The sequence below is a fragment of the Pleuronectes platessa genome, chromosome 6 (assembly GCF_947347685.1).
Source record: "Pleuronectes platessa chromosome 6, fPlePla1.1, whole genome shotgun sequence".
In the NCBI taxonomy this organism is placed as follows: Eukaryota; Metazoa; Chordata; class Actinopteri; order Pleuronectiformes; family Pleuronectidae; genus Pleuronectes; species Pleuronectes platessa.
The window spans coordinates 10,444,810-10,733,167 of NC_070631.1; the positions used below are offsets into that span (position 1 = coordinate 10,444,810).

Genomic DNA, 288,358 nt, shown 5'->3' on the forward strand with positions numbered 1-288,358 from the left:
CAAAATAAAAAAATGTTTGAATGAAATAGTGCTCAGTAGCAGCAGAGGCACAGATTCAGGGCTCTGAATCTGAGCCTACCCTTCAGCTGCTGCCTGGACCCATTTTACAGGAACTAAATTTAATCCAGAGATCCTCTAGTCAAATGCAGTTTTAGTTCCAGAGTTCCTCAAAAGGTTCTTGGTTCCTTTGGTAAAGTTCCTGCAGTAGAACAATACGACTATAATACATATACAACTATCAACTGATCTCATATAGGCAGAACTAGAAATTACCCCCTTAGCTTTAGCTCCATTAGTGCCCAATGGTCCAGCAATCTGCTCCTTGATGAACTCCAGGTCCTCAGGTAGCACCAGGCCGTGCTGCTCCATCACAGGCTTCAAGTTGTTGTCCTCAACCAGGTAATCAAACATGTCCAAAGAGGCCTGCTCATGCTGAAACACACACAGAATCATTTATTAATATTATATAATAATTGTAATTTATGGGAACTTACACAGTCACAACTTGAAAATGAAACTAAACAGAAAGAGCTTATCTTAAAATATGACTCCTGCAAACAAGAATGCTTATCGGTGACGTTTGCCAGACGGCAGGTCTGTGGTCATAACTTAAATAATGACTGTGTGTTTATAAGCTCTTAGTGTCTCTTATCAGTGACGCTTATCATTACGAACATTGCAACCACTACCTTAGACCTCAGCTGTCCTGCTGAGAGGCCAGGTGATACTGACTGCTTAGTGTAGCAGCTTTGTTTTTACAGTTATTTTAACCGCTAATAGAATTATTTTTTGCTGTAACGTCATCCCATCTGCTACAGCAGGTTTTAAACAAATATCAAACTTTCTGTTAAAGGTTCAGAGTGTAGAATTTAGTGACATCTAGTGGTGAGGATGCATGTTGCAGATGAATACCCCTCAGCTCACCCTCCCCTTCCAGACATGACAAGGAACTTGTAGCAGCCCTCAGTTGTCATAAAAACCTAAAAATGATTTAGTTTGACCAGTTTGGACAAGTGTAAAAAACATGGCGGCCCCCATAGAGAGGACCCAGTACAGATGTAAATATAAAATATTTAGATAGAAAAGGTCTCATTCTAGAGTAGAGAAAACAAGAACTTGTACAGGTTAATCTGCAGCTGTTTTAAACATGACATCACCTATTCGAGGGTTTACCACTATATGGTGAGAGGATGTGTCTGTGATCTTTCCAGCAAAATAACCGATAAACATCTAACAAACTCGTAGGTGTGAACACAAATGTCAGAGAGAAAGCTTCCAGAGTTTCTGCGCCTGGCTCCTAAGGATTGGTTGTTGGTGTGAACGTGTCTGAGCAGAGACTCTTCGAATGGGTGGTTCATATGTGAAAGACAAAATGAAAATGGCTTATGTGACCTTGTATCTCCTTGAAATAATTGTTTTGTTTGAGACTCATATGGCCGAGGATAAGTCACATTTTCTTACCTTCCAGGTTAGACCAGGACGTGCTTCTGGGATGAACCTCCGATCAAACAAATGGGAAAATGGCCCATGTCCTGACAGGAATATTAAAAACATGAAAAAGATGATTAGGCTGCATGGGATCTTTGCACTAAGATACGTGGGTTCTACTCCCATCTGGACAACAGAGGATAATAAACATACTTGCACTTCCATTCTTACTCGTGCTAACACCCACAATGTGCAATGCTTACCCAGGTCATGGCAGAGCCCAGCAATCTGCACGCAGAGGATGTCTCTCCGAGAGATGAGGAGTTCTGGCTGCCTGTCATTTAGAGCCTGTACAAGTTGTCCTGCCAAGTGACCAACCCTGTTCCCACACACAACAAAACATTTCATACAAAACAAGACAAGACAGGGAAAATACCACGAACATGACGCATAAAGAATTACTATTTTACTATTTAATAACACTATGTTTCAAACGCAGCTCTTAAGGAGTCTTTGCAGTGAATTTATTTAAACAAAATACTAAAGTATAGGAAAGAAAGTATCTGGAATTTGTCTCACAAAACGTATATATATGAAATACGTGGGATTTATTAATTATAAAAATATTTGTTATCATCCGAATCCCGCCAGGACATAATTTCGTTTGAAATTCCGTAGACTTTCACCTACATTCATCTGCTTCATTTTCAGCAACACCAATCCTTGTAGAAAACATTCCCATGTTTACCATCATCATTTAAAAATGCATATAATTGCCAGTCAAATTATGTAAAGGGTGAAACAATCACGTGTAGTGTTAATGAGACATGTTAAAGGACCATGGCCGAAGAGGTTGACTTTCCGATTTTCAGCATTATTTCGCAAAAACTATTGATTGGATTTCTACGAAATTCGAGGGAAGGATGATAAAAGGGGATTATTTTTTAAATCCATTTAACATTTTTTGAATAATTTCTGAATCTTAATGAAAAAAAATCGAACACATTGATCATTTGACCCTGTCTCTAACTGAGGACAAACCCGATGCTGTGTTCAAAGCGGTTGTGGGACGCTCCAGGGAAGACAAAGTAGGCCCCTCCCAGCTGCTTGAGGTTTCGCAGTCTCTGGAATTGAGGTGTGTCAATGATTCTGATGAGAAGTGGGTGCAACACCACATGCCCGTGGATGGGATCATTAAAGACCTGGCAGGAGACAAGACAACAAAAGAAAGACTTACTCCATCACTCCTACTTGCAGCATTAGTGTGCCAAATTGAAACTATCTGTAATAAAGTTAAAGGTTCAACTGTAAAATGTCTAATCTCAATTACAGTTCTCTTTCACAAGGGTTTGATAACCACATCTTTGGGATCATTACCAATTTAAAAAATATAATTGTAGGCATTACACTGATAAAGCCATTATCACTGTCTGCTGCTGAAACATGGGAATTTGGTTGTTTTATCTTATTTTATCTTTACATATCAGCATCAACCCCAATAAAAAACTAATCAGTCAGGCTCTATTTGAAATCGCTCTACCACAATATAAGAGTGGAAACATGTGATAAAGATAATAACAATAATAAACATTACAAACAAAAAACTCTTGCACGGAAACTCGCAGAATTTAATGAGGTAGGTGAAATGCAGGATGTGCAGGGCAAGGAGCACAGCGAGTGATCACACACGATTTTGATTGTTTGTACAACCTCACTAACACCGCAATAACATGTGATGTAACTGAATCCACGAACCTCTAGACTGCGCCTCACCGAGCTGTCTTCATGCTCTACACTGTGGCAAAGCTGTCCTAGCGTCTTATCGCACCACAATCATATCTGTGATAAATATTCAATGTGATCAATAAGTCAAAACTGTATCCTCACTTATAAGAGTGAAAATTTGTAGATATCAATAATAAAAAATGTATCTCAAGATATCTACAACTTTGATTGTAGCCGTAAAAACTAAATTTAAGATCCTGAAAACCCTTAAAAAGTACAATTGGCAGTTTGACTATTTAATAGCTCAAGCTGATACTGCAGATATGTGTCATTCACTTCTTACTAATCCATAAAGAAAATTTCACACATACAATCCATTTCTTACAAAGCCAGTTTGGATTCAATTAGTTTTCCATTGGATGTGAAACAGGAAGAGCCCTCAATTTGTGAAGAGAGAGAAAACGTTGCTCTTTTCTCGAGAGAATCAAAACATTTACTATCTCCAGACGCAAACAACATCCCGACAAACATGATCCTGCAACAACATCTTGTGATAGCAGCCCGTGAGAATCTGTTCTCCTGGGGATTGTGCACGGTTACACGTCAAAACACTGAGTCAAAGTTCCCAGTTACATTCACTCTGTGTCAGGTACAATTCAAATATATAATCCTGCATTCTGGAGAGGAGGAGTTACACTTATATCAATATTTATAACACATTTGTAAAATTGCAGTGGTACATAAGGAAACTGACATTCGACTGAATTCATTACTGGATATCAAAAAAGTCATTATGAATTTTGAAAGGTTTCTCATTTTGGATATCCAATATCCAATTCATGAGAAGTAAGAGTTGAAATACAGATCCAGTCCAGCGAATAAATGTAAAAACTATTTGCCATACATGACACTGGACAACACTCTTCCCCTCATACTGTAGCAGGTTTTCCATTTTTCTATTTTAAAACTGCTTTACCTCCTCTTTTTCATCAAGTGTCAGCATTTGTTACATAGCAAGTTCCTCAAATGGATGAATGTGTTTTTTTCTAATTCGGATTCTAAAGCTTCCACCTTGCAGAGGACACGTCTGACTTCAGAAGGAATTGGAAACTAGATTTCCTTAATTTTAGAGCACATTTGAAATTCACTCATTATCCCCTCCCACTTTGCCGATGGAGGGGTGGGTGAAGTGTTTTGAGTCCACAAACACTTTAGGAGTTTCAGGTGTAAATAGCCTTGCAGCCAAATCAAATGTAATTGAAGTAGATTGTGACCAATTCTTTAAACGTAAAAAAAACAACAGAAAGAAAAGTATAAAAAGCATCCGTACTGCTCCTGTGGTGTCATCCAAGTGCCAGTAAGCCCCAACATTAAAATTCGACTCGATACAGCGTCATTTACATCATGTTTTAGCCTAAATGTCCGCTGGTATCCTCCTAGCCTGGAGCCATATTCACGTTTGTAAGCAAGAGAAGTACCGGTAGCATGGCTAACTCCATTAGCAACTCTGCAACATTTCTGCCAAAACATGGTGTAAATTACCTCGTTTTAAGTCGAATTAGAATGTCGGGGCTTGGATGAAAACACAGGAGCATTATGGAGGCATTGTACGTTTATTTTTTTTCTGTTGTTTTTTTCCATTTTAACAATTGGTCACAGTTAACTTCAATTGTATTGGATTTGGCTGCAACGCTGTTTACCCCTGAAACTCCGAAAGTGTTTGTTGGACTCAAACACTTCACCCAACCCTCCATTGGCATAGTGCTAAGTAGATGATGAGCACATTTTCATTTTGGTTGAACTGTCCCTTTAAAAATTCTTATCTGACTTTAACCAGATTTTGAGCTGTGGCCAAAACAAAAAAAGAAGAGGACAGAGAGAGAGAGAGAGAGAGAGAGAGAGAGAGAGAGAGAGAGAGAGAGAGAGAGAGAGAGAGAGAGAGAGAGAGGATCCTCCCTTTCTGTCTATCTCTGTGGCCTCGACAGTGCAGCTGTTACCTTGCCTGGCTCTGCCGCTATCTGCCACAGCTTCCTGGTGCTGTGCAGGATCCGCAGACGGTCACCGAGGAGCCTGGGCAGGGTCAAACAGAGAGGATGAAGAGGTTGTGAGTGAAACACCCGAGTGACCCACTGAGGAGGTGCAGCCCTACTTGCAGCTGACACTTCAGGGGAAACTCGAACATGTATCACATTTATTTTTAATTCCAACACACACTTACTTTACTCCAATCCCCTGCAGACGCGCGTCATCGAGGTACCTCAGGCCCACACCAGTTATTTTTTGTTCTGGAAGATGAAGCAGACACATGATGAGCTGTCGGATTCAGGTCACACGTGATAGAGAAGCGGCTCAACAACATGCAAACACATCACCGACACCACAACCGACCTCTGAACGTGTTCTCCCACTCCCGCAGACCCTCTCCCCGAAGGTACCGACACGTTTCCTCCACGCCCCATCGCGTGTAGTCCGAGTCCGGCGGCGGGTTCCCGGGCGCTCTTTTCTCCGGCGTTTTGAAGCTGTCGTCGGGGAACGACGCTGCCTCCAACGGTCGTTTTTGGTTCTCCATGCAGAAGAACCTTGTTCGGGTTGATACGGGAACGGGAAGCCGCACTTTTACAGCCGGTAATGTTGGACCCACGCCGCCTGACACAGCTGATCGCGCAAAGAAGACTCTGAAAGATACCCGGGGTTTTGTTATTTGACCGGCAGCGTCAAGGTACAACGAAAAACCACTAGCTTTTCCCTTCCGTAATTTCAAAATAAACGTCTACTGAAACTACTACTACTACTGCTAATAATAATATGAATAATACAAATAATGTTATTGTTGTTGTTATTATAACTTTTGTACGGGTAAAACCCAGTAGAACACAAAGTATTTGTTTAATGATATTAATTTCTAAGTTAAAACACTGACTTCGGGTGAGTTATTTAAATAGTATCGGCAGCTTGACGTTGTTCCGCTTTACGTCAGCTTGTAGAGGGCGGGGCTGGATTCAGTTGAACGAGGGAAACCAGAGCGGTGACATCGAAATCTCGGATCATGTCCGTGACGCTGATGAGAGCCTTATAAAGGCGGCTTATCTGAAACTGTTCGTTCCTGTCTTTCACTAATACTTTGCCAAGTTTCCCGGATGTTGATCGGACACATCCTCCCTTCATTTTCACATGGCCAGCAACATATTGGAATACAAAAAAACTGAAATCACAGAAACCCAGATGAGCTGTTGTTGACAATATAATTTTGTATTTGTTTCCAAAAACATTAACTATAAATAAAGGTGGACGAAGCCTTTCCACATCCTGCCACTATACAAAAGTGAAGCCGAAATACCCCAGATTCGGGCGCTGCCATTTTGCTCCAGTGAAATCATTTGGAACCAGTGGAACCTATGATATCAAGATCTCGTGAGCCAGACTCGGCAACTGGTTTGCAGCAGGTTCCTTTGCATTAGCACAGAAAGAATGGTTGTGTTACAGGATTGAAAACATGACACTTCAGAGGAAGAGAGTTAGGTGAAGACAAGAATGGTGAATGACTGAGTCCTTCACATAGTGTTACAAATACCTATTGGTAATGTTTTAAAGATGTCTTGTGTGCAGTGCACAATGATAAACTTGTGCATAAAAGTAAATTCAAATTAATAACAGTTAATAAACTTGTGCATATATAGATATAAAAAAAACACAGGAAGTCCTTTCAAACAACTCTCCATGATGAACAAACACCTGCTAAAGGAAAAAATTGGACACTATGACTCAAAATACTTCTGAGTTCTGAGTGATCAGTGAGGTCAGTCAGGGTTTTTCCACATTTCAACTTCAAAGAAACGAGGTAAAGACACAATCATAATAATAATGTGCTAAAGATCATTAACTAACCCTGACTTCTTTCACACTTTTTTCCTTATGAGCTCTATGACCATGCTCTTATATCTAACTCCATAACCACCCATTATCAATCATTTCTTCTGGACACACTGTCTGTACTGTGACGAGTGGATCTTTGTATGAAGAATAAAAGCAGGGTCAGGCATTAGGAAAATTCACAAATTCGTACAAAGTATTTTGTAATTGGCTGTCGTAGGTACTTACATTAGTCTTTTTTATATATTCCTAAAGGTTTAAAACTCTTAAAGCTACTTCAGATACTTAGGGGACTTTGGGCCACCTACATCAAATTGCCACAAGGGGACACTATTGCTCAATTCTTGATGGTTTGGTTGCCTCTGCAGTAAGTGACTTTTTGAAGCAGGTGCTGTGTTGCACCATGTGCTCAAACAAGTACTGATTTATCTTTTCATGCTAAACAAGGAAGAAATGTCCAGATTCCAAGATCATCAAACACAGAACTGTACAATCAAATCAAAGATGTTCTAAGTCGTATTTAGGATTAGTATCTTCAAGAGGTATCTCTTCACCTGCCTGAGCCGACAGAGTCCACATAAATTGCAGCTCGTCCCAAACACGACGGCCAGACTCATCAAATCTGGTAAAAGAGAGCAGAGAAGTCTGATTTTAACTTCTCATCATTCGCTTTGATTCATTTTTAGTATTGATTTTAATATTTTTTTCCCGCTCTGGACAACCACCAAATACATTTTGGATCTTTTGACTCCATATGTGCCTGGTCATAAGCTGAGGTCCTCAGCAAAGGCCCTGCTCATCATCCCACAGTCCTGGGGGAGGACAAGAGGTGACCTGACGTTTTCTGTCAAGGCTCCCACACTTTGAAGCAATGACCTTGAGGAGATCGGTCCCTCCTCAATCATTTTTGCAGGTGTGCTTTCTCTCCTAGTTCTTATCTGACCGTTTGATCATTTAATTATGTTTTCGTATCTTTTTTTAATTTTCTCATTTGCAAAATTCTTTATCTCTGCATCTGTGCTCTATTGTTGTGAGGTCTTCAAATTGGTTTGCAACTGTCTCCTATTGTTTGCCTTCAATTTTTCACTTGTAAACCGCCTTGGAACTCTGTTTTGAAAGTTGCTATATACGTTTTTTTATTATTACTATTATTACTTTTAACTTTAGTGTCGTCGCCAAAGAATCCAAACTGATTTGCAAGAGATAAACTAGCGAGTCAATGGATTTGTTAGACAATGGAAATGGTTCAGTAGTTAAAGCTGTAAATAAAAATAAAATTAACAATCTGGTTTGCAAATTAATTTTTTTAACATGGTTTCTCTCATTGTATTTGACCACTTTAAATTCAGTGATTCATAGCGACAGCATGTGGGGAATGAAGGATTTCTCCATTTTAATGCAGCTGTTCTCTTATAGCCTGAGCCCTGGTAAGCAGGCTGAAACACTGGTAAAGTCTGGCTGCTTTGGTTCACTCCATGGTACTTTTATCAACATGTGACAGAACAGAAAGAAAAGCCTCTTGGCTTTGAAGCCCTTCGCCCTGGTTTGCATTAGTGATGACTGCAGATTTTGGAATACTGGAACATACTCGGCCATTGGGTCCATGCAGTTTAAAGGGAATTGACAGTGTGATTGACAGGAGGCCCAGAAGCAGCCATGATGCTTTATGAGGCTGTTACTCCACAGTTATCCTCCTCTGACTATTAAAGCCAAGTCTTTGTTTGTTGTTTTGAGCTCCTCAGTGATGGAGAGCATTAGTGGGATCAAACATCTTACTGGTCAAGACTTTGACACACACACACACACGCACACACACACACACAATGGTGTTTCTCAGCTCAGCTCAGCTCAGCTCAACTCAGCTCAGCTCTATGGTGTCTCTTTCAGTCTCTGCTCGTGTTCCTCCCACGTGTGTCTCCTGTGTCTCTGGGTCTGTCTCTGGGTCTGTCTCTGGCAGCTCTCCTGCTGCCTTTTGAATCAGCCTTCCAATGTCAGCTGTGCATCACCTCTCCCTGGTTCACCTGGAGGTGCTCACCACGTCCCCACGTCACCTTCATGCCCACATACCCCCATCACCATATTCAGGCTGGGTAGCCATCTGGGGCACCGCACGGCGCCGTGGATGCAGGAGCAGGAGGCGTGGATCCAGGATCAACACTTGCCCTCGTCTGTTACAGCATCTTGGGCACATGTATTTAGTTATAAATGAATGAAACGTCACCGTCTGACCTCGGCTCTGGACTTCACCCACCAAATGAACAAAGTGCTTTCCTGCCATCAATCAACCATTAACATAAGAGTCATTGGACTATTGCAACAGGAAGAACTTTTAAAATGGTTGAAACCGTACAAATGTGTGGTATAAAGTAATCCCTGTGTTTATGGAAGACATGACAGACTCCTCCACATCTAAACAAAACCTGCGGGTGATGGTTGCTTTGTTTCATCTCGACAAAACATGTGGAAAACGGCTGCGACTCAGCCAGCAAGGACCACATGGATTCAACTTTTGACAGGATTTAATGAGTCAAAGAGGTTGGAGACTTTTGCCAATTCCCTGAGGACAATATAATCTTTAAATTTGGCATTAAGGCCTTAAAAATCTTAACCGCTGATGCAGGGTTCTCTCCAATACACAGAGGAGAGGCCTGCCAAACATTAAGACTGGGTTGGAGAGGTATTTAGTGAAAGCCAATACGGGAAAGAAAAGGAAAAGCGTCTTAGGAAGGCGTCACAGTCAATGCTCACTTATGTTGTAATACACAGTTTTGCACAGTTGATATATTAATCCCCCTCTCAGTACAAAACGTTCATGTAAAATCTAAATGTAACCTGAAGGGAAGTGAGTTCATGAAATATTTCCACATTCTGCTGAGTGCTTTCGTTCTTCAAATTAACTTTTAAGTACATGGCTCATAATGAAATCAAGGCTTAATGGTAAACACAGCTCTGTGTTTATGGACACACAGGACTGTGGGAGTTAATTAAATGGATAAATGGCTTTTTGTCTTTCGCAAGAATGTTCCTTGAATTCTCTGTGTCGTGTCACGCTCATGGCCAGAAAATATAAAAGTAAACATATGGAGAGTATTAAGATTCACATAATTTATTTACTTTTCCAAAAGAGAGAAAGGAAGAACTAAAAGATTCCATCAAACAAAGTGACCAGAGCCTTGTTCTCATAGGATTACATGTTTAAAACTGCACACATTTACTGCATACATCAGCTGTTCAAACGTCCACAGTAAAAACCAATATGATCCACCTGCTATTCAAACTGTGCCTGTTGGTGCAAAGGAGAAAATTGTGCACAGTGTAATACTGTGTGGTACAAATATACTCACTAACATGGTGAAACAGGAAACACTGTACTTCAATCGCTCATTTTAAACATCAGGTGGTATTTAGTGCTATTTGTTGAATGGCCTGTTTCTAAGGATATTCGACTTTGGCACGTTTACATACATGAGACAACTTGACCACACAATCACACGTTGGACTAACTTTATGAATCGTTTCACAAGCAAATATATCCTGACAGTCGGCCCAACATTGTCTGACTGTAAATGCAGCACAGGTCGTCCCAGTTTAAGGAGAATGAATGATGAATAAAAGGGTGTTTTACTGCACATTCATAGAGTTAACGATAGGTAAAAATTATGTTATTAACTGTGCCACCCAACTGCTATCTGCAACTTTCAAGATGAAATGTAATAGAGTCTACTATTCCTTTCGTTTTATTGTCTCTCTTGCAGGTCATATGTAAACAGCAACTATAACTCCTCTTGTATCCAGTCAACAGGGAAGCCTGGTGTGTAAACAGAGAATTAAATAATCTAAAATACAGGAGAAGTTATAATTGATGACATGTACTATACATTAAGAAATGCTTAAAATGTCTTTATATCTGCGTAAAACTACATTTCAGTGAGTTAAACACTAGTTATTAAATGCGTTAAAATGCATTAAAAGTGTAGTTATTTTGCAGGATTCAAGCTCACAATCGAGCTGTCTACATGTCTACATGTCTACATGTCTTGCCACTATTGACAGACTCACATATTCAAGATGGCACTTTGTTACACTCGTCATTGTTTTCCAAAAACCTCGGTGCCACAGCATTGACACTCAGATGTTAAAGGCTCATCTGAACCGAAAACTGCAGCAAAATCTAAAAAGACGATTTGTTGTGCAGGCGAGGTTAGAGGTCATCCAACAGAGCGTCTGTCCATTCTGCCACACTCAGGTGCCATGTCTTTGATTCAGCAGGTGCAGGATCTCTTTTCAATGTCTCGTCACTTTCTGTTTTGCAGTTAAACTGTCAAAGAATTCATCTTTCACTACAGAGAACTGGTGCTTTACATTGACAATGTTCTTGAGGTGCAAACTTCATTTAAGAGTTTTTTGGGCAGACAATGATTATCACAGGAAAGTGAACTGAGGAACAGGTGTCGCATGTCAGCATTTCCTTCTGTCCTTCTGTCCTTCTCCGACCCTGTCCGTCTCAGCCCTCAGCTGATCCAGGTCCTCCTCGGAGCTGCGCTGCGTCCCCCGGGAGAAAATCCTGCGATGTGACTGGGCGCTGAGATCCAGCAAGTCAAAGGAATCGGAAGAGAAGACGCTATCCTCGCTCACCACGCTGGAGGGGCGGCTACGCCTGCCCTCGCTACCCCCTGTGGCGCGGAGCAGCTGCTGCAGAACCTCGGGGAACATCGCGGGGGCCACAGATGGAGATGAGTGGTGGTCATCGGGGAGATCCAGACTGCGGGAAAACTTGCCATTACGTTTCAGAATACCCTTCCTTCTTCTTACTGCCTCTGTGCGCATGGTGGGACTGTCCCCTGATGCCGGGAGACAACTGTGCTTTTCATAAGAGCACAAATCACCTGCTTCATTCTCTTTAACTCCTGCTCCAGAGCCCCTTCTTCCTGAGGAGGAGCCATAACTTGACTCCCCTCCATACAAGTTCTTCAGTATCCCCTTCTTGGGCATTTTAGATGAGGGCTGGCTGAATGTTGACGGGGACGGCAGGCTGGTGGATAGGACATCAGCATGTGTTCGATAAGGCTGTGGAGAAGCGTTGTATAGCTGGGAGGGAGAGCTGTCTTTAGGGGGGCTGTGAAAGACTGAGTCAAAACTCCTCTGGGGTTTCAGAATACCTTTTGGTTTCTTTCTTTCAACAGTGGAAGTGGAGGAAACCACAGCAGAGAGGGCAGCTGCTGCACAAACACCACCACATGCTCCCTGTGCCGTCTGGGGAATTGCATTCTCCTTGCGTGACTTCCTGAGGCTGGACATTCCCCCACGTGCCTGCCCTCCGCTACGATCGCTCCTCAGAGGTAAGCTCAGGTAAAACGGGTGGTGGGAGCTCTGGGCTGCACAGGCGGAGTCTGAGGACAGGCACCCAGGGTCGACCACCATGTTGCTGGCGGCAGCGACCCGATTCTGCCAGTCGATGTAGCGAGCCAGCAGAGGGGAGGGACATTCTTGGTGCGGAGATGAAGTGCAGTCACACACACTCTCTTCATAACCCCAGTTCACCCACCAGTGGTTGGCCACGTCCTCTATCGTGGCTCTCTCATCCACGCGCACTGTCAACAACCAGTCGATAAGAGCGCAGGCGTCTGGAGGAACAGAGTCAACAGCTATTTACAGCAGCAGCACTGGCCGACACAACACAATTAACAGGATACTAGTGAGAACAACACACTAACCAAAACTTTTGGACAGATATGTGAATTTATAATGTTGCTAAATAAATATAAGGATAAAGTTTACCTGAGGGGGGGTTGGGTCTGTGATAGCGACCTTGGCTTATCCGCTCAGTGAGCATGGAGTGACTCGCACCATCAAACGGCATGCTGCTGTACACCAGGGCATAGAGCAACACCCCGAGCGCCCAGCAGTCCACCTGGCATCCCAAAACACACACACAATGAAGAATGAGCCATGCACATAACTCACACAATTTCGGCTTCAATTTATACAACACACGATTCACTCCGTCAAGGAAGTTGTGTTTTCAGCCCTGTCCATAAGTTAGCTTAAACATTTTTTTTTTTGTTGGCTTGAGGGAGATGGAGGGGCAGGAGGAGCAGAGTGGAGCAGAGTGGTTTGTTCTTGAGTCTAAGCTAACGTTAGCGCTACTTCGGTTGCCGCTTTAATGACACACCCAGAATGTTTTCTCATAAGCGAAAGCAGCGATGGCAGTGTGTGACCCACCTCCGGCCCCTGGTATGGCAGTCCTTTCACTATCTCTGGGGCGGCGTAGAGCGGACTTCCACAGTACGTCTGCAGCAGAGTGCCCCTCTGGAAGTGATTGGAGAGGCCGAAGTCAGCCAGCTGCAGAACAAAAAGAAAGAGAGCAAGAGATGGATGAATTCACCGATTGATTATATATCCATATTATGTCCCCTTGTTGTTCCTTGTCCTCGCCTTTGTATTAATTATATGTTATTATTAGTATTTATTCCTGGGGTAGAACATAGAGAGGATGACAAACCACTGAAATACAAAAACTGTAGCACCTTGAATCTACCTCTGTGTGTATGGAAGGTGCTATATAAATAAAATTGCCCTGCCTTGACGTGCCACGGTAAGCGTGATATCTCATTTCCTTTGGGTAGTGTCTTTTACATTTTTGGTAGTTCTTCCTTCCTATTGTTGAGGTCAAGGGCAGAGGATGTGTTGTTGTGAAGCCCCATGAGACAGATTGAGATTTGGGAATATGGGTTATACAAATAAAAGCATGTTAAACCTTAAAAATATGTCGTATCATATTTCATTCTAAGGTTTCACAGCACAATAGAGCATCAGTGTCAAGTGAACAGGAAGATTAATGTGACAAGGATCACACGACTAACACTGAGTCCATCCCAAATCTAACTCACTCATTCCCTTCAACGCTCAGATTCCTTTTCATTGAGTACGCGCCGCAAACTCTGAACAATAACACAACAACTCACTAGCAATTCCTTTTAAAGAGCCAAAAATAGCTTTGCTGAGCGCTTGCCAAAGTAAGTGTGAGCGAGGGGGAAGAGAAGAGCGCCAAAAACATCAGGCGGCACGTAACGGAACAATCACTCACTCGAGGATAAGAGAGCCATGCACACACGCCGAGGCTCTTCTCTATCTGAAGAGATTATTAACAACGTGCAGCAGCCGCCTATGAGGCCGGCTGGTGTTAAAGATACTTAGCGTGACAGCTTTATTTCCGTGAAGCAGAGGTACAGGGAAACAGAGACCTCACAGGTGGAAGAGGACACGGTGTGTACATAAGTGAGCTCACTCTTTATATTATACTTGTACTTACTGTGGCAACAATGATGTGTAGACCTTCAACAAGTGTGTGTGTGTGTGTGTGTGTGTGTGTGTGTGTTTGTGTTTGTGCATTTGTTTTTGTGCTCCCTGCAGATATACATCATTTCAGCCCATGACAAAGACTTTCCTCAGTGTTGAAATCTTGCAACACTCTTTCTCATAAACATAAAAAAGGTTCCCTGTGCACGCTTCTGGGCCAATGTATGAAGCAACTGCCTCAACAGACTATTGTTCCTGTTGTCCGTTACCAGTTGAAATATAAAATAAACACATTAAACAACCTTCCTGTTGTCTGTTACCAGTTGAAACATAAAATAAACACATTAAACAACCTTCCTGTTGTCCATTACCAGTTGAAATATAAAATAAACACATTAAACAAACGCCTTCAAAGCTCTGAAGCAGAGAAAAAACAAGTCTCTGCAGACTTCTGCCACTGCTGGAATGAAAACTGTAAAAGTAAACCATCAAAGTAGAAACTGTATGTTCATAAGTAATAAGCTGTTGCTTCACACGTGACCAAGAGCCAGAGTTATACCTTAAATGTCGGGCTGTGCCGGCAATGAACACACGCCATGAAGCTGCTATTGTGCAGGTATAACATGCACACGCATGACTAACAAACTCTGTCATTTCCTGCAGCCCAGTGTGGTGAACCTGAGGTCTGAGATGGATGAAGAACTGCTGAGAGGTCTGCACAATGTTCTTTCTTTTGACGGACAGACAGCATACTTACATCAAAACCCTCAGATTGGCACGATTGCCACTAGATTCCCCGCATTCCCCTTTTGCCGTGCACAACTCCCATAAAAGGAGAGGAACATCCAAATAAGGCAAAAAATGACCCCTGGCTTCTTTTATAAGACCTGGCACAGTGATTGTGCTGGTTCAGCGTGTGTGATTTAACAACACATTAACATTACTGTGGGCAGAATGTGTTCCAATGTACGTTCTGAATCTGGACTTGGTTTGCAGTTTTATTTCAGGGCTGGCAAAATCCTCCGTCAGCAGCTGCACGAGGTGGAGCTTCGTTCTAGCGTGCTCAGAACATCAGCAGTGGAAACAAGATTGTTTCCTAAAACATATCAGCCAGTGTGTCAGAAAGAAGTATGCCTTCATTTTCAAAAACAAAAGTATAATCTGTGGTCTTTGGACGATTTAAAATAACTCTAAGATGTATTTTAGGCTCAGGCCAACAGAGATTGTGTCAAAGGACACGTCCATTTTTAACGCAGGGATAAATATTTAGATTTTGGAAGGAAACTCTTCATCTATTTTCTTCTTTTTGTCAGAGTAACTTTCAGGCCCGGTTGGTGCATGCTTTTTATAGATCTTACCTTGACGTTGAAATCTTGATCTAAAAGGATGTTCTCCAGTTTGAGGTCACGATGCACCACACCATTCTGCAAAGAGAGCAGAGACACGTGAGATGTTTTCTCTCTGCGTGAAGTGTCTGAAGTTTACAAAACAACCCCACCTGGTACATAGAGCATTTACTATTTCATGATCCTTAACATTCCTCTCAAGCCTCATGTAGCAAGGCCATAAGTCTAAAATACCAGAGAGCCTTGAGACAGGTTCTCAGACCGTGAAATCATCAGGCATGAGGAAGTGCTTTATTTGGGTTAATTAATCTGTTGAGATGGGATTTTATCCCCTGATGGCATGAAGCACCTGTGGGCAAACTGTGTAGCCACAGGGGGGAGACAGCTGTGGACCAGAGTGACACAGAGCAGCAGTGCACTTCAGATCCAGTGAAGGGGAAACATCTGTTGATTTGATATTGAATAGGTAGGAAATCCTAAGGAGAGACAATACTAGAGATAGCTGTGACCACCCCGGAAAACTGTGTGACACAGAGGAACTTTGGTTAATGAGCCAGAGCCTTATTCATTTATTCCATCATCTTCAGAGTATTTACTGTAAGAGGAGAAATGTCCCATGACCTTAGATGGTGTTGTGTGCACTGTCTGTGTGTGTATGTGCATGCAAGGCAGAGATAAAGGTAAAGAGAAATCTGTGTGGCTGACCAGATTTTTTTCTTCCTGCAATTTTTCACATCACTGGAACTTATGTTGAAGGATAGCACAAAAACAAACTCTTGAAGCTATAATAAACCCTCCATGTGTTCTGCATACCTCAGAGGCACATTCAATAATTCATTCATGCCGGAACGTTCACATCTATTTTGGGAAAAATATTCAAAGGACCAGAAAAAAGGAGCACAAAATCCACCTCCCCGCCGACTACAAAGCTGCAGGAGCTGAATGATAATCCCTACGTTTTATGTCAGGAATTCCTGAAGAAGCCAAGCTGCTAAAATAAGAATGATAAGAAAACAAACAACTTTCTGTCATAGCCAACTCAGCTGACCGAAAGCCACAGGTCCTCACTTCTCCTGCACCATGATGCACTTCTGTATTCATAGGATTTCCTTGTTAATTCCTGTCCGATTTTATGTACACAACAATAGGAACAACATCACAAAGAGGAACTTGTTCTGTCGCCAGGGCCTGGAAGGAGGAAGGAAGCTCCTTTAAGCAACGTGTCGGTTAAATGTGTCAGTGTGTGACTGTAAAAAACAATCAAGGCTTAATGCTCTCTTAACCCAGAGAGATCTGAAAACTCGAGTCAAGTTTTTCTGCAGCATTAGGATTAGGATTTAGTGGATTTAGCAGAATCCGTATTTGCCTGTGCACACTTCAATACTGCAGCAAGCGAATCAGATGTGCCGACATGTTATCTCTTAATTTATACTGAATTGGCGGGGTTCCATTTTGTGTTGCAAGTGTGTGCGTCAGTATAAACCTTGTGGCAGTAGTGGACAGCAGATGTGATTTGTCTGAAGATGCTTCTGGCTTCTGTCTCAGCCAGTCTCCTTCTCTCCTGGATGTAATCGTACAGCTCTCCTCTGCTGGCATACTCCATCACTATCACGATCTTATCCCGGCTCTCGAACACTGCACAGGACACATCGACAACATGACATTATACGTATGAGTCTCAGAGGATGCCTCAGATTTACACCTTACAACATTGAGAGATGCTATTCTGCATTTGTGGAAGACCAGACACACAGAAGCTTGTTAACAGAATATTTCAAACTTTTAATGAGCAAAATCCCTACAGAATAAACTCCAACAATACATAATATTTCACTTTCAGGGGGTAATGCTGAAATAGTATGTTATTACATGTGCTTGATCATCTCTTAATACCTTTAGAGACAAAGATCTTTTGGCAAAATGGTTCAAAAATATATTTTTTAAACGCTAATTTCACTTTCCTGGAACAGCTGGGCCCTGCAGCCTTTTACTCACACAGGAGTAAGTTGAGCACGTGTCAAGGACTATTTTCAGCTGTTTACATGGGATCCCCCCAAGAATAGACCTCAGTGCCAATGTTGTGGTTCCCTGATGTTGTTTTTGAACAGCAATGTGGGTCTGTGGCACTGAGGAAGAAGCTAAATTGGAATTTGGAAACTTGCTTTTCATTGTTCGTTTTAAACTTTATTGACAATTAAAAATGTCGGCATTATCTGTTTTGAACATTATTATCTCTTTATTACACAAAAACTACTGGACAGGTTACCAAAAAACTAAGAGGGTTAGGGTTAGAAGAGGGATGCTGTATATGTCTGGGGCGAATTTGGTGCAGATCCAGAACAGGGGATGATCAAGGAATTTGATTTCACTTTCATTAACAATGTGAGAGGGCGTTTTTTCAACATTTTCATTAATTTCTCAGAGAATAGTTCATGGATCTTGCTGACAACATCAGTCATGTTTAGGGGACGGACATTTAGAAAATTTGGTGCAGATCCAAATCCCAATCTGGATCTAGTGAATTTAAATGTTGTTTCATAAGGGGACTTATGGCACCACATTTCTGCTGCCGTGTCTGTCAGGGGACAACAGTGATTAGAGGAGTATGACACCCACTTTGTTAAAATAATGTGGAGAAAAAACTTAATCATAAAAACCGATTCAATTTAGCTCTTGTGTGCAATGTTGTGTGCGTTTGCAGTCTTACCCTCGTGGAAGCGTATGATGTTGGCGTGTCTCAGCGAGGAGGTGATCTCGATCTCCCTCTGGATGTGGATTTTGTCCAGGTCGTCTGTGATGCGCTCCTTGCGGATGGACTTGATCGCCACCTGTGAAAGGAAACACGCCATTGAGTCCGGACATGTCATATGAAGCAAAATGTTCGAAACCAACATAAGCTGATCACTGCGGCGACAAAAGTCCTTCTGAAGAGAGCCCCGTCTCCCAGGTTATAGGGGGACAGTCGCTACCATGGTGATACTTTGTGCAAAACTTGTGGATGTTGCCAGCAAACACAAATTCCTCTTTAATGAATTCCTCCGCAAACCCAGCAGTTAACTAATTTTCTCCTCAACTTCCTCAACTCAAGACTTTCAAGTGATAAACACAGACAAATGCCTAGTTTGTGTATCACCTCAATAGACATGCATGGAAACAAAGACATACATAGTGTTGATACAGTTACACACACACACACACACACACACAAATAAAATCCCTTGGTATTAGAGGTGATTATGTGGGTTTTAAAGGCTGGATGGTGAGAGCAGGTCTCCTGTGATCTGAGCTCACACAGAGGCAGAAGGTTGACAGCTGCACTGTTTACACTCTGCTTCCTTAATCCCAGGCGCTCACTGTACCCCGATGTAACCCCCCGACCACCAGATACACACATGACACACACACCATGAGCCCCTGAATCTCTTTAGATTGAGAAACTGTTGCCAAAATGGCAAGAACAAGACAAACTAGGGTGTCCTTTTTTCTAGAAATAGCCCAACAGGACGATAAAAGAGTAGGAGATGTGATATAATGCGATGAGCCTATAGAACTGCGTTGTGAGGTTGACATCCTAGTATAGCGATGATCATACAGTCGTAAAATTCTGTCAACCCCTTCAGAGTCTCTTTGGGCGAGCCGGCTTCTCCCTCGGGTCACAGCTCCAGAATTCTCAGCTGCTGGAAAAAAAAACGTCTACGAGACACTGGAAAACACAATTCACACGCTCCAACAACTGCAGCAGTTATGTAACACAACACAAACGCACTCAAGTGAACTGCCGGGACTGGCCTTACCTTCTTTACTGATGTGATGATATTCAATGAAGGAGACTGTTATTTTCTTCTTTGCTATGATTTTATTTTTCATTTCATTTATATTCGATTTACTCAGAAAGGTCCCAATAAGATAAAGTATATCTTCTGCGAGGAAAAAGAAATTTGAAAAGATCTTTTAAATGCACCAATAGTAGGAAACGATTCCAAGTTTCAAATATCATGCACCTCATTCCAAGCAGGTCGTGCATGGAAGCAAAAGGCAGATTTACCCGGCTCTGTTCGCGCTGCTAATCAAGCACTCGGCATACTGCAGAGGATATTTATTTCTCACATCACCAGACTGATGTGGCTAAAGTCGTTCAGGCAAGAGGGAGAGCAGGGTGCTGGGTCAGAGATTAGGGGCGCTCGTATTCAGAGGCTGTTTGCTGAAAGGCACAAGTCTAAGCTTGGGGAGAAATCATCATGTGGGACATTTGCATGATCGTGAATGTTTCCTGACCCAAACACCTGCTGGCTGGGACGGCAGAGTGAGGAAGGGAAGGGGTGGATGTGGAAACAAGACAAAACAATAAGACATCTGCTCTTAGACTGTCAGACATCACAAGATGCTTTGTGACATCTATTGGTTTTAATATTGATGTAAATTGTAAATCTGTTATGACGCATTTATAGGCAACTGCCCAGTTCACATCTGGAACTGTATTGGACACTGATCAGTACAGTCGTTTCAAAGTAATGGAAAACAACATGCGCTGGAGTTTTGCACCAAACCACAGTTCTCAGTAGCTTGGTCTTCATGCAAATAACTGAAAAAACAAAGATCATTTGATATGAAGCAGAAGACACTGACACGGTGTGGAGAATTAAACCAAATGTATTCGTTGATCATGAGGAGACGCTACCATGTTTCCTTGCTGTTTCCATGTTTCCCCCATTTTTTATACGCATACAAATTTCTTATTTTATTTTGTATCTTTTTATTATAAAAAACAATTAATAAAGTCTATTAAAAAAAGCAATAAAGAGGATGTATGAGGCAGCTACCAGAATAGGTGAAAGTAATGACTATGTTAAAAGTAAAAAGACTTGTATACTACTGTCATTCTAAGCCTTGAGTTACTCCCTAGTGCCCTCGGACTTGGCATTTAAGTCTGATCAGCGCACTCGGGGCATTGTTCAGCCTTCAGGGCATTAAGAGCATATTTTCATAAGGGGCACGCATGAGGAGGAAATGTGGGCATGTGTGTGTTTGTGATTTCACCACTGTGCATGCAAATATGCAGTGTCTGCGTCATGTCTGAGTACGACCTCTAAAGTATCCGTCTCACTAACAAGGTCTCACTGTTCATCCAAACAATGTGCTCCGTGTGAGATATTTGCCTAAAACACCAAACTGTAGCAGGGCACGCAGGAAACACAAGGGGCTACGAGTATGAGCATGTGGATGTCATCAGATGTTCTTTAACGTTATTCGAACGGGTGTGGAGGAGAACTATCTGTACATGTTGTAATGGTACAGCCAATCTGTACAATATGTACAATATGATCAAACGTAATTTGAACCAGACAGAGTGCAACCTTTTCTGTGCTCTCTCTATATCTAATGTTCTCTTCCACGTACTGCTGTTACTCCCTGCCTTTTCCCCACTGACCAATTCCTGACGCTGCTGATGTTTTGTGGGAGTGTCTTTAGTGTGCGTGATGTCACGATGGGGTTTTGGGGCCGAGGACGGCCACCGCTGACTTCCTGTCCCTCTACTCCCACAGACAAATTAATGCACCCACATACGTACACATCCTACAAGCTTGAGCATCACTCAAGATCCCTGCTGCATCGGTGGAAGATTTAACAGCAGGACTATAGGCTTCTTGCCAAAGGGACCCTTGACCTTAACATCCAGCTACACACACAAAAACAAACACACACACAGACAGACACACACACAGCCCAAATGTCTCCCTTTCCATAACTAGGAACTAGAGAAATGTGTTGATGACGTCCATGCACAGCAGAAAATGATTTAAAAGCTTTCAATGGCTAATCTTCAAAACAAACTGTCTAGTTAAAGCAACAGTTTGATATTTTGTGAAATGCACTTCTTGCCAAAGTTAAATGTCTGTATCTATGAGGAACCAGCAGCTGTCAGCTTAGCTCCAAAATACAAACCAAAGGCCTGACTACCAGCACCTTTAAAGCTCACTAATAAACACATTAATTATACGGATCTTATTCGCTAAATCCGACCTATGACTGCAAAATGTGCAAATGCTAAGCTAATAATCCATTAACAGACACATGTAAAAGTTCTATCAATCTTCATATTCAAACCAGCAGTGAGCAAGTTTCTACAAACTTCTCAGGTCGCAAGTTTTCTTAGAGGTACGTACAACAACAAAACAAGCATCTGGTTTGTGTTTTGGGTCAGGGAAAAAAAAAAAGGTGCTGCGGCTACATCTGGTGCCTGGAAGTATTTTGATCTTGAATAAAATAAATTTGTCAATTGCAATTTTCTTTCTTTCCAAATGGTGCAACACAAGTTCAGAGCTGTAGATATCTGATGAAATCATGTTAATACTTTTTTTAAGACATAAGAAATGTACATTGCACAAAGCAAAAACATATCCATCTTGTTTTAACTTTCTCTCCTGGTTCCGTTATAGTGACGAGTCAGGCTCTCAGCCAGTGTGAGTGACCCGCAGCACAGATTAGTGACCAAGCGTACCCAACACCCATTCCTTCCATTACATTCACCTCCTGCACCTAAAACAAGCACTCCTCCTCCTCCTCCTCCTCTTCTTTACCCTCCTTTCCCTAAAACTGTCCCCTCCTCTGCTTCTTTCCCGTACGCAAACAACAGCCCCCTGGTCCTGTTTCCAAAAATAATGTCCGTTTTGTTTCAAAGAATCCTTGGTATGTGCTGGCTACTGGCTCGAGGTATTCAGTATTTTCCACTTGTCCCACAGACACAGACACACACACACGCACACGCACACGCACACGCACACACACACACAGACAAACACAATATAACAAATTCTCTCTGCACATTCTTCCTACCTGTTGTCTGTCTTTAATCCCTCTCTCTTTCCTTTCTTTCTCACCAGATGGAGGAATTGCAGTAACTGTGAAAGTAGCCAGAGGAAGTGTGCCAATGGCACTTCCATAGTCTGATTGCAAAAAAGATTATCCTTATTACTGTGTGTTTGTTTACTAAAAAAAACTGAAGGGGAATTCGAGGCTGACAGGGTCTCTGTCTGTTTATGCTCAACTCAGAGCAGAGTGGGGGATTACAGCCTGACTGTGGATGTTAAACCCACAATTATTCAAACTAATCTGACCCTGCATCATGTTTTTAACCTGGATATTTAAAATTAAAGAGAAACATGTTATTTTGTGTGTGTGTTTGAGAGTGCCTGTGTGTTTCATTGGGGGTGTGGGTGGGGGGGGGGGGGGGGGGGGTGTTAGACACTTCTCTCCTTGTAGGAGACCTATTGTAGTTATTTTATCCTCTTGTTCAAGTGCTGAGTGAGTCAGGCCAAAGGCATCTCAGCCTGGCCGCACTGGAAGAAGAAGCATGATATGTTTTCAACACACACACACACACAAACACACGCACACACAGTCGTCTCTATGACTAAAGAGGACAATGCATTGGTTTAAATGGATTTCCTTGAGACTAACCCTAACTTTAACTATAGCTAATAAAACCCTAACCTGAACCTAACCGTAACCAAAACATACCCTTAAAGGTTCAGTGTGTAGAATTTAATTATATCTAGGGGTGAGGTTGCATGTTGCAGCTGAACACCCCTCACCGCACCCTCCCCTTCCAAACATGAAAGAGAACCTGTGATAGCCTTCAGTTGTAATAAAAACTTAAAATGTGTTTAGTTTGTCCTGTCTTGGCTCCTGTAAAAAATATGGCGGCCTCCGTAGAGAGGACCCGCTCCCGATGTCAAAATAAAGTTTTCAAATATAAAGAGCCCATCTAGGGTAAAGAAAATAACAATTCTTACAATTTAGATGAAACACACTAGTGAAAACATCAGTAGGATTATTCTATATCGAGTTTCTGCCAATAGATCCCTTCCACCTAAATCTTTCACACTGGACTTTTAACATAGACCTAACCTAATCCTAGCCTTAACCCTACCATAGATCTTAACCTAAATATAACCTTAAAACATGATTCACGCTAAAGGGAGTCTTTTTTAACCCCATAAGGACGACAAGTCCTCATATGTGACTTTGTAGACAGATGTAGGTCCCCACAACATGAGCAATACTTGGACCACTCATTCAAACACACGCACACACTTTTCTCTCTATGGTTGCGAGGACTTTCATTGATATAATGCTTTTACTAACCCCTTACCCTAACCATCTCATCTAAATATGTCCTCACAATGATGGTATTGCACCAAAAGTGGCCCTCATAAAAAGACATACACACACAGACGTACACAAATACACTTCCCTCTGCTTGTTAATTATAATACACAATCCTTGTATTATAATGTGGAAATCTACCATCTTTAGTATCACATTCCCAAGCTCCTCACTCACCGTGTTCAGGCTGCTCCTCTCCACCGCCTTCTTCACTTTCCCGTAGGTGCCTTGGCCCAGAGTCTGCATCACCTCGTAGCGGTGCTTCAAGTTGTGTTTGTGCTGGTGCTTCTTCACTTCCATCGGCGCCGAGGACGTCGCTGCCCGGCCCGCCGCCTCCATCTCCGGGTGCCTGTGCGCCTTGTCCGCGCTGCAGGGACGGTGGCTGCCCAGCCTCGGGGACCCCTCGCCGGCTCGGTGACGTCTGGATGCCGCGTCCTGCAGACAGCCGAGCCCGGAGCGGTCGCTGGTGTTCATCGCGCCTCTGCTGTCCGCCTCGCGTCTGCCCATCCTACCCGCGCTCTGTGCGCACCTGTCAGGGGCTGGGACCTCCGGGTCCGAATAGAAGTGTCTGTCAGGGACGGAGAAGTTTCCCGTAAAGAGTCTCATTAAAAGTCTTGAACATGACCGATTCCAGTAAACCGACCAGTATGTGCGGCGGCACTGTTCTCTGCGTCCTCTCTTCCAAAGCACAGCAACAGGGGCGATGGGAACCACATGGTCCGGAGCGGAGGGTGGAGCCTCCTCATTCCAGAGCCAGCTCCCACAGCAGCGTCACCCGCACCAGGGATCACTCTGGGCTTTCTCAGCAGCAGGAGAGAGGATATGAAGGCATGTGAGGAATGCAACGCGGGTCAGACGCTCAACCCCTAAATCAACCACTTCTGTCAGACATGTTTGTTGATGCTTTGCCATGAGGTGAGCTGAGAACAAATAAATCCTCGAGAAGACTTTGAGGACATATGGAGTTCTGAAGTCAGACAGAAGGAGCTAATGGTGGTTGGAAAGTCTGCAGGATTAAATTACCTCAAGAAAAGTCATATCTTACTGGCATCCATATATCGCACACTCACAAAAAGGTTTTGCCTTAATTACTAAGTGTGGGTTTCAATTACATATAAATAAAATGTTAAAAATGTAAATGTAAAGTGTCAGATTGAATGAAGAGTTTTCTATCATGCTAGGTTGATTGAATCAAATGAATAAATCAAATAACCTGAAAGTGATTTGATCGAATAAAGTTACACTTATGCAATACATTTGACATACATTTTATAGAAAGTGTATACAACTTTAGAACCTCTACACACTATTTGGGTGGTCGTTTCTTGTGGCGTTAATGTCCTACACCACTTAATCAATCCTAATGCTAAGTTAAAACTCCTTACAATAACCCATTTTTAAAAATGTTGGTAAGTCATGAACTAATGGCCACACTAATGCATCCTTCCTTCAGAGGTCATGGGTTCAAAAAGTAAACAGCATGAGTCATCAGTGCGCCGCAGAGCTAAAGGTCAAAATAAGATAATTTGGAGGGTTCTCCACATACAAGTTAATACACTCAAACAAGTTATCACTCGTATTTTAAGCATAATACAACCATTACCATTAATTAAAACATTAGTAACGATTTATTAAAGCTTTCCAGGTAAAGGCTACTATCTTTTAAAGTGGCACTATACCTGGAGGACCGACCAAAAGACCAGAACAATTACAGAATTTGTTTAAAGGGCCAGTGTGTATGTTTAAGAGACGTCTATTGGTGAGGTTGCAGATTGCAACCAACTGAATCCCCCTCCCCTAATTCGTCTGTTGATATGTAGCAAAACCTTTATTTATAGCTTGAGAAGGGAAATACTTTTGGACATTTACACTAAAGTAAAAAAAAACACTCAACTCAGATTTCATGTTTCTCAATCTACTCGTTGAACGATGTGAAATCCCAGAGTGAAGCTGAGTTTCTATAACACTGTGTGAGATTTAGAAGGCAGAAGTCTATTTCTGACATGTGCAGTCCCCAAACATTGTTCCTCAGAATCAGGAAGGTCATGCATTAGGGCGTGAAGAGGTTTCGAGGATTGAGGTTAGCCACCAGACAGACGTCATAGCTGTCGTGCATGGCTGCTCGTCTTTCCACCACCGTCCACACATTGTCCGCAGGATCCAGTTCCAAAATCTCCTTGGTGATGATCTCATGACGGCCTGCAGTCATGAGAGAGGGTATGTTAGTCATGGTTGACCAAAATCTAATTTCCATAGAGATACTGCCTCATCAGTCAGCTGGTTTTCCCTGGCACTGAAGTAGACCCAACATCTGCCTTGTGTTTGTGGACCAGGAAGGATTTCAGAAAGCAAAGGACATTTTAAACTGATGGCCATGGTTCTTGTTTGCCGTGGGTTCGTTGGGTGGGCACGAATCAGATTGCCTCTCTGGTGCTGCCCTACAGTTAGATGGTGATGCTAGAAACTATGTAAAGAAGCTGCTGGAAGTAATTAACATGCAATCAGTCACTGACCTGCCCCCTTGTAGTATCCACAGAGGTAGAGCTTTCCCTCCACTACTCCTATATTGGTGGCGTTGGTTCGGAGGGAGAGCAGAGTAGTGGGCAGGGCTGGTCCTGCCCTCCATGTGTCTGTATCTGGGCTATAGATCTCCACAGAGCTCAGACAGCAGCGTGATTGTCCGCGGTCTGCTCCATCGCATCCTATGCCACCTGAAGACAACATACACACATTATCTGGCTCCGTTTCTTCTCCTACAGAAAAAAAGAATGGAAGAAATGCACTTGCTGCCTTGCTTGTGGTCTGACCTAATACGTAGATTTCTCCATTGAGGACAGCAGTGCCGCAGCGGTACCTTGAGTACTTCATCCTGGAACACTCGGTCCACCTGTCCTTGCTCGGGTCAAACTGAAACACGCGGTTACTCAACTTGTCAGGGTCGTCGTCCGGCTGATCCTGGGGGAGAAGAAGGCAGCAGATTTCACGAATATATGGAACAATCAGGAAAAAGACAAGAAAATCATCTGAGAAATGAGAACCATGATTTAAGACTATAGGATCATTCTGTTGGTTGTGTTGTAGATTACTGAGATGTTGCAGCCTGTTGTTCAGATCTTTGTACACAGCTATGTATGGAGCAATAAATCTACCAACTATCATCTCATATAACAAATACACTATAACTGATGGTAATGAGAAAGAATCGTCAGTTCACCTTTTGCAGCTGGGCTCCCCCCATTTAAACCCAGTTAGAAAAGGCACAAAAACTGAAATCTCTCGCTTACAGCATCTATTCTGTGCTAACAAAATTGTGTAAAAATATTTTCACCCATAGTCAGAGGGCCTGACTGTAATACTATATGTATTGACCGAGTATTCCTCTATACCTGTGGTGTCCAGCCCCCGAGCACATACAGACGGTCCTTCAGGCTCACGGCGCAGTGGCAGGCCAACGGTAGAGGCAGAGGGGCGAAGCTGAGCCAGCTGCCTCCTCTCTTCAGTGACCACCTCTCCACGCTGTCTGTGATGATGTAGTGATTGTGCATTTTCATCTGACCCCCTATCATGTAAAGTGCGTCGCCGATGAGCCCCAAAGCGTACATGTCCCTGTGTGCTACTGAGCACAGCTCCGCCCAGCTGCTCTCCTCGGAACTATCGTACCTGGAAGACAGATGGAAGGTTCAGATCCGGGTTCTGAATGCAGTGTCACTCCAACATGTGCGTTTCTTACAGATTACACACACACCTGTAGATATCCAACTTCTTCCTCCTGTGTTGGTCGAATGTTTCAATGGCCACCACTATGTTATTGTCCCGTGTCACTGCCCCTGCTGTGATCTGTCCCGTACCTCCACAGGCCCTCAATGGAGAGGGGATGTAGCAAGTTTTTCTAGCATGGGGGGCAAAGCACCAACTGAGGTCAGCAAGTCCTCCGCGACGGGCGGGCACTCCATCCTTATCAACCCCACCCAAACAGAGCAGCAGGTCAGTGGCCTCCATGCCGTAACGAAGAGCCGGACGAGACGGAACCGATGTCTCACAAAGACCTGAGGTCTGGAGAGCATCAATCATCCCAAAGCACTCCGCATCCCGAAGCAATACCTGGAAGAATTATTTATAGCCATTATATTCTGTCAGTTTACTAATCACTTGGAAAATGTGGGTTAAGAGTCTACAATTTTATCACTTGGCCTCTCCCTCCGAATATCCCTTTCTCACTGGGTTTCTCCTCCTGGCTTTGCGGAGGAATCCAGGGTCCACAAGCTCCAGACGGACAAGCCTGAGCAGCTCCGCAGCCTGAGCTTCGCTCTGCGAGTCCCCTCTTCGCCTCTCCATCCAACGCAGCACTAGCTCCAGCACCATCTCCTCCTGTGATATGTTGAGGTCATCTGAACGCAGGAGATCCCCAAGGCTTTGGGCGTCCAGGTCCAGCACTTCGTCTTCTTCACAAACCTATAGAGAGCACAACAAATAAGGGGAAAAACAATTACAATGTCTGAGCTATAGAAATTAACAGAATTGCAACAGAATTGTGCCGAAGGAAAAATTCCCAAAGCGTCTCATCACCTGTGTAACTGTGCATAACAGAGCAGAGGGTTTCTGCCATCTAGTGGCCGCAATAAGTAGCTGAACAACTAAAATATGACTCAATGTTAATAATAAAGAGCATTTTCAAAGAGTTCATCTATTCTGATCCTTTGAAATAGGCCGATTTCAAGGGACCAATATAGGCATATTATAATATATCTAATTTCATAAATCATATTCATATTTTCATATCATTTTACCGCTGTAATTTAAAGATAATTTGACACGAATGCTGCTGAATGCCACACCTGTGCAAAGTGCTGGCAGAGGTATCTTAAGGCGCAGTCAGCCAAACCAGTGGCCCCCAGGTCTCTGGCCCAGTGGTATAGAGCAACACAGTTGGAGGGGTCCATACTGGTTTCCATGTGGCTCTGACACAACCTGAAGCAGTGACAATGAGGGAATAAAATAGGGTCCATAGTTCAAAACATGGGCCACTGCCCTCTGCACTTGACAGTTATAAGGAGGATAACAAGTCTCCTATCTAATCCTATATCCTGTCTATTCAGTTTATTTGGTAATAATCCACATCCTACATCCCAGCCTCGTTTTTTCCACCTGAAGGCTCCGTCCACATGGAGCAGGAAGGCAGCAGCAGCCACTGCCTGGATGTTGTCATTGGAGAGGGGGAGTTCAGCTCGGTACATGTAGCCCAGCAGCAGACCCAGGCTGTTAGCGGGAGTGTCTCTGAGTGGTACCTCTCCTCCCCGGGTCTCTCTCAGACCACATGTGAACATGGCCTGGACACAGCAGATCGACAACAATAATGATGCATGAGAAAAAAGACACAAATTGCAGACAACCACTCAATAAATTTTATCAATTGTGTGCAAGGCCACTTTACCTGGAAGTAAGGGCTGAATGCAGTCAGCACAACCTTGTGGCAAGGAAAGGGAATCCCCTCAGCCAGCAGCACCACGTCTGTGAGCTCCTCAGCGGTTCTCATCCTCTCCAGCTGCCTGAGCAGGACTGAGCCGTGCTCGGCAGGGTCCATCACAGAGGAGTCCATGGGCTCTTGTTCAGGGTGGGAGCCGAGAGAAAGCTTGGAGAAGAGCACCACCAAACATACATAACAGGAAAAGTAAGAGAGACAATCAAGGGGAACTTCTCAACCTGAATAAATCAAATGTCAGTAATGTAAAGAATGTTGCTGCCTCATCATTTGACCATATCAAACTAAATGAAACCTAATTTGAGCTCAAACTACTGTGGTTGGACCTACTTCACAGGCTGCATGTACTGTTACTTTGTTCAGTGAACTTAATCCATGTACGCTCACAAGTCCTTCCTCTTCTTTCCAGCTGGGCTTTAATGGATAACTATAGGGTGCTGTGCTTTGTGCTGTTGATCCCTGTGTGATTGCACAACCTATCAACAACACAATTTTTGTGTATTATTATTATTATTATTACTTTCTGCAAACAGTATTATTTCTATTTAGATTATTTAGATTTTAAAATTTTCTATGTTATGAAAAGTGATTCATAATTTTCTAAGGAGAGAATCTGCATGCATGAATTTCAATTAGAAAAATGAATACTGCATAAAAATATCAGGACCATATAAAATCAAAGCACAGACAACAGGAGGACTATCAAGTGTCTCCCATAATACTTGATGCTCGTACAGACGACTTTTCGACCAGGACTTAAACTGGCTCGGGCCACCGACTCACACACTTTTGCTGAAGATGTCGACACCGTCAGTTGGCGTGCCAAACATACACAGGCCTCTGGACTCCATGCAGACATGCATAGGTAACTCACAGCATGACTTATCTAGCGATAACACAGAGAAAACAGCCATCATACCAGTGTTGTACCGGGCCTGTCCACAGCCAGGATTTGGATGATGTCACTTTTGATGTCTTAAACTGCTCCAGGCGTGTGTGTTTGAATTTGTGTATTATTTGACTTGCAGGTCTGTCTTGTGTTCTAGTTACTGCCTGTGAGTGCGGCAGTGTCATGCTCACTGGTGAAAAGGTTTAAAATAGACCAGCGAGTGCCACTGGTGCTGAGTGGTGTTGTTGGTCAGTTCAGGTTTCCAGAAGTCTCTGAGCAGCAGTGACCATTCAGTGTTTCACTCTCATTCAATCCGCCCTTTTAAAAAACATGCACATTTCTCCAGAACGTGATTAGAATACCAAGTTGGGTATTTCTTCTGAAAGACATGATCTATATTGACATAGCTTGTTGCACTTGAGGATGGTTTGTAATCAGAGCTGGAAGGAAGGACCAGCATGCAGGTGTTGACTTTTTTTTAAGTCCTAAAAAAATCTCATTAAGTTGAACAGGGTCATGAACAGGGATTAGATGTTCTCTGCCCTCCTACATGCTCATGGTGGATAACAAATCTGACCAACACCCTACTCTCAGCAAACATACACATGGACTCAAGGAAATGTGCTGACTGGCATGAATGAAGGAAATATTATGTTACTGTTCACTTGTGCTAAAAACTGAAGTCAAGAACAAATCCACATTTTGAACAAAACACTTGGAACCAATCAAACTTTCCATTTTAAAACAGACAGTATAGTTACAGTGTACTTGAAAGCACGCATCACGGCTATGCTGTTGTTTGCCACCTACTGTGACTCAGCAGCATCATGCACTTTCACTAAACAAAATAAGAAGTCAAACATTCACAACAAGCATTCAGCCGGGGAGGTGTTTCCTGTTATCTTAGGCTAATTGGTTATAACAACGTTCCCATGCACATTTAAGCACACTGCATTACACAACAGCAGCAGATAAACAATCCGTACAGTTGTGAATTTCAGATTAATCAGTGACACCAGGTCGAGTTGTGTGTGTGTGTGTGTTTGTGTGTGTGTGTGTGTGTGTGTGTGTGTGTGTCTGCGTGTTAGAACTTGTCTCCACATGTGAAACGTAATCACCTACATTTGTCAACTGTCCCGCTGCAGGTGTTCTCGTCAGGACCTTTGGCCAAACGTGTGCTTCAGGATGTTCTGGGTCGACGGAGCATGAATGTGAGAGCAGATACAATTTCTTTATCTAAATCTAACACAATACAATACAGAATACACATTTGAAGGCATTTTGCCGAAATTGACCCACTTGATCTTGAACTCTTATTCAGTTTACCATTTGGGGGGGGGGGGGGGGGGGGGCTGGACCTATATGTGTATATGGATCGCTTTAATTTGTTGGATCAAGCTTCCAATGATCAACTCCTAATTTTTGCCTTTTTCTTGATTTGACCACTTTTATATACAGCTCCGGGAATAGTGGTGATGATCAGTTGGTCTTTCTCCTTTATCACCCCTTTCTTCATAGTCATTTGTATAAATATGATATGACTCTTCTGCCATTCCTATAATTTCTGCCCCTTCCCAATTTCATTTATAACTACAATTGAGGGTATTTTTTAGAAAGTGGAAATTGTTATCCCTGACCAGGTTATGAAGTCCCTCACCTCTGCATCCAGGCAGTTAAATGATTGAACTTGTTATTTACCTATTGATAAGATGTGAGCAGCAGCATCCTGTGCTTGAAAGTCTCGCACGGAGTTAAGGTCACATCAATCAAAGATAATGTTTAAGTTTATTGTATTTGTCTTTCTTTGCTCTGCCGTGTTGGTTATCCTGGGCAGAACCAACAAATACGTTTCTTTTTTATTAGACCTTTGGGCTGCTCACTTTCAGCTGGCGTTGTGTCACATTCACACCGAGAGAAACTCTGTGTAAAAATCCCCCTAAATGTCTCTTATGAAACATCGTTCAACCACATGATAAATAAACTGCTGGTTTTATTGTAATGTTGAAAAAGCTGTGGTGAGATTTGAATTTTCCACTCACCTCTGGGAGGAAAACAAAGATGAGACATCTGCAAACAGTTTCACACCGTGCTCACTCTTAGTTTAATCTCTCCCTGTCTTTATCTCACTCTATCGCTGTTAGAAGATTTTTTTTTTCTGTCAAAAAACAAATGCACACAAAACAAAAATATGCACACATTTGATACAATAAAGATGTGGGATCACAATAAATGGAATTATAATTCTTTTAAAACAGGAGTGGGTTCACTAGCCTATATTTCTGTAGGTGCCTGGAAATAATGTGCAGTATAAATAGTATAATAGTATATTAGCTATATTAGTTTAAAAAAAGAGTAGTGGTATGTTGTATCTATTTTCACATTATCTATTTAACTTTGAGCAATTTCCGCCGAACCAACGTGAGTCAGCAGTAACAATTTGAAATAGTTAACTAAAAGTAACAGGGTTTTATGGTTGCAACATGTGGCCTTTGCTACTCCAAATAGAGCCAATGCAAACGTGACAAAAGAAACGGTAAAAACATGGCCAATGACAGGAAAACTAAGTTATTAAAATAAGAGAACTTTGACAACTTAAATAGATAATGTTGAATAGTGTCAGGGGTTAAAAAAAACAATTGTCAAAAAGGTTTGACTTAAGTTTGTGTAAAGCCATATTTACTCTGTTGTAGTGGAAGTTTTTTTAATTATTAAATGGGTGTTTACTACATTTTCGATTAAAATGAAACGCATCCTGTTTTGTATAATCTGTAAATGAGCTGAGATGAGGTGGCGTTGTAGAAGATTCTCTCTGGTTATTCTTCACACATTCACATACGCGAGAATGTTTCCTGGTGCATCCAACACTCATCTACAACAGTTAGTCATTTCAGTGACAAAACAGAAATCCCCTCATGTCAACCACTTGCTCCTCAACATACATTAAATACGGTGAAGCTGATACATCGATGGACATTTCAATGACACAACAGAATCTGAAACATAAACATCTTGTTTCAGATATTTCGACTTGTGTCTTTATTCACAGAGGGCTCAGGTATGAAACTTAATAAGCCGTTTCTATTTAGTAAGGGACAATGTTTTAATTGAACAGGATAAAAACACATAACTGGCCACACAGATTTAATACACAAATTAAATTATATCAGTCGGCCTCCTCATAGTAATCAAGATTAATGACATCCACCAGGGAAGGTGGGTATTTAACCCCTGTCCGTTTGTTTGTTTATCAGCAGGATTACACAATGAGAGAACCATAAAAACTGGTTCAAGAAACAACTCATTAACTTTGGAGCTGATCCAGAAAAGAGATGGTTCCATGACCTTTTTATTGTCACTTTCTTTAACATAGCAAGATAGAGATTTTATTGACATTTTCACAAATTTAATTTATTTAGGGGACGTAGAGCAGATTTAATTGTGGTTTCATAAGGGGTCTGTTGGGCCTTGGTGGAGAAATATGCTCTACTGAGAGTCAGTACAGTTTTTTACTACTTATCATTCTTCTCTTTATTTAAAATTATGGGGCATTAACAGTTACATAATGGGTTTGGTGATTTCCTGCTGACGGTGAAAATATTGTTACTGTAACTCCTGACTGAGGAAGATTGGTCTCCAATAAAGATAAACAGCTGCTTACACACAAACCTAACTTAGAAACAGCGCCATCAGGGAGAGGTGTTTGTGCTTAAAGCGATTATTCACAGACAAATTCAAAGTCACTCATTATCTACTCTCCCCTATGACGATGGAGGGTCGGGTGAAGTGTTTGAGTCCACAAAACACTTTTGGAGTTTCAAGGGTAAATAGTGTTGCCACCAAATCCAATGCGATTGAAGTAAATGGCGACCACTACTTTAAAACTTTAAAAACACAGGAAAAAACACAACATGCCTCCATACTGCTCATGTGGTGTCATCCAAGTGTCCGCGTTTTTGACACGTTTTTGATATACAGATTGGAGTGTCTACCACTTTCTGGCCCTCCAGCTGCAGTCTTCAGCAGGATCATCACAATAAGCTAACACACGTGCATGTACCCTTAAAACATATAACCGCAGGTGTGCCTATGCAGAATTGGGACTAGTGTCAGGACAGGGATAGTCACTCCCACAGGCCAACCAAGGAAACCAGTTCTCTCAATGAGTGAACTGTCCAGTCCATTCAAGATAACCCATGAGCAGAGAGGAGGAGCTGAGACAGACGTCAGCTAAGCTGTGCTGAATCCGCTCAAACAAACCTGGGACATGGAGGAGAAAGGCAGTTCACACGGGGAGTATTTTGTGCAGAGGGAGGTTCTGGATGAGCTGCGTCTGGATGAAGTGGCGCAAAAACGGACGTGGACCGATTCACTGAACCTGGGGGAACGGGTAAAAGAGTCCCTGAGGTAAAAACTAAAAAAAGGACACATGGGGAGAGTGGTGTAACCGGCAACAAATGAGAAAACTGAAAAACCTTGAGACAATGAAACAAACTCACAAGAGTGATATGTTTGTATTTGGCTTTGAAATGTCTATTTATTTTGTGTGTGACTTTGCTTTGCCTCTGGCTTCTCAAAAAGGACTTACAATAATGAAATAGTCATGAACACGTCTGTGTGTGTTCATGGTAATTGTGTTTGTCAACTGTTTTCCCCTCTCAAAGCAAAACAATGATGATTAAAAAAAGCTTTAATCATGTAATGAATGACAATGAGGGAACAAAGTCCATTTACTCAGCTGGAAGCACCAGTCACACATTATATGAGACATATTAACCACTCAAAACTGCGTAGCACATCTCATTTTGCATGTAATGCAATGTATCTGTCATTAGAAGTTAAAAGTAACACATTGCCTTTAAAAGGGCCTGTTGATAAAAACTGCAGAGTTTTTTCATGACAATTTAATCACTAATCAATAATGATTTGCGTTTTTGGGTGCCGAGTTAAAAATCTACTCTTTCACATAAAATCCAGAATTCATAACCATACAAATATAAAATATAGAAATTGCAAAAAATATTTTACATCTAAAGTTTGACAGTATTTGTCTTTTTTCACTGAGACGCTAATTCTCATGTGGGTATGTGCACATACCCACATGGAGGGTTTCTGCTCTTCCAAATCACACTGACTGCAAGTTATTAGTTATTAATAAACGATTTTATTCATTCATCGAATGCATTTAGAAAATCTGCCTGTAGTGATGTAGCAATAATAGAATTACAATTTGTGGAGGACTTATATCATTTCACAAATTTTTACTTATCCTTGAACATTGAAGCCGGAAAGTTCAGAATTCAATGGATAACTCTCCAAGCAGGTTGTGTTTTAGTTAGTTGGTTTGCTTTTGTTCGTTTGTAATCAAGATTACACAAAAATCTCTGAACAGTTAACCACCATACTTAGTGGCCAGACGTGGTATGGGTCAGGGAAGAACCTATACAATGTTGGTGCGTACCCGGATCAGGGGGCAGATCCAGGATAAGAAGTTTTCAACTCTTTCTCCATTTTTCCATTAGAATGTTTCATGGATCATGGTCAAATCAACCCAGTCTCATCAGAAATGTTCAGTGGCAACGTTGGTCCACTTGGAACGACGTTACCATCTCACAATCTGGCCTCTCAGATTGTGAGATGGTAACATTTTGTCAGCCCATTGTTTTGCATTGGCGTGTTCTCACGTCACGTGACTCACAAGCTCCCGTCTGCGGAGAGGAAAACATGGCGGATATTCCTTGTTTTTTCAGATAAAAATATAGTTTTGTAACTTAGTTTGGGCATAAAAATACATTCTGACACCATTTCTAGTGAGAAATGTGCTCTTTGCTTCCACAGTCTTCAGCCAGTTCGTGCTTATGATCAATATTTTAATAGTTATCACGAATGTTTTTATCGTTGCTATGAGGGTTGCTATGACGCTGCCATGCGGAAGACCAGGCCACAGCGTGCTGTTAAAATCACCGTCCCTGCGTGGCGTCGTTCAGTGATCGTGAATGTTATTCACGGTATATAATATTAATATTTGAGGCTAGATTACACCTCTAATGCTAAGGACCCATCGAGCCCGTTCCTCCCGAAGGGGGACCGACTGCGCCACGGACGGACTGGGCGAGCGGAACTGACGTGTGGCTTTTAGTAAACATCCGGTCCTTTAACTTGGGGCTGCGTAATAACCACCGAGCGCTTGGAAGACAAACGATGTCATCTTCCTTCTGTCAGGTGAGTAGTTTATTGTTTTAAAAGATCATTACGATCTAGGTTTACAGTCCGAGTGCTGAGACAGCGGATGCGGAGTGCGTTGATACACACAATGGATGCTATTCTTCAGCTAATACGCCATTGATAGCCACATGCTACAGCCCACGGTAGCCTGTGTTACCTGGGAGGTGAATACATGGTTGCTGAAACCAGTTCAAGACGCTTAGCTCATCATTGAGGGACGCTACAATATAAATATAAACATGAATTTGATTTATGAATGCTTTAGATTAATAAGGAGTGTATTTCTCTACCATTACTCCACAATATCAGGTCAATTTGGTTTAATGTATAGTATGCACTATGACAATAATGTTTTCATGTTATGGAGTTGCGATTCATTTTATAAAACAATTGCTATGTTCTGTTTTTTAATCAAGGAGGATCCAAGTGAAGCTACAGGAGTTTCATTAACGTCAATAACTTGGAACAAACACTTTGTTTTGCTTGATGAAGAGCAGGAAGGGCAGCCTGGAGAGAAAGAGAAGCCGGGTTGAGCCCACTACCATCATCCACGTACCACGAGGAAGATGAGGGAGAGAAATGATCCTACCATTAAAGAGGTACTTTTAAGTTACATACCAGAAACACCAATTTATATAATGTGCCACATATACATTTTTATTAAATCCCCAAAGTACGCTTGCTGACATACAAGTTAATATCACACTGAAAGAATTTTGATCAATCATGCTTCCCTGCTGTGATTGTTTAACTGGGAAAACAACTTTTTCCACAGGAAGGCAAGTAAATTTAAGGAATACATTTGCAAAGTTTTCCTCTGTTATGTATAATGATGACCCCCATCAAACATAATGTTAGCAATCTTTACACCTTTTAATTTATACTGATTATTTCTGTCTACATGTGTGAATTTGCCTTCATTAGTTTCAGAAAAGAGCGATGATGTATCGGTCAGTGGGCGGCAGCACGAGACTCCGCAAACTAGTCTGTAAGCAAAGCAGACGAAGGCATCAAGGTTGCGGCCTGCCATCATTGTTATTTTGCTTAAGGGACTGAATATGTTTCATGTAGAAATATTAGCATTTCCCTTATATCTACCAAAACTGCTTGTTTCACAGACTGCAGTTTTGTTTTGATCCGATGTGGTGTGCAAATACAACCGTATCTGCAATGGGTTGTGGGGCATTAACATTTGTAACTCTAATTTTGTTTTGACAGACTGTGAAAAGAACGTAGAGAACATCACCACTCTACAGGAAGACACAGTCCAGTAATGGGTGTCAGAAGTTCAGTAGTGAACGACGGGTACTGTGGAAAAATGTGTGTCATTGTTGTACAATGTCCTTTGACTCTGTTTACACAAGGTTAACACAAAAAGGTTTGATTGTAAACTGATATTGGTATGAATTCATGTTATTCTCCTCTTCACAAGAAACAAACAATCCAAATTACCTGCAGAACGCCCTTGATGGACGCTTCAGGAGCATTGTCAGACTGGTGAGACAGCAAGGTGCCAACTTTAATGCCAATTTATTTGTGTAACATTCTGTGACCAAATGTATAGATAACTTTTTGTAGATTGTAAAAATAAATAACCCATTTATTACAAAAAAACTACACTAGAATTACCGCACTGCGTTGTATGACTCCGCTAACCAGCGCAGTGTCCGTCTACATATTTCTACATATTTTCTCTCGTATAAATGACACTGTGTCTCTTGACAACTGAAACCATAAGATGAGGTCAGTGTGGCCTTGACCTTTTGACTTTAACACAAATACACAGTTAGACAATCCGAAAACATACAGTTATGCCAAAATATATTTGGTTTCACATTCTAGATGGCATAAGCAGAGACATCAACTCAGGAAAAATATTTCTGTAGAAAAGAAAGCCCTGTACGTGTGTACGTATGTATACATACACACGTACAAACGCACTATTGAGACGTTTTGTTTTTTATCATATATTCTCAGGAAGGACTGATGCATTTACTGAGACGGGACGTGAGGGCCTACTCTGCGTGCTCAGAGTTCAAGCCCAGCAGGCTGCAGCGGGCCTGACATATTCCGGAACAGCAGCACAGTCTTTGGATGACTGCTCTGAAGATGAAAACATGGCGAGGTACTTCTCCACTGATGAAGAACTGTGAGGGCTGTGATTAGCTACACTCTCTTGCTACAAGGCTACTCTTGCTACTCCCTGGCAGCCTTAGGAAGGCATTAGCTTGCTGTTGGGTAGCTGTTAGCTTCAGCATTTTTAGTTTTTAGCGGCCTGTCTGACGTTTATGTTTAAAACAAAAAAATCAGAGGGAACCATCTTCATAATTTAACACTATGGTTTGTTTGTGTGTCCTTCAGTTCTTCTCAAGAGAAGCAGTACAGGTGTGCCTCAGCTCCACGGTCCCTCCTGCAGCCTCCGCTCCTGATGCTAACCTCATGTCTCCATCACACCAAGCAGCAGACCTGGATTGACAGACCTTTCTCCAGAGCTGCCCCCTCCCTCTGAAACCCCCCTCTCCAAAACACTATTTGTGGCGTTTTTAAAGTCTTATTTGCATGAGAATTGTTGATCATAACATTTCAAGCAGATGCCTTAATGTAATGTTTGTGCACAATAAATGACATTGTTCATAACATATTGGTATTTCCTTGCACTTCTACACCATGATATTGTCAGATAAGATGCTGATTACATTAAAGCAGTGAATGCTCTGCTTTAAGCAACATAAACACACAATGATCCAATGGATCTGAAGTAGAATGGGCACATTACATTCTGTAGAGAATGCCTCAGTAATTGAAGTCAGAAAATAACTTTCTTTATCTGAGGTTCCAGTCATTTATAGTCACAGCAAAGCACACAGGTCTGGTTGTCTAGGGACACCCATATCATATTGTTTAAGATGTGTAACATCAAGTTTGTGTATCAGTGCAAAATACATACCGTCATTAGTCAAGAGTTCACTCTCTTGTTTAGACTAAATTTAGGTGACCCAGATGTTTCACAATGCATCTGATAAGGTCTTATGAGAAACATTCTTAACATTAAAGAAATGAACACAGAGGATAGCAATAGATGTTTGACTCAAATCACTAGCTGGTAATCAGCAGCCTGACTTATTCAAACACATTAATACTACAATGAATGAGGCAGGGGTTATCTATCAGAAATAATTTCTGGGACATTAATTTAAAAGATCTCCAGTATAAGCAAATGTGTTTTAAAATTGGTTTACATCCAAGTGTGAGGCTGTCCCATCACATGGATTTAAGACATATATATTGTTTGTATGAGCTGTCCCTCAGTTAAGTACTTGCACTTCTTGAAAAGCTCGATATAAATAAGATGTATTATTGTTTATACATTGCTTTATACATGTTTTCCTAAAAGTCACTGTAGATACAGAAACAACAGTATGGTTCAGTTGACAGTGAGTGGAATGTGAAGGTAATTTCAATGAGCTCAAGAGAAACCTAATGTGACGATATAGTTGATTTCTGATCCAATTTTAAAACACATTTGCTTATACTGGAGATCTTTTAAATAAATGTCCCAGAAATGATTTCTGACCTGTGTGCTTTGCTGTGACTATAAATGACTGGAACCTCAGATAAAGAAAGTTATTTTCTGACTTCAATTACTGAGGCATTCTCTACAGAATGAAATGTGCCCATTCTACTTCAGATCCATTGGATCATTGTGTGTTTATGTTGCTTAAAGCAGAGCATTCACTGCTTTAATGTAATCAGCATCTTATCTGACAATATCATGGTGTAGAAGTGCAAGGAAATACCAATATGTTATGAACAATGTCATTTATTGTGCACAAACATTACATTAAGGCATCTGCTGGAAATGTTATGATCAACAATTCTCATGCAAATAAGACTTTAAAAACGCCACAAATAGTGTTTTGGAGAGGGGGGTTTCAGAGGGAGGGGGCAGCTCTGGAGAAAGGTCTGTCAATCCAGGTCTGCTGCTTGGTGTGATGGAGACATGAGGTTAGCATCAGGAGCGGAGGCTGCAGGAGGGACCGTGGAGCTGAGGCACACCTGTACTGCTTCTCTTGAGAAGAACTGAAGGACACACAAACAAACCATAGTGTTAAATTATGAAGATGGTTCCCTCTGATTTTTTTGTTTTAAACATAAACGTCAGACAGGCCGCTAAAAACTAAAAATGCTGAAGCTAACAGCTACCCAACAGCAAGCTAATGCCTTCCTAAGGCTGCCAGGGAGTAGCAAGAGTAGCCTTGTAGCAAGAGAGTGTAGCTAATCACAGCCCTCACAGTTCTTCATCACTGGAGAAGTACCTCGCCATGTTTTCATCTTCAGAGGAGTCATCCAAAGACTGTGCTGCTGTTCCGGAATATGTCAGGCCCACTGCAGCCTGCTGGGCTTGAACTCTGAGCATGCAGAGTAGGCCCTCACGTCCCGTCTCAGTAAATGCATCAGTCCTTCCTGAGAATATATGATAAAAAACAAAACGTCTCAATAGTGCGTTTGTACGTGTGTATGTATACATACGTACACACGTACAGGGCTTTCTTTTCTACAGAAATATTTTTCCTGAGTTGATGTCTCTGCTTATGCCATCTAGAATGTGAAACCAAATATATTTTGGCATAACTGTATGTTTTCGGATTGTCTAACTGTGTATTTGTGTTAAAGTCAAAAGGTCAAGGCCACACTGACCTCATCTTATGGTTTCAGTTGTCAAGAGACACAGTGTCATTTATACGAGAGAAAATATGTATAAATATGTAGACGGACACTGCGCTGGTTAGCGGAGTCATACAACGTAGTGCGGTAATTCTAGTGTAGTTTTTTTGTAATAAATGGGTTATTTATTTTTACAATCTACAAAAAGTTATCTATACATTTGGTCACAGAATGTTACACAAATAAATTGGCATTAAAGTTGGCACCTTGCTGTCTCACCAGTCTGACAATGCTCCTGAAGCGTCCATCAAGGGCGTTCTGCAGGTAATTTGGATTGTTTGTTTCTTGTGAAGAGGAGAATAACATGAATTCATACCAATATCAGTTTACAATCAAACCTTTTTGTGTTAACCTTGTGTAAACAGAGTCAAAGGACATTGTACAACAATGACACACATTTTTCCACAGTACCCGTCGTTCACTACTGAACTTCTGACACCCATTACTGGACTGTGTCTTCCTGTAGAGTGGTGATGTTCTCTACGTTCTTTTCACAGTCTGTCAAAACAAAATTAGAGTTACAAATGTTAATGCCCCACAACCCATTGCAGATACGGTTGTATTTGCACACCACATCGGATCAAAACAAAACTGCAGTCTGTGAAACAAGCAGTTTTGGTAGATATAAGGGAAATGCTAATATTTCTACATGAAACATATTCAGTCCCTTAAGCAAAATAACAATGATGGCAGGCCGCAACCTTGATGCCTTCGTCTGCTTTGCTTACAGACTAGTTTGCGGAGTCTCGTGCTGCCGCCCACTGACCGATACATCATCGCTCTTTTCTGAAACTAATGAAGGCAAATTCACACATGTAGACAGAAATAATCAGTATAAATTAAAAGGTGTAAAGATTGCTAACATTATGTTTGATGGGGGTCATCATTATACATAACAGAGGAAAACTTTGCAAATGTATTCCTTAAATTTACTTGCCTTCCTGTGGAAAAAGTTGTTTTCCCAGTTAAACAATCACAGCAGGGAAGCATGATTGATCAAAATTCTTTCAGTGTGATATTAACTTGTATGTCAGCAAGCGTACTTTGGGGATTTAATAAAAATGTATATGTGGCACATTATATAAATTGGTGTTTCTGGTATGTATCTTAAAAGTACCTCTTTAATGGTAGGATCATTTCTCTCCCTCATCTTCCTCGTGGTACGTGGATGATGGTAGTGGGCTCAACCCGGCTTCTCTTTCTCTCCAGGCTGCCCTTCCTGCTCTTCATCAAGCAAAACAAAGTGTTCGTTCCAAGTTATTGACGTTAATGAAACTCCTGTAGCTTCACTTGGATCCTCCTTGATTAAAAAACAGAACATAGCAATTGTTTTATAAAATGAATCGCAACTCCATAACATGAAAACATTATTGTCATAGTGCATACTATACATTAAACTAAATTGACCTAATATTGTGGAGTAATGGTAGAGAAATACACTCCTTATTAATCTAAAGCATTCATAAATCAAATTCATGTTTATATTTATATTGTAGCGTCCCTCAATGATGAGCTAAGCGTCTTGAACTGGTTTCAGCAACCATGTATTCACCTCCCAGGTAGCACAGGCTACCGTGGGCTGTAGCATGTGGCTATCAATGGCGTATTAGCTGAAGAATAGCATCCATTGTGTGTATCAACGGACTCCGCATCCGCTGTCTCAGCACTCGGACTGTAAACCTAGATCGTAATGATCTTTTAAAACAATAAACTACTCACTTGACAGAAGGAAGATGACATCGTTTGTCTTCCAAGCGCTCGGTGGTTATTACGCAGCCCCGAGTTAAAGGACCGGATGTTTACTAAAAGCCACACGTCAGTTCCGCTCGCCCAGTCCGTCCGTGGCGCAGTCGGTCCCCCTTCGGGAGGAACGGGCTCGATGGGTCCTTAGCATTAGAGGTGTAATCTAGCCTCAAATATTAATATTATATACCGTGAATAACATTCACGATCACTGAACGACGCCACGCAGGGACGGTGATTTTAACAGCACGCTGTGGCCTGGTCTTCCGCATGGCAGCGTCATAGCAACCCTCATAGCAACGATAAAAACATTCGTGATAACTATTAAAATATTGATCATAAGCACGAACTGGCTGAAGACTGTGGAAGCAAAGAGCACATTTCTCGCTAGAAATGGTGTCAGAATGTATTTTTATGCCCAAACTAAGTTACAAAACTATATTTTTATCTGAAAAAACAAGGAATATCCGCCATGTTTTCCTCTCCGCAGACGGGAGCTTGTGAGTCACGTGACGTGAGAACACGCCAATGCAAAACAATGGGCTGACAAAATGTTACCATCTCACAATCTGAGAGGCCAGATTGTGAGATGGTAACGTCGTTCCAAGTGGACCAACGTTGCCACTGAACGTTTTCTGATGAAACTGGGTTGGGTCAAATATATCAGGCATATGGGGGGAAAGGGAACTGATATCTATGAGTAGGTGAGATGTAGTGCAGATTGATTGAATTGAAAGGTTCAGTGTGTAGAATTTTGGGACATCTAGTGGTGAAGTTGCATGTTGCAGCTGATAACCTCTCACCTCACCTTCCCCTTCCAAACATGAAAGAGAACCTGTGGTAGCCTTCAGTTGTCATAAAAACTCAAAAGGTGTTTAGTTTGTCCGGTTTGGACGACTGTTAAAAACATGGCGGCCTGCGTAGAGAGGACCCGCTCCTAATGTAAATATAAAGTGTTTAAATATAAAGGGCTTATTCGGGGGTAAAGAAAAAAAACAATTCATACAATTTAGATGATTACAGACTAATGAAAACCTCACAAGGATTATTTTATATTCACTTTTTTCAAATGGATCCCTTTCACCTGAATCTTACACTGAAGTTTAAGGAGCTTGTTGGGACATGCAGGTTCTAAATGGGAAATTACTTGTGTGTGTCAGCAAAATGAACGTTATCCATTTCTGTTGCAGATGTTCGGTGCCCAGGTTGAAGCAGACAGTGGTGAGCTGGGTGCCTGTTCTGGGCTGGCTGCCTAAATACTCCATCAGAGAAAATGCAATTGGAGACTTGATCGCTGGCTGCAGTGTTGGCATCATGCATCTGCCGCAGGGTATGCCACTCTCATACCGATAAAGCAAGGCTGCTTCAAGTCTTTGTGCTAAGTTATACTAAACACCTCCTTGCTGTACCTTCATATTTAATGGACACAAGAGTGGTAATGGTATCAAAACTCTGATCTCAGCAATTAAAGCAAAAATGTGTTTCCAATAATACCAAAGAACTCGTTGAAAAGCAAAAATATGCTGTGTATGCATATTATGCATATTCTACCTAGTCCACAATATCAGTGCTGTAAATGCTATTCCATTGTAATTAAAGATAATCTCTCAATATATTTATTTAATATTTTTTATATATTCTTGAGGTGCCATAACCCCCCATATAGGAGTGGATGATGCTATTTGGTACTGAAAATCAATGTTTGTTATGTGTGTAATGTCAATGTGCGACCATGTGTTTTGTACACAGCACAAAAACAGCCCCAATATAGCCACCTTAGCTAACATCACATTTGTTTTACATAAGGTAGTGGGCTTTTTCTTTATATATTTTTATGTTGTTTTTTTTTACCAGGTATGGCGTATGCTCTTCTGGCTTCCCTACCCCCTGTGATTGGCCTGTATACTTCTCTATTCCCGGTGCTGGTCTACTTCATCTTTGGCACCTCCAGACACCTCTCCATAGGTGAGAAAGACTGTCTATGGCCTCTTGTCATTAAGACTAAAATACACATAACAAAGTGAGTTCCCTATGGATAAAAGGATCTGGTTGATGCCTCTGTGTGAATCGACATGCTTTTGAATTTCCAGGTACGTTTGCGGTGATGAGCATCGTGATCGGGGGTGTGACAGAAAGGCTGGCACCCGACAGTGACTTTATCGTAAACGGCACCAACGGTTCACAGTTTCACAATTTTGAAGCTCGGGATGCCTTGAGGGTAAAGGTAGCGTGTTCCCTCACAGTCTTGACAGGGATCTTTCAGGTGTGTTTCTGTCCTTTTCAACCAAACAACCCTTTTATTTCATATTTCACTGCTCTTTATTTACCCTCTCTCTTTCTGTTCCCTGTCTTAAGATCCTGTTTTTTGTGGTGAGGTTTGGCTTCGTGGTCACGTACCTGTCCGAGCCGCTGATCCGTGGCTACACTACAGGGTCAGCGTGTCATGTGTGTGTCTCACAGCTCAAGTACCTGTTTGGAGTCACACCATCACGATTCACAGGTCCCCTCTCCCTTATCTATGTGAGTATGTCAGGCACAATGAAACTACAATATGGAAACACACAAGGTAGTTGATAGTTTGGTAAATCTTACCTTGTCTTATTTTATTTAGACCATTAGGAGTGTTGATTCAACAACACCTAACTTGATTTTTTTGCATAAACCTGACCTCAGTGTTGTTGTTTCGTCTCGTGTGACCAGAGACAGGCCAGAGGGCAGAGCAAGATTTAAACACCAGGTTCATTGACTTGTTTTCCAACATTCTCCCTCTCCTCCATCCTTCTCTCCTCCGCTCTTTTTGCTCGTAGACTGTGGTGGATATTTGCCGAATGCTGCCTGAGACCCAGGTGCCGGAGCTGGTGGTCAGCCTGGTGTCGCTCACTGTTCTCATTGTGGCCAAAGAAATCAATGACTGTTACAAACAGAAGCTGCCGATGCCCATCCCTGTGGAACTGATAGTTGTGAGTCTGTCAGTCCCTTTCGTCACTCATACAGCAGGTGCATTCGGGTAATCGTCCAGCAGGGGGCACACTGACCACAGTTGACCTAGCTCTCCACGTGCTGCAGCCTGTGTGTTCAAACTGAAGAGTTACTCCACACGTTGAAGCAGCATTGCCTTTGTCTTTTCTCAACAGATCATAGCAGCAACAATCATCACCCACTTCTGCAGACTTGAGACTAAATACAAGCTTGATGTTGTTGGGCCGATTCCCAGTGGGTGAGCTCATGTGTGTGTCTGCAATGAGTTTGTGTGGATAAAACAGAAAGAGGAAGTGAAAGTAGGGGTGAGACTGAGGTCAGCTGTTTGAACAAAACTGTTTACAAGAAAGAGCAGCACCAGATTTTCTGATTGTCTGATATGTAGAGTTGTTTATGAGACAAACAGGGTCACAGATTGTGGATTCCTGGTGGAATAGACCATTAGTGAGATTGCTTTGTCATATTCATGGAAATGAACTTTCAAACAAATATTTAAATGTTTCTCAGTGATTGAAAAGGTTAATGAGTTTGCCAGCTTCAGCTTGTTCATGTAGCAATAACAGGAGGCTACAACCTGCAGCTAGTGCTAAACCAATAGTCAGGAAAAGGTCACACGTGAAGTGTTACAAGAAAACTCTAAGTTAAAACTATTTGAATGTCACGGTGTTGGAACAGCCTCAGGGAAAATGTCACATTCCGTATGATCTGATTTGACCCTACACTGATACAAACTCCAACCATTCACCCTTTCCTCGTGCTCCAGGCTCCAGGCCCCTCAAGTTCCAGATACCTCTTTTTTCTCCGAGATGATAGGCGATGCCTTCACCGTGGCCATCGTGGGCTACGCCATCAACATTTCCCTCGGCAAAACGTTTGGCCTTAAACATGGCTATAAGGTGGACAGCAACCAGGTGAGGGATAAGACACACTGTGGTTCTCACAAGCAGCTGTGAGAGTCTGTGTCCCTGCTCCCGTCTGACTCTCTGCTAGCAGGGGAGAGCCAAACCTCAACTTAATATTAGACTTAACTCTATGCTGTCACTATGCATCATGTTATCCTGGATCAACAGCACACACACAGTTACCTAAAGACATTATTATGTAACAATTCTTCATGAAAATGTAAAAGAAACAACAACTAGACCTATGTTATATATTCAGTTTACTTGTGTACTTATTTATTATTTACAAATGTATGATCAATTGACAGGAATTGTCAATGATATGGTGGTTATTACTAAAATGCATATAACCTTTGCAACTAATAAAAGTTAAAACACAATATACAATGATCACATGCACCGAGGCTTTTCATTTACAAAGTGTGTCATCCAGGTCTCACACACCTCACAGTGGAATAGCCATGGATATACACTTGGAGTGACTTGGCATAAATCTGACATATGTAAACACGTTTGTTTGAGACACAGAAGTAGAAATTGGATCGTGGACTCTACAGAAATAGGTTTATCATCCCCATCAGTCACGGGGATGCAAGTACTTTCTCTTCTCTCTTCTCTGACAATTTATTCTTTATGCCCCAACCTGCTTCCTATTTGCTTGCACAGCATGACATGCCTTCACTTCACTGAATGATTAATGTTCCCCTAAAAATACATGCACAGAGCAGCCAAACCCCCCCCCCCCCCCCATACCTTTAGCTCTTACATTACATTACATTACATGTCATTTAGCTGACGCTTTTGTCCAAAGCGACTTACATTTTTAGTACACTCAACATTTATGAGGGGCCATTTAGGGGTTCAGTATCTTGCCAAGTACACTTTGGCATGCAGATGGGGAAGAGTGGGGATTTAACCATCAACCTTCATGTTGGAGAACGCCCACTCTACCCCCTTGGCCACACCGCCTCTTATTATTGTCTGCAACACATGGACTTACAGTACACACACTTGCGGAGGCATGTGCCTGGGATCATTGTGCTCCAAAGAGAGGGATGGGTTGGGAGCACTCACAGTCTCTAAGAGCCCGCCTGCTGAATCATTAATGCCCAACAAGCTTTGTGCAATGAAGTGTCTCTTAAATATTCACAGCATTGCTCTCAGGGTGTCGGTCATGTGTTGAGAATTGCTATAATACAACAGTAGATTAATATTATTGACCCCCGGGTCACAGACTCCAGACACTAAAGGTCTTGATGTTAATATCAGCTAATTTTAGGATTAATATTATTAGCTTAATAAACATGCGTGTTACTACTTCAAACTGTACCTGTCTGTTTGTTTCTTTTTTAATTCCAGGAGCTGGTTGCTCTGGGTCTCAGTAACACTATTGGCAGCTTCTTTCAGTGTTACTCTGTGACCTGCTCGCTGTCTCGCAGCCTCATCCAGGAAAGCACGGGGGGCAAGACACAAGTAAACACGTGTACACAAACATGCACAGAAAGCACAATGCACCTATGACCAACCGGAGACCAGTGACTGTACAATAAAATTGTGTGTGTGTGTGTTTTGTCAGGTTGCGGGAGTGGTTTCATCCATCATTGTGCTGATCACAGTTTTGAAAATTGGTGCTCTCTTTGAAGATCTCCCCAAGGTAACACTCTCCTATGCACCATTTCTTGCTAATGATCGCCATCTCTCCTGGCATACAATTTAATAACCAATAAGCTTGTGTGGTTGTATGTGTGTCTGTGTTTGCTCCTCAGGCTATTTTAGCCACAATAGTGTTTGCGAACTTGAAAGGGATGTTTAAGCAGTTCATGGATGTGCCGATGCTTTGGAGGACCAACAAGGTGGACCTGGTACGACTAAATCCAGCCCAGTTAAAAACTGAATGTTACTGCGTCACTATTTTGACCCCATTGACTCTCAGTGTTTATACTGCCCTCTAGCTGGTGTGGCTGGTAACATTAATAAGCACCATCCTGCTCAACCTGGACCTGGGTCTGGCTGTCTCCATTGGCTTTTCCATGCTCACTTTCATCTTCAGAACACAACGGTAACTATGCGTCACTGATTATTAATTATTGACGTGCATGCAGCCATGCTGGGATAATCCTCATGTGAATTTTCTTCGAGCTTCAGGGGATTTGTTTCTCTAATTTTGCCACTTCAATACCTTTCAGACCCCGTTACTCCATCTTGGGCCACGTGCCAGGCACTGACTTGTATCTAGACACAGATGCCTACGGGGGGGTAAGAATCTTTCAGTGCTAAGTACCTTTTGCTTCAATAGAGAGATAAAGGGCCAGGTCACTAAACTTCAACAGTCACATTTTCTTATTAATCTCTTGTGTTCTGTAGCCATGACATGAGCTTTGGTTTTTGTTCATTTATTTATTCTATTCTTTCTCGTCCTGTTCCTTAAAATGGTGCCTGCATATCTGGCAGGGCCCTCATTAATATTCTACAGAGTTCTCTGGCAGGTTCAGTTCTCCTCAGTAGAAAGTAATTTGATATATTGGCCTTGCTCAAACCATTATTCTGAGAAAGTCAGGTTCGGTCCCCCTCTTTGGTCCAGACTAAAAGATAACAACAACTGTCAAGAAATGTTTTACAGACATCCACAGAGGGCACAAAGGATAAATACTAATGAATTCTCCATAGTTGAAGTCTTAAAATGAAAGGTCTCCGTTACTAAAGGACAAACTGTCATAGTTAGTCCCAGTCAGAATGAATTGAAATGTGAGCCCTTAAAATTTCATTTAATAACATCCAAAATAAACATTTGTACAATAGTTTATGACAAAAATACAGTTCTTCCCATTGGCTCAGCTGTGCTCTGTGTTTAGAGCAAACTAGCAAATGTTACCACCATAGAGTGGGTATAAAGCTCTACTTGCACCCTCTATTCTGAAATGCCGCCATCTTGCACTTTTGGAGCCAGAATTTGCCCAGTAGCGATCAGGGGATGAAGTTAGCGAGGTTAGCATCAAATAACCAAACTTATCAGAAACATGAACACTTGAACAGACATAAGTCTGTAAAAAAAACTACCTAAAATGACAAAAATAAACATATTTGACATACACTTCGACTTTTTAGTTTCACCCATGACCCTTTCGTCAGCACGGGAGAAGTGGGGTTTATGACCTATACTGCAGTCAGCCACTGGGTGGCGCGCGAGACATTTCGTAAACATACAGCTGCTAAACATTATCATGTTATTTGGCATGTTAACCTCCTTATGTTAGCATGCTGTGGACATGCACAGAGCTGTTACCTTTTCTGTAGACTCACATAGTATGTTTCAGATGTAGTTTTTCCGGATGCGTACATTTCAGTGATTAGGCAAACAAAAGCAAAAACATCAGAGATACTGGATACTAAATTTACAAATATTTTTCAGGAATTTGGTTGAACCGTCCCTTTTAGATGAGCACTGTTGATAGTTAGATCATCACTGGTAGTAAAGCCTCATTTCGACAAACAACCACCTGGGGGAGGTGGAAATTGCCAATGAGAGCACAACCAGGTGTGATGTTCTGAACTCTTCTACCTCATGATGTCTCCCCGCAGACTGAAGAGATTCCAGGAATAAAAATCTTCCGCTCATCTACGACTATCTGCTACACAAATGCTGAGATGTACTTGGAGGCCCTGCAAGCGAAGGTTAGTGTGTGAGGCTCCATGAATGTTGGTGGCTGTTTGTGTGCTGCTGTGCGTTTGATTACAAGATGTAAATCCTTGTCCCATCTACGGCACCTTTAATTGCTTTCATTATCCCGCCCACTCATCTCACCCTCTCTTTCCTCTCTTTAATGTGGTGCCCGGGCTTTTTGTGCAGAGTGGAATTGAAATCAGTAAGTTGCTGGGGGCCAAGAAGAAGCGAGACGCGACGCTGAAGCCTAAAAAGGAGAAAGCGAAAGCGAAAACGGAGGAAAAGACACAAGTACAATACAAATAACATGTTCAGGGACACCTTCATTCATCTGAAATGAAAGCAAAAGCTTATAAAAATCCATCTGATGTGTTCTCTAATTGTTGTTCCCTCTTTTCAACCTAGCAGAAGCAAAAAGCGGTCAGAGACATGTCCATTCTCGCCATCTCTTTGACGGAGTTGACTGAGGACAAAGTCTCTGCAGGACTGAGTCAGGGGAACAGTGCAGACGTAACCTCTACAAATGGCCTCAGTAAAGGACAAGTAAACTCGGCTTACCAACATGACTCAGATTTAGACACGGGTTGCCACGGTGATGAAAACATCTACCAGGAGCCGCACCATGGTGATGAGGAGAAGGAGGGGACCTGCGGATCAGATGTCCACAGCATCATCTTGGACATATCGTCAACCGGCTTTGTGGACACAGTCACTACAAATACATTGAAAAATGTGTGTTTTTGTTTGTCGGTGGTGACGTGATCTGATACTTTGTTTGGAATGGGCGCACACAGGTTCAACTTGAGACAGAAGACAAACAAAGTAATGTCTGTCTTTTTCTCCCAGATTTTCAGGGACTTCGGGGAGATTAATATAAACATTTATCTCGCGGGATGCCAAGGTGAGTGGCACACCAGACAAAACAGAGACAAAGTTAAGGACCCTAATGCAGGGTCAAATCACTGGAGCTCTAGATACTGAATGCGTCAAGGTCTCAGCCTCAGTGGCGCCACATTGTTCCTTGCCTGACATGTCACTCAAACATAAATATTTATCTCTACAATCATAAAAATGCTTTCCCATCTCATGGTCTCTCACTGTCACGCCTGCTTTTCTCCTCTGTGTAGCCTGTGTTGTGGAGCAGCTGGACACTGCAGGTTTCTTCTCAGAGTCCATCCCGAAGAGCAGGTTGTTTGTCACAGTCCATGATGCCGTGCTGCACATTCTCAAGAAACTGGGGCTGAGAGACTTTGTACTTGTACGTTCATCGGCGTGAATGTTCATTAACGCTTCTTAGATCCTTCAGCTTCACTCAATTATTATTGCCGGCTCCTATTCTGAAATGCCCCCTCGTCCTAGCCTTGAATCTTCCTCGTCTTTTTTCCCCCAGGACGTTCCCTGCAGCACCCCGATGTAACCAACAGGGGTCAGACTGTTCCAACTCTCGCCATCCTCCCCCTCCTCCGCTGTGGTCCGCTCCTCACTATTGGTCGTCACTGTCTCCTCCCCCTTCAGTGGGGGAGAATGCACCACCTTGACATGGCGGCCGGTTGCCATGGAAATCCAGGGAGCCGTTACTGTGGCAACGGGCTTTTTATGATATCGCTTAATGAGATCAGCAGCAATACGTCATCGTAGCTCTATCTTTCTCTCTCTCTCTCTCTCCCTCTCTCTCACTGTGTGGTCCCTCCACAGAGGAGGGGCGGGGGATGAGTGGGAGAATGTAACAGACGAATAAGAGTCTGTATTTATAGCCGGTGTGAGAGAGTGAGTGAAAGGTTGACTGGGGGGGGGGGGGGGGGGGGGGGACACACTCATATTTGAGAGGTGTTGTTGTGAACAGACGCACTACGATGTGTGTGCATGTGTCAGTCTGTCAGTGCGCTGTGTGGGTTTTCTGGGATCTATGCAGTTGGCCCTCATGTTCTGTTTGTATAGGGAAACCCACGTGTCATCTCACACAAATCATTAGAATGTAAATATTTGTAATTTATAGGACAAGACTGTGTCACCTCTGAGATGAAGAGGAGGAGGAAGGGGGGGGGGTAATCCTGTTATAACCACCTATTCGATTCCAAACGGCTGCAAGAAGGAGCTGAAGTGCAGATATGATGTAATAGGTGTCCACAGCGTGGGTGTATTTACAGTCAGTGATCACACGTCTGATTCTTATATTTTGGGGGATGCAGTCTTGTCTCATCTATCATAACTCTCTTGCTTTTGTGGAACAGTGTATCGTAATAGACGGTACACAGTACATGTTACATATGTAATTCAATGATTTGGGTTGTCCCATCAGAGTATATCTGCATCAGGCCTTGAAAAGTTTTTTTATTTTTTTGACTTTCAGGAAATGTGTTCAATTGCTTTCGTGTGCAATTCTGCAGTTTCTCACGACCAGAAATAAATGCTTTTCCTGCAGAAGCTGCGTCTACAGTATGTTTGACAGACATCCTACTCCAATGTGAAAAAGGGCTAAAACAGAAACTAAAATTTCCTTGTGCCTGTTGCTCAACACTGTGTCCACAGACTGATAACACTTCCAGTGTAATGCTTTATCAATATTTATCGGTCAAATGTCTCTTGGAATTTATTTTTTATACATTTTTTCTGCACATTGTTCTGTGTAAATAAAGATTCACAAAAACACAGTGTCCATCTTAATCTGGTCATTTATTGCTTCTTTCCTTTCACCAAGACTCTTGCCCCTCCCCACATCCCCGCCTCCTGCTCTTTGCACAATTCGATCTGAACTTTCTCTCCGTCTCCTTCTGATGGAAATATTGATCGTCATCCCCCTCCGAATATTGTTAACACTGATTCACAGACCCCACAATACACTGGATAAGTTAGTTCATAACACACAGCTGGAAGTGGTGATGCATTTTTCTCTTTTTGATTGTTTTGTTTTGTTTCTTAGAAATGGAAGCTGTTCACGAAGAGAGTTCACTTGGCAGGAAACAATGATGGGCAAACACAACGCTACATGTAAATGAAGACACCACTGCCACAGTCCAACACGCACTCTTTCTTACTTACACTCACACAGGCACACACACATTCAGACCATGGCATATCAGCAGCGAATGTGAGGTCTTTCATTTCGAAAGTTTCTCGAGATTTTTTTTTACGTTTCTGCCCACTCACATGAAAATGACATGACATGATGGGAGGCTTTTGAACTTAAACACAGAGGCGCAGTGAAGGGAAGATATCGCAACTACACTGGACATATCCCACTCACGGACAAGACTGGACGGAACAGCACAAAGGCAGGGGACAGAGAGAGAGGGGAGAATCAGCGAGGTAGAGTCAGAAAGCAGAGCAGACGGAACATCAGCCTGTGATGGCTGTATTCTTGCGGTTGGGTTTCAGTTCTTCTCCCATCTAATCTTTGGTCCAATTGTCCAGGGCTTTTCCATACCTTCAAAGCTGTGGGCTGCGTGATTAATCTGCACTTTGCTCTGACTGGGCCAGTGTGATGTGCATGCGTGTGGGGTCGTCTGCATGTTTGTGTCTGTGTGTGCTGATGTCAAAGGCGACCTTGGATCTGTGTTCTGTCGGTCTCAGGTCATCAGATGACACTCTCAAAGGGAAGCTGATTCTTGGTTCCAGCAGGGGGCAGCAGTTTGGCCTCGCTCTCTGGGGCCAGGTACTCCAGGTGATGTCTGCCCCAAACTGGGGTGGTAAGGTGCTGCCACCTCTGCACAGAAAAAGACAAGGACACGATGAGCTCGCTCCTGGACTGATGCTGGAGCTTTGAGTTTCAAGATATCTTAATTCACTCTCAAGATAATGTGCATATTCATCCATGTTTGCACCGTGGCCTACTGACCTCACGCAAAGATCCTTTGCAGCGCAGCAGTTTGAAGAGAACAGTGACAGGGATACAGAGCATTGAGGACAGAGCCAATAACCAGCCGATTACTTCACCCCACAAGGGGTACGTATACGACGAGTTGTAGGTCAGGGGCTTGTAGTTCACCACGTGGAACAGGAACACACCCTGTATGCACACAAAACTGTCAGCGGTTTGCAACGGCCACGTAGAACAAACAGAAAACCACACATAACAACTCTTACCACACAGACGACAGGCGTGATGTAGGACCAGCACCACTTCATGTAGGGTAGGGGCTGGTAGCCGATCATACGAGCCACGTCGTCCATGAAACGGTCTGCGCCTGACAGGGATGACATAAGAATGCTGAGATAATGCCTTTGATTGTGTTGTTTGTGTTGTTTGTATTGCAGTTGTGCAGCATTGTCTCACCATAGACCCATGCAATCACCACACACTCCCAGAAGGCCTGCCACAGCAGAGTGATGCCACTGGCAGAGTAGTAGTCAAACAGCTGGAAGACATACATCCCTCCCTGACAGAAAGAGAGAGAGCAGTGAGGATCCAGACTTTCCTGCTAATTCGTTATGTTTGACCTGATTGCAGCCCCGTCTCCAATGTTCGGGATTTCATCCCATTTCAGTCCTGGCAATGGTTTCCTAAGCCCATGAAATTTTGGTGCAGATCCAGGAATTCCTTTTCCCCCCACTTTCTTTAACATTGTGACATTTTCACCAATTTCCAATGAGACACCAAATAGATGATAAAACAGGGATATTTAGACTTCTCATATCTATGAGTGTGTTCACTTTAGTGCGGCTAGATTGAATTTAAAGAGACTGTTGGACCTTGGCGAAAGTGTGCAATCTGTAGTGAATAATTTGTTTCCTGTATGTCTATGGTACAGAACAATAAAATAATAGCTGGAGTTTTTCCTGGCAGTTTGTTTAATGATCAACCAGTGAGTACCAGTGAAAACTGATATAATTCAAAGGCTACACAGGTGTGGCTGCAATAAAAAGTGTCTACGTGCGGCAAACAGTATCATTACAATGCAACAATAAAGGCCACCCAACAATGTGAAGTTGGACCATAAGACGAGAGGGAGACGATGCCCAGTGATACCGTGATGAGATCCTTGTGCCCATGTGATCCTGTTTATCCGGCGCCATGGACTGACATTCCAACATGACAATGCACGTCCTCATGTGGCACAGATTTGTAGTGCCCTGTCAGACGCTGAGACGTCCCTGTCCTGCCTTGGCCTGCATACTCGCCAGACAGGTCACCCATTGAGCATCTGTGGGATGCTCTGGATCGGCCACAGCCGGAAAACATCCGACAACTCCGCCAGGCCCTTGTGGAGGAGTGGAACAACATTCCACAGGCTAGTATTGACTCTTCTGTGATGAAGGTGTGTAGCACTATACGCAATGAAAACTGGGGGATATACCCAGGACTGAACAACTTTAACTAGACTTCAGCTGCGTTGCTTATTTTGCAGTTTAACAATTCAGCTTTGAATTCACTCGACAAATGTTTATGCCATAATAGAAAAGAATTAGTAATCCAATGTGTACGTCAATGAAGGCTGCATCCCTTCTAAGTTTATAATAGAATCATAAAAATAATCTTCCGACCCAATAGTTTCTGAATGGCATTGAATTCGGTCTGGAAGTTATTTTAGTGCATCCCACTTACATCCTGACAAACAACAGAATGAGGTCTAAAACTCCACACTGTACCTCTGTGACCATCGACATGTCGATGAGGAAGCAGATGAAGCAGCAGATGGCCGCCACCACCTCTCGGCGCAGAGAGCCCAGGACAGATTTAGGGGGCAGCATGTCCATGATGCCTGTTATCAAACCTTCTACCCCGACGAACTGAAAAAAAAAGCAAAGAGAGAAAGAATGAGGAGAGAAGTGAATGACAGACCCATCGGTTGAGACTCAAGTCTGTATGCTGGGATGTTGTGCACAGATGTCTGCATTGTAACCTAGAAATGCAATGTACTTGGAAATAGCATATTGCTGACTCAACCCCATGACTACCCGCTAATGTTCCCTTTCAAAGAACCAATGTACTGTGTGTCAGATGCACATGACATGCAACTGCGAGGTGAGCATGTCCGCTCACACTCTCTTCCTCAGTCTGCAAACGCAAGGATTGTTTATGTGTATCTTTGCAGAGACATATTTCAACCTGAGTTCAACCGTGGAGCTATTTTTACATCATTTACTAGAAATGGCAGCACATGCATGGGCCGAGTGGCTGTGGCAGGAAAAGGAGAAACATGAATGCAGAAGAAATGAGAGAGAGAGAAAGAGAGAGAGGAAGGAAAGTGAGAGTAACTGGAAGGATCGGAGAGCAGACAGACGCTCTCTGTGTGAATCAGACAGAAGCTCATTGACAAATCCCTGGGTTGTGAAACAATGGATGTAGGCACTGGCTCAAACAGACACACAACAAACAGGCTGCTAAGAAATGCAATGCTAAAACTGGACGCGGTGTGACCGTTTGTGCGTGAGGAAGTGATACAGAAACAGAAATGTAGACAATGCTACTAAATAAGTGCTGCAGAATCAAAACAGCAAAAATACAGAAGCAGGTAATATCCTGCATTAGCACACAGCGTCCTCTCAGACAAAGCTAAGGTGGATAGAAACAAACTGAGATGTGTCCGTACCTGGCTGTCCAAGCCCAGTATGAGCAACATGAAGAAGAAAAGTGCAGCCCAGAGCGGCGCCAGAGGCATCAGAGTCACAGCCTTGGGGTAGGCAATAAAGGCCAGGCCTGGACCTGCACATTAAGAAGCAGAGTCAGAGGCATAAAGTATCCAGAGCAGGGCTTCTCAAAGTCCAGACCTCGGCCCGCGTCCAAACTGGAGAGTGAGTCAATCTGCACCCGGCGTTTATCTACAGTACATTATGAGGTGTAATGTTTCGATTATGGAATACATTTTTATCAATAAAAAAAATGGAATATGCAGTGTGGCTGGAGATTCTTCACATTGATCGTGTCCCCTGCTGAAGATGGTTTTACTCTGGCTTTCTGCCTTATCGTTGACAGTGTTGTCTTAGTGACGCTAACTGCTGGAGAGTGTTGTGAGTAGATACAAAATGTGTCTGGACTAAAACTGTCTGAGCCGTGTGTCTGCCTCGGTTTTGTGCTGACCCCATCACAAGACAAGTGTCTGTTTTGATGTAATCACACATGGAAGTTCAGGGGGTCACATGTGGTGAATATCAGAACATATAAGTGTAAGCTTGTATTCTAAACAGTTAATTTGGCGAAAAGCTCAAACCTATGAACATTTGGATCAGTGTCTCAATCTGGCAATCTCACCTCTTGTGTCTGTTCAAAGGTATTTTGACTATTTCTATTGGCATGAATTTGAACGTATGGTGCTCTATCCTTAAATAAAAATCCGATGTGGACGTTGCGTAACCCCTGATTTAGCTCTCACTGTCAGCCCTCTACTCATTACAGTGGGTTTTATGCTGCTACATTGTGGGGATGCTGTATCCTTACCACTCTCTGCTACCTTACTGATGTCCACGCCTTGCTCTTCAGCCATGAAGCCCAGCACAGAGAACACCACAAAGCCTGCAAAGAAACTGGTTCCACTGTTAATGAAGGCCAGGACGAATGCATCCCTGCAAGAAGAAAGAGGAAAAGAAAGAGAGAGTGGGTAAAACAAAAGAGCAAGAATGTGACTGTGAGCAAAATATGAATTACAATATCCTGTAACATGAGGCTCAAAATGTATGCTGTGTTGGCAAATCAGGGATCAATAGCAATTTCTCTGAAAGCTTCTGTTGTCGCAGTCGTTGGCAGGAGGAGAGGAAATAAACCAATGGTAAGTCTGTTCCAATGTCTGAGAGGGGGAGAGTTAAATGATACCCGGACTGACTCGCTGTATATACAGCACAAACTGTATCTAACATTATAATTATTCAAGCATTTATACATTTATTATTTTGGGGATTTGATTCCCATTCAAATTCAAAGTCAACATTCCAGTTTTATGGTCAGCACAGTGAGTGACCTTCAGTTTACTCTGATAAAGTCAAGTCGAGTTTGCGACACCAGCCAAGAATCCGCTCTGTATAAACAACAGTTGCAACACGGTGGATATTATAACAGCGGCTGCCTTCCGCGGCAAACACCACTCCTTCAGCCGTCAATAAGCTCTATCCGTGTGAGGCAATACTCATAGGAATGCTTATGGATGTGTATAATTACGAGAGTGGGTGGTTGGGTTAAGAAAGCCGGCCGCATCAAGACCACATTGTTTAGTAAGACTGCAGGTCTATAGCTGCACTAGTGGCCCTGTGAGGCTGTGATGCGGTGGAGGAGATTTAACTATGACCAAATAAAAGCGTGTTTATCCAAGACAAGGCTCAGCTTTTATTAGTGTGTACTTTGGACTACTGTGTGGTTTAGCTCACCTGCTCTTTGAACTGAATGCTAACATTATTATACAGAAATTTGCTGAACCCTCAAGAGCCCTGGGCTATTTGGGCCGTTTTGGTTGTGTTTGACTTTGCCTTTAAATACCAGGTTAAAAGATTTTACCATGTTAATGTTTGGTATATTTTCGGCACAAAATTGCTTGTATAACAAGAAACTTTTTTTCCCCCCACATAGTATATCAACATATCAGATACAAAAACACACAAGACACGAGACCCCCACTGGCTCCTGAGTCCTAAATACATTGGCATCACAGCTCAGTTTATATATACTTCTTCCAAGATATTCTGGGCTACTTTAAGAGAGTGTGAGAAACAGAGCTGAGCGGAAATACCTCAGCATCTGTACACATCTTTTAACTTCCAATTAAGGTCACGGCAGAGAAAATACCAGATGGCAGGATATTCGTGAAGACTCCTCCTATTACGGGCATTCCAAATATCTACAGAGAGTGATAAGATTATCTTGTTTTTCAATTATCCCTACTACTGCTGAGGTGCTAACGATCACAAACGTGTCTTCATGTATTTGAATATCTGTTAAGAGTTAATACTTTTAGGCTCATCTGCCAACAGAAACAAAACTATGGAGGCCACCTGTAGTTTAAACTCGGCGCTACACTCCCCTCTTCACTACGGGCCGGCTTGACCTTCTATTGTACCAGTTCATATGTATTATGAAATAAAATAGAGCTCCTCCTGGAAACCCATTCGCTTCTATTATTATCACAGAGGAAATTACTTTACATGTGAAATGTGAGTAGTGGGCCAGGAAGTCCGGGGGCCTTCAGACATAACTACTCCTCACACTCATACAGTGCATCCATCAATTCTAATGGAAATACTATCCTTTCTGGTTTGTTTAAGACTAATCACGTCAATGCTCACACGCAGCAGTACACTGAGTCTGACTGATATTTGTGTTAACGTTGGCCTCCTTCCAGTGACAGTGTCTTCTGATGTTGTGTGTTGACTCACTGGTAACAGTTGTTATGGAAGCGGTTGTAGCTGCCCAGTGCAGTCAGGGCACCCAGTCCGATGGCATAGGAGAAGAAGATCTGAGTGCCGGCATCAATCCACACCTGTCACATAAGGGAACTGTGTGAATAATATTTCACACTCTTTCTTTTCACTGCCCTGCTGCAGACAAAGAGTATGTGTAAGGATGTCCACATGCAAGCGAAGGCAAAGCTTATACCTGTGCTTCTCCGAGTTTGGACCAGTTTGGTTTCAGGTAGTAAATGATCCCATCTAAAGCTCCAGGTAAAGTAATTCCGTGGGCCAGGAGAACAACCAGGACCAGGTATGGGAACAGAGCAGTGAAGTACACAACCTGCAGAAAGATGGAAAAAAGGGAGATGTGAAGTACATTTCTAGACATCCTAGCACCAATTTGTAGAATATACTTGGAGGTAGGGAGGTGAGGTTTGAATGCTATGCATTAACTTGTATTAAATAAAAGTAGAAAAACTCCACAGTTAACAATTAAACTCCTCACATTACATGAGGTGAGTACATAAAAAAGATGTGGTTATATGATGAATTTAACAAGCTAGGTTCAGTGCTTATTAACATGGTCCATCAGCTATGGTCAAATGTTTCAATGCAACTGCTGTTTTTATCACTTGGATTAAGCATTTACCTGCTTTGCAAATACTCAAGGTTTAAGTAGAAGCCCATTAGGTCCTTCCTGTAGTAGATGTGTAATGGGCCCTGTCATGTTACTTTGAAGAAAAGGTAGCCTGTAAATGGAAAGCCAGACAATTTGTAAACCTCCTGCAATAGCAGGGGTTTTTGGCAGACCTTTTCAGAAAGTAGTCTTTGTCAAGTTATGCCCCCATGCTACCTTGAAGAAGCAAGTCCCCGCTAAATCAGTGTGGTAAGAGCAAAGTAATGAGAAAGCACATATTTGCCTTGATCTAGGGCGAACATGGTCAGCTCTAAAACATCTACATCGTGGAAAGTTACTAATCGGCTTACAGCTGGCTGGCTCAATCTCCTTCATTGTTTTCCGCCTCGCTCTACGAGCTGCAGCTACTCTGGAGACACAAGTATGCAAACACAGACAGCTCCATATGCTACAGAATATGGCCGCATTCGTTTTTTTCCGTCAATGTTTCAGCGCACACACATTAAAACAAAATGAGAAGTGGACATCTTTTTCAAATGGAACAATGCATATGGAGCATTTAACATAATAGGGGTATTGGGATCAGAGTAAGATTGTAACCTGACTGAAACTTAAGCTGCATTTATATGTTTACACACACATAAACATAAACAGGAATATAATATACACCTGTATATAAACATATATATATTAAACTCTTCATATATATAACTATGCAAATTAGCAGACATTGAGAGAATACAGGTGTTTACGTTTTTCAGTCTAGACACTAAAGCTGATTTGGGGTCAAGGGGCAAAAAGCTGCAATTGTTTAAATCTTTCACACAAAGCCATGCAAATAACACTCTGCACTCCGTGAACCCTGTGGGTGAAAAGTTATATTTCATGCACAGTGCAGAATACGAAGCCATCAATATTAATCTACACTGACTAAGCCCTGATCACTGGCATGTGACATTAAGCACCATGAATTGCACAGCCAGAAAGTACTTTACCTTGCCAGTAGATTTAACACCTTTCCACATGCAGAAGTAAACGATGATCCAGACGGCGATGAGACAGAGCACCAACTCATAGCTGATGTCCCCGGGCTCGTGCAGCCCATCAGACAGACGCAGCACTTTACGCCTGGGAGGGAGAACACAGAGACGAGTCCATAAGAAAAGCCGACGGTTTCCAAACACACCAATGGGACATTTGTAGATCTAGTGTTTAACTTCATGCATGAGTCTTTAAGTAGAAATACAACTTGAATATGGGTTCAATAAGACTTTGATAGGCTTTGCACTGTGAATGTCCTAAAAGTTAATTAAATAATCAAATCTGTAACATTAAAAACATAAGAATAATCAGAATAAAGGTCTGCATGACAAAGCGCATGGACTTGGATACAACGTGCAAAAACACAGGTCAACTTAGCGGTGCTTTCAAATCTTTATGGCTTTTGATTTGGCTCTAGTCCTCCATGACAACTCCCAGTCAAATTACAACATACTCCCAGAACTCGATGACAGGGGAGCGCATGCCTTCGTGCTCCGCGCAGCTGCCGTTGAAAAGGAGCAGGGCTGAGGACAGGTTCAGTGGGGGCGTAGAGGAGACAACGTTGAAGGGGGTGTCGGCAGATGACAGCAGTATGCTGCGGTTGTAGCAGGCGCGCCGGAAGTCCTGTGTGCAGTTGGCCGTGTTCCAGGGATGTCCACAGGTGGCCCAGGGCAGGGGGTTGGTGAATGAGTGTAAGAGAAAGTAGAGGCCCCACACCAGAATCATGATGTAGTAGGTGTTACAGAAGAACACGATCACCATCGAGGCCAAGCCCAGACCTGGCAGAGAGGAGGAGAGGAAAGCACGGGATGCAGGGTTACAATTGGCAAATCAGAGGTGATAAACAGTAGTAAAATAACTTGTGATCTCTGTGTGTCAAACACATTAACATGAACATAGTAAGGTACCTTTGAAGAGGGGTGCAATATTCCAGGCAGAGACCCCTCCTTTCTTCATGAACTGTCCCAGTGCTATCTCCAGGAAGAAGACCGGGATGCCCCCGATGAACACGATGAGCAAGTAGGGGATCAGGAAAACTCCTGCAACACACAACAAACACATTCATCACAAGGCACCTGAATTAACAGGCAGGTAGATACAGTGCATGGTGTCATTATTGGAAACAGCAAGGAATTCAGTAAAACTCAGAACAACCCTCTGTAATAAGTAAAAGCCCACGGCACAGTTTGGATATCCAGTAAGAAGCATATTACTATAGTGTTTGTGTGGTTTATAGTCCTTTATAACTCAATCAATAATTATAATGGTATTATAATGATAAGAATTGCATCAAATTAACCATTTCGCAATAACAACAAAATATTATGTAATATTAAAATCGACCTTTGTTGTTGAGCTGAGACTTCGTTGTCATTTACTCTAAAAGGAACATTTACCAAACAACTGTGTTGACAAACACATGTGGGATTACATGTTCAAACACTGAATTAAACCCCTGAACACACCATTGTAAAGTTTTTCCATTTGAATTGCAAATATAACAATGAATAAGATAATGTCAAATTATATATCTTGATATGATTGATCATAGTTCTTTGGATTAGTCTACAGATCATATGTGTAATGATGTGAGTGGAATGCATTGGTATGCCACAGACAGACGGAGTTAAAAGTGTTCAATTATTGTGTCAATTGTCTCTTATTCTTAAAATAAAAATTCAGTAGAAAATTAAAGGAGACAGACAGTGAGTGTCAGCGTTTTCTATAAATAATCTCCCTTCAGCCGCTTGTGCCGGGGCAGCAGCTTGCTGTGATCAGGAATAGAAAGCGGGGGGGTAGAAACTACATTAAAAAGACGGCATGGCCCTTTTTAATTCACTAAACGATTTGGTTTGATTAATAATATAAAAGGGTGATGCCACCCCACTGCGCAGATGGGAGGGAGTCACATGACCAGGTGTGACGCAGAGCAGAGAGAGGCCGAGAAGAGAGGAGGGAAGGATGGATGGATCACAGGAAAGGGACACAAGAGAGAAACTGGGACAGCACTGTGGTAGAGGAGCTTCAACGAATACACACACAAAAAAAGGGCCCCCCCACGCCACTGCCCTGGTCGTTTCTGCAGCCATGTTATTGATTGACAGTTTGTGCCTCGTTCAGTCCATCATCTTTATGTCATTCTGTGAGTGCAGAGGGCTGTAGCCTTATAAGGAAACATTGGTGAGCGGGAGTCTAACAGAGAAAAAGGGGGTGGGAGATCAAGAGAGAGACACAGAGAGGAAAGGAGAGAAAGAGAAAGGGAGAGAGATGAAATAGGAGGCGTGAATGGAATGACCAGAGAAAATGCTAGGGCTGACATGCCCCAGCATATTGGGCAAATCCACGAGGAACTGCGTCCTTAATAGGTTTAAGTAAATCCTCTCTAATCACGACTGGACCAGACACATCAGGCCAAGAAGCTAAGTTACAAATAAATAAATAAATGAGATTTTTCGCAGAGCGTTAATTCCACACGTTTACAGTATTATCTTCTGCTACAGTCTCAAGTGGAGTGTGTCCTTGAATCAGTAGCAAGACGGCTCGTCTACAAGCCGCAGACCTTATCTGACACAGTTATTGTTATGTTACAAGGTGTACTCTGGGCTGGTCAAGGACGCAAAACGAAGTATTGTAGTGGATATGGCTGTGCGGGGGGAAAGGACGGAAACGGTCACAGGACATTTATTGTGTGACGTACCCATATGCCTCCTTATCAGGAGCAGAGGGGGAGAGAGCACCTTTGTATTCGACGTGAGGTCCGGGCAGGAGCACAGGGGGTGGACTGTGTGAGGCAGGCCATTGTAATACGATACCAGAAGGTGGGTATCAAAGCCATGGGTCACAAGACCCACACACACAAGAGAGGGAGGGCTGGACCATGAAACACACACACACACACACACACACACAGAGTTGTACCATTCAGTTTCAACTAAACACCTCGTAAAAAAAGAGAAAAGTGGGTGTAGGGCAGAGATAAGACTAGTCAAGGCCAGAAGCTGCAGTCCGGGGAGGTTACTGTAACACAAGCTGGCACAGATATACTGTAGGAGTCGATACAGACCATAAAACAACATGTATGCCAGTGAGTGATCAGCGGACTGACCGAAGGGCAACTTATATTAGGTCTGAATGTGAAGCAACGGTCGGCTGTAACAAACAAAGTGTTGTCCCACCAACTGCCAGGAGTATCTGAGAGAAAAAGCTAAGTGAATAGTGAAATACCAGGAAGATTCCTCAAATTAGCTGAACCACTTTTTCCCACGAAGAATTTCTAGGATTTGTTTTCCATTGTATTCTAACAGCAGGTTAATGGAAGCTCTGAACATACAAGTTTAAAACCTTTGGCCTTTGGTGATGACGGAATCTCCCAATACGTAGGGAAATTAATCAATAAGTCTGGACTGTTTCTCTACAGCACTTTTCTAGTTTTATCGACCAATCAAAGCACTTTAAGTTATGAGTTACATTCACATATGTTGCAATACACTGGGCTTTTTGATCACATACACACACACAGCAGTCGCACAGGTCTTTAAGGTCTAGTGTCTTGCCTTAGCAGACTTTGCCTGGAGTGCAAACCGGAGGAACCTGTGATCGAACCACAAACCTTCTAGCAAGTGGACGACCCGCTTTACCCTCCTACGTTTAGAGACACTATCAGTGGCTGGATTTTTAACACTGGTGACGGATGACACTGGGAGGACCGTGTACAGTGGTGCATCATTATTATAAGATAAACTGTTTATGACTGAAACCTCTTCGCTTTCACACTCGTGTTTTATACTCATTAGTATAAGAAACTATGGATGTCAATCTGAAGTATTTTAATGAAATGGATCCGAACACATTTTGAAATGGAACTTCTCATATAGTAACACAGAGATTTATTCTAACCACACTGTGGACCTGAAGCTCACCTCCTCCGTTCTTGTAGCAGAGATAAGGGAACCTCCACACGTTGCCCAAGCCAACAGCAAAACCCACGCAGGACATGATGAAGTCCATCTGTCTGGTCCAAGTTTCCCTCTCCACCACCGGCACTGCCACCCCGTTCCCGGTCCCGGTTGCAGCCACGTCCTGGGCCTGCGGTGTGCCAGACCCTCCACCCTCACCACACCCTGGCCCCGCTCCAGGCACGGGCACCAGGGGGCGAGCTGACCCCCCACTTTCCGCCTCAGACAGGGTCCCTGCCTCGAGCTGGGGGAGACTGATTTCACCTGGAACGGGGGAAAAGAGGGAGGGTCAGATGAGGAAGCAGAAGAGAGAGGGGCAGATAAGACACCAGGGATGAGTCTGTTTAAATACAGAGGAAGAGACCGTATTCTAACACTGATGTAAACATACACACTCATGTAAACATAGACACAATTTCCCACCACAAGTCAGAACTGGAGACGGAGGAACTACACTCTCCTCGCCCAATGAGTGGAGAGGGAATCTGAAGGTTTTCCCTTCATTGCAATTGAAATTCAAATCACTGTGCACTTTCAGAGGGTTTGTGTGCAATCTGCCTTTACACAATCACTGCTTGGGCTGAAATCACGTTGCTGTTGTGCTGGCATCACTGAGCCCTCCCCCCCCGATGCTCATTCCCTCTGTCTGTCTCACAGACAGGGGGTGATTAGTGATGCTGCGGTGCAACACAGCACAGAGGAGAGCCGGCTGAAGGCACAGACTCTGACGCTCACGCAGCTGTCTTTTGTGTCCATTTTCCCACAAGCAACAGTGAACACATGCAGGCAGGGGGTCTCGAGCACAAGTAAATGCACCGATGTGCCGCTCCACTGCTGCCATCCTGTGATATCAGCATCAGCCGCTCTGTGCTGAATGCAAAAAGCCAGGCAGCTGAATCCAGATCAGAGCAGTTTGAGAGGGTGAGCGAAAACAGAGGAGGGGGAATGAAGAAGAGGAGAGTGAGGAAGGTGAAGGATGGAAGCAAGTTGATGAGAGGAAACCTGTGGTTTGAGAGTAAAGCTTGATCCAGATAGACCCCATGTTGGGTTAAGAATAAAACATATCTATTGTCCCTGGATCTGAATGGGGGGGTTGGTGTGAGGATGGAAAATGCCTGAACATGAGTCATCTAATTCTGTGAGCATGGGTGATGCTCTGAGATGATGACGCTCTCAAATCGTCGGGGTTAAAACCTGACATTTGATTTAGTTGTGGGTGCAAATGTGCATACAATTTTCCGCGTGACGTGCACATTCAGACACCGTCATGTGTATCTGTGATGTGATGAGGGCTGAGGCAGCTCCTGAGGCTCAGTCATGTGATAAGCAAGTGCAGGTCATGCAGCACCATACTCACCTTGGCTGTTCTCTTCCAACTCAGGTGACATGTTGTCGGATGGAAAAACTGTTTCTCTCCTTTTTCAAATGAGGCTGGCAGCTGGTGGCTTGAGCCAGAGGGGCCTGGTTGAAGTTTGTATGGACGTGCCTGGCTGGTGACAGGGCTCAGGCACTCACAAAGGAGCAGCTATGCAGAGCTGAGCTTGTCTTTTTTTTTTTGTTGTTATTTTTTTTCTGAGTTTGTTATTTTCTTTTTTTTGCCTTCTTTAGATTGAAAAACAAACAAAAACAATCGCAGTCTGTTTTTTTGTTTTTTTTTAACACACGTTGGATCCCCTCGGCTCGGCCAAGAGACGGAGACGGAAAAAAAACGATGTTCACAAAGCAACGCGGTCAGATGAGCCGATGACAGGAGCGGATTCAGAAGCAGTCGACGAAGCACTTGAAGGATAGCCTGAAGAATCTCATGGATGACACTTAGATGGAAATGATGCTGCGCCTGAGGGAGAGCAGCTGGTTCCCTGTCGTCCTCGTGTCGTTCCAACGGCGCCGGTCAGGAGTCCTTGAAGCTGCGGGTTGATGCCTCGGCTCGACAGACGGAGAATGTGATCTACTCCGCCAGGGTCCGGGAGCTGAGACCGACTCTACCCCGCGCCCTCCCTCCCTCCCTCTCTCTCTCTCTCTCTCTCTCCTCTGCCGCCGCCGCCGGCTGACGTGATTGGCTGAGACCGAGCCCAGTGCAGTGGGTGCGCACAGCATCAGCAGCCGCAGCAGCGGCAGCAGCACGTAGAGAAAATGAAAGAGAGTCACAAGGATGGGGTTGTGACACTCTCATGCATATTCACACCTACACACACACACACACACACACACACACACACACACACAAATGCTTGTAATTATATCTTAGTGCGGACACTCATTTGCGTAATGCATTCCCTTTGCCCTTACCATAACCTTAACCATCACAACTATACGTATAACCCTAAGCTAAACCTAATTCTAACCCTAAAACCAAGTCTTAACCCTCAAATAGGCCTTTGAAAGAGTGAGGATCGGTCAAAATTACCTAACTTTTCAAAAAATGTCCTCATCCTGTAGGGTCATGGTCCTCACAAAAGTAAGTATAAACACACACATCTTTCTTTGGGAGGACACTTACTGACTAAATGCATTCCCTAGCCCCTAACCTTAACCATCCCAACTAAATGTATAACCCTAAACTAAACCTGATTCTAACCATAACCCTAAAACCAAGTCTTAACACTGGAACAGTCCATTAAAGGTAAGTCAGAAAGTAAGGACCGGCCAAAATGTCACTCTCACCCTGAAAGTTATAGGTGAAAAATGGTCCTCTCAAAGATATGTATACAAGTTCACACACACCCGGAAGCATACATGCACACAGGCACGTACACACAACTTCCATTCATTGTGAATAGCAAAACCCACACATCTTGAACAGTCTATCTTAGTGAGGACACTCATGGGCATACTGCATTCTCTTGCTCCTTACCCTAACCTTAACCATCCAAACTAAATGCCTAATCGTTGCCCTGACCTAAACCTAATTCTAACCCTAACCCTAATAATAATTCTCCCTCCATAAGGTTTAGACTTAAAATAGTCCTCATAAAGATATCTGTACAAGTACACACACACACACACCTATCCTTACTGGGACTTAGCATTGACTTTCATTCATATATAAAAACCTTATATCTAATCTTAACCAAGATCAATTCATGCATATCGCGAACCTTAACCTACCAGCAATTCACATATTGCCACTAACCTTAACCAGGACCTTAGAAGTTAAGTTCTCTTAATAACACACACACAGTAGATAAACGCCCAGAGCAGCGTCTGATGCTGTTATGTTCTGCTTATTTTGTTTACATTTCTGGGCAGCAGGACCTGTAGGGAGGATGGTTAACAAGATATATTGACATTAATATTTTATCACTTGTTAAGTAATTTTTAACCAATGTTCAAATGTGACTTTTTTGTCAATATTTTTTCAACATTGTTATATTTTTTCAAGAAAAACGCAGGATTTCATAGACTAAATAATCAATTGAGTATTTTGAATCCATCCTGCAGTTTTTGTGTCCTCATTCTAACCCACAGTGTGTCTGCAGTGGTGTCCTTCAACGAAACTAGTGATCTTGAAGAGCTTGGGCTGCTGTATGACATTGGGCGACATCTAGTGGACATTATCTACATTAACAGTTTTGCACAAATGACCGCACTCACACACTACTAATAAAACACTGCTTTATACACGTCATAACATGGAGCAAATACGATGCAAATTCAGTGCAACATCAAGCTGTGATAAATATTTTGGTAAATATCCACCTCTGCAAGGTGAGAATCCACGGAGGAGCACACACACATGCTTTGATCTCGCTGGATTCTGGCCTTAAACCCTAGTGACACATTTAATCAAATTAATCCCCGGGATAGAAGAACAGAAGTAAACATAATGAACTCACTCACCTTGTGTCGCTGGTACAAGATGCAGCGAGGATGTGTGGCCTTCTCCACTGGTGGTCCTGCTAGCAGTAGCCTCAAAAGACAGATCTGTCATTTTGAGGAACATTGCTGCACCTGGCCTTGAGCGACTTCTACCAACTTTAAGTTCTGTGATGGGGTTTTTATTCATCCAGGATTTTCCACGTCTCATCAGCATTCAACTTATATTGTGGAGTGGTATTGATTGACAGCAGCGACAGGGAATGGGTTGGGAAGACCAGGTTTGGCCAAATTAAATTGGCTACAATCCAGGGATATGTAAAACTATATGGTTTGTCAATGATAATAAAACCAACCACCCTGCATACTTTCACTAAGGGGGTTGTGTTTTCACCACTGTCCACTGGTTTGTTTCTTTGTGTGTCAGAGGATTGAGCAAAAGGTACTTAATGGTTTTACAAGAATTTAAGTGTAGGGATGGGATACTGCTTAAAGAAAGAACCCAGTACATTTCTAGTCTACCATTCTAGTTTACAATATTTTCTCAACATTGTTATATTTTTTAATGTTAGCCAGAAAAAACAAGACTTTAGAATAAGCTAATTTGGTCTTCAGGCCTTTGACCTTATTCTCCTACATTTCTTTAACTCAATAATGGATTATTAAAGTAAGTCATTGTCAGGCAAGTTGATTATAACATTAATATATAGTTGCAGGCTTCCTCTTATGATGGAATAACAGGACCTTGATAAGGTTTTCATTATGTTATTTACCTGACACAAAAACAATAGAGCAATTCCATAACCTTCACCTTTTATTACTTTTAATATAACATCATATAAATGAAAACAATTTAGTTCTTAAAATGATAATCTGACTCACATTCCCATTCTTAAACCAGTCTACTAGATGCCAGACTAAGGGGATGTCAGGTGAAATTCTACATCAGTGGGATTTATTTGAGATTAATCAAATTATGTAGAGCCCATTCACATTAAGTCAAGCTAGGGGGGTTGTGGGTCATGTTGCCCAGTTGCTAATCCAGCCTTGCTCACAGGGATATGCAACTAGGTCTTGTGGTATCCATATAATTCCCCAAAGGACATATCCCAGGTAACTTTTTGGACACAAGCTAAACACAGTGTTAATGTCACACATTAACCCCACTGCATTTATTTGGCAGCTCAGCCTTATTACAAGATACTTTTGCATACAAACTCTACCATCTACCTCTTCAATTTAAGTTTCAGCTCGACCAGATACAACAGCAAAATGATTTGACAATGTACAATTAAGGAGCTATGTCTGTACTGACTGTGATTTTCTCTGAATTAAGTAACAATTTTGATTCAGGACTTCAACTTGTAATTGAGGCACTGTTCTTTCTACTTAACCAAGGGATCTGTACACTTTGTTCCAGCCCTGATACAAACAAGAGGCTACTTGTGTTGTCAGCTACACATAAACATTGACATGTTGGTGTCTTATCAATAAGGGAACTGGTGCTGACATGATGCAGACAGAGCACCAGTAAATTATACCACAGTTAAGACCACTTTCTGAACTACCTCATGTTTGACAGCCCTTAAAGCTTGAGCTGTTGGATTTAATATTGGGCGACATCTAGTGTCTACATCAGATTTTCACAAATGACGTCACTCACACACCACTATTAAAACACTGCTTTATATATTTCATAACATAAAACAAATACAGTGACAAATTCAGTGCAACATCAAACTGTAATAAATATTCCTCCCTTTAATTAAAAATCCCCAAGAGGTGGTAATAAATAACACTCAAATAAATATGCAAAAAAATTAAATAATAAATACAAATAAACACAAGTTTGTTTGAGTTGTGAGGATAAGAACCACAAGAGTTTAAATATTAAAGACCTTAGTTTGAATTATACCTGAAGGACTGGCCTCCCACAGCCAGTGTGACAGCTGATCCCTCTGATCAGTTTAGAACAATCCTGCATTTGCACTTGGTCTGGCAAAGTCATTAAATAACAATTCATGATAAAAAGCCCAGGAACAGAATAATCAAACATGATCTCACAAATAATATCCCTAAGGAAAATATTCATCGAGGACTATACTGATATGGCTTTTGACAACAGCCTATTACTCTATAACAATAAATAATGCTGACCTGCGACGGGGTCAGATGCCTGGTAAAAATGAAATGGAAGGAAGGTAAGAAGGTTCATCTTTTACATAATGACTGACTGCATCTTTTCCAACCCTCCAATCTGTAACCACAGATATCTGTTATACTAAATTGAGGGATTGATATTATATTTAAGGCTAAATTTAATAGAGAATAGCATTCATATTCATGTTTATCTTCACGTAATGTATTATAAATTAAATGCGAGGAAACCAATGCATCTGACAGACATAAATCTGTATCAAAATTCAAGAAGGATTTAAAGAAAAGGTCCACGGTGTTATGTTGTGCAAATTCCATTCAACTGCAACTTCCTCTGCAGTTGTAGAAAAGTCGTCAGGACTCAACAGCTTCAGCGATGCAACAATGACTCAGTTTTGATGATACGTTGCGTTGTGTTATAATTAAAAAGGGCCGGCTATAGATCCTGGTGGAGGTCACTGTGTGAGAGAGGCTGGTAAGCTTCCTCCAGGGTCGACTTAGCTTTGTGCCTCTGAGCAACTAGTCTCTGGTAGCGGACCTGCAATTGATGATCTGGGTCCACATTTACCCAGCTGTTGGCCACCCACTTCACCCCACGCCTGACCGGGCAGTCGCCGTGCAGGGAATACTCATCTAAGTCGCCCATCCAACCTAGGGAAGGCATGGGAGAAGAAGAACACCATTTAGGAAGGAGGGATGAGAGAAGTAGCTAATGGAGCGAAGTGACAAAAATCAAGTGGTACTGGCGCTATTATGATGAAAGTCACCACAATTTGATAAGTCACAGAAAGCGAAAAGCTAGGAGAGAAACATGAAAAATTTAAATGGAGAGAAAAGAAGAGAGAAAAGGGCAGAAGAAATCAGAGTAGTTTAAACACATCCTTTCGTAGATGTATTCGCATGTAAACTCTCACCTCACCATCTGCTTGCAAACTTCCTTTTAGTAATTTTCTCACTCTCACAAATATGGTAAGTTTCACTTCTACAAAGTGAAAATCCACACAGAACTTTAGAGAAAAGAGTAAATTGACACGAGTTTTGATTTTCATACATTAGAGGAAGCCTGACAAGCCTAAAGCAGCGTTATGTCTGTGCTATAACTTTTTGCCCTTACCTCTCCCATCAGAGAGATGGTTGTACCAGAGAAGTGCTGTCCCAGCAGTTGGTTTTATTCTCAGGTTCCCTCTGCCACATGTCTCCTGGGTGTCTATCAAATCAACTCCATCCTGGCCCAGTGCCTAGGACACACAAAACTGTAAACGCCTCATGTCCAATCATTCGTTTTGGCACACTTTGCTCACGTAGGTGTCAGATTCCTTGTCATGTCTTTGTCTTATCAGCAACATTCAGGTCATGCAGAGTTGTCATCATTTCCCAGCAGAAAAAAGAAAAGCAGGGTTGGGACTGTTTATGACTTCACACTAACCTGCTCGTCATAGGTACGATTGTCTGCCACAGGAAAGGAGGTCTCACCACCTTCCTCTGCAGAGCTGAGGTAGAATGACACAGTAAGATACCTAGAAAACAAAAACAAGGAAGAAAGTGACTAATTATAATAATAGTGAAAAAGTGTCTCTCACAAACCCAAAAGAGAAGTTATACTGTTTAAACGCGAGAACTATCATTTGGCAGTGAAGAATTTGTTTTGAGAACCAGGTGGAAAACTAATTATGTAATTTGGAGATTATTCAAATGATCTGCGGATGACTAAACTGTGAAAACTATTCCAAATGTTGAGTAAAAAAACAGCACATGTCGTACCTGCAGGAGACCTCTGTGAGGGCAGATGTGTTTCCCGCCAGTCGCGTGTGTGCACATGTCGTCTCTGAATGAGAACGGCTGCTGTCATGGTGGGCATTACTGAAGTCTCCGTGCTCATAGCGAATCACCTGCAGTGGCTCAGTCAGTTCAACAAGCGCAGGGGGGAGACGTGTCAGACTGATTAATCTGAATAACAGAGATATGGGGGTGAAATAGTATGTTATCAAATATGAGTGTAAGGGGTGCTAACAACATGACAGTGTGTGTGTGTGTGTGTGTGTGTGTGTGTGTATTTACCTGTTCCTGAGTGTTTGCAGCACATGGTGGGATCCAAGACCTTGATAAAGCCATGTATGTTTGTTTCTCTGTTTGAACTGACTCCGGAGCTTTCCATTCTGCTGTTGTCCTGGACGTTGCGACATATCATAAACACGCCTAAAGTCTTCCAAGGTCAGCAACCCTGCCAGACACAGTCACAACCACCAACTCATAAATACGGCTATTAAGTGACCCTGTGAAATTATTAAACCAGTCTTCCACGATTCCAATTAAATCTTGAATTCTTGGACAACGTGGTGACGAGTAAGTTATGACAGCTCGTTTCTCTCTTTTCCTGCCTTCCTTCCCTCCCTCTTTGTCCGACCCTGGGTTGTTACTCTCAGCTGAGTGAACGTTTGGCCCCCGTCACTTCCCATGGGGGACCGCGCCCCAGCCGCAACAAAAGCTCCGGGGTGCCAGAGGAGAGGTGACCGGAGAGGGGATGGGTTAACGAAAGAGCGTGGAGGTGGGAGCTGGGGGATACAGGGGATCCGGGGGGGAATTAAGAGAAGGGGCTGGAGAATAATCAGCCTTTAATGAGTTAGGATGAGGCACATCCGGACTGCGATGTGTACAAAACTGTGTCACCCCTCTTCCGGCCTTGCCACTCACAAAGACTTGCAAGCAATCACAGCTACCAATCAGCAGCTTACTGTGCTCGAGGGTACACCGCTGCAAGAACTCTCACATATACTGTTCAACAGAAGGATATTAGTCCAGTATATTTATATACTTGAATCTGAAATTATCTTTATCTTGAACCACTGAATTTACTAATTGCAGGAAAAATTTAACTGAAAGCACAGAAGTTGGACCAGAACTTCGAAATAAATAGTATCCATACAAACCAACAATCAAAAGATGGTGAAATCAAAACCTCGGTAGAAAACTTTCTACCCAAAACTGAGTTTCACTGATGTTAAGTACTTTTTCAAAACTCCACTGCAAAACAGCCTAAAATGTACTGACTCACACACAAACCACATGAGCACAAACCTGCTGGACGAGCTTCCAGACCAGTGAGTATCTGCCGTAAGTTGTCTGGGCTCAACCATGTTCCATCTCGAGAACGTGAGTGACTCACAATCTGGAGAAGAGACCAGAATGTTTATCTCAAATTAACAGAAATACATAACATTGTTGTGACAGTTCATGTAATTATTCATCACTTGGGATCTTTTCATGAAATCTATTTCCTCTCAGCTTGTTTGACTGTATCTTCTCACCTCCTGCTTCTGCAGCAGCCTGTCCTGGTTTAGGTCCAACAGACTGAAGACCTCCTCTGTGCTGATAGAAAGTAGTGGCTGGTTGGACTCCTCTGGTCCCTGGCCTGGTGACATTGTCTGGCTCTCCATCAGACCCTTGAGCTGAGCCAGTTGCACCACCACACGACATTCCTCCTCTGACAGGAAGCCAGGGATCTCTGGTGAGAACAGGAAAAAGACAATAGCGGCAAACGTTAGCGACAATGCTGCCTTGTGTAATTAGATAATTTCAATCCCTCGCAAAGATGCTAATTTGAAAAAGGAACACATCTATTTCACACTACTCATTCATTCAATGCACACAATGTAATTTTCCGTTGCAAATTATATGGAGCCTGTGGAGGTTTTGCTAAGGAGAGACTGAAAAAGTAAACATATCTTAATTTCAAATTTTCTCAAGCAAGCAACAACAATCACACAAGACCTTCCTGAATACAGTCATTAAACTGAAAGGTCCATATTTTCTCAAGCAGCAGATGCTCCGTTTCAACAGCTTTAAGTACAGGTGTGACCCAAGATGCACTGAGACACAATGTGGAGGACGTGTCTCTAACATGGAAAACACAGCAGGAGATTGTCAGAGTCAGAAGCATTCACAACAACAGGAAAATCTCCGGAGCGTTCAGGTGAGGGGGGGGGGGGGGCGTCGAAGTCGAGCAAAAAGGAAGACGGACAAGACATATAAATTGCACTATAGAAAAGCATTAGCATTATACCTGAAATGGTGAAGGAATGAGTGAGTGGCCTTTAAGTGGATTAAAATATGTGTGTTGTTAACAGTGCTGGTTTGATCTGTCAGACTACAAAGCCTTTCGGGTTGATGGGGCAATTTGGAGATGCTTTGATCAGTGTATGCTAATAATCATATGATCTGGATGAGGAGACCCCAAAGGGCGAGAAGAGTTTAATATAAGGACTAAATATCCGTGTGGTAAAAGGAAGCTGAAGCACATGACATGTGGTATGATATGAATCCCACATATTTTAAGCAAAGGAAATGTACTTACGCCATACAGTTCATATAGGCTATAACAAGCCTAAGCTATTCCCTTCCGTCACTCCCCAGTGGGTCATTTGTGTTGTTGCCTAACCCACATCCCACTAGGAGGCATAATGAGTGATGACACTTAACTTCCCAAAGGAAGATTGGAACAGCGCTGGCTTCTGGGACACAGTAATTGGCAATATCAATTACTTTAAAGAAGTAACAGAATCAGAACTTGGTTTACTCTTTTTATTTTAAACCTATTTATTATTAGACGATACTGTTCCATTTCTCTATTTTGGTCTCCTGAGATTGAGATTCCTGTTCTTGGATTATTTCTTTTAAGTCTGCTTTGGTTTGCTAGAGCATAGTGACGGTCATATTCTATTTGATCTGTTCTATCAGAATCTTTAAAACCGTGTGTGAAGGCAGTAGTGTTTCATGGCTCCTTTCCATCAACCTTTCTACGTCTGTTAGTCATTAACCCTCTTAATAAAAGGCTTCCGGCCTGTACAGTAGAAGCCTTGTTTGTCGCCCGTGTCTTTTACACCGTACCCTCTTGGTTAATCCCTATTGTCTAGTCAGCCCTCATTAATCTTGATAACTGATATGAATGAGGGGGGACTGAGCCTCTCTCTCTCCCTTCCCTCCCACCATCGTCTCTCTTTCTCCCCCGGAAAGGAAGTGACCTGCTTGTCTGAACAGGAATCAGGCCATGGCTTCACAGCAAGACAGCACCAATTTTATTTGAAACAAGCACAAGCGCACACACACACACACACACACACACACACACACACACACACACACACACACACACACACACACACACACACACACACACACACACACACACACACACACACACACACACACACACACACACACACACACACACACACACACACACAGAGAGAGAGTGTTTGGAGGCAGGTCTAACAGGTCCTGTCACTTTGAGAGATTTTTTCTGTTGATTAATTTCTCTAACATGGTCGTATTTTTGGTGCGACTTGGGGGCAGATTAACTGTGTCCTCACTATTAGGGGCACCTTCAATCTCTCAGGAGAAGCAAATCCCTCTCAGCAGCGGAGGTGGGTGAGAAAACAAGTGGTCTGGGTGGGACAAAGCAGTTGAGTGTGGGTTGGAAAGGGGGTGAAGGAGTTTCACTACACGAGAGCAAGTCGCTTCCTCGGTTCAAGCAACAGGGATTGGAAATGGCAGAAAGTATCCCAACGCAAAATCATCCACATTAGCAACCGAGAAATCTCTCAAACACTCTTAAATCTGCTCATAAATACAAGTGGGCCTAGATCTCTTATAACCATTTAATGTGTGCCCCGCCCCTTCTCCCGGCTGTTCTCGACACCTCCCCTTAACCCTTCCTATGCAAATGTATTCACTGCCCACTATAAATACACCTATTCTGCCACTCTCTCCTGCACTGCTACACAGGAGTCTGTTTTTTACTCAAGAGACACATTGCAGGATTTCTCCTACTTTCTAACTGTGCTATCAGGATGACTTCAGTGCTCTGTCCTCATTTTAGCTCCAGAAAGTGCTTCCTTTCAGCCTTGGCACTACTTCTCCTTCTGCTTGCGGGGCCTAGCAGCACATTGGCGTTTGGTCCTGGTGCTGGTAGAGCAAGGGCAGGACTTGAGGGACGAGAAAGAGCGAGGACTGGCGGTAGGGTTAGATCTGGGTTAAAAGACAAAGCAGGTATAGAGGGCAACATTGAAACTGGATTTGGAAATACTCGTGTTTCTAGACCAGGAGCTGCAGCAGGAAGAGCTGGTGAGGAGGACTCTGGTGCTAATGCCGGACTCAGATCCATGCTTTCTATAGGAGATGATGGACTGTGGGAGCCCCGCAGTTCCTCTCGATGCGTGCCCATCCCAGCCGGCATGGCCTTGTGCCAAAACATTGGTTATGACTCTATGAGGATGCCCAACCTGCTGGGACACGACTCTCCAGCTGAGGCCGTACAACAGAGTGCCAGTTGGTTGCCACTACTAGCAAGAGAGTGCCACTCCGATGCCCGCATCTTTCTCTGCTCTCTATTTGCACCCATCTGCCTTGACAGGTAAGTGTAATTATAATAGATTTTTTATTTCCTGTAACCATATATTGTCAACCTTCAAGTCACACTGACCTTTTGTCTGTTTAAATGAAAAAGAAATGTTAACATTGTAAAAGTGTAGTAGTTTGGGTTCAAGAGTAAAATCACGTTGCTGTGGGCAGATAATTAGCAGATTTAATTAGAATATTAGATTAGATTAATTACAAAGTTACATAGCAGCAGGATTATCTAGGGTGAAGACCCCTTTGTAAAGCTATGCAAATTTGTGTCCGTCTCTGGGGAGAGGCCCTAGTTTCACACACAAACCAAGCTGTTAAAGGTCTATAATCTCCTTTTAGTCACAGTAACACCTCCCTGACTGAGAAAGAAAAACAAGCAACCAAATGGCAACTAATCAAATGTTTGTTCTCTAACACTTCACTATTGAGTCATACCCTTTCATCCATTCAGCATTTCCCATGCTCCCTCTCCATTTCTACTTTATCAGGTTTATATCACCCTGCAGAAGTTTGTGCGAGTCTGTACGGGACAGCTGCGCACCGATCATGAGTTGCTATGGCTACCCCTGGCCAGAAATTCTACGTTGTGACCAGTATCCTGCAGACCATCTCATGTGTATCTCCTCCATTACCAACACCACTGTCCACACCGGCGGGCGGAGAGGTCAGACATTGAGTACACACAGACAAATGGCTGAGCCGACTTCATTTATCTACCGATTTAATTAGTCGTTTAAATATTTCAGTGCCTCTGGCGAGCTGTCGTGACTGTGAACTGGAGGAGGCCTCCTCTTCAAGAGATACTCTGGAGACTTTTTGTAAGAGTGATTTTGGTGAGTATCTGTAACTTCCACCTCTTTACCTGAATCTGTTGTATATGTTTTTCAATAATTCAGCACAACAAATAATAGACCAGAGTTTTGTCTTTATCTCTTTACACCCCAGTTGTGAAACTGCGTCTAACGCGGCTGAAGTACAGCCCTGGGAGCCTTTCGCAGTTCTCACTGGCTGCCAAACTGGATGTTCTGAAGCATGGACCCCTGTTAGCTGGGCAGATACGCTCACACATTGAGCTGTGGCTAGAGAGGGACGCCACCTGTGTAAGGAACATGACACGACAACATCCCCAAGGCGGCAACTTCCTAGTGACAGGCACGGTGCAGGGGGGGCGCCTGGTGGTAAATAAGGCTTATGCCTGGCAAAGACGGGACAAGAAACTGATGGGAGCTGCGCGCAAATGGAAACACCACAGATGCAGGAGCTAAGATAATGTGTTAATTTAGAGAATTAACTGAAAGAACTGAATTGTGAAGAAGACCAATTGTGAATAAACAGCTACGGTTAGAGGAAGCATATATACGATTTAACCATGGGCAAATGACTGTAAATACTTCTTGTTCTAGTCTTTTAAAAAAAAATTCATTCTTCTGTGTGTGTATGGAAGAGGTAATATGCAATATGCTGGTCATCAAGGGGCTAATGAAGTATCAACACTGCCTCTCAGGCAATGGAGGTCAAAGAAAACACAAGGTGTAAAGGTAGAAAATGTACAGTATCTGTGAAGTTAAAGTAAAATATTGCTGGTCTATATTTGTATGACTTTAAGATGAATTAAAATTTGTTCTCTGAAGCCTGATGAATCCTTTATTCATCTCATCCAAAGACCACACTGTACTTACCAAATAACAGAGGTTTTAAGCTCAGTGTCCTCATCTCATGCGAACTGTCTGGGACAAGGGATACCTGCTGAACATGTCCAACCTGCAGAGGTACAGGAGGCATTATCAACACAATGAGTACACAGGGATTCAGATCAACGGATGTGTATCATGCTTGCACATTATTGTTGCCATTGACAATGGCTTTATAGCATGTATTGGCGGTGGAAGTCAGCAATAAATCCTTAAACTGAGTTCTTTAAATTTCGGTACTGACATAGCTGTGGGCAGCGTTGTGTTCCAGATTGATATCAAGAATATCAAGATGATGTTCACTAGTGTGTTTAATACCAGTACCCATACCAGGGTAACCCACTGCACTGTGGGACTCTTTCCATCAGTGATGTGTAAGTGGCAAACAGCCTTGTACTGAATCGATGCAACTTTTCTTACCCGTATTCCCTCGATGCGAGGCAGACTGAAACTTTGACTGTGGTCCTGCACTTGCAGCTCTGTGGGGGCCGGGGCAGGATGGGGCACGGAGCTGCCACCCCCACCTACTGATGCTGAGGGGGTCCCGGCACCGCTCACGAGTTCCCCGGGGCCGTTGTTGTAGTGCACGTAGAGCAGCAGGGCGATGACATTCAGGATGTACACATGGAAGAAGACCATGACCACGACGAAATAAGCCCGAGAGCAGACACTGCTTCTCTCGATGTGCAGTCGAGTGGCGCGTGAGGGGGGTTTGAAGGGGAGCAATGATGGATTCTCGCTGCCGTCGGACTCCCCCTCTTCTTCCTCCCCCTCCTCTTCCTTCTCTTCCAACATATCGTCTTCAATGTCTTCCATTGTCAAACGCTTGCTAATAAATCAGAATGGAAACCTGGGGGTGTCTATTTACTGCGTAACGTCCCTTTACGCCTAGCTGCGACGACGCTAACAAAGCTAGCTAGCTACGGTTCCAGCCCCACCAAACACCTGCTTCGATAAACACCGACGCTGTGGATCCTGCTTTTACCCACAGAAACAAACCAGGCCCGGGGGGGAAACGGGTACGGCACCGGTCCTTTCCTTTTATGAATGAATGTGTCATCATTATCTTAAGTCCCTTAATCTCCTGTTAGCTCACTGGGCAGGAGAGCTGCCCCTGACAACCAGCCTAACAACCATAGCTAACAACCCGCCATGCTAACAACAAGAGGGGGAAGCTAACGACTGCAGAGGGGGCGCTGCTCCCGCTCCATGAAACCGATAGCGCCTTCTAGCGGTCGACGCCACAGGGAAAAAACCCAGCTGAATGAGGAAGTAGGTGTTTATCTACGAATTATACCATGCAAAGAAGCTTTAATACAAGTAAAATCAAGTGTTTTTTGTTTTGATTAAATGTTCGAAAAGTCAGGAAACAGTTACAAATACCAGAGGCTAATATTCAGGAATCTTCAGTAGACCTTCATGTGGGGCGAAAAAAGTTGATGATAATCATCAAAAGATGAACATTATTAATCACTGAGTAATGTTCTTCTGATCAACTTTATCACTATATCATGTAATGGTTTTATCTTCAAATGGAGAGAATGCGAATTACATAATGCATCGGCTAAATACTTAATTTTGAAATTAAGTATTTTAATCAGAAATTATGTGTAGAAATATGTATAATTTTCTGCGGAGCAAATATCAGTATCTTTTAATTACTCAAATACTATATTACAGAAGTTTAATCAGTTAAGATGAAGTTACTGTTCTGCTTATTATAACAGTATTAAGCCATTTTTTATTGTAAATGGAGGAGCTTATTTCAAGTTACATAGACAGTGCAATCAGTTGTGCAACTTGGTCCATTACAACAGTCTTGAAATAAATCCAACCTCCATGGTTATAATGTTGTGTTTAAATTGTTTGAGAGAGATGTTGATTCAACCTGCTCATCCTATGGTCATTTTGAAGAGGTAGTCAGGCCTCACTGTAGTGCAACAAAAAGTACAACAAAGAAAATCCTCCGAAAATGAATCGACACAACACTGAAACCTTTTCAATAAAAATTGAACATCATAAACACAAGGGCTGTGGTGTGAAAAAAAATAGGTTTAGTCTAAAATAAACCCAAAATCAGCTGAATCCTACTTATTTACAACTTTACATCCAGAATACATAGCTTTGAGTAGAGATGTGATCTTACCTAAATGATCTACTAAACCAGCTCGTTACTATGAAATGTATGTATCATCACATTTCTGAAGTAACTGAGTATATACTTCTTTTGTTGATTGATAAAATGTACATGATATCTTGCCATCTTTTATAATTCTCTCCATCTCTAGCTGCAAATTCAGGGAAAAGCTGAAAGTAGCTCTGTGGGATTTTCTCCACTGAATGACTTCAGCTTAATGAATGAAAACATGCTGCTGTTGTTTTTATGAAGCACAAGGTGGCGCTGAAGACCAGCACTCCTCCTCGTCAACTGTGTTTGCCGAGTCATCTGTGTGACTGTCGACGTAATTGTTGGGAATTCAGGTGATCCCTCTGGAAGGAAAAAATAATTTGGTTTCATCCACTGTTATTTTATGAAACACAAAAAAAAAGTACACTTAAAAATCTTGGTATTATCTCCTCAAATTTGTCACCCAACAGCCATTTTACAGGTTATCAAAAGAAAATCATCCTGTGTTTTAATCTCATATTCTCCTGATTCATTTAAACCTTGTGCTATTGTTACTCATGTTGATGCCACGTAAGTACTTGCGGGTCCTGATGTTTCCATAATTTTTTGAAGCCATGAATTATTCACCAGGACATTTTCTTTGAGGTGCATATTTACATGAAACGGAGCTGAGGTAATGAGGGCTAATTTCCCCGGTGACACTGAACCCCCCCAAAAGTGAATCTATTCGACCCTCCTTTTTTATGTAGACACACACACACACACACACACACACACACACACACAAACACTTGACTTCCATTCATTTTAGACAGCTTAACCAAAACCCTATCCCTTATCAAACAACAATGCCTTTTTGCCTCATTAGAGACTAGCCTTTGGTCCCCATGAGGTCACCTGGTCCTGATATGGTCATGGTTTGTAGTGGGGGGAAAAAAGGCTACAAAAACAAGTACACCCACACACACACATGCAGGTTTGCACAGCTATCACTATCAGGACTTTGCTCTGTCCTCCATTCATTGTGGACAGTGTAAAAAAACTAAACCAGGACCCGAACTTAAACTACTCACAATTCACATCTTATCCCGAAACCTTAACCTGGACCAATCAGCAATGACGATTTGCCTCTTTGGTGACCGGACATTGCCCCCCCCTCTGTAAAAAAGTAACACGCACACCCCTTGCGGTGTTTTCCGGGATCACGCCACTGCTTCCACTAGGGAACCACCTCTACCTCCACCACCAGCAGCAGCAGCAGCAGCAGGAGCAGCAGCAGCAGCAGCAGAAGAGGCGGAGACATGGCTGATCGTCGCCGGACGGGACGGTGCCGGGAGTGAGTGAAAGTACGGACGGATGCTGCACTGTGACGGGCCAACGATGCAGCCACGCAGGCGAGGACTCACTGCGACACACCGCCAGACGCTGGGTTAAGAGTCAGCCGGCGGCCGAACACACGATCTGCCGTGTTTTTTGTGTGTTTTTTTCCACTGCAAAGTAGTTGAAGGAACTTGTCGCAGTGGATCCATCCCCCCGCTGTCCCGGATTACCACACGCGAGTGGAACAATAGTCTCCTGCAGCACCGACACAAGCAGGTCAGTGGCAGCGCTGTGTGTGTGTTTGTTCGTGTGTTTGTGTGTTCACATTAATGTCAGTGCCGGGACAACAATGGAGACAAACACTGGTCCCACCACCTGACCCCCACACTGCAGGTGGACTTCAGTCTCCACCCGTTGAAAACGAACGTGTCTATTTGGAATGGATCACGCTGCGTAAATCGCGCGTTTCTGAGACTGACGAATACTTTTCATTTCAAAATTCTCGCTGCAGGAAATGCAAAGTGAGAAACACCAGGCGCGGGATAACCCACTCGCGTATAATTCCCCAGGGTGCTGTACTTGAAACCTATCGTGTTGCTGGTGCTCCAAACACATGCAAACACGCGTTTTAAAACTACTTGATCCCACTCCTGTTTCCCCTTCGGGCTCCAGAGGTGGGGCGCCGGGAGGCTGTGCAACTTTTCCCCTGCCCTGCATGACTCTCCTCCTCCCGGATACGCGTGTCAGGAAAACACGGGGAGTAGAGGAGCCGACCGAAAAGGGCCTGATTTGGTCGGTGGGGAAGGTGGAGGTGGAGGAATCTCAGCCAGACGCGAACCGTCACCGTCGAGTTTGCAACGAGTCCTGTGAGATTTGGGGCCCACGTATGTGCGCCCGGCCTGCGGCAGAGGTAAACCCGGGACACCGTCAGTCCGGTCCAGAGCTGCGGTCCTGCAGTGTTGTGCACAACCTCGGGGATATTCCATCGATTCCCATCTGTATTTGAACCCAGCACAGGCGAAGCACTTATACCTATAGCTGAATATCACGTGTGTTTCTGAGCAGTGTGTTTAGGGTATCGTTTAGCACTGAATTATTTATGTCCATCTCTGTGTGGGACGTCCAGATTGACAATCATGTGCATCCTTCAGTGCCTTTGCCCTTGTGATGCTCTGCAATAGCAACATCTCAGTATTAACCCCGGACCAATAACAGCCGTGTGTTTTTACTGTGTATATTTCATCCAAGAACTGCCTCATTACAATAATGACATCCTTACTAAAGTGTTGATAAGGGCTCTGGTATATATTTTTCAACCTTTACAAAATATACCCAATTACACCACTTTAGTGATTAGACAGTCTTACTTTTTGGCACCGTGACAGTTACTGTGCAGTTTCCCCCGAATCTATGTCCTCTATGTTTGAATGTCACCGGTTGTCCACCCCTCTGTGGTTTAAATAATTACATTTATTAACCCAGGGAATGGCTCGGCTAACTGACACCAAAAAGTCTGTTTTTATAATAATGGTACTAGCAAAAGAAGTTTTGTCTTGCCTGTTACTCAAGATTGTGTTTTACCCACTTGGGGTGGAATCATATCATGATGACTGATTAGGCTACTATATATTTTCATACAATTTCATTCTGTAAAACAAATATATATTACATCGTTGTCCCATATCCTCATATAGATTTTAGCAACATCTATTAGCACCAACTGAAGTTTCAGAATTGTGAAAGTTAAATAGTTAAAGAATATTTCTCCACTTTGATTCAATTCTCCCTAAAATCCTAGAAAAAGCTTCAGTTACTTAACCTGAACATATTTAGAAGCATTTCGGATCTTTTTGCAATTAAGTTTTCATGATTCTTTTTGTACCTTGTTTAATTAATGTGAATATTTTCATATTTTACTCTGGAGTTTGAGGTTAAGTATCAGACAAAATGCTTATTTTTGGATTATCTCTTGGTCTATCTGTGTGGACATGTGTAGGATTCCGTAGTTGGGCAGATTTGTGCATTACTCATTCATCCTCAGGCCACTGTGCCAGGCAGCGTACTGAGTGCCACTGAGTGCCTGCTCCACTCTGCCACATTGTATGTGTGGGCATGCATGCGTGTAATTCATGTGCCACCGAACTGCAGAAGAATGCCAGTTTGCTTTGTGATGCAAAGCAAAGGGCTGAGACAATATCTGGTTAAAACTAAAAGGATCCCTCGTTCACACAAGCTGTCAAAAACCTCTGCTCTTATAAAAACTGCAGACTCGGGTCCTCTGGTTGATTCTTTCTTAAACCTCCGAGAGGCTAAGAAGAGGCAGAGGAATCTCAGAGCTGAGCTGGCAAGGATCGCATGCTGCAGTGCTGTGTGGCATCCCAAGCACTGGAGGGCTGGAAGTCTCTTACAATTTAAAGAGTGTGAGTGTGTGTGTGTGAGTGTGTGTGTGTGTGTGTGTGTGTGTGTGTTTGGATGGGGGAAGAGGGGGTGGGATTGGGGATATAGAGCAGAGACGGAGAGATGATAATTGTGAATTCTCAGCTTTTCGTCTCTTCTCGACTCTGTTTCCTTTTTAAAAAATGGGATCTTTTCCCGTCAGAGACAGTAGCTGCGGTTCCAGCCTCATTCTGTAACCTAGCAACCCAAATGGTGTGTGTCTTGAATAAATTCTGACTGTGGTCATCCTCTGACCTCCTCGGGGGGGTGTGTCCGTTGGACTCACCTCCATGCCACCACATCCATGCAACCACCCAGACATACACATGTGGAAACAGATGTGCGACACAGACAGGCTGCTCGCAGACACACTTATAACTTAGGGCCTAGTTGGAGGAAGGTTTTATCTCTTCACTCCTTGGCATCACTTGCCTGTTCACCCTCTCTGGTGAACTTATCAAGCGCGTGGTTTAGTTTTGTTCAAGCACAACTAAAAGTGTATTGTGAGTAAGAGCGTCCTACATCCTCTGGAGTGAGTCCCTCTGTCGAGTGGGAGTTATGTATCACAGGTGTTCACGGTGTCTGGTGAGTTTTTTCCTGCACAGGGAGCCACATGCCCAGTCCCACTCACTGATGTGCCTCCGCCGACCTCCTCACGTTGCCACGTCCATCAGCACCAAGCCACAGTTACTCTTATGAAACTCCCTGGAAGTGTTTTACATTATTAGAAGTCTTGTACTAAATGCAGCCTAGTTTAGTTAATATGCACTGAGCTACTAGCGAGGCAGTGTAGCAAATATTAAACCGATATCACAACTTAATTTAGCTTCACAACTGTTCATTAAAGTAACTTTAATGGACTCATCAGGCAGAAATGTTTGTGTTGTTGAATAATTACATACAATAAAAGACGAAAGATAATATAATCAATGCACAATGATTCTAAGCTAATACATTTTTTTTAAAGCTTATTAAAAATCAGGAAGAAATAGAAAGTTAACTAGTAAATTCTGTGCTTATTTTTCTGTAGCATACAGGACAGATTACACCACATTTCACCTTTTTGTATAAATAAAATAGGAGATCTCAATTACATATTTAACATACAGTGGTACCCTGAAGTGTTTCTCTTGATGGCCTGCTGGGTAATGATTTTCCCACTGCATTATGGTGAGGGCTATTGCAATAGAGATAAGATGACGACTGTGAAATTAGTCACTATTGTGTTTCTGTGTCTGTGTGTGCAATGGTGAAGGCATAAGTGTGTGTTGATAACATTTATCTGGGTTATTAGGTGTGCACTGTGTTATCGGCTGTTCCCACATAACATGAGTCATTTGTGATTTGTGGAGGACAAGGATGCCCGAGGAGAATCCAATCCTCTCGTCTGCACCTTATTATTCTCTAGTGAAGAATGGGAAAACATGCAAATGAGGGGGGAGGTAGAGTCGCTCCATAGTGATGATCCAGGGGTGACTGATGATATGAAATGAATGCATGAGGTGCTGCACTTTCACTCTATTGTTTCCTTCACTTTCACTCTATTGTTTCCTTCACTAACTTTTGTATGTTTTTTCATTTCGGGGCAAACGACTCCGGCTGAGGTTCAAACATCCAACTGGGCTCATGTAAACTGGCCGAGGCAACGTTGATAGCAATGGATACTCGCCGAAACGCATCTTCTGCTGAAATAAAGCCGGTCGTCCTGAATGAGGATTTGAATTCCCTCAGAGCACTGCCTGTCTCTAATTGGTCTGAAAGACTGAGAGCCTGAAAGGATGAATGGCTTTTGTTGAAGCCTCCAAGGTTGGACACAAAGAGAAAGGCAGGGGGTGCCATGTGTGTCAGTGTGTGTGTGTGTGTGTGTCTGTGTGTATGGACTTGTGAACGTCAGCTTCCGAGCCCTTATGAGTTGGATGGAAAGAGCAAGAAGTGGAGAGGAGACAGAAATACTCTACCTCCAGGCCAGTCAACACACAGTTATGCAAACGCACACATAATGTACACGTAGCCGTATTTTAAATGTCTGCTGAAGGGCACTTTTTACAATATGTTACGTTGAAAGCTCACTGACCAAATAACACACATAGTTGGGTCTCCATTGTATATAAAGAGCACTTTGCTGGAAAAAGAATGTGTACTTTTCTCAACGTTTATTTTAAGGATGGGACGCTTCTCTCTTCCGTAACCACATTTATGCTGCAGAGTATTTAAAACCAGCTTCTCTTCAGTCATATTGTCATGTTGTCATAGGACTACAGAAGAATCAGCCACAGATAATGAAGAACTTTGTTCTTGTCTCATTGCATTAGAATATATTAGATGTTGGTTTACATCACCATGAACAACTGATGGAATGAAATGCGCTTCAATCACATCTCAACTGCTCTTGTCTCAACCAGCTCGGGAGCGTCACAGTCAGCCATTCACTTGTCATCTAGCCCCGTATATCTCTCCCTCTCTCTCTCATTTAGTTTATTTTATTCTGCAATGTTTGCACTTGGGATACATAACAATGAGAACACGCTGTGTGAGCAAACACAATCGTCGGGCGCCAAAAGAACTGCAGAAAATGCGCCGAGGCTGCACTGCGGTAGTTTGACTGTACAATGAAGATTAAACGGGGCAGCGTGGATCCGTTGATGGTTGTAATGAGAACAATGTCTATTACTCTGGTGATAGGGATGCAGGTGGTGCCGGTGATGATGATGATGATGATTATAGTGATGTTGTTTGGTTGTTGTGTCCCCTCCTCCTCCTCAGCCTGTGGGCCCTGGTGTAGCAGTCGAGAAGATGGACCGGATGAAGATAATCAAGCGGAGGCTTTCCATGTCTCTCCGTAGCGCTCGGCCCGTCGACGACTCGCTGTCTGAACTGGCAGAACAGATATCCTTGGACGAGCCGACCACAGCCAGGGACAATGGTGAGACACGTAAACCCTGCCATGCAGGTATACACAAGTATATAATATGTATGCACCATGTGCATTAACTCCATAGAAGTAATGTAATGTAGTTCTTAAAGGTAGGGTTGGTAAGTTCTTTCTGAGACACTTTTTTTTCTTATTTGTTAAAACAATTAAAGTCCCAATGCCCATCAATCAACTAAAGTCGTCCACGACCGATCATTTCATTAAGTCTGAATTTCCTGGTGTACCTGTCTGTTACTGCCTGCCGTTGCTCTAACTGCACATGGCAAGAGTCTTCAGCCGATGAGACATGCACTGCAGAAGCAGAGGTGATCGCCAGATGTTAGAGGGGAGTCACAGAACAGTAGTCTTCTAGCAGTTGTCAGTCCATGTTCCTGTGTTTTGGTGCCGCAGCTTTGACGAGAGGGTGTAGCCAGCTCTTGCACGCTTTTCCAGGATTACCAACCCTAGCTTTAACAGAAGAAAAAGCTTTTATATGGCGGGTGGGGTAGCACAGATTGCCTTTATCAGGAAGAGAAGCTCTGTCACCTCCATAACTGTCTTTGGAGTCACACAATGATTAGTGGAACTCCAGCATCAGTTATGGTGAGTGCTTCACCACACAGGAGCAGGCAAGCCACGTGATTTTAAAGAGCAGTGTGTCATAGTTCCTCCAACATTTCAAGATATCATGTCTTCTTTCTCAGCATTTACTGTTTGAAATAGTGATGTACTAGAGGTTGTAACTAGTTATTGCAGGAGATGCATGAAAGTCGTATAAAGTTATGGGAGCTGATGAAATGTATTATAACTGTACTTCACTCTTGTATGTTTTCAGTTTTATATTTCAGTTTATTTTCAGTTTACATACGTCAGTGGACGTATGTAAGTATATGTCCATAGCTGTGTCTCAATTCAGATTGTTCCGCCTATAAAGCTTTCGCCTTTACTATTAGCTGTTAGGTACTGTTCTGTCTCACTTGCCGCCGCCATTACCTCTTGGTAAAACAGTTAGCATCTGAAGCGGAATGAATCACAGGAAATGTTGGACCGGGTAATATCCTGCTGGTTCGGGATGGAAGGACGTATTTGGGACATTCTAGTTGTGCCCCTGAGGCGCAGTCAGTCTTTAAATGCAGCATCCGAAGGCTCCTGAATTGAGACACTGCTGGTATTTCAAAAATGATTGTGTGTTAACATTTAGGAAAATGTGAAGCTCTCATGAGAACACAAAAAGACACAGACACTCTCAGAATGCTTCACCTGAACTTTCATCATCCTCACCTCCTCATCACTTCTGTCACCATCACTTCACTGTTCACCTCACGTCATCAGACTGACAGGAGTAGCACACTGGAAATGTATTTGAACACACAAGCTCTCGTTGTCAATTTGATTAGTCAATTTGTCTGAGTTTAAGAAAATGTTTCATATCGGAGAAGAAAGTGCAAAACGCAGCGTCATTCTCTGAAAGTCTGGGTGCCATCTGGTGGGCAACTTTCAGGACTGCAGCTCCGCAGAGTCCTCACCTGACATACAAACATAATGCATGTGTGTGATCATCCATCTTAGTGCGTGTTAACATCTTTATCTTGCTCTCAGGCAAAAACCAGGTCAGAGCATGGTTCTCTTGTCAAAGAGAAAAGACAAAAATCAGGAGCCAGACACGTTTCAGTGTTGAAATATAGCTGTGTGTGTTTTTTGGGCTGGATGTATTTGCTCGGAGTGTGGGTACAAGCAGCGATAATGTTTGTTTGGTGTTGCCGTCACTCCAGCTCCTGGGCTGCAACATCTATATCCAACTGATTAATTACATTCCCTGCCATCGCTCCTCTCTTCCACATATTTTTACTTCCCTCTCTTTCGTATTTAACAGCTCGAGCTAAGTGAGTACATTTCCAGAGAGCGCGAGGAGCAAGGGACAGGCGAGGAGTGGGATGGAGGAAGTAATGTAAGGGTTGAGGCGAGGGACATTAAACTTTAACCACGGCTATACATCTTTTACTTATCATCCTCTGTTGACCTTTCCCCCTCGCTGTATCACCCTCCTGACCCCATCCCTCACTTCTCTATACATCTTACTCAGACGGTGCAAACGAGTGGTGAAAAAAAATCCTCACATTTTTCTTGTGCTAAGTGCTAATTAGAAACCATGTCGAGGCTGCTGCTGGCCTCAGATCAGGCCTTAGATGGGTGTCACTGGAGGCGAGAGACTGGGAGGGAATTGTGTAAAGATTTTAGGAGAACATTAGACTCTGATGCTCTGGGATCACAGTGGAATTTACAGTGCAGTGTGCAGGAAATTAGGGATTATTAGGAAAGATGGGAGATGCGACAGGTGGGCTTACATTCTACAAAAATGGAATCATTAATGCCTGAGAGAGGTGAAGGAATGTTGATGTATGCGTCCTGACAGGGTTTATTAGGGTATTTAGCTTTGAAAAAGCCTTTTATTTGCCCATAAGCTTAAAATATGACCCACAGACTTCAATTCAGTTTCCTTAATATATTTTCCAGTACCTCCGTCAGTGATTTTGATTCTCCCTTATCTCTGTGGTCTGTTTCCTACAGTGTTTCTGCTAGTTTTTCATGTGCATGCCTCTTTTTTTTGTTCTCTTGATCAGACTATGACTCAGCATAATTTCCACGACGCACGTCACACACTTTATATATGTTCCACGGTCACTTGTTTTTCTGTGTGCCACGACTGTTCCCTCCTCTAACATGTGAACCGCAGCTGTATGTGTTCCCACCCTTTTATCTCGCAGCGCTACATATTGTACTGTTCCTACATGTTCTGCTGCCTCTCTGTGTCTGCTCTGTGTATGACCTTGTGTCGTCTCTTTTCTTCTTTCTCTTCTCCTCCTGCTCCCTCCTACAATTCCTGCCATCTGCCTGTTTGTGTTTTGCCGCCTCTGTCCACCCTTCTCTGCTTTTCTTCCAACTTTTCATTCATTATTTTGCCCTTTTTGTTTTACCTCGCTTTTTCTCTCCTCTCACTTTGTCAACATGCTGTCCTATCGGAGTTTTCTCTTCTCCTTCTTGTCTTCTCTGGTATACTCTCTTTTTTCCCGTTTCTTCCTGTCCCTGGCTGTCCGTCTGCATCGTGTGTCTCAGAGCCCATGGTGGTGTGCGCCATGCACCCTCCTGCTTCCCATAGTGCTCCCTCCTTCCTGCGTCAGTACGCCGGTCATCTGGGCCGCACCGCCCTGCGCAGAGAGCCAGGTGGGGGGCTGGAAAGAGACAGAGCCTACCTGAGCCTGCACAGGACTGGATCTCTGGGTACACACACACACACACACACACACACACACACACACACAGTGTGATCTATGCATGCAACCATAAGCACACACCAACCATAAAGCTGCAAAAAACAGTGGTGGAAAATAAAAAATACATATACTGAATTTCTGTTCTTATATTTCAAGTAATTTGGTTTGTGTACTGCCTTTGAGTGTTCCTATTGTATAGTTCCTTATATTCAACTACATTACAAAGCTGATATGTTACATGTAAGAATTGTACAGCTACAGTCAGTACGTGTACAAGTGCAAAACCATATTTACTGTCACAAACTGGATATCTGCCCAACATTTACCACAGATCTAAAAGGCTAAAAACACTAATGACCTTAATCCAACATTAACAAATCCGTGCACATGTTCACAACACCCCCGCACTCTCGCAATCACTTTTTCCTTCTGTCTCTCTGCATTATGTAACGGAACGCGTTGTCTGTGGTTCCATGGATCCCAGTAATCTCATTTCCCACTCTGGCAGAACGGCTTACATCAGGAAGGAAGGGAAAGTCGAGGATGGAGGGAAAGGGAGGAGCTGAAGATGTCCGATGGGTTGAGAATGAAATGAAGCTTGGAAAACAGCGAGAGATGGATTTATAGGGGGCTGAGCGATAGGGAGGGAGAAATGAAAAAGTACAGATAAAAGGAGGGAGCGGCGGGCTGAGTGGTATCGGAGAGTGGTAGTTCCAAAATGGCTCCTTCAGGAGTCCTATTAGCTTTGTACTTTGTATCCCCCCGAGTCCTTGGCTGCATGAACTGCTGATAGACCACAACAAGCCTACTTGATTCATTGAACTCTGGCTGACAAGAGAACGAGTCCTGTAACTGGACTGTGATAAGAGTGTGATTTATGAAACTTAAACGTGCTACAAGGAGTTTTTAACTGGTTATGAAACAGTCTCATTTTAATATTGTTGCCTTTTTTAATGACCTACAACAGCAAGGAAGACAATCGGAGACAAAATTGTCTTTTTCAATGAGCTATTCTCAATGTCTGGTCTGGTCGAACCACCGCATGAACAGCACTAAAACAAAATTATAATGTCATATTACAGCTATCAATCATACAGCAACAAAAGAAACATTACCTCATTGCTCTGCGTCCTTCAAACGGCTGATTATCTTTTTTTTTCACTCGTTTCAAAACAAACACACACGCCGATTATGACAGGAGACAATAGAAACATTACAGTGTTGGTCCAGAGAGGAGCCAAAATCTACGAAAGTAAAATGTTCCTTGTCTGTGGTTTATGTGATCCTTCTAAAGAAATATGGACTGCAGCATAGGGGTGGGTTTTATTTGAACATCAGTGCTGTTGCTGATATGATACCTGAGTTTCAGTACCAAGACTAGACATTTTAGTATAAAACAGTATAAAAAGTTCACGACAAAACATAACTTTTCAATTAACAAAAGAAGCCAAAGTTCTTGAATGTTGCCTAAATCCACAAGAAGATCTTATTACTAGATCTAGACTACATACAATGCAATTTAATAGTATTCAGATGCAGCCAATACTATAATGGATGTAGTTAATGACAGATATTAGAACATGAAAACGTGCTAAATCTACATGTTTAAATTAATTTCCAATGCACTGCATAAGAGATGATTGTTTGAGAATATGGACAATAGTGCCTGACTGTTACTGATTATAATGATAGTTTAGTTAAGCAAATCTAATTATCATAGTGACAGTATTGGCCAAGGTTAATTCAAAGACAGTAACGGTTTTCTGACATGTTCCCAGTGGGAATATAATATAATTAAACTGGAATGGCACTCAATAAAGTGTTTACCTCCACCAAGGTCCAACAGTCCCCTTAAATTAAATAAAGCTGCATTGCACACTCAGATATCAGTTCTGGTTAAAAAAAATAATTAAAGATCCATGAATTATTTCCTGGGAAATTGGTGAGTGTCAAAAGACTGTTGAACAAAGTGATAATATATTCCCCTTTGTTCAGTTCCTTGCCGATATTTAATGGGTTCTTTCTTGACCCATGTCTCATCCTTCTACCAACTTAGAGGAAATCTGTTTCATAATCCTGCTGACAAACAAACCAACTAACAATCAGACATCGGTGAAAGCTCCTTGGCGGAGGTAATAAACAAGCAGTCATTCTTCTCTCATTTGGCTTTTGTCTACTGCTGACAGGGAAATGTGTAGAAATATATGAGAGTAACTGTGAAGTCCACAGCTGTCTATGAGCTTAAAAGCCTTTAAAAAGGGCGAAGCTTGACTCAGAACTGAGAATAGATGCTACTCTATTATTAAAACCTTGATAAGGTGTAGTTTGAAATGTTAAGAGGTTCACTGTGTGTGTGAGTGTGTGAGTCAGTGCGTGTGTGTGTTTCCCACTGGTTGGTCTCGCTGACTCACTGCGTGCCACTCAGCAGTCGGAGCACGTCGCAGCCTTTAATAGAGCAACATGATGATGCAATCTCTCTGCTGCAGATTACCCAGCCTTTCTCTGCTTTCTCTACCTCCTTTTCCAACTTGCTCTATCCACCCCCATTCGTTTAACTACGTTTTTCATCTGAGTAGGGCTGACTGTAGGGTTATCCGTGTGCGTTTTAGAGGTGTTGGGCCGGGAGCCAGCGCACGGAGCGCTTTTACAGGTTTTGTGATTCATCTGTTGCTAGCCGGGCCAACGCTCACTCCCTCCACCGCGCACACTGTACTTACAGGCAGGAAAGACGAACACTGCACTTTTCATTCCAGCTTTTTCGCCACCGACTCACCTCTCCCCCTCTGTGAAGATGTCTGGTTGCACTGTTGAGGATTAGTCGGCACCTCCTGTCTGTTTTGCTGAGAGAGAGAGAGGAGTCTGCTCAAAAGCTGCCCAGCTCCTCTCGGAAACACGTCGCGGCCGGGCTGCTATTTCTGATACTGTCACAGATGTCTCCTCGTTCTTTTCTCTCCTCTCCCCCTTTCTCACCACATATATCCAAATGCTATATTTAACCTCCCGATAAAATCTGAATGGGGCAAAGATAAAGGATGGAAAGCTTTTCAGAACAGCCTTATCTCTTCCTCTGTATTGTGCACCATGAGAGACCTTGTTTGTGCCAGGGATTTAATGTAATGCATTAACACTGAATTAATCCCTGTGGCCCACTCGCCCTCTTTCTCCCCCTTCACCCATCCATTTACTCACACTAACCCTCCACGCTCACTCCTAGATTGGGTTTAATAAGAACAATGGCGTGGACTCCTTTTTTGTAGTTCGTCTTCTAAGCTTTTATGTGTGCTGCAGCGGCTCGCTTAAGGGTAAAAGATGCTCCGCAAGGATTCCGGGGATTTTCAGAGTAGGTAGGAAAGAGAGGAAGAGGATAAAGCGTTTGGGACCAGCACAAGAGGAGCCGGTAGCTTACAGTAGGCACTCTGGTCCCAGTAATTGAATAATAAGATTCCTTAGATGCAGATAAAAGGTTTAGATGTAATTACTGCAGTCTAAATTCTCCCTCCCCTCCAGCCTCGTGTGCATTTCTCTGTGCGTGCATGTTCCTCTGGGATGTTACATGCACTCTAAGTTTTATCGTCTCACCAGTCTGGAGGCAGACTATCCAATTTACGATAAAAAAAGATGAAACACAATATATTTTAATTGTAATCTGAAATGTAGGTGAGCAAATATGGACCATAAAGATGTTTATAACAAGAAATGGTGACGGTGAATGAGACCTTGAAGGGAGATTAAAGTTGCGTGAAGGAGGCCGTAGAGGGCAAGAGACAAATCTTTGGCCTGCAGCCGCATGTGAATATAAAGAGACAGGGAGACAGGGATGGGTGAAGGGATGAGCTTTTGTCCTTGACGTTTTACACAGCATGAAAGTCGAGGATGCAGCACTCTACATCAATATATGTCTGTCAATGCACTGTAAATGGCCATTACTCTTTACTAGAATATAACCTAATGAACCAGTGTCATGTCGGTTTTAGATTGAAAAAGATACAGCACGCTTGTAGCCAAATATTCATTTTAATATGTCCTCCACACCAACTTGTTAAATAAAGTTAATATGTTTCCAAGATGTGCTGAGTAAACAGGATGGCGATGAGCTCATGTACTTATCTTAGTTAATTGTACCATCAACTTGTGTCTGCTGCCAAGTCTGGTGGTGTATAAGTACATCTTTATTGACTTGCAGGGTGTGTGAGCCTCTGTGTTTTGTCAGTGAAGAGACAACCTGGTTATTGACACGAAGGCAGAGGTGAGGTTTTAACCTCATCGGAACCCATTTGAAGAACAGTTTTTTTTTAATGTGCTAATCCTTGAGATTATCTTGAGGAAAGATGGCATTTAATACTTTATCTTGCTGACATTTTGGATGTAGCCGCCATTCAATGCATTTATTTAAACACTTATATTGATGTTAGTTTCTATGGCGGAGAGGTTTTATGGGAAACCTATGGAAATATGCATGCAACCATGGGAGGTTAATCAAAAATACACGTGTGTCTCATAAACTCATACAGTTGCATCATCCTTTGTCGCATTATGCTTCCATCTGTATTTCTCAAAAATAAATTCCCTCTACGATAATCTTCTGAATAAATTATTCCCATTTTCCCCATGACATAAGAAGGGTCCCAGTTCAGATCCAAGCTGGGCAGGGGTCTCCCAGTGTGGAGTTTGTATGTCCTCTCCGTGCTTGTGTGGCTTGGGTAGCCAGGTACTCTGGCTTCCTCCCACAGTCCAAAGACATGCAGACTTGGGTCAAGTTAATTGGAGACTTTAAATCTCTATATGTTGGCCCTGTGATACGCAAGGGTCCAGGGTGTGTGCAACATGCAACTTCACCACTTATGTCACTAAATTTTTTACACTGCAACCTAAACTGGAAAAGTAAGTAGTAACTATTACTTTTAAAATTCCTGCAATGGAGTATTAAGTGTAATAGATTGACATGGACACATGGGTAAGTAATAGATGGATAGATAGATAAATAGATGCATCCTGTAGTTGAGATAGTTGTCTTCATTGATTTGTACACAGACTGTGATCATGCATCGTCTGTATGCTCTGTGTGTGGCAGAGCGATGCATGTGTGCGGTCTTGAAGGGCATGTGCAGTAGCTATGTGCAGTGGCACGTGCAGGGGAGCACTTGTGTACATGTGCGCAGGTGGTGGATAAATAATGGCCTGTGCTTCAGGTCCACGGGGAGCGACGGAGAAGGAAAGATGGAGGCAGAGGGAAAACGTATGAGAGGGAGAAGATGGGAGCCTGGGATGCCAGAGGCGTCACTCAGGGTTTCAATTTCTGTGCTATAGTGCGATAAGGACGAGGAGGCAGAGGGTGTGGAGGAGGGAAGGAGCGAGAGAGAGCGGGCAAACAAGATGGAGCGATAGAGACGGAGTGAAAGAAAGAGGCTGATCAGGCAGAAAATGTTGTCATTGGCTCCCAAATAGAAAAAAAAGAACAGGACTGTACTGTATATTTACCACCATCTCCTGAACCAGACAGATGACTAGAGCGAGGGTGGGAGCGAGATAGAGCGAGAGATATTGGCTTTATGTAGGAGGGAGGAGACTAATCGCAAGGTGAAGGGAGGGAGCAGGACCACCAACAACACTGGAAACACTGCTAGGGGCACCAGAAGCAAGGAGGGAGCAGCCGAGAGACGGGGAGAGCGCTACGACTGCCTGAACAGAGTGGTGGGCTGAATAACAGGAGGAGATCTGAGAGAGGAGGAGAGAAAAAAGACTGGACGCTAGACTGTAAAGGAAACAAAAAAACAGAGAGAAAGCTTGAAAGGAGGAGCTGGGAGCCGAAATGGTCAGATAGTTTGAAGAGCAGACAGATGACCGCGTTTTACTTCCTGGTGGGAGAGTTTTGCATCCCTGTTTTCGTGCGTTGTGTATCAATGGATACACAACACCTGTTATTTTGAGATAGATGATGGGTGTAACAGTTTACAGCCGGCGCGTGTTCGGACAGTGTCTGCAGCGGTTTGCCTGTACCTGCACAGAGTTTGACCTTCCTTAGTCAGCAAGCAAGAGTGAGACTGCGGAGAGAGGAAAAGAAGAGAGGGAGTGTCTACAGCAAGAGACAGAGGGAGTCAGTTAAAGTGGAGTAGCAGCCGTGGGAGTTGTTGTATCGTGCTTCGTGTGCCGGTGCAACCTGCACTGTGCATGTTGTTCACCTGGAAGGAAGGAGGCAGCGTGAAGAATAGATTTGATCCATAATTAGTGACAGCTCCCTGTCCTCCCCCATAACTTAACAGAAATGACCTCAACTTGGGTCTCTATTTCTTGACAAAATCTCTCGGTGAAATGCATTTTTGAGGTATTTTAAACGCACCTCTCGGCTGCAGCGCTTAAAATTTTCTGGAACGATGGATACGTCGGGCAACCCCCAAGGTTGCCCCGCACGTGCTCCCATCAGGGTGGGAGAGTCCAGGAAGGAGGACCCTAAAGTGGGAGACGGGTTGAGAATGGGGGAGAGAGAAGCCCCGCTGAGGCTGTCGCCCTTCCGCATGCTTCGAGTGCTAGACTCGCGTCGTGCCCCAGGAATCCATATCGGTAAGTCTCATCGCTGACGCCATCAAGTTCATCTGCATGCTGATCTTCCATCTGCTCACAGGCAAACAAATATACAGATCACGTCGCAGCAGTTTTCATATATATATAGTTAAATTTATTTGGGTAAAACATTGTTCAATAGATTAGATGGTTTGTGTAATAAAGTCTTAGAATAATTGTATTTTCATTGATTTAGCACATATAATATGTCTGTATATACAGAAATATGAAGTTAAGATCAATCTCTGTCCTTCATCAGATACAAGATATAGATTCGTGTGAAGTATTTTTTCCGTCAGAGTCGGAACACTTTTGTGTGTGTGTGTGTAGTGTGTACTTGCATGTGAGTAAATGTGGGCAACTTCAGGGAACCAATGAACTCCTCAGAGAAGTGAAGAGGCCATCAGGTTCTTCTTCTTTTGAATTTTTAATACAAATGCTTTTCAGCACAATAATTGCAGCATCTGTATTCCCACCACCCACACAGAAATATGCCAGACAGTATGATGTGCTGTGCTTACATTACAAGCGGTCAAAGCCTGTAAGTAATGCATGTGATCTATTCATTCTACCACTGCACCAATGAGCCACCCGCTGAACTCGATATCCAACCTTGTGAAGTGAGGGCTTTGGTTAAAGAAATAGAAAAAATAAAACTGGATTTCATTACTCTTTGAAAAGCTCTTGAAGCGAATCTTAGACTGACATTACTTCTTTCAACATCCTCTCCATTGGCTTTTCAATCATTAGCTGAGGCACTGACAACATTTGGCAAAGGTGGATTTTCCAGCTCCGACCTTAGCGGAGTAGATGCAGAGTTGAATGAGGTAAGGATGGTTCTAAAAGCAGAGCACTCACTCTTCAGGACGTGTTAGCGGAGAGTCAGCAACCTTAACTAGGACAGCCGGGCTCCACCCAGGGAGCCAGGTGAAACTCATGAAACTTACTGTCTGGCCTTGGTCTACTGTGGAGAGAACCTGCAGAGGACTGGAAGAGAGTGTCCTGAGAGAATAAGATACGTTTTTGTGTGTATAGCAAAACCATCCCGATTCATCAGTTGGCTGATACAAATTGGCCCAATATGATATGAAAATAAAGAGTACTAAGAGTAAACTGTCAAAAATATCAAGCCTGAATTACATTTAGTTGTCATAAGATTTTGATAATGACATTTTTAGGAATTATTGACAGTTTAAAAAAATGTATATATCCACTGATATTTATATATATATATACTCATCTTACCCATAACCCCCATCAGTTGGACTCTTGTGTGTCCATTTACATTTTGAGGAGTGAAAGTGTTAAACTGTGTTGGTAAAAGCTGGAATATGAGAGACAGATGCAAACTCTGCAGGCGTTTGCTGAGCATTATCTTAATAAGTTGTTTTGTGTGCCAAGGTGATAGAAGGTCAGTCGCCCTGTGTCATGCACCCGCATCCGCCTCACTGTTTACACAAACAGACAAACTCCAGGTGTCTCTGAAAGTGAGAAAGAGCGGTGACATAACAGCAGTACTGGCTACCCGCAGCTCGTGAGTGTGTGTGGTCATGTGTGCGTCTGTCGGAATGTAGGTATCGTGGATCAGTTTCCCTTCGCTCTGGTGTCGGTTATCTTGAGTTTAGTGTTTCACCATCAGGGCTTTGAGGGTTGATTCCTGATATCACGACTCGCTGCTCGGTTTTCTTACCGAGCTGTTCTTTATACACATCCCCTGTATCACTGTGTCTGGATTTGAGGCCACAGGCTGTTACATCAGACTGGTTGGTTTACTGAGCATTAACACATGGATTGTGTTTGAGTTGTGTTTTGCTAATGAGCATATGCTGCTTTTGTCAACAGATATTTGGACTAATGGACAGATGTAGCTGGAAATTAGTATCGTGGATCTATACAGGTAGTTTGACTGTTTGCATCGGTCAGAAAACGTCTGTTTCTGGAAGGTTTTAATTCAAAGTAGGTCATGAATTTCACTTAATTCCACATTTTATCAGTGGCAGAAATAGCGACGTTGTAGATATCGAGAATAGATTTTTGACATCTGTTACTTAATCATGAGTCGTGACTTCTATTCAAACTCATTTACAAATATCTGTTATATATTAACATATACAGTAACATGTTTAACATCTCAACTAGTGACAATGAAACCGCTGCTTTCAGCACCAGGACTGGAGGCGGATGTAAACATTTGGGGATTATCCCACATCAAAGTGGGTCTGGGGCCGTTCTACCCCAGGGAGGTTCTCCCCCATTCACGGCTGCTATATGCACTTTTTTTCAGGCCAAATGAGAAATTAGTATGACCCCATTTGTAAAAAAAAAACATGATGGTTGCAGAAGAAAAAAAAAATCATCCATTTTGTGTCTAGTTGTTCTACAACTTAACCTGCAATCTTAAAAAAAGGCAAAAACTTCTAATGTGCAGGGTTAGGGTTTTTTATCTAAATTTGTTCTGTGTAGAGTTAACAGCAAAACTTCATTTGAATTCTTTTTTGATCCAATTTTGAAGAAGCTCCTGCAAAGCCAAGTACTGGAATGTTTGGCCAACAGATGAACATTTACTGAAATTATATTATATTTATTTAAAGAACCACATAGTCTGATAAACCACCTGGACATATATGACGGTGAGATACTAAATCTACCGCTCCGGGTCACTCTCTTCTCCATTTCTCATTTTGATAATAAAAATAACAAATAAAAACATCAAGTTCAACTGAACATGAAATGAAAATTTAAAACAGATGAAACGCAGGTTGGATAATCTTCTATCTGTGCCAGGCACCTCTGATCTCCTGTCCTCCCCCACTCCTCTTGCAATATAGGCTTGAAATCAAGCATAATAAATGTCGCATTCTTTACAAATATTTCAGTCAATGCTTTTAGCAGTGCTTATTGTTTTAAAAAAATCCAGTTTGCAATATATATAGATCATTAAAATACAAAGACAGGTTACTTTATTTTGTCCATACTGTGTCTTTAATATTTTTTTATTCATTAGAAACCAGTCATCTTTTTTTGAAAACTTGCCAATCACTACCTAAAGGGGCAACACACATGACCTAGAATCAACCTCAGGTGGGATTTCCCTGCTCTGTGTTCTATAATAAATTGCATTACCTATCTGGCCCTCCCTTGGTCTGTCCTGCAGCTGAGGTTCATCACTTCTTCTCGTCTAAACCATCCTCCCCAATCTTCCCCTCTATCTCCCTCTCCTCAGCTGATGGTGGCTGTTTAACGTGTACACAGTAGATGGTGGTAAAGTGAGCTTCTACGTCTGCCAAGCCCCTCTATACTGAATAGAAAACAAATAAACCAAAAAAAAACTTGTTCTCCCTGTGCATTCCATAGCCCCTTATACCTAACCCACAACTAAAAATATAACCCTAACTCTTCCCCCTAACCCTAAATGAAACCTTAACTAACACTAACTCTACGATGAACCCTTAAAAATCTGCCTTATTTTTTGTCCTGACGGTGAAAAAAGTCCCTATGGATGAACTCTTATCTGTCGTCAGATTCCCCCACACACCCACTCACACATACTGCATGTGCTGCACATGACCTACACTTCAGAGCTATCAGGCATCAATGAAACCAAACCTGAAGAGAAACCCTCCCCCCACATTTACTCACTCAACAGTGAAGGAGGCAGTCTTGTCTGCAGCACCGTGACTCATTAATCAGATGGATTGTGTGTGTGTGTGTGTGTGTGTGTGTGTGTGTGTGTGTGTGTGTGTGTGTGTGTGTGTGTGTGTGTGTGTGTGTGTGTGTGTGTGTGTGTGTGTGTGTGTGTGTGTGTGTGTGTGTGTGTGTGTGTGTGTGTGTGTGTGGGGGGGGGGGGGGGGGGGGGGGTCGCACTGGCAGGCAGTGATGGGAAGCTCCTATTGCATGCAGGGTAATAACGATCTCAGACCTGCACTCGTTTTACACCCCTGCGTGGTTGGTGGTACAATTCATAATCGGGGGGATTGGGATCCTGCTATGGCTGTCACAGAGGGGTGAATGAAATGTGAGCACATGGAGAGACCAACGAGAATAGGACGACAATACTCAAGAGCAAAAGAGCATCAGTGTGATTACAACTGAACACTACAAATGATCTGTGATGAATTAGGTTGCAGGATATTAGAGGAATGTAAAATGTTCAGCTAAGGTTTGGTTATTTCCGGCCAGTATAGTTTCACAGATCGTAATTCCTGATAATAACACTCTGCCTGTGTGTGTGTTTGTGTCCGTGTGTGTTTTCTAGGTATCGTCCATGAGAATGTGAAGATGGGTTCAGATGGAGAGAGCGACCAGGCGTCCGGGACGTCTTCTGATGAGGTCCAGAGTCCGGTCAGGGTTCGCATGAGGAACAACCACCATCGGCGCATCTCTAATGAAGTACGGAAAGCCAGGACGCACCTGACACACACACAACAGACATAGTTTGGTCATATACTGTATATATCCAGAGGAAAGCTCACAACATTATTCACTGAGATTCAACAGTGACACTCAGTCCTTCACTGTTCACAACTCAGTTTATAGGTAAAGCTAAGGGGACGACAATTCAGTCTGCCAGATGGTAGCACTTGATCGAAAAATCGCACAGGCCCATTCACCGGCTTCAGCTGACCTCAGATATGCACTCAAATCAATTATTGAGTTTAATGATGCGGCTGAATTGTGTACACAGTGGGCTCCAAAAATCGGAGACTCTCATATTTAATGTACATTAAGTTGCATGTCAGTGGCAGTGCGCCTGTGCCAACTAAGCACAGGTAAATTTGTCACTTTATTTTGACACATGCCTGATGTCCTGGTCAGTGTGCGAACGCGTGTCCGTGTGGGTGCCTGTGTGTTTTGAAGGAGTCGCAGAGTGATGAGCACAGCAGTGTTAGGAGAAATGCCTCTGGACACACAGGCTGCTGCCTCCGACTGCTGTGAACAGTTGAAGGGACTAATTTAGACCATGTTTACCACACAGAGAGGGAAAGACGAGGGGGGGAGGAGGGAGGAAAATGCTGGAGTGAGACAGTAATTATGGACGTAGGACTAATTATTGGTATGACAAAGAAAGAGGAGAAACCGGAGGAGCAGAGCTCTGGGGACGATAAGAGAGAGGAGGGAGACGTGGAGGACAAAATGAATGGCGGGAGAGAGCAGTGTTTCCTCTCAGCCATCCCCCTCTGTTCACCCCTTCCCCCCATCTGCCTTTCTCCCCTCAGGAATCTGTCCATTCCTCTCTCCTTTGCTCATGCATTCCCCTCCTCCTCTTCCTCCTCCTCTTCCTCGTCATCCTCCTCCTTTGAGCATGTGGATGGCACTCTACAACAGTGCCAGCCTCCCTCTTCCTCTCTCTCTCCCTCCCTCGCTCTCTCGCTCTCTCTCCGTCAGTGTGTGTGTGCAGTCATGTGGCAGGTCAGAGACATGCATCGGTGAAAGCGCATGTGTGTGACTGTACAGAAAGACACGTTTAAGGAGGACAATGAGGGAGCTACTAGAGCTGTTCTGCTTTGTGAGTACGGGGACACGTGTGTTTATATGTGGGTCTTTATTCAGTCCGTGCCCGTGGATAAGAGGGCATGAGTGTCAGTGTCTTTGTCAACTTGTGTCCATTGTTGTCCTTTTGAAAAACGAGCATGGAGAGTGCACTTGTGCGAGTATCTGTTGTTGCACATCAGAGGTCACTAGTTGTATGAGTTGCATGAAATATTTGGTGCATTTGTGAGAGAGTTATTCTTTTTGTGGCAGCTATTTGCAGCTTTGGTCTGTTGTTCTATCTTACCGTCTTGTATTTTCCTCTATTGTAAATCAGATGCTCAGTGGAGCTTAAAAATGCATAAATTACTCTAAGGTCTGCAGGTCATGTTGCATTTTTCGCAATGTACTCGTATGTAATGCTGCACGTTGTTATCGAAACCAATGAGCTCCGATAAAACCGTCTCAGGCGTGAAATCCCTCAGCCTTTCATCTTTACACAAACACACACTCCTCCATGGTCCCACTAACGTTCAGATGTAAACACACACACATCATCACACACTCGCATCACACACACGCACCGAGGGTATGTACCGTGGGGCGGTTGGGACTGGGCCAGCCGCCGCTGCCATGGAAACAACATGTGACTAGCACCTTGCCAGCGAACACGTCCTACATGGATAGCATATAGGAGGAATGCATTGTGGGAAAAGTAACAGCCCACAGTTGCATTCCAGCAAGAAGGATGAAGTGAAAGCTATTCCAGCTAATTGGGAGTAGTTTGGTCCCTGGTATTCACTTAACCTTTGCTTTGTGGTAAAAGTATAAGGTAAAAAAATCAAGGTGTAAATATAAGGTCAGCATAAGCAGAACTTTTTAAAAGAGATACTACAGCTTGTGACTGAAATCACCATCTTGACATCGGTACAGTTCACACACTGAAAGAAAAATCAGCTACTTGAAAACAGGATAACAATATATCAACGTGATTCATAACAAAATGACTGCCTCCAGATGTGTTCCAGTTTGTGGGACCAGCGGTGTGCCAACCTTCTCACTCTGCCAACACTGTGTTCAGAAAATAAGCCTGAAACTTGCCAGCAACCAAATTGGACCTCGTCCTATTATGTAGTGGCCTTTCTGTGCTGACACCTTGTAACTGTCGTTCATTCACAAAAGCAGACGGCACCTGACAACCGAAGATTTGACTGAGCTGCTGTCGTGTGTCCGTGTGCTGTTCTTTTGACGCAGCTTTGTTGGTCTTAAAAGTAGGCCAAGTTACCCTGGCTGGATAAAAAAAAATTAGAAATGCACATATCACCAGGGTTAATGATGGTTTGTTAATGTTGAGATTGAGATGTCATCTTTACCCTTCCTTATTTAACTGTTTACACTTAGTATTGTGATTATTTTGGCTTCATTTATTATTATTATTTTTATTTTGTAGCTAATGCTAGAGGACATTTAAAAGATTTCACATATCCTTTTTATTTAGATAAATTTGTATTAAAATATGTCCTCTTCTATCTGCACATTTTATGGAATAAAGCTGAAATACTGTAGATGTGTATTAGTGCAAATTAATGTTTTCAATGTGGGAACAGGAAATGGAGGAGGAGACTCCTCCCTTAAACATAGGACTACAGTCATATGGTTAAGATTTAGGTAGAAGTTGAAGATGATCTAAGACAATACTCATAAACCTTTTCTTTCTCTCTTCATATTCTCTGTTGCAGGACATAAACAAGCGTCTGTCTCTCCCAGCTGATATCAGGCTACCGGAGGGCTACTTGGAGAAGTTTGCAATGAACAGCCCGCCCTTCGACAAACCCATGAGCCGCAGGCTACGACGTGCTTCACTGGTCAGTGGTCCGTGTGTGCGCTTGTGTGTATATTTGCATTTGTGTATGTGTGTGCAAAGCAGCTGAAACTAGTTTCAGTCGGCCGCTTTGGTGTTGTTGTTTTTCGGTTCCTGTGTATTTTTGGGTGCACTGTCGGGTGTGTGCTGTTCTCTTGACGCGGCTTTGTTGAGAAACAAAAGTAACATGAACTTTAAGTGCCATTGTGCACCTTTTAACATGGTCCTCTAAGGCAATTATATGCACTGACACACACATACAAACATAGACTCATTGTAAACTGAGTTATGCTATAGAGCTTACAATGGCTCAGTAGGGAATGAATGATGGAGTGTACATTATGTATCCAGGCCAAGACTGAGTATCAGTATGAAACTGGGGGTGGGTGAGGGAAGAGGTGACGGGGGTATTGATTGGTAAGAAAAGGCAGATATTCATGAATTTGCAGAATGTCCCTTTACACCCCTTTTGTAATGCTGCAATAGTTCTCCTGCTCCGTCTCTCTTTCTCATTTTGGTCACCCTTTAATTCCCATCACTCCTTTGTGTCTGCGATCACACTCATTTCTTAAGTTTCCCCCCCATACACGACTGAGTGCACTGATCTGTGTTTCCCCCCACTCTCTCCCCCTCGCATGGACGTTCTCTTAAAATTCCAACTCACTCTGCCTTACTGGTGCATTTTACTTACAACCCAGATTTCCCAGAAGTCTGGAAATTCTATGGGAAAGCATTAAGGGTTCGCCCTCCATCAAGCAGTTTTGCTGTAATTATTGAACGGAGGCCTGTGCCCTGCCTCCGGCTCCCTGCTTGCAGCTATTTAATGACACAGCTTTTCTGCAGGAGTCTCGTGGAGATGAAAGGGAGGAATGTTTGAAGGAAAGTCTGCTGGGAAGAAGGGAGGTTTATGGGTGTGAGGGCGGATCAGAAGAAGAGGATAAACTGTAGGGATGTTTGCGTCTTCACAAAATAAACGAGTGTCATTACTTTTCTGACGTTGTTTGTCAGCTCGCGTGTGGCCCGCGGTTGTTGCAGGGACGTGATGCAATAGATGAATCAATAATTCAGCAGTGGTGCCAGACTCATCTGCTGCTGCTCCTCTCCTGACTAGGATTCCACGCTGGGACACCTTGAAGTGAGCCAGGGAGCAGGGAGGTGGAAGGAGAGAGGGAAAGACGCAGAGAGGCATGATGAGGGGAACTAATGACAAGGAGACCTGTTTTCAAAAGTGATCAGATGCTGTAAACAAGGAGGAACAAATAGTCAAAGTGGAGTTACAGAAAAAACAAATGGCAGCTTTGATGAATGATAGAACCAGTCTTTACTGGAGCGCAAAGTTTATGTGGAGCCTCACTTTACCTCTGCTAAGGTTTTTACCCCTGACGGTTTTTTTGTGGGTTTGTTTATAAGCAAGATTACACAAAAACTACCAAACTAGATCCAATAAACTTGTTGAACGGATGGATAGTTCTTTATTTAAAAAGTCTAGGGAAGTAATATCCATGCATGTGTGAATTGTGATGTAGCTTGATTCACTTTAAGAGGCCTTAACAGAGGTATGGGCTTGACTGAGTTGTAGTTGTAGTGTTCAAAATCATTCAGCATGGTGCAACCAGGCAGAATAACGTATTAGACTGTGCATCAAACTAGTTGCACTGTATGTTTGAGGCCTATTTTGTGCCATGGCACAGTTTAAGCACCTGTAGTTAGAACAAAATCCCGAGCATGTTACAAATGATAAAAAAAATTTAAAATTGACTTCATCTTCCTGAGTGCCCTTAGTCATCCTTTAATTGAATAAATAATTCGTTGCCGCAACATAGAACATGTGTCCGGTGTCGATAACAGGTGCATCGCGTCTGAAGCTGTGTATCTTGATCTCTGAATGCCTTCCAATGTAATGTAACTGAAGTTGGTTGGTATCTCTTTTCTCTCATGGCTGCTGCCCACTCCTAATCAATTATTCACAGAGCCGTCCATTGAGATCCAGTGTTCGCTGGTGCTGAGGAAATGTTAAATGGACTGCAGTTACAAAACTCCTCTCCAGTCCTAACGTCCGCTGGAAGCGCTGGACACTACGAGTCACATTCACCCATTCGAACACGCATTCGTACAGCGCTTCTATATATAGTGCTTCCCTATCATGCATCCCATTCACGCTGCTGCTGCAGCCGTCAGGGGGGCAATTTAGAGTTCGGTGTTTTGCTCAAAGACACGGACCAAAGTAGCTGGGGATCAAACCACCGACCCCCTGATTAGTGGATGACCCACTCTACCAATGAACGAGTTGTCATTTTATCTCAAGTCACACTTTTTTCTAACCCATTCAACCCCACAGCAACATAATAATAATAATAATAATACATTATTAATTTAAAACTCATAGACACCAGTTTATGTGCGCCTCTCGCTATTAACTTACGTTTTTTGCTGTTCACTATATATTAAATTATATTTCTATCTGATAAAAAACTGAAAACATCGTTACTTAACTTAATTTTCCTTGCGTTCCCTTTCGGTCGGACACTGTTGTGATCAGCGGATGTAGAAGCCGACTCAGAGCAAGATGTTTACTGGCTGATTGATCGAAGCCCGGACCGGCTACATCTATTTACTGCCACCTCTCCTCTTAGTGGAGGGCTGTCATTTTCCCTCTCCCACTCAGTGCTCGAGAGGTAATGGACTTTTTCCCCGATACACATTCGATCCACTTTGCAGAAATCTTTCTTCTCACATTTCCTCCCTTTTGCTGCCGGGTCCATTTATCTGCACGTCTACTCGGTTCCTGCACGGGGCTCGGACAGAGCACACATTTTGTTTTTGGGTTTTATGTTGCTTTAATTTGATCACTCAAAGTTGGCCTGACCTAGTTCTGCTGAGTAAGCTCACTGGAGCGTTGGAAATGGAATGAACCCGTTGCCATCAAAAGCATACGCAGGGACGAGCTCACTCTCTCTCTCTCTCTCTCGCACGCACGCACGCACTCACGCACACACACGCAAACATACAAAAAGCATTGTAAGGTACAGGGATAGGGAGCGCAGTTGCACACTGTAAGCAGAGAATGGGCTGGAGGTAAAGAGCTGGGCTTTCCTTTGTTTTATAGATGCTTCAAAAAGGCGAGAGGCCACACATTTCTTTAGTGGAGTGGTTATGAATGTGTGTTTTGTATGTTTTTGAAAGTCTGTCTGTCACTGTGTGTGTGTTGCTGTGTGTCACGGTGTATGTGTTTGTCACAGTGTGTGTGTGTGTGTATGATTTTGCCCATGAGACTGACTCCTCTGTCAAAAGAGCTACACAGCTCCCGACAGCTCCTGACAGCCCCTGTCACAAACACGGGTGGGTGGGTGTGTGTGGGTGAGGGTGTGTATGTGTGAGAGCAGGGTCGGTGTGTTTACATTTCAGCATACGTTGTATATCTCATCATCACAAATACAGTTTTCTCTTGCCCACAGGGACACACAATCCAAAACACACAAAACTACTCGCGTCCCCATACTACATGCATACGCAACCCGCAACCGTTTTTATTGATGGGCTTTGTTTTATCAGTTCTCTTTGTTATTAATTATTATTTTCAAGCATCACCAAATACAGATATAAAAAACAGATACATTGGGTATAATACATAGATATAATTATGTCTCTTAATTAATTATGCAGAATTAAAACTTGTCCCCATACACGCACATGCTCACACACAAATACAATTGTTTCCCCATGTAAGTGGGTCTTCTTGAGTCCGAAACGTGTCGGGATGTTGGCTGTTGGACATGGCTTTAAAGATATCACATGCTTCATCAGCTAACTTGGTCACTGGAGACCCCTCCCCCCGCACACCCAAGAGCTGGCCTGGCACTCGTATCCGCATCATGATGGGACGGGCCAGCACAAGATTGAGGGAGATGAGTATGTTCGGAGAGACGAACGCGGATTAACCGCAGCTGAGGCGACCCTGACAGAGAAAGACAAATAAGTGAGGGAAACTGTCAGCGTGAGGGATAAACACTGGCAGGCCTGTGGGTATCACAGCTTGACATAGCTACATCCATCTATAATTCATGAACTGAAAACCCAGGGGCTACATACATTATGCAGCTAAACCTTTATTAACTAAGAATAGGATTAATTCTGAATTCACGGCGCGTACGCAGATGTGAAGTACGTCTGTTGGTTATCCATAGAAATGTTTAGAAGGGATATTTTATCCCCATTAGGCTGTCTGGAGTGGATGAGCTCAACCCCTAGTAGTTTTTCATTATACTGACTTCCTGTGGCCAAGAAATACATGCATGTGTACATAACTGATAATGTTGTCACACAGACACTTATAATTATAAAAAATTACATATTGTTGAGATGTGTGTGTAATGTGTATATGCTACATCCTGAATGTTGTTATTGAGTGACATAGACATCTAGAGCCCAAAATAAATATGAATTCATTTCTTGAACGAGGTGTCATGCACCTGCATTTGTGTGCATTCCATCTGTACATCCACACTCCTGTTGAAAATAAAGATATTTATATAATACATAGTTAATATAGCTGTACAACCAGAGAAGACCTTGAGGGAAGTTTCCACTGTCTAATTGCACATGGCATTTAAATCTGGGTGTTATATAGATTTTGTGTTTTGCAACATTTCCCCAGGGAATAACCCACACATCTTGATGGAAACAAATCTGGCATATTTAGGGAACTGATACCTATGAGAGTGTGAAATTTGGTGCTTCTTGATTGACTTTAAGGAGACTGTCAGGCCTTGGTGGAGGTACAGTTAGGTCCATAAATATTTGGACATTGACACAATTTTCATCCTTTTGGCTCTGTCCACCACCATAATGGATTTTAAATGAAACACTCAAGATGTGCTTTAAGTGCAGACTTTCAGCTTTAATTTGAGGGTATTTACATCCAAATCAGGTGAATGGTGTAGGAATTACAACACATTTCATATGTGGCACCCCCCTTTTTAAGGGACCAAAAGTAATTGGACAATTGGCTGCTCAGCTGTTCCATGGCCAGGTGTGTGTTATTCCCTAGTTATTTCATTGACAAGGAGCAGATAAAAGGTCTAGAGTTCATTTCAGGTGAAGTATTTGTGTTTGGAATCTGTTGCTGTCAACTCTAATTATGAAGTCCAAAGAGCTGTCACTGTCAGTGACGCAAGCCATCATTAGGCTGAAAAATCAAAACAAACCTATCAGAGAGATAGCAAAAACTTTAGGTGTGGCCAAAATCAACTGTTTGGTACATTCTTAAAAAGAAAGAACGCACTGGTGAGCTCAGCAACACCAAAAGACCACGGGAAACATCTGTGGTGGATGACAGAATAATTATTTCCCTGGTGAAGAAAAACCCCTTCACAACAGTTGGCCAGATCAAGAACACTCTCCAGGAGGTAGGCGTTTCTGTGTCAAAGTCAACAATCAAGAGAAGACTTCACCAGAGCAAATACAGAGGGTTCACAACAAGATGTAAACCATTGGTGAGCCTAAAAAACAGGAAGACCAGATTAGAGTTTGCCAAACGACATTTAAAAGAGCCTGTACAGTTCTGGAACAATATCCTATGGACAGATGAGACAAAGATCAACTTGTACCAGAATGATGAGAAGAGTATGGAGAAGGGAAGTAACCGCTCATGATCCGAAGCATGGTAGAGGTAGTGTTATGGCGTGGGCATGTATGGCTGCCAATGGAACTGGTTCCCTTGTATTTATTGATGATGTGACTGCTGACAAAAGCAGTAGGATGAATTCTGAAGTGTTTCGGGAAATATTATCTGCTCATATTCAGCCAAATGCTTCAGAACTCATTGGACTGCGCTTCACAGCGCAGTTGGACAATGACCCGAAGCATACTGCGAAAGCAACCAAAGAGTTTTTAAGCAAAGAAGTGGAATGTTTTGCCATGCCCAAGTCAATCTCCTCACCTGAATCCAATTGAGCATGCATTTCACTTGCTGAAGACAAAACTGAAGGGAAAATGCCCCAAGAACAAGCAGGAACTGAAGACAGTTGCATTAGAGGCCTGGCAGAGCATCACCAGGGACGAAACCCATTGTCTGGTGATGTCTATGGGTTCCAGACTTCAGGCTGTCATTGACTGCAAAGGATTTGCAACCAAATATTAAAAGTGACAATTACATTTATGATTATGTTAGTTTGTCCAATTACTTTTGGTCCCTTAAAAAGGGAGGGCCACATATAAAATGTGTTTTAATTCATACACCGTTCACCTGATTCGGATGTAAATACCCTCAAATTAAAGCTGAAAGTATGCACTTAACGCACATCTTGATTGTTTCATTTCAAATCCAATGTGGTGGTGTACAGAGCCAAAATGATGAAAATTGTGTCAATGTCCAAATATTTATGGACCTAACTGTATATGCTCTCCTATGTGCGATTCTGGTTTGTAATTCAGCAGGATTATGCATCAAAAGGACCTTTTAGTCGGGGACCATGATCCAAGGAGTAGCCCATTCAAATTTGGAATGGAAGATAAAGGGGTGGATCCAGGAAGTTTTTTTCTCAACATGGCAAGATAGGGGGGTTAGCCTTGGCACACTGATGTGGACTTCTAGTACAGTTTCCGTGGTGCTGAACTGTGTCAGCAGGTGTTCCACACAGATGTTTCTATGGCCATAATTCAGTGGTGATTGAATTGCAGCATGAGTTCGGTAGAGAGTGTTGGACAAACCAAGCTGTTGTTTTGGCACAAACACAGACACACACACACACACACACACACACACACACAGAGAATGACAAGTATGGTGACTCAGACCCTGCAGCTATAGGCCAAATGTCAGCCGCACTGGGACTGCAATCTGAACTAACAGCCCTAGCCTGCAGGATTTGATTCAAGAGTGGTTATCTTAAATACGGTGAGGTGGCCAAGCCTGGTCGACAATCAGATTATAGCCAAATAAATGGGGCACCTAAACTTTTTTTCTTTCTCTTCTCTCTAGTCTGAAATCGGCTTTGGGAAACTTGAGACCTACATCAAACTGGACAAACTAGGAGAGGTGAGCTCTCGACAGAAAATCTGTGAAAGGAACACAAATCACATACAAAGTCTTTAAATACGCTGTATGTTGTTTTTCCTTTCCGAATGCATTTACAATTGTTTTTCTTTCTCTCCAGGGGACCTATGCTACTGTGTTTAAGGGTCGAAGCAAGTTGACAGACAATTTAGTGGCTCTGAAAGAGATCCGACTTGAGCACGAGGAGGGAGCCCCCTGCACGGCTATCCGAGAAGGTGAGGACGCCGTTGTTGGGACATAACCTCGGTGCTGATGCAGCTCACTGCGCAATGCGATGTTTTAATTCTCCTCACACGTTGTCTTTGTTTGACTGACGGTGTCTCACGTGTCTCCTTCTTCCAGTGTCTCTTCTGAAAGACTTGAAGCACGCCAACATCGTCACTCTCCATGACATTATCCACACTGACAAGTGCCTGACACTCGTGTTTGAGTACCTGGTGAGTGCCTTTACTGTGCATGGCTATTGTGTGTGTTTTTAAAGGAATTATCCGTGTAAATCTACATATGGTACCTTTTTTCCTTCCTTCCTTCCTGACATCCTTCCTTCCTCCATCTGTCAGGAAAAAGACCTGAAGCAGTACATGGACGACTGTGGGAGCATCATGAGTGTTCACAATGTCAAGGTAATTCAGAATAATACGAACGGTCAGTACTGAAGAGATGTTGTTTAATATAACTCTATTTGTAACAACTGAAATAAATAAAAAGTTCAAATAAAGGTTGCAGATTTTAGGACAGAACACTTACAGCTCAGGTTGTTAATGATAATAATTCTAGAAGTATTTATTTCCATACCACTGAGTTGCAATAATGCGTTATACGATTGCTCTTAACAGTAAATGGTTGTTTATAAAATGTTTAATGTTTAATGGCTTTGTATAATATTAAGCTCTCCTCTCCTCTCCTCTCCTCTCCCCTCCCCTCCTCTCCACAGATCTTTCTGTTCCAGCTGTTAAGAGGTCTGGCGTACTGCCACAGAAGGAAGGTTCTCCACAGAGACCTCAAACCCCAGAACCTGCTCATCAATGAAAAAGGAGAGCTCAAACTGGCAGACTTTGGTAAAGCTTTTACTAGGATCACCACATCAGTCTTATTCATTGCCTCTTCAGAAGTTCTCGAGTGGAGGCAGCGCAGGTGTAACTGGTGATTTTGACATGTGCTTGATTCCATTGATACCTGCTGCAGTTTTCAAAGAACAATGTTGTAACTAAGACACAAAGCCACAAGATTCATAGTTTCAAATGTTTCTTTTTTTCTTTTTAACTAAAACATTTACTGCATGAGGTTTAAAGCCTCACTAGCAGCCCCTAGAGGCCACGCTCCTCAAACCAAACAACACTCTTGACTAAGCTCCCAACACTGCCCTCTGTAGGTGAAAATTAAAACATGTAAACTGCTCATTCTCTTGTGTTTGTGTTAATTACAAATTAATTGTAGAGTATAATCAATTTGGAACAGGAATGTGAATTGAGAATGAATCCAGTGATATAATAATGTCCCATTTGCACATTCGAAACAATGATCCATTAAGTAATAAGAAAGTTATTATAATACAAATGCAGGTACAACTCAAAAGTCCTGACCTTATTCAGTATGTGAAGGTTTATTCTTGTATGTTGAGTTGTGGAAGGATATTTCATTGACCTGTTCACCTGTGGTGCACCACATCTCATTAGATACAAAAGGTAAAATCTGGGTAGCTTCATGTCCCCTTGTTTTGTGTTTGAATTCAGGTTTGGCCCGAGCCAAGTCCGTCCCTACGAAGACCTACTCAAATGAAGTTGTTACATTATGGTACCGACCACCAGATGTGCTTCTAGGCTCCACTGAGTACTCTACACCCATTGACATGTGGTGAGCAAACGCATTTGCAGATACACACAGTTTTAGAAAAAAAAACATTATTTTGTTCCCTTTTTTTAACTTGGTGGTGTGTCTTACATTAGGTAGTTGGTTTGGATGTAAAATCGCAGAAACCTACATTTTTGTTGTATGTTTCTCAGTATTTGAGCACTTCTTTAATTTGCGATAAAAACATTGTGGAACATATCACAGGGCACTGTCTTGTCGAAATTCCATTGATAGTTCAAGATGTATTTTCTTGAACTATAAATAATAATGGACTCATGTATTACAACTGCTCCATCTACACTTACTCAACCTACTCAATACGACTCTATAACATTCCTCTGTTTCTGTCCGTGTGCCCAGGGGTGTGGGCTGTATCTTTTATGAAATGATCACCGGCAGACCTCTTTTCCCGGGATCGACTGTGGAGGATGAGCTTCACCTCATATTTCGCATCCTTGGTAAGACAACACCAGCGGAATTTGAATTTGCTTGTGCAACATTCATGCTTTTACTTGTGTGTGTGTGTGTCTGTGTACTTCTCTGTATACTGATCTGCCCTCTCTTACAGGTACCCCTACTGAAGAGACTTGGCCAGGTATCACCACCAGTGAAGAATTTAAGACGTACAAATTCCCCCAGTACCGCCCAGAACCCCTCGTCAACCACGCACCCAGGTGTGTAGATTTAACCGCGCGCGTGTGTGCGTGTGCGTGCGTGCGTGTGTGTGGAATGACTTTGATATGTTAGATGTAATAAGATAAGATGCAGGAATGATTTTCAGGAGAAACTGTAGTCAAGCCTTTCCGCCTCTGTTGAAAGGGCAGGGACATTACACAGCTCTAAATGGCCTATGTCAGCATTTGACTTAACTGACACTCCATCCTTTCTTTCCCTCCCACTATCCTATTTGCTTTCTATTACAGAATAGACAACGACGGTCACGACTTGCTCTCAATGCTCCTACAGGTAAAATAACATTGCTGTGTAGGATTATAATTTGAACGTGTGTGCAGCTTAATCTTTGGATAAACCGCTCACAATCCTGTCTCTGTTCTTTAAGTTTGAGGCAAAGAAGCGAGTATCGGCTGAGGACGCTCTCAAACACTCATATTTCCGAAGTCTTGGAGATCAGCTTCAGACACTAGCTGACAGTGAGTACACACAGTCCGACGGTTGGACATACGCATGTCATGTACACACACTGTCTCACTAACTTCTCTGTCGTTACTTTAGCTGCGTCCATCTTCTCCTTCAAAGACATCCAGCTCCACAGAGACCCAGGAAAGAGATCCTCAGTCTACCCAGAGTCAAGTAAGTCCTCCAGGGTAGATGAATAGAGGGGGAGGAAAAAAGGAGAGAATGAGGAATTCCCGGTGGGAATAGAGAATAGGTCTTGCTCCCTGTCCACTTACTCTGGGGTTTCTTCACTGTGTCTTTTCTCTGTGTCCTCTTTCATGCCACTGTGTGGTCATACATACAGTTTTTTGACATACATTTCTGGCCATTGTCGTATCAAACCAATAATTCTGTTGCATGTCTGTATCAGTTATTGCTGTGCACTGTGAGGGAGGAAGAGGACATGTTAGTGGCTTTAGACAGCATCAGTCAGTCCACCACTTTGGTCCAGACTGAAACAGTTTTTTATCCAGTACTTAGCTTTGTGCTCAAATACAGACTACCTCAATGTATTTAAATCATTCTCGGCTACATGCTGTGATTACTTCTGATTAGTTCTTACTAATTCATATTATACCTGCTAGACATCAGCGTGTTTACATGTTTTGTCTTAATGAGCGTGCCATGCTAGCATAAGATTTAGCTTAAAGCAGCACTGTGCTTATGCCGCGTTCCGTTAGACATCGGAGCTCAGCCCTCAGAATGATGTCACACCCGAATAACCCGAGTTTAGCGTTCCAGTTGCACGGGAACAATGTTTACATAAGTCAGCTAGCCATTGTTAGCAAAACCAGTTTATAATAACGCATTACACGGCATTTCACGCCGACTGACACAGCAGCAACACATCCACAAACAGGATTTGGACAGTACTATATGTACAACAAATATAAAGACAGAAGTGCTAATAAATGGTAAAAACTACAGCTTTCATGATTCTTTTTTTACATGGAGCGGCCATCTTTGATTTCGAAGTCAGGGGTACTGAGGTTCCTCCGACCCTCTGAGTTGAAACTCCGATTTCAGTGGGCGTTCCAGTTGCAACTTCCGACTCGGGGTGGTTAATTCTTAGCTCTGAGGTTTAATGGAATGCAGCATTATAAGCACATTCTCACTGACCTGCGAGATGATCGCATTAGGATTTAGCTTAAAGCAGCACTGTGCTTTTAAGTACTGCCTCACAGAGCTGTTAGCATGGCTGTAGACTCTTAGTCTTGTTTTAATAGCAGCAGATTACACTCGGTTATGCAGTCACAGACCTAATGTAGATTATCAACAAGCGGTGAACAGCAAGCTGCACAAGTGAAGGTTTTACCAAAGGTGCTTAATTCACTGTGAGGTTTAAAGTATACGCTGTATTATAGAGTCATGATTTACATTTTCATTTAACGATTCGGTTTTAAAGGATGCTAATTTGAAGACTTCAAGTTAACCGATTTCATTGTCTCGTTTAGTTCAAAGCATCCCAGGAGTTTTACTTTCAAACACTGTATTCATTAACAATGCATGCCTAATGTGCTCAGATGAAGTCTTTCTGTGTTTATCACAGTCTCAGCCTGTGTGTGTGTGTGTCTCTTTCTTTCTGCTTCCCGCTGCCGCTCTGTCGTTTCCCGATAAACTGTCCCTCCCCTCCTCTGTCCTGGTGCCCACGCTCTTTCGCAAATGCTCATCTTTTCCCTTTATCCTCTCTGTCTCCCTTGTGTGCCCGACTCCAACTCCTCTGCAACACTTCAATATTCCCGACCTCCCCAACCCACCTGCTCCCCCCCACCCCCAACCCCTAAAAAAGCGATGGCCCATAAGCTAGGCTCAGCACCCTCGCAGTACTTCCAGAGAGAAGCAGCCAATCCCAGGGCTCAGAGTCAAAATCTCTCCTCCACTTCCACTGGCTGAGTGGCCCCTACCATTCTGGTAAATACGGTCTCTTTCATTCTGTGAGTTTCACCTCTTTTATTTCCTATGTGGCTGTTACATGCATTTTTTTCTTCTGTTCGTCACATCATCTTTGCTGCTCAAGTTGCATTTCTCTTCCGTCCTTGCTTTCCCTGAAACATAGCGACGTAGTATTTCACATGTTTTAGACCTCATGTCTTTTTTTTTAATTGTTTCCTTCATCTTTTTTTTTAAAACTCCCCATTCTTGCTCCTACCGGTCTCCCATCACATTTCACAGCCTGCCCCTGCAGGTGTCATCTCGACTTTCACTTACCTCACTCTCTTTTTCTTAGAGTGGGCCACTCCCAGGGTTCATTTCAGAGATTAAAGGGGCAACGATATATTCATAATGGAAAAGAATGTGATCCAAGAATGAGGAGTCATTTGATTCTTTTCATTTGCAGTCCTGTTTAGGTTTCTGCAGCGAGAGATGTAGGCTTGTTGTTAAGACTGTAAGTGATGGTTTGGCAGTTTGTGTTTGCTTGGGTGTGTTGTAAATGCATTTTTTCTCTCAGCATGGATAAGGGTGTTTGTCTTACTGCAGTGTGTTATCACTACTGGTAAGTATTGTTTAGCTTCAGTTCCAGCTAGAGTACACACACCGTATTACTCTATTGTCTAAAAGCCTGAAACTACACCGCTGTCTTTTTACCATAGAGTTCGTCATACTTTACGGCAAAAATTAAGAAATGAATTCTTCTCTTAGAACATGACAGTGCCCCCATGATCTTATTTTAGGGGCAATAGAGGAAGGTTTAATTTCAAAATCCATAACCACCAGGACCGTACACTGTTTATAAAGAGGGACGTCGCGACAGCTCCTCAAAAGTGAAGCCTCTCTGTCGTCTCCTAGTGGATGGCTGCGGAGTGGATCATAAATCCTGACTCCTCTGTTATTGTTCTGGTCTAATTAATAATGGGACAAATTAAACAATGAAAATACATGTTTTATGAAATTTTCTCATATATGGTTTCTGTCATTCTTAATGATTCAAAAACTGTTCAAATGTTGGTTTGGATTAGTTATTTGAGGCAATAAAATTCGGGTAAAACGCCATGATTGACAGCTGAGACTGACTCACTATTGGTCGGGAGTGTATATCGATTTAATGATTGATTTAATGATTGATTTAAACTTTATGTAAATCTTATACTTAGGCCTAAAGAGTGTATTTTGTGCTGTTGGCATGGAGTGAAATTTACCAATTTTTAAATTAAGGAGTGTGGTGGTGTGCGTTTGTGTCAAAATCAAATGTCATTTTTTCACATGTCTCTCTCTCTCTCTCTCTCTCTCTCTCTCTCTCTCTCTCAGCCCAGGGAAAGAGCAGGAGGCAGAGTGTGTTGTTTTAGTGCTGCCGGGGGGGCGCTGAGGCCCAGAGGACAGTGACACCTGGAGCTGTCCTCCCAGACATACATTCACTGACCCTGCCACACACGCTGGAGGAGCGACACACATCCTGCCGTAGAAACACACAAACATGCACACACACACATTGAAAAACAAAACCACACAGAACTAAGGCTGAAGAATTCATACTTGACATAAAAAAGAATATAAACTTAGAGTTCAACCCCAAAGACTGAAGAATGAGTGAGCGTGCGTGGTGCTGGACAGAAAGTGTGAGAGGACATGATTCTCCTTGCTGCTGTTACCGCTGCTGACCAGAGGAGGGCATCGTTTGGGATGTGCGGGCTGACTGGGTCTTTGGAACAGATCTTTCTGCATCACTGAAATGTGGGAGAGAAGGAACTCGAGGAGACACGATTCAAAGACAAAGAACGAGAGAAAGAAACCCTGTTGCTCCTTCTCATTTGTGACTTCTGTTCTCTTCTTGGACTGTTGTTGTACATAAAGAGACTGAGCTGTAGAACGCATTTTCATAACATGCCTCAGCCTGAATTCAAACTCTGAATATTGCACCGCAGCCCCAGACCCTCGCCTTCTTGGCCCCCCAAACACACACACACACACACACACACACACACACACACACACACACACACACACACACACACATACACATCTCTCTTTCTCTATCTTCCTGCCTCTCTCTCAAATACACGAACATAGACACACACACACACACACACACACACATAAGATAGCAAGAGTGTGTAGATCATTGAGGTTTACAGAGTTAAACTTTAGCACCTTATCGTCAGGAGGTCAGGGTGGTTGTTATTAAGTTACCTCATCAGTCACTCGAGCAGAGCAGGGTGTAAAGTACGCGCTAGTTATTAGAGTGAAGAAGAATCAATATGAGAAACCAAAAAAAATGTATTGGACACCACCACACTACAGTTAAAAGCACTGCTACTCACTGACACAGTAGTAGGCCATGGCTTCATTTGTCACACACTCGTATAGAGCACTAAGCCACAATGATGCTCCTGTTTCAGTACGCGAGAAGGACAACACTGAAGGACGGAGGGGTAAAGGAAGTGTACAAATCCTCACATGCTTATTGTTAGACACCCCCTTCCTCTTTTGCCTTGACTCAGACGTTGTCTTGATTTGTTGTATTGTGTCCACAGGTGTTGATGATGATGTTCTCTTTGCACCTGATTATTTACCTCTGTAGATCAACCATTCGACAAACCCGACCTTCTCATGCCCAACTCCAAGTGCATTTGTTTTTTTTGTTCCTTTGAAAAAAAAAAAAAAAAAAGAAAAAGTTTCTGTATATATATGAACCTAATTTTTACTTGTCTGAAGCAATGATAATTCCAGGATGCTGTTCTCAGTCTTTACTGTGTTCTCACTGGAGCAGCAACTGCCTGGGGACGTGTTGCACATTCCTCGAGCTCAGGACTTATTGCTAGTGTCGTTTTATGAATGCTGCGAGGTGCAGCTGGTCTTGTATGTGCCCCCCCCCCCCCCCCCCCAAAGTAGAACGGAGTATATGTCGGACATGGCTTGAAATTATTCAATCCTTTTTTCTGAAGTGTATGTGAAGGAGAAGAAGAATTTCTCAGCATCATTTCGTCGGTCTTCTGTGTTAGTTTGCCCATAACGTTGCTGTTCAGAGACTTACCCGTGTCTTTACTCGTCATCTCCTGTTTGCACGTTAGCACACTGATGCTTTTTCAGTTGGTATGTGAAAGAGCTGCTGCTGGAAAACAAAATGCCTGCAGTCGGTTTTAAATTCAGGACGGTCCTTTATTTTACTACAGGATCTTCTGACGCCAAATGCCACATTAACCTGTTTATAGAGTGTGGAGACGGTACCTTCAGTTGAAATTAATCACATCTACAGTGTGATGTGCTGCCGGCATTGGGACCAGATAGTTTGTATGACGAATCTGACTCAACCTGGGGGGTATGAAGTACAGTAAATACTTTCAGGTCGCCTGTTTAACTGGGCACCGAAGCCTCTTTGAGTATTTCAAGCTCAGACACACTGTTGTTTCATGCTGTTATTGTTGCAGACTGCCAGAAACAACAGGACCAAAGTCCATCCTCCAAGCACCACAGGTCTTCAAGCACACAACTGTTTCACACACCAATAGGTTGACGTATCCTGTATCTCGGCTGTAGAGGATGTAGATTAGAGTCTCCTGCTCCCCCCCCCGGGCCCCGACCTCGGGTCACTCGTGCAGCGTTTTCTCTCGGTGCGGGTTCGGAAAAGGCGAAGTGATCCCACGTCTGTGCCTGTAAGAAGGACTACTTATTCACCCAGAGTGTGACAGTATGTAGCATGTACATAGAAGATCCCTCACTCTGTATATACAAACGTGTACAGGTTTGATACAGCTATTCACATTCTGGCTTTTTCTTTGCGATTCTTTAATGAAAGTCATAGCAATATTTCTGTAATCAATAAAACGCCAAGGTAATAGGATGATTGGATTTGTGCTTATTTAGAGAGGTGGAAGTGACTGTGAATGATCAAACTGTGAGACTTGACTTTACCGATGACAGGTTGTTGTTGTTTATTTTTCCTTTTTTTTGCTGTATAACCTGCTGGATCGAAAAGGCTGGAAGTGAAGTATCACGTTGCAAAGGAGTATAACATACTGATAGTTTTGATTTTTATCAATGAAAGCCATAATTCTCATATACAGGTTACAAAAGGTCTGATTGTGTGTGGTGGGTGTGTATCATGCTTGAACACAGACCTTAAGAAACAAAGGGGATGTGTACACAGAATAAAGAATTAAAATAACAATACTGCAAGTGCATTTTTTTTTCTTTGAAATTCTCACTTTTGGAAAGAATTTGTCTCAACATGGAACAAATGTTTATTTCCGCCAAAAGAACATTTTAAAGTCTATCACATTTGATATTTAACTCAAGCAATAACTCAGAAAATTTAATTACAGGTCACATGTAGGCCCCTATGAACAAAGTAATGTTTGTATGTTTTCATTTAATTTACACTGTTGAATGGGAGCCTCTTAAGAAAAGGATGATGATTTCACTCAAACTAGTTTTAAAGGTACTCATAAACAGAAGAAAACATGTTCGTTTATATGATTCATTTTAGTGTATAAATAATTTATCATTAATATCCATCTCAGAGAACAAGCCCAGGGGATTGTCGTTGTCAACGTGTAAGATTCTGACGACTTCACACTTAAGTTTCAGCACACAGGAAGTATCATATGGTCATGATTTTCTTCATTTTATTTGTGTTGACATATATATAATATATAGTTCGGACAGAATTTGGAGCATCCTTCCTTCCTGGCATCCACACCCGACTCGGATTGTTTTTTTAAATTGGAGAATAAGTATTTGTTTACAATCCAGTTAAGCGGGAGTTGGTTGAGTTAAGATTATCTGATGTTTCCTAAGGAATGGGCCCACGGTGCATTCATACGTTATTTTATTCTTTTAAAGATTGTTTAGGTGAGACTTTCTGGCTCCTGTTGATTGTGGCGACAGTTGACTCCCCCTCAGACATCTGTGGGTCTGAGGCCCACGGGTTCCAGCCACACAGGATCGTAGGTACAGCGTATCCTCGAAACTGAAAACACACATACAGCACACATGGTTAAAATGGAAACGAATACATATGATTGTATATGCTGAATTTTATTGTCTTTCTCTTTTTAGTTGTGAGTATACATGTTCATACGAAGGATTACCTGTCTGTTCATGAAAACATATATGAGGGGGTTGTAGACCGTGCTGCTTTTAGCCAAATAAACAGGTATGGTTGCGATCACCGGGTCAATATAGAGGCTGGAGTCTATGATAACAGCCAAGGCCATGGCAGCATATGGCAGCCAGGTGACGAGGAAGGCCAACACCATCACCACCACCATACGTGCCACCTGCACCTCCACGCGATTGGTCCTCCCAGCCTCAGATACCTGCAGCTTGGTCACCTAGGAGACCAAGACACACAAACATTTTATTATGACAACAACAACAATATGCAGTGTCGATCGTATGTCTGTCTCTCACCTGACGGAGAGTCCACAAGAGACGAGAGTAGGACACGGTGATGATGGAGAAGGGTATGGCAAAACAAAGGGAAAAGTACATGAGGATGTAGGACATGTTCCCAACGTCACGACTGTACCAATTGGGGGCACAGGAAACCTTTATTCCCTCCAGCTCATAACTCCCCCATCCAAACAGAGGTGGAGTGTTCCACACGAATGACCACACCCAGGACAGCACCACTCCTGCCACTGCATGTCTGAGGAGAACAGAGGGTGGGATTCACTTTGTGGAGCCATCAAGTTTTTTTATGCAGTGAAAATCTGGATGTTATTAATACCTGGTCTGGAACAGGACGGCGCCCATGGGAAAACACACCACTATGTAGCGTTCAACAGAAATCACTGCTATTGTACAAAGGCTTGCTATACCTAGAAGAAAAGAAAGTAAATGTTGTAAAAAAAAAAATCATTACAAGTCTCTACCACCTTTAGAAAATAAGTTATTCTAGAATATCTCCTTCGCCTATCAAAGTTTTGATATTTATCAATGAAAGCCATCAATCTCATATACAGGTTACAAAAGGTCTGACTGTGTGTGGTGGGTGTGTATCATGCTTGAAACTTGACTTTACTGATGACAGGTTGTTTTTTATTTTTATTTTTTTGCTGTATAACATGCTGGATCGAAAAGGCTGGAAGTGAAGTATCACGTTGCAAAGGAGTATAACATACTGATAGTTTCGATTTTTATCGATGAAAGCCATATTTCTCATATACAGGTTACAAAAGGTCTGATTGTGTGGTGGGTGTGTATCATGCTTGAACACAGACCTTAAGAAGCAAAGGCGATGTGTACACAGAATAAAGAATTAAAATAACAGAACTGTAAGTACTTTTTCCCCCCTTGTCATAAATCCTTTGAAAATATACTGCAAGTGTTACAGAATACAACATCAGCTTCGTGTTTTGATTCTCACTTTTGGAAAGAATTTGTGTCAACATGGAACAAATGTTTATTTCTACCAAAAGAACATTTAAAGCTCTACCACGTTCACTATATCACTAACCGGGGCCAAAATATGTTCTTTTATTTGTGATTCTTTAAGAGCACTTTGATGATAGCGTGTGTCCTAAGGATTCTAAATGCAGCCCCTTTAGCTTTACTGATGGAGCATTGTTATATTGCTGCTTCTACCAAAAGATTTGTGTACTGCCTCGAGGACCATGCGGGTTCAATTATACCAAGTTGTTCAACTCACATACAAACTTCACTTTTTCACAAAAATTAAAAAGCTGTAGACTCACCAAAAAAGGCGACAGCAAAGGCCTCCAGCACACAGCCCACACGTCCCAGGCTGAAGTATCCCATGGCACTGGTCACTGTGGTGGGCAGACCTCCAAACACTGCACAGCCCAGGTCACATATAGCCAAGTTCACCAGTGCGTAGCTGAGGGGCTGCCTCAGCTGCCTGTGTCTCACTGTCACCACGATCACCAGGACATTGAGGATGATCCCCGCTGAAGAAAAAACACCCATGATAACGGCCAGTATTGTGAAGCCAGTCTGAGAGAGGAGCTCTCCGTCGTCTGAGCTGTGAGACGATGAGGAGTTTCTCTGGAGGGCAACAGTCTCCATTTTGCTCGGTGTGGATGTGTGGATGACACAGTGGTGCTTCTGGCTGATGCCACAAATTGCCTCCTGGAAAAAAAAATATTATGTGTCAGGGGTCCATTATTAGCTAAAAGCAAATCCAATCCAATTTCAGAAATGTACTCAGATAAAAGCAACTGTTTCACAAAGTATAAAACATAGGCAAAGCGATGATAGACATGTGCTGACAGTCCTGGCGCAGCACGAATGCAGGAGTATAGGAGATGGATCTCAATTAATAAGAGAGCCCAGTAAGAGGCTCAATAACATGACATTTAATTCTTGAAAACCAAATCGGAAGATCCGGATTGTGAAGGCGATAATTCTCTCTAATATCCTGTAAGACTGCGCTTTCCATGATTGCTTTTTTCACAGCTGCGCCTGAGTAATGAGGCAGGGACTCAATGACACAATATGGGTCTTGGTTAAATGCATGTGGGTTAATTAAAGATGCAAAAGCACAATAGCTTTAGTCCAACATAGCCTGCAAACAAAAGTGGCCTGTTTGTTTCTATTTCCCCACTTTAGGTGTCAGAGGTGAAGTGAAGCAATGAGCAGCAATTTCATTTAATAACCAGAGCTTTACTGTCTCCAAACAATGGCAGCAAACTGAGGGTCACTAAATGAACTAAAATCCTCATTAGAATATTAAGCAAACATGAGAAACAGTGACATGGAATTAAACCAAAAAAGGCACATTTACATATTTGTCTTTCAGCTTTAGTCTAAGTAACTATCTGAATTCCAGACCAAGCTTCTTAGTTTAGACTAGCAAAATTCATAGGGGCAAACAGTCCCTTTAAAGTGGACATATTATGAAAATTCCACTTTTGTAGTGATTCTACACGTTAATTTGGGTATCTGGCATGTCTACCGTTACAGAAACGATATGCTAGAGTGCGTCGAATGGGATTACGACCCGAATTGACGTCACAGTCCCGCTACATGGCCTTTGTCTGAGTGTGTGTGTGTGTGGGGGGGTCAATCAAAACAGGTCAATCTGAGGAGGGCTGTTTTAGACAGGGTAAAAAGGGTGCTGTTTTAAATGATCCTTGTGGTATTTTGACCAAAAAATGTTACATACATCTCATTAAGACCCCAAGGAACCATTTCAACTTGCGGTAAAGTGGGCATACGATGTGCCCTTTAAATGATATCACACTGCACATAGAGCAGATCATAAGACAAGTAAAAACAAGAAAGAAAACAAGGATACACGGATAGTTAAAAATGTGTGCAGTTTATAAGAGTATGGTGTAAAGGACGGTGAACAGGATAACAGCTGTGAAAACTGATTTTAAGAATGTAGATACAAACTGAATGATTAAAGTGATTAGAGTGCTTTGAGGTAAGTAATGTAGACATAGATTATGTACAGTTAAGGTGATTAAGAATATGTATAGGACCAGGCAGCAGCAGATGAATAAATACTGTAGTATATGAATACGTGTATATTTATATATATATGTACAGCTGATGTGTAAAAGATGAATAAATATAACAGTGGATAAGTAAATCTAAAGCAGATGAGTAAGTATACGTATAAGTATGAAGTAGCTGTGGGTAAAAAAGCTATGTTACCTTTGCAGGAGGGGTGGGGGGGCTTCGGTTTAAAATTCTTTATTTCCCCTCTTTTTCTCAATTTAACTGGATTCACATTGGGTTCAGTACCCCTCCCGGGCACTAGAGGGCGGAGAGTCACGGCTATGCTGCAGCACTTTAAACCGGATGTGCGTTTGATCTCCGGCGGTAAAAACAGCGCAGTCGTCAACGTCAACATGGCGTCCTCCTCGAAGAAGGCAGCCCATGATATAGAAACTCGAAAGCGAACCGACGATGTGCTTCTATCGGAGGGCATCGACTTCGGCTCCCTGCTGCTGTCTCCCGCCGTGTTGGAGGGACTGTCGGCATCAGGCTTCCGGAAACCGTCCCCCATCCAGCTGAAGGCCATCCCGCTGGGCCGCTGCGGACTGGGTGCGTTCGGGAAACTCACGTTTATAACTAGTTGCTTATTCAGCAAGACAAAACATCTGGCAACACATGAGCTGTGTTCATTCTGTCTGTGAAATACAATGGTTCATGTGCAATCCATTCACTCTGCATATTGTCATACCGATCATATTTAGCTTGTTTTTACACTATAAGTTTTAGTTTGTATTCCATTCATAATAAGTGTTACTACTTACTGATGCCTAGTTTTGACTGTTTCTGCTTTAATATTGCAAATGTCACCATTGTGGCACAAATGAAAGGATTATCTTATTTCATACTGTAATATTACAGCACAATTAAATACTATTACTAAACTAAAACTTGTGTATTCATCCTCTTGTGTGTACTGCATGGTGTACTCGGTGGCATCAGTACATTAGGTGTAAACTAAATTAACATAAACCTAATTTAATGGAAACAGTGTCTGTGTTAATCTGGATAATCCACATAGCAAAGCTTTTCATTGGGACTATTTCGCAATATAGTAGTTCCAGTAAAATGATTGACAGCACTATTACGCCATTGAAAGTCAAATATATTTATTATTGGTGTTTATGACAATAAAGCTTTATACTTTGTATCTCAGCAGAAGTCATTTCCTTTCACACTGTTGTTACATAGTTTCCTTTTGTGTGGGTTTTATGAGATACAGTGATGGCTAAAATGGTCATCACGACAATTGTGGTCATTATTGACATCATAAATATTAACCATGTTTCAAAAGGATTATTTCACCTACAGAAGAAACCCTCATGACATGAAGCAGCGCTTTTGCCCCCAAGCAATAGTGTCAGTCAAAATTGTAATTGTGGTTATTCCGACAAATTTGTGTTAATCTCACTCTGTCCACCCGCTGCTGCAGATCTGATCGTACAGGCCAAGTCTGGTACGGGAAAGACGTGCGTGTTTTGCACCATCGCCTTGGACTCGCTGGTCCCAGAGAATCCTGCGACTCAGGCAAGTGATATCACTTCACTGGAAATCAAGATGATTTGTGGATCGTATGTTGGAGTTTATGCATGAATGTGTATATGGATTCGGGAAGTGGAGATGGATAAATGGAGTTTAAATGATGCCCAGAATGAGTTTTTCTATTCTTTAATACCTTACTTTTTACATATGCAGGTGTATATGTATATATAAAAAAAAAAGTACAGATGCTCAAACATTTTTGTGACTAAAAAAAAATATGTATAGTTTCCTTTCTAAGTGATGGTAAATATCAGTCTTTAGGTATCTTCAAAAATGATAAGCGTGAGCAAACAAGTTTTATTTTGTAGTTAACCCCCTTTTGTTTTATAACTAACAACAGATGGTCATGAGCAGTAATCACTTCATGTGTGATCTTTGATTTAATCTGATGAGTTTAAGCTGCTCAGTGTGAAAAGTATCAAATCAGACGGTGATTGATAAAGGAGACGTGCATCTGGCTTTGTTGATCAACTGGCTGTACTCTAATGCAACATAATCTTATTAGCTGTTTGGTATTACTGACTGGGAACCTCCCAGCACCTGTCTCTCTTTAATCTGGGCCCAATTACTCTATATGCAAGTGGTTGTTGACCAAAATAAACGTAACCTTTTTCTTCCACAGGTTCTTGTTTTGGCTCCGACACGTGAGATAGCGGTGCAGATCCACTCAGTAGTGATGGCCGTAGGCTGTGCCATGGAGGGTCTGCAATGCCACGTTTTTATCGGTGGCCGACCCGTAAGTCAGGACAAACCCCACCTGAAGAAGTGCCATATAGCTGTGGGGTCACCAGGTACGAGAGGACAGTAGAATATTAACAGATGGGCCTAATCTGTTTATGTAAATGTCATGTAGTTCTATGTGTTTTGTGATTCTTTGTGGTCATGTGCACAGGTCGTATCAAGCAACTCATCGAGCTGGGCATGTTGTCCACCGCAAGCATCAGGCTGTTTGTTCTGGATGAGGCAGACAAGCTCCTGGAGGAGGGCAGCTTCCAGGAGCAGATCAAGTAAGATGGATTCAGCCATCTATAATTGGATTTACTGTATAATACAGCAAATTAACAAACCCAGACATGCTGAAACTCTCCTTCTTGTCATTTCCCCTCAGCTGGATTTTCTCCTCTCTGCCTGTGAACAAACAGATGCTTGCTCTATCCGCCACTTACCCAGAATCCCTTGCACAGCACCTCACCCGCTACATGAGAGAGCCCACATTTGTGCGACTCAATCCCGGTGACCTGGGCCTCAAAGGTAAAACTCTCTCCTGTTCCTGTTGGCTCATATTACCACCAGGAAATAATATACAGGGGGAGATTTTCAACAGAGACTCCTTCACTTTGTCAGAAAATTATTTGTGGATAATAGCTCCTTGTGAGATTAGGGAAACAGGCCCTGATATTCATAGACCTCAGAGACTGTGTATAATCAGTTGACGTTCTACTTGGATTAATGCTCCTCCGTGTATTTTGCCCTGGTGCGCCCCCTGGCAGGTCTGAAGCAGTATTACAAGCTGGTGCAGTCCCATCCGCTACCTCACAAGGTTTTCCAAGAGAAGGTGAAGCACTTAATGGAGCTGTTCAGTAAAATCCCATTCAACCAGGCCCTCGTGTTCTCCAACCTACACACAAGGTAGCACATTATTTTACTGCGTACGTGTTGTAGAGTTTGTGTGCGTATAATATGTGTATCTTGGAGAAACAGTTACACATGATGTTGGATTTGCTCCTCAGGGCTCAGCACCTGGCAGATATCTTGTCCTCCAAAGGCTTACCTGCTGTTTGTATCTCAGGTGAGATCTTTTTGAGCAGTGAAGTAAATATGTTAACCAGTCGACAGAAAATATATGCATGTCAATTTTGATAAATGATTAATATAAATAGTATAGGCTTGTATACATTTGTAAATAATAATAATAATAATAATAATAAATCTTAGTTAGGAGCGGCTTGGTGGTCCTGCAGGTTTTTTACATTTCAGACTTTATTGAGCACACGTATTTGTGAGGTTTATCATTAATTAAGTTACTATTATTTTCATTATAGATTGTCTGTCTTTATCATCTTATCTTTTTTCTTCTTATTTTAATGGTGGAAACATTTGTTGGATTAAAATGTTCACTATAATTTCCATTTTGTGAAATTCCTTTTGTCGGAGTGAAGCTAAAAGCCCCGAACTCTAAAGATATTTATTTCATGGTAATTTAGTGAAAGAAAGTACAAATATTTTTTTATTTTTTGTATTGCTGTTTGTCTCAGCAGAGTTGATTCAGTTGATTTAATGTGACGCTGTGTGATGACCTGTACAGGAGGTCTGACTCAGGACCAGAGGCTGGAGGCGATGTCAAAACTGAAGCAGTACCAATGCAGGGTGCTCATCTCCACTGACCTGGTGAGATGGACACATCTCATTGCACTGCTTTCCAATATGTCACCCATCATTTCGTATTTTTGCATGTCCTAAAATTTGTTTCCTCTTCCACCTTCTCCTCTTGTCAGACTTCCAGAGGTATAGACGCAGAGAAGGTCAACTTGGTGATAAACCTGGACATCCCTCAGGACTGGGAAACCTACATGCACCGAATCGGACGTGCAGGGCGCTTTGGTCAGTCCCCAAAACAGTTTGATTGAGACAGAAACCAGACTTCAGAGTCAACACTAGTCAGCATTTTCACCTTTTCACATGATCCTATTAGAGACCAGCCAGCTGATGACACTGTGCAGGAGGGGACTGAGTGCTTGTTGAGACGTTGCATCATTATTGAGTCTGTCCTCTGTTAAGATAACTTTCTGTTGTTTTCAGGTGGACTAACTTGACTCAATAGCCAAACTAAAACAGCTTCAGGGTGATTCTTACTTACTGTTAAATAGGAAAGGCTTAATTTTGTTGCATTTAATTAGCAGTTTTGTATATTTTATTGTTTCTAAATGATCATTTAGCAACAAACCAAATCCAGTTCAGTGTTGGAGGAATCAGTTTCTCTCCTAGTGGTATGGTACCCGTCTGAAAACCTGCAGCACTTTACGTTGCTCTGAATTAGACCAGTTTCCTCTTCCTCTAAATGCTTTCAATAGCGATTTGAAGATCAGCGTCATTCTCTGAAGTATTAGCAGTTTCAACCCACCTCACAAGGTCATTAGGTTCTTAATCATGTGCTATTAATGGGAATTATTTTGACTTGCGTGTTGTCCTGAAAGTGTGTGTGTGTGCACCTGCTGCCCCTGGATACACACCCTCCTTGATCCCTCACTGTAATGTGAATGGGTTCTCATCATGGTTGCGTTTTGTTTGTAGGCACTCAGGGCCTGGCTGTGACCTACTGTTGCCATGGTGAGGAGGAGAACAAGATGATGGCCATTGCTCAAAAGTGCGGCCTGAGTTTGTCCGTATTACCATGTAAGTCGACGTGTCTACATGTTTCATATGCAGGATGTGCACCTCTGTGCTCTTTGTAGATTTGTTCTCCTTTTAAATCAAATTCTTTTCTTTACTATTCATGTGGTGAAGTACTTCCAGTCTCATTTGTCATCTGTCTCTTTAGCCACCATAGAGACGGGGTTGATGGATGAGCCATGTGACTGGGATGTCTGCACTGAAGCTTCCACTCCAGTTTCCTTATCCCAGCACGCCTCCAAGACGGAGAAAAAGAGGCGTGTCAAGGCTGATGTCCCTGCCGCTGCCGCCGCTGTCCCCTCCATCGCAGATCAACCTGTCGAGCGGAGTGCACCAACAAAGCCGGAGAGGAGCCAACCACCACCCAGGAGGGAAGCACGTGTTGAAGCGACCACGAGGAAAGTGTCTCCTGTGAGTTCCCCTCGGGAAGTGCAGACTCGAAAACAGCAGCAAGACGCTCTCCCCAAAATCCCCCCGCTCAGCTCGTTCAAGAGCTGCAGGTCGAGCTTCATGACCTTCGAGGAAGCTGAGCAGGATTTCTGGAGCTTCATTAATACAGGGCTGGGGAGATCAGTGGAGGTCATCAGGGAGTTCAGAGGTCGAGATGTGGACGGCGGCGATGATCAGAACGGGCACAGAGAGTCCTTCATGCTCCATGATGACGGAACTCAAAGTGTAACACAAAAAACAGAAAGCTGGAAATCCAACCCTTCACGTCCAAGGTCAGTTTCCAGTTCTTCAAGCTCGGACACGGAGGAGAACCAGAAGGATAACGAAACGGTGGGACGGTTGAATCCCACTGGAGGACGTGACCACAGAGCAGTGACCCAACCTCACACTGATGCTAGAAACAAACCAACTGTGGCCAAACCAAAACCGAAGCCCAACGTATATTCTCCGGCACCCAAAACATATCAGCAGAGGACCTTTGAGTCAAATGAGAAACCTTTGTGTGACTCTGTACCGAGCGTCAGATCAAACAGGGAGGACAATCAGGCCGCTCGCTCACAGACTGACAGACATGCATCAAGAAAGGTGAAAGAAGAGTTTGACAAACACAGCAAAAAACTCTCCGAAAAAATTAAGAGAAAGAGGGAGAGATATGAAGGAGATCAGGAAGAAGAAGAAGAGGAGGAGGAGGAGGGTGATGATGATGATGAGGAGGAGGAGGAGGAGGAAGAAAAGGAAAGGAGTGCTGAAGTTTACTGGAGAACTTGCTACAGAGCCTGGAATGATTACTACGCCTCTATGTCTCCTTTTCAAGCACAAGGTTACCAAAGCTACTACAGTGCAGCCAACAGCTGGATGGCAGCTTATCGTATGAACACTGCCTACATGGAAGAACTCCTCAAACAGTGACCTGTCCTGAACTGTTAATACGTTTTTCTAATGATGACGTTCTCTTGTGTGAAATAAGCCAGACTCCATTGACATACTGTGTGTGTGTGTATATGTTCTGCTGCAGGACTTGTTATAATTTTGTTGTGCACTTCTGCTGTAACATATTGCACTTAGATTTATTTAGTTCAAACCTCCAGAGTACGCTGTGTTTTCATCAGTTACTGTTGAACCTACTCTGTGGGAAGGTTGGCCCTGGGACGGAAGCACTAACTCTTGGTGTGAATGAAAGTGGATGACGCATTTCTTTCATTGCAACATTACATTCCTCACTTTTTCCTTTTTTTTGTTTTTACATTGGAGGATTGTTGGGCCTTGTTGCTCTGTTCAGTGTCATTCTAGTTGGTTATCATATTGTTCTTCACATGAATACCATGTATGGCACAGTTCTGTCACTAATAAATGACCAGCATGGAAGATGTGTCTCAAAGCCCTTTTCTGTAATGAGTCTACACATTCACAAGCCATGAAACTGTTCCAACCATCCGGTGGTTGGATGTGGTGTGGGTCCAGATGTGGTGTGGGTCCAGATAACGTAGTGAAAGTTTTTTTGTTTTTTTTACATTTTCACATAATATAATAATTCAGGATCATGATATCTGTCACATTTCAGAGGCAGATTCCTGAGCGTTTTACAACTTGATGCAGCTTGTTTTGCGCTGCCATTCGACTTTGCTAATATGATAAATCTTCCCAACTTCTTCAGAGTATACACATCACCTCTTCTTTTTATAGAGGAAGGTGAAGAGGGAGGAGGGCAGGCTGCTGTTCACCGTCATCTCCTCCACAAGGTCAGACTACTCCTGCTCCTGATTACAGGACAATCAACCGCTACTGACCATCCACCCAATCAGTGCCAGAGCCAAATAAAAGGAAAAAACACCCTTGAATAATTCAATTTAAGCAGAGGTCCTCTTCAACTACTCTGTACCATGTGTTCCCTTAAATCCGAGGCTGTGCTGCACACTGCCTTCCACCGTGACACAGGTGATCTTGGACGAAAGAAAGAGACATGTCCCACTCCGGAGAGATGATGGATGTTCAGTCTTTGGGGAACCAAACAACCTGGCACCGTGACACTCGCGTGGAAATGTGGTTCCTCCTGTTCAACTGCACAGTCCTGACGCTGACCCTGGTCTTGGGTTTACCCGGGAACCTGTGGGTCTGCTGGGTGGTTTCAAGGACCAAGAGCCTGCAGACCTGCAACAACGCGCTGCTGGTCAGCCTGGCCACCAGCGACCTGCTCAAATGCTCCGTGGACACGCCGCTGCTGCTCTTCTCGCTGCTGCGCTACGGGGGCGGTCGCCGGGTGTCGGTGCCCGTCTGTACCCTGCAGCAGTTCACCTACGCGCTGTGCAGCTGCGTCCAACTGCTCACGCTGGTCGGCATCAGCGTGGAGCGCTTCCAGGCCATAGCCTTCCCCTTCCAGACCGAGGGGCGGAAAGCGAGGGTCCGCGTCTGGATCCTGTTCATCTGGGCGTGCGGCCTCGTCCTGGCGCTCGTCTCCCTGACTCTCTCCGAGAAAGCGCTGTGTTACATGCTGTGTCGCCCGCACGGTGCCGGCCACGCCGGGGAGACACTTCGGTACTCGGACCCGTTCGGACCCTACGTGCTGGTGCCGTTGTGGGGAATCTGTTTAACTTTGATCGTCCTCCACTACGTGCGGATATTCAAAGTTGTGAGGCAGCACCGGAAAAAGGTTTTCCACCAGGGAGTCCAGCTGACGCCGACGGTGTCTGCGGACGTTTGGGCCTGGGTAAGTGGTCCGGCCGCTGTAACGGCTCCAGGGGGGCCCTTCAGCCCGCTGCCGCCCCGCCGCACGGTGCTCCTGGTAGCAGAAGCCGCTGCGCCCTGTGCGCCCGCCGCCTCTGGCACCGGGGGCCCGCCGGGGAGACATCCCGAGATCGTCGGGGCGGTGTGTCTGATGACCCCCGGTGCCAGGGAGCGGGGGAAGAAACGGATGGAGGGGAAAGTGGCACAGCGTTTCGGTTACATTATCATCGCGTTCACTCTCTTCTGGATGCCCATGGTGGTTATTCTGTTGGTGAAAGTCGTCTCTCGGCTGGAAATGGACAGAGTGAGCTGCTTGTTTGTTTGTTGCAACTTGTAATTCTAACATTTCTTCTTTCAAAAGTTATGTGAAAACTATTAGAAACATCCAAATAATAAGTGTTAAGCAACTATTACGCAGCTGTGTCTAACACTCATATCATAATAGCAGCTAAAAATTAAAAAAAGCAACAACAATTTAGATTATCAATTAAATAATTTATCAATAAAATGAAAAATATTTGCTGCTTGTATCCATTCTTTGCAAAGTAAATTTGTTTTCAGACTGTTTTTGCAAATTGGCTGATATCGCCTCAGTCTCTGAAATCTGTGATGGAGTATTTTCCACTTTTCTGTCATGTTAGATGAAACAAATCAGCGAAAACGGAACATTAATCAATTACAGTCGCACCTCATAAAGAACGCATAGAGAGACATATTCTGGTTCCCTGTGTCCCTGCACCATCCTGAGCTCTCTGCTGTGTTTCCCCACAGCTGCTGATGGAGCTGGAGACCTCAGCCGTGGTGCTGACCTGCGTGCAGGCTGCGGTGGATCCCCTCATCTACACTTTGGTCACGAGACAGTTTCGTTCTGAACTCAGCAAGATCCTCTCCTCCATCCCGGGTTGTCCACTGAAACCCAGACAGGGCCGGGTCTAGGCAGGGGCAAGAGGGGGCCTGGCCCCCTCAAATAAATGTTGTGCCCCCTCAAACTAAATAGGGTTAGGGTTAGGGTTAGGCACAATGCCCCCTCAAGATTTGTGGCTGCCCCCTCATACATGCCTGTCTAGACCCGGCCCTGAACCCAGAGCCTGAGGATTCGACCCTTTGATGATGGATGTCTGAGGATACGTGGTCTGAAGTTAAATGTACACAAGCCCGTTTTGCGCGCGCTCAGAGGGATTTAGAGGCAGGTGAAGAAGAGAGCCCACAGATTTGTTGTATTTGTGGCAGATATAGATGTTTTTATCAGGCGTTTCACAGTCGGGACACAAGACAAGGTCATACATAATATCCAGTACCTGACAAGATACGCACAGCAGTAGTCTCAACAACGACAGGTGGCGTAAGAGGGCAAAGCAAAGAGGGAGAGGGGGAAACGGACTGAGCCCAGAAAAGAGACAATCAAAGAAGAGTACTTAACAGAGAGAGAGAGAAAGACAAACACAATCAAAGACAAGACCTTTTGCATTTGCTGTTTGGAAATAAAAATGCAATCCTTTGACACTTGGAGAGAAAATATGCTTAGATAATAAGTCAAACTGTGTCATTTTCAAAGTGCAGCTGACACAAAACAACCTGTCCGGAAACAGGGAAGCGGGAAATAAATGGTGTTTAATCACTGTCCTATAGCAAATAAGTTAAAATAATAAATTCAGGGAACCTCACTTGTGCCGTTACCTACGTCACATCCTCATAGTTTTCCATCGACTTCAAATGTTGGACTTGATGTTGTGAATATAAAGTCAATGTCTTTAACCCCCAGTTTTATAATCACACTGGGAAAAAACAGCTCTGCTGGCCTGTGCTTGTCTTCTTTTGTTCACTCCAGGTACATTTGCACACTATTTTTTTTTACTTAAACACCAATAATACTGGATCTAGGCAGCTGCTGTGACTGCGTACAGCTCTAAAGTACCAGCAGGAGTACTAAGTCACTACTAGGAATATCAGAAGTAAAACACACCCTGTTCCAACTCAGTAGTATATTTTTGGCTTCTTCATTTGAGGGGGTGATACTAATGTCGGGATCAGAGTGAACACAACGGGGGGGGGGGGGGGGAGTCTAAGTCTTGTGTCGTGATGCACTGATATGCTATATACTTCCACAAGTGGGCTGATACGGTGATGATATGCGTAATTCTAAGTCTTAGTACAAATGCATGTGTAAAATTGGTTCAGCTTTTCATTTATCTCCACCTGAAGGAAGTTAAATACTTAAAAAAAACAATCACCAGGGTGCGTTTGGCTCCTAGTTTTGTTTTAAACACACACTATTTCCACAAGAAAATAAACTTCAGCTACAAATGGGCAGACATGATATTAGACCAATTCCAGTATTGCTTTTGAAATATGCTCTTCACTAATGGACAGCCTGCTGATGCATGGGTGTATCTTTAGCCCTGTCTGTGTGCTCTTAATCAACACCAGCGTCGGAACGGCGGTGGTTGTCTCGTCCGCTCCGACGGAAGCTGTTCCTCCCTGTTTTTTAGGGGGAGAGCCCAGCACAGGTCTCCTCCACCTGAACAAAGACCAGACCTGACCGTCTCTGCAGCCGCTGCCCTGGAAATGACATTCAAGATGAAAAAAAAGGCCAACAGAGACTCATCATCCGAAAGGTCAGCGTCCAGAGTTACAAAGGCCAACTTTGATGGGATTCCATGGGGGGGGCGATGCTGAAGTTACAGGGTGGCTCTTTGAGTCGAGAGAACAGAGTATAGCGCTTGTTTTCGGCGACGGGGGACACGTGGACGGCTCATCCAGTGTCCTCTGGGTCTCCATTTGTCACCGTGACAGCAGACCTCGCTCTTTTGAGTTGTCCAGAAGATTAACGTAAATAGGATTCCTTTGAAAAACACCAAGAAAGACAAAAAGTACAAACACCAAGTTTCCTAACCACATAGAGTACACATACCCAACAGCTTCGAAAAAAATGCCCGCTGAGTTTGGGGAAGAAAAAACATTGACAGCTATAAAGACTACTGAAAGCATACTGTTGTTTACACAGGAGGTGGGGACACAACAGGACAACAACAAGAGAAAGAGAGAGGAAAGGAAGAGAGAAAGAGAGAAAATGAGAAAGACAGAGTGAGGGAGAGAGCGAGACAACGAGAGGACAGCTTCACTGGTTCTGCCAAACAATGGTCAAATATTACAAAATATTCTATTAACAATATTCACAAAGAACCCGGTGGCTCAGGACAGATTTGTGTCAGAAATACTCAGCAGGCGCCTTGTGCTTTTAATTGTGGTGGTTTGAATCAAAAACATTTTCCTTTTTTTTGTTTTTGGCTGTTTGTTAAGAATTGAGCTGTTTGAGGTCCGTCAGGCTGTAGGAGTCGAATGGTGGAAAGAAAAAAGGGGGCACGGGGTGTGGGCGGGGATTCAGAAAACTGTAACAGAACTCTCTTTTTTACTGCAGCTAAACAGGCACATGTTGTGTGGAAGGCTTGGAGCTGAGGGTCTCTGACAGAAAAGTGTTCAATGAACCCTTCAGAGTGGCAGCTAGTCAAATATGCCATATACTGAGCCGTAGAGACTTCCAGAAGAATTGAAACACACGTTTTCAATCGACTGAGTCTTACACATTCACACATAGACGCACACACACGCACACACACGCACACACACACACACACACACACACACACACACACACACACACACACACACACACACACACACACACACACACACACACACACACACACACACACACACACACACACACACACACACAAACATCTCCTTTCCAAAACGTCACAAATCCTCTATCTAGCAAAAAGTCACATTCATTCATTCACAAATATGAAACTCCTCGGTAACGTCGTCACAGAAACACCAACCATATTTCATCTTCATAGGAATTGTCACTCTTGTGGAGTGATATTGGACCAGGAAGGGAATCGGTGGCATATTTATCTATTGTTGGGTGAGAGGATCTAAACGACACGAGTCCAAAGGGCAGGGGGGAAATCAGAGGGGAAAAGAAAAGATTCTGATTACGTGTTTTATTTTTCTTTATGTTTGAGTTTTCTTCCCTTTTCCTTGTGACTACTGCTGGAAAAGTATCAAACTGAAGTTGAAATCATAAAAGAAGGTGCTTTGTGCACAGTGACACGTGACGTAGTCTGGGAACTCACCTCAGCTAGAATAACACCTTAAACATATTCTTTCACCCACACACACACTTGCATACGCGCACACATGCATGCCAACCACTAACATGAATAAACTGTATCTAAAAGCCATCCTCTGTCAGTACAGGGAGTCCATGTCGTTACAGTACATGACCAGCAGAGGGCAGGCTCCACCCCAGCTAGGACTCACGGATGCTTTCTCCTGTCATTCCCAGTCCTCATCTGTCCCTCAGTCTGTCTCAGTGAGTCTTTATCTGTCTTTCTGCATGGCGGCTCTGCAGCTCCAGTCTTCACAGTGCGGACACCTTCACAACGTTCTGGTAGGTGGGGCCCACCGGCAGGTGAGCGTCGCCATCAGGGGTCGTCACGGGCGGTGTGGGAATGCTGATGATTGCTGTGGTGATCTGGCTGCTCTGGCAGTTCAGGGCTCCTGGTTCGTCCACGCGCATGTTCAGACTGGAGCGACTGCACATCCAGAAAAAAGCAGAGAGAATCAAGGATTAGGATATGAGTGACTTGTCCAGAAATCCACATGTCACAACCTTCAAATCAACTCTCCAAGTGTAGCAGTGGGACGCCGGTGGAGCCAAACCCACAGCTGCCTCACTGCCTGATCCGAATGGTTTGTCTTGTAAGTTTGAACAAGAGAAAAAAGGAGAGAGACAGGTTGAGCTTTACTTGTGTTCCTAGCTCAGCGCTGACAACAGACGCTGTGACAAAGGGAACATTACTATTCTGAAAGTGTACGAAAAGGACTAGCATCAAAAGTTGGTGGATAAATCCAGTGCTTACCTAAACCAGAAGAAAAGAAATGTGGAAGCTTCTATAAACTATTTTAATTACGTCCCAGTAATTAAAAGGGGACGGAATTTAAAAGTGTATTGGAGCTTCAACTGGTGTGCAGACATTTCTTCTGTTCTAACATTATTGTGACCACTGACAGTGAATAATATCATTGGGATGCTGGTGGTGTCAGAACCACTGAGCGTCTCTGCAGCTCTGCTCAGCTTTCAGCTGCTCGTGAATTGGTTTTCAGCCTTTCCCAGTAAACAACAAGAGAGTCGGAGTAAACATTGGCTGCCGAAGAAATTTGAGAGGCTCTCTGAATAAACATGTATTCCTCCGTGTGGAGTTTGTGGACTGAACCAATGGTGGAAGCTGCATAAATATTTGGCGTGCAATTGTTGGATGGCCGAGGAAAGGAACACCATCGGGATTCTCACATTGCTCTTTGACGTCTGGGCGGGTAAGAGGGAAGTTCTTTGCAAATTAGTTAATTCAACAGCTGATGATTGACGACTTTTTTCTGTCGGTGATGATTAGTTGTCTTAGTTGTATTACTTTATAGACCGATTTCATTTCAGCCTCTAACCTGGTTATGAATAATCCTGGGGAAATAAAGGTTAAAATTCACTGTATTACCTCACTCAGGGCAATATACCCTTCCTCCAATTCATAGATAACACAAACATTTGATAAGAATAAGTGAATCATTGAGGTAATGTTGTGGGGACAATCTGACAGTAAATTAGCAGCTAGTTGTCGGTTGTCATGAGTTACGCAAAAACTAATTAGGCTAATTGAAAGACTTGATCAGTCGCCCGTAACCTTTACTCGTACGTGGTCAGAGGGTGAGAAGCCAGGAGGCTGCTCTACACAGTAGAGATATTGAAAGCTCTGAGAAAAATAACATTATCAGTGGATGATTTCTCGAACTTTTGTATGAACACGATGCGACACAGTTTCGAAACAAAGCTGTTAAAAAACAGTTTTGTCAAAATCGAATTCAGATTCCCCCAAAAAATTGTTGAGGGAAAATCTGATTTAATACACAACAGTGTATAAGTAAGCGAGAGTGTATATTTCTTTGAAGTGATTTCAGAAACACCCCAGCACACAAATTTAAGGATATTAGATATTATTATATATTGAGTCTTTTTGTTTCCATCCGTGGGGAATCCTTATCTCACCTGGTGCTGATGTGGATGGTGCTGAGCTCCTGCAAACCTTGTTGGTGTGTGTGCGTCAAAGGCTGCATGTGCGCTGGGCCGCTGGCGTTCTGTAAAGGGGTGTGGTGCTTCTTGCTCCGGCGGGTGCAGCAGGTGCCGGTCACACCTTCTCGGCTGGAGAGGGAGGGGCTTTGAGATGGGTAGTTTTGCATCCCCGCCTCCAGGTAGCTCTGCTGGTAATACTGTTCATCCACAAACTCGTGGTTCTGGAGATGAAGAGAGCGGGACCGGCAAAAGGAACAAACACACACACAGAGAGAGAGAGTGAGTCATATAGAAGAAGTGACATTTACAACAAGTATATTTATGACTATGTACTGTACGTGATTTGATATAGGTTGTCGTTTTCTGCTTCATAGCCTGGGTCAATAACTGCTGAGAAGTGATTATTATTTTAATATTGATGTGTGTGTGTATGTGTGTACCCTCACATAGTAAACATGATTTTAGTGTTTAGCTCAAAATCAATTCTCCAGGGTCTCAGCTCCTCAAAGCAGCTATAACTTGTATATTAACAATTGACCACGTGACTAATTGTATATGAATGGGGTGATGAACCCAGTTTATCACCCAAATCGGAGCATCGCATCGGCCCGACTGAGCTTTACGGTGGCTTCCAGATTATTGTTCTGGTTTGATGGTCCACGGCTGTGTTGGTTCACTCTCACCTCTCCCAGTGGAGCTGTTTGTTGGCCACGACAGTGAAAAAGCTCCAAACAAACCCTGTATGTACTCTACCTGCTTCAAACAGCAGTCTGACAAAGACAGAGACGTACTGGAGAAGTGAGCAGCAGCTAAACAAGGCAGGTGGCTAAACATGGCTGTAAATTAATTCATGTGGTTGCGTGTGTAAATTTGTAAGTATTTACGTTTAAATATCAACTTTAAACATAATAGCGCAGCCGATGAGGATTTGTGTTCACCCCCGTCATATGGTCAGATTTCTAGCAGGATTAAACAAAAAACACTGATTGTGATTTCCATAAAACTTGGTGAAAGGACAGAAGAAAGAGCTCAATAAAATCTGCCATGGATCCTTCTCATTGGAGTAAGGGAATAGCACATGCAATTAAATGTGCTTTATGGGGACAGGCAGGTTTATGAGGGCCGTTCTAGTCATAGGTTTCAAACTGCAGTTCTTGTCGTCCATTTTCTCACATATGCATATGTATGGTTCCAGAACGACAGCTTGGGTGTGTGCATGTGCAACAGTGCATGCTAGACTCTTCCATTTGTCGTGTGACGAGTTGTGTTGTGTGAGTGCGTCTGTAACGCATTATGACACAGATGAGTGTGTGTCATATGGGAAAATGCAGTGTTCTGGACATCGTGCCACAGTGAGCTGCACTGGCCCACGGACAAATAAACACATTAGATCTATACACATTATGCCCGGCTGTCAGTTACTTCCATCTAATGATCTACAGCCAGGGAGAAATGCATGGATTTATATGGGGCTTTATGCTGACGTTAAAATAATATTATACAATTTGCACAACTGAAAACAAATGTGTGTGTGTGTGTGTGTGTGTGTGTGTGTGTGTGTATGTGTATGTGTATGTGTGTGTGTGTGTACTCACAGTGGTTTTCTCCAGACAGTGCAGCAGGTGGTGGTGCTGGCTCTCTAATAGAGAAGTCGACTTACTTAACCGCTGATCCTCCTCAGAGTTCTGTAACACACGCACACACACACACACACACACACACACACACACACACACACACACACACACACACACACACACCAGCCCAATAAGTACTCCTCCACGTTTTTCGTTTTAGATGACAGTAATCAGATGTGGGAGGTGCGCGGCCGGCAGCCGTCTCAGTACCTGATCTGAAAGGTTCATCTTGTATGGAAGTTGCTTCGGTTGGAGAGGAAGACAAAAGGAGAACAGACAGGTATGATTTTTCATGGTGTTCATAGTTGGAGCATGGAGAATAGATGGCCGCCAGGACCGCAGTGATGCCAGTCAGACACAGGGAACGTTACCATTCCTACCCTGAGAGGCACGTCCCCTAACATCAGTGGAGCCAGTGCATTGATCTGTGCTGGAGGGGGGACTTCGAGCACAACTCGCCCCCTAATGGATATACCGTATCTACAATTCATACAAGAATTTTGCCTCCGTCTCTGCGATCGCAAAGGCTGTAGCTGCAGGCAACTTGTTAATGGCTTGCTTTCCATATTCCTTCTTTTTGTATGCTATGGCCCGTTTATTTGTGTGTGTGTGTGTGTGTGTGTGTGTGTGTGTGTGTGTGTGTGTGTGTATTTGTGTGTTTGTGTGTATCTGTGCGTGAACAAGTGGGTGATGTCTCTAGCTCTGTGTTGGTTGGATTACGAAACTCATTTCTGGGCAGTGGTGTGGTGAGTCAGAGAATGGTATTCCTATGTACTGTTGTGAATCCTCTAAGAAAGTCTAGAGAGAACAACTAAAACAATATGCGATTGTTTATACTCTGCAGTTTGTCGCTTGGATTTTTCAGACCGTGTGTTTATTTGGTTTTATTAGTCCAATAAATCATTTTACTGCCGGACCTTAAGGAGGAATTAAAGCTGGTGGAAAATATTTCCTCTGTGCGCATAAGAAATGTTATATTCAGAAAAATAAATATTGATAAAATAATACAACGAGGCTTTTAACACTCTGCTATTCATTCACTCAGTTTCCCAGGTAAAATTCTTAAGAGATGCCTTTATATTATTAAAATATTATTTGAAATTTAATACATTTATACATCTAACTCTATCTCAGCAGGGTTTCCAGGGGAGCTTTCAGACATGCAGCAGAGATTATTCTGCATTATTGTCATAAATATTGGCCATACAAGCTTTGAGTTTGCGCTCGGGAAGATCAGCTCAGTATATTGCAGAATGCCGCCGCTGTTGCTTTCAGAAGTACAGCAATGTTTCACATATACAGTCTTTCAATGGGTTGCATCAGTCTTTCCCTTCAGAATCCATAGTTGAGCTTCTTATAAAAAAACAAAGCCCAAAAATATACTGCCCTGATCCTGAATGCACGACAGCACCGCCGGAAGGCAACTGCAGTGCCACGTTTGAGGGATTTGTGGTTGCAATTTTCTGTTTGTTGGAAGCAGAAACTTCTTTGCAGAGAGGGTACGAGGCCGCTAACCTGAGGACGCGCTGCACAGACGTGTTTACGCAGAGTTATTTCTGTCTTCCTCTATACATACGACTGCATTGGCCAGATCAGCAGTCTTTCTGGAGGCGGCTATGGCTCACCACCCAGGTGGCCGCCATACTGTGGTGAGTGGAAACAGCTTGATCGGCCGAGCGACAAATCACACTGAGTCGCTCGGCGTGGTGGTGAAAACGCTGTTAGTAAATAGCAGCCTTAAAAATTACACTCAATTTGGACAACAATTAACGTTTGACTGTGCCGGTTCACGTCTTCATGCAAGAGCTTACGAACGGTGAAGAGTCACCGCTGATGGACGGTGCTCGACTCTGGCAAATCTCTAAAACCCAACTGACAAACAAATGTGATAAAACACAGAAAACAAATTAAAGAAAGAAATGAAAGGTGCATTTATCTGAGCAGACAGCGCAGGAGAGCGACTGCTCATGAATTTAAATGACTATCTCTGCAAAGAAGTGAAAAAGTCTTCAGATGCTGATAATGTTGCATTTAATTACTTTTGAGCTTTGGCTGCACACTGTGGAAAAGGGGGAAACTATTTTCTTATTGTGTTTTCAATAGGATGTATTTGTGATTGTGATAAGGACCTGGGGCTTTGTGCGTTATACACTAAAGAAAAACATGCACTGCTCTGCAATGTAATAATGTTCCCTAATCCATACTTCATTATTTCATTTAAATTTAATATTGGCTGAGGTTCTATAAAGTAAAAAAAATAAAACCACACCTCCTGGCTATGTAATCACATTAGCAATTTTTCCTCTCTGTGTCAAGTATTAAACAAACTACAAAAAACTCCTTATTTATATAGAAATGTTAAACTTTTGCAGACTCATGTCTCTTTTAGCACTTCATCATTCAATATTTGCCGTGGAGTTTACCCATGACACTGTGCTTGCATATAAGATAAATGGAAACAGTAAATTTTTTCTTAAGGCAATATCAATATGAATTTGATGCATTATTCAGCCATAGCTAGATAATAAGGCCCGGTGCCATTCTAAGAAAAAGAGAGAGAGCGAGAAAGGGAGAGAGAGCGAGATGCACATATAGCGAGAAGGATGGGGTTGGGGGGGGGGGGGGTGAAGCACTTGTTTTTATTTCTGTGCCATGTCAGCCCCAGGCCACTGTAGTGCCTGTGAACCACAACATTTTGGCGACGCATGGAACATCCCTGAGTTGTGTTTACATTTCCTGCTACATCACCCCAGGCCCACTGATCAGATGGGCAGCTGGGCTCGGGATGCTCACATTAGAAAAAACGCCACTCCGGCGATGAGATCACAGTACGCTGCTCTGATTGGATGCCGGGCGCATTCTAAGAAGTGATAATTAGAGGATGGACAAGCGCTGGGCCCACATCCAATTACACAGAAATCCTCAGAACTTTTCCAAGTGGTTGCAGATGTCAGGCTTTCTGTGTCATCAGTACAAAAGACGTGAGAATGTGAGGGCACCGCGTGTGGCTGACACCAGCGACGCAGCGGTGGTCGCAGAGGCTTTTCTTACCGTGAGCTCCAGGACTTCGTTGAACAGGCCGTTGCGCTTGCTGTGGAGGAAGGCGCTGGAGGTTCCCTCCCTAGATATTCGTATCCTGGCCAAGCGGGCTTTCTGCAAAGAGAAAGAGACAAAAGAATCCACCTGTTAGTCAATCAGTCACAGGACCTTCTCGATGCCTCATAATTTAGCTGTGATCTTATAGATCAAATCAAACCTGTGCTACTAAAGCATTCACTGTTATCTCCTGTAATATGTTCACTCTAATCCCCTGCGATGCTTATGAATGTTTTATGGCGACTAGACGTCAGCACATTCATTTGGCTGAAAATTGTTAGGGAAGGAGCTAGGAGTGGAGCAGGTAGGAATAAAGCAGCTTAAGTGTCATTCTGTGTTCAAAATAGAGAATTCAAACAATTTGGGCTGTTTTATGCTCTGCTTTGTTTGCATTTTGTTTGGTAAATGAAATCACGGTGTCCCGGCCAATAATGCTCTACAGCTTCACACCTGAGCCGCTGTGCAAGCGTCGGCTGAAATGCATCTTTACTTATGAAACCTGTACAGCTCAGTAAGCGCACAGACCAGTCTCTCTTTTCCTCTCCTTTTCTCTCACGCTGTCAAATCTCTCCTGTGAGGCAACGGAGATGAAGAGGAGAAGAGAAGGAATCCGAGGAAGGAACAGTGAGATCTTTAAGCATCAGTAGCTTTGACACAGTGGAAGAAGTGTGTGTGTGTGTGTGTGTGTGTGTGTGTGTGTGTGTGTGTGTGTGTGTATGTGTGTGTGTGTGTGTCTGTTTCGGTTGCTTCGCCTTTTGCAATTTAAAAATAGAATGATGGATTCCTTGAAGGGAAATTGCTAGCAAGAGAATGTGAGCTGTGTAAATGATGAGCAGACACACAGCTCGTTTAGTCGGGGGCCCCATGCACCGCTGGGGGGTTAATTGAGTGTGCGGATGTGTGTTTGCACTTCTCCATGTGTGCTAACGCATGGGCACCACGTCTCCATTGCAAAAAATGTCCATACATAAACACATGAACCACATCTGAGCAGAGGTGCAGCAGAGGTACCTGGCTCGGTGAGAGAATGGTAATGTATGGTAATTCGAGCTCATACCCGGACTTGAGTTTCATTTACAACATGGTAATGTTTGTTGACCCGCAGGTAGCTCACGCCGGGATCTCGTGAAGAGGAGCAGGGGAGATAAACAATGCCTGTAAACGCACATGTGAAGAGTGGCCAATCCCCTGCGCTCTCTCACAAAATCAAGTTTTACTTTCTCCTGTTCTCCTGTTCTCCTCCATCTTTCTGTCTCTGTTGCCCTCGCTCCGCTTGATCAGTTCTCCCCAGCTCTGCGTGCCCTCACACTCTAACACCTATGTACATTTGTGCTGGCACAGCAATCCCACAGGCCTTTGGGACGACCCCTCTTCATGTTCTGACATTGTGTTCAGCCAATGGGATCGTCTCTCTGGGGCCCACCACGCAAACAGGAGCGTGTGACTGTGGCGATGGTTGCCAGGCAGCGCGGGGGTAATGGAGGGGATGTTAAGAACATGTCCTGCTAGATTGAATCTACTTCTGCAGTCCTCTGATAGGTTCCCGGGGCCTCTGGGACCCGGGCGCTTGTGTCTGGGGCCCATCTGTGTGTCCTCTCAGGCAGAGACCCCGCTCGACAGATTGAGCCGGAATTGCTAGTGAAGCATCATTGAGAGGGCAAAGGAAACCATGGACACAGGCCTTTCATTAACACCTACACATGCACAGAGGACCATGTGATAAGTTACAAGGCACTGACGCACAAAGCACATGGAGGGAAAGCGCTTATTTTCTTCGCTTATCTGTAGTCAAATATAATCTGAACATATTTTTAAATGTATTTTTACTAGTTATTATATCCTCATATCTGCATGAACAATATGCATGTTCGTGTTTGTAGGATCGATAAGGACGCTTTGCCAAGAGAGCTGGCATAAGAACCATAGATGTTGAAGAGCAATTACGAGGAAAATAAAGATTTGTCCGTGATTGTTCAACATTTTTGTCATTTTGGTTTAAAGAAGATGGCATCAGCTCTCATCTTCTCACAAATTGCCCACTGGGTTTGAGAAATTGAGAGATTCTTGTGTCTGTAAGGAATAAAGATGCCATGGTTATTAGTTTGTCTGCTCTGGGCAGGCACCTCATGACTGGGTTGTTCAGACAGAAATTACTAGGAATTTTGAGCTAACTCGTTAATGCAGAAAAAACAGATCGGAATTTCAGTTTTTCAAGTGAATACAATAAGCTTCCAAAGACTTTGACTTAGTAGCTTTCAAAATTGATAACAATCCAACCCCGGCCAGTGGTGAGTGTGATGCTCAATATCACTGCTTGAAACAGTCCAGATGATTTCAAACTGACATGAGCCAGTAAACTGATCCAAACCCTTCATCCTCTTTGTTTCTGTTCAATCACTCTTTACGGATTATAGCTATAGGACGCAAATCTGCACAAATGCTTAATTTGAACATTATGTGCCTCCAGTGGCAGGATCTACACTTCCATATCCTGAAATTATATTTACCCCGCTACATATCCACTTAGCTCCCATGACATTTCTCACCGAGCATTTCCAGGGAGTTTTGTTAGAAGCAATTTTTTTTCCGACTTGAAAGTAAAAGTAAAAAAATTCACAGCACCTTGAGTGCTGCAGCCTTGTCAGTCTGCCTGTATAGAATTTGGATGAGTGAAAAAGTGGAGCATTCGAGCTGCGAGACCAGATTAGGGTTCTCCCTCAGGCCTGCCTTTGAACCATACAAGTGAGAGAGGAGAACATCTGATGAGAAAGCACCCCCCCCCCCAGAGAAAAGGAGAGAGAGAGGGGAAATCAAATCCTCCGACACCCGGACCTGCCTCTGTGGGAGAGGCGGCTTAACCTCAGACTAACACCACTCAGAGACAAATACCTCTGATCATAGAGAAAAGTACGGATGAGCTGCAGCCATGTTGGTATTTAGGATTTCATTCTTAAGGACGGCACAACTCTTGACCCTCCTCAGTGAAGTCCCCTGCTAACATTCCTCCATCCTTCGGTTTGTCTTCTACTTTTTTGCAATGTGCAGACACCTTTATTGATTGTTTAGTTGGGGGAAAAACACTCTCAGCCAGAAGTCATCTCAACCTTTTGACTTCAACCTTCTGAGGGAGGGCGAAAAACAATAGTGAGATGATTTAGAGCAAAGGGAGCAGGAGGAGGGGTGGTGTGTGTGTGTGTGTGTGTGTGTGTGGAGAGGGGGGGGTTGTTTTTGTTTTTGTTTTGTTCCTTCCATGTCAGCCTGGAGCCAGTGTAAAGCTCATGAGCTGCAACGGACGGATATTTTGTTATTTACTATTTTTTAGGACAAAATTCAGTCGCTCCATCCGCGGAGAGATTTCCTATCCACGTGGCAAAAAAGGACAATGTACTAAAATAAAGATGGCAGCAGAATTTTTCAATGAGACAGGAACAACAAAGGGAAACAAACAATGCAGAGCTATAGATTCTGCAGCGCGACAACAGAGGCTGGATTCATGATCAAAGTCTACAGTATACTCAAGGGTGGTTAACATCATATGTGTTTCACTGAATTATAGAAGACTCCTCCATCAAACAAAAGAGGTTCCACTCCCATGTGAGAACTAACGGGTGTACGTAAATGGGACGGACACATTTCAAGGTACAGATCATGAATGTTGCATCAGGAAGTCACAGCTCTTCTGGAATTATACATATGTCTGATCTGATGGAGGGGGGGGGGGGGGGGGGGGGTGACACCATTTGTCTTTGGCTTTCAAAACAAAAAACCCTATTTAAAAGGCTATTGTGTCCCTATATATTACAACGCACTAATTTAAGCTTTGTTCGTATGTTGTAACACACATTCGGCTAACACACTTGCATACAGCCTGATCATTTCAGGAGATTAGCCGGAGTTTTGTGCGAGTTCACACCTTAAAAGATGTAAAGACAGCGATGGTTCCATAATGAATGAATATAAACAATTTCTTGGAATAGAATTAAAGCGTGACGAACAAAGTTCAACACTAAACTACAAAATCGAAATCTTCTCTGCAGTCGGGAGCTCACGTCAAAATGTTGCATCAAGCACGAATACAACTTTACGGATATATTTGGAGAGGCAGGAGAACAGATCCCGCAGCCTACAATGGAAACACTAAGCAGTTCAGCTCATTTTAATGCCGCTCTAATCCTTCTCTATCGCTTGCCCTTTGTGATTCTTCATTTAAATCCTGCCCCCTTTAAGGTGCAATAATCGGAATTTGTAATGAGACGTACCTGGGGATATTATTGCCTTTATGCAAATAGGCTCTGCGGAGCAACAAAATTGTCCCCCCCGCAGACTGGACTCTGTGTTTCTGATCACTTCAAGACACTGAAGACTGTAGAGAAACAGGATGAAGAATACGTCCCAGCTGCAGGTTCAGTCTAACCACACAGCAACTTGTGGTGTCATCATGTATCTCTGCTTCGTACAGTGAGACACATCAGGTGCTGTCTCTCTTGCACCACCCAGATGGATGGCTAATTGCTATGGGAGCCCAGAACAGCAAACAATTAGACCTGAACGAAGATGGATGTGGATGGGGCACAGCGTGTAAAGGGAGTGGGGGGGAAAAGAGAGGGAGACGACAGGAGGTGAACAGAGAGGGCCAGAGAACGCAGAGGGAGCGGTGCTGCACTTTCCACCCTTAATAATTCCCCCGCCCTCTCCTCCGTCTGCTCTCTAGTCGTCCCTTAACTACTGTGAAAGGCAATCTTGAACGTCTGTCCGATTTTACCCTCAGTTAAACATAACCTTATTCTAAGAAATGGTCCGAGGAACAGTGGATTTCCCTCGAAATACAACCACGTGCAGGTAATAAATGCTGAGCACAGGACGTTTTGCTATGGTAAATGACCAGTGACACTTGCTAAATGGTTGGCTTTATGGCTGAGAAGGTCATGTTTGGTCCAGGTTATGGAGCATTAAAGAGCAGTGTACATTATGTATAGGGTAGTAATGGGGTACTGAGGGATATGGCATGTCTGGATAATGCTTGGTCGGGGCATTAAATAGTTGTCATTAGAAGAGCAGCCCCTACAATAATAATGGCTCTATCATCACCAGCCACACCAAGGTTACCGTCCTCACATTGTGACTCTAGCTTGTCTGCCAAGCCAGAGTCCAAGAACATTAAATTAATATGAGCTGGGCTGCACTGAGCTGAACACATGTCAATAGCAGTGCCCGCAAAGGGCAGTAAAATCAATTTCACTGTTTTAAAATTCTACAGTAGGCATCTCAAACCAGGCAAGCTGCAGCAGCATCAAATCTCAGGGTAATCCAGCCAATAGTCGACAACAACATTTAGCTCCCTCAAATCACAAATATCAGCTTCATGGGGGTGAGCAGGAAAAGTCAGGGGATGATTAAAGTCTTTAGGATTCATCCTCAGGGAACCATGAGTACAAGGTTCCTGGGAATCCATCTGATGTTTTTTGAGATGTTTCAGTCTGGATTGACTGACAGAGGGAACGGCTTTGTGTGCTGTGGAATGAAACAAGCCTCTCAAGCAAGCACAATATTCAGCCTAGTTCAAGACATACTCACAAAAGCTTAAATGCTAAGACACACTTGAATCTGTGGTATAATTAAAGACAGATTGCACCCTCCTAAATATCCTTAAAATGTCACATTTGCAAACGTACAGCATCCTCCTCCTTGGCACTTAGACCTTGATTTGCTGTGGGTATAACCGTCTCAAGGATCAAGGTATCCAGGTGGAATATCACCATGAAGGCAGTAATAAAGGGTTTGAGTCATGCTGTTGTAAAACGGAGAAAATCTATCCGCTGGATGTATGGGTGCCTGAGCAAACAGCTGACCTCACCGCAGGCAAACCAGGGAGGCATTCAAGTGCCTGAGGGAGTCGTTCAGTGCAGGTTAATGACGACAGCACTGTCATGCTACGCCGGCCAGTTAGTTGGCGCTCCTGGAGGTGTGCACATCTGGTACTGAGTGGCGCGTGGAGAACACACAAGAAGTCGGAGGCGAATATGGTCGGGCCGAAACTGCCAGGAAGTGAGGTGGATGCACACGCGTGTCTAATCCCTCACACCCTCACAGGGATGTAGGTTCATGCACTCAAACAGATGCACATATATATAAGCAGATGGACAGAAACCTTTACACCTTCATTCCAGCCAGTACCTCATCTGGGTGACAGCTATTTCAGGAGAGAACACAGCATTAGGACACACTTTGCCTCCAGCTCTCCTTCCCTTTCCACTGGCCCGTTTTGCCTCCTCTTCCTTGTCTCCGCTCCTCTGTCTTTTCTGTGTCAACAGTACATCGGTATATCGGTTCCAACCTGTTTTCAATCCAAATAATTCCCCTAACTTTCCAACGCTTTCCCCCCTGTCCACCTCCTCCACCAACCAGGCCCCTTCTGCGTCCCTTTTCCTCGCCACACACTTGGCTCCGTTTCACCGGAGTGTTTCTCGGCAGACAAGGTTACGGTTAGTTAAGTCTGGGCGGCGGTCAGGCCACGGTCAAACTGCAGGGCTTTAAACAGATTTAAACTACAACCAGCGAGCATGTGCAGAGATGGATGGCAGTAATCACAGAGTGGGGGAGATGCGGAGGGGGAGAGCGGGAGATGGGGAGAACGGGTTGGGAAAGGAGGGATGGAGACCGAGCAGAGGAGAAGAAAATGAGCTCGAAGAGTGAGAAAAAGCTCAGAGGTGCGATGAGAGCAGAATATGTGTCAGTGTGTGCATGACTGCCAGGTCCAAACAAACACACTGCAAACTGGCCTGGCTTCGAACCAACCCACAGTTGTGTGTCTGCCCCCTGATGCTCGGGGACGCACAACAACGTGGTTATTTTAAAGGTCTGAAGCAGGGCGCCACAATGTGAGCGTTTTACTCGCAACTAAAACAAGGGTAAAATGTTTTAGGAGCATCTGCATAAGAAGTTTTAATATTTGTTTTTCCTGCCACAAATTTTTTTTATAACCCAACAACAATAACAATGTGATCACAGCTCTGATCAATCAATCAATCAATCAATCAATCAATCAATCAATCAATCAATCAATCACTCATATTTAATGGTATAGCCTTATAATCCACAATCATGATCCCAAGGTCAAAGTGTGGCCCGCCCACATAGATGAAAACTCACCAAAGGGAACCCTGATCAATTGTGACACATACCGACAGCCTATTTGTTTCTGTGAATTGCAGCTGCAGAAAATAACCTGTTTTAAACTCTCCCCCTCTCAACCGCAGGATTCTTCAAATGCACACCGGTCACATGCTGCGTCACCAACCAGCACAAGTAAATTCTCAACCTATGGGAAACTGCAGTGGTGTTTCTTTTGTTTATGCAACAGTTTAAAGTATAAATCATGATATGACTATGATACAAATAAAGTTTGAAGCAGAAGTAGTTTAAAACTTAAATTCATTTTTGTATTCTGATTTAATCGTTTCGAAGAAGATATTATTTGATATATTTTCATTCGGCCTCTTTAGTCCTTTATGTGCTCCCTGAGTTAAGCTCTGTAAAAGCTGAACTATTTACCTGAAGGAAGATAAAGATCTTTACTCCTTCCACAGATAAAACACAAGTTTACATAATCCATCTGTGGATTTGAGCCCGTGTGGGTTTTTGTACTTAGAGGAAAATCTCCTCACAAGAACAAACCAACAGAGAAAATCGTGTGAAGAGAGGAAATGCTGCTCATTTCGATTTCCTCTGACGGGCATTTCAGGGCTGAGATTTTAGGATAAGAATGGACTCAGACAATTTTCATCAACCCACAAATCCGTTATAAAGGATGGTTTATTTGCCAAAATCCCATGAACAAAGTATTGAAATTTGTAAATTGGAATGCAATCTAATGTTGTAAATAATCTTTTCTTTGATAAGCTGAAACTTGTCATGTGTATGTGTGAATTTATTACCTCCACCAAGTAGGTTGTTTCAACCGCTGTCTGTTTTGTTGTTGGTTTATATGTGTGTTTTTAAGTAAGACCACAACAACTAAGAACGAATTCCCATTAAAGTTGGTTGATGGAGGCAGTATGGGTCAGGGAAGACCCTCTTTAATCTTGATGGGGATTCCGGTCAGAGGATGGATCCAGGAATTTCTTTTCACTTTATTTAACTTTGCGAGGAATCTTTCAGCATTTCCCTTGATTTGCCAGTGGAATTTGGTGCAGCTTGATTGAATATAAAACGTTCCTAAAGTAGATCAACCATCAAGTTATTTATTTTCTGCATCTATATCTCATTGATTTACATAGAATAAAACTTTAGGTTGCAAATTCAAGCAACACACCATTGTTGAGTAAAGAGCAAGTTTTCCTCTAAAACTCAATGATTAATGCAGCACAAAGTGAAAAGGTCGAGGTAAAGGTATGCATGTCAAGGGACGAGGGCCATTAAAATGTGATGATACTCATTGAATATGTATAACACACTTCCTGTTAATGGGAATGTACTGGAAGTGAATATGCATTGTACACACATCATCATTAGTCTCAATGAAGATATGAACCCAGTGGAGTCCCTCCGTCTCGGGGAAAGAGACAACGTCAGAGCTCCCCTCTGGGCTGGAGGCCTGGAGGTCCGACCCTCTGGGGCCCAGCTGGAGGTAAATAAAACTGCATTCACCTGCATTTTCTGTGCCCGCCGCTTGTCTGCTCTCTGGTTCTGGTGATAGATGCGACTAAAGTTGGACACGATGACGGGGACAGGCAGGGCGATTACCAGCACCCCGCTCAGAGAGCAGATCGAGCCAAAGATCTTCCCCGCAATGGTCTTAGGAACCATGTCTCCGTACCTGCAGGAGGTTGAAGGAAAAAGAGAGAATGAATTTAGTCATTGTCTTTAGTTGTAGCTCATCCTCGTAGCCACAAACAAACACACACACACACACACACACACACACACACACACACATACACACACACACACACACACAAACACATCACCGGCCCAACTTCCTGCCCATTCACTCTTCTTGTACAAGGCTTTCATGTTTCTTTTTTTAAGCTTCTCCATGGAAGAGAGAGCCCCCTAGCAAACCCCCTGTCTGTCTGAATGGAACAGTAAACTCATTCACTGAGAGTAGATATACTATTAACCTTTAGCGAGGAGAAAGAGGAAGGTATGATGAATGCCAGGCACATTTCCCAAAAGCCATTTAGCCCAATTCGATCTGAAATATTTGCAAGTCAAAAGCAATCCCATCTCCAGCTCAAAGACAGACAATGCAATTACAGTAACAATATTAGAAATCCCTTTTTCTTCCCAAGGAAGAAGGAGCACTGCAGGATTCAACAGCGGGAGGAAAAAAGACGGGAAACATATGAGAACAACTTCAAAAGCTAAAAGAGCGTGACTTAAGTTGGAAAAGCAACCTTTATATCTAATGGTGTTCATTTCCTATTCATGAGTAAAAAGAGCAGGTAATTTGTTCTTGTTTTCCAGCTAAATAAGAAGTTCGACTGAATTTATTAGAACCGATTCAAAGTCAGACTGCAAATAAGCCTGAGACAAATAGCCTCTAAGCAATCCGGCATTATTCATCCTGCTAGTACATACAGACACCTCTGTCTTTCTGTCCTTCCTATACATTTCTGAGGATTTGTGATAAGTGCAAACAGGAATAAAGACAACTTATTTATTTCATTTATAATTGTTGGCTTGATTTAGCTGACAAAACTGTATATAAACACAATTATACATATAGGCACCATTGTTATTAAACTAACAGAAGATTTCAACATTTATATAAACTCACAAATGGAAAAAAATACGTGTCTGATCTCATATTTATGTGCATTTTTTCCCTGAATATTCCACTTTTCCCTCGATCCTTCATAAACGTTGCGACCCAGTGCGCGACAGATGGAACAGCACATTTTCATATGAATACTAACGACACCAGGACGGAGCAGCATTTGGCATTGGCCCCCTGATGCATCTGTAATGTATATTATAGGGCCCTATAGACTTGGCAGAGGACAGATCTAGTCAAATCAACATTTTACTGCTGCCTGGCACGTGTGCATATGCAAAAACTGACTCCCATGCACATGCACGCAAACACAACTGGCATGTTGAACATGTGGAGGTTGTAAACTCACATCATATTCATACAAAGTCTTAAACCCAAATCTAAAACCCAAATCTTCATAAATGTTAGTGCTGTGCTACTTTGGGTCCTGTTTAAGCAGCATGTTTCACAGCAGTGAAGTAAGGCTCTCTGAGTGTTAATGACATTAAACAGCAAGAGGACGCTGTCAATGCCTGAAATGTTTTTCAAGTATGCAGAGTCTTGTATATATCAAGAAACATGTTGCTCATCAAATTCATTCACTTTGACAGATCACAGAGAGACGCACTGATTGTTATTTGAGGACTTGGTGCACAGTCCCTCTGAGGCTCTCCGTAAATGAACAATAATCCGCTTAAGAAGTTGTCACGATAGTGGCTTCATAATCTAATTAAGCACTTCTGTCACAGTCCGTTGGAAATGGTAAAAAACGCACAATGGTTTGATGCACATACGCATGGACCGTCAACACACACACACACCCACACACACGCACACACACACACACACACACACACACACACACAAACTCATTCAGTTCATTTTGGAAAAGGAAGTTTGCAACAAGAGATGAAACCTCATCCTCATTAGTCACACATTTCAGCAAGTACGATCCCAATATGAGGCCATTTAAGTGAAGGGTGGCTTTTGCATCAATAAAACAAAGCACTGCCCACACACAGTGAACCGCTGGTCCATTGCCATAACCGAGAGGATACTCACAGAGAACATTTGTCTCTTCCAAGAACTTTAATGGCCTTTTTACCCAAATTAGGCAATAACAATGCTATCAGTGGTACAAAGGCTCTATCACCACAAAACATTTCATCTCCTCCCCTCTTCAGAAGATGTTTCCATTAGGAGAAATTAAAAGGTAATCATATTCATCTGCAAGCCTTCTTTAATGGGATCCTATCAGATTGCCAGATAGAGGCCCATCTCTCCGAATACTACAGTCAATTTGCGGCTCCCATTTAGTCGAGCTGGTCTGTCTCTGATGATACCATCTCGGAGCCATTATGAGTCGCACAGAGATAAAGACGGACTCGCGTACATTAAAGAAAGAGAAAGCTCTAATAAGTGGTGAGAGGCTGCGCATGTGCATGTGTGTGCATGTGATAAGCGAGGTTAGATGTCATGTCACTCCCTCCCGCTTGGATTAATGCAGAGGCTGTTTCTGACTTTGCGACATGACAATGAAGGTGGCGAAACAAGATGGAGGTGAAGGTCTCAGAAAGGAAGAAGACGGATAAACAGAGGATATACTCTATACTGGAGGATGAGACATTTACTGCAGAGATGTGCACCCATGAGTCGTTTTTCTCTCCACTTGCTCCCACACTCAAATACGACCATGAGGTTGAGCTACATGTGTGTCCTCTCGCATATTCACAAATCCAAGGTGCATGCACAAACCCTTTACCCGCGTGCACACACACACAACTACACACAAACAGGTCAGGTGGGCAGGTCAGTCCTCGGTCAGGGTTGTCACATCCCATCAAAGGAGGGCCGGGTCTCTGCGGGTTATATTAATAATGTCTGTGAAGGATAGTGTAAGGTTATTGAGTAGGACTGAGGACTGAGTGCTCTTGTGAGGGTACGTGATGGATGGACTTATCAGAGATGGTCTGAGGGCGGACAGACACACAGATTTGTGATGATGGCCGGTCCCTACATGCCAGGTCATGGAGTGCAAAGCTCATCCCCTTACATACTGTTTGCACTGATCCACAAAACCAGCATTCAGGAGTAACACCAAACAAATTCTGTTCATACACGTGATAAAAACGTTTTATTTTCCAGTGCTACATCCTGGAGCATTCATCGTGGTCATGTGTGTGTGGTCGAGTTGAGTTTGTGATTAGGTTGCACAATTGTTGGACGAGACGAATTTCCCCAGTGGCCATTTGGTGTTCGAGGATGCATTGGTGCGAACAGTTTCTATTACATTCGGGGGGGGATATACAGGCAGTTTTGCCAACGTAGCACATCTGTCGCTAGATTCACTGACTTTTCAGACCCCTTCAGTATCTTTCTTTTTTACCGAAAACAGCACCTTGGGACAAATGTAGGGATTTCTTGGAAGAAATTATCGACTTTCATTAGACAAGCAACACCTCTCTTGGTATCTACACAGTTCATGAGTAGATGCCACGAGTGGCTGAGTGGCAGAGCAACAGTGTGTTACCCACATGAAGGCCATGTGCTTCGAGCGCCAGACAAAGGCTGTTTGTGTGCACCGCAACCCTGCACTTTTCCACATATTACCCGGAAGAGTTGTATGTGTGAACGGTAAATGTTCCAACCAGATCATTCAGACATTATACAAACTGACAGCTTCTGTAATGCCTGACAGATAAAGGTCTGAAACCAACGAGCACGTCATTAATGTGCTAATTGCAATTCCAGAAAAGTCTTCAACTACGTCCTCAATTGACCATTCACAGTGGAGCCGTTCTCTTGGTTTGACCTAGTTCCTGTTATTGTATGGGCAAGATTGAGATTAACTGCTCTGAGCTGAGTAAATATTGATTGCTGGAAATTGTTTTCACTTTGTGGATCATAAACCGCTTTTATGTATTTACGGCAAGATCACATTGCCATATTTATTGATAGACTATGTTCAGGATAGGAAACTTCTATAAAAAGGGAAGGAGGGTGAGAGAGAGCGAGAGAGAGAGAGGCTATAAAGTATTGAAGGCTGGGTCTCCATTTACAGACCCAATCCCAGGGGATTTCTCAGCAATTTCCCCCTTTTCCCTTAAGATACAGCATAAGTGATTCAGCTTGGACCACAATCCCTGGCGGTGAATTGACCCCTAGAGAACATAATTCACCTACTGCAGGTGGCAGTAAATTCATGGTTAGTGAGTTGTTTTGTGTGTCTACTTCATATACGACGTGTATGTGTCGTCTGTATGTGTGTGTTCATAGCAAGAACTCAAACACAAAATAACAGAAAACAATATGTTGAGCAAAGAAGTTCACAGAGAATCGCTTCTTTTAAGAAGGTTCAACATGGAACAAATATATTCATTTGTAATAATAATAATAATCTTTTTTTAACAAAAAAGCAAACAGTGGAGGCTGGAAGTTGATCACTTTACCCAAAATGATATTATAGATTTTTATCTACTTTTTAAATGACTAATTCATAAAGATTTACAGTTTTACTTGTTGCATGATCGATTAGTTGACCAACAATATATAACAATATCAAAAAAGGCCAACTCTCTGGTAAAGCTTTTTAAAATGTGCGTTTTCTGCTTTTCATTGACACGACAAAATTATTAATCAAGACAATAATGATCACATTAAGTGATAATGGAAATAATAATTATAAAATTGGAATTTGCAGTCATCATCAACGTCTATATCTAACATTGAGAGAGTGTGAGGTTTGTGGACACTTATTACACATGGATCCACAATTATGACATTTCATTTCATTTAGCTGATGCTTTCATCCAAAGCGACTTAGAATAAGTGCCTTCAACCATTTGGGTACAAACCCGGAACAACAAGAATCAAGAAAGTACAATTTTCTTCAAGAAAGCCAAACTACAAAGTGCTATAAGTAAGTGCCATTTAAGTGCTACTAAATCTTTAATTTAAACTATTTTAGCTTTTATTACATTTTGTATTTTTATTCAAGAGATGTGTTTTTAGTTTGCGGCGGAAGACACATGAGATGATATCCTGATGTGGGTGTACGGTTTCTTATCAGTTACACAACTGAGCAATTTGGGATCTAACTTGTGCAATAAAAAAAAAAAACTCCCACAACTGCCCTGCTGTCCATCAATCCTTCAGAGGCACATTTGTTCATTTGAACCATTCTGAATAGGAAGCATTTTTTGGTCTAGGTTTTATCCCGGAGGAGAACCTTGACCGAGGTCTTCAGTTAACAGCAGGTTTACTCAGAAAGATTTCAGGACCATGGAGAGCTACTGCAGCAAACGCTCAACTTGCTTCACAGAGCTAAAAACAGACGTCTGTCTGAACCACAGCTTCCTTGTTAGTAGCCTGAATGACCTTAGCTTTGCAGACTGCTAGTGAATGACAAACAAATATAGCCACCATCTGCCATACTGTATTTCTTTAATAACAGGCTGTAGTGTCCAGGGCTTGTCCATGCCAACATAATGATTTCACGTTATTGTTATTCTGAATTCCACGGTATTGACATTTTTGTTAAAACTGTATCAGCGTTAATTCACAGTCTTAACAATACAAATGCACTGCTCTCAAAATGCATTCAATGTTTAATTATTACCTGCTGATCCACGATGTTGGATATCAATATCAGTTTAGCAGACTGTGCAGATCGCAGGGTGGGGAAGTCTTAGTAATTTATTGTAATTTCTGCAGCGTTACGGAGAGTAAACAACACAATGTACACTGTGAGAAGTCACATTTAACTATCTGCAACACTTGAGCAATATGATTTACTTTGCTAATCTAGCTGGCTCCGTTCTCCTGAAATGACATGGCATCTTTGTCAATCATCCCTGCTTGCAAATAAAATCTATTTTTAGGAGGGTGATGGCATAGTGAGAAAAACAACAAAGCAAACCGAAGTGAAAGCCAATTGTCCTTCAGCAGCGGTGTTGGGTCATGATAGAAATAACGTCAGGTTTGTTCAGATTCTGAATGAATTTTGATAACATTTTTTAAAAATATTCTATAATTAGCTTATTAAAAATAACTATTTGATTTATTTGTTCAATGCTCCAACTCCAGACCACATAAAGACATTTGATTATGTTCATTTAGAATGAACTTGATAACTTAAGTTATTTCTTCAAATAAATTCAGAATATGACCACATCATTATGATAATATTGCTCTTGAATTAAAATGGACAAACTTTTATAAATGGTATTTCGGCGTATTTTAAAAATTAATATCCACAGCTGAGGTCGATTGAAAAAATTGTGTTACAACAGTGGCCATAAAAGATGATGCCTCATAAAAATATCCATAAGTAGTAACCGAGTTCCACTTTTATTGGGAACCTGTCACAGGCCAATGAAGTTTAGCTCTTTTGGATGCAGCAGAGTGAAAGATTGTCTCTCCATGCCTCTAACCCTCAACCATTCACCCATCAGTACTCTCACCTGACATTTCATGGCCACTCACTCAGATGGAAGAAACTCTGATGAAAACATTGCTCTTCGGTGATGGGACAACTATCTAAAATCACCACCACAAATGTCACCGCAGGAGAGGAGGATGTAAGTAGGGGGAGAAACAACAGGTAGGGAGACAGAGAGAAGAAGATAAAGAAGCAAGAGAACAGCAGAAACGAGATTCTGATAGTGCCAATGCTAATAAGCAAAGGGGACGATATGTTTGGCTAAATGTGCCAGAAAGTATCTCTTAATGAGGATGAAATCAGATACACTGGAGCTACAATAATCTCAACTCCCCCGCAAGACAGCTTAACACAGACATGAACTCTGATTGTGATCCTGTTTTGTGAAGACAAAAAATAAAGGACTGCTTAAAAAGTGTCCTTATTGAGAAAGTAAAGAGGGTTTAAGGATAGTTCTTCTGTCTGAGATAATCCCGATAGAAAAACAAGGTTAGATAAAGACAACTTTGTGGTTGTTAGGAAAAGCCACATAACAGGAGGATTACAGACACTGAGAGGAGGAGATGACTGCTGAGTTCCGGTCAAAGAGTTTTGCTGTTGGATAAAGTGCACCAGGACAAAGTTCAATGGCTTGTTCCCATTGCAACTCATTGTTACAACTGATCTTACAACTTTGCACATCTTGTTTATGCTTCTAGTGTTTGTTGCTGCAGCAGTTATATGTTTCCTCTTATGGAGCAAACAACAAATATCCATCTGTGCTAAATGGTAAAATAACTACTACACAAAACTCTCCCTTTTAGCTGTTGAGCCAATGGAAACGTACACCTGTTGATTGGCTGAATTACATCTACTGATTCCAGAAAACTTTGTCTGTTTGTATATTACCAGTTTCACACTTGGCATGTGTATTGTTAAGGTCCCAAGTGTCAGATTTGGTGCAATTTGGACAAGTGATTCATTCAATATGGATAAACGTTGAATAAACAGGCAACCAGTGCTGTATACTAGCAGCAGCAGCAGCTGGGTCTCATCAAAGTGATGTTGTCACTACCGACAACAGTGCAGTTCCCAACAGGTATGTTCATAATGGGCAATGCTATAGTCAGAATACTAAACAAAAATCACATGTCAGTGTTTTCTTTTTCATCGACACACAAAAGCTATCACACCTGCAGGACTCTGGCTGAATCCAACCCGTCGTCTTTCAGACTGGGCCATGAGGCAGGCATATGGGTTATTTCCTGATTTACATTTGTCAAAGGATGAAAATGGGATGGGAGAAAGAAACACACAGATAAGTTGATAAAGTGAAGGTCATAACTCTCACAATGCACTGCACACAGAGGAAAGGTCATTATCATCACTCACTTCCCAACCAATCGCACAGAGAATCACACTGAGGAATTGCCACCATTCATTTCTCCATAACGCACATTCAGGTTGATACATTATGACTTGGAATGGACTAGGGAGGCACCAATCTGACATTTCAGTCAACATATCGATACTGAGCTTGAGGTTCCAACCGATACTAAGAACTTATCTGAAACCAGTGTTGTCTAATGAGCTGCATATGCCTCACAGCATGGGAGAGACTGTGATTATTACCTAGTCGTTGGCCTCGCAAAATACCTAATAACTTTGTGGTCTTTGTTTTCTAGGTGTTGCTAGTTGTTCTTGATGTGTAGTGCAATAGCTAGCCACTATTCATTGGCAAATTGTTGATGAACAAAGTGGAGAATCTGGTAGCTAAAAACTTTAGGACATGGTGGAGACCAAAAAAAGAAGCAAAAAGAGAGAAAATACTCCAAATAATCTCTGATGCTGCTCAGTATCTGCTAAATGTATATGGCAACTGTCAGCCAACAATGTTGTAATATAAACTGAAATGGTAAAAATAAGTCAGTGTTGCGTTTATAGCTTGTTTCTAATGTGCTGTCTTAACGGGGGGTTAGAGTTTGAATAGAACGATATTTTGGAGTTTTTATCTCAGCATCTTGTGGTTAGCACTTGTTTGAACCAGCAGAGCTCCACCCACTCTTCACCCTATTAAAAAAAAATGTAGCTTCTCATGCTCCAGAAACTTAGAGCAGCGAACGGCAAACTCAATTAACATGTTTTAGGAAAGCTACATGTGCTCTTAGAGATGTTGTTTTCTAGAAGAGTCCCATTAAGCAGCGTGAGGACATTTACTCGCCAGGATGTCAGTGATTAATAGCCAGAGAAACTGCATGAACCTTTGCTCATTTGTGTGCCAGCATTTGTGTGTGAGTGTGTGTGTGTGTGAGCGTATGTGTGCTTCTGTATGTGTGTGCCTGTCTTTGTAATTAGCGATTACCAGACTGCTATCAACAGAACGCCTCACTGACTCCACTTTCAAGAGTAACCAGGAAGTGCAAACACAATTACCAGAAGAGAAGGAGCATAAAAACATTTAAATATGAATTACATCTGAGATACTAAAGTCCCTGAAGCTTGCACTACTGCCTGCCTGCACACTGCCTACTTCACAGAAAAAGTAGTACCATTAAGACATGTGAATCTGCCCGTGTGCACACATAAATGCACATGGTAATTTATAATCTGTAAGAGAGAGGTTATGTACACAGACTTGATAAAATGCATGTCTCTACAAGTGCTGGCTTACTTTCAAGCCATCGAGGGTTGATGTATGAATAAAACCAGTAATGGCTGTTGGTAATTGAAATAGGAGCCCATCTATCTCTGTGAGCTAGGGTACACTGAGCAGTGTGGCAGTGTGGCAGAGGAGAGAAGCGAGGTTGAGGAGCTGGGGCATAGTTACCTTGATATGCGGTTAAATTAAGTGGCTGACAGGAATTAAAAACACTTTCTTGAAATAACAATCTCTGGATTAATGATTGAATTCAAGAAATGATCTCAGCAAAGCACAAGTCTCGGCACAGATGAACACAACTTTCACAACAACGACCTGCACAACTCCAGTGCTGTTTGTGTGTCCAGGAGTGTGTGAGACTGCAGTCAGCAGTTTGAGGAGAGAGACGAAGAGAGAACGAAAAGCAACGAGACAGCATTTACAAAGTCTGCCGCACAATTAGAGCACAAACGATAGATCCGAATTTTTATGACAGATCAATATAGAGATATTACAGGCCATATTTCTTCAGCCATGCTCCTGCCAAAGCTCCAAAGACTGAAGAGCGTTGTTTATTTCATCAGAAATATCTCGACAACCGTTGGATATATTGCCATGACATGTTCTTGTCCCCAGAGGATGAAAGCTATAATATCTGTTCAGTCATCATTTGCACCATTACTGGTTAATATTTTTGAATCTGTCAAGTACGCTGATGTATGCTAATCTATTGACAGTCCCATTAGCCCTTATTGTACTATATGCAATATTAAGTGCTATTTATCAAATGTCAGTTTATGCTAACATACTAGTAAAATAGTAGCAGTAAGACAGTGAGAAAACAGTGTATGTTAGCACCTAACATTTTAGTTTTTTTTCTCTTTACTGCTATTCCTACTTCCGTGAGTCCTGTAAACCGTTTTTCAAAAATAAAATACTACTTTATCAGCTAATCAACACATTTTGTTATTCAACACATGATCAATAACATACCAATCAATTTCTTTCCATCTTAAATCAGTCTAGGTTGTAATTACTGATCTCATCGACTAGATAAGTATTGCCTTCATATCATAATCAAACATATTCAAAAGGTCTGCGCCCATGAGATCGATCGATCGGGGTCATATATCTTCTGGCCTGGTCCCCACAGAGGATATTTTCCTGGGATGCGTGATTCATTTGGTGCATGTGAATTCTGCTTCATTGCTGCAGACATCTCTGACACTAATGTCTCAGATTTACCAACGAACATTGCTGTTAAAGACCGTGCGAGGCTCTGATGTTCGGCATGAAAGCAGGGGTTAATTGATTTGAATCGCTTTCCACGTTGTCGTTTTAGTGGAACACTAGCACACAGACCAAAGTAATCAGTTGACACTTGTCTACGGCAGAACACCTGGATAAATGCATGGACAACAGACAAGACAAATCAACATGACAGACACCGTTGCATCCAGGTCAATCCTGCAGGGACTGGTTGTAATTCTACCCGCGGCTACCTATCCATGTGTAATCTAACCTATCTGTTTCTTTCACATGTTTGTTTAACACATGGTCCCAGTTCACCTGAGCCCAGTCCATCCATTTCCTCATCACGCTTGACCCCAGCTGGAACCAAAGCTCTGAGATGAAAAGAGGAGAGGCTGTGCGGAGAGATAAGGCCGGATCTGAGAGGAGTGAAAATGAGAGAGGTCAGGGCCCATGAGTTTGGGGGGGGGGGTTGTCTCTACTCTGCAGCGAGCCCACATTCATAACAGTAAGGTGACCCGCTGGCTGGTCCCTGTACAGATATCACACAGGGATCAAAGGGAGGAAGAAAGGGGAAGAGGAAAAAAAGACGTACATTAATAGAAGGGAGACAGGGAGGGAAACGCAAATTTGGAAACAGAGACTGCAGCGAGAAGTTAACAAACCAGGGGTGGGGGAGGGCTGCTGAGGGAGTCGGGGGTGACCCCTGCAGAGACAAACACCGAATGAGACAGAGGGAGGAGAGATAAATTGATAGAGGAAAAGGGAGGGAGAGTAGTGAAGCACATTTCAGGAAGTCAGATCTACTCTGCCTCCCACAGTCACAGTGATTGGATTTGTTGACCATTTCCTATTGGGGTGTGCGGCTTCTAGACCATAATGAGAACATTCATTTCTTCCTGCCTCCATGTGACTTTGTTTGTGTTTATATTCACATGTGTGTTTGTGTGCACCCAGTCCCCTCCCAGTCTCTCTTTCATTTCTCCTACTCAATAACATGTAATACAATAACATAAAACCCAGCGATGATACAAATCATTTCTCTACAATCCTTCCTCATCCTCCGGTCCAGCTCTCCGCCGACGACATGCTGCCAAATTTCCACAGCTCCAATCCAATGTCAGCGTGTCAATAAGTGGCCAAATGTGCCAACAAACTCAATTTAAGAAATACATTCTCAGAGGCCCTGGTGCTGCAGCAAGTCTGGAATGATTGACTTCACTGAAATATTGAACTTGTGAACTTTCTCCTGAAAGGAGATGTAAATTCATTAAGCTCTGGACCAGTGTTCGTGCCCGGCTCCCACGCGAATCCTCAGGTGAAGCCATTTTCCATGTTACACGTCCTGCAGCTCATGGAGTCGTCTGATTAAATTGTTGCCTTATCCAATCAATTAAAACAGATCCACAAAAAAAAACAGAGTATTGTGAGAAGAAGGCAAATGTGTAAATGGTGCACTTGGAGGTCTGTGTGACTCTTCTTCCCAATTTCTATCCCAGACGGAGTATAATGACCATATTGAAGGAAAATATTTCCAAAATAATTCCATATGACTGCGAGAATAAAGTAGTAATTTAACAGGGAAAAAGGTCATAATATTGCAAGGGAAAAAGCAGCAAGGAGAATGTTTCCTTGGTTGGTCCACATTGTTTCCTGAGAAACTACGAAGCCCTTTTGAATAACAAAACATTTCCTCCTACAAAGAAGAAGCAATTTCTAGCTCAATCTTTTTAAAGTTCTGATATTTATGGTAATGTGATGCTGATGAGCCAAAAGAACTGTGAAACCTATAGTCAATTATAACATAACAAGATTCCTCAGTTTGACAAAGATGACAGGATGATCTTGTTATATTCCCCCACTAGCATGACACAAGGCATTCAATTTATTTTCTTATAATATTACGAATTTATTCTTGCGATATTTTTCCTTTTTAAGTGGCTCCAATACTAGTGTGTCTCAGCTGAAACACCATTTGCATTTTTAATACCAGGAATTCCTCAATACTTTTCATAGTTTTCCTCCCAAATCCCGGAATCCTCTCGTCCATGGTCTATTTCAGCCTCAGTTCTTTCATGCTGCCTGTTGTCAGGGGCCTTGTGAGGTAGCCTCACTGAGCAGCCTGCAGAGTGCCATGCCACAGCAGTTACATTAACATCAGCAGCAGGTTACATTAGAGCAGGGCTACATTACCCATTAGTGGTAGAAAAACACATTTGAGGTAGCGGGGCCAGCCCGGTTAGCATTCAGCGCTGATCTGACTCTTCAGGGGAGAACACTCAGCCCATTTGATTTGAGTGTAACTCGCACTCATCTGAACTTCAGAGGCACTTTTTTTTGTGATGTACAGGTTTAAAACGAGCAGAGGTAAAACATAGTTTAAAATATATTTCACTTCATACGGCAGACGAGCGTCCAATGAGGGTCGATTTCACTCCATCACCGAGAGTGAATTCACGGGGGAAGCAGGAGATGATGCACACAATTTGCTGCTCATCTCTCCCTGAATCAAAGATGTCTCTGTCAGATTGTTTATCTGGGGCCAGGAATATTGGCTCACCGCAGTCTGAGCTTATCAGACACTGTTTTACGCTGCCTGACTTATTGACTGTGAACACGGCTAACATGGTTCGTCTCATCAGTGGCCGGCACAATGGCAGCATCGACTGTACTGATCTATGACCAAGTCGGATGGAGGGGCGGTCAATATGGCTAACAAGAGCTGGCTGGTGCCTCTAAATCCGCTTTGGTCCGGTCAATGTGCTGTCCAGGCGGAGCGCTGGAGATAACAGGACGTCATCTCAAATTGACATGTCTGTCAGTGGAAAGTTAACGGGGTAAAACCGAAAAGAGCGAATGCTGGCTTCAATGGGCAGCACCTAAAACGCTGTTATACATATCAAATGCACCGGTCAATACTCAAAAGCATCAATATTCCCCCAAAACCATAAGCAAAATCATTTTACAAGCAACAGTATTTTTCTGTATTTCCTGACAGGAGATGTTTTACACTTAAGTTGGCATTTTTTATCACGTTTTACCAAAATATACAATTTTAACAGGGTGTACAGAGGGAATGTTTCAAATTGAAAGATCATTATGTCACACAAGCAGGTAATGGGCCTAATGCCCTGACAGATGCACTCTGCGGTAATCTCTGGTGCTCTGGATGTTCATAATGTCCATTCTCATAATCTGAATCCAGTGGATGGATTTAAGAAGTTATGTTCTCTTTTAGTAAAAAATTACTTATCTAGTTTAACAATTTGCTTTCAGAAACTCCCCATGCGGGGTGCACTTCCAGAAATTGTTCCAACCAGAAGACAGTGTGCTTTTAACGTGTCTTTTTCAGCAAGAGGTTTTATTCCTGCGTCGGAGATAAGCAAAGACTTATTTTTCGCACTGTGAAGCACACAAATTTACTGTAGGGGTGTCCCAGAATAAAGATGTAGAGCTGGAAATGAACATATTAGGTGTCCTGTAACAACAACAACGGTCAGCCTGTCAGTATGGATCAGTGTTTGTGCATGAAGGTAGCTGCCTGGCTGCATGTGTGCGATAGTGAGGAAAAGTAGGCTGCAGAAACTAGGGCATCATTGAGACTCAAGAGAGGTGTCTCCAGCCCAGCCTCCTGTCCTATTTCCCTGCCTGGCGAGACTGGCATGTTTTTGTTCTATGTGTGTGTGTGTGCGTGTGATTTAACAGAGGGGGCACCCTGGGCAGTCAAGGGAAAGCTTCAGGCACTGGACGAGGAGAGATAACAGGTGAGCTCCGGGGAGGCCACCTGTGGGAGAGAGGAGGCCAAGTGACAGGCCTCTTTGCTGGGGTGGAATGGATGTGCACAAGCCCCCGGGGCACAGACCAAATGTCAGACAGTCTGTGCACACATCCTGGAAAAGTGCTCTGAGCTTTAATGGAATTTGTCACTTGAGTGTGTATTTGTGTGCGTGTATGTGTGTGTGTAAGTGTGTGTACGCTCTGACTCACAACAGGAAAGAGAGCCAAACAAGGCAGCACAGACAGGTGGAAAGAGTGTGCGTGTAGGTGTTTTTGTTTGGCTGTGTGGGTGCAAGAAATAAGCTGTCGAGTGTCACTGTAAATATGTGCTGCACAGTTTTGCAAGAATGTACTGTACAGCACAGTAGAAACACCCACACGCATGCATGACCTCACACACTCCCATGCATTCACACACAAGTATGCACCCACCCACATGCAATGTTTATTGTACTATGACGGACATTATTTATCTACAAGCCCCTGTTCTCCACTCCTCTGGAGCTTCCCAGCACATCACTAATTCATCCCTGGCATTTCTCCCTTGCTAAATAAGGGCAGCCTTTGAACCGACATGCTGGCCCTTTAGTGCTGGGCCAAGTTACATCTCAGCTTCTCCTGTCATCCTATATCCAGGAAGGGCTCGTCCCACACGGCAACTCTACACCTCAATGACCGGCCCTCGTTGTCAAATCAGAATGGAGATGTGGGTTAATGTGCGAATCGTGCGCACCCGTCTGATCTTTTTGACCGTGCCGCTCTCGCAGTGCCGTCTGACAGCACGTCGTCAGGTGGGTGTCGGTGTAGTGTCGGGTTGCCAGGTTAGGTTTTGGTGTGAGAATTAGCTGGTCATGTATCCGGACATGTAATGAGGGCCGGGTTTGTGTTTCAGCGCCTGTGTAGCAGCAAGCGGTGAATGCAGCACTTAACTAAAAGAGTCACAGTTTTCACATCTATCATATATGTTGAGCTTTCTACATAGAAACACACACACACAAATACAATAGAAATCATTGGGAAGTTCATATAATTTGGGTGGACTTAAAACTTACTTGAAAAAAAATTACACTCCCATGAGCTGTTGATTTATTGCCTGTCAAAAAGGTGACCAAGCTATTGGGCAAGGTCCTGTGATGTAGTGAGGCACAGAGAGGGCGCTGCAGCTGACCTGCTCTTACATTTTCATGTATTGATTCTGTCTGATTGAGCCTTGACTGATCTGGCAGTGAGGGAGAAAGAGCAGAGGGTGGGTTGAAGAGCAGAAGAGAGGGCAGGCTACAGGGAGGCACTATTAAATATTTAATTTCAGAGAGGTCAGTTTTTCCTCAAGGTCAAACGTAAAAATAACCCTCAAAGGAAGTGGGGCTGGAGCAGAGAGGGACTGTGTAGGCCTGCTGGGGATCAGGCCATGGAGCGGAAAGAAAGCAGCATATTCCATATAGAGAGTATAGGCCAATATGAAAAGGACAGCTTGTTAACATGAATCATAAGCCAATTAGTATCCATGGTGATGAATGAAGGAGGAAGGAAACATGCTGCCTTTAACACAAATAAACTTTCAGCTCAGGGTTTGCAGCGAATTATACCTTCTCACACATTATGGTAATATGAGAGACGTGTGCAAGCGCAGGCAGTTGTGAGCATGCAAACATACACATGTGCATTAGGCACACATCTACTCACACAAACGTACTTAACCCGGAGCCTGAGGATGATTTAAAGCCTCCATGTTGCAATGGGATGGGCTGAGAAGGATGCTTCTGGGGAATCCAGGCATCACAAATCATCTCCATCACACATCAGTGCTAATGCCACTGATACTAATCCATCAGACAGCCATCTCTAATGCTGCAGATGGCCATGGATCTATCAGGTTGGTGCTGTGCGCTGCCTCCCTCCCTCCCTCCCTCCCTTCACACATGTGCACACATGTGCAAGCCACTTACACAAATGCACCTCAGAACTAGGTGATGAGACGGTGATGTTCGTATTCTTCACAGCATCCGAAAGCATCAGTCAACAACATCGTAACATTAAACCAAAAAAAGAGTAAGTGCCATAAACACAAACTGTCAAGAGCCATTTATAATCTAATGGTGAAGACATTTTTCATCATAAAAGAATGTTAATGTTCAACATTTGTCAATTATGAAATTAGTTTATGTCCTCACTAAGCTTTGATAGATTATTTATTTAGTCTCTTGCTCTCTTGATTGCCTCTTCATCGGCTCCATGTCCACTTAAAGGGATTGCATTAACTCCAGCCACTCTCTGTGGGCCGATCAGCTGCTCCCTCACCCTTCCTTTAAGACGCAACTCTGGATTAAACTCTTCCTTCTTTGGCTTGGATCCCTGTCTGGCTCCTGTCCAGAGGACACACACACAGAGACACACACAGACACACACAGACACACACTCACACACACACACACACACATACACACACACGGTCTGACACTTCTCTCGGACAAATTTACAGTTTGATGGATTTCCTTTATAGATCTTTATATATGTATCCGTTGGACATGATATAGGAGAGTTTTCAGAGGGTAAACAGCTAAGAAAAGAGAGAGATGACTAAGTTACACATGAAATGTACATGCTTGTGTCATGTACAGTCAGCAACATGTGTGTACAGATCCTTCTGTGCCATTGAATAAATAATCCCACTAGCCTTGATGCCGGTCAGGATGTTAATCTTCTGGCCCCTGAGTTTTCAGTGCATCCATCTTTAACCTCAACTCCACACCCTTATGGTTTCATCTCCGTATCTTGCACACTTCTTTTCAGGTCGGGTTGACAAAATCTGTCCATAAACTAGGTGAAGGCAACATGAGCCATGCTGATAAAAAGTGCCATTTCTTGGATGTGCTGCTGGCTACAGTGCATGAAAAAGTTATTCAGCAGGAAAAACAGACGCTGATAGAGACATGTCTATACGCCCAGCTTCTTTCCATTGCCCCATCCCCATGTTCTCTCACGCTTGCTCAAGTCCTCCCAGAAGAATTCACATGTCTTAGCCCACCTGTATCTGAAGCTGGTGCAGATTGCCCGACAGCCGGTGGGCCTGGTCGTCTTTCCCTCCCCGGCTCCGCTCTGCTCTCTGCCCTCTCCAGCTGGCTGTTCCTGCCTTCTGCTCCTCCTGTTGCCATATCTGCACCTAAGCAGCGTGTGTGCCAGCCAGTCCCTTCCCTCTCCCCAGCCCACCCTCCGCTTTGTCATCTTGGAATGAACACATCTTTCTTACTTTCATCTTCCGTCCATCCGTGTCACCTTTCAGACGAATGTGCCCTCTTCACACGCTCAACTTTAGCAGAAGCAGCTCAAACGGCTATTATGGGAGAAGGATGAAGGTAATGTGTGCATGTATGGATGCCGTGCGTGGGCCAGGGAAGCTTGTGTTAAGGCCCTAGAGGACGCGCTACTCAGTGAAGACTACAGCATTCACAACAAGACCAAAACATGCCACGACCTTTGATTCAGACCTGATGTTCCGAGTTTTACTTACACTCTCCCTTCCAGACCAAGAAAAGGGCAGCCTCACCAACACTAACATTTAAACCAGAGAGGGAGGATGGTATTTTAGTGTTGTTAATCATTGCTGCAGGTTCTTCTGTGCTAGCAAACAAGCAAAGTGGCTGAGAGAAATGCACAGATTTGAAAGTGTCTCACACATTTTCTTGAGAAGGCAGGCAGGCACACAGATACACAGACACACATACACACACAGTACAGTTAGTCTTGCACAGCTTGACATTCCTTCCACTGAGCCATGTATGTTGAGGCCAATCGTTCTGTCAAAACATTTCAACACTGCTGGGGAAAGAATATACAGCAGCAAGACCTGACTAACTGCACACACACCCACCCACACACACCCACACACACACACACACACACACACACACACACACACACACACACACACACACACTTACACACACACACACACACACACACACACATATATGCGTTTCCAGACACATAAAAAAACTCAGATTCACATCATTGTTGTCGGCCTCAAATGTCTGTCTGAGGACAAAAAAACTATGAGAGGCTGAAAAACACACTAAGTCTGCTGCTGCTGTGCGTTTGTCTCTCCACGCTGAGAGGACATAGGCAGGGCTCAACTGAGCTGCTGCATATACACATATAAACTCTATACTGAGTTCTACTCCTTGCTGGCAGCCATTGCTGCCGGGCGTCCTTAGGAGAGATGTTCCAGGAGATATTTTTTCCCGGCTAACCCTAGGGGACCCTGATCAAATGAATTATTTCTCACTTTCCACTTACCCAATGTTCTGCTAACTAATTGGTGTCAACGGACAGCAAAATATTCATTTAAAACACAGTTCTTTTAGAGCAAGTAAAATAGTTCAAGACAGATTTATTTGCAAAGCCCCTTCCTGGAAACTAGTATATTATTTATATTGCTAAATTACATCTCAGGTTTTCTGCTTAACATTTATATGAAGATATTCCTATTAATGTCACAGCCAACAATCCACTGCAGTGTTTCTAATGATGTGCAGAGCAACGTATACGTTTTGTCACCGGCTTCCAAACAACTAACAAAGCAGGTTATGGAAAAAGTACAGATGGACAATCTCCTTGGTAAACATTTGGAGCCGAGCTGAAAGCTTTTCCGTAACAGAGTCAGTGAGTGTGCAAGACAACAGCATGTGAGTGTGTAAGAGTGCACAACTAGTTCTCCATACCAGCATGTTTGTGTGTGTGTGTGTGTGTGTGCATGTAGGCTTCTGTATGCACAGCAGGGGCATGTGCAAGGATGCAAGCGTGTACGCCTAGGGCACAGAAACAGCCTGGGGCATAATGCTCAAGCTAAGTTAGCCTCTTCGCTACATGGCTGTGGGCTGATCCAGGAAGGTTGCCTGAGATGTGTAATTAGCATCCTTACAGTACACACAGGGTAAAGACCTGCTTTCTCACATCTGATCTGTGAAAGAGGCTTCCTGTCATAGATCACACCACCAATTTATCACAACACCCAATTAACTTAAATGAGAAATGCCAAAACAAGGATGAGGGCCTCAAGGCAGAGATGGTCAGAAACATGTGATGCTCTTTGATCTGACCTTTAGAAATGAGTTGTTATGCTTCATGCTATTCAAAACAACATGAAACTTTGTCTTAACCTTAGCTGCCATCTCTTCTGTTCTTCCACCAATAGATTTCTAGCAAGAACTTCTTGCTCTCCCCCCCCGCTTGTAACCTGATGACCATGTCTGCTTGACAGATTTTTCTGAAAGGTAAACTCTGTGTACATACAATCAAATCTGCCAATCAGACATTAGTACACACACTCGCAAACAAACACAAAAACCTTATCACTGAGGGCTGCATTGGACTAACCACAGGCTGTCTGTGTGGATGAGGCTCCGCTCTTTAGTTCCACACAATTACATTCACAATAACCCAGAGCCCCTCAGGTCCCTCACAGCCAAAAAACTGTGTGTTCCGTTGCACAACACAAAAGCCCCAGTTCCAAAACACCCGTAATTGGCTAAAATGTAATTAACTTACTGACACCATTTAAATTTGGTTTAAATCAGCAAGTGGTGCAAACTAAGCGGTCTCAGAGCGGCGTGTACCCGGAGATTCAGGCCAGCTGTTTGAGATGCGTCAGGAAGGGGGGGAGCGAGAGCAGAAGTCTACACGGTGATGACACTAGTGAGACATACCAGACCGCTCTGTCCTCTTTCCTTACTGCTACAGAAGGGACCTTGGACTTTCACACTCTGACAAACACAATTAATTGGGGCAAAATGTGGTGCCCTTGGGTCTCCAATGACTCCTGGCTCATTTAATCTATTCTGCCTTCAACCTGTATCGCCCTCCAGCATGGCTCCGGGCAAAAACTGACTTAGGGCTGCGGTGGCCATATCCTCCTCAGCAGAGCCGTTTGTAGGCTGAGGAGACACATTAAATAGTGAAATATTTTTCACCCTCACAGGGCTTTTTAAGAAAGCAAGTTTTTTTTTGTATCTCTGTCGAGAAAGTGCAGAAACTAAAATGACTTGTGAAAAAAGAGAGATGCAATGGGGAGTAAGAAATAGGACAAAAGTCTGCAGCAACACTCCGGCATGAACATTCGAATGAATCCACTTCCCTCCACAGCTCCATTTTTGTCTTGATTATACACTAATCAAGACAAAAAGGGAGCTGCGGAGGGAAGTGGGCTGAGGACGAATAGTGCAGAAGGAAAAAAAAATAGGCTAGGCAGACGGCAATACATTAAATGCAAAAGAAGAAATAGACAAAACAAAGTGACACAGCAAGACTGAATGTAAGCAAGACTGGAAAAATGCAACGCAGCAGCTAAGGGAGCAGTTACGCAGCGTGAAGGCCGTAAAAGACAGAGCAGGGGAGCTAAATACAGCACGCAGGGCGAGCTCCAGTGAGCCGGAGAGTGTGTCTTTAAACAAGTGTTGTGACTCCTACACGGCCCACGCTGCATATCGAACCGCATCAGTATACCACGGAGAAGGTCGAGCGGGTCATCAGCGGCAACGGCAGCAGCAGCTGAGAATAGCCTTGTAAGGCTTTTTCCGACTGTCAGCCTTCTGCTTGGACTCCAGAGCGGCAGGCGCTGGCTGGGCTGCAGAGGTACAGCGTGCCGTTTCATGTGGAGCTCAAGGGGCTGAGGGGAGATGTGGGTAGGGTGCATGTAGGCTCGCGGCAGAGCAAACACAAACAGACAAAGACGCTATAACATCAAAAGGAGGCTCAGCTGTGTCAGAGAAATGCAAACACTCTGAACAATGGATGCACAAACTCACAATATTATTTGCCTGTGTGGCGTAAAAGCTACACAGGCAAATGGCGCTACATCTTCAAAACCTAGTAAGTGCTAATGCAGTTAGGGTTTACTGTCTTTTGAATAGAAAGTAGGGAATAAAGCATTTCATTGTTCCTGGATCAGCAAAGCATCTAAAAATAGTGCAATCTTCTGTTTTTCAATTTGAACACCATGGAGAGTGGTGACTGTGTGGGAGCAGGAGCATGAATCTTAATGAGGATGACATCACCTGTGAGGATGACATCGAGGAGAAGGAGGCCAGTGGGTACACATTTGCACATGAGCAAACAAACCACATATATAGTATAGTGCGCTATATGATCATTATTTAGTTTACGCCCCCTTAGTGTCACACTTTTACACGGTGACAACATTAATGAACTCCATTTATACAAATGGTATAGTCTTAACAGCCCCTCAAAGCGCTTTGTACTACAAGTCCAATTCAGTCGTATACAAACACATTCGTACAGCGCTTCTATATATAGTGTTTCTCCATCACTCACTCATCCTATTCACACACGAATGGTACAGCCAACAGAGGATTTTGAATTCGGATGATTTAAAGTCAAGTGTCTTGCTCAAGGACACTTCAACGTGCGGACTGAAAGAGCCAGGGTACGAGCCACCTAACATAATCTCCATAAACGGCTCCTGCGTGTGAATATGCAGAATCTGTTTAGAGAAATGGAGGCTGACATATCTGTTAAAGGAGTTTAGCCAAAATGCCATGTGGGCCTGAATCCCCTGAAATATTGCCGTTTGTGTGTTGTGTGGAGAATCATTGACTTGTGTGATGAAAGAAACCAATCAGCCTGTGTATTGTGAATGAAAGACAGAATATTGACCCGTAGATTCGCTGTCTGAGCTGGAAGCCCGAAACTATTGACTGCTGCTTCCAAGAGGCAAGCTCCTCAGATGCTATCCAATGGGCTCAGAGATAGCAACTGACATGGAAATGCCTGCCAATCACAATACAATATTAAAATCCATATGAAATCTGTCAGTTATTATCTAGCATGCAAATCTAACTAAGTTAGGCCAAGAAACAGATGAAATTAGATTTCTTACTTTTCTAAAAGTTGTCATTACAGTGTGCATTCCGCATACCCTCCCTGTACTTTACTGTCTTTAAAAAACACAACTTGTACTTTCAGCCATTACATTCCTACCAATACTGCCAAATGTACTCATGTTTTTTTTAAGCTCTGTGATAATGAGACAAACAAAGAAATTATTCATCATTGTCTTTTGGCTGATCTATCTGCCGCTGTTTGATATGAAAATGTATCTGACATAATGCAAAACTGTTACAGCAGAGTTTTTAGCACTTGCCAGAGACAATCTTAAATGCAGTGAATAATTCATCCGGGATCAGGATCCAGTCGTGCTTCTCTTTAGAAAACAGAACAATGTCGAGTACAAAGTCAGATTGTGAATATGCATGCAGCCAAATCTACAATGAAATGACTTCTTTATCACAGTTCTCCATGTTGTATTACTGGGGACATGCTGAGGACTCTTCACTGTGAGCTACATCAGAACGCAGGGGGATCTCCTTTCTGTTCCCCCTGTTTTCTGTTGTTTATCCTTTCATCTCACTTCTCTGTTAAGACTCAAATCATTTTGTTTTCATAAAAGTTTACCCATTAAAAATCCTGGGATTTATAGCCTTATAAAAATGGAACATATTAGAAGATATATTTCGAAATTGAGGTTTGCATCAGTGGCTCGTTTTAAATGTAGGCTCGACGATGTTTTAATGTTGTTGTATGCTCTGGAAACACTCGTTTTACTATACAGTTGTTTTCACTTGTTATGTTGTGTTTATTTGTTAAGTTGATTGTTTCTGTTTATTTTCATAATCTAATTCTTTAGTAATGTTGTTATGATCTTACCTTGTACATCCTTCCAGTCTGTACAAGAATGATCTCAGGGCACAGCAGTTAAAGAGCTTAATGCTCCGTCAAACATTCTGAGAATAAACAATAATAAGTGTTTGCATAGAAGAATTAGTGTCTACACATGATGGGATTACTGCATATGCAAATTATGATTTAGTAATAGAGCAGAAGCAGAGGGAGAAGAAGGAAATCATAAAAAAGGCAGATATAAAGCAAGCAAAGAAAAAACTCGGAACAAAGAATTGTTTTATATTTTTGTGAGGAGGGAGAGGAGGAGAGGCTCAGATTCATTTCATCCCACAGAGGAAAAAAGGCTCAGGATTGAAGCTTACAGTCAAAGGGAAGAGATCTGGGGCTGGAGTCTGATAGCTCCTGAAAGCTAAGGCTCACAAAGCCTCTCATTTCTGGGGCCTCCACTTTGCTTTCTATATATGGTATACACTCTTCATTGTATGTATGCATAGGTGTATGGGTGTTACTTTTTGCTTTTAACACCGGCTGCTGGCCGACGTCTGTGTACGACTACCTGAATCTCTAAGTCCATCAATCCATCCATCCATCCGCCCATCCATCCATAATCTACTGCTTATCCTTTGTGGCTCGTATGGAAGCTGCACCCAATCCCAGCTGACATTGGGCGAGATGCTGGATACACCCTGGACAGATCCCCAGTGTATCGCTGAGCCAACATACAGAGAAAAACTCACCATTCACACTCACACCTATAGATCAATTTAGGAACCTTCTCGCTTTTGGGCGACAGTGGTACCCGCTGCACCACTGTGCCGCTCACGCTCAAGTTTCTAAACTCCTACATATGATGCCACATGTAAACCTAACACAAGGTCATTTTCTAATCAGGCTAGACATTGAAAATATACATTGGTAAGCTACATGAGCTACAAAACCTTAACATGAGGGCTCCTGCATTAAAAACCCTCCTTCTTTGTAAATATAGCTCCTGTGTTGCTCTCTGTCGTGTGTCACATGCTCAACATAACATGAGCAGCAGTGTTTGGACACAGTCCAGACACGTTTGACATACATGTGTGTGGGAGCCAGATTCTGTACTGTAGCCAAGCCAGAAGAACTTAGCTTAGTCCAGATTCCATGTCTGTCAGGAGCTACACAGAGAGAGAAAACCCATGACTGACACTGTGCCCTGAGAGGTTAGTGGGGGTGGAAGCTCTGGGGCCGTGCAGGGAATGAGATAAGAATGTAAACTTCAGGGATTCTACCTGCTGGGACCTTTTCTTGTGTTTTGAATTCCATTGCTGCAACCCCTGTGGAGATGGCTCTGTTCCCAGGAGGTCTGCGGCAAGGAACAACATTGTGTTTCACTCCCACCTGTGGCCATTTCTTACACACACACACACACACACACACCCACCTACACACACACACACACACACATACACACAGCTCAGAAATGAGACGCCTGCAACATCGCTGTCACCCTGGCGTCATCCACATCTCCAGTTCTCACTTCCTTAGAATTCATTATCACCTGAACAACTGTGTTGCTTCCTTCTTATCTTCCGTCTCACGACCCAGCTTCTATACCAGACCCTATATTCACAGCGCAAATTCATGCTTTTTTTATATTCATGCACGGCATTGCAAATGAGCCCTGACTGAAAGGAGCCGAACGCCTATGAGTGGCCTTTGAAGTATGAACAAAGAGAATTCCTGCCCTTCTCCACGGTGACGCTGCTCTTTCTTTCTCTTCCTTCTGCTCCTTTTCTATCTTTCTTGTTCTCTCGCCTTTCTCTCCTTCCCAAAATAGAACACCTGTAATCACGTACGTAGCTCTTTACTTCGCTCTTGACTCTGAACAGGGAGGGTTTCAAACCTGAAGCTTAGGAAATCTCACTTTGTCCGTTCTCTACGGCTTTCCTTGACTCTATAGTTGCTCTTATTACAGTCTTAGAGAGATAGAGAGATGGTTCAGGTAGGCGGCAAGGTCAAACATGCTGTCTGTACTACGAATTAGATTTTAAAGATGCTTGGCCTGAAAACAATCACAGAAACACAAACAGGTGCATGGATTCGGTCACAGAACATCAGCACAGTCTTACAGACCCATGATGCTCACGCCAGGAGAGGTACAAACACACTGACCTCTTTTCAAGTCTGTGGAGTCGCACCTCTGTGCCATGAGCTATTCTTAGCCTCTCTGTCCTCAGACGGTTAACTCACAATGCCCTACCATCTCACAAAGTGTCTGCCCCTAGTGGGACACTTTTAAGTGTGGGATTCATCTCAGGATACACACACATTCCTGTATCCACACACACGTACTGCAGATGCTGTGCACAAAAAGTGACGTAAATGTAGTCTGAACATTCCTGCTGTATGAGGGAGCATGTGGTAGTAGTAGTAGTAGCATCTTTTTATTCAGTCATGAAAACATTCATATTATACAAATAGTCAACAGTCTATGTTTAAGGTGACTGAAAAGGCACATGCAGAAGCTAGATGTTAATTTATGCCTGTCCTCTATATCTGTCCATTTTATTAATCCTCCAGATTTGAACAAACAAAGCAAATTCTTCATGTTTGTAACCCTCAAAAATAGCTTCACAGACAAAAGAGTTACAAACATCTCATAAATCATATTTACTCTTCTAAAATGAGAAATTACTTTGGACACAACTTGGGAGTGATTTTGATTTGTATATATATGAGTGCCTCTTCAGGAATCCATTAAATGCCTAAAGTTTGCAGACACCCAAACAAAGTATATGCAACCACAAACTGATTGTTAAATATCTCATTCCAAAGACAAGAACCTTAAGAAGCTGCGGGACAGTTTAAATTCTCCTGTTTTCAACAGGATTGAACCTGGATGCATGGATTTGCTCCCAAATAGCCACAATCAGCAGCTGGTGATGAGCAGGGCTGCATCCAATGGCTGTGTATGAAAATGAACATTGAGTCTACACCTCAGTGAAACCAAAATCTCCCAGCTTCAGGCACCGCATGAAAAACTGTCTCAGCCTGTTCATTAATGTGATAAGCCAAAAACCATGGCAGTTTGCACTCCTGCAGTTCAACATATGGCAATAAAATATTTGTTCAAATATTCATTTGCTAATAGTCATCTACTAATCTGCATTTGTATGCAATTAGAGTGAGGGGAGTGCATTTAATTGGTGATATGCCAAGCTGTTTGTTATGCTTCCTAGTCAGGGCTCATACTGCTGTCAAATTTTGAGTTTAATAATGCATTCAACTCTCCTCCACCAACCCCGTCTTTATTCTCCACTCATTCTACCCAGTGTGGGGCAAGAGCCTACGGCCACACACTGCTCTCCCCGCTCTGTGTCCCACATTGCTGCCCAACTCCCTTTGTCTGTTTCCCTGAGCCACCGTCAGTTCTTCCGTCTCCTCTCTTTGCATCATTCTCTATTTTAGTCTTCAGACTGCAATAACAAGATGGAGAGAGAGAGAGAGAGAGAGAGAGAGAGAGAGAGAGAGAGAGAGAGAGAGAGAGAGAGAGAGAGCAGTGCTGTTTGACCTTGATTTGTGCGAGGAGTATAAGGAAGTGAGCATGCATGCTTGTACTGTGAGTAAACTGGCATGTTATCTTATGGGAATCAGCATATGCTGTCAAATCACATTTTCTCCAAGTCCATCTCCTTTTTTCCCCCTCAAGGACCCAAGCAACAGGATAGGGGGAAATAAACAATGATGGTGCTGGAAGTTAAGCTTGGAGATTACCGAAGTTATTACATTTCATCCTGGGGGGGGGGGGGGGCAAACATTTATATACTGAACATTGTGTCAATCCATCCAATACCACAAATGTCAACTTGCTAGTGGCAGGGGATCACCGAATCATTACGGTTTAACCTCTGGGGACCCTGAATGTTTGCGCAGAATTTCATGGCAATCGATACAATTGCTGTTGTGTGTCAGTCGGGTCAGAAAGTAAGTCAAAATGTTCTGCTGTACGTGTCAGTTGATTTGACATGTACTATTGCATAATGTACTATTGCATAATGTACTAATGTACCTCTGACAAGGCCCAACAGTCCCATTAGATTCAGTCAAGCTGCACCTGTGACTGTGGGGGTTTCTACTCAGGAAGAGTGGTTCGTCCACGAACCAAATGGTTTGAGGTTCGATCCCGGCCGCCACCATTCTGCTTGTCTAAGTGTCCTTGGGCAAGATACTGAACTCCAAACTGCCCTAGACAACTGTGCCAGCAGTGTGTGTGTGTGATGTGCGATAGGGAAAGTGCTTTACATGGATCTGTATGAATGGAAAAACTTTACACGGTAAAGTACTTCGAGAAGCGATCAAGACTAAAAGCACTTTATAAATACATTTACCTTTCTCTAGGAGATCTGGGAAAATCACAATGGTAAAAAAAGTGACAAAAAATCATGGATCCGCCCCATAACGGGAGCCACTAAAATTGAATGGGTTCTTCTCTTGCCTGACCTACACAGCATCTTTCCATTAAGTTGTTGTTGTCTAATTTTCCCTACAAATACAAAAAAAATACAAAAATACAAACAAACAAACGCTATAATCAACTACAAATGTTATACATGAGAAAAACAGCTGAGACTACAACAAGAGTGTTCTGTCATTTACAAAATGATCTCCATATCACTGTGGGTATCAAATGTTTAATAGTATTTAACCAATCTCAGCTACTGACTCCAGCGCCATAAGCTTTATCTGTTGTGAATGTTCAATGCCAACAAAGATTTTACAGACACTGTTATGACAAATTGTGTTACCATGATCAATGGTATAATAGAGTCATGGAGAAAATCAGCCCCTATGAAAAATACTGGCATGAATTATGCAACAGAGGAGTATGAAAAGTCCGACACACGCACACACACAACCACACTAACACACACAAAATTCCATTCCAAACCCAATTAGGTTCTGTATGTCCGTTTGATCCATGGCACTGCATGGATGCAAAACCAACACAAACAAAAATGTTCCTCTGGAGATAACATAACCCAGTACAATGTGAATACCTCTCTCTACTGTCTTCCTCTCTCCTCGCACCTTCATTTTTCTCTTTCTCTCGCTTCTTCCTCTTACTCATTCTTTTCTATCAGCTCTATCAGTCAGGGCCAACACCAGGTAGAGGTGTGATTTTATTTCCCCCTCTCCCCCTATCTTTTATTTCAATGCAGCGCAGGAGGAGATGATTGGACAGATTGGGAGGGAAGAAAAATGTAACTTAATCATGGAGACCGAGCAATAAAACCGAATCTTTGTGAGAGCTAGACGAAAAAAAACTTTGAAGGCAAAAGTGTTTTTAACTTCCAAAGGTAGAATTAATTTCCCTGAGGTCATTATGAATGAAATGCGATTCAATAAGTCAATACAGTCCTGATCCAGAAAAAATTGCTGTGGTGGTGAGGAGAGAAGAAAGAGAATTTATAGAACTAATAGAGTAAAATGAAGCAAAACACACGATGCTGCAGCTTCAGCCTCTGACTACTCCTGGAATTGATGCTCACAGAACAGGCTGTAGATGATGTTCCATGCATGGATAGCTTGCACTAAAGTGTACAAGCAGAAATGTGGATGCTTCTAAACCCATCGTCTGTATTTAACTCATCATCCAAGAAGAAGGAGAAGAGGAAGACGACTGTTCTCAGACTGTTCTCAGACGCCTAGGTCCTTTAAGGTTAAACCCAGAAAAAGGTCAGTCACTCCTGTTTACTCAGGAGTGAGACGGCATCAATCTTTTATTTAACATGGAAATCATGCCAGTAAAGCATAAAACATGGAATCTGCCAAGCTTTGAATGTTACATGCCTGTAATACCTCTTTAAAATAATATAACATTATTGGCTTTTATTTGTAGAAATTGCTTTTTGCAGTTGCGAACACATGCACCACCTTCATTATAATCAGATGTTCAACTTTATGCAAATATCCTGTGATGTGCTGCTCATTGACAAACTGCTCATTCGAATTCTCTCTGTTAATTTCCCAACTCTGCCTAATGAAAGTACTCCAGACACGCTGATCACTGCAGTCCGTAGCTTCCCGTTGCTCTTTAATACAACTTAAAAGAGCTACTACAGAAGTTGAGTGAGACACCTAATAAATGGAGGCAGGAAATACTTTATCCTGAATAGATTGCGCCATCTGAGCCGCAGTTATTACCCACAAGACACCACGATGAGTATGCACAAGACCTCAGATGATCGCAGTTGAGGTTTCACCTAAATATTTCATGTCCGACATTATAGGATAGCCGTTTAACATACTACATTGACCTCAAATAACATTTTTCATGCTTTGAAAGATAAAATGGTTGCCCATCACCATAAAGAAGATGTAAGTGTCATTAAAGTGTCGTCTGGCGCCCCAGCCATACAGCATTAAGAGTCATGTAGGGATTATTAGAGTCACACAAGAGTCACCCGTCTATCTCCTCTGGCAACCCTCTCCCATTCTGAAAACTAACAGTGCCTTTAAATTTCCATGAATCTCACTTCTTTATCGGGATAGATTGATGGCCAGTCACTGTGTCTCAATTTGTCTCTCCGGGAACATCTCTCTCTGTCATTGTCCCCGCTCCCCTTCTAATTCCAACGTGCCAGCCGATGAATCTTAAGCAACGAAACTCACTCTTTCAGTTTTCTTCATTTTTATCACGTGCATACTTTGTATTCACACATAAGCCAGTCATCAGTCACTACTCGTCAACATGCACATTGTGGATTAATGTCTTATAAAGAAGGGGCGGAGATGCCAATAAATACCTAGTGATTACTTTATGGCTGGTAGTATTGTTAGATTACAAATTTGTTAAATCTTGGAACATATTCCCCAATTTTCAGGATGAGACCAGTGAGACTTTCTCACTTCCATCTCAAGTAGTTTCGCTCACCTCCCATCCCTTCCTGAAAGACACAGCTGGCACAGGCTGACACAGTGTGGCATTGCCAAATAGTGTCCATTAATGTCGCAGACCCGCTCTGCCTACTAATGGGTAATACCTGCTAGTGGGCATGAAAGCATCCACATTCATTTATAATTACTGATTTACGGATGCTTTGATCGACTCTGACTCTGAATATGAAACAGCCTCCAGCCACAGCAGCTATCAAAACCCAGAGCCGAGGCTTAGATGGCCACGATGATGTCTTCTGATGGTGTGGTGCTTAAATGCATTTCTCTATGACTCCGGCTGGCTCTGAGCTCCAGTAATGAGTCCTGTGTATGATGAGAAGCTGGTTTTGGACAGGAAGCAGGTTGGAGAAAGCATTAACAGCCTGCTTTGTATGCAAAGTTAAGTGAAATGGAGCCAGGCTATTTCCTGTCTGCACCCGGGTGTTACTGGGGAGCGCCGCTGCTCCCTCTGGATTGGGCTAATTGCAGAATTTGTCAGCAGTTCCATTAGAGAACATTTCATTTCAACACAAGTTATTGTAATGTGCTAGCAAGGCACAGAGAAAGCGCGAGCGGAAATCTACTCCACAAATTCCCCTGTAAACAAGGCGGTCGAGCCACTCGGAGATGAGAAGGGAAAAGGAACACGAGCGTCTGATTTGCATTTCTGCTTTCTGATGTTTAGTGTCCCTGCAACAAGGTTTTAATTGGTCTGATGGGGCAAGATATCATACACTGGACACAGGAGACACAGCGCTGGCACATGAATGCCGAAATCCCATCCCTGCCTCATCACAGCATGCACGCACCAAAGCCCACGCGCACAAACTCACAGCAAGCACACACAAGCAAAACTGTTATGATGCGAGACCTACCAGCTGTTCTATTTTTACACCCTGCTTCCGAATTACAGCTCTTCCTGGCCATCCCTGTGGAGACCATGGACCATGTGAGCACGAGGAGGTTTATAAATAGCAACAGACACATGCACATGCAGGGATATATATACGAAGACACCTAGCCCACACACGCACAGAGCTGTATGAATGTTTAGCAACCTGTTTCTTTAGTCCCACTATTGACATGGCTCCTTGTTTGCCATCTGTATGATGACGCCAATGTCTATGGACCGCTGATGAGGTGGATAACATGGCAAAGACGCAGCTTTGCATTCGCCAAACACTGACTCACTCGAATCTGTGGTTATCGCAAACATGTACATTTTAAAAATAGTTGTAGATGTAATTAGGATTTCTAGTGTGCGAGCCAAGTCTCTAAATCAGAAAATCCCATTCTGTGAAGTGCTGCATTTGTTGTTTGTTTCCAATCCAGGTGGAGACCTTTGAGCAAAGAGGCAAATTCTGGTCGATCAAATAACAAATTAAACAAACTAAGTCAAGTGCTTCAATTTGCAAGTTTCATCGGATTTTCGGAGCTTAGAAGGATTTAATTTTGTAGCTGCAGGCATGTAAAAGATAACTTGATGTGTTGGGGTTGGTCAAATTTGGTTTGGATCAAGTTGTACATCACACATTCATGAAAGGGAAGAACTCACTTTATTACAGGTCCAGTAAACCAGGCCATAGGGAGGGCTTTAGGAATCTACACTGAAACTAAACGCCTACATTGTGAGTTTATTGTAAAAAAGTAGTTTGCAGAGGAGAGTCAGGGAACATCTGAACTCAGGAGCAGGCTGGTGTTTGGGTTGTGCAGCATCCGGGGAGGGGGGGGGGGGGGGGGGGGGGGGGGGGAGTTGCAGGTCAAAGGTCTGTGACATGATTATTACCATGAGAGCCACCTCATCATTGGATATGCGATGCTGAACTAATGTGGCCTGTTCCTCTAAGTATCCACATGCAAGCGTAAAACACATAAACAAAACCTGTCTTTGATGTGTGCACGTCAACATTTAGAGCTGTAGCTTCGAGAAACAAAGAGAGAAGTCTCAAGTCTTGCATATAAACTGTATTCAATAGAAGCTGTGATGCAAAGGATGCAAACGTTCAGGCGTTATGAAGTGAAAGCCCCTCTGTGTGATTGTGCTGCGTTTGTAGAAGGGCTCGAGTAAAGCGAGGGAAGAAAGCGTGGAGCCGAAAGTACAAGGCAACAACACCCTCTGATGCTACATCTGGAGTCACCATGGCAACCGTTTCCCCCGAGTAAGCCGGCTGACAATCAAATCTTGTTAGAATGATGTGTGCGAGCGCGCGTTTGTGTGTGTTCCTGTCACCAGGCTGATGGGGCAAGACGGAGCTTAATCTCGGCAGATTAAGTGCGTCTGTGTTTATCATAAGGCCCTCATAAAAGACAGCGCAGGATCACAATCAAACAGGATTTATAGGATTTCCACACTAATGACTGGCCTGTTGAGGATAGCGTGGTGGAGACGGGGATAATGAGAGGGGTGAGAGAAGGAGAGTGTGAGACAAAAATTTGTCGGGAATGAAAGAGAGAAAAGGAGAGAGAGAGAGAGATAGGGGAGGACCAAAGGGTGAAAAAGAGGGTCATGGGAGAAACAGAAAGAGAGGCAGCGGGAGAGAGGCACAGTGCATGGTTTAATTAGATGGGCTATAAATAACCAGAGGCCTGACATTTGAACATGGAGACCTACTGAATGTCTCTCTGCGTTTTCTGCTACATGTGCCTGATGTTTGAACACATGCCACCAATTTTGTGTGCTCTCCTCCCTCTCCTCATCCTCCTCCTCCTCTTCACTCTGCTCTTCTGTTGCTCCGTCTCTCTCTCCATATTTCTCTCTCTCTCTATCTCTCCCACTCCTCAATTCTCTTGTCTCTCTCCCACACATGCAGACACGCAGGCCCACATGTACACACACTCACACACACACACACACGCTCGTCAATCATGCCTCCGTGTAATACTTGCTATATATGTACCGGGAGGAAGTGAAAATGACATATCAAAAACAGGTTTTTCATTAGCTGTCAGGAAGAGGAATGAACACACAGACAGACTTGGCACCCAGTATGATGTCAATACCCAGCCACTTATAGCTCACTCTGACACCCAGCACCAATCTCCCACATTGAAAAACACATCTGTCACTTTCAGTTGACACTGGGACACAAACTCTGCGAGAGATTTCGACGACAGGTCTATTATACACTGTATGGGTCCATGAGAGTGCAACAGAAAACATTCACGCCGCATTACCCCTTTTTAGCGTCCGTTGATTATAATATTTATTTGATGTAATCTTGCTTGTCCTCCTTGTGTCCCCTTAAGAACCTTCATAGATCGCTAGGAAAGTTGCTATGGGAACTCTTGTTTCTGCGACGGGGGGGGGGGGGGTTGGAGAGCAGAGAAACAATATTAAATGGATGACTAGGGGCTGGGTTTAAAGAAGGGAGGGCAAACAACAGGAGAGGGATAAGTCGTCTGCATCTTCCAAGCAGCGGTAAGTCGGAGGAGAAGCGTGTTGGACATACAGGGGAATCGTGCCGGAGTGAAGGAGGTGACACAGAGGTTGTTCATCTCTGTCTCAGGAGAGCCTACCTGATTTGCCAGCAATAAGACCCATCATTACTCACTAAAGCCCAGAGGTAACACTTCTACACCTCCATCCCCCTGACCCCCTCCCCAACCCCTCTCCGTGTACCCATCCATCTCCACCTACCTTGTATGTGTGCAGAGGGTGCTAAAACCATGCAGGGGTGAGGGAGTGGAGTCAGCCCCGGACACGTATGAACCGAAATACAACGGAGCAGAGGACAGCTGATCAATAGAGGAGGAGCAGCAGAGAACAGATGAGATCACAGTAAGAAGAAGAGGCAGCGCAGGCCGTCGGACATGTGCGAAACCGCAGGTGTCACAGGCTTTAAATAGATTTCCCATAACGTTGCACCATTTCCAAATAGTTGAAAGAAAAAAAACAGCTATGGTTTACTCTGCCCTTAATCGGCAGAGTTGTCCCGAGAGTATTTGTTTACTTTCGCTCGAGGGAAAGAATAGGCGAGCATTTATCACAGCAGCTCCGAGAGTTAATGAGACAGAACCTGCCTCGCACCTCTCGTCCGCTCCTGCTTGGACCCACAGTCCCACCGTGCCACAGCGTATGTCCGCTGGAAATCATGTGCTTTTGTTGCATGTTGGCACGTGCGTTTTGTTTTGCGTCTTTGTGAAACCAGCTTGCGGGACCGTGACTATTTGTGCTCAATGAAAACCTTTTTTTATTATTTTTCTCATTCAATAGGCTGGTAATAAGGTTTTAGTCTGCCAATATGGTGCAGCCGATAAGCACAAAGGCCAATAATCCATACAAATATTAGCCAGGGTTTTGGAAATGGGTTGAATGTAAGAATTTGTGCATGTGTGCGTGTTTGTGTTGGCAGAAGCATTTGCATTGTGCGTGTTTGTTGGCGCATTTGTTGGACCATTTGGAAAACAAGATTTGTAACCAATTGGATTCACCAAAAATAATAGACTTTATTGAGTAGCTTCTTGGTTTTGTGCACATCCAAATACACACACAGACTGAATAAACCCTAAGAAAAACTGTTTATATAATGTTTTTAGGGACATTTACTTTGTCTAGCATCTGAATGTCATCAATACTGGACAGTTAAACAATTACATTGCACTGCTGACAACAAATTATAACATGAACACTTGATGGACTGATTAAAAACCTGAAATTTATTTATACATTTCATCACCTTCTATAACGGGGGCTAAAGGGAAGAATTCTCATTATCATGAGAAGCCAAATAACCTTTGATTGATATTTGCACTCATTATTCCTTCAGAGTGCGTCTGAAGGAGCGAGGGGTCTCTGCGGTCAACAGCCTCCGGAACAACATCTAAATAGCAGATATTTACTGCCATGTGGTATACAGACAGTTCAAACCCACTAATTTCATTATAGATCCCCTGAAGGAAATCAATACTTTACCAAGCTGAGGTCAATATGTTTGCACCTAAAGGATCAGGAGCAAACAGGCTGCCTCTGCTTTCAACCATTCTTTGCAGCGCACGTTCCCCCGAAGAGCAGAGTTGACGAATTATGAGTCAACACCAGAGTCCGACAGCAGTGTTTGGATTCGTGCCTGCTTGTGCTCACTGAGAACCTGGATAGAGGGGGATGTGCCGGAGTCGCTCGTCGCCCGGGAAGACTTCTCTCCGCTGCGCTCTGACAGGAATGACAACTCAGGCAAGAGCGAGGGAGGAGGCGTTTGTGTCTTTGTCAACCAAAAGTGGTGCTCCCAGTTCACAGCAAAGGAAGTTAGTTTGTAACCTCAACATTGAGCTGGTATGTCTACGTCTCACACTCGTACATGTCGCCCCCGTGAATTCCCAAATATTTTGTCTGTTTATGTTCCAGTGAATGGAAACTCTGTAAAGAGCAAAAAAACAGCCACTTTAACTGCAGACTGTGAACACAGGCAATGGCTGTGCACTTTAGAAGCACCTTGTTTTATTGTTGCCGATTTTAACAACGGCAAAATAGAATCAATATGGACACAACAGAGCTTTATTCACTTTACTTCTTTTACTCAATTATTGATAATAGATGGAATTAGATGTGTTTATCTTTCTCCCTTTCCTTTATATTTTGAGTCTGTCCATGCTTTCTTTGTTAACGCAGCCAGGGAGGAAGCTGGAGCCAAGTTACCTACAATCTGGGAAAATAAAGTGAAATCTTGTATGAATAAGCCACTGAGACAGAAAGCACAAAAGAGTGCATGGAATCTGTGTTCACCAACTTGGCAGCCAGCATAACCAGCTTCACCTATCTCATTTCCCAGGCAATGCAGGTGGATAAGGCTTGAACAAAACCCAAAAGAAACTAAATCATCTTCAAACCCAGTGTGTTTCAGAGTCTGCTCCAGCTGGGCCTGAGGCAGAAACAGTATTTCAGCAGAAAACAACAGTTTGCCGGATGGACAGTCCACCACAGTGCATCTCCGTCCTGACTGCTTATACCTTGAGTGTTGATGAAAATTATCCAACGGTACCAAACCAGAGTAGAACAAAATTTTGCTATACCAATGTTTAAGATGATGGTGTATACAGTTGATAAAACTGCCTTTTCCAAGATAATCTACCTAGACGGCCTAACATGGTTAGAGTTCTTGTTCTCGATTCCCCTCTCCTCCTCCCTCCCTCTCCCCCTCTGTATCTCTCAAACTCATAAACACATCCCAGGCCAGACCATAACAAAGCCAGCCCTCGTCTGTAAAAAGACACGAGGGGCCACAGGATGCTGTTATGCTCATCCGTGGCCTGCAGGTAGCCACTGAGCGACCGCATTAGCCAGACTGGATCGCTCTCTGCCTGCTAATGTAGGGACTCGTGAAGACTGGACTCTAAAGTAAGTCACTGGAGCATAGAGGGTACTCACAAACACACACACACACACACACACACACACACACACACACACACACACACATTCACACACAGATATTAATGCAAGTTTCTTGGCAATTGTAGAATATTTGGACAGAAACACTTTCTGGGTCAGTGTGATGCAGTTAATTTACCAGGAGGGGGTAAAGGCTGTAAGGGAGAGGATTGCTGCTGGTCAGTAACACTCCCCACTACCATCAAATTTAGATACACACACAATAGAGAGACACATCCAAAATGTATCCCTGGTTATTAAATGATGTCCTGGTATAGTACTCTCCCTTCTGTGCCACAGCAGCTAGAAATCTCTCCATCCGCTCTCTCTCACCATTAATGCACTCGTATCCTGAAGCGTAATGTCAAACACACATTAGTACTCAGGTTGAAAGCTGTGCACTTGCTTGATGCTTCTGCAATGAGCCATTTGAGCTAATGATTTGTTTCTATACAGAGCTCTTCTAAGAACTGTTATTGACCTGTCTATGACCACAGGAGATCCCATATGGGCCTGTGTGTCTGGCTAAATATATGCGGGTGGAGCACACATGACTATTATTGTGTCTTCATGCATGTGTGTTAAAAAAGAAAGCAAGTCACTGACAATTTCCAATAATGCATTATGAGGACATTTGTGCCCATTTAAGCCGAAAATCCTCTCTGATCAGATGGAAAAACATGAGGACACAAGGTGAACCAGGACAACAATCAGAGCTGGGTTTTTTGATTCTTTAAACATATTTTTGCAGACTGAAAGTCATCTAGTGTTAATTTTAACAATGACGGCCTCAGCCAAAAGCTTTTCTGCTCCCAACTGACCTATAAATAGAAGTCTCTTACAAAAACATCAACAAAGTATTATATAACCTCTGTGTGATTGTGAGTCTGAGTTTGTTTGTGTGTATCTGATATCACCGCGTCAGCACTTTGTGCCCAGTGGTCTCAGCTGCCTTTATAATTAGTATGTATGCGGAGAGCGCAGGACTGAAGATCCCATGGGCACCTATTTGTGATTTGTTGTACTTGCCCAGGGGACCCTCGCATTCAACCACACACTCTAGACTTACACATGCCATTGCATCAGTAGGATAAAGACAGGGTCTCCTGGGAGGCATTAGACAGTGATGTGATACGGGTACACATTTGGATGGAGCAGACTAAATTAAACGCACTCCAGTGACAGATCAAGATGGGACTCGACGTTGTGTCGCAAAGCACGATGCGACGAATGGTCACGTACTGTACATTATAGCTCTTCCGATAAAGCAACAGGTTCAATGAATTCCGGATACATGTTACTTCCATAGAACAGGCTCACCATTCGTCTGTGACAGGAAGAGAGATGTGGTGCACATTACATCAGGCAGCAGCGGGGCAGCCTGCGCGGCACAGGCCTGCTGCTGTGAGTATCATAGATTACCAGAGTTTGGGCCCTCCTGCAATTGCAACATACCATCTCTGTCATTGTCAATTCCCTGGAAATTGAGGTGAGGGTTCAGTGATTCCTTCATACCCATCACAGAAAGCCGCAACACAGGGCCAGAGCCGGCTGGCTGAGAGAACGCCCAGTGGTTGGGTTAATGCAGGTTAAGTTATCAACATCACAAAGAGAGAAGCCTGACTAATCACTTGGTTGATGTGCTTTCCCATTCTCTAGGAAATGAATGGAGGTCAAGCTGCAGCAAATTGGCCCAGTCTCTGAGAAAACACACAGCATGTACGCATGTGTGCGAGTGCATGTGTGTAAAGGCTGGTGAGCTGCAGGGTCAGCAGCCTCTTGCAGGAGCTTCATGGAGGAACTATTTATTTTTTATTACAGACCATAAGAGAGGACATGATTCTATATTATGGTAATAAATTGCCTTCTCTCTTAAATATCTCACTCAAGGGAGGAGCGATGGAGCTTAGACAGGACACAGAACAGCGCCAGGCTGGCCAGAGAGTTGGTCGGCCCACACATCCACACACACTTTCACACACGCATGAAGAGTTATTCAAGGTACTTTTATTTAACAGCCTAGGTCGTATTTTCATACTTTACTCCATCGCTTTATAAGGTTACAGGCATTTCACTCTCCAGCATCACTGTTGACAAATGGGCATGTTGTGACATTCAAGGACGCAGCTAATGATCATGTCATCATCAATTAACCTGTTGATTATCTTTTTGATCATTAGATTAATAGTTTGGAGATTTGAACATCAAAACACCCCCATCACAATTTCCTTGAGCCCAAGGTGATGTCATTAAATTTGCCATTTTAAATTGGTAATCAAAATAGTTGACGATAACATTTTTTGTGGATCAATGAATCAACTGATCATTGCAGCTCTAATAGCACTTCAGGAACAGAGGTTATACGACTGGACCAGGTACCCGAGTGGGTGATTCCTTTTTTAGGTGTGCTCACCTCCAGGGGAGTGGCTTTGCAATATCAATGCAATTAAGGGACTACAATGTTATCACATCCAATAGAAATAACAACCAAATCTATGAAAATAACATTTTCCTTGAATCCATGGACACATACACACACACACACATAGAGCTGTGTGCGCAGATGTGTTACCACAATATCATAAAGTTCTACACTAAAGTCTCATGCTAATGAATCCCATTGCAACCCCAGCACTTGTAGTTAAGCCTCATTGCCTCACAGTGACAATGTTGTGAGTGTTGAAAGGCTCCCTTGTGTCTTCCCTCCCATCTCTGCTCCTTCCTTCATCTCCCTCCCTCTTTCTCTGCATCCTCACTCCATTCTGTCCATCTCCAGCTCTATGAGTTATTGTCAGCGCAGACAGGGAGCCACACCGCATCATTAACCGCCTCTCGCAGCACTGTCTGCACCCCAGATGCAGAGAACAAGGCCTTTATGCACCGTCGTGGCTGATGGACAGTCTAATTCTCTATTAATGGAGGCAGCGCAGCCTCATTGCTCATTAAAAATGAATGGAGACAAGCTCTCTGCACTGATAATTACACATACACACACCTGGGTACGGCCAACTCTGCGTAACACTGACAACAGTGGGCCCTGGCAGGCAGGCGGAGAGAAACAGACGCACAGAATAACAAGGAGCATACAGTGGGAGTACAATAATCGTTTTATAAGGAAATAAATAAAAGGTCGAGTTTCCTGCAGACGCACAGACGGGAGATTCCTCTCAACCCGTTTGAATAAGGCATAATGTGGACTCTCTGTATTTTAGAGCAATCACAGATGCAGGATTTGCTTCTTTACAAAAAGCAAATTTAAGCCTGTTGTGTGAATCAGAGGCCTTAACAAACAAGATTCCACACAGTCAACACAAAAAATACACAAATTTCTAAAAGGATTGAGGCCTGTAAGGGAAAAGAGGAACAACTCGGCGTTACAAGAGGATTTTTATTCCAGCTCCTTCAAGTGGGACGGTGACCTTCAACACAAAATGTGGAAGACAGAAAAAAAACACGTAAATATTTAAAAAGTAAAACAAAAACTGACAGGAGCGCAGGCAACACAGTACAGGTTAGGAGTTAGTCAGAGAGAGAGAGACGGTGGGGATGTAATAAAAGGGGTTGGAGGTTAATGATGAACGTCTCGATTCCTTCAAACAACTGCACGAGGGTTCTGCCATCATGATGAAGCAAGTTGTTAATGAACTGAAACGACAGATGAAAGAAACACATGATGACGGTACAATGGAAGTGATAGTAAGATTATGAATGATAGAGAATTGTGTCAATCACTGAGTCAGGGCACAGCATCACGCATGCAGCCGTGCAAATCAGACTATTTGTTCGATTAAGGCTAATTTATGTTTACTCAGGAAGGCGGAAAGGAACCTAAACAGGGCCAAACAGCCTCAAGGGCCAAGGCTATTAAGTAAAGCAGCCTTTTTTATTGATCGACCCGAATATTAAAAATGCAGCCGCCATCGAGACCTGCTGTTTAACTCTGCTCACATTAGAGGCAGAGACTTGGTGATAAATCGCCTTGGGATGACGGGAGATGCCCGTTCCTGATTCTCTCAGCGCTCTGCCCGCATGTCACGCTTTCACACAAGCAGGACTGCTCCCTTGTTAAAAGTGCTGAGCCTGCGACTTCTGCTGAATCACAATTAAACAGGCAATCTGCTCCGAGCCCGTAAATAAATCAGTTCGCAAAAAAAATACCTTCAACTGAGTCACACTCATGCACCCTCGCCAGGAGCGATTTATCATTTTCCGTAGCTGGACAATAAAAAATATTTATGATTTTTTTATTCACAGATATGATTTTGACCTTTGGGGAACTATTATTAGTAAATATTTCCGATGAGTGTTAAATGCAGTCAGCAATTCGCCGTGTGCAGAATTGTTACGGAGGCGATAAAGCATTTTTTTAACACATGCTTTTGTTTCAATTCATTATTGATAAACATACTGAATATATTAGTTTAAATGACATGTCAGAAAACAATTGTCAAAATGCTCATCACAACTTAGCTGAGCCAAACATGCTGCTTTCAGAAGTCCTGGTTTTTTCCACCAAACATCCAAAGAATGTGAATATTTGGCATTGCGTCACTATTTTGATTTTAAATGACTGAAATTATGCATTAGCTATCAGATAGTTTCCGTTGCTTTTATGTTGACCTGCTAAATAATGAATTGTTCATTCATCTAAACAATAAAAAAAGAGAGGCAAACAAGCACTTCTGTAGCTAAATGAATGAAAGGGTGTTGTGGTGGAGACAGTCCGCCTGTTTATCTTAATAAATGCATCTTAATCGTAAGTGTGAGCGCATGTGTAACAAAAAAGAAAAGTCAGAGGGTGTGAGATACAGTAGAGAGACGCCGACAGAAGGAAAACTTCAAGCAGCATCGTTCATCAGAGCTTTCACCGGATGAAACATGAATGCTTTGCCGATGCGAGCGTCACTGTGCTCCACGGTGAGGAGTTTGTCATTTGACATGTGAGACATTAGAGTACCTTCTTTTAGAAATAGGAAGTTGGGAATGTTTTCATGTACGTGAACTTTTAAGGGCAATAAAAGTGATTCTGGTTGACAGACCTAGAGAAGCAGAGACAGCTGGGTCAGAGCTGTTATGTGGAAAACAAATCCATGTTACACTATATATATCAGCATATAAAACACAAGCAGTTAGTTGGAGCTGTTACGTTGCCAGTGTCACACTGCCACTGTTGTGTCAGATCTGTGACCAATTAAATATTGACCAACATCATCCTCTCCCTTTCTCTTTACCCTTTACACGTAGTTAGACCAAGGTCACTGAGAAGCACTGACTGTCATGTGTGGATTCACTTTCAGTTAACGTTATCTGGTAAGAGCAAATATCATGCAGTGCTTGAATGCTGCATAAAATCAACAAAGACCTGGATGTTTACGTTACTGCTGCAGTTACTCTGAGCAGTTTTCTTTATTATCTTTTATTGGCACACTCCACTTTATGTGTATTTATTATTACATTATTTTTATTTGTATTATTATTATTAACTTTCTTTTTAGTTTGAACTTTTTTGAATATTTAGTTCCTTTGTAACAACTGTGTTGTGTGTAGTTGTTAAGAAGCAATTTCCTTGCAGGGATCAATGTAGCTCTTCTCATGCTCATTCTGATTCAGGAAATGAAAGCAGCTATTGGCAAAACCAGACAAAACCTGAAAGCAAGTTATTGCCCTCATAACACACACGCTATTTTAAGATGTGAAAATGTCTTCAGTTGATGATTTCAAGGACACACAATGTAATGAGATTACATCGTTATTCACCAAAAACACTCAGTCGCAAAAAATAGTAAATCATCTTATCTGTAACTATAGCATTTTACTTTACATATACCACTGTTTCCATTCAGTCTTTGAAGAGCGGTAATGACTTCTCTCTACAGGCCTGAAACGACTTAATGACGGAGAGGATGTGACTTTGCTCGATCACAAAAAGACTGGATACAAATCGCAGCGCAGTACAAAACGAGTTTGAGCGCCGAGCAATGACATCCCATTTCAAATGGAGAGTATTCTTCTGTGCATCGCATATCTTGGTCCTTTCCTGCCACTTTCGGCTGTGTAGAGGACGTGCCCGGGCTGCATAGATTAGTTTAATGTTCATCCATTTTCCACACTTTAACAAAACATCTTTAACTACTGGCAGCCAAAACAGGAGGCAGGGGGCTTTATTGTCTGAATCCCAAAGTGGAGGCAATTAAATACGTGAAAATGGGCATGTGCACGCAAACAGGCACAAACAGGCACAAACAGGCACAGACACACAAACGTGCCTACCTAAAAGCCCTGAATACTGAGTGGACAAGAGATAAAGATAAAAAAAAAAAAAAAAACGTGTCAAAATCTGTCGCTGGAAGCCCCTTTGGCTGCAGGGTTAATTTGTTGGGTTTATGTATGCGGGTGCATCTGAGCGTGTGTGTGTGTGTTGCATCCTCAACCACGGATAACACATTCTGCATAATTTGTCATATTCATTACCCCACACATTATGAATACCAAAGAGAGGCAGAGGGATGCGGACGGTCGACCGGGCACCACAACAAGTCCTATTTACCCTATCGCACAATCTGTTGGCACTGACAGATTGCCCCACATCATCGCGCCCGACATTACTCTGTGACAGAGCGCACACTTCACAGCCCCCTCCCTCATCCTCTCTCACTCCGTCGCTCTCTCTCTCCCTCCCTTTCCAGCTTTTGTGACTCCCTGGGAATCCAAATAGGTTCATATTTCCATAAAAAAAAAGATCCGGGGGATTCAACATCAGGTTTGACAAGAAACATAGGTAAACAGTTATTAAAGATGAAAAGAGGCATTGTGCAATGAAGGGAAAGGCCTCAACTTACGAAACCTTTCCATCTTTGCTTTAGGTTGTAAATAAGTAAACAGCAAACAACAGGGATGTGAGGGGATGTCAGGTTAACTAATGCACACAGCTTTTTTGAAATGTAAAAAAAAAAGTAGCGATGAGGAATGACCTGGGGCAGGGAGATATAAACATCGCTGAGTCAAAGTGTTTGTTTTTATGTTTTATAGCCTATAGAAAACGACACAGCCGCAACACGCACACACATTATAAACAACAGCTCAGGACAACAGGCAGGTAAAAGCACTTTACTCCACCTGTGACATGTTGTCACACATATGCAGCCACATGATGCTGCAGCACAGTGTGCCATCTCCCTTCTGCTGAGACCCTGCTAATTTTCACTGCTGCTTCCCATCGCTCCTGCCCAACCTCCTCTCCCTTCCTTCACTTTTCCATTTCCCTCCCTCCCGTCATCCCTTCTTGCTCCTCCTGCACCTTCCAACCTGAGAGAGAGCCACCTCCACCTGGTCTCATTATGTGTCTTAGTGTGAGACCAGCCTCTCCTGTTTTACCATGACTCCCTCCTGGGGCGATCCAATCCTCCCCTCTCCTGAACCCCACTGCTAAAAGTCAGTGGTTCAGACCACCCAAGACAATAGCAGGTCTGCTGTCCATCTGTCGTGGTAAACCTCGCCAAAAACCACACCAGATCCAAGAGTAGGAAGCTAGAATGTCTCAAAAGACCATTGAACCTGCTGCTTCAACACGAGTCTATTACACCAGCAAAACAGCACACATGGAGGACACTTGGCTCTACCATAGCGGCTGAAAGCTAATCTGAAATTAAAAATAACTCGGTGTAAAAATAATGGGATGAGCTTCTCAAAGTGTTCACACTATAATAACTGTTCCAAAGAAGATATGAAATGAATGTGCCAAATTGTGGCTAAAAGAATAAATATTTCACTTTAACAACTGTTCATTTGTATTTTGGGCATATTTTAATTAAAGACAGGGAACAGTGTATGTGTGCAAGCATGTGTGTGTGTGTTGCATGGGCTTATAAGCATGTGAAGAATTCTATGTGTGCCAGGGAGCCCACAGCGAGAGCACAGTCATCTAATCTAAGATCAAGCAGCCTTGGACACCTCCTCACTGGTTTCCACTGGGAACAGGATGGAAGGCTGAAAATCTATCCATCCACATCACTCTTTCCTTCCTCCCTCCCTCCCTCCCTCCTCACACACGTCTTCTCTTTATACTGTCTTCAGCTCTCAGTTCTCAATGTATCAGACTATACTCATTCTTTACTTCTCAGTGTTCATGAACACCCTGAATATACATCACAATGGGCATCACAATGGGCTGTAATACATAACTGGATTACAGCCTCATAAATTCAAATATCTCATACGTCTACTGTCAGCGTAATGATGTTACAATCATGTAAGCAACATCATACAGCAATAAAAATAACTAAACAAATCGTATCACACTTCCCCCGGTGTTGTCGGATGAATTGCAGATGAGGCAGCCTTCACACAAGGTCTTGTGTGTTTGGTATTCTAGACGATGGCCTGACGGCGCCTTAAAAAAAACGGGTTTAGATCACGCCCTCAGTCCCGTTGACGGCGCGCAAATCAGATGAGTTGTCATTAATGATTCACAGCGGGTGTGGATTAGCTGGAGGTTCCTGGCAGATGAATGAGGCTATTTTCTCGCATCGCTCCAAGGTTAGCGAGACCTTAGCGAGCGCGCTCCTGGGGCTAACTCGGTTCTATCATTACAGGGCCCAGCTGCTAACTAAGTTTGCGTACTCATCCCAAGGCATACCATTCATCCATCTGAAGACAAGAGAGCAGAGAGGAAATGACACGCTGCATCAGACTTAAGGCTTCTTTGGTCTTCGCTGCATCTGAAGCATAATAATTGAATCTTGATAGTCAGGGTTTTCCCTTCTGTTAGAAGAGAAAGTGTCTCAACTTTGTGAGAATAGAAAAACACTTGGCGGAGAGTTCCCACTGCTCTAATGGAAACCAGATTGGCCCTAATATAAGACGATTATTTTGAGTTGGTCTTAAACGGAATGAGTGCCATGGTACGGAGTTTCCTTAATGTTTTTAGACAAGCAAGTGTCAGTGTTATATAGAGTAGATCAGACTTCTAACAGCTGCTGTAACATTTTGCTGCCACAAAGGAAACTACAATGGCACTGAGTAGAGTACATACCTCCACCAAGGCCCAATATATTACACATTTAAATTCACTACTTCCACTGTTATTTGGATATGCACCAAATTGCACACACTCGTAAATATCCTTTACAAATGTGGAAAAAATGCCTTAATCTCTCAATGTCAAAGACAGTGGGGGGAAGAAATCCTGTGCTGTGGTTTTTGTGTAATCCTGCTAACAAACATACAAACAAACACAGACGGAAACATAACCTCCTATGTGGACATAATAAATTCATGATCTTCGAAAAACAAGATGACAAGCTTAAAAGACGATTGAAGTCTGCGAAATCCTAACTGTCAGTGAAAATGCTGCAAAAGGGATTAGAGTGAGAGACGAAACAGCTCTTTCAAGTATCTGAGTCAGCTGACTACTCCACAGACAACTGACTGAATACATTTTGAGAAGCAGCCAAGCGCTGTTACACAGTTAGATGCTTGCGGGAAGATAAAAGAAAACTCAAGTTCAAATTCATTGACTGTAAGTTTTATTCTGCTGTGTTATTTTGTCTGGTTGCACATACAAACGATCAGGCCAAAATATATAAAATTACCTGCTGTTCGCTTCATCACTGATCTTATTTGTTTCACTTGTTGGTGGGTTTCGTATAAATATTGTAATGATGATGATGTAAACACATTATATGTTATATTATCCCAATGACAATGGTCCAAGAGGATGTGCCTGGCATATAACACAAGATAAAACCTTAGCTTGTCATTTTTACTCTTCAGATTCTGAATGGTTTACTGAAGTAGCCGTTTCCCTCTGCTCCACTGTAGCATCACATTTGTCATTTTTACAAAGGATACTAAGAAAGTGCATTCTCAGAGAAACAAGTACATATTCCGCAACACCAACAGGTCAGGAGATGCTCAGGTAGAACTGGATCTGAAGTTACTCCTCAGGCAACTACAAGACTTTCAGGCCAAGAAGCATTTAATTAAGTCTTCTCATTTTCCCTCCACTGCCTTCTCCCTCCACAATCTCTTCATTCATCCATTTCTATCCCTTCTGGGAAATCACAGTTGATCCCCCCCCTTCATCACGTCTCCAAACCCTAACTCACCGCCCCCCATGTGTCCATTCACCTAGCCCTAGTGAGGGAGATTACAGAACCCCCAATCGATCAGTTATCCATCAACTTCTGCGCCTTGATCAATCCCAGCCGCCGGATTTCTCCATAATCCTTTACCTTCCTCCATTCCCATGATCACCCACTTGTTGGTCTCCAGTTGTTACATTTGTTCGTTTTCCCTTCCTCTGCTGCACGCTTTTTTATAACAGCGCTGGATCAGTCATGAATAAAGTTGGTTTGCCACAAGCATGAAAGCCGAGAGCTAATACTCTCCTCCTACCAACCCCAACCCCTATCAATACACACCCACACACACACACACACAGACACACACACACACACACAAACACACACACGCACACACACACACCCCCCACCCCCCCCACACACACACCTGTAACTCCCCACTCAGAGTCTGACTAAGAATCATGCCAACACACACACACACACAGAATCATCTATTGTGAATATACAGCCCATTTCTTCTTATATAGGCTAATTCCCCACTCAGATCAGATGTCTGTTGTTCGTTGATGTGGGAGGGAAATAAAAGCACCAATTTTAGAGTGAAGATATTCTATTTCCCATACACTCCATATCTGTGCTCTCAGCAGGGCACACCGCCACAGGGGAGCGATGAATAGAGAGATGGGGAAACAGTTGGGGAAGGGAAGTGGCAGTTACGTATATGTACCAGTGCCATGCTTCCATGCCCCTACCAAGGGCATACAGTGCATCTGTAGGGCCAATGAGGGCTGAGGTTGAGAAGAATCGAACGCTGACCCCTTCTTACAGACTGCACAAGAGCCCTGTATATGCACTGATAGAAATATCCTCATATTTATGGCACTTTTTCAAGGGAAAAAGAAGAAATGATGTGGATAAAATAGAAGAAAGTTTACTGTGAATACAATCTTTGATATGTGCTTTAATATGGATCCCACTGTATAACAATCTGCAGAATGTCATCTGATCAAAAAATCGCCGTAAATAAGCACAACAGCTTGGGCCTTGAACTACGGGAAACAGGGTTGTGCCTACAAGCTACTGTCTGTGCATGGGAAGCACATTTACCTTGAAATATTAGCTTGTCACTCCAAAGAGGAAGAAAATTCTCCTTGTATCGACAGAAAGGTTTTGCCTGGCTTCAGAAAAGGGTCAAATATGGGACCTGCTCAGCGACCTGAGGCAAGAGCATGGAATATTGGCAGAGGTAGGTAGCAGGGTTTGTGGGAGACAGAGCGTGTCGTCCACTAGTCGCAAAGCCAATGATTTGATCCCCCTAATATGTCCAAGTATCTTTGAGAAAGACTTTGAACTCTGAGTGGTTCCCAGTGGACAGGGCAGAGCCTTGCAATGGCTGCTCCGCTACCATGGTATCCTGATGGATGAATGAGAGGCAAACTATACTATTTTTGTCTAAAAGGTCCTTTAGAATAAATTTTATGAACTTAAAAAGCATTTGATAAGTTACAAATTATACCATTTGTATGTTATCAATCACATCATCGCCATTACCTTCTACTGTTGGCCTTGCATTGACTGTGACTAAACAGCAACCTGTTCAATCCTGGACTCTCCGCAAACAAGGCTGAGTCAACACTGTAGAAATGAACTAGAAGTGGAAACTGGGTTGACCACAGTCTCCGTGTTTAAAATAGGCTGTGGGATTTTAGTTCAAATTCGTTTGAGCAAATTAAATATCGAGTTTCTGTTAAAACTTTCTGAAAAAGAACAGCTCTTATCATGTCTACATGCAGCGATGGACCGATAAAAACAAGGACTGATAAAAAGTGTTGAAAGAATGAACCCAAAGTGTTGAATCTAGATGTCAGATGTTAAACGGAATGATAGAGGGTGATGAAGGGCAGTGTGTGCCTGTATGTGTGTCAGACAGCTTGCCCGTATGTCCATCATGTGGTCCCTGAGGGGTGAACTGCTGTCAGTGCTGCTGTTCAGACAGCCAGCCTGCACCTCGGGGCTCAGCCATCTCCTCTTATTCACATAAAGTCTTCTAAAAGAGAAACTACATTATGCAACTTATAAAGGGAGGGGAGCCATGAAAAAAAAAAAAATGATCAGGGTGTAAGTGAAAAGAGGGAAATGAGATGAAGTTTAAATGAAAAGAAAGATGAAGTTGAGGACTTGAACTCCGGGAGCAGGAGACATAACACATAACATGTCAAAGTTACTTCAGCACATCATGAGTATCCCACTCACTGTGATGTCCCCGTAATCTAATCTCTCCAAACGTTAAAGCTGTGTTTCCAGGCCTCGCTGACTCCTTTTACATAATCAGGGCTACTTGACCTATCATCTCTTGTGTGCCTCTTCACTTACACAACCCTCCCACCTACAACACTCTGCATCTTTTATGTCCAAGAATCATGAAGCCGAGAGCGAGAAGAGTGCGAAAACCGCACTGTAATACTCTCACGTCCAATATATTTAGCCGTCTGCTACTTGTGAGTAATATAGCAACACAGCGTATGTGTAATTCACTCAGTCAAAGACACATGTCAGTTCAGAGCAGATTTTGTTTAACCGAGACACTAGATGTAGATCTTTGGTCTATTGTTGACTCTCCTTCAGGTGTTTGGTGCCGGTTCTAAACATGCCTGTTTAGGAACAGGCTTTCTGTGGTATTGCTGATTGTAGCTTCTTTTTCGGAAACTGCTAAAGTGACCAGCAGTAAAGTTGCACAGTAAACCAGCTGAAATCCTGAGGCTGCGCCACCGCTGATGCACAAAGAGCTTTTCACCTGTTAATTCAAAGTTCAGTAAAGCTTGACTCAGTATGTAGAATCCAGAGCTGGAAAATCAGTTGCCATTGCTGTTCACGCACCCTTTGTTATGAACAACAGAGCACTGGTTGCCTGTTTAATGAAAGGGTTATATATGTGAGCCTCAGTCGTGCAGAGACAGATTTCTAGAATCATCATTTAGATGTAGTGTTGTAAAATTTACCCTCACGACATTTCCTGGATATTTCATCACAGCTGTTTTCTAGCATATCCTCCCAATCCCGCTGCCTCCCCCACTGGTATCTTCTGCACTTATTGTGTCTTTTCAACAATGACGAAAACACTGATACCAAAAATAACTCTTTCCACCTCCCTGCCGCTTCATTGAGACACAGGCTCATGGAAGGAGGTCGAGTGGTTCAAAGTCAGCCCTAATCAATCTGGAAGATTCTGTCAGTGGGTTGCTGGCAGCCACTCCTCTGCCAGCGTTACCTCTCCAAATGACTCAGCAATGACAACCCTGTACCAATCAGAGACACTACTCTTGTGACCCCCACAAGCTACCTGGAGCACCAGTTGAGGTAACAGACAGACAGAGGGATTACACAGCTGTCTCTAGGTCATTATACAGCCTTGTCCAGCCCTGTCTGGCCTGTCATTTTCCCCCACCTTCTCTTTTCACATCCCCCTTACTGTCTGAGATGCCTCCCACCCCCTTTATATTTTTGGTGAATAACACAGGAGCCCCTTGCAAAGATGAGTAATTACAGAGTGGGAGGAGGAGGATAAGTTAACAGAGATTCTATCAATGGGCTCTACAACCAGACTGAATGAGTGGGCAGAAACGGGACAGGTGGACTGGACAGATGAGCCTGGACGAAACATGTGAAAACCATAGAGGAAAAGAGAGGAAGAGGTGGAGGTGAAGGTGCAGGGCATTGCTGTATATTTGACAAAATTTGCTCTACGGTTGCAGCAGTGTTGGTGGCAGCATTGGCTGGGTGGAGTTTGAGAGCTCTTATCCTCTGTCTCTTTCTCTTACCAGCCACCTACTGCTGTTACAAAACTGTCACCCCTGACCTAGAACTAGACACTGTGAATAATACACTTGGAGTTACTCTCAGAGTTGAAAGAAATGATTCTTATTCTCAAAATTTTCCAATTGATTCCTTTTCTTTAATGGTCTTTTCTACCCATCAAGCCAGAGGGTAATTGCTTTGCACAGCATGTTAACTGCCGGGATCAGCATGGTTTAAGTTACCAAATCCGCTGGAAAATTTGTAAATATTATTAGTAATCATGTCTCTGGCTCCATGTTGTGAAGCGGATGCTCCCTCTGTGCAAGTCAGTTTTGGCACATTACGCCAGTCTGCGTCAATATCACTGGTGTGACATTAATTACTCCAGCCGCGAGAGTCATGTGACGAAAACCTGCCAAGTATCACATGCACAGCCAACTACACACACACAAAGCACAAGTACACATTCAAATGTATTTGTTTGATGGTTTGGTTTTGAAGGGGACTGACTTCACTAAATGACTTGAGTTCAATTAGACTCATCTTTAATGGGCCATATTAATATTAAATGTTCTCCTTACCCTGGTGCTTTATTCTATTAATCGCTGCATTGGAGTAAACAAAGAATAAATCCAGTGTATTTGAATGAGATATAAATTGTATCATTAAGGCTCATTTATCTTTAACATTAGGTATGAATAGGGAAACAGACAGAGACTTCCATCCGCACCATGAGTTTGCTTTATATGTGTTGAAAGCTTAGCTATAAGGACGAAACCGATGAAACAAAGCAGTACCACCGAAAATCATGTGGGGGCAGTGTAGCCAATAGTTCAAATGAGACGATTTTAATACGTAAGGAAGAAATTAAAAAAATGGAGGACCTTTTTAGAAGAGACTTTGCGAAGTAATAAGAAGTGTATATGTTACTGTGTCTCTTTTGCTTCTTTTTTAAGAGATGCATTATCACAACCATCTCCACCGTCATGTTTGTGTTGTCAGAAAATCTCGACTCTGCACTGCCCTCTAGTGGATGTACGTAATACTTAACAACTTCGCAAACTTAAAGAACGCATGCGTGGGGGCACTGATGCTACATCATTTGACAACAGATGTCTCTTTTCATATGTAAATACAGTGTAAAAGGAGCCTTTATTGTGTATTTTATTTCATAAATGTTACTCATTCTTTAAGATCATTTGTAAAAGTGTGTTTTTATCTGTGGATCACTGTACTTGATCGCCTCCCTCCCATCTACACTCATCATGTCTGTTGCTCACCATTCTCTAGGCTGATGAATAATAGATGGTGGCAGTACAGTACGAATCAGAGACAGAGCAATGACAGATGAATGTTTCATGCAGCTGTTGGTTCTTTATATGAATGTCGGAGGTGTATCCGTGGCTGTCTGTAGCTATCAGCAACACAGCACTCCATCAGCGTCTCGTGCTACCTTCATGTGCATATACCCTTCCCTGCTATTTAATTTCTTCCCGGCGTGCCCTCCATTCTCATTTCCCTCCAGCACCCCACATTTTCATAATAATAACGGAGAGATATAAACTTGTGTGCGTCTGGCAGGTGTTTCATTCAGCTGCGGTAATGTTCACATATTGGACTCTTCTGCCCTGACCTCCTTCTGCAAAGGGGGAGGCTTCTCCACCTCTGACAGCTGAAATATCTCAGGTGTCAGCACAGCTATGTATCTTTTGAAACAAGATATATATTGAATTCATGAGCCCTAAGAAAACATGGCTGCTTAATTCAACACACGGACAATCTCATAAATTCAAAATAAACCTCAGAAAAAAGAAGAAAAAAATCTTACTAAGCAGTTACATTTTTGCAATAGAATAAAACCGTAACTAAAATATGCTTCATTGTTGTCCCATCTGTCTGTATGCCTGTCAGGTCACGGTCTGGGTGAACGTAACCCATGTAGCTGTTATGTGTCACTGGAAAATGAAGTAGCTCTAATACAGTCAAGTAGAGCTGAGAAAAAAAGATGTGGGATGTTGGGCACAAACTTTGTTCGGAATATGCTGTTGAGTGTGTGAAACTTCTGCAGGCATGTGGTGAGAGGTTTCAGAACAAAAGTAAAGCAGGATACTCGATGTTCAATGTGGAACCAGCTGATGTGCAAGAAACTCACAACATGAAACCACTGAGCCGCAAAGCAACTACAAACCTAAAGCTATGTACAGGTACCTCTTTCTGCTAGAGCTCTACAAACCATATTAAAAAATAAGAATTTTCCTCATTCTGAGGCGATTTGCACTGAAGTTTGCTTCTCCGTTTGGGAAAAACCTCCTGTTGTGAGCATCGGATTTTTAAACTCTTGAAAACACTCAAGACTAACTGACCCAAGCCTGGATAGCTGCCTTGGCTAAGACAAGCCGCTCCAGTCATTGCATTAGAGAATTTAATGTGGTATGCATTCAATGATTTAGTATGCTCCTTAAAAGATATTATAAAAACTGAATGGCCCTTGATAGCAAAAAGGTTCCACACCCCGATTGAGACTGTTGTAAAACTGCCATTAGAGTCAGTTTGCTGCCTTAATGATAAAGTGTCATTGTCACTTGTGGCTGCAGTGGCTGGTGTTCAGCATGTTTATCTGTCTGCTGGTACCCACAACACCGTGTGTATGCACTGAAAAGAAACAGCAGCACCACCATCCCGTATATGCAGAGAAAACTGAGGAGAGACTATTGATTTTGTGGAAAAGAGAAGGCTGATAACGGATGTGTGAATTTGTCATCCGGGGAGGGCCTCACAGAGAAATAGCCGGTGCAATCAGCAGCAGCGAGGAGCCTGTGGGGAGGCATTCACACACATAAACATGCGCATACACTTCTTTATAAAGACACAGGGGAGAGGAGGCACAAGACAAAGAGGAAGCTCCGAAACTAATGAACCAAAGAGGAGACGTCCAATTTTTCTCACACATGCACCAACCTAGATCTCAACCAAAAGCAGACTAATGGAGCACATGAAAGCAAGTAGCCATGCGGAAAAACCGCCTGTTCTAGCTTGAGTTTCACAAAAAAAGAAAAGACACCATCGCATGAAGCCAGGCCAATGAAAATCTGATCGTGAACAGTCACACTGTTCAATTAGATCCACAACAGGTGGGTGATTTGGGCCGGGGGCATGGAAAGGGATTTAACCAGATGAGCTCTTGCAGAATGAAGAAGAGTTCGGCTGCATTCTTTAGTTTCTTTTGTTCAGAGATGAGAGTGAGGAGGAAGAAAGAGACAGAACCACACCGTTTTAGCACTGTTTTATCAGGTCACCTCAGTAATTAAACACATACAGCTGTGGTTACAAGGGAGAGAGAGGGAGAGTCGCTGAAGCGCGACAGACGAGAGCTCGAACGAAACAGATGGTGACGCATTTTTTGGGAAGCGTATTTGTTATTATGATAGCCTGAAAATGGAGGAGAGGTATCTTAACATTGTACCACTGATCCGCTTTGGTGGGACTCTCCGTTGCTGCTGCTCTGAATGTGTGTGTGTGCGTGCGTTATAATTATTCACTAAAACATAATTCTCATTTACAGCCTAGGGTTACCAGGGAAACAGAAACATCCAGACCGCAGATGACATGTTTCAAAATATAAAAAGAAAAATTAAAAATAAACACGATCACAGTTTGTCGTGCGCGTCGTATGCTTGTGCCTGTTAGCATACACGCAAAGTGTGTATTCTGCACGGCGGAGTGTGTTGCAATGTATGAATGTGAAGGGGGTGAGGGGGAGAGGAGGAGACAGAGGAAGAGGGATGTGTTGAGAAAGGCGAGATAATGGGAGGGAGGGGAGGTGAAGGGGAGGGAGGGGCTGATGATGGGAGTGTGAATGGTTTCTATTTTTAGCCAGCATGTGTGATATATGCCAATAGGTGTTCATCTCATGGAGAGAGAGCGGCTTTGGCAGGCGACAATACGCCGGTTCTGTGCATTTTCACATTCCAAAGTCAACACTGCAAAACGATTATCGTCTGCGATATTAAATAAGATTTCTGTGTTGAAAAACCACTGCAGCTAACATAATTACAATAGATTTTTCAGATGAGTGAAACGGTTGCCTACTCACTATCTTCTTTCCCTGACAAGAGGCGAAGACGCCGGAAGCCTCCATAAAACCAAATTAGTTGAACGTTCCGAAATAAAATTGAGTGCGTGATAAAAAGCAGCAGACGGAGATGAAATCATATCATGATCAAATCAAATCAGGATTATATCCTTAAAACTATTCAATCACTCATTAATCCCAAATGATTAGGTTTAGGAGGAAAATGACACACACATACACACACAACCACACACACACACACACACACACACACACACACAGAGAGATGGATTATGTGACACCAATCAATAAATCCCTATCCTGAAGTGATATCAAAACATTAAGCGTGAGAGATCCAGACGCTTTTTCCAACACCATGCTCATCACACTAAATGGGTCTAGAGGTAAAACACTATTATGAGTGATGGCCCAGAGTAGGTCAGATCCGCTGTGGCCAAATTACCACATAATTTAAAACGTGGCTTCCCATTCTGCAATATATCTTTGTTTGTAAGGATGCACTTCAGAAACCACTATCACTTATTGGATTATATAGTTATCACATTGATCAGGCCGTTCTGTGACTGACCTCCACTTACTAAAGCATTTATCTGATCATCCTCTCATAAATAGCCTGATGAATTGCACTGTCCTCTGACTTTGGTCTAATCATTATTGCGTCTGTCTCCAATGGAGACAGTCTCTTGTCCCCCTTTCTGTCTCCATTCCTCTGAATCATCCTGCGTTTGTTTCACAAACAACAAAACTGAACTTGACTGGCAGGGACAGTGTCATTCAGAAAAGACCATCAGTTTGTGCACTGTAATGTAGCACTGCAATTCAAAGTAGTAAGCTAACAGAACGAGACTAAAAGTGAACAGCACTCCTTGGACCCAGAAGTTCTTTGAGCTAAATGCCAACACCAGCATACTGTACAAACAAGCTGACAGATTATCATGCTCCTGACTGGAGCATGATAATCTGTCTGTCTCACTGCTGTCTGTCTGTATGTGGCTGACATATGTTCATCTAACTTCCTTCACACTTGGCATGTGCATTGTTAAGGGCCAAAGGAAGCGCAGGGTTGCATTTGGTGTGATTTGTTCAATTTTAATAAACTTTGTCTAAACATGCATTCAGTTCTGTAACGATGACAACTGGGATTCAATCATGACAACAGCTCTTTCACAACGACAACTGATTCTCCTGTTCCGGGTTCTGTTTACTGACTCAAGCTTCACTGAACCCTTAAACAGGTGAACAGCTCTTTTTTTGCAGCAGCGGGTGACCGTGGTTCTGTGAACCGAGTCCAGCAGCTGGTCTTTACTTCCCACGGCTCAATTACTGCAGCTCACGTTTACAGTTTCAGATAGAAAGCTACAACCAGCATCGCCACAGACCAAGCAAACAGCCTATTGCAAACAGGCAGGTTAAGAATGGGCACTGAACTAGTTTTATAACATTTGCAATTAAGCATCAAACACAAACACAGTTGAGGCTGATGGGAAACTGCATTAGTTTTGCAGGTATTTGAAGTTAAACCTGCGCACTGGTTTTAAGGATTTAGAGGAAAACTTTAAGGGATCATCAAAGTTATGCACTTCAACCTTGAATGGGACTTTAATGCCAAAGTGCAATTTCATTGCAACCAATTCCATCCAGTAACAAAGTTTCTCTACTAACCACAGACGTGAACTTTAAGGAGCAAGAGGAAAATCCATAGGTTTACTAACAAAATGATTTTTCCTCTGGGACCCACAAATGTCTGCTTTGTACCAAATTCTATGACAATCCATCCACTAAAGGTAAAAGTATTTGACTCTGGGCCGGATGGGACTCGCCAACTGACCATTAATGTGACAAGCAAATTCTATTTAATACTTATTTCAGGTAACTCTCAGCATGCATTCGGAGACAAGCCTCAATCCACAACAACCTTGTCAACACCCTCAGGTCTTGTTGGGCTCAGGCTGAGTTGCAGACCACGAATGTAATAATCAGTGCAGTCTTGTTTTGTTCATTTATTTAGCTTCTCTATCAGCGGGGGCGTTACATGAAGATGAGGAGGTAATCGTGACGAAGGAAACTAAAAAGAGCAGAAACCAAGCGTTGGAGCGCAACGATGACTGCATGTAGTCCAAAAAAACAACCAGCACAGGTGTGGAAGCATCTGGATATGAATAATGAGAAACATGTACAAAAATAGCATAAAGTCAAGGAGAAAAAAATCCTTTTTGTAAGGCAACACAAGTAATATCTGATATTTTAGGAAAAACACAGACTGTTTGTTAGTCTGTGATAGCGTGCAAACTATTTGACTAGTGAGGCCAACACGCCTCTGCACACTGGAGTCTGGAGCTCATTACATGGCTTTTTTTTTTGTCTTCAAACAACCAACATTTCAGCAGAATCACAGAGGAGCTATTTAACCACTCCACTTCTCTCACTTGATCTTCATACGCATACATGGACACACAGAGAAAGACAAAAGGTAAACACGCGCAGACGAGACACACATTTGGAACGGTGAAGCCTCTCAACAGCAGCCATCTGCGAGTTTCTAAAAGTGTTTGGCCAGGTTCTCAGTATCAGTCTGCTTGTCTATGGGGGCCTGGCTCGAGTCTGTTAGTGTTTCCCAGCATGCCTTCTGTTTAGAACACACATCGATGACCTCACGGCTGGAGGCTGGAGCGCAGGCCAAGTTTATGAGGGTTTTCACTACGGGGGAAAGGAAACACACATACACACACACACACACACACACACACACACACACACACACACACACACACACACACATGTCCATACACAACTATTCTATCTGTATTTCTTCTTAAAAACTTTTGTTTACTCCCTGACCATTTTTCTTCTTTCTGCTTCAGTGTTTCTTCATTTTATGGCGTGCACACTTCATCTCATCCGAGACAGAGAAAACGTTCTCATTGCATCTCCTGTCTCTTCCTTTTCTCCTTTGGCGATTGTACAGGTACGCTGGTCAAAACAACAGCAGTGAACAGGTACGTCTTCGAGGACGGTGCAAGCTCCAAAGTAAGAGGAAAGCTGTCAATCGCAATCTAACTGCAGCTAATTATTGTAGCACAGGCATAAACTGCACCTGTTTGTGCTCTACAGCTCTCCTATGGAACAGCTGTAGAGCATAACACAGAAAGAATGCCTCCACGTGTGAAACATGTCAGCCTCTAAATTGCTCTTCTCAATTTCTTTCTGACTTTATAGCTCACATATACTTAACATGCAGCTCATCAAATACTGTGTGAGCCGGAGAGGGGGAGAGTATCCAGAGGTGCGTCACGTCCCAGTGTAACCAGCCAAGGGGAACTATTGGAAAGCTGTTGCTCAATTTACATCCAACCTGCTGCCAGCCTGGTCCACCTGTCCAGGAAACCTTCATTACGGTCCAAAGCACTTGACCACAACATCCATCACTGCAGTCTGATCTATATCCACCAATTAGGCAGCCGCTATCATCACCGTCCAACACTGATTAGCCTCATTGGTAATGTGAGTGGATGGTATCCTGGATCGCATAGATAAATCCCCCAGGATGGCTCCGGGGCTTTAGTCATGCAGACAACTCACTCAGAATGCCAAGCAGGGTTATGGAAAATTGAAGGGGAATACTGTATATATTTTGTCTTGTGCAGAGGATTTTTCTTTTTGTTCATTTCTGATGAGTATTTCTTGGAGGTGCAGAAACTGAGTAGGTTGCCAAAAAATAAAAATTCAACTGCTGCAATTTTTGTGGCATTTATTTTTAACCAAATGACAATGAGCTCCAATAAGCAAATGCAAAAATCTGCATGAAGATAAATGGTTGTAAATAGAAATACTTCATGTTTATTGTCCTGTTGCCCAGCTAATCATTCACAGACTAATGTTATTAGTTTTAGTGTTGTATAATGGATCATGTTCCCCAATCATATTATGGTGTACCTTGGGGGGAACTGTGGAGGCAATTCAGATGTATAAGGATAAACAATGAAGTGGGGAACTGCTTAAAAAGCAAAGCTTCAGAAGTCTACATAAGTTCAAGTACTTTTTTAATCATAAGTATATGTACCACTATTATCAAGATTTTGTATTCTTCATGCACTAACCAACAGAATATTACATCTGCCTGTATTACCAGAAACTATGAGGGAGGTTTAAAGTAACCAAACGTTGGATGCTGAGCTTCCTGACTGTTTCCCTTTAGAAAGACATACAGTTAATTCTCATTCCATCAGCGCAGCAGAGGGGAACTTCTTTATTGACTTTATCGAAGTGCGAGCCCTGCTGAGTGTTTTACCACTTACCACCAAGAACAATCTCTGACTTGTGACAACAATGACAATTGCGATGCAGTTGTACATCAGTTGCTCCTATATGTTTGTATTTTTACGCGTTTCATGGAAGCCAAGATCCGGAAGATGTGCTTTAAAAAAAACTCTTTACGCTTCATCCCTCTCTTCCTCGTCCTCCCTCACTTTTATAGTGTTAATAATGAACAGCAGAACAATTTCTCTTTCACCTCACAAACATCCAGGGGAAATGAGAATCCCCTGCTGTGTGTCTACACTTGCCCAAGGCTATTGAGCGTAGAACGCTGATAAATTAATTGTAATACAGCCTGATTTGAGTGGATGTTGCGCCTATGCACTGCGGCAATGCAGGTTCAAAGTCATCGTGCAAGGGTGTGTGTCTGTGAATGTGTGTGTGTGTGTGAAAGACAGGGAGAGAGACAGAAAGGAGAGAGAGAATATATGCAGGCTTCTCATGGACTGTGAAGCATTACAATGCATGAGCTGGGGATAAGACGTTCATTTTTTTATAAGTCAAGACTTTACAAGAAATGTACCAAATTTTTTAGAGAAAGGTAGCGAGAAAGAGGTGTTGAGTAAAAGTCATCCGAGTTGATATAAAGAGACAAAGATAAAGAAATGAAATAGATAATAGAGTTGACCAATGATTGTATTAGGTGTAACTTCACAATAATAAAAGAGAGGCATTTGAATGCTGGTGGTGGGGGGCCAGACAAAAATCGAGAGGGACACACAATCTCACTGCCCCGATGCTGCAGGGCTCTGCTGAGGTGAAAGTCTCTTCCCCTCCAGAAACCCCTGAAGCTTAGTGTGCTGGAAGAGCACGGTGGTCCCGATCCACATTAAGTCAAGCTGCTGGCTCCAGCCCCAGTAATGCCTGAAGCCTGACCTCTCAGAACCCAGCGTGTAGTCAGGTCACAGGATAGAGCGCTTGTGAAAAAGTTGCAAGTTGCCAGCGTGCTCTTGAGGGACCAACCTACCATCTGCAACTGTTACTGCAGTCATATCAGGTTCTGAGGGGAAACACCGCAGACAGGTTGTGCTTCTTCAGCTGACCAAAGCAAAAAATATGAACCACTGCATGAAAACTGAAAAACACGAAGAATGTAAACAAAAGCTATTGACTATGACATATGACTCATGTGAATGATGATCAGCATATATTTAAAAATGCTTCACAGACTTCTACTCAAGGACGGGAAGTGGGGGACACAGACTTTAACTTTTTTTATAGATATATATATAAATAGCAAGTCTAGGATATGTACATTTTAACTAATGAAACACTGATTTTTATGAATTTGGTGAGAAACGCAAACAACAGCTACATTGATGTGTTTCACCTCAGCACAGTCAGATCACATATTGTTTACAGCTCTAATATGACATTTAATGTGCCCCTTTAAAACTACAATTAATAATATCAATTGCATTTTTCAGAAAAAATAGGATTTCGGAACCATCTATCTTTACAAACTCCATCTCAACTAAAATGGTCTTTGCTACAAAATTAATGACACTTGAAGATTAGACTGTCGATGAAAAGTGTGATGATTTATCACTCCCTGTAGATATCTTCGCCCTGTAAATACAAATGACTTTCGAGATTAAACAGAATGTTACAACCCCTATGCTCACACTCTGCCAATCTCAAGAGCATATAACAACGTCTCATTTTTCAGGATCGACATCTCCATTACACACTCCATCCGAACGCTGAGGTTATGTCCTATATCCACAGAGCCTCCGCGCCGAAACAATCAATTTGCTCAAACTGCCTATGTGTTCGATTGCTCCCCAATGTGCAAGATTGAAGCGTTGTTTTAATGCCTAAGATACCGAGGTTATGGACCGTCTCCCCTGAACAGCTAATGCGGTCGTCTGATGGTGCATTCATCGTGATTTGTTACCCACACTCGACTGATATAGCTCTGATGGTTTCCTCGCCTTTAAGAAGTGCTCCCGAATCTGTTTTGCATATCAGCTGAGAACTGGTTGAACTCATAAGCCTTTGGTTTTGAGCAGGTCACTGATGTGGTGTTAATTCTATGCTAATACGATTAAAACATAATGCAGATTGTCTCGTGTGAAATGAGCCTGGTGAAAATCCTTTGAGGAGACTTCTTATGCAGCGGCAGTGGACCATGGCTTTGCTCCTTGTAGGGCAAAGAGAGGTAGAAGACGGGTTGCTCATGAGAGGGGTGGGGAAATTGAATTAATATTGCCACCAGTCAACCTCTGAAGGGAAAAAAAGGCTTACTGAAATCTATTAATGGTGTTAGTCCATGACTTGACTTTTATGCTTGGCGCTGTGAGATGGCACATGCCAGGATTAATCCCTCAGCACGGGTAATCCCCCAAAGACATCTGGATAAAGTTACACAAAAAAGTTGATGCCTAGCTTTGTGAAGGACATATCCTAAGTGATCGTCTCGACACGAGGATGACAATACACAATTGAAAAAATCCAATACAACATCAGGACTGGGTACAATGTCAAACCATTAAGAGAGTATACTTTATTTAAAAAGAAACTGCAGGGGAAACAAATGCAATGATAGTAAATCCAGTGAGATCATTCTCCGTGAAGCCTGTCAGGGTCGAGAGGAAAGAAGACAAGAGATGACACACACACACACACACACACAAACACACACGCACACACTAAAGCAGATGGAACAGCTCCAGAGACAAGCATTAATCCCCAAAGATTTAGTGTAGCAGAACAATTGCTTTTGTCACCCTGGATAATCAGCACAGAACACAGTTTATGAATTACAGTACACCCAGAAAGACGTAGACACAGAGAAAGACACAGAGAGAGAGAATGTGTGTGTGTGTGTGTGTGTGTCGGTGTGTGTGTGTTAAAGTCTATGTGTGTGGGTATGGGTGTGAGTGCTGGAAAATGCATGTATGTCAGCGCAGGAGCAGGAGAACAGAAAGAAAAACTGGAACAATGACGTCTACCTGTTCTAAGGCCTTGGCTGCAAATCCAGGAAGATTAATCAGAGTCATTCAGACAGCGTTTATCACATTGTCTACAGGGAAATGAGAGGCGATTTATTTCTATAACTTGGCCTATATATATGGAGAACTATGGCTCACGTTCACTTCAGCCCCCATTATCCGCCCTGTAATGAGCATGTCTGCGCAGTGGACACAATACTGTCTAATCCGTTATTGTTTACATTCTGGTGTTTTCTCGGAGCCACTCCAGTAAAACGACTTGAACAATGCATCGCTGAGTGATGGCGTAATGGTCCTATTAAATCAGCCTTTGTTAATGCAATGTGCTTCAATCAAACTGAAGAGCAGTTAGGAGCGCTTCTATTACATAGACAGGTACGTGCACATTGAGGTTCTTAATTTATCCTTTATGTCAAGAGAAATTCCAAACACTATCATGCAAAGAAATCTTGTTTAATTTCATCAGAGACATGCGCCTCAGTATAATGTATTTAATCAGAACCTTGTTTGCATTGTCTCTTCACACTTTTTTTCTTCATTTTACAAGAAGTGAAATGGCAGCTGTGGTCTTTGGAGGATCTCACTTAACGTCACTACCTCTTTTGGGATTTTGTCCTTTTATTTGACTTTTGACAGTGGAGGCACATCGGGAAACCAAGGGGGAGGACATGCAACACAAGTTGTCAAGTGCAATTGAACTGAGGGAACGGTAAATGGACTATAGTGCTTTTCCAGTCTTATCGCCCAAGGGCAGTACAAGTCACATGCACCCATTCACACACAGCCAAGGGAGCCGGGCTTCAAACCATCAACCTTCTCTACCTCCTGAGCCACAGCTGCCCCTAAACTGACATGGTATAACATGTCGAAGCTAAAAACTGACAAAAAAGCAGGCCTTTATTAGCCTGACGTTGTCATACTCACAATTCTAGTCAGAATGTGAGTCTGATACCGCTCCATTGGGCTGTGATTATGGGGCGTGTTTCAACCGAACCAGAAAAAAAAAAGCCTCTTGTCTCAATTGGATAGACCTACAACCAATCAGAGCAACGTAGTATGTGACGTATGTTAAGCGACTCATTGTCCGTTATTTACCAACGCCGGGTTCACACCGGACGCTGAAGCTCAGCGCCAAGCCTTAAATAACAGCTGGCTCCCATCCACTCCCATGTTAAACCTTTGTGCGGGTCAGACCGGACGCTGAAGCACCGCGCTGCGCCAAGGCTGCCTCGCGCCGTGCAGCGATCGTTTCGGCGTCGAGTCTATTTTTTGCGCTTTACGCGAGCGTATCGCGCCAGGAAACACACTGAAAAATGATTTTAAACGATATTGATGACATATTTTATATGATATAAATGATCAAATATGCATCCCATCCTTTGAATTCCTCTTCTGTTGTCCTGGAGTTTTAATTTTACCAATTTTACCAACAACATTATTAAATGTCCCCCTCTGCCCATCCACTACAGCCACACAAGCAGTGATAAAGATAAAAAGAGAGAGAGGGGGGCTACGTATTCTCCACATAGGCTTGAGTGGAGAATACGTAATTTACCCTCGACACCCGACATTTAACGGAGCAAACAGCGGAGAAGTTCTTCAACATGGATGACATTAAATTAATAATTGAAGTGGAGAAGTGCAGTGAGTTGTATGATCCTCGGAACATGTTGAAGACAACACCAAGAAAGACAAATGTTGGGATGCTGTTGCTTAATGTTGGAGCAACAAGTAAGTATATGCTTTTATACTACTGGATCAACGGGTGATATTATTAGCGCTGCCCGGCGGTTCAGCGTCGCTTCAGTGTCCGGTGTGAACAGCCAAGCGCCGGGGCGATAGGGATTAGCGCGGCGCAGCGCTTTGGCGTCGCCTCCGCGTTCTCTGTTCCTCTTTCAAAATGAATGCACTGTCGATGTCTTCTAAAACAGACTCAAATGCAACATCTACACATCTCAGCTCTCCAGCGGCAGGCATTCAACCTAAGCGCACTTTGATGACGTGGTTGATTACGTTACCGTTGATCATCTGTTCATCATCGTATAAAGCCCGCCCTGACAATCTGATTGGCCCGGTCGATTTCGTACCGGGCATAATTTCTCCCCAACGAAGCGACTCCAGACCGAACTTCCCGATCTCAAATGTTGTGGGTGGGGCTAAGTTCGTCTGGCATCCAGGCTAGGCCTTTATATGTTTGCAGGGACAAATCCACCCCCTCCCGTCAAAAAACAAAAGCCTTAATGGAGAAATAAAAGGATTAGAGGCGTTTCAGGGGTTGGTCTGATGGGTTTGGTTTCACCGTGTGTCTTTGGTAGATCCACGCAGTCGGCAGCAGCCATCAGCCGCTCAGGATTTCTCTCAACGCCCTGGAAACTGATAATCACCGACACATTTTCAGGCACCTCACTGTGAGCCTTCTGCTAATTGAATTGGAGGAGTGGCCACGAGTGTAGTGGGCTTCCATAAGGCTGTAGCTGAAGGCAATCAGCTGTGACAGACACTGAGGGAGAGACAGGGAGAGAGAGAGAGAGAGAGAGAGAGAGAGAGAGAGAGAGAGAGAGGTTCTATAATGAAATGTTCCCCTGTTGGCATAGTGTTATTGTTTAGTTTTTTTGCTTCAACACCTTGGAGCATCACTCCAATCACTTTTGCTCGGTAGGTTGAGATGAAGTTAGTCAGGACGTCATGTCCTGTGTCAAGGCAGCATTTGCATGCATGGCACGTCAATGATGAAAAAGGTGTGTGTGGGGGGAGGGGGGGGGGCAAAGCGAAGCACTTGCTTGAGACACCTCACTGAAAAACCCTCCCTGTCAATTACCCTTCACAATCAAATTGGCCACAACAGATCCCCACCCCCCGCTGGCTGACAGGTGACAAGGTAAATACATTTGGCAAAGGCTTGAAAGGCTTGGCGCTTGATGTCTTTTTATTTTTTAAATGGGCAACCATCCAGAGCTTTGCATGAGAGGATGTTATAAAAACATAGAACTGAGAAAACAGGGGAGCATTTGGCAGAGCTGAAAAGACTTATTTCAGTGGCAGACTGTGGAATGCAGGTAGCTGGTGCAGTATTGACTTGCGTGACCTCAAACACAAAAACAGGAGCAGCAGGTAGCGACTCTACGTTAACTGGTAAATTCATTTTTGTTGATATCTTTAATCTGATATTATTCTTTCTTTTATAAAGCACTTACTGATTGGGAAAAAATTGACCATTTGTCAGCTGCTGCTCTAATCAAGGGCAGATGAAGGGGTAAAATGGGCCCATGAGTAGAAAACAATCTTTCATTCAATATTAAAAACTGGCCTGCTGCAGTGACAGTGTTTGTCAGTCACACACTTGATGGATTGCCATGAAATTCTGTGCAAATATAATGGCGTGGCAGCTGAGATGGTGCAGGAGGTTAAGCGGGTTGTACACTCACCAGAAGGTCAGTGGTTTGATCCCCTGGTGGTTTGTCCTTGGATAAGACACTGACACCCAAATTGCCACTGACGGCTGTGCCAGCAGTGTTTGAATTGCTGTGTGTAGAAACACTGTATGAATGTGTGTGTGTGTGTGAATGGGTGAATATGACTTGTACTGTACAGCTATTAAATAGTCAAGCGCTATATAACATTCATGGTTACATTCATGGTGTCCAGAGGATGAATACATTGACTTTGGTGATCTCCTGACTTTTTATCCAGCACTTATACCAGGACAAATATGAATTTCAATTACATTACAATTTTCCAAATACAACCAAAAATTATAACATTCCCAGCAGCCGTAACTGTTCTTTGTGTTCAGTGCTAATTAGCAAATGTCAGCGTGCTAAAGTTAGCACTTAGCTCAACGCACTGCTGTGCCCAAGTTTAGTCTCACAGAGCTGCTAGCATTGGCTATTGACACTTGGTTTACACATCTGGGAAACTGCATAGCATGTTATATCACCTGTTAAAGCCCTTTGCAGAGCATAGGATCATCAATGTCTCATTGCTTTGTTTATCTTTCGCTATAACTAAGTCTACACAGCCTACATTCAATATTTGGAAATTAAAAAATCTAGCGTAGGAGTACATCAAATTTTTTCTTGATTCAAACAGCTGGTAGCTATAAAACATAAAGAGCTGCTACACTTGTACTTGTCATAATAAATGAACATGCTTGCGAGAGTAGTCAGTGGTTAACAGGCCCATAAATCGTATGTGCCTATTACCTATTGTGTCATCAGTTATTTACCGATATAGAGCTCCTGTATCTAAAACACTTAATTTTAAATGCGTGAGAGCGGCCTCAGTGCTTTGATGTGTCTGACCATCCAGCAATGAACACAATGTTCATGTCAGTTATTCAGGTGGTTGTAAGTTAAATTCAAAATATCCAGTGACTTAGCGTAGAGGATGCAAAACCTGCAGACCTAAAAGATTACTTTAGTGACTTTTCTGCCTTAAAAATAATCCCAGTATAGACACAATCCAACAGCCACAGACATACAACAAAATGTGGGAGCACATAATTGCTTTAGCAAGGTACACTGAGATACAGAACAGAACATCTTGCCTTTACACATGGACACCAACACACAATGCACAATGCAGCCTCAGGATACACATCCCATTTCGGAGGAAAACAAGTAAAAGAAGTTAGGGGTGGTGGCGGCACCACGAGAAGTAAAAGAGAAACAAGAATAAAAGTCTGCAGCCACGCAGACCTGTGAGGCTGTAGCGAATCCGATCATTGCAACGTAGCAGAAAACAAAACTGAGATGGATGAAAGAGGAAAACTATAGTATCCTGGCACGAAAGAAAAATATCCATCATGTATCAGTCTATGTTGTGATTTGAGCTTGTGATACAAGGCTCAGTAAGGGGTAGTATCTCGATTCACACCTATAAGCCATCTCACTTCGAACAGACGTCGATTCTGCTGCATTTTAATCAGGTCTTTTAAGCTGCATCAAATCAATCACTCCTACTTTTCCCTTCAACTGACAACAATGCAGTGTAGCCCCACATGATGCAGATTAGCAGAAAGTGAAAGAAAATATTATCTCAGACTCAAGTCGGGATTTCTACAAAGATACAGTCTATTTATCATTAACCATTACCATTAACACTGCAAGCAGTCTTATGCTAGCAGCACCACAAGGTAAAACAGAAAATGTAAACGTCACCGCAAAGTACAAAAGCTGTAAACGCCAAGAAAACATCAGGTGTCATCCCGCCAGAGACAAATGACAACAATCTGGCACAATCTTATTTGTTTCTTGCAAGTAATGAGCTGTGTCTGGAAAAAGGGACTCTGTCCACGCAGTCAACCGCTCAGTTGATAACTTACATTCAAAAATAAGTTCTCCTGACATTTTCTCGTCGCTTGCTGTCGGGTAGGATCCACCTCTGTTGCTCTGGGATGGAAGGACACATTTGTCAGCCTTCAAATTGGGACAGCCTTGTCACGCCGCTGTGACCTAATCAGTCTATGAATACAGCTGATGAAGGATGCGGCCCCTAAATTGAGACGCAGCAAATGAGTGCCATATCAAATCGAAAAAAATTGCTAAAGAGTGTTGTCTTCTAAACTCTTTGTGTTTTCCAGGACCGTACAGCTCTCATTAAGATGACATTTCCAGGAAACTAACAAAACATGCATAATGCCGTGTACTGTGATAGTATGATAGATAGTAACTGTCTTACCAACATTTATTAGTGCCAATCTCAAAGTTTGGCTTAAGCTGACAGGCATTAACTTGTTTGTTTTAGATGCTCTGTCTCACATCATCAAACAAAGTCTTGGAAAGGAGGACATCTTGCTAATCTAGTCATTAAGATTCGCCATCTGCAAACGATCAATATCTCCACAGGATTTAATTCGTCGACTGTCAAATTTTTCCGGCAGGAGCAAACAGCAGAGTGACAGACGGGGGGCGGACATAGAGACGTACACAGAGAGAAACTAAGGTGAGAGGGGTGGTAATGGACTGATGGTTCTTTTTGTGACCGCTTTTCTGTTGCTTTTTCGGTAGCAGCCCTGGAGAGGGGAGCAGGGGTCAGAGAGCTGAGTGAGAGGTAGCAGCACGGAGCGCATCATCGCCATATGTCTCTTTACTCTGGAGGGCAGACTGAGGCTGAGGGGAAGGTGAGGAAAAACAAACTGATGCAGAGTAACAGCTGGGAGGTCAAAGTTGAGATTCACATTCTCTTTTTCTGCACGTGTGTGTGTGTGATAGTGCATATCCGTCATAGTACATTATTTCCATATGAAAGAGTTCAACCGCAGGTCAGTGTCCTATAGAAACCATCTTTAGGACAAAGGTCAGTGTAAATGTTACTGAAGGTTTTGAATTCAGTCTCATTTCTTCTGATTTCAATACAGGAAGCAAGAGAAGGATAAAACCTGTTATGCACAAATGTGTTTTTGTTCTGCGTAGGAATCAGAAAAATATTCAGCTCTGTTGAGCTGTGATGTTGGGTTCCACCCACCACTTGTCAGTGTAGGTAAGGAGAAGTAATTAATCCACAATTCATGACAGAATTAAAATTAAGATACAAAGTCGTTTCAGTCTCTGAATCATTATTTCAAGTTAGCAGATTTTCTGATTCCTGCCAAATGTCTACTGTAGCTGTCTTGATTTCTTGGTTCAAGGATAAAAAAGAAAAGAAAAAAAAGATGATACATTCCCACAGACCAAAGATAAATCCTCTGGCACACACTTTCAAGAGGTCAAATCCTTGACCCATGTCTTTCTGTCCATTAACGGAACTGTGCTGTATTATATGACAACTGTCAACAACACATACAGAAACTACAATGGAACTCAGTAGAGCACTTTACGCTCACCAAGGCCCAACTGTGTCCTTAAATTCTTAAATTTGAAGCTGCACCAAATCTCACACACTCATAAATATCAGTCCTCTCAACATGCCTTATGATTTTTATCACCAAGATCCGAGAATTATTCTCTGGGAATTTGTTGGAAAACAGATGCTGGAAAAAAAGCTTGCATTATGTAAAAAAGAAGGGGCGGGGGGGGGATTCCTGGATCTGACCCTTGAACCGGATTTGCACCAAAATTGAATTGGTTCTGAACTGCGCCATATCACATGCTTCCAACAGGTTTCATGATTATAAATCCAGAAGTTTTTTGCGTAATCTTGCCATCAAACAAACAGAAACGGGCAGAGGTGAAAACATTAATATCCTTGGCACAGATAATAAAAACAGTTCTGCGTACTAAAAAAAGGAAAAAAAGTGTGTGTGTGTGTGTCCAAGGCCTTTAGTTTCCACTTGCTAATAACATGTGATCTTTATCTGGATAATAACACATGACTCTAACTACTTCAGGCCTCTCCAGTTAAATCTCTGAAATTAACTCATGTTAATTTAATATCCAGATATATGCTGCATGTTAACGCCACATGTAATTGAGTTCTAGGAGCAATAATTTGCTAAGTGCTTTTTTTACATACTGTGATAAATGGTACTTTTTGCTGTTATTGGCTGGTTTCCTAATGCACACTATAAAAGCACTTAATGCTTTCTTGTCTTGTATTTTCTACGTAGAGGAAACTATTTCAGTTTAGTTTAACCCAGATTTTCACATTCTTGAATATCTCATGCACGTATGATCAGCTATAGTCAGATGAATGTTTTGATTCTTCAACCTTAAAACTGAGAAGTACTGTACTGGAAGTAACTTTGGATGAGAGAAGCTTAGCATGTAATATTTCTACATATCAACTCCATGAATAAATCCCTTGAAAACCCCACCGTAATCACTCTTACAAATTTAATGAATAATTAATCTTGGTTTAATGAAGAGATTAAGGATATTGACACGAGAAAAATAATTTGATTTTGGATTTAAACATTAGTTCAGTTCATTATTTCTACTAAACAGAAAGATGCGAGCTCTAATCCCAAATTCCATACCTGCTGCAAGTGCAGTAACCACGAAACAGAGCCATGAATCAGTCACGACCACCTGCATTGAATGCACGACATGAACACATAATCTCTAGTCATTATTCAAACTCCTAACAAGTCTTAATTGATAGAGTAGGTCAACTCAATGCTAATCTTGACCTTAAAAAAAGACAAGGTTACACACAGACCTAAATCTAAATCACCCTGGACCAATTACTTCCTTAACTGCTCTCATAAATCCAAGACAAAGAGACAGGGACATCACATTTAGGGGCTATCTTTTAGACATAGTCATATAACCCATTCTAATTAGTAGCACTAACAACGAGTGTCACATTTCTCACGGCTCCCCAAATCAATATCCGATCATCTGCATTGATTATTGTTTTTCACAAGCCGTCGGCTCCAAAATAAATGAACTCGTTAACAGTGAGTTATGAAAGACAGTGGAGAGACACGAGCATGCTTCAAAGATACTGTAACACCCGCCAACGTAATAATAAACCACAAACACAACACAAATCTGCAGCTTTTAATGTAATAGTCCCACCATCAAGTAGCAGTTGCCTGCAACAAACGTGATATGTAATCTGTTACGTTTGTGGGAAGGTGAAAATCTCCAGCTTTTAAAATTGTAATAACTTCCCACAAATGAAATATGAAAATGAAAAAAAAAGAAGATCTTTGTGTTCATTGTGGTTTGTTTATTTACTTAAACACCTTCTAACTGGTTATAAATAACCCACTTGCACGCCCGACCTCGACACCACCGCCGGCAGCATCGTACGTGAGAGGCCATGCGCGGTTGTCTGGGAGACAGAGCAGTGCATCGATCTTGGAAGAGCAGTCATCAAAAAAAGGGGAAAAAAAGCTGGTCTTTTGCTAAGGATATTAATCATACACTGACATGGCTTTGCTAATGAATACAACGTTACCAAACCCTCCGGCTCTCATCAATAAGGTATCAATCGGAAGAGTCTAATGAGTCTGAGCAGCGATGACGAGATGTATGGAGAATGCCAACATCTTCTGTGTAATCGGGTGCGTTTTAAGCCAGCGCTGCAAGTGGTTTTCTTTATTGCACAAATAAATACACATTATTTACTGTATGAAGTATTTTATGGCCTTGTAAACTGACTGCAAGACAAAAGCTAATTATGTCATAAAGATTCAGATGTATGAGTGTTTTCTAGCAAACTGGAAGACAGCCATTTTACCATCATTATATCATAAAAACTAACATACAATTCACTGAGGTGGAAGGTTGTGGTGGGTGGGCTAAGGACAAAACCCACTAAATTATGGAGCGGATCCAGATTAACAGGTGGATCCAGGATATCTTTTTCAAATTTTCTTCATGTTGAGGTCATTAGCCGCTGCGGAGGTATGTGCTCCCTGTATGCCCTTCTAGTTTTTGCTTCCTTCATTCAGCCTGTGTTGTTTTGCTCTAATCAATCAGTAACAGTCGTTAGTGAAGCACCCATCCCCTCAATGTCATCGTCATGCCAGGAGAAGTTCACTGAATAACTTCTTTGAAGTGAGTAGTTGCGTATCTTCTTTAGATAACATCAACAATCTTTTTACTGCATAAAATGCCTTGATTTGTTGTTTCTCCAAGTGATAAAAGTCTAAAATGAGCGTGACATCTGAGCTGTACATAACAAAAACAAATCAGATGTAGGCAGTGATTCCGAGGCCTGAAACGAGGCTACGGTGGTGTAACAGCTATAAGCATGATAGCTCCCCGCAGCCAACAGTGGTATACAGTATATTTGAGCTTTAATCACTCACTATGGCAATAACATGTATTTTTCCATTGGTCACCTTTTGAGTCTCGGCAGCCAACAGATGGCAGAAGGCTAGCATGCCGCCAAGAACCACAATTTCTGACTCAACCCGACCAAGCAGAGAAATGATAACTGACGCCAAACCTGACCGAAGCCCAAAGTTTTCCCTGATTACAGAAATGTTAAATGTAAAAAAAGTAGCTAGAGTAGCCAACACGACTGAAACCAGAATATCATTCCCCAAAAAATTTCGCAACCGGCCTGGTTCGTTATTTACACTCCACAGCAGACCAGTGGTGATGGATGGTCTTTCTTTTACAACAATTGGAAATGTATCTACAGTAACAGCACTGACAGGTATTATGGAGTGAGCCTCGTCAGACACAAAAAACCACCAGTAGGCAGATATTTGCATCCTTCTTCATTAGAGTAACAGTTTACTTGAAAAATTATCTGAGACCTTTCTCAAGAAGAGAATATACAGAGTTAACAGAGCTTAATTAAAGGACAAAATGTGTTTCCTTCTATTAATTAGATAATGCTCAGTCAATTATTTGTTTTTCAAGTGGTGCAGTGAAAAAAGTTCTTTAAGACACAGGTGGAGAAGTAACTCAATCCCATGTGAAGGAATTAGCATTTTAATGAGTGTAATGTTATGATGGAACTCTTAGGAAATGTCAAACATAATACATCGACTGACTGTGACTCATTGCTACAGGCGAAATACACAACATGTAAAATATATATTCTATATTTTTTCTGATTTGTTTACATTTTCAACTGCATTGAGATGCTCAACTGAGACATGGGATTCACCATAATATATGCCATTAGAGGAATAGGTCCAACTACTAAACATTACTCAATATGAGAATTTTATGCAAAAGACAAAAAGTGTTGTTTACAATCTTTACTGTCGAGCTGGGACCTTTTCTTTCCTTATTTGCTTCCTAAAGTTTCACAATAAAAACTCATGAAGTCTTGATGGAGCATTAATGAAAAGCTGAGGCTTTTTTCTCTCTCACACAATCACCACGTCTGCTCGCTCACCAACCAGACAACAATTTATAACACAGGCTCAAACCAAATATTACAAATGCCCAAAGTTATTATCACTCAAATGGTCAAAATCAATTTGTCTAACAACCCAGGTAATAAAATCCCTCACAAGTCCAATTGCCTAAATGTCTGTGATTTAGCTAAAGCCTCATCAATGTGTGCCCGCCTGCCCTTCATCCGCAGGATTTCGGTTAAGCTTTTTAGCCCTGCTATGGAGTGAGCACGAGGCTCCGAGGATGACAGTGTTGGTTGGGGGCTTGGTATCTCACTTGGGTGATTAAACCTGTTTTCTAACCTCCTTTCATGTTTACGGATTACGCAAAACGTACTGAAGAGATCACCAAACTTTGTGAAAGTGCAGGACACAGGTTAAGAGAGTAACTCATCCAATTTGGTGCAGATCCATGTTCAACGTTATTCCACCAGTTTTAAAACCACAAACTGAAATCGTTTACTGTACGATGCTACAATATGCCATATTGGGAGCTTTATCTCAAATTTAGTTTTTTTCCTCCATTGTGTTCACACCCAGGGTATGTATCGTCAAACAACTGCTTCTCGATGTCGCAAAATGCTCTGAAAACTCCATTAGAACGTTATAATGTGATTATGATGAATACATGTCAACTTAATGCAACTACCAACACAATATCTTTTAGTTTGATTATCGTTTATTCTGGGTTATCGGAAAATGGTGTTTACGTGGCAGAGTCTTGTCAGGTTTAGATCAGATTATTGTTGTTAATGTGAACATATTCCTTGTCCGGGTCAGGATGTAAAAAAAAGGACATTTATGTATTTACCGGTTTATACAGACTACTTCCTTTTTCCATTTACTTTTCTATTTTAAGTGCTAGCAAGATATGAGCGGGATTGTTGTATCCACTCTGCTAAGTGCCATTCTAGTTAGTCATAAAGTGCAGCACAGCCCTCAGGTCCAGTTTTAAGGATTTTACTCTCTTATCTTGTTGTACCAAAACCACTTTGTACTAAAACATGTGCAAGTCTGTCCTGCTGCAGTCAGCTTTTGAAACAACCATATAATCACATCATTGTTTCCTGGACCATTGCAAATAAGAATTTAATTTCCACATATATTTCATTTCGGTTATTTACCAAATTCATGTGCACTTGTTTCATTTCAGGTCAGCCTGAGAGTCTCTACTGTGTGTTGATGTCATATACGGTCACATTGTGTGTGTGTGTGTGTAATAACCTCTACAGACAAACACACACAGGTTGACAATTCGTTAGGTTAAGTGCAACAAAAGCTTTCATTCAAGTGTCAGAAATCCCTCTAAAACCACAGACGGACAGATGTGGACTCTGATGTCTGAGACTCGGGCCAAACGACCACCCTTTTTGAAATGCAAACAAAGCAGTCAACTGAGGACAAACACAACACAGCAGGTGCAATAAATAGATGTCCTATTGTGTGTTTTTTCTCTCCCTAATTTTCTCCCCCTCCTCTCAGCCGGGTCTCCATTTCCCTTCTCCACCAACATACTGTTATCACTAATTTAACTTCGATTTACGAGAACACAGAAGAGAGCTGCGCTTCAAAATACATTCACCTGGTGTTTCATTGCCTATTGCTGGAGGGGGATTAGGGATTCTGATTGAGGCCGGATTACTGTGTAGATAATCAAAAAAATCAAAAAAGCCACAGCGGACAGGCCAGCATGTACTACGTGGCAAAGGCAGGGCAAACCACCAATGAACACCAAGGACCCGACCTACACAGCCACACACAGAGACACACAATCATATCCTAGCATTTCTCCCAGTGCGGCACAAACACTGGGGCTAAAGCTCAGAAGTGAGCAGTAAATTAAACATGAGAGTGCAGATGATATGAGATTCTCCCCGAGCAGAACAAAGCCGAAACATATTCTCAACAGCACAAAAATGAAGCCCAGAGGCTCCTAGACGGCAGGACAAGAAGTCAAGGAAAACATCTTCTGTGGCAACTGGCGCCCATCTCATTTAGTCACATGAGTATAAATTGCTGCACATGTAGCACTGAGTCCAATGCAAGTATAAAACCATTTGTAACTTGTGTGAATGGGAAATCACGGTCCGTGTCCATGAACTGGATGACCCTCAAAGAATACATCCAAGGTCATATCACGACCATGCCTGTAAAAATACACTAAAACATTCATCTCCTTGTGACCAAATGCATGAACACAATCATTGTGTGTTTATGGTTAGTCTGCTTGGATGTGATTTGGTGCGTGTTTATGACGTAAAACCGAGAGCAGAGGCCAGAATGTCAGGTAGGTTTACATTAGTCAGCAGATGCAGTGGGCAACATCATTAGTCACTCTGACACCCACTTCTGGTCACTGCTTTATTGATGAGGCCAAGCTCAACAACCCCCCCCCCCCCCCCCCCCCCCTCAACACAAAAACAGACACATGCACACAGACCCTCCTCTTCCACACTCCTACTGTAAAAGCAACAGGAGACTGGTTTAGCATCTCAGTGAAGAGAGACAGTGTAGAGAGTATACGGGGCAGGCATGGCGAGCGAACCCAAGCCACTGCGCATTCACAAAATTTAACACACAGCTGAGCAAAGAACGACACATTATTGTCCACAAGGCTGTGGCTATACAACGGTCCACGGACCAAACAATCAATCCCGAAACCAAACAACTGCTCAACACCAGATATACTGGGCTGGTTGTAAATGGCAGGGCGGGATGACAGGGTGCCAAGTGTGTCACAGCAATGAGCTCAGAGCCATTTACGGCCTCCATGACTCTGACATTTAGCAGGATGCCGTAATTTGTCAGCCTCTCAGTCTGAGTCACACATCCACAACAGGGGACACTCGTAAAACACATTACCATTAGGCCTCATAGTTCCGCATCACAGAACGCTGTGTGTGAAATGTGTAGAAATTTATGATGTATGTGTGGTTTCCCTCACCGCCATAAAATGACTGTTGGACCGATACGATGATGTAAAAAAGGAGGGAAATCAATGCATCCAAAACGCTTGACATGTTCATCTTGTAAACATCAATCAAAGCCCATTCATGAAACAATGACAACAACAAGAGCCCAGGGCTGCAGGTCTGATACAGAAACATGTTTGTCTTTTAAAATTGTGTATTTATAATTATTATTATCTCCACCTGTTATTCCAAGGCAGCAACAATTGGTTTGCCTTTAGAAACTTAGAGCGTTTCAATATTATGCGTCAGAGCCTTTGTACAACGAAGCACCACATTTTCAAGGCCAGCAACTGGTGTGTCTCACACAGAGTGAGTGAAAGAGGAGGAGGAGGAGGAGGAGGAGGAGGAGGAGGGGGCTTTCAAAATGCTAAATCACTGTTTCAGAAGCATCCCAGCTAACCACAGGGCAAGAGAGAGATGAAAGCAATGCTAGAATCTATGTTTGTGTGTTTTCTATCCATTTCTGTATTTTTACATTCTCTCATGTGCCTTTCTCTCTTCAACCCTCTGACAGGTAAAGTACAAAGGTCAGGCAATGGTGAGGACTTAACATAATGAGAAGATCTTAATGGCTCGTCTTTCCCCCAGAAGAATACTCAGTTGTGAAAACACAGGGAACACAGTCTACAGAAATCTGCCATTTCTCTGTAGCCTCTTCTCTGATATGCAAAGTTTGTGAAGTATGTCTGGGAAAGGGTGTCGCAGACTCCTGCATCAGTTGTAGGTTTTTGGGCCACAGCATCAGACACACATTTCAAGTCGTATCATAATCAAACATTTACTCACCCATAACAGACGCGACTACAAACACACATCCGCACACACACAGACACACAGCACTCGCAAGAAGATAAAAGAGGTGTGTGCTCTGCTCTTACCCGAGCGTTGTCATAGTAACAATGGTGTACCAGAAGGAGGCTGGGATGCTGGTGAATTTGCTGGAGGTTGAACCCTTCTCTGCGTAGAACATAACCGTAGCAAAGATAATTATGGCCATAGTGAGGGAGAAGAGCAGGAAGCCCAGCTCGGAGGCACAGCTCTTCAGCGTGTAGCCCAGGATGCGCAGGCCCTGCGAGTGACGGGAGAACTTAAAGATACGGAACACGCGGAAAACTCTGAGGGTCACGAAAGCACCGCTCACATCCTCATTGTCAGTCATCACCAGGCCAATGTAATAGGGCAAGATTGCCACCACATCAATGATGCTCATGACCGACCTCATGAATCGGTAGCGGCTGGGCGCAGCAAACAAGCGCATCAGGTACTCCACGGTGAAAATCATAACGCAGGCCGTGTCCATGCAGAAAAAGGCCACAGTGTAGCGTACGCCACATGGAACTTCCTTCTGGTTTGGCACCAAGCCGCAGGGGACTGTCTCCACAACATTTGTGATGACAGAAATAGCGATGAAGAAGCCAGTGACATAGTAGAAGACTAGGGCCATGGTGGAGGTGTGGGGGTTCTCAAAAGCCCGCCACATGGTCTCCCTGCAGGTCATGTTGGGCGGCTTGTTGTCCTTGTTGTCCTCCTGATCATCCATCAGACGTTCTGCGTTCTCCCTCTTCCTGTCCTTGTACTCTTCATAGCAGCAGTCACCAATGATCTCTGGCTGAATGCCAAAGAACGCCAGCTCCTCATCATACGAGGCGATGCACTCGTAGCGTGGGTAGTGGAGCTTGCCAGTGCGGTAGAAGTTGAGCACACTGCGGAACAAGTCAGGGTCCCGGTCAAAGAAGTACTCTTTGGTCTCCTCGTTGTAGAAGAACTCCTTCTCTGAGCTGCCCAGCAGGGTGTCCGGATAGCGGTCCAACGTGTTCCTCCATGTCTGGAAGCGCCGTCCACTAACATTAAGAATGATAAGCTCCTCCCGCCGCTTGCTCTTCTCAGCAGGCGCCACTGGCATGGGCAAATTGGCCACAGGCATCCAGCCGATAGCTGCCGCCCGGGCAAAGGGAAGCCATGCCGCTACTCCCGCCGCCATACTGTGTCCGGTTTGGGGCGTAGGGGGGGACAAATCCAGCACCTTCACTACCAGCTTGAATTCAGCTCATTCACCATCTAGAAAGATAGAGAGGGAGGGAGTTTGTGAGGACATGGAGCACAAAAGTGCTATTATGACCATGACAGGGGAAGAGAGGGAGAGCAGTGGATCAGAAAACAGAAAAAAAAGGGAAGAGGATTTGAGCTGTTCGAAGGACAGAAAGAAACCGAATGACGTAGTAAGAAAAAAAGGAATTGGCGTGAAGTCAAAAATGAACAACACCACTCTGATAAGGCTGAGACAGCAAAAAAGTATCTTTCATGGAAATTAAATTAAGCATCACATTTAGCCAGAAACCTTTACACTGCACGACAGGAAATTAATTTCTACTCGATACAGCGAGTTTTAATGTGATTAAACTGCGATTTCCAATAAGCATCACCACCCCTACAATTACTTTAAGGCTATATTTCTCAGGTCCTGTACTTGATTGTGGCTCAGCTAAAAAGCAATTTACAGTTAAAAAACTGAAGGCAGGCAAGCCAAACAGCAAAACAATCTGTATCCTAGGAGATATTTGTCAAGCTCTCCTCTATGAAGAGGCGAATTTACAAGGATTTTGTAATCTTCTTAAATAAGAGAGAGAGAGAGAGAGAGAGAGAGAGAGAGAGAGAGAGAGAGAGATAGAGAGAGAGAGACAGAGACAGAGAGAGAGAGATTCAACGAGAGATCCAAAACCTGTTGAGTTCAAACTAGACAAGTGCAGATGCAGCTGTTTTACGCAGGATTACAGAGACTCGTTTGTGGTTAGTCGGATGAAACTCACGATGTTAAATGAGGTTACACGAAACCTCATCCTCAACCAGCTTTATTTGCGACTCTGAAAGGCAAATCAACAACTTGAGCCTCAAGATGGACCAATCAAAAGCGACACAAACAACAAAACAATGTCATCTGCTTTTTTTTTGCTCCGCTTCACTGTGTCAACTCACCGATTCCTAATTCTCCATCCAAACAAACAGAAAGAGCCCACACGCTCTCCTCCTTCTTCTTCTTCTTTTTCCGGAGCAGTTTAGTTCTCAAGTCGGAGGTCGGGTTATTTCTGACAGCGTGTCTGGAATTATGAAGGAATAAAAAAAAAACACCAGGACAGAAGTTATGTGACGGGGAGCAGAAGGACATCAGAGGACTGACGCTGCTGCTGCCGCTGCTGAGGAGGGGACGGCGGAAAAGTACCGGAGTACGTACCACAGCCGCTTTAATTCAGCTCCCATGGTGCGAGGGGGGCAGTGATGAGAGGACTCCGCCGCGGAGAGACCGTCTTACCCCGGCGTGTTTGGGATGAGTGCTGGGAAGAGACGGAGGAGGAGGAGCTCTCTCTCTTTTCTTTTCCTCTCTCTCTCTCTTTCTCTATCTCTCTACCTCTCTCTCTCTACCTCTCTCTCTCTCTGTGCGCATTAATGGGAAAACCTCAATGAGGACGCACGACGTTTTGCGCACGGTGTCAGTTACTGAAATAAATAAATGAATAAACCAAAATAAAAAAGATGCCCCCCCCCCCCCTGCACATCCTCTCCTCATCCAGCAACAACGAATAGACTATATTCAACCAACCATGTTTTTTTTTCTGTTCTAGCTATGTCCCCCCCCCCCCCCCACACACACAGAGGCGTAGCAAAAAAATTCCCAGGAGCCCCTCAAACCTCAGACCTCAAACCTCAAACAAGGGCCCCTTGGTCTCTAACTACTAAAATAACTTAATTTTTCGGCCACTTGGAGGCAGCGAAAACAAGTCATGACTGCTCCTAAATCGATATGGCACATTGTCTTTTTTTCCTCGTAAACTGCAGTTATAAAACAACAATATATTTAGAGTGTTTTTCTGCCCATATGTTCCCAAATTTACTCCAGTTTAGCTCTTGTTTTTTAAGTCCCATTGACGGAAATGTCAGGTACTTTAGCTGATACAGGCTCATCTGTCCTCAACAGATTCTCTGTGTCATGTGGTGCTGAGCAAATGAAAAGTAATTTATTTGAAAAGAGGTTCCAACTGCGGTCAACAATGATGGTATGAAGAGCACACCAGTCAGTCATTGAAAGCCAGTATAACTCTGAGGTTGAAAAGCTAAATGGATCAGTAGAATGCCTGTCCAAATCCAATCTGTGTAAATCAATTTTAAAAGAAGAGAGATCCAATCGGAACAGTCGGAATATTAGTAGATCTTATTCAACATATACAGTAAACCAAAACAGACTTAAGCATTGGATTCAATGAACCGCCCAGCTGAGGGATACAGTGGATGGACAGAAGATGGACCAAACAATTTTCTGGCCAATTATATATCCAAATCAATTCCAAAAGCTAATGTAAATCTTTTAAATAGGCTGATAATTTAGAAACTTGTTCTTCCATGAGAGCTCACACTGAGGATGCTCAGATTCATTTAGATCCACAGGTAATCAATATATTGACACGCAGAACTAAGACCTGTGGCAGAAACCCAGTGTCCTGTCTGACCCCATGGACTGAGTATATTTGGGTATAGGTCAGATCTTGGTAAAGGAGACACACTGGATGCCAGACACAATACTTTATTCAGTATAATACATTCATTAACAGAGAACATGAGCTCCAGCAGACCTGACAATATGTATCCACCCACACAGAAATCAAGATTAAAAGAAGGTCTAAAATAGTATTTTTTCTGTATCTCTTCAGTGGGAAGGGATTGAGCTTGACATGTTTTGTTTGCATTCTTTCCAGGGGTCTGGGGAGTCTGGTGATCATCTCTACGTGTAAGTTTACTCATGAAAGCAAAGTAAAACAAAAGGGCTCCGGTGGAAAAGCTCTCAGAGCAATCGCTGTCTGCTCCGACGAGAAGCAGGGTCTGTATGTACAGTAAGTAAAAAATCACTGAGTCTATACAGACCTATACCACAAAATACTGTAAAGTTACTTTACGCTCTCCTACAGGCGAGTGATATAACCTGTTATTGAACGTGGTTGGTTCGTTTTATGCTAATTGATAAACAGGAGTCGATCCAGTTTGACTCTTCCAGTGCGTTACTGAAACACGTCAATCAAGTCTGCAGTATGTGAAACTGCCATTGATGCTTAAGCTCATACTCTCAGGAGAATAATATATGGTCATTTATATTCACACTCAGCAGTGTCCCCACACTAGCCAATGGTTTAAAGAACAATATACAGCTTTAATTGAGTCAACAGGGATCCAACCCCTCTGATACATATATTCATCTAGAATACCAATGGGTTCACACACAGACTGCAACGCATTTGCTTATCTCATAATTGTTAAAGACATACGTTTTCGACCCCCCATAGAACCACCATATGCCATTCAGCTGTTTACGACACAGATGAGAAAAAGAGAAAGTAACCACAAGGTATTTCCTGACAGTAGCGTAAATATCTATAAAATTCATGGTTATTCTGAACTTCCTCTCCGGCATCTTCTCCCTTCACTCTGCATGATAATCCTCTCCTTCCTCTGTTCCTTCCTGGCAGGTAAATGTTATAATTATTCATTAGAACTCATAGTAAACATATGAAGAGACAGTATACAGGGAAATATCTAATTATCACTTGTATCTTTAAAGGATTTCCTATTAACTTACACAATGCAGAATCCTCTGCTCCTCCTCTTTCCCCGCCTCAATACAATATGTTGTATTACAAATGGAATACACTGTACCTTACCCTCCCCTTCAAAAATAAAAGATAACCTGCGGGAGTCATAAAAACTCAAAAGGTATTTATGTTGTCCAGACTGGTCTACTGTAAAAAACATGGTGGCCTCCGTAGAGAGGACCCACTATTATGTATATGTAAAGCATTTAAATGTAAAGACAACAAAGCAATTTGTACAATTTAGATGAAACACACTAGTGAAAACATCACTAGGATTATTTTATATTCAATTCCTGCCCAGGGATTCCTTTCACCATATTCTTACACACTGAACCTTTAATTAAAAGAAAAGTCAAGTGCAACAGTAAAAAGCAGATTAGAGTAAAAAGGCTTAGTTATTATGTTGCATGATTAACAGTAAATATGTCAAATTAATGAAGCTTTCCTTGCAAAATAGGTTTTTGCGCCTCGACTCCTCGGCGTCACACATGTTGACCGAGATGATTAGTAACACAAGACACTCATCAGAGATGATACATCACAGTGCTGCTTGTTCACTTGCTACGGCTACCTCTTAACACCCAAGGAAGTAAGACTGCAGTCATTTTCTAATGCTCCATCTGTTGATGTATAACAGTGTGTGCAATAGGGTATCAGATCAGAGATCTCAGGATCATCCACAATGTGAGATCCAACGTCCAAGTGCTGCTGCTTGTTTTGAATGAGCCTTTAGTGAGTCAGTTAAGGCCCTCTATTCATCTATCCGTTGTCTGTACTGCTTCTCCTTTGAGGGTGGCAGGGGGGCTGAAATTTGTCCAAATTGAGATTGGGTGAGAGGTGGGGCACACCCTGGAAATCGGCAGTATATCGTAGGGCCAACACACAGACAAATATTCATCCTCACATTCACAGCACTAGACAGCTTCTGACTCTGTTTAATCCGAAAACATGGCCCCGTGATGAAATATGGAACGGCTCAATTGACCTCACCTCATTAAAAAAAGCCTCCCACCCCCCCTTGAACTGAAAGTGGCCGTCAAGAGAAACGAACACACCAAGTCCCACACAGACATGATCTCTCACACACATAAACACAGAGAGACACTCTGCATGCGCACAGACACTGTTCCATTTTCAACCTTGTGAGCGATTCCAATAATGCAAATGTCAGTGATGAATAATGTCACAAGGTGCGTTGCATTTCATGGTCAGTTGCCCTCTGTAATTATCTGGAGACACGACACTGATGAAAAAAAAATTCTCAATCCTCTCTGTCCAATGGTGCTTGAAGTTAAAGCAGTCAGTTAGCTTAGCATAAACTTTTAAGCTTGTGTGTTGGGGGCCTATCTGTAAAAACAGCTTTAATAACAGTTAAAAAACGATTAAAATAACACTGATTAAACATGTTTGGGAGCAAGTGCTTGTAAGTAGATGTTTTTTAACCTTTGAACAAAGCTTGGCCAAGTCTTTCACCTTGTTTTCAGTTTTCAGGCTTAGCCAAGCTGACTGTATGGTGGCTCTCGCTACATATTCCCTGTATATATATATAAGAGTGGTGTCTATCATCTCATTTATCTATTGTTGAAAAAGAGAAATACATTTTTGTTTGTATAATTTTGGTCCAACTTATCATTGAAGTCCAGCAGATTTGTTCACAAATAATATTTTCACTTCTTTGAGGTTTGGTCATTTTCTCTGTTTTGATTCTGCATGTTACAATATATAAATACATATCGTCATGAGCTTGTTGGGGCCCGTTGAGACCCATTGTGACCGATTGAGTCCTGAACAGGTGCCTACTGGGATAGAAATCTAAAACAGTGTTTGTGTTCTCGTCGGTCTGGTTGGCTGGGCTGATTTCCTCCTAATATTGGATGGCAATGTTAGGATTACTAAAAAAAAACGGGGGATTTGACTCACCACGTACTATGAGTGGCATTTGATTTTATCTTGTTTTCGGAAAAATGCTGCAGAACCACACTCTAATGCACACACAGCACAAGTATACACACAATACTCAACAGGTAGATCAGTCATTATTACAGTATTTAATGATCTGCTTTTTATTCTTATTAACATGTTAAACATAATTTATGTGACCTCCGACCCATCATAAACAGGTTGTTTATGATGGCAGATTTATCAGACCTCCATCGTCAGGGTTACAGCTATAAACACGTGGTTAAGCTGATGGCACAGTCATGGTTGACACACAAATGCAACTGGGTTGGGTTTATGGAAAGATCATGGTTTGGGTTAAAATATCGACCTCAAGGTTGGAGGAGACTGCAGAACAGTAACACAACAATAGGAAATAAACAGTTTTCTCCTGTGTGAAAGTCCCATTCACCTCATGACATTCACATTGTTCCTATATACTACATCACCTGACTTTCATTACTACAGCGGCTAGAGGTCGGCCAAAACCCTTAACTATAGGTCGTAATAAGCTGCCGGCACAGACCACATTTTGTTTTTTTTATGGGGACAGTCTCATGAGTGCCCGTGGCCTCTTAACAGATAACGCTGTTCCCCAACTGGTGTAGTTTGTATGCATTGGTGTCTTTGAGCAACTCTTAACCTCGACTGTGAGAGAAGTGGCCTCGGTGGCCCCAAAGAGCACAGTTTACTCAGCGAAATGCCGGGCTAAAGGTGGCAATTAATTTTCCTCCTATATCGCTCGCTCTGCCGTTGCCTTGATATCGCTGCTGAGTCCTGACTGCTGATGGCCAACTCGAAGCTGACAGGCACTCACACTCACACACACAAACACACACACACACACACACACACACACACACACACACACACACAACAACAACGTATTCAAATTTGCAATCCCTGTTTCCCCCGTATGCACTTTCTGCACGTGAGTAAACTCAGAAGCTTCTTGTTATGACATTTCCCTCGTCGTGCATTTGTTTGTTTGCTGGAATTCAACTATTGCACACAAACCTGCATCCCTATTTTGTCTAATCCCCATTAGGTATCTGAAATCTTCCATCGGGGGATTTAGTCTGTGACTGTGGTGGAGTTTATCCTTGGTGTGCCAAGCTCTGACTTGGCAGCCCCTTTGTCTACTGTTCAGGGAGGCAGCCAGACCCGAGGAGGGAGGGAGGAGGAGGGTGGGGGGGCGGTCATAGATGTGCTCTTGGCCCCTTTCCAGCGCAAGGATAGACTAAGACAGCCGATCCTGCAACCAGTCCAGCCCCTATACTTGTCACGCTTTGTCGACTGATGCCCAGACTGCGTTGGCTCTCACCAAGGGAGCAGGGGAGCAGTGTTTCCAGTCCAGGAACTTTATATACTCCTACTACTCCGACTTAAATCAACTTTTTATCTGATTGTATATCATACTCATTTTAGGAAAGGCACTGCTGAATTTCCCCTTGTCATTCAAGCGCTATGGCTCAGAGCTGAAAATTTGTTGCAGCTCAAACATAAATTTTATGACTGTGCCAATAAAAGGAATTTGTGATACTGCTCATATAGATTTAATTCCGCTGTGCTCATGTCTGCATTATGTAAGAGCTAATGCTGAGTTTGCATTGAGCATACAGGCTGGAGGATAAATTTCAGCCGCAGACGGGGACGCTGGGAGAAAAGCCCTGAAACTCGCCTCTGACTGTCTATTCCCAATTTTCTCTTTCATCACTCTGCTCCTCGGGCCACAGCAGTCAGAAGTGTAAAGAGGTTGTTGATATTCTAGACATATACTGACTCACACAGAAAGTTTAGCACCTACACACGCTCGACTTCCCTGTAAACACACAGCAGGCCATGCAGGAGCAGGTTGTAAGGATTGAGATTCTCTGCATTTGTTTGATCACAGGAACCTAAATTCATCAACAAAGTCTAAGGGCTTGGGGCTTCATAAATCCAGTATTAAATATTAAAAAACCTCTTTCACGCCCGTACCATGTTTTCAACATTGCACAATTTTGCTTCTGCCTTTTAATCTTTCTCCTGTCAGTTCTGTTGATGAAGTGGTCTGTTGTGAAGGCCACTCATTTGAAACCAGTCAGTTGAATAACCTACAAAAGAGACAGGTTTGTGTATCCTTTATGCCCGAAAATTAATCATAACAAAATGTCCTGTTGATAAACAGAGCATAAAACTGGGCGGTGGCTTCATTTTTCTTACTCTATCATTGCCTCAGGAGAGTAATGTGTTTTTTTTAATTGACACTATGCCTTTTTCTCTTTGACATGGTGAAAGAGAGCATCTTTAATTGATTTTGAAGTGTTGCTCACACATCATTATGGCCCATCCCCTTAACAGTTTGATGAATGTATTATAATGCAACCAGAACATTATTTAAAATTACATTATGGATATGAACACAAGCTTTTTTCTTACTGAATATCTTAAGCGAGATATAAGATTGAGAATTATTCATTAAATCACACACTAGTATCTGAATGAAAAACGAGGAATGGGTTCATTCATCATGTGTCCAATCACCTATGCAGATCTTGGCTGCTTTGACGACAGGCCATGACCACATGCTTGTCCTCCAGTGTCTCCTCAGTTGACTGCAGCTACATCGGAGTTGTTGTCCTTCTGTGCCCTGGGTCTCCTGCCCCGTGGCTGTGATTGATGGAGCCACACAGGGGGGGTTCTCTCCAGGTATGAGCACCGTGTCAACAACGTGGGTTTAAAACCTCAACTAAATCACTGCAGCTGTTGCACGTCTTCACTGAAAGGTACTAGAGGCAGACTCCCTCTGCTACTCTACTGTTCACCCTTCAGCTGAATGGGACAATCCACCTTCCTCTGAAAGAAATACGGAGACGATCTCCACCCCGACTGCATTAAACCCACCTATACATAACTCTACATAGTGTACCTAATAAAGTCCATGAAATCTGGAAACCCTAATGCCACTGAAGCACATCCCCCAAGGAGGTAAAAGGTGCACTTTCTCTGATAACCAACTTTAAGTTGTTGAACTTCTTATGAACCATAACTCTGCATTGCTATGGGGTGACAAAAATCCACTGCTGAATAGCAGAAGAAAAGTCTCCTCTGTAACGGAACATTACGATTGTATGACGTGGCAAATCATAAGTCAAATATCCACATAAGTCTATGTGCAGTAAACATGCAAAGAATTTGACCGACGTGTTTGTGCTATTAGAGTAAAGGAACTGTTTTAATAAGTATTTTGAATATTTACCTGTGCACATTATCGCGGTCTGACAGTGGAGGTTGTTCAGGACTGTGTCTTCCACGGATAAATGTCCTCATGGGACCAAGCAGTCATATACCTGTCACAGCCCTACCACCACATTTACATTGAACAGACACACATTTCATTTTCATCACTCACAGTCAGTGTTGAACACAGAGCCAGAGGGACACACACACAGTTAACCTTTTCAGAGAAACACGCACGCACGCACGCGCACACACACACACACACACACACACACACACACACACACACACACACACACACACACACACACACACACACACACACACACACACACACACACACACACACACACACACACACTCACATCCATCTGACAGGCAGCGTACTTTACTGTACAAGGTCAGGAATTACATAGAAGGTATTTTTATCTACTTTCAATCTTAACACCTTTTCACGGATCATTCATACACATTTTTTGATGGGTCTAAAAGGGGAAGAGGTCGGTATATAATTCAAAACTGTAAAAAGGCAGTTGTGGCTCAGGAGGTAGAGTGGGTCGTCCACAAACCACAAGGATGGTGGTCGATGCCCTGCCCCTCTGGTCTGCATTCCGAAATGTCCATGGACAATAAACATCAAGATTTACTCTAATGGCTGCGCTGACGGAGTGTTTAGCATAAAGTAGCGCAGTCTGAATGTGACTTGTACTGAAAAGCACTTGGTTGTAAACAATGTCCACTTACCACTTAAAAGGTTTACACCTTCAGGTAGTGCTGGAATAATACAAGAGTTCTGACACTGGCTTCAGTCTTTACTAAAACCTAGCCTGGATGCCAGACGAACTTAGCCCCGCCCACAACATTTTGGTCGGGCAGTTCGGTCTGGAGTCGCTCCATTGGGAAAAAATTATGGGGCGTGTTTCAACTGACCAGGAAGTAAATTCCTCTTCGCTCAATTGGATAGACCTACAACCAATCAGAGCAACGTAGTATGTGACGTATGCTAAGCAACGCATTGTGAGTTATTTACTGGGTTCACACCGGACGCTTCAGCGCAGCGCCAAGCCTTAAATAACAGCTGGCTCCCATCCACTCCCATGTTAAAACTTTGTGCCGGTCACACCGGAGGCTGAAGCACCGCGAGGCAGCCTTGGTGCAGCGCGGTGCTTCAGCCTCCGGTGTGACTGGCACAAAGCCGTGCAGCGATCCACTGGATCAACGGGTGATATTATTAGCGCTGCCCGGCGGTTCAGCGTCGCTTCAGTGTCCGTTGTGAACAGCCAAGCGCCGGGGCGATAGGGATTAGCGCGGTGCTTTGGCGTCGCCTCCACGTTCTGTGTTCCTCTTTCAAAATGAATGCGCTGTCGATGTCTTCTAAAACAGACTCAATGGCAGCATCTACACATCTCAGCTCGCCAGCGGCAGGCATGTTTGTTGAAAACGAATTCAACCCGAGGGCACTGTGATGACGTGGTTGATTACGTTACCGTTGATCATCTGTCAATCATCGTATAAAGCCCGCCCTGACAATCTGATTGGCCCGGTCCGGCCATAATTTTTTCCCAATGGAGCGACCCCAGACCGAACTGCCCGACCAAATCTGTTGTGGGCGGGGCTAAGTTCGTCTGGCATCCAGGCTAGGTAAAACCACAAGTAGGTCTGTGAACTGACTTCTAACTTGATCTTTTAAGCCCCGCAATCTCTGTGGCTCTAATGGCAAATGTGTTGGTCACTTTCTTTCTCTGTCTCCAGCTTAACAACTGTTTGAGAGATTGTCATTAAATTCAGCACAGACATTCATGGTATCTAGATCATGAATCATAGCGACCTTTCTTCCTCCCTGACTTCTCACGAAGCAACAACAATATGTGAATATTTCCACTTCTCTAGCACTGTAGTTATTGATGGTATACCAGTCAAAACACCAAAATTATGGCAAACTTAAATAATGGCATTAAGAATCCAGGTCCAGGCACTCAAAGTGGCGTGAGAGGTGTAAAAGGCCTTTATTTCAATGGGCTTGAATTGTATAAAAAACACCAATGCTTGTGTGGTTATGCCTTCTACCGGGTGAACTGACACACAGAGACAAAAAGTGATCATTCGTAATAATAATAAATAATCACTCTTTGTTTCATAAACATAATTTCTTGACATGTTATTTAGAATGTCAATGCCATACAGATTTTCCAGTTCAGATTAATGTGGTATTTTGTTTAAACATTTGATTAGATATTACTGTGACTACACAAAAGTCAAAATCTGTAAAAAATATGACTTCATGGGTAATTTTTGGGATAAGAAAAATACTGTGGCCGAGACATCTCACATAAGAGAATAGAGGGAAAACACGAATGCAAAAGCCAACTCACCAATAAGTCACGACAAAACCACAGCAGCCACACAATGGAAACTCAACGATAACAGCAGTGAGTGATATAACAAAAGGTCACCTGACAGAGGTACTTACCGCTGTCAAGTGAGCCACTGAAACAGATGATGGTTTACTCAAGGTTTAACGGTACAGATGCTTGGAGTAGCCACAAGGAAGGGCAAACCTGTACCGTAACACCTGAACTAGACAAGCATCCTATTTTTAAGCAGCTTCTGACTTGTCAGGGTTTTACAAACGACAACAAGCGACAGCTCACTTGACGCAAACGACCCACACACCCATGTCTTGACCAGGGTAAGTAACTCTGCTTGCTTCATTAACAACATCCCTTGAATTGTTTCTCACGTTGTGGTTGTGTCTCCATTTTGTGGCTTTTGCTTTCCTTTTGGGGCTTTTATAATTGTGTTGTGGCTTTTGCTTCCAGGTTGTGGTTTTTACAGTTGTGTTGTGACTTTTACATTTGTGTTGGGACTTTTACTTTTGTGGCTTTTTTGCAGTTGTGTTGTTACGTTAAGTTTTTCAGCTATTGCTTTCCTGTTGTGGCTTTTGTGGCTTTTGCTTTTGTGTTTTCCATGAATCAATTTGTGTAAGACGTCTCAGCCACATAAACCCCAAAAGAGCCACACTACAGAAGATACATTTGACATTACCACCCTGCAGGCCACACGTTAACGTCTTACCCCCATTCCTGGTAAATCCTCCATGTTAATGGATCGGAGACAGACCAAACTAAAAAGTCAAAAGAACATGGGCTGATGTACATGTAAAGCAGTTTGGACTGGCCCACATATCTCTCTGTGACATATTAATCCTGAAATTATGAATGCCACTACCACATTCAACAAAGAAGCAAAGAAGAATACACACAGGGAATAAATCCTTTCTGTGAGACAAAACTTCTTCAAGGTGAAAAGAGCATAATGTTTCTTCACTCTTCTCCTTTTCTTGTCTGTGTGACTCATCTCTTCTAAGTGAGATTAATAGAGCGTGCAATTCTCATTCCAGTGGTTCCTGTGCATCCAATTACCCAACATACGCAATCAAACACAGTAAATATCCAGGACCACACAAATCACTTTTTCGCAGATGTTTGGTCAGGGAAATCTGTCACGCGGAGGAAGGGCCACAGAATGAGACTCTCTGCTTCTGTCTTGAGCATCACAAAATTACAGCTCACAGTTTCTGTCTAATTAACCCAAGCTCTACTCAAGGGTGCTGGTTTGTATTTATTTGTATTTGGGGTTTGGAATCTTCTCGGATGATGATGTAGTACCTGGAACTCCACTGCATCCTAATGTTGGTGATGAGAAGTAATCATTGAAGGTTAATACGGGTGAACATCACCAATCAGGGCCGGTCCGTTTGCTTTCTCCTGGCCTTTTATTAACAGTCATCAGGGGAAGGAGAATACAACTCAAACCCAGCAGGCAAATTTCAGAGCATAATCAAGAGAATGCTGACAATCTACATATATTTTCACATGACTCTTTTTTTGTATTTTTCATACGTATATATTATTCAATATTTCAGACCTTTTCCAGCTGTCTTTTAAACTCCATGTTCCTTATCTCTTCAAAACAGGGAAGGGCAAGTCGAATTCTGACAAGTGCAGGATGAAGGACAGATAAAGAAAGTTATTTACAGTATGATTTATACCCTTCCCAGTCAGTGGATGCAAAGATCTGAGGTTTGTCATATGCTGTTTTCAAGTAAGGAGCTTCTTCCTTTCCCTTGCTGTCTGTGTGTCCACCTTTCACTTCCATCTCCAGTACACTGGGCATCAAGCAAGATGGTGGGGGGGGGGGCTCTTAGCATTCAAGACACAGGAAGAAAGCAAACGAGACAAAAATAGTGTTGCCGTCACACGTGTGAGTGCAATAACACATTTAAGATGATTCAGCAGGCTAAAGATATACAGCCGCGTAACACATGTTCAAATAGGCTTCTGCCACTTGGGATCTAGCCGCTCACAAAGTCTTGGAATGCTATGAGTGACTTTGACAAGATGGAATGTAACTCGTCGAAAGCTGGCTGTCCTCCTGCAGTAGAGGACAGATACTGATGGCTGTTAAGGATCGCAGCAGACAGAGTGATGGTCTGAGGTGATGGTGAGAAGCTCGGTGCTAATCACACCATCACTTCTGGGAGGGGAGATGCTTCTGCAGTATCCACAGCAACACCAGCCCCCAGTATATCTCTTTTCTTCCCAGTGTACGTAACATTTGAGCTCTGTGTAGAGTGTCGGCTTGAATATATGTGTGTTAGCAAGTGCGGTTACTTCTACACTTGTAAGTTGACGTGTATGTGCTATATAGAGAATTAATGACATATTCAAATGTGTGTGTGTGTCCGTGCGCTTGTGTTGTGGGTTCTCGTGCGCACAATAGTGTTTCATTTGAATGCTCAAATTGTGCTTTGACATTGTCCCGCTCCCTACGCATATGCATTACTCACTATTTTTCTATACATATAGCTAATATGGTTGATCATAACCCTGCCATGAGTGATCTGTGGACTAATGAATACATTACAGTTGAATTCAAGGGGGAATACTGGCCAGGGAAAATTATTCTATTTTGGTTCAAGCTTTCGGAGAAATCTTTACACTTAAATGGAGAGGACAATGTCAATGTCAGAATCCATCAATCAAACTCCAGCGTGTCCTCTATGAAAATGTCATCTTACTGTACCTCGCTGTTTTCTAAGGTTTTTCTGCTTTGCCCAGTCACTGTCTTACTCTCAGTGTATACAGATACAATTAAAAGGGAAATATATATGAGCCATAGGACCTTGTTGCTTAACACTGTTGCATGTGACCAATTTTTCCTTGGGTCTGGCCCTCTGTGTGGCCTGTGTCCTATCTGCTGTTTGGCTGAGAGCTTTCTCAGGTGTGTCCAGGTCACAGTGGTTCAGCGGGGAACGTTTCTATTTGTAGCCTAACTTTGCAGGCGCGATGGTTAGGTTCAAGCCTGAGGAATACGGGATACGGCTGACTGCCCTGCACATAGCATATGTAGAAAGCCACGTATTGCTCAACGTGTTGAAGGTTGCAGTGACCTCATTTGTGGTGTTAAAGAATTTAAACCCTCAGACCCCGAGAATGTGATTGACCAGAGGTTGGATCCATCGTTCAAGAGCACGAGGGATATTAGAGGACAAGCTACAGTATATATTTTAATTGTTTTTTACCGATCACTTATTCTGTTTGGGAATTCAGCGTTCAAGCCAGTAAGAACACTTCAGCAATCTCATCAGACACCTGGTTCAATATCCTATTGATGCTGCATTACTTAACTTACCATGTACACTCTCTGTAGTAACTTGCTCATTCCAGTAAACATTTCCTGCCATTCCTGCTGCATATCCCCAAGGTTCAAGATCCCTCCATGAAGCGCATCCTAATCCCCTTAGCCTGCAGCAAATATACTTTATCACATCTGTGCATGATAGCAATTAGAGCAGGTTGTCCCAAACTTCGCCGACAGGAGCATCAGGGATTTGGAGTGATCTAATTAAGAGAACAGAGTAAACTGCCCATGGCCCAACTATTACACAAGCTCAGCCCTGCCGCCCTCATCTGTCTCATTTTCATTATCTGCATTAAAGAGGCGCTGGATGAACAAAGTGCATCAGTCTTGGTTTAGATAGCTGCCAGTAATACTTGCAAAGTAGCTGCAGAGAACAGACAAGACATAAGATATGTTGTTTATAGGGAAGGGAGAATAAACATGATGGCACCTTTCATTAGTATGTTATATGAACTTAAAAATAGAGAATGTTTTTGTAAATGTAACAACTTCCCGAAAGACCACATGGCTGTCATGGAAAGGTTTTTATCACTTTCTCATTATCCGGGAAAGTGCAGCTCTTAACGATTTGACTGGGTCAATCCAGAGATAGCAGTAGCTTGCGTACGATTAATCACAAAAATAAAATACAAATTGACGCCGTCCCGTTCAGATGGTGTTTCTATCACTCCATGGCATCTGTTAATCCCGGCCACTTCACACAAAATTACAGTTTTTATTATTTATCACCATGTGAGCAATTAGCTATGACCTTATTAGCAATTCACTGCATTCATTTGTTCTTTCTGAATTTGTATAATTGATTACATTCATTGTATAATTCAAAACTTTCTATAACCTATTAAACATCTAATTTGAACAGTGAAAATGGTATCATAACTTCAGATATGGTAATTTATGAAATGGAAGAGGGATATTTTCTGGATAGCTTGTCTTTTTCCATCACTTTTCATCTGGGGCACATGAAAAATTGTAAATTAAGAAAGTGGACTGGATCAAGACATCTAAAGACCCTTTGACATCCGTTGTTAGCACTGGACACACAGTGGTCCCTAATTTGTTAACAGAGAGTCCCAAGGTTGGAAGAGCTGGCCTGTATTCAATGTAGATGAATCTGCTTATGATGAAACTTAATCTCATTTAGTCTGTGGCACATGGTTGGTTTGCTGGGCTGTCAATGTGTTCCTGCTGAAAAAGCACTTCTCGTCCTTAACCCAAAAAGGAGAGAGGAGTGCAGTGCATTCAGGAGGCTCTTCTAAAGCCTTATTTCCATAATTCAGACAGGCATAAAAAAATATTCAACACTGTGACCAAGCATACTTACATTTCCGCTGTTTGTTGATTCAGTCCTTTGCCACATTAGTTGTGTGATGGAAGGACACAAGACACAATGCTGCGGTCCATGAGAAGACCTTTTTTTTTTTTTTTTTTTTTTTTTTATATATGAGTTGCAAGATGCAGGAATTGAGTCTGAAGCATCTATATATTTCGACGCTTTGTTGCATATGGCTTATACTTTTCACAACATCTACACCTGAGCGCAGCTGTTACGGTGCAGGCTTAGGCACAAAAAGCAATCTGGCTTTGATCACTCAGTTGACAGCCTATCTGCACTTAGCAACACTTAGATTCATCGTCGTGTCTCACCTGTTTCACTTCTGTTCCTTCAATAGTCAGATGAAGAGCTTTCTCTGTGAAGGTTGCGGACGAGGCAGACAAGTGCGTGAACGATGTGGAGCCCGGTGATGCTGCCTGCGTCTGATGCCTCGAGAAGAAGACACTTTCTCTTCAGGCGGAGCCTAACAACATGGTGTGATATTGAGTTATTGATCACCTCTGTCACACCAAGGATGGAAAATTCAAGGCTGGTTTATCCTCTTTTCATTATGCCAATCATTGTGATGTGTCATCCAGCCTCACATACTTACCACTAGGAAGGAAACTGATGTTGACAGCCAGTCTCTCTCTCTCTCTCTCTCTCTCTCTCTCTCTCTCTCTCTCTCTCTCTCTCTCTCTCTCTCTCTCTCTCTCTCTCTCTCCATAATAACACATTCTGCACAAAAATCTGAATCGGTGACATAGACTAGTGTCTATTTATGGTATATTTGTTTTCTATGTAGAAATAGGCTGCAGACCATGAAGCAGCTGTGACTTAATCTGCCAGAGACATGTGTGTGTGTGTTTGTGTGTGTGTACGTGTGTGATTTTGTGTCTGTCTTTGCGCCTGGATCTTTGTTTGCTTGTGTCTGTACGTGTTTGTTCATGCATTATCGCCCCATCACACATTAATTACAAAATGCACCTGATCCACGCTCCTATATCAGAAACAATCACACATCACCACAAACACCATCTCGCTCTGTTTGATTAGAGGGGACTGAGAGCGAAGGAAACATTCTGTCTGGTTTTCATCAGTTCCTCTTAAGTTTCCGCATTACTCCGACGGCAGTGAAGAAGGGATCAAAGTCAGGGAGGAGAGTGTTATTAGCGTCTCGGTGCGAGTGATTAGAAAATTCTGCGCTGATTAATAATCAGTTGATTTGCCCTTTACTGCAGAGCAGACACGCTCCCTCTCTGCAACATCAAAGGCAGGGCTTTCTCGAACAATGCATCACTGTTTTTGCACCGAGGCACATCTGCACACACACGCACACACATACGTGCAGCATTAACACACGTACAGCTTCAGCTCTCCTTTAAAGTGTGGGAAGTGTTTACATGACTTTTTTGACTGAAGTTTGACCCACTCTATGCTCAACTTTTTGAACATATGGTAAGATTATAGCTAGCCTTGGCTGCCTTCTCAGAGCTAATTTATGCTGCCTTTTTGTAAGAAAAGTGATGCATTCGTTTGCACAAGACGCAACCGTCAACACCTATGCACGTACATCCATGCGAACATTACGTCGCTAAGGTTGATAAGCAATACATCGACAAGAGGTCAGCGCAAGTCGAGAGTTTCTGACAACTAACATGGCGAAAGTGAATGGGGTTGTGATAATGTACCTGTCCTCTCCTCAAGTTGTTGGTCCATTGTTAAAATGTGTTCCTCGTGTCTCATGGTCGTCTTGCTTGAACAGTCGGCTACCCTGCCCCCCGTGAGTTCACGTGGTTCTGCTCTGTGATGTCTTTTTCATCCGAATCTGTAAGCTTTCAGATAAAATTTACGAATAAGGACCAAATAAACTTATAGTATAGACAGAAGGCTTTGTCCCTTTCCGTTTAGTTATCTAATGTAGAACATAAATGAGCCTCAGCCTGATGTTCATCATTTACAATATACTTCTATTGAATTGTATATATATCAGTATTTTATATCATGACAAAGGTAATATTGCATAACCACTAAATTTATTTTTGATATCTGTAATATTATATGATCACTATTTGTATGTATACTAATTTTGATATCTATAATGTAACATATTTATAATGTAACGTATGTTTTAAATGTTTGATATTGGTGTTTAATGTTTTTTTTTAAATGTTTGATATCTGTATATTATGTATGTCTTAAATGTGGACCCCACTAAAAGTAGCTCTGTCTTAGGGTAGAGCTAATGGGGATCCTTCTAAATAAACAAATAAACAAATAAACAAATATTTGAGAACCACTTTCTTGGATATTTTTGCTGATGGCACGAGTTCTAATGCTGTATATGTGGCAACCCTAAAGACAGACAGGCAGAGAGCAGCATGAAGGATCTGCAGAGGCAGCCTTGAATTCTGGGACGCTGATCAAAATTGGACTTGGTAAATAGGGAATTAATTGGGCCCCCCAACTGCATATGTGTATACATACATTCATATGCTCTGAATCCCCATTTCACTGGAAATCAATAACAGGCGGCCCATCTGAGCAGCTACCTCTGTTGACTTATTTCACTGGTTTGTTGATTTAGTCGAGCTACGTCTGTCGAAACACAGGCAGTGGGGGGGGGGGGGGGAGTGTTCAAGTTAAGCTGAACACTGGCTGACCAAGCAGGTTAGTGCACAGCTGGTGACGACTTGCTATTCCAATTCAGATGAGCCTATCAATCAACTAAAGACTGACAGAAAATATTAAAAGAGCCATCCACAGTGCACCAAGGATTGCTTTGAGAAGAATACATTATTTCCATTCTGTTGAAACATTGGCATCTGAATCTGATGACGTTAGTTGTGTTATTTTCATTCAAACTATACTAATACTGCACCATACTTTATCCATTTATAATTACATTAATTTAATTGAAATCCGCATTTTAAGGGGATTTCATTTCATACAAAGCAATGTCTGCTTGACTCTACATCACCGGATGCATGTTAACTGTGTACCCCCCCTCCCCCCCTCTCCCCAGAGCTCCGTCCCTCCGATTGGAATCATGTCGTTTTTAGATAACAGCATCATGTAACTTTGAAGTGTGGTCTGATGAGATGGTTCCGCTTCACTTCACATGTTTCATCAGTTAATAAATGTTACCCATCTGATATGGAAAAACTATTAACCCTGACCAATGTGTGAACAAGTTTTAACGCTTGTGCATTCTGTCCTTGCAACCACAGTAAATATAGGACATGTAAGTCACACTATCGTCTGCAAAAGGTAATTTGTGTGTGTGTGTGTGTGTGTGTGTGTGTGTGTGTGTTTTAATGGATGTCAGTGTGGATTTATAAAGGAGATATCTCCTCCCAGGAGTCACCTCCTCTTCCCAAAACATCCTCCTTCACCTCTCACCTGCTTCCTCTCCTGCTATCATTTCCTCTCGTTACTCATACATGTTTTAATCTCTCTTCCTCTTTTAATTCATGATTCCTTTTCAGTCTTCCTTCCTGTCCTTGATCTTTTCTTTATCCTCAACATCATCTCGCTCTCTCAGCTTGAGCTCCTTCCCAAACCCCCGAAACAATCTTCCACCAATTCTGCCTTCATCTGTCCCCATTCGCTCTCCTGGATCGACTCTACCTGCCTTCCTTCATCTCTCCGGTCACTCTGCCTTCTTTCACCTTAAGATGCAGTTAATGATGAATGAGATGAACCTCCCTTGGGCTCGGACCTCTGTGGGATACCGCTCAGCTGCCTCTTCGACGTTCAGGGCTAATTCCTTATTCATGGGATGCATCGACACCAGTCCATTGTGACTCTAGAGAACCATTACTCTCATGACACCAGCTTTCAAAGTTATATTTTTTGACTAGCAGTGCATATTCCAAGTTCACGGAACCTTACAGCATTTCTCCTTCCCTCACCATGTAATCCTTCTTGATGAGTGAGCTACTTTTATTAAATTTATCCATACATATTCTTCCCACCATCACCTATCACTCCCTTTAAATCCGTGATACCTTCTCATGTAACTTCTGGAGAAGGCACTCAATTGTGGATCAGCTGTCAATATACAAATATTAGCATTCCTACTATACAGGAAGAAAGAAAAGTACACACAAAAACCTTCATGCATGTACACAGAGGCTGAAAAACATTAGGGTCATTTTCAGTTGTGAAAGTATCCACATTCATTCATCCAGTTGAGCACTTTACATTCAGTTCCCTTATTTTAATGTATTCGCATGTGTAAAATCCTTCTCATCTGAGGGATTATTTGGGAATTTTTTTCTTTGCATATGCATATGAGCGAGAGAGCTTAAAGATATCCTTACTCAGACTGCTCCTTTAGCAAATGCAACCTTCCATTCCAGCACCATTCCCAGGAAAATTACACAACAATCACACAGCAATCACTTCCAGCAGCTCTTTGAGTGGAGGAGTGTGAGGTAATCCAGGCAGAGTGTCGGGGGTTCAACTGAAAAGAGGAGGCTTCAATGGAAAATCCTGCCAGGGTCTTCTATCAGGGGCACAGTGCCCTCCTTTGAGCAGGCGAGCCTACACGTCTAATCTGCAGCATGGGAGCGAGACGAGCAAACGTGTGCGCGGGAACAGCGAGAGCTTTTATAATCCTGTGTTCCTACAGTTTTTCTGGTTTTGCATCAATGTCCATCTTTGCATACCCAGCCTCATAATTAATGCAGCTTACTCTACATTGAGTTTAATGTAATTGCATGTGGGTCAGATCCCAAGCCTTTTCCAGTGGCGGCATGACTCCAGTGTAAGACAGTGCCTCACCCGGTTACTAAACACTTGTCAGGGCTCATCCGCACACTTCCCTTTAAATGAAAACAAACACAGTATTGAAAATGCATAATATAACGCCTAAGCTGTGGGGAAAAGAATATTCATGCGCTTGTGGTCTTTCACTAATAAAGTCGTGATAAATGCGTCTCGCAGGGCTCGGCAGCAGAGGAGTGAACAGAGAGAGGGGAGGAGGAGGCGGAGGAGGAAGAGGAGGAGGAGGAGGGGAGGGAGGTTGCTGCTTTGCACCCTTCAAAGCTGTGAGCCACATTGATCACTCCGTTCTCGTTCTCACATGAATATTGAGCATTAGTCACGATTCATGAACAAAGAGGCCGATTGCTCTGGAATTATGCTCTGAGAGACTTGTGGATGTCATAAAAGTATAAAGGCAATACTCTGGTAGTTGCTTGAGGAACAACTTCCCGGTAGAATCGTTATTCTTAAGCTCACAGTGATCGGTGTGATTTCACTTGGTTTCATGAATATTTTATTATCATTATTATTAGCAGTGTATTAGTTGTATCTGTCTTCCTCATGGGATTCAACATTACAACAGTTTAAAACTCCCAATTTGTATTTTGTAAAGTGTCAAAAGATAATTCATTATTTGATCAAACATAATGTTATCCCTCTGATTTTACTGACTTTCACTCTGGCACCACCATGAGTTCACATTTACAGATGTTGGTACTATTACAGATTATTTACTGTCATTATTAAAGATTGAAATGTGGCATATACTCATGTTCCCTGATGATATGTCATACGACCAATTGACTTCTCTTGTATAGCTTCATCATTCGGTATAAATAAAACTGACCTGTAAAGCCAAATGTACTATACTTCAGCTTCTTCTTTAGCATGTCATTATAATAAATCACTAAACTAAGATGCTAAGCATGGTAAAAAAAAATACAGTAGAGCTCAGCATGTTAGCTTTGGCATTCTGGGATTGTTAGCATGCTGACGCTAGCATTTAAACTGTAGAACACTTGCCGATACTCACCCTCCTTTTTTAGAGCATGATTTTCGACGGGGCAGAATCATCATCTCGTCATCCACCAAAATATCAGCCAGCTTCTTAGCTCACTTACTCGCTTGTGACCTCTGCACTTATGCATTCAAATAGCAAGTGTAAGAATATAAATTGTTAACGTAATAATTATTTGCTAAATGTCTTCATTTCTGCATTCTGGCAGTTTATATTTGTTTTGTTTTAGACAATCAAGACAAAACAATGTCTTAAGCAATGTTTCTTCTGTGGTGTGTATTGAAACTGAGTGTGTGAGTGTAGGGCAGTGTCATCATATCACACAAACGCACACTGTAACGTAGAGACAGGCACTGAAAACAAATATGACAATGTAAACAAATAATACTGTTAGAATACCCTACAAATACATGAAGACGTTGAACATTATCTCTATTGAATGAAAAGGAGTCTTGACACCAAGACAGTTTGATGCAGATTAATACACACACACACACCTACACACGCATAGAGAAGAAACTTTCTGGTCCAAGTCTGAAAACAGACTGATTCACTTTCCAGTGCGGCTGCTGTGTTGGCGTTTGAAGTTAGATTTTTATTCCATCGCATTATTTATAAGTTTGAATTATCAAATCTCAAAAATGTGAGCAATGTCTCAATATTTTAACTTTTATTTCATTCAAGTGAAAACGTAAACTCTAAAAAGTGTCTGTGCTGCTCTTGGCCTTCCCTTTTTTATTTTTTGTTCTTAAGTATGTAACTCATAAGGACTTTTTTCTTCACTATTGACATCATCATCCTCTTTCCCCCACCTCCGTCTGTCACGGGTATGGGGAAGGAGATGGACCCAGATGCAGAGATGTTTAACAAAAAACGTATTTAATGTAAAAGGAACTAAACTAAACTCTAACCAACCAAAAACACAAGGAAGCTTACGAGAGGGGTTCAAAATGAAGAGGCACAGGGGATCAGGACAAGGCAGGACAGGAACACAGAACAGCACCATGGACGACAGTGATGAACAAGAACCACAAAAACCAGGAGCAAAACAGACCATCCGACAAGGACAAAGGGAAAGACAGACGCTTATACACAGGGAAGGCAGGGGTAATTGGCCACAGGTGCAACACATGAGGAGTTAGACAGACAATCACCAAGACAGGAAGTGAAGACCGAAACAACCCACAAGGAACAGAGACTAAAAAATAAAACAGGAAACAGAATGCACACATGAAAACAACTCAAACACAAAACAACAGAGATCTAACAGTTAACAGAAAACACTTCTACAAAATCTTAACTGCCAGATCGTTACACCGTCTGTCGGTTGCTCCCCTTGAGCCTTCATCTCTTTAGCGTTGGCTATCTTGGCCAGGCAGTCGCCACATCATTTATTCAAGGCTGCCATATTCAAAGCTGAACGCATGCATAATGAATGACTCTTATTGTAAAGAATCACAGCGCAGGTTAGTTTCTCCCACAGAGATCTAAGGGCTGCTGTGTTTCTTCAACCTGGCAGGCGACTCAAGTATTCCTGTCAGTCACCGACAGGCAACAGAATTCTCTCTCTCTCTCTCAACAATATTTACATCTTATGACACATAGCTACGCCCACATTTACTGCTTGCTTGACCGATGGATAATTTCCGAAGGTTTTATTCATCTCTGCTGTCACATGAATGTTTTATCATGGCGGCTGGTTAGCGCTTTTTCTTTCAATTCTACACACTTTTAACTGGGGATTCCAATGCATATATACATATACACGAAATGGTTGATCACAAGCTGTTCCAGTGGGTGTGTTTCGAGATTATCAGCTCATTGCCTTTAAGTATCAAATTAATTGCAGCATCATTGTGTATATTCCCTCAGGGACTGAGAGATTTAATTAGATATTCAATCTAAATGGCCAACCGAGATGAAATATTCATGACTTAATGTAGAAATTCCTGTTGTGTCCCTCGGCGATGTTCTGTTTCATATCAAGTGAACACTTATTGATAAAGAACATATCACACATTAACATGTGCCTATGTTGCCAGGAATCTTCCCAGCCATTTCATAGACATGTTGGGTGTAAGCACTCAGATCACTGATATATCCATTACTCCAGTGCAGCAGCAGAAAGTGTGTGTTCATATATTCGGTTTGAATCAACCCTGCGGACGTTATGGTGCATTAAACGAATGGTTTGAGTTTTGTTGTGTGAAATCCACTTTTTCAAATTATTGCGGAGAGTTAAACAAGACGATTGATACATCTCTCATTTCTGTTTGTATTAAACTAAAGCTTAGCTTGGCATAACAACTGGAGGCTAGTTGCTTTAGTGGTGCTTTACAACACAGAACAATATGAAGATCCCATTAGACTTGTTTTTGGCCAGCAGATACATGTTCTTATCTAAAGTGAAGGATACAATATGTCTCCTTTAAAGTGCAAAGGACTAGAGCTGTGCTCTATATGTTGTTGACTTGTGTATTAACATTAACAACTTGTTTCTGATGGCTGTTCCTGCTGCCCTCTGTTCGTTTGTCTCTCCGCCGCAAGCGAAATGCATGACGGTACATATTGCTTGGTTATTGACCATCGTATTTCACTCACAAGGTGAAATACATGTTTTTCCATCCGACTGGACTTGCACCTCATGGGTTGGTGTCAATTTCAGCAGCCCACTGAAGTGGTTGATCACGTAGAGATTGCATTCCTCCCCTGGAGATTTCACCATTATCATGGCTTTACACAATGAGGAGGATTGCAACCAGGCCCCCTGTGTTTGTCCTGACTCAGCTCACTGTGTTCAGACTTTATACTGTAGCTCTCCCGAGACAGAAGCTGGCCAGGTGCTCTTACCTGGCAGGCCTGTTTTTGGTTGAAAAAAGTTTTGCCTGAAGGACTGAAGGGGAGTAAACTTATCACAGACCAGGGGAGAGCAAAGGCATTTACTCTCAAAGACATCATGACTTGGTGTTGTATCGTCAGAGATAAGACACGACAAACTGTATAAAGATACAACAATGCAATGGAAGGGATTTAAAAAAGATTAAAGGCTTAAAACTTCTGTGTTTCCCAGAAGTATGTCCATTCAAATTAGGTCAATCGTACTTTAAGGATTATAAGAAGATGACAGTAGGTTTAGACTTGAGAATTTAAATATACAAGTGTTAATTCCCTCTCAGGGTTTAGATGGCTGACTTAACCAATATCTTCCTCTTCCCGGGTACCCAGGTGAATTTCCTGCGGATTACTCATCCAGTATGATCGCTCCATTTTTTCCCTCTGGTGTTATATGTTCATAGTTGCTGGAGATGGTTGACTGCTCGAGTCACTTAAGGACGAGGCAACATGAGACGGAGTCCCAGCAGAGGAAAGAGAAATCTAACACACAAATACACAGACCTGATAGGAGGCCCAAAGGTGTCTGGTGTCACTTGCAGCAACTGACAGGGAGCTTGTCCACCAACGACATCACTTCAACATGTAGGAATCTGTTTTCACCTCCAAATCTTAATTAGGAAATTGACAAATACATCAAAGATTCAGATTTGGTTTCTACAGAGATGCTTATGGTGAGCTGAAAGCCTCTGAATGCCTCAAAGAATTGCTTTATAAGATTGTTGACCGTCACTGGCATCAGAGGTGCTAGGTGGAATAATGATATTAGCAGTTTGGCTAATAACTTTGAAATTGAAGATCCAATCATCACTAAGGTGTAGATCAGGGGTTTTCAACTGGTTTTGTCCCAGGGACCACCATTCTGACTAGAATGTAATCCGCGGCCCACTGATGTGCCTACGCACGAGAGCCTACGTGTGTGTGTGTGCGTGCGTGCATGTGGATAGAAGGAAGTTTAAACATTTGGTTTGCCATGTTGGTTTTATATAAAAACCTCAAACAAATCTAAATATATCTACTTAAAAACCTCAAACAAATCTAGAAAAATCTGTGTAAAAAACAACAAAAACGGTTGATTTTCAGTGCTTAAGAATTGATTTTGTTTTTAATGCAGTTTGTAGTTGTACTGCATCTCAGAACAATATGTACATCAATATATAACGTTCATGACTTAAATGTACAGACATTTAGCTGACATGTTGAGAGAACGTTAAAGTAACGGTGATCAATAACAATCAACATAAAATGGGGCTACAACTGAATAAGGAAGATGACAAAGTAATGCAGAATATGTCACAAATGATAATCATACAATATCACACAAACAATTGAGTTTAACCTCATGATCACCAGCAGCAAATCCCACCTACTGCTAGTGTTGGGTGGGAGGGTGGTGGGTGAGTAGTACTTCTGAGTGTGTGTGTGTCTTAGAGCTCTCCTAGGAAATTGTTTCTCAACCAGCGAACGTGGTAAAGTGACTGTTATTGCAGTTAATTGTTTTGTCTATTATGCCAATTTATTTTTCTTATTACCAAGTATATGTATTTCGCTCTTTTGTTTTATTTAAAGGGGACATATTATGAAAATTCCACTTTTGTAGTGCTTCTACACATTAGTTTGGGTATCTGGCATGTCTACCGTCCCAAAAACTCTGGAAAAAAATCACTCCCGCGATTTGTTGTGGTTCCTCTATTTCAGAAACTATGTGCTAAAGTGCGTCCAATGGAATTTCCACCGAAATAGACGTCATAGTCGAAAAATGCCCATTTAGTACATTCCCCCATTGCTCTATGCACTCCCCCACTACCACTCAACCCACCGCTAGATGGACCCTCCCACTTTACAGAAGCTCGGTCCACCGGTGTCCGCCATTTCATTCTTGCAAGCCTTGGAAACACTTGGATAAGCTAACAGCAGCATGAATCAATTTCGACAACCGAGATGCTCAGTGGTCGGCTGCACAAATCAGCACAAATGTCTTCATGTGACTCCAGCTTCAGAAGACACAAGATTGAGATGGATTGAGTTCATATATGATGGCAACGTTCCTGCCACCACTTTGAATCGGACTGTTTTATCAACCTGCGCCAATATAACGCTGGATTCTCTAAAAGGTTGTTATTGAAAGAGGGGTCGGTGCCATCTTTCCATCGCAATACTGAAGACGAGGGAAATGTAAGTATTTTTTTTAAATAATTCTGGTATTTGCTTCTTTTAGACATTTTGTGTGGAGGCTAGTGCCGTTAGCATGTTGTGCCGTGTGTGAGGGGGTGGGGGGCTAGTATGTAGTGGTGGGGGATAGGGAGAGACTTTACAGGAGTTTTCATGTTCGACTGTTAATAACGTTATTGAACAATTAATCGAGGACGGCTGGCGAGTCTTAGCGAGAAGACGGCGTCGAACGGTGTTCGCACGGCAGGTTCAGGAGTGTTGTGCTCTCCACGCGCTTTCCCCCACTCCGCTGGTGTGTGCCTAGTAGCTGCTGTAGCTGGAAGTTAGCTGCGGCCACCGGCCGCCAGTAGCTGCGCCGGCCGTCCGTAGCTGCCGCGGCCGCCGGCCGGCCACCAGTAGCTGCCACGGCCACCGGCCGCCAGTAGCTGCCGCGGCCGCCGGCCGTCAGTAGCTGCGCCGGCCGTCAGTAGCTGCTAAGGTTGCTACTGGCGCTGTAGCTAACTTCCAGCCCAGTGCTGCCGTGGGAAAAAATCGGCGGCACAGTACACCAGGGAGGACACGCGAGCGGACGGAGGGAAAGTGCGTGGAGAGCACAACACTCACGAACCTAACTTCCAGCTACAGCTGCTGCTACGGGTGCTCGTTCAAGATACCGGAGGATGTTGTTGTCATAATGTGCGGGACTAGAACGATTATTCATTACCAGCCCTAGTTGGTGAAATGTGCCCTTGTATCCTTGTATGCATGTCAGTAGTACAAACATGAATAACATTGCTGCTTTTGGTGTTCAGGCAAGCACATCTGTTCACGGTGCTAGGCTACATCACGTAGCATGCCAGACGGACCCACCAAAGATGCGCACACATGGAACGCAGCTTTCTATGAAAACACTGCGACCTCACTACAAAAGTACAGGTTGGTTTACCCTCAGTTACTTCGTCATGTCATTGATTGTGTCTCCGTGTTAAAGTTGTAACAGCATCTCATTTGTTGTGACTCCATGGATACTGTGTCTGTTTTATCATAGGCACACAGAAAACTGTGCTGCACTGATGTCGGTGTTGGGACCTCAGCTGTAAGAGACCTCGTTTGGAGGAGGGAGAGGACAACCCAAGTTGTTCAAGTATGGACTTCGGAGAGCCACAGGATGCTACCTATGATCCTGATGACTCGATCACAGTCTTGACTGAGTCAGCAGATGTGACGTGAGTGACTCAATATTTAATCTAAACATTTCAATAATCAGATAGATTACCATCCTACACTTTTTTAGCTGTTGCAGCCTTTTGGTGAAATCGTTGTCGTTCTAATAGAATGGAATCTTCCAACCCTGTTCATAAGACACCCACATATATTGTCTATGAAAACTGCCTCCTGGAGCTGTTTGAGGTGTGTCCTGTGTGTCGGCGGGGGACAGATGTAATATATAAGAAGGGCGAGTGCACAGCAAAGCCGGTGAAAGCAGATGCAACCTTCCGTGATTCTCACAGGCTCTATTTAAAAGCCAAACAGTGTACAAACAGTATGTGAAACATAAATAACATATCGATTAACTGCTGTCTTTAAATTGTCTTCACGATTTAAAGACCATTTATTTATCGTCTTCACGATAAATAGAATAAAATAATTATAAAAAGAAAATAATAAATACAAAAAGTGCAAAATGTCCAACTTTTCCCCTCAATTTGTATTACAGATCACGTGGATAACCTGTTGGACCTCATCTTTCACCAGGTTTTTCAGGACCCGGCCCCATATGTGAATGAGGTGCTGAAGATCTCAAAACCTGAGGACCTCTCTGCTAAGTATGAGAAACCTGACAAGCAGGAAGTTATAGCCAGCTATGTGTCGAGTTTCAATCAAGGGCAGGTCTGAACCCTGTATAACTTCCCTGAGCATCAGGGAACACTCTGCGTATCTGGAGCACCGAGCAGGAGGGCAGGACCACCCTGATTCTCCGGCCCAGATAGCCTCAACACCAGCTAACAAAGCTTCTCTACGACAAATACCTGTAACGGCTGAGCAAAGTTCACATTGTATTTAGAGAATAAAGGTGACACACAAATATAAAGTGTTCCTTTGTTTACAGTATGGCTACTGATGGCACAAATTGTATTTTTGAAATCAATGTTTTTATTATACTTGGTATTTTTTGTATTTATTACCTCTGTCCCAGCCAGTACATTTAATAACTATTTTTTAAAAGCTCTGTGGCATTCTTTCTAATAATCTTTCTGACAATAAAGGTTTATAGAAACGGTTGTGTGCTTTTAATGTTTGATATGTAACATGTTAACAATTGACACGTGTAAGATGAGCAGTTAGCAAAGTAATACACAGGGAAGAGTAATTTATGTATTTTATTCCTCAGTCATATTTGTATTGCAGAAATGACTGATATCTCATGCATAAAAAAAACAAAACTTACTGCTCTATTCCTCTTAGACATAAAGGCCCATAATCTGCCCTATAGATGTTGAATGCATTCTGTAGTGAGAACACATTCAAACACACAGGCTAATTAATGGAGGTAAAAAACGTTATGTCCTACACCTCCATGAGAGGGGGGAGGGGTGAGAAGGGGGAGGGATGAGAGGGGTGAAAGGGGGTGGGGTAAGATGGGGGCGGGCTGAGAGGGGGTGGGGCCCTCAAAACAGCTTGATCTCAGGAGGGCTGTTTTAGACAGAGTAAAAAGGTGCTGTTTTAAATGATCCTTGTGGTATTTTACCAAATTTTTTTACAGACATTTCATTAAGACCCCAAGGAACCATATCAAATGTGGTGAAATGGGCATAATATGTCCCCTTTAATATTTTCATTATTAATTCTGCCCCATTGGCTCTTCTTTTTGGGAAACTAAAAACTCCCATCATACCAACTACATCTCAAAGACCTCCTGAGAGTTTTTCTACCTAGCTCAACCGCTCTTCTACATCTACCTTTAACACACATGCACAGGGGGAAACTACTGGCAGTTTCTAGCCCCAAGCCGGTTTCAAGGTTCCCCTCATTACCTTTATATTATTTTAGACATATTTTCTTATTTTAGATATTTTTCACGATATTCAAGAGTAATCTGGAAATGTGTTGAAATATCAAAGCCAATTTCGCTGACCCCCTGCAATGCCGTCGCGGACCACCAGGGGGCCGCGGACCCCTGGTTGAAAACCCCTGGTGTAGATCATTAATATGTTGCTGATATCAGTGGGGATTGATTGATTCCCAATGTCAGCGTAGGTGTTACGTCTACAAGCAGATTCTGATGGTGAATATGGAGATTCTGGGGTCAAGGAACAGGATTTGGGGGCTGGAAGTCTTCCCATTTCCATTTGTAGGGTGACGATCACATTTGAGCAGGTTTTGGTTTGCCCGCAGCAGGTATAGAGTCCATATGGAGAACAAAAGAGGAGGAACACATTGACCGAAATGCCTCGGCTATCAGCTTTTTCATTTAGCTGTGTACATATGCATATAGCTGTTGACAAAGATTAGCCAAAATGTCATCTGGACCGAAACACCTACAAAAACACTGTTTGTGTTTTTTGTTGAGAAACGACAGACTCGTGGATATCTCCTGCCTACACTGGAAGTCCCAAAATATTCGCCATTGCCTCCAGAGGCAAATTGTCGTCAGATGATAGACGATGGGCTTCAGACTGACATGTGCTTTGCATGAAAGAAAACATTTAAAAATATTTTTAAGGATGGGCAATTTCACTCTTGCTTAAAAACTTTTTAACTCATGCATTTCACCTCACAACATTCAAAAGTCAAAATCGTTAAGGGTAAAAACAGAAGTCACATGAGGACGGAATGATAAACTGTGAGAACACGGGAAAATAATATTAAAAAAAGAGCCGAATCAGCAGCTGTGGCAGAGAAGAAGCTGCTGCTTAGTCTGCAGCATCATGGGGTGTGGCAGCCAGAGGGCAGAACTCCATGTTCAAAGAGAGATGTTTACATTCATCTCCAGGGGGTTTGAGCAAAATGTTCCTGCAGTACCAGGGACGTTGGTTTCAAGGCCGCGCTCTCAGAACCACATTGATTCTCATACACTCGTTTCCATGACTGTGTCACCTTGTGATAGGAAGACTGCAAAACTTCTATAAAGGGTTATTTTTTTTATTACACACTAATATTTTGTTTGGTACAAGAAGAAGTTGTTTCATTTGCTTGGTTATGCTGTACTTGTAATACAATTAATAATATACATCATATGTTGTTTAGGTTCAGGGATATGTGTTATGAAATATACTGTATGAATGTGCCTGCAGTAAAACGACACAGTCAACCATTTTATGACCCTTATGACCATAATGAGTACATCTTTGAGAAAACGAAGGAGGAGACCTGTTAGACCACAGCCTGGAAAGAGAAGCCACTACAGACTGAACACGTAGGGCTTTGTCACTTGCACATCACAAACACACATGTCCTAACCCTAACCCTAAAACCAAGTTAATCCTGAAAAAGTATAGCCTCTCTCCGAAAGTCCCACCGGAATAAAAAAACAAACACACACACACACAAACTCACATACACTCAGGCAGTTCATGATGAGGTCGAAACAGTTATGATAATCTGTGAAGTCAGTTAAGTCTCTTAAGATATTTTCAGAAGAGCTAAATATAGAGTGAGTGTCCACAAGGACCCACGAGGTCAAATTTAAGTGTGTCAGATTACGAGTTAGAACGAACAAGTTCCATGTTTTCTGATGAGATGCAAAAACCTTGTACATCAAAGCCAAGCAGTACGCTGCAGCATCGTTAGCTATTCAGAGGTCTCCTCGATTTTAACTGGACCATGACCAGGCCCTTGTCTGTTTTACTAAACTAAAACATAAAGAGATGATTGCAATTATACAGTGTAATTATATAGTAATGGTGTTGTACATGCTCTTTACTCATTATCATTGATAATCTACAGGAAATTACAGCATAATGCTCAAATGTCAACTTTAATCAGCTTCATGCCAACAGCAATAAACTAAGTTCATAATAGGCCAACATACATTTAGAATGACCAAACAACAGATAAACAACATGAGAATATGCAATATGAATTAAGTCCAGTCATTGGAATAATTAATCTAAATTAATTAGACTCAATTCCCCTCAGTATTCCTGGTAAAACTAATTAAATGTGGGGGTAACGGACATTATCCAAGACTGTCAATTGATAGTGAAGTGCAGAGCCAGAATTAAACAGCTCTTGTAGTTCAATCCAGCTTTGGCACAGACAGATGCTTTAATGATAAAATCCTATGTGCTTCCTAAAGTTTTCTGCCTCATGTTTCAAAGTCTCCAGTCTTGTTTTTAAAAGTTGCGGTTAAGTCTCCTCGTGTGCAGATCCATCATTTTAGTCATTTGTGACATCAAGCACTTCTGCTTCTCTGAGGATCCCCGTTGTGAGGCATCCTTTGTGTTTACGTTGAATGGCAAACCACTTTTTGTCTCTAATATCCTGACATTTCACATATACCCTGGTCCAGTGGGGCTTTATGGCGCGTGCACTCTCACTCCGACTGAGAAAATCTATTGAAAAATAGGTTTCTTATCAGGAAATTACTCTAATACAGAGTGATGTCCTTCACTTGTCTCTTTCCATTCTCTTGCTATGAATGCCTGCACCTTTCAGTCAGATAAGATTTGAAAAATTATAATGGCAGGATTCAAGATGCGCAGACTGCTGCTTGTCTCCTCGCACTGTGCCAGACAAAGAAAAAATTCCATCTGCTTTTCAAGGATAAAATGGGGAGAAAATCGTAGGAATTTCGGAAACCGTAATATGTGATTCAGAAAACCTGTGGTGATTGTGGTGCAGGTAAGGAAACATAATGGCTGGCTGTATTATGCAGAAAGGGCTTGACACCAGAGACCATGCCGAGTCCACATTCCTGCTCTGATTATGTTTATGCACACAAAGCATTTTGTTTGAGGACAGTTTTTACCCCTGAAAGTTGGGACCATGGTTTATTTCCTTGTTAAATTGATTGGATTTGATCTGGTTTTGTCTTTTGTTACAACACTTGTCATCACCTATACACAAGCTGCATCTACTTATACCTGACATTGAGTGGCTTGTTGTGTGTTTGTTGTCAATTTGGCTATTGCTAACCTTTTTGAATAGCATCTGTAGGAACAAAGTATAAAACTAAACGAAGATTCACACAAGATCCACACAAACAGACTAGACAAAGAGTCGTTTTCATGTCGTGTCTGCAGTCGCTGCAAGCCTTTTCATCTCCCTGACCTTTACCCCACCAACACATTGTCACATGCAGCACCACAGCCACTACCCAGATAGATTGATGGTGCAAAAGGCCGTCCCCCAAGCATGACATGAAATGTACGACATGTTCAATTTAAAGGTGCACGATAGATTCCATCTGGTCGTGTCTCAGTGTGTCGAGCACAGGTAAGCGACCTCTGTGCCACTATCATTGCAGAGGAACACCACAGGAGGAGGGAGCTGCAAAAAAACAGCACAATCTGCTGGGCTCTGGTTGCCAAGAGGGGCGTGATCAGCCTCAGCATGTGGCATTCCAAGCGTGGCTGCTGCAGATCTTTAGTGATACAGAAGCCGTGACAGAAGAAAGTGATGCTGTTGCTGGCTGTCGCTGATAAACCCTGATTGCCGTTGGATCTCAGCAGGATTGAGTAAACTCATCCTAAATAGCTGAACATTGTCACAGAGTGAGTCTACTTTCATTAAACTGTATGCTCAGAATCAAACAGGAAACCAAGGGCTGGACTCATCTGCAGATTACTTCAGCAGGGATCACAATACCTGATTCCCTTTGAAGATCACATATCGTATCCCACAGCAAGGCCCGCTAATGTAGTCTGTGTGAATGTGTGTGTTCGACGAGATTCTTCAGCTCAGGGAAGGAATGCTGAAAGCCCGAGGTGTGGATGTGCTGGGGGTCCAGATGAACCAATACAGCTTTGATTGAGGATGCTTTTGATTCATGCTCTCGGGACTCGCCTCTTCAAAAGTGTCTTTGAGAGCATCACTCGTAGAAACAGCCACTTGTAACAAAAGTTTTCCCTTTCAAACCACGTTGCTGTGAATGAAGAGGATTAAAATACACTACTATACTATAAAATATTACAATTTGTCAATATTATCGGCTTAATTTCAAGGGGTTTATAAAGATGAAAAACTTGGTGCTTCCCAAACATTACAAACCCCCCCCAGAAGCTGGCTGCAGTATAGGCGATAAACCCTGCCTCCTCCATGTAGATGGATGGAACATGAACCAAACAAGAAAGTCAAAGTATATATTAAATACATTTTTCTCACTGTCATTGATTCATTTTTCCAGTGTGGTAGGTTTTAATTGATTATTTGATTAAAATTGGAAGAAACGTAATTTTCGGCGGGACCTTGATACCTCGACTCCACATCACGATCACTACTGCACAGACTCCGAATGACGTCTAAAATGCAAGATGGCAGCACTCGCACTCGCCAAAAGTTTGCAGGAGATTTGGGAGATGTGGCATCTATCTGTATATACAGCCAGTTAAACCTGCAGGCTGCCAGAGCCTTTCTGTGTGGAGTTTGCATGTTATCCAGGTGCCTGTTGGGGGTTTTCTGCAGATCCTCTGGCTTCCTCCCACATTCCAAACACATGCATCTTGGGTTGACCGGCGACTCTAAATTACTTTTAGGCTTGAATGTTAAATGGATGGATACTTTTTCTCATTATGATGCTATTGGGCGCTCATGTTTTCCCCAAACAAGTGCAAATCCCCTCAGAGTTGTACCAGCCCTGCTACAGTTATAATGCAGCTTTCCTTATATAAAAGATGTGGAACCGGAACTATTACATAATTTATGCCCTGTGTAGGCTGGATTTTTAATCGTCGGCACCAAGGCCTATTTCTGACCTGTTTTTCCATTTTTCACTTTGACTTAAACACCAGGAGTGAGGTAGTAGGGTATGCTGAACACTGCCCAAGGGCCTCCTGCATCCGGCCCCCCGGATACCATCTGGGTGGGATTTTGAAGTGTGTAGTGATGAGCATTCATTCTGTTTTCAGAGCATAAGGGTCAGTTTGCTGACAAAACACAGGTTTTCCATTACACTCAGTCTGAGCTACTGCCGCCAGCGGTGGGATATTAGGAAAGTGGGAGTCATATCTGTCAAAATGCAGGCTGTCCCAGACCTAACAACACTCAGCTGACCCAATAATGTCAGCCAGGAGAGAAGAATTGACCCAAAAAAATGACCGTAGGGAGGAGATCTGAGATAGGAAAAAGGGCATGCAGAAAATGGCCTGTGCTTTTTCTTTTTCTTTCAAGAAAGAGATTGCAAAGAAAGGGACTGAGAGACAAAAGTTTCACAAGAATGAAACTCCATTGAGCCTAATAGCTTATTAGTCCATAAAATACAGCCTTGTTGAAGGACCACTATGATTTTTTCCGGGGAAATATATTTTTCCACCTGACTGGAAGTCTGACAACTCATAGATGGCTTTTTTTTTTCATCGGTGTGAGTTCAGAGAGTTGAATGGGGAACTTTTGTTAAGTTTTAAATCCACTTTACTGGTGGACCAACTGTTTCAATAGCAAGCTTATACATCCAGTCTTTGTATTTTTTTTATGGTGCAGTTTTACTGAGATACAGCAAAGGACAAACAACGGAATTCAAAGACAACAATACATATACAGAACAATTAGTTTAAAAATCAGGTACCAGTCTAATTAATCTGGGAAAGGGTCATGTCTCCAAATGGTTAACCACTGCTTTATACAAGACAAATGAGGACTGCGAGCTTATTGCATGGGTCAAATATCAGTTCTTAGTTCAGCATGATCAGACAAGGGACTTGCGGTCAGTGTACCAATGTTCTTTCAGTACCTTATCAAAGTTTTTTAAGAGTGTTTGTATTCTGGAGAGATGGCCACATACTGAGTCTAATCAAAGATTCAGATTGAATGCTTATTGTTTCAACCATATATACTGGTCTAATTAGAAACTGTCAAAACATACCATAAGATATCTGCTGTTCTATCAGAATTATGTGTCAGAATCTGATCATATTTATACAGGCCAGCAAAAGAAAGGGCTGAAGTCAGCTTGAACCAAAAGCAGATCCAAATGGCAGGGCAATTATGGTTTTTGAGATTTAATTTAATTGGCTGGTGGAAGGGCAGGAAACAAACGAACAAAGGTTCAAACAGAAAACCACAGGAAAAAACTTGCTCAGAATCAAACAGGAAATAATGACCTCAAAGTGCAAGCAAGCAAAAAATTCCCCAAAAACTAATATATAAAACCAAAGTTCAAACAGAAGGGGAAATACATCCAAAAATCAAAATTCAACAACAAAACCCAGCATAAATAAATATGAAGTCTCCTCAAAAGGTCCAAACACAAAAAGTCCTTCAAAAGTTCAACAAAAGGGCATAATCATAACAAGTCATGTTTGTTTTTTTAATCAGGCTAAAATTTTGATTTCACTCGATCTGCCACTTTAGTGCAAAATGTACAACCCTACATTCAGTAGGTAAATAGTCAGTATACGGTTCCACAGTATGTCTCTGATAAAGATGTTTATGTAACTAAATCTGCCCACTCACAACCTTTTCCAGTCCCATCTTCAGCATGCACTGTTCTGTGCAGTAGCAGATGGATACTGAGGATCCAGATAAGTACAAAATGAAAGCACAACGATGATGTGTTCTCCCAGGGTGAACCCACGGACCCTGCTTGCTTCTTCAGACTCTGATATTTCAGGTCAAAATAACAGTTGAGTGTCCTCCTCAGAGCCGGGGTCATGTTGCGGGTGATCGTGTGTGTGTGTCCGTGTGTATTTTAGCTCAAGTGTCTGTGGGCTGCCAGCTCCTGTTTATCCCGTAGGTGGTGATTTGCTTCACAGGTTAAGTGGCAGTCAGTTGTTTGGGTTAAAAGGGCTCATTACATTCATTACTGATTATCTGAAACTTTTTATCTAGTTTAGGTGACCCTCTGCACTTCACTTTCATCCAAACAAGTCAAGAATATCTGAAAGCGGGAGTGGAGCAGGATGAATTAAACTTAACTCGTCAATAGATGGCCCTGATAACCATGTAAAATGACCTGCAGGTAGATTGGCGTAGAATATCTATAAAGCCCATTACGCTCTTAGAGCCTGAGTTATTCTTGTTTTGAATGGATAGAGATATGGATCATGCACGCGGAGCGCTTTAACAATCATTTCAAAGGACAGCGGGACATAATAAAGTATGTAAATGGGCGTGTCTGTGATTCAATGTGTGACTTTCGCAGCGCAGACATACATTTGAGATTACAACAGGAACATAATTAAATCCATATTTTTCATCCCCCATAAATCCTTATGTTCTCTGCAACAGGTGTTCACACTAAACAAAGGATGAAAAACACCAAGGATCCTCTTCCTCACGTCACTGCACGACCGGCCGTCACTGACTGTTTTTCAGGATGTGACTCATCTCATCACTCTTGTTAATAAAAGGCTGCTGATTGACTGTGTATTCAGTGTCCGCGATTGTAACATGAAGCAAAACTGAGAAGTAAACACAGCCGACTGATCCAGCTCTAAATCAGAGATTGACTTCCCTGCTTCAGTTCATCAATCCTGCATTGCGTCTGTTGCACCACCCTTTCATGCCCTCTCGCCATCCCACTCCGGCAGAATGAATCAGAATAGAAAAACAGTTACTCACCAAAATAATCAAAGACTCATGAGATGTTGCAGTCTAGCAAGTCTGGATCTGTAACGGTGGCCACACTTTGACTTTCAACAAGAGAGGAGAATAGTTAAACCAGTTCAGACACGTTCCCCAGTGTCTGGACAACAGATCCATGCCGGCGTCCACATGGGACTCACTTACTCTTAAGATGCACAACATGAGTGATCATCATACAATAATGGACTGTTGATGAAAGGCATATGGAGCTTAACATTTCATATCAGAACTAGTCATGTCTTGTCTATTTCAAGCTGTTTCCAACACAGACAGATTCTGTGGTCTAATCGACCAGAGAGCGACAACACACATGGTGATAGGTATGATTAAAGTAAAGTTGCTAGGCAACCATGGAAATCCTGCGGGGGACATAACTTCTTGTGTTTTGTGCCGAAAAGAAATGGACAATCACAGCACACTCACAAAGTGTGATGTGATTGTGGCGCCAACGTATACACACATGAATTGTAATGAACATCAGCGTTCATTCATCTTTATTCAGAGGTCTCTTTAATCAGCTGACTGAGGGGGATCCAACCAGATGTCCCCATGATCTCAAGCAGCCAATCATGTTGATACTGGCAAACCTTAAATCCTTCTCTTTTGCAGTCAGCTGTCATTTCAGTGATTCACTGCGGCCCTCCCTCCAACCTATTCACCGCCGGTCTCCAGAGTGCACTCTTCATCACATTCAGATCTTCATCTTCTTTTTTCTCTCTATCACCACGGCCACTGTTGTTTAGACCAACTGACCCAGATTGTAACTCCGACTCATGCACATTTCTAGACAAACAATATATGTGCAGTGAAAGGTGTGTATATATTTTTTTTACTTTTATTCAATCAATCAATCACATTTTATTTGTATAGCACATATTCCCAAATTACAATTTGTTCCAATTTTATTCTATTCCCTTCTTATTTATATTCTCTTGTCTACCTCATTGTGCCTCATCTGCTTCTGTAACAAGTGAATTTCCCCAGTGTGGGATCAATAAAGTGTTATCTTATCTTATGTGCGCTTTGTTGGTTCCTAACAGGAAGGATAAGGATAACAACCAATCACACACAATGTAGCCGGCCTTGGTGCTAACGTGCCATGCTAGCTGCAGTGCAAGGCTCAAGGCGCACTGGACATTAAATCCATAACCAAATAAACACAGGCACCAGGTTCACCAACTAATTTGGCATATACATACCTCACTCTCCACAACCATCTATAATACACACCCACCTTATCAGGTGGTCTATTTAACCAGAGAGACATTTCCAATCAACCCCTCTTGCTCGCACTGCTGCTGCAGTATTGCAACCAGTTGCTTCAGCTCCTCCACTACCCCAGCATCCACCTGTAGGCTCCAACGGGGGTTACAAGTACTTGCTCATCAATCCCATCATTCCTGTGTAATCATATGGGGGAGTGATTAAGTTGGAGCCTAGACGCCAAACACTAAATCTGTTGTAATAAATATTGTAGCATTTGCGGTCCGACACAGCGGGGCTAACTAGCGGAATGAGGAGGACACAGAGTGGCTGGTGTTTAACTGGAGAACCAGGCTTTATTCACCTTTCCGTACAACTCACTCACAGGGTTTTTGGAGTCCCCCTCTGCAACATAGCGAACACGAAACCCGGCTGTTTCTGCCCCCTCTCCCAACTGGCCTATCAGGCTGAACTAGGGCAACTCCTTCCCCCCACAAACTCCCCATCAATCCCCCCCATAGTCCTGCTGGGTCGCTACAATATATTACATGATCGAACGTGAGTTGTCTGACTGAACTAACTTTGCTGTTGAATGGCACATCCTGTGTTTCCTGTAACTCTATTTGATTGGTTAGAGTTTGCATTAAATAGCCTATTTGTTTGTCTGACTCAACCTCTACCGCTCTCAGTACAACCAAAGGGAAGCGACAGGACCACAATGCAGCTGGGCAGAGCACGACGCCACCCCATGCAAATTGAATGAGTTTCCGCTGAAGCCTCACTGAATGAGAGTGCTGCATGAGGGAATTTGATCCAATCAGCCATGATATCCGTATCGTACTTTTTAAGTTGCTCAACCATCCTAGAGTATGTTCCCCCTGCCCTAGATGTAAGCAGCTCTGCATCACCATTTACGCTGAGTCATGTCCATAAAATTACATGGACAGATATCAGCATTATAGTGAGTGGGGGAGGGAACATTGAACTACCTCCCTTGGTCAGCAACTTGTCTGTGTCATGTGTAAGCATTCTAGGATAAAACATTCATTCTTCTCCTTGGGAGATAACGGGGGACGTCTTGGGGCAATTTATTTGCAGCTAGAGGAATACAGCAGTCAAAGCAGACGAACAGACCCTATAGTGTAGTTTTAATGGTAAAGAGAAATCAGCAAGCGTTCCCTCTCTCCTTGAGATATCCCATCTAACTCCGCTCCTGGCTACTCCTTGTTCCTCTTAACGGCGCTTGCCACACTCCCCGTCCGTCTCCATATGCTGCTTTTGATTACTGCAACAACCCATTAAACACTCACACAAAACACTACCACACACTCGCGTGCCGCCAAGTGCTGCAGCTAACAGCTGTTTTTGTGCAAAGTAGGTGTGAACAATGGTCAGGTCAATGATTTGTCCTGCTGACCATCAGCCATTTTTTATCCATTCTATTTCTGGACACTGTCACTCCAGAGGATACGCTGATTAGTTTTCACCTTCAAAAACCAATCAGATTCAGTCAGTAGAAAATATTGCAAGCATGTCACGAGTGAACTCGCTTTGCAGTGTGTGTGTGTGTGTGTGTGTGTGTGTGTGTGTGAGATTTCGCTTCGTAAACATGTGTTATTGTCATCATCATCATTTCCTCTGCAGTCATCATAATTGTCACCGTCATTATCACCTCTCTATGATTCATTACCCTCGTCGTCTTTATATGTACTATACTGGTAGTAAAGTGCAGCAGTGGCAGATCCTCTGATTGAGATTTATGACCAGGGAAGCAATAATTATGACTCCATTACACAGAGAGCAACTGCTGGTACATGTTACTCTACGTATCCTCATGTTCCCTTAGTCCAAATAGAAATCCAGTGGCCCTCATCCAGTCCGCACCAACTGTTTTCAGTTATTTAATGGCAAGGGCAAGCGATTGGTGTGTTTTAAAACTCTCATGAAATCAGTGCAATTTGTTTAAAAGAGTGGTTTAGATTAAAAAAAAAATGTAAATGGAGATTATAGGAACTGTAAAAAATACAGTCTGCCCAAAACTGAGCTATCAGCAGCTCATCTCACTTCCACTATTAATAAATAATTTTACATTCTCAATTATGAGATCCTTCATCTTACATAGTATCTAAGCAAACATATGCTTCTGTAATCTGATTACATTGCACATGTTTGGCATCTGCACACGTCATTAGCAAGTGTTTGCAAGGCATACACAATGGCTTGCACACAAAGTCCTGCTCTCCCTGACAGTGTCTACATAAGCACGCCCAGCATGTGTCTGTTTTACACTTCATTTTGCTGCACTGTGAACAAAAAGGCTGAGGCTGCTTGAACTTGGTAGTTCTCCCTTCCACTTCACCATCTCGGACTTCAGTCACTGTGACGACAACTTATTCAAGGGTGGCTTTGTTTGATGTGACGCAGACGGATCACTGTTGTCTATTTGCACGAGCGTAGCTTTGAGTGTCTCAGAGTTACGCACTTGGGTCTCGGGGGGCAATGGAGCAGCTGGAGATGCACAGCCTGCTGGGCTCTTTTTCGCTTTGAGGTACAGGCTCCATAAAACCGCTATCAGTGCTCCCCAACGCTGAGCCTGGCTGTTGACTCTGAATATAATACCACCTGTCATGAGAGTGACATGGCTGGTCCGCTCCCAGCTCCTGCCCACCTACAACACCTCAGCCATATGCCAGGGACCCCTTTGGATGAATAACGTTTTAAACCAAGGCTCCAATCACAGACATCATTGATATAAAACGTGTAGAGAGAAATGCACAAACTCTCCTCTTTAGCAGTTATTTGTTTTTTATGCCTGTCTTTGCAACTTGGTCATGGAGCAGAATCTATAATCTGCTTGGCAGCACAGTCAGCAAAGGCAGCTAACAACCTGGGGCTGTTTGGCACGCGCCTGTCCCAGCTTGTGATGGGCAAAACCTCTCAACTGTGCATCTCACAGCTAAACTCATCAAGGCTGTTGTGACCATTGCAAACTACGTTCAGGCAACTCGAACGCACAGGTGAATTCCCAACCCACTGATGATGTAACAGCCTCTTCCTCCCTTGACACCTACTAAGGACATTATTCATACTGTCATGTTTCTCTTCAATGTCACAGGAAGGGAAAAGACAACGTTTCCCCCTGGCTAAACAAAGGCTACACTGAGTCTGTACTATTATCATAGATGCAGACTCAGGTGGCTGGTAATCGTCCTTTATTGGTGTCAGCAGATCGTGTTCTTAACAGGTTCAGATGCTGAATACAGCAAGTTTTCAGGAAATGTAGGTCTGCTGTCTTTATAAGCATCAGAAGGGCACATTTAAGAGTGAATTTACTTCTGTTATCAGAATCATAGTGTAGCTCAAATATTCATCATTGAACATTTTAGGTAGGATCAGAATGGCACTCAGTAAAGCAGTACCTCCACCAAGATCCATGAAAACAAATTAAAATCCACTAGATACAAATTGCACACACTCAGTTCCCTACGCATTACCGATTATTTTTCTTCTAAATAGATGCATTATGTTGAATAATACCTCGATTTACCCCCTGATCGAGATCAGTGCCAAAATTCAATAGGTTCTTTAGACCAGGATGAACTAAATTCTTGATAATCCCTCTGTGGTTTTTGTGTAATCCTGCTTACAAACAAACAAACAAACAAACAAACAAACTGACAGGGATGAAAACCTATCCTTCTTGGCAGAGTTAATTTGCATGGAGACGGTCTGAACAGTGTACCTGTGTCCCAGTCTGAACTCTGTCTACTGATCAGATGTTGGACACGTCAGCGTACATTTCCAGGTCTAAGCTCAAGTGTGGGCCTCTGAACCTCCGATGCAGATGGTTTGCACTTGTCTCACATTGTTTTAACACTGGACACTGTGAAACTGAGAGCGATCACTGCATTAGTCATGCCTGGGAGCCTGGGTGCTATGTACTGACAGGCCTAACACGAGGTTAGCCTCAAATCCACTATTAATGGATGAGGGAGGCGCTGACCCTGACTGGCCTCTTCTTATGCATGCATAGTGGTAGGTTAGCAGATCTTCTGTATGTGTGGTAAGTTGCCAGCGTGATCTATTTTTGCAGTAGTTTGGTGGAATCATCCCAAAGAAAATCCTGTTAGTGGGAGAATTCAGAAGGTAGATACAAATATTAGATATGTGATAAATGCTGGGTAGAGCCCACTAATGAGTGACCATGCTGAACATTCCTGATATATCTGCCGACCGGAGAAAGAGTCCGGCTGTGCTAATGGGTAACAAGTCATAATGGTTGAGCTGGCAAATCCCGACTGGCAGAGTAAACGTTTGCAAAACTGCTCAGAGGCAACTAATTGAGCTGTTAAGCTAATTAGCTTGATTTTTGACCAAGTGGACGTCTCCTCCTGGAACAAAGTGAGGTTGTTATTGTTATTTATGAAGCAAACCTATGAGGATTAGCATGTGTTTAAATGCAACATCAAAGATAATGGTTATTGCTAGGATAATAATACTCAAACACTGCCATGTTAGAAATCACAGTTTCCTTTGCTACAATAACTGCTTAAACGGTGTAATTGAAAATCGGCCATGAATCACTATCTTGGTGAATCTATTGCAGCCGGATCAACATGTCAAGCCTATTATTGAGGCCAAATTTACAGTTTACATTCTGCAGTCAACACTCTGCTATGATTAAACTAATGTTTCTCCAGTCGTCTGTCATCTTTGGACTGAATAATTTAGCACGGTCAAATTAGAATGTATGTATCGGCCATGAATTAAACATGACCAGTAATTCAAGCAGGAAATGGGCCCTGATTTGCCAAGGTGTGTAGTGACATCCAAATGTGCGGCTAAATGACGCACCAAAGCAGATTTGAGAAATAGCTGTAAAAACACATAAAATATGCATGTTAGAAGGGATATTATTAGATCACAGATGTTCTATTCAGTCTACACAAAGGTAACCCACAGTAACCACCAGAGAACCAGCGCTCGCACCAGCCGTGCTCAGTCAGTGTTAGTTTGCAAACAGCCAGAGGAGAAGCCGGAGAAATACGAACGCTGATGGGATGCGAAGGAGTGTTTCTGAAAAATTATTTATGGTTCTTTCACCTTGACAGATTCATTCAGTTATAAATTCTGCAGTTTTTTTTATTTTTTCTTTCTTGTGAAGGCTAGAGTGAATGTGGAAAGTTAATCTGCAGTGGCCTTTTGGGTGGTGATGAGAGAGACAGTTTTAAACTGCAGCGTGCGAGGTTTTTATCGCAGCGTGAAAGCTCCCCCTCGTTTTTAACTATCATGCTAATTGTGAGCTTTGGACCAAAATGAAGTGAGGCAGGCAGTTTTGCCCACAGGATGTGAAGCAGCCTTCTTGACAATCTGTTCCAAATCTGAGAACTCCTTTTAACCCCTCTCCTCAACCCCCCTCCTCACCCCTCCTCCTCTCTCCTCTCCTCTCCCCCCTCCTCTCTCCTCCTCTCTCCTCTCCTCCCCTCTCCTCCTCTCCTCTAAGCCTGCACCTAAGCCCCGGCATCGACCAAACACAGGACATGTGTAGATCACATCTCAGACTATTTCAGATATCCTCTTAAACACAGCCGATGCATTTAAATGTCTTGATCTTCAGCTCGGTCAGCATTGACTGATCTGAATAAAACACAACCCATTCCTTCTCCATTAGCAGTGACGGATATCATCAGAGGCTGGAGTATTGATTGTGCCGTGTAGTCGTTCATAAGCTAAATGAGCTGTCTTTGTCTCAGCAACTGGATACAGCTAAATTATGTCATGACGCTATTGAATTGTTTATTTTTGTGTTCTGGTTCTCTAGAAAAGAGAGAAAACGCAGCATTGTGCGAATGTGCTCTGTGCCTCCTATCATCAGGAAATGCTCGAGTGAAGCCCCGCTAACAAGTCTGCTTACAAACAGGTCAGACAGAAAACAAATTCCTTTGTCTGTTTTTGACTGGATGAGAGTTAAAACCCAGCATAGTCAGAAAAAAATCCATCACGATGGTGCTACTGCTGTGTGTGTGTGTGTGTGTGTGTGTGTGTGTGTTTCTGTGTGTGCGTATCAGAGGGTTACACTGTAAGATGAAGGGGTTTAGTAGAATGTGATCGAACCTCTTTCTGTCAGAAGAAGGGAAGAGGGTCAACTCAGGTCATATTAGGTAGAGTCTCCTCAGGTGTGTCACCATTCAGTGTAAATCTCAACCACAGAGTACCCTTTATAGCATGTACTGTATCCACTTCCTCTCCTATAAAAAGAGACTTCAATTGTCAATTTATTCTACAGGATATGTACAAGGGCAGTAAAGTAGTAACCTGCACTTTAGCCTGGTTATAGTTTTATTTTTTATTTTAGATGAAGAGAGATAACAAGAGGGACCTGGCCAGGATGTCAGCTGTACAATCGGTAGGTAAAGAGTTAAATGTTGAAAAACATCCCATCTTGCAATGAATAAAACAGAAAAAGTGGCTCTGCCCAATCTGCATATCTTTTTGTATAATCTTGCTTAAAATCAAACAACAACAACCTACAAACAAATGGACAGGAGCAAAAACATGACCTTGTATGCAGAGGGAATAAATACCACATGTGACAACCATGTTTCATTCATCAATTTCAGGTCTGTACCAGGTGAACTACTGCACTCCAATTTATTTTTTTCAAAATTTTTGATTAAATGTATACAATTATAGATATTTGTAGATAATGTCCAATGATATAGAACAATTGAAAATCTCATGGGAAAATAAAGAATTGTAGCTGATGAGTTTGCTGTGTTTTTACTACGGGTTGGATGAAAAACCCATAAAGTCACATTCAACTATTTAAATAAATTAAATTCAGTCATTAGTTGTCATTTTGGGACATTAGCTCGATGCCGTCTCACCCGACTGACATGTGTCTCTTTATTGTAAAATTTAACTACAGGTCGTAAAAATCTACAAGCAAGGATTAATGTGGCATCATGTTTTATGGGAGGGCAGTGTCAGTGGATGCTGAGGCTTTTAAAATGCTACATCATTTGCAGCAGCAGGAGACACAACACTACACTTGGGTGAAAAGTGTGGTGGCAAGGAGACGGTCCTCCCTTGACGAAAAAAACAACATCATCCTTCTTAGCATATTCCCCCAAAATAAATCTGTCCTGCTTAAGAAGCTGTGGGAGTTATCATTTTGTCCATGCGGAGCAAAGGAGGACAGTGTGAAGTTGTCATAGAATCACAAATTAAATGCAAAGTCCACAGAAGGAGGAGGTTGAATGGGGTCAATAAAACATTGGACTTTGATACAGCAATAAGTGCACTAATGATCTGATTAGGCAACGTTGCATGCAGTGGCTTTATTATATGTAATGCAGACAAAATACTGAGTAGGAGGCACTGGGAGCATGCACGTGTTTTGCATTAGTCACATTTTCATGACTCGACATGCTAAGAAGCAAAAAACAAGGATATTAGGAATAGTCTCCAGCATCATTGCAGTTTGGATGAAATATGTGTAGCTTAAAGCCTTATGTCTCCGGCAGCCATGACAAATGAATAACTCTAATCATATGTCTCCCAACTCTAAGTCTCATGAATCATGCTGCATGAACAGATTAATAGCTCATAAATCTTATGAGGAACATTATATCTCTGCAATTAGAGCAGTCAAGCTGCAGCAGCAGCCTCATGGTATATTCAAAATGTTTGGTGAGTATTAAAGTGAAAAAGACCAGTCGGGAATAAAGATCTGAGCGTAAGGGAGAGAGCCATCCTCTCTGCAGAAAAAATGTACATCACAATAGTCGAGTGGGGCTTTGGTAATGACAGAGAAAATACCAGGGGGGGAAATTACAGCACTTGATGTGGATGATGCACTAGTTCTGTCACAGTTATCAAAATGTTGAGAATCCCTGTTCATCCATTTACGGATGATGGCTGCAGTTTGAGGATGTGGCCATTACACTTCTTTATTCCCACAGAATACAGCTTCATAAAAGCTCAATCTACCATTGAATGACGGAGCTAAAGGGATGAAGAAAAAAGGGCTCAGGCCTCAGCATTTGAGCTACAGTCTAAAAAGTTATACAACACTGTTAGCGCAGAGGAAGATGCCGAAATGGAGTTTTCATATCGTCCTGACTATCTGACATTTATCTACTAATTCCAGAACTCTCTCAATGTGTGATTGTTGCTCCGATATCTTGAGTTCATCGTATCGGTTTAACACTTGCGATTGTCAACAGTGTGTTCACGACAATGGATGCATTACTGACAATGGCGAGGAAATCTGTCTCTCCGGTTCAACTTTAAATAAACTGGTGAAAAGCTGTTTGTGCGGCAGCGGTGGTGCAGCTTCAGGGTTCTGTGGACTGAGTCCTGCAGCCGGTCGTTTGTTGCCACGGCTCAATCCTGCAGGCCACCTTTACAGCTCCGGTAAGAAAGCTGCAACAAGCATCACCGCAGGCCAAGCGAACAGCCAATTCCAAACAGGCAGGTTTATAACATGCACTATAGTCTGAGATATTCCGTGGGCTGCTGGAGGGAAGTGGTGTGTTAAGCAACGTAAGAATTAAAATGCTCCTGTGAAATGTCCGTAAGCCTAAATGTCTGCTATTAATTCCAGGAGCTTCCCATTTCTATTGATCCTCTTGAGATGATTCTACGCCTTTGGGGTCCCCCTGTGGTAAATCGAAATGATTGGTCATGATTTGAGAAGTCACTGTCTAGACAACACTGTGACAAATATCCAGAAGGTCAGCTATCACCGCACCGATCTGGACTTTATGACAGAGTCGCCAGACGGACGGAAGCTTCTCCTCAGTGAATGACTAATGAAACTCCTGACTCTCAGACTGAGTGACAATATTCTCTGGTCTGACGAAACCGAGAGTGAAATCCCAGGGCCTCGACTCCCATGGCACGCCTGGAGGAAACTCTTCACCTGTGCAACAGCGTCCCAGCGGTACCATAGGGGGCGGTGTGGCCTAGTGGTTAGAGTGGTGCTTCTCCAACAAGAAGGTTGCCGGTTCAAACCCCACTCTCTCCCATCTGCATGCCGAAGTGTCCTTGGCAAGATACTGAACCCCTTAATGGCCCCTCATGAATGTTGAGTGTACTAATTGTAAGTCGCTTTGGACAAAAGCGCCAGCCAAATGACGTTGTAAAGTACCGTGCTGAGGGGCTGTCGACTGGTCACCGAGATAAGGTGAAACGCTGAACGGAGCAAAGTAGAAATATATGCTGAATGAAAACCCGATCCAGAGAGCTCGGGATCTGCGGGCTGGACTGAAGATTCAGTTACATAATAACTAGTTTAACGTCATGGATGAAAGAAACACAAGTTCACTCACTTAAAGTCCAACGTTTTGTTGTCCAACCACCCTCCCATGCAGCTCTCTCACCACATATACGTCAAGTTCGACTGCTTTCCTCCTCTCTACCCGGCATGGCAGATATTATTGATTGTCAGGCGGGGCAGGTTTATTTTATGCGAAGTCCTCAAAACACAAAGCAAAACATTGGAGGTGATGTGACCCTATGTCGTCCATTATTGCTCCACTGGAAATAAGATAATGATTTTTTGGGGGTTTTCCCCCTTGGTAATACATAATTCAGGTCAGCGTCGGTCATCTGCTTCTCATTACTCCGGCTGAATATCTCAGTCGTGTGTGTTTTCGTGCATGTGAGGCCAGACTGTATCCCTCCACATGCAGCAGCCCACATTTGCACATACAAGTCCGAGTGGAAATCCAACAAAATGAGGGCACTTTTATTTTTTTTCTATCAGACCTCTTTTGTTACGTGTTCTCATTTCACTGTAAGTGTGTAGCTATAAGAGAGGTGAAATTGAATTTGCCCCCCTTCACTCTCCTATCTATTGTGTTAGGCCAGAGCCTGTGCAGAACACCCACACCGGATAACAAATAAATGAAATGCGCTCCACATGTTTTTCCAGTGAAACCGAGAAAACTGGCCCTCGTATGTGAAACTGCAGCGGTGCGCGTTGTCACATAATGAAACAGTTGCACTGCAGGGTTAAACTGTTGTGTTAGAGTGAATATTGAATCCACTATCTCCCACCTCTGTCCTCGCCCACAATAACTCAGGCCTTTTGTGAGGCCTAAGCTGCTTTCAGACACGCACTGAACTCCGCAGATCCTCTGTATTTTATTCCCGAGGAGGTGCATATCATATCATCAGCTACAGGTCACCTCTAAAAACAAAAAATGTCCCACATTCTGCATCATGTGCAAACTCCCATTATTCTTTTTGCAACAAATGAAACCACAGACCTATTTTTTGCTTTACACTTTGTCTCTTTTATAGTGTTTTCATCGCACTGGGAAAAGAGACGATGCCTTTCCTCATCTGTAAACAGCACAGATACCTTCTGCTGTATCCTCTCTGCACTCGTGCTCTATTCTGCCTCTGATAATCACCTCGCGCTGGGATAATGAAGATGTAGCGAGACACTCTCACTGCCAAGAGCACTGGCTGCTAAACAGAGCCCTGACCGGAGTGTTTATAAGGGCCTCACCACACTGGTGAATATTCATGGTGTTTTTGGAACAAAGACCTTGAATTTTTTTATTTTTCACAGTCATTTCCGTACAATCAACACAAAAGGACACATTTCCGCAGAGGCAACCTACCGCACATCTTATCAAAACGCAAAACATGTACAGACAACTCACAATTCACTGTGGCAATTTATTTCGTGCTGCGATGGCAGAGGCTACGAAGCTCCCACTGAATCGGGCCCTTCTCAGGGCTGCTATGGTGAGTGCTGGGCGCGTAATGGCTCTGTCGTTCCAGTCTCTGATTTGGGGTGTTTGGAAGGCCGATGATTTTGGAAGCGGTGTGTGTGATGCCGGTGAGTTGTTTTTTTATGTTGGTGAAAGGGAGCAAGTTGTAGGAACAGGTGGAGCCGTGCAGCAGGATGGGCTGGACCTTGCTTTTGTCAAGTGGCAACAGGAGGTGGGAGGCAACAGACGGGGCTCTGAGTTCATGGCTGATATGGAGTCTTAGTGAAGTGTTGATCGAAGCTGAGTTCATTGTCAATATTGTCCCGGGCTTCAGAGCAAAAACAGAGTGGAGCTCTGTATAAATGGGCTCACTCCACAGCAGCAGCAAGTAGTTTTGTTTTTTTTATATCAATATAAAGTCTGCTAATGAAATATATTCCATTGGAGCATAAACAACTGGTGTGGTTGTCCATCAAAACAGTCTCCAAGGACTCTGCTTCAGATCATGGGGAAATTAAATCATGATCCACGTCGCATCATCTTACTACTGTATATATCGTTGTTTTATGTAACACTCGTGACATCATATCTAAATGCACAATGTTTCCAGCTGAATGTAGAATCATGGCCATGGAAGAAATTAAGCCGGCGGGAGCATATATAAACATATAGTGTATATTCTCATCCATTACTAACATATAAACACGGTGAGAGAGAGAGACACTGAGAGAGTGAGACACCCTCAAATTCTAAAAATAAAATATTATCAGAAAAAAAGGGAAAGAAATAAAGCAGAGCTACCTGAGATTTCATGTCTTTGTGACAGAAACAAATATTTAAATGAAACTATCCGAGAAGTTTAGAGGGGAACTATGGTTTGAATGCTAATGACTCAGATAAGTAACAAGAGTCATCAACTAAACACTGTTTCAAGGGCCGGTTTTAATCTTTAACAATGAATCCAAAAACAGTTTAATTAAACTTGGTAAAGTCAAGTAAAATACCTTGAAATTGTAGTGAAGTACTTGAGAAATGTTATTCTCATATTCAGGTTCATGATTTTAACATGGGTTATTACTTGTAAAGGTTTACATATTCTGAAGCACATTGCTTTGTTCATACTGTCCATTGGTGCAGCTCCTGTCACCTTGTTTTCAAATCTTGTCTCATTAAGGCCCCTCCCGTTAAGCCCAGTCTGCTCTGATTGGCCAGCTGTCAGCCTCTGCTCCCTTCTAGGTGCATTATGCAAATTTCGGGCACTGTCATTTCATGTGACGTTTTGTGACTTCACAACATCTCAGAGGTATCAGCCAGCAAAATGACAAGGTGTGTTTTCTGTATGCAAAAAAACCCACACAATAAAACAATGGAGGAAAGAGAAAATAAAAAAGCTCATTATGTCTTCTTTAAATTAGCACTTGAATAAATGTACTAGGGTATTTTCTAGATGTGAGATTGGTCTGAGACTCTGTGAGTCCTGTATTTACTCACACCTCCATAATGAGTCTGCTCATATGTCGCAGGAGCAGCAATTGCCCTCGCCCTGATCAAAGTTCCCTGTTACACGAGAACGATATTAAGGCATGTTTTAAATGTCGCAATTTGCATGCTCTCAATGTCACCTTGAAGAATCTCTATATTGACCAAAGGCCACCACAGGCAGTTTGCATTAATGGCTAGGAAAGGAACATGCGCTCCGACACAGGAAGGGCACTTGAAGAGCACATGCCTCCTCCAAGGCTAACGACTTATCCCATCATGTTACAGATAGTGATAACAAATATTCCTGGCTCCACATGTTTATCTGATTCTGCTCTTAAAGTGAATGGATCATGTCTGACCCCTCAACAGAAACTCATGGAAATTGGATTTGTAGATTTTGAGTTATCCTGCATCGAGAGACAAATGACAATCGATACACAGCATTCTAATAACTGCTGTGATACTTAGATATCACACCACTAAATACGCAGATCCACAACATGTTCCAATGTTTGTGCATCTTCTAATTTCCCTCCACGGACCACATTCAAAAGTCAGTGGTGAGCTTTGCACCTTGCGGTCAGTGGTGTGGTGTAACACGAGCTGAGAAAGGCCACTTCAGTGGTAAACTATAGCACAGCAGCAGCATACTGTATGTGTGACATGGTTCACATTCAGATAACATGTATGTTATCTGAATGTGAACCGTGACTGAAATGGGAGCAAAAAGCAACAAGTCACAGCAGAGGGTTATTCATATCACAGCACATACCCGTGATGCTTAACAGCATCGATCAGGAGGCTCGCGAAATGTGTTCAGACACAATAAAGACATCCCAAGTACACTGGATCTGAATCTAAACTACTTCTAAAAGTAGTTTGGGAAATAAACCACTGCATCTGACACTGCACAGCTCTAAAACTGATTAATGTGCGCTGAAACCCATGTGTCTGAATCTGAAAACGTTGGAAACAATATAAAACACTGTTCCCATAGCAGACTCTAAAGTGAATAAAGCATCATCAAAAATTAATGGAACAGAGGAAAAATGGCCTTGGTCAATAAAAGCAAATGACAGCCCTTAGGTTGATTTACAGCTTGAGAGGGGTGGTGCAGAACAACAGTAAGTTTTTAATCACGCTACCGGCTTCTAGCTACTACACCAGAGCCAACCAGCAAAGTAGTAAGCAGGCTCTATCAAATATTTAACCATGTCAGGTCTAATTTTTCAATGTCAGTGTAGCGGAAATGCAGCCATGACAATACACACTGAGGTGATAAAACAGTGGCAAGACTGCTGGGTGTAATGAAGTGCAGGCGGAGAAGTTAGTTAGGCCAAAGAAGTGTGAGTGTGTGTGTCTGCACACTCGCACACATACATGCTACACTTTGTGCACACGCACTCCTGTCTTTATGTGTTTACTGTATGCATTAAGTGGAAGCAAGAATGAGAGATGTGCCGGGCGTGAGCACGTGGCTGAAAGCCCTCATTTACCAGAACACTGTGAAATGAGATGTACTGATGTGCGTTATGGATCCAAGTGACAAATACCTCTGTGTAAATCAATGCAGCTGCTCCCACAGAGGAACGAGGCAGGTGGTGAAGAATGGTGCGCTGCGCCTCACAGGTCCCAGACACAAATTGCAGCCTTGTCGACCAAGTGCTGCAGGAACACCTCAGTTACACGTGTGTTGATGAAACCATTTGACAAGCCGCAAATATCCCCCTGCAGCGTGAAACAATGGGTCTGTGATTTGTTAGCGATCTGGCCCGGGCGCGCCTTCCCCCTCGACCAGTGTCAGTTGGAATTGGTTCCATGCAGCCCCCCTCTGACCCTCAAAGGATAATCAGTATGGATAATTCATGGATAGACTGTATATAAAGATGGAAGACATGACAGTACCACAAAAGTGAAGCCAAATCATCTCGATCGCCCCCCTAGTGGCCGGCTGCTGTACACGTCATAAACCCCACCTCCTCCATGTTCGTTGATGGGACCAGAAACAAACTTAGAAGTCCAACTACACACGTTAAATAACTTTTAGTCAAGGATGTTTTTTTTTAACATAGTTCTCATCACACTCATACATGTCCCAGTGCCTTTTTTTCCAGTAATATTGGTCTAAGTAATTAATGCAATAAAAATGGGGGTGAAACTGAGGTTGACTCATAATTGGTCGAACGCGTGTATTGATACCGCAGCTTTACGCTGTGATCATTACTACACAGACTCTGACTTCATGATAACGGTGATCGTATCGTGGATAATTGATCTTCATTATTGTGCAATGGGAGGAACTGAAGACGTCCTCCATCTTGTCATAGAGTCTACAGGATGGACAGAGTATGATATAGATAACGCTATGTCGTGGTGAAGACACACACACAGACAAACCCCAGGTCAGGTCACATATTTCATTCCCTGAGTAGGCATTTGTTGAAAGTCACTCAAGCTGGTGAGTTTGCATCAGTATGCAGCACTGCAGCTGTTACTTTAGCTGCAGAGGCAAAGCAGTTACCTCAGTTACTGCTGAAGCAAAGCAACACTATTTTGCCATGCACTGATGTGTACTTATAGATTATGGTGTTGTGTTCTTTATGTCTGATTTACAAGGTAATCACAACCTAATATATAACACAACCCTGCCTGTGGCTCCTCACATATCTGCGGTTTATTCGATGACAGGGTGTACTTGTTCCTCACTGTCCGGCCGCCTCATTGAGTGAACACACTAATTGCTGAGGTGCGCTCACAGCCATCATTATGCCAGACTGCGCCTTACGACCGTACAACCGAACCAGCCTGGAACTCTTATTGTGTAGTGGTGTCTGCCTCAGGAGAAACACAAAATAAATGCGGTGACTCGGAAAAACACCGTTCTGGACAGGTGCAATATGTACATGATACAGCTCATCACAACTGGTGTGAGTCTCCAAAGGCTGAGATAATCAGCGGTGCAACGGAAGGGCAATTTCTCCTCACTCTTGTCGTGACTGTGTATTTTGTGATGTTTCACCATAAGTCTCAATCCTCACAGTTCTAATATGGCTCAGAGGCACAGTAGCTCGACTGACGCAGTTATTGCTTCGGAAGTGACTCATGGTTGTATCATTTCAGCCCTACTTTAAAACCTTTAATATAAAATATCAAAGCTTTTGTTAATGGCGTAATGTTTCTTACATGTAAACTAAAGCTAGCTGAATGGCATTTAGCCACAGTTGGCTACCACCTGGATTGATCATTATTCCGATACCGTTGTGACTGGGGCCTCCGCTATCGGCACTTCTTCCCGATCATTATCCCAAATTAATTAGTTTTCCATTCCCCCTTTAATGTCTCAACCTCTGCCTTTCCACTTATCACTGAGAGCAGAGGAGTGAAAGTCCTGTATCCATCAACTCCTCAGCGGAGAAATAGCCTCTTTTCGGTTCTGGCATTTATCATTTATTGATGACTGTAATTGTTCCTGGCATCGCAGAACAGAACAGCCCAGACACTGTGGATATTAAATCACTTCATCACCCTGAATGAAGGCTGCGGCTTTCCCGGGATCAGACGCCACGCGGCGGGTTTACTTTCTGATGCTGTTCATCATAATTTACGGATGCAAGTTAGTCATTTGGGAAGTCAATATTTTCAAATGTCTTGTTTATATTGGTGTTTCTGTAAATGACACATCGTCTCTAATTGGATCTGAGCTTCCCGCTCTGTGGCAGCTGGCACATGAGGTGGAGCTGCACATCTGCTGTACAAGGAGGAGCAGGACTTTCAACGTGCTACTGCTGAAGTAAAACCTTCTGAGACATTTAGAGGGTAAGTCACTCTTTGGCTGAAGTGCTAATGACAAATTTCTGTAACATCAACAGCAGATACCAATGATGCTGTTAGGCCCAAAGAACCTTGAGTGTTTGAATAAATGAAGATATGAAAGATATTTTCTAGCACTGACCTCAAAAGATTCTCAACAGTCGTTATTATTGGAGGCCCTCCCCTTTTCTTTCATTTTGCATTTGTAACTCAGGAGGTTGTTTGTGTGTGTGTGTGTGTGTGTGTGTGTGTGTGTGTGTGTGTGTGTGTGTGTGTGTGTTGGCTCCAAACCAAACAAACTTTTTGGTCAAGATAATGTTTATCATATATGGAAGTAGACTCCTGGTCCAGAAGGTAAAGCCAATGGGGAATAGCCTGAATTGTCTGTATTCTCTCGAATTACCAATAGAGGGCGACGCCTCTTCAAGACATTTGAGAAAAATTCCACTTCTCAATTGAATTATAACGTCATTAAACCTTTTCACAGGGAGTTTAAGATCTTGTTCGTCAGTTTCAAGTCTTCGTCAATTAGGCATTAAGTAAATTATGTTCCCATTTGAAGATAAAAAAGCACTGTGTGCATTGGGGTGAGGATATCTTGTGATTGACAGCTAGTACTATCAAGGTGCAAGTCACAGGTGGGTGGATGTGCAGTATCCAGGAGCTCTCAGTCCGGTCTTTCAAATATGATTACTTCTTGTTTCAAAACCTAAATAGTGCCGCATGGCCAAAATACAGCACTCGAAGTTTCAAACTACAGCTCAAAAAGGAATGGGGGAGGTAATGGTTGGTTGACACTTGATTTGGCATTTAGTTGTGATAGTTAAGGTTAGAGATTAAGTTGTGATGGTAAGGTTAGGGTTTAGTTCTGATGGTTAAGGTTAGGATTCAGTTGTGATAGTTAAGGTTAGTGTTCAGTTGTGATAGTTTAAGATAGGGTTTAGTTGTGATGGTTCAGGTTAGGGTAAGGGGCTGCAGGGAATGCATTATATCAGTAAGTATCCACTAGGTCAATCTCCAAATTGGTAGGATGCAGAAAGTGGGATCTTGCTTTAACAGCATGTGGTTAGATAAGAGGTCAAAATGAATGATCTTAATCAATGTTACGGCATAATAACAATAGCTGTTCCATAATCACTGAAATTAGTAAGTTAATTAGTTTGTGTTGTCGGTAATCTTGCCTTCACTGACTTCACCACAAACCACGGTCAGATGTCAGCAGTGACCTTTGCTCCTAGAGGCAGTGGTGAGGTTTATTATGAGCTAGGAAAGGCCACTTCACTGAGCAATACAAATGTCTGTGATACAGTTACACTACAGTGCTGCTGCACCAATACAAGTGTGACGAGGGAAACATTATGTTGACATGTATGTTATGAGGATGGCTTCGAGAGTGAAACAGCAGCAAAAAGTAGCAGGGCTGAGGGTCATCGTATCACAGCCAGTATGCTCAAGGGCATCGATCGGCAGGCATGGGAAATGTGTTCAGGCACCAAAAAGGCCATCCCATATCTGAGACAACTCTGGATCTGAATGACAAGTAGTTGTAAAAGTATTCTGGGAAATAATAAGGACATGAGACAGTGTGACGTTATTTTTTTTTAATGCTTTTCATTGACGTTTAAGGAGGCAATTTTGGAATTTCGGGAATTAGGTTTTTCAACTTCTTGTTTGTAATTGTGTTTCTGTAAATTACACTCAGATGGATGGAGCCTCCCTCCCATGTGGGGTTGCTCTAAATCTGTTATACGAGGATGAGCAGGATATCAAATGTGTCGTTTTTCCTCTACAGACAGATGGGATGTGCTTGTTGAACCTGCCCTTCTTTAATTTTGATGTCAGTAAGTGGGCTGAAAGTAAGCAGCATCACCTGGGGATGGGAAGCTCAGCTGCCGGCACATTTGCTCTTGAAAAACTACACATTGGGTATATTTGGGTGATTTCAACATTTTTCAAATAAATGTAGCTTTGATCAAAATGTGAGGAAAATCTCAACTTGCAACTCTTCTCAACTGTATTTGTATTGTCACACAGCTGACTTTCCGCCTGTTACAGCACAGTGCCCTTTCTTTTTTCAGAGAAAAACAGAGATAAAGAAAAGACAGAGCAGAAATAAATGGAAAGAAATTAGAGAAATAATATTCAAATCACAAAACACACAAAGACATAACATCCAAAGAGATTTCTGAAGAAGCTTCGATCATTTGCAGTGAGGAAAAGAGAATTGACAAAGTTGTTTCAGGAAAATCTTAATGGACAAAGCAGAGCTATCTGAAACTTGATTTATTTTTGCTAGATAAATAGTCATTTACTCACCTGACATCTTAAATTTAGTCTTTCTTAAATCTTGAGTTTTACATGTCCTTTGTTTTTACTGCTTCCTTTCTTATCTAAAATATACAATTACAGCAATAATAATCAGAATAATATATCTAGAGTTTCTAGTTGCTCTATTACTGAATATCTTTATGACATAGAGCTACAATTTTAATGAAAACAATACAAATATCAAGCAATATAAAGGACAGAACAAAACTGTTCACGATGAGAATATAACCAACTTCAAAAGATTTTGGTTTTATAGTTTAATTTGGGAAACACAAGTGAAACAAAAACAAGATTTGATAAAGAGCCGGAATTAGTGTCATAATGGAGATTAGTCAGGGCAGTTAAATAGTAATAACGGCATGAGAAAGCAGATAAAGAATTTAAGCTGTCGCTCCTTATTCTTCCAGTTCTTTTCAGCAAGTCAATGCTGGAATCAATTTCTCCAATTAATATTGTCTCAATTGTTTCCTGGTGTTTTCTAAAATCCTGCATGAAAATGAAATGATTGGAACATGATGCCCAGAGATCCTGTGCAAACAGCTGCAAGCTTGAAAAGGAGCAGAGATAAAACTGTCAACTGATCTGAGGGTGACGGAGAGAGACGGAGAGGAAGTTCAAATGCCGGCACAATCTGATAAAAATCTGATAAGAAATCAATTAGACGTACCTAATATCAGCGTGGTTTATCTCAACCATCTATAGATCTGCCTTAAATTGAACAGCCTCCCAGAGCGTCTGTATTCCAGAGGTGTGCCGAGCTGCTGTCAATCAGCTTCATGTGGACGTAGCTACTGTTGAT

General features: G+C 42.8%; 12 protein-coding genes and 3 long non-coding RNA genes across 24 annotated transcripts in view; 7 read left to right on the forward strand and 8 right to left on the reverse strand.

The window, feature by feature from the left end:
* The window catches only part of LOC128442558 (deoxynucleoside triphosphate triphosphohydrolase SAMHD1), a 13,206-nt gene extending 7,350 nt beyond the window's left edge, over nt 1-5,856 (reverse strand). The window contains exons 1-7 of the mRNA XM_053425065.1: nt 5,542-5,856; nt 5,372-5,438; nt 5,151-5,223; nt 2,470-2,630; nt 1,692-1,807; nt 1,462-1,532; nt 274-432 (exon numbers count right to left, since the gene is read on the reverse strand). Coding sequence (XP_053281040.1) covers nt 274-432; nt 1,462-1,532; nt 1,692-1,807; nt 2,470-2,630; nt 5,151-5,223; nt 5,372-5,438; nt 5,542-5,722 — 828 coding nt within the window. The 5' untranslated portion in view covers nt 5,723-5,856. The remainder of the gene's footprint in view (nt 1-273; nt 433-1,461; nt 1,533-1,691; nt 1,808-2,469; nt 2,631-5,150; nt 5,224-5,371; nt 5,439-5,541) is intronic.
* A 4,257-nt stretch (nt 5,857-10,113) lies between these two features.
* LOC128442922 (NUAK family SNF1-like kinase 1) lies at nt 10,114-24,534 on the reverse strand. The gene is made up of 7 exons (XM_053425547.1): nt 24,012-24,534; nt 18,376-18,496; nt 17,152-17,303; nt 15,681-15,746; nt 13,246-13,365; nt 12,802-12,934; nt 10,114-12,647 (listed from the first exon to the last, which is right to left on the reverse strand). The coding sequence occupies exons 1-7, from the start codon at nt 24,438-24,440 to the stop codon at nt 11,482-11,484; spliced, it is 2,187 nt and encodes a 728-aa protein (XP_053281522.1). The 5' UTR covers nt 24,441-24,534; the 3' UTR covers nt 10,114-11,481.
* A 1,350-nt stretch (nt 24,535-25,884) lies between these two features.
* On the reverse strand, nt 25,885-37,410 carry LOC128442070 (kelch repeat and BTB domain-containing protein 12). The gene is made up of 10 exons (XM_053424264.1): nt 37,393-37,410; nt 29,266-29,463; nt 28,980-29,161; nt 28,670-28,802; nt 28,053-28,286; nt 27,580-27,935; nt 27,221-27,494; nt 26,642-26,789; nt 26,348-26,545; nt 25,885-26,033 (listed from the first exon to the last, which is right to left on the reverse strand). Exons 2-10 carry the CDS (start codon nt 29,428-29,430, stop codon nt 25,885-25,887), a joined length of 1,839 nt encoding a protein of 612 aa, XP_053280239.1. The 5' UTR covers nt 29,431-29,463; nt 37,393-37,410.
* On the forward strand, nt 34,467-52,210 carry LOC128442065 (solute carrier family 26 member 6). The gene is made up of 19 exons (XM_053424258.1): nt 34,467-34,606; nt 44,083-44,222; nt 44,747-44,857; nt 44,983-45,155; nt 45,248-45,412; nt 45,700-45,852; nt 46,027-46,109; nt 46,635-46,782; nt 48,133-48,246; nt 48,350-48,427; nt 48,540-48,635; nt 48,726-48,832; nt 48,960-49,029; nt 50,353-50,445; nt 50,621-50,725; nt 50,840-51,166; nt 51,281-51,335; nt 51,562-51,692; nt 51,825-52,210. Exons 1-19 carry the CDS (start codon nt 34,467-34,469, stop codon nt 51,849-51,851), a joined length of 2,316 nt encoding a protein of 771 aa, XP_053280233.1. The 3' UTR covers nt 51,852-52,210.
* On the forward strand, nt 36,362-39,061 carry LOC128442071 (uncharacterized). Of its 4 annotated transcripts, XR_008338798.1 has the most exons (4): nt 36,362-36,421; nt 36,917-37,023; nt 37,643-38,549; nt 38,786-39,061. It is a non-coding gene; the product is annotated as an uncharacterized LOC128442071 (long non-coding RNA). The 4 variants fall into 4 exon arrangements; XR_008338795.1 differs by having other exon boundaries at nt 36,917-38,549; XR_008338797.1 differs by having other exon boundaries at nt 36,922-38,549.
* LOC128442072 (uncharacterized) lies at nt 40,229-41,167 on the reverse strand. Its single transcript, XR_008338799.1, has 2 exons — nt 40,741-41,167; nt 40,229-40,504 (listed from the first exon to the last, which is right to left on the reverse strand). It is a non-coding gene; the product is annotated as an uncharacterized LOC128442072 (long non-coding RNA).
* Nucleotides 52,211-52,500: 290 nt separating the features above from the next.
* On the reverse strand, nt 52,501-67,355 carry si:ch211-117c9.5 (sodium- and chloride-dependent creatine transporter 1). Of its 2 annotated transcripts, XM_053424259.1 has the most exons (14): nt 66,738-67,355; nt 65,345-65,644; nt 62,333-62,464; nt 61,879-62,203; nt 61,379-61,511; nt 59,952-60,086; nt 59,732-59,835; nt 57,810-57,934; nt 56,965-57,077; nt 56,021-56,161; nt 54,708-54,810; nt 54,518-54,618; nt 54,270-54,440; nt 52,501-54,137 (listed from the first exon to the last, which is right to left on the reverse strand). In XM_053424259.1, the coding sequence occupies exons 1-14, from the start codon at nt 66,766-66,768 to the stop codon at nt 54,009-54,011; spliced, it is 2,043 nt and encodes a 680-aa protein (XP_053280234.1). In that variant the 5' UTR covers nt 66,769-67,355; the 3' UTR covers nt 52,501-54,008. The 2 variants fall into 2 exon arrangements, with proteins under 2 accessions (XP_053280234.1, XP_053280235.1); XM_053424260.1 differs by lacking the exons at nt 52,501-54,137; nt 54,270-54,440; nt 54,518-54,618 and having other exon boundaries at nt 54,805-55,632.
* A 3,511-nt stretch (nt 67,356-70,866) lies between these two features.
* LOC128442068 (transmembrane prolyl 4-hydroxylase) lies at nt 70,867-80,646 on the reverse strand. The gene is made up of 9 exons (XM_053424261.1): nt 79,870-80,646; nt 79,438-79,519; nt 74,659-74,855; nt 74,429-74,519; nt 73,412-73,574; nt 73,115-73,300; nt 72,780-72,870; nt 72,468-72,591; nt 70,867-72,004 (listed from the first exon to the last, which is right to left on the reverse strand). The coding sequence occupies exons 1-9, from the start codon at nt 80,263-80,265 to the stop codon at nt 71,790-71,792; spliced, it is 1,545 nt and encodes a 514-aa protein (XP_053280236.1). The 5' UTR covers nt 80,266-80,646; the 3' UTR covers nt 70,867-71,789.
* On the forward strand, nt 77,092-79,388 carry LOC128442069 (secreted frizzled-related protein 5). Its single transcript, XM_053424262.1, has 4 exons — nt 77,092-77,762; nt 78,247-78,422; nt 78,505-78,591; nt 78,704-79,388. The coding sequence occupies exons 1-4, from the start codon at nt 77,200-77,202 to the stop codon at nt 79,021-79,023; spliced, it is 1,146 nt and encodes a 381-aa protein (XP_053280237.1). The 5' UTR covers nt 77,092-77,199; the 3' UTR covers nt 79,024-79,388.
* Nucleotides 80,647-82,926: 2,280 nt separating the features above from the next.
* On the forward strand, nt 82,927-121,588 carry LOC128442399 (cyclin-dependent kinase 17). Of its 3 annotated transcripts, XM_053424839.1 has the most exons (16): nt 82,927-83,173; nt 88,097-88,256; nt 102,330-102,463; nt 105,283-105,408; nt 112,384-112,440; nt 112,559-112,673; nt 112,801-112,895; nt 113,019-113,081; nt 113,393-113,516; nt 114,192-114,312; nt 114,670-114,767; nt 114,878-114,983; nt 115,233-115,275; nt 115,370-115,460; nt 115,543-115,620; nt 118,732-121,588. In XM_053424839.1, the coding sequence occupies exons 2-16, from the start codon at nt 88,127-88,129 to the stop codon at nt 118,767-118,769; spliced, it is 1,419 nt and encodes a 472-aa protein (XP_053280814.1). In that variant the 5' UTR covers nt 82,927-83,173; nt 88,097-88,126; the 3' UTR covers nt 118,770-121,588. The 3 variants fall into 3 exon arrangements, with proteins under 3 accessions (XP_053280814.1, XP_053280813.1, XP_053280815.1); XM_053424838.1 differs by lacking the exons at nt 82,927-83,173; nt 88,097-88,256 and adding an exon at nt 96,846-98,074; XM_053424840.1 differs by lacking the exons at nt 82,927-83,173; nt 88,097-88,256; nt 102,330-102,463 and adding an exon at nt 103,469-103,580.
* Nucleotides 121,589-121,916: 328 nt separating this feature from the next.
* Nucleotides 121,917-124,449, reverse strand: LOC128442747 (parapinopsin). Its single transcript, XM_053425316.1, has 5 exons — nt 124,119-124,449; nt 123,152-123,242; nt 122,833-123,070; nt 122,511-122,753; nt 121,917-122,389 (listed from the first exon to the last, which is right to left on the reverse strand). Exons 1-5 carry the CDS (start codon nt 124,447-124,449, stop codon nt 122,249-122,251), a joined length of 1,044 nt encoding a protein of 347 aa, XP_053281291.1. The 3' UTR covers nt 121,917-122,248.
* A 1,774-nt stretch (nt 124,450-126,223) lies between these two features.
* On the forward strand, nt 126,224-132,633 carry ddx20 (DEAD (Asp-Glu-Ala-Asp) box polypeptide 20). The gene is made up of 11 exons (XM_053424600.1): nt 126,224-126,438; nt 127,319-127,413; nt 128,051-128,219; nt 128,321-128,435; nt 128,537-128,679; nt 128,919-129,057; nt 129,159-129,217; nt 129,734-129,816; nt 129,924-130,029; nt 130,720-130,821; nt 130,967-132,633. The coding sequence occupies exons 1-11, from the start codon at nt 126,243-126,245 to the stop codon at nt 132,175-132,177; spliced, it is 2,418 nt and encodes an 805-aa protein (XP_053280575.1). The 5' UTR covers nt 126,224-126,242; the 3' UTR covers nt 132,178-132,633.
* A 616-nt stretch (nt 132,634-133,249) lies between these two features.
* On the forward strand, nt 133,250-134,925 carry LOC128441938 (beta-1 adrenergic receptor-like). The gene is made up of 2 exons (XM_053424070.1): nt 133,250-134,293; nt 134,761-134,925. Exons 1-2 carry the CDS (start codon nt 133,250-133,252, stop codon nt 134,923-134,925), a joined length of 1,209 nt encoding a protein of 402 aa, XP_053280045.1.
* A 3,490-nt stretch (nt 134,926-138,415) lies between these two features.
* kcnd3 (potassium voltage-gated channel, Shal-related subfamily, member 3) lies at nt 138,416-230,602 on the reverse strand. Of its 2 annotated transcripts, none has more exons than XM_053425179.1 (6): nt 229,500-230,602; nt 153,499-153,667; nt 144,808-144,909; nt 141,715-141,795; nt 140,096-140,340; nt 138,416-138,590 (listed from the first exon to the last, which is right to left on the reverse strand). In XM_053425179.1, exons 1-6 carry the CDS (start codon nt 230,600-230,602, stop codon nt 138,416-138,418), a joined length of 1,875 nt encoding a protein of 624 aa, XP_053281154.1. The 2 variants fall into 2 exon arrangements, with proteins under 2 accessions (XP_053281154.1, XP_053281153.1); XM_053425178.1 differs by having other exon boundaries at nt 141,715-141,804.
* A 26,360-nt stretch (nt 230,603-256,962) lies between these two features.
* LOC128442721 (uncharacterized) lies at nt 256,963-259,421 on the forward strand. 3 transcript variants are annotated; one of them, XR_008338875.1, is made up of 5 exons: nt 256,963-257,287; nt 258,076-258,199; nt 258,312-258,489; nt 258,598-258,806; nt 258,981-259,421. It is a non-coding gene; the product is annotated as an uncharacterized LOC128442721 (long non-coding RNA). The 3 variants fall into 3 exon arrangements; XR_008338874.1 differs by having other exon boundaries at nt 258,598-259,421; XR_008338876.1 differs by lacking the exon at nt 258,598-258,806.
* Nucleotides 259,422-288,358: the final 28,937 nt, after the last annotated feature.

Bases quoted from the DNA above. Each gene is read 5' to 3' on its own strand.
- kcnd3 (XM_053425178.1), bottom strand. From the start codon at position 230,602: ATGGCGGCGGGAGTAGCGGCATGGCTTCCCTTTGCCCGGGCGGCAGCT. The intron at 140,341-141,714 runs GTGAGTACACAC...CTTCATCTCCAG, and splicing joins ACTGTCTGGAGAAAACCACT to AACCACGAGTTTGTGGATGA. The intron at 138,591-140,095 runs GTGAGATAAGGA...CTGGATGTGCAG, and splicing joins ACCATCCACATCAGCACCAG to TCGCTCCAGTCTGAACATGC.
- LOC128442399 (XM_053424838.1), top strand. From the start codon at position 97,888: ATGGATACGTCGGGCAACCCCCAAGGTTGCCCCGCACGTGCTCCCATC. The intron at 102,464-105,282 runs GTACGGAAAGCC...TCTCTGTTGCAG, and splicing joins ATCGGCGCATCTCTAATGAA to GACATAAACAAGCGTCTGTC. The intron at 114,313-114,669 runs GTGAGCAAACGC...CCGTGTGCCCAG, and splicing joins TCTACACCCATTGACATGTG to GGGTGTGGGCTGTATCTTTT.
- LOC128441938 (XM_053424070.1), top strand. From the start codon at position 133,250: ATGGATGTTCAGTCTTTGGGGAACCAAACAACCTGGCACCGTGACACT. The intron at 134,294-134,760 runs GTGAGCTGCTTG...GTTTCCCCACAG, and splicing joins CTCGGCTGGAAATGGACAGA to CTGCTGATGGAGCTGGAGAC.
- ddx20 (XM_053424600.1), top strand. From the start codon at position 126,243: ATGGCGTCCTCCTCGAAGAAGGCAGCCCATGATATAGAAACTCGAAAG. The intron at 128,220-128,320 runs GTACGAGAGGAC...TCATGTGCACAG, and splicing joins TATAGCTGTGGGGTCACCAG to GTCGTATCAAGCAACTCATC. The intron at 129,817-129,923 runs GTGAGATGGACA...TCCTCTTGTCAG, and splicing joins TGCTCATCTCCACTGACCTG to ACTTCCAGAGGTATAGACGC.
- LOC128442747 (XM_053425316.1), bottom strand. From the start codon at position 124,449: ATGGAGACTGTTGCCCTCCAGAGAAACTCCTCATCGTCTCACAGCTCA. The intron at 123,243-124,118 runs GTGAGTCTACAG...CTTTTCTTCTAG, and splicing joins CTTTGCTGTCGCCTTTTTTG to GTATAGCAAGCCTTTGTACA. The intron at 123,071-123,151 runs GTATTAATAACA...TGTTCTCCTCAG, and splicing joins GCCGTCCTGTTCCAGACCAG to ACATGCAGTGGCAGGAGTGG.
- LOC128442065 (XM_053424258.1), top strand. From the start codon at position 34,467: ATGGAGGAGAAAGGCAGTTCACACGGGGAGTATTTTGTGCAGAGGGAG. The intron at 50,446-50,620 runs GTTAGTGTGTGA...CTTTTTGTGCAG, and splicing joins TGGAGGCCCTGCAAGCGAAG to AGTGGAATTGAAATCAGTAA. The intron at 50,726-50,839 runs GTACAATACAAA...TTTTCAACCTAG, and splicing joins AAACGGAGGAAAAGACACAA to CAGAAGCAAAAAGCGGTCAG.
- LOC128442068 (XM_053424261.1), bottom strand. From the start codon at position 80,265: ATGGAAGACATTGAAGACGATATGTTGGAAGAGAAGGAAGAGGAGGGG. The intron at 73,301-73,411 runs GTAAATACACAC...TCTGTTATTCAG, and splicing joins CTGCAAACACTCAGGAACAG to ATTAATCAGTCTGACACGTC. The intron at 72,005-72,467 runs GTAAGGGCAAAA...TGCCTTCCCTAG, and splicing joins CCATCTCTCTGATGGGAGAG to GTTGGATGGGCGACTTAGAT.
- LOC128442070 (XM_053424264.1), bottom strand. From the start codon at position 29,430: ATGGACTCCTCTGTGATGGACCCTGCCGAGCACGGCTCAGTCCTGCTC. The intron at 28,803-28,979 runs GTGGAAAAAACG...TCACTGCTTCAG, and splicing joins CATGTGGACGGAGCCTTCAG to GTTGTGTCAGAGCCACATGG. The intron at 28,287-28,669 runs GTGTGGCATTCA...TGCTCTCTATAG, and splicing joins TCTGCCAGCACTTTGCACAG to GTTTGTGAAGAAGACGAAGT.
- LOC128442069 (XM_053424262.1), top strand. From the start codon at position 77,200: ATGACTTCAGTGCTCTGTCCTCATTTTAGCTCCAGAAAGTGCTTCCTT. The intron at 78,423-78,504 runs GTCAGACATTGA...TAAATATTTCAG, and splicing joins CCACACCGGCGGGCGGAGAG to TGCCTCTGGCGAGCTGTCGT. The intron at 78,592-78,703 runs GTGAGTATCTGT...TTTACACCCCAG, and splicing joins TTTTTGTAAGAGTGATTTTG to TTGTGAAACTGCGTCTAACG.
- LOC128442922 (XM_053425547.1), bottom strand. From the start codon at position 24,440: ATGAGACTCTTTACGGGAAACTTCTCCGTCCCTGACAGACACTTCTAT. The intron at 17,304-18,375 runs GTAAGACTGCAA...TGTCCTGTGCAG, and splicing joins CATCATACGCTTCCACGAGG to TGTTCGAGAGCCGGGATAAG. The intron at 15,747-17,151 runs GTTTATACTGAC...CTCTCTTTGCAG, and splicing joins CTGTCCACTACTGCCACAAG to AATGGTGTGGTGCATCGTGA.
- si:ch211-117c9.5 (XM_053424259.1), bottom strand. From the start codon at position 66,768: ATGTCACCTGAGTTGGAAGAGAACAGCCAAG. The intron at 56,162-56,964 runs GTACGGACACAT...TTTTTTTTTCAG, and splicing joins TACTGGGCTTGGACAGCCAG to TTCGTCGGGGTAGAAGGTTT. The intron at 54,811-56,020 runs GTACAGTGTGGA...TCTTTCTGTCAG, and splicing joins ACATGTCGATGGTCACAGAG to GGAGGGATGTATGTCTTCCA.